The 235,061-nt window shown below is 57.0% G+C and overlaps 12 protein-coding genes across 36 annotated transcripts; 5 read left to right on the top strand and 7 right to left on the bottom strand.

The window, feature by feature from the left end:
- Positions 1 to 11,690: 11,690 nt before the first annotated feature.
- Positions 11,691 to 49,083, top strand: INPP1 (inositol polyphosphate-1-phosphatase). 9 transcript variants are annotated; one of them, XM_043506493.1, is made up of 8 exons: positions 11,800 to 11,913; positions 22,376 to 22,563; positions 38,832 to 39,104; positions 46,156 to 46,373; positions 46,660 to 46,720; positions 47,050 to 47,250; positions 47,534 to 47,708; positions 48,283 to 49,083. In XM_043506493.1, the coding sequence occupies exons 4-8, from the start codon at positions 46,170 to 46,172 to the stop codon at positions 48,770 to 48,772; spliced, it is 1,131 nt and encodes a 376-aa protein (XP_043362428.1). In that variant the 5' UTR covers positions 11,800 to 11,913; positions 22,376 to 22,563; positions 38,832 to 39,104; positions 46,156 to 46,169; the 3' UTR covers positions 48,773 to 49,083. The 9 variants fall into 9 exon arrangements, with proteins under 9 accessions (XP_043362429.1, XP_043362428.1, XP_043362425.1 ...); XM_043506494.1 differs by lacking the exon at positions 22,376 to 22,563 and having other exon boundaries at positions 11,691 to 11,913; XM_043506495.1 differs by lacking the exons at positions 11,800 to 11,913; positions 22,376 to 22,563 and adding an exon at positions 29,703 to 29,799.
- On the bottom strand, positions 11,902 to 29,081 carry GDF11 (growth differentiation factor 11). The gene is made up of 3 exons (XM_038379316.2): positions 28,457 to 29,081; positions 14,139 to 14,512; positions 11,902 to 12,652 (listed from the first exon to the last, which is right to left on the bottom strand). The coding sequence occupies exons 1-3, from the start codon at positions 28,848 to 28,850 to the stop codon at positions 12,272 to 12,274; spliced, it is 1,149 nt and encodes a 382-aa protein (XP_038235244.1). The 5' UTR covers positions 28,851 to 29,081; the 3' UTR covers positions 11,902 to 12,271.
- A 2,848-nt stretch (positions 49,084 to 51,931) lies between the features above and the next one.
- CD63 (CD63 molecule) lies at positions 51,932 to 59,580 on the top strand. The gene is made up of 8 exons (XM_038379287.2): positions 51,932 to 52,089; positions 52,368 to 52,445; positions 57,358 to 57,546; positions 57,871 to 57,945; positions 58,172 to 58,267; positions 58,484 to 58,633; positions 58,907 to 58,990; positions 59,329 to 59,580. Exons 2-8 carry the CDS (start codon positions 52,380 to 52,382, stop codon positions 59,392 to 59,394), a joined length of 726 nt encoding a protein of 241 aa, XP_038235215.2. The 5' UTR covers positions 51,932 to 52,089; positions 52,368 to 52,379; the 3' UTR covers positions 59,395 to 59,580.
- Positions 59,581 to 61,344: 1,764 nt separating this feature from the next.
- On the bottom strand, positions 61,345 to 66,756 carry RDH5 (retinol dehydrogenase 5). Its single transcript, XM_038378849.2, has 5 exons — positions 66,656 to 66,756; positions 63,583 to 63,904; positions 63,003 to 63,261; positions 62,440 to 62,603; positions 61,345 to 61,675 (listed from the first exon to the last, which is right to left on the bottom strand). Exons 2-5 carry the CDS (start codon positions 63,893 to 63,895, stop codon positions 61,452 to 61,454), a joined length of 960 nt encoding a protein of 319 aa, XP_038234777.1. The 5' UTR covers positions 63,896 to 63,904; positions 66,656 to 66,756; the 3' UTR covers positions 61,345 to 61,451.
- Positions 66,757 to 67,836: 1,080 nt separating this feature from the next.
- BLOC1S1 (biogenesis of lysosomal organelles complex 1 subunit 1) lies at positions 67,837 to 77,365 on the bottom strand. 2 transcript variants are annotated; one of them, XM_038378792.2, is made up of 4 exons: positions 77,231 to 77,365; positions 75,320 to 75,392; positions 72,576 to 72,708; positions 67,837 to 68,528 (listed from the first exon to the last, which is right to left on the bottom strand). In XM_038378792.2, exons 1-4 carry the CDS (start codon positions 77,289 to 77,291, stop codon positions 68,418 to 68,420), a joined length of 378 nt encoding a protein of 125 aa, XP_038234720.1. In that variant the 5' UTR covers positions 77,292 to 77,365; the 3' UTR covers positions 67,837 to 68,417. The 2 variants fall into 2 exon arrangements, with proteins under 2 accessions (XP_038234720.1, XP_038234719.1); XM_038378791.2 differs by having other exon boundaries at positions 75,320 to 75,407; positions 77,231 to 77,342.
- A 4,649-nt stretch (positions 77,366 to 82,014) lies between these two features.
- Positions 82,015 to 93,187, top strand: LOC122458326. The gene is made up of 5 exons (XM_043506383.1): positions 82,015 to 82,647; positions 82,805 to 83,707; positions 85,268 to 85,270; positions 86,743 to 86,747; positions 93,152 to 93,187. Exons 1-5 carry the CDS (start codon positions 82,476 to 82,478, stop codon positions 93,185 to 93,187), a joined length of 1,119 nt encoding a protein of 372 aa, XP_043362318.1. The 5' UTR covers positions 82,015 to 82,475.
- A 966-nt stretch (positions 93,188 to 94,153) lies between these two features.
- Positions 94,154 to 115,615, top strand: ITGA7 (integrin subunit alpha 7). Its single transcript, XM_043506452.1, is given in 31 exon segments — positions 94,154 to 94,528; positions 102,214 to 102,341; positions 102,709 to 102,788; positions 103,258 to 103,372; positions 103,375 to 103,512; positions 103,955 to 104,032; positions 104,035 to 104,082; positions 104,393 to 104,512; positions 106,969 to 107,172; positions 107,321 to 107,383; positions 107,386 to 107,487; positions 107,490 to 107,516; positions 107,862 to 107,950; positions 108,126 to 108,253; positions 108,538 to 108,633; positions 109,245 to 109,306; positions 109,704 to 109,873; positions 109,961 to 110,110; positions 110,697 to 110,809; positions 111,132 to 111,336; positions 111,419 to 111,499; positions 111,688 to 111,767; positions 111,999 to 112,076; positions 112,280 to 112,382; positions 112,777 to 112,953; positions 113,332 to 113,344; positions 113,347 to 113,438; positions 113,797 to 113,910; positions 114,131 to 114,229; positions 114,305 to 114,430; positions 115,326 to 115,615. Coding segments are annotated over 31 exon segments (3,615 nt in total). The 5' UTR covers positions 94,154 to 94,172; the 3' UTR covers positions 115,506 to 115,615.
- Positions 115,616 to 117,806: 2,191 nt separating this feature from the next.
- LOC119846002 (protein S100-B-like) lies at positions 117,807 to 121,046 on the bottom strand. The gene is made up of 3 exons (XM_038379064.2): positions 120,914 to 121,046; positions 119,329 to 119,464; positions 117,807 to 119,050 (listed from the first exon to the last, which is right to left on the bottom strand). Exons 1-3 carry the CDS (start codon positions 121,003 to 121,005, stop codon positions 118,946 to 118,948), a joined length of 333 nt encoding a protein of 110 aa, XP_038234992.1. The 5' UTR covers positions 121,006 to 121,046; the 3' UTR covers positions 117,807 to 118,945.
- Positions 121,047 to 121,253: 207 nt separating this feature from the next.
- On the top strand, positions 121,254 to 129,849 carry MCRS1 (microspherule protein 1). Its single transcript, XM_038379187.2, has 15 exons — positions 121,254 to 121,272; positions 122,109 to 122,208; positions 123,449 to 123,578; positions 123,954 to 124,092; positions 124,883 to 125,041; positions 125,474 to 125,583; positions 125,854 to 125,962; positions 126,714 to 126,852; positions 127,028 to 127,103; positions 127,618 to 127,646; positions 128,035 to 128,127; positions 128,434 to 128,516; positions 128,788 to 128,875; positions 129,205 to 129,332; positions 129,550 to 129,849. Exons 3-15 carry the CDS (start codon positions 123,469 to 123,471, stop codon positions 129,634 to 129,636), a joined length of 1,350 nt encoding a protein of 449 aa, XP_038235115.2. The 5' UTR covers positions 121,254 to 121,272; positions 122,109 to 122,208; positions 123,449 to 123,468; the 3' UTR covers positions 129,637 to 129,849.
- A 271-nt stretch (positions 129,850 to 130,120) lies between these two features.
- On the bottom strand, positions 130,121 to 154,234 carry KCNH3 (potassium voltage-gated channel subfamily H member 3). The gene is made up of 15 exons (XM_038378773.2): positions 153,877 to 154,234; positions 145,176 to 145,409; positions 144,766 to 144,897; positions 143,865 to 143,995; positions 143,354 to 143,603; positions 142,773 to 142,930; positions 142,239 to 142,446; positions 140,865 to 141,146; positions 139,755 to 139,954; positions 139,248 to 139,497; positions 138,312 to 138,523; positions 132,237 to 132,526; positions 131,657 to 131,763; positions 131,418 to 131,494; positions 130,121 to 131,120 (listed from the first exon to the last, which is right to left on the bottom strand). The coding sequence occupies exons 1-15, from the start codon at positions 153,953 to 153,955 to the stop codon at positions 130,518 to 130,520; spliced, it is 3,213 nt and encodes a 1,070-aa protein (XP_038234701.1). The 5' UTR covers positions 153,956 to 154,234; the 3' UTR covers positions 130,121 to 130,517.
- A 7,679-nt stretch (positions 154,235 to 161,913) lies between these two features.
- Positions 161,914 to 211,805, bottom strand: SPATS2 (spermatogenesis associated serine rich 2). 15 transcript variants are annotated; one of them, XM_038378971.2, is made up of 13 exons: positions 211,680 to 211,805; positions 201,239 to 201,519; positions 184,548 to 184,627; positions 184,147 to 184,255; positions 183,139 to 183,188; positions 175,753 to 176,014; positions 175,236 to 175,448; positions 173,877 to 174,012; positions 168,164 to 168,222; positions 166,017 to 166,126; positions 164,706 to 164,808; positions 163,661 to 163,857; positions 161,914 to 163,112 (listed from the first exon to the last, which is right to left on the bottom strand). In XM_038378971.2, exons 2-13 carry the CDS (start codon positions 201,261 to 201,263, stop codon positions 162,771 to 162,773), a joined length of 1,686 nt encoding a protein of 561 aa, XP_038234899.1. In that variant the 5' UTR covers positions 201,264 to 201,519; positions 211,680 to 211,805; the 3' UTR covers positions 161,914 to 162,770. The 15 variants fall into 15 exon arrangements, with proteins under 15 accessions (XP_038234899.1, XP_043362421.1, XP_038234898.1 ...); XM_043506486.1 differs by lacking the exon at positions 201,239 to 201,519 and adding an exon at positions 189,560 to 189,788 and having other exon boundaries at positions 211,680 to 211,769; XM_038378970.2 differs by having other exon boundaries at positions 211,585 to 211,722.
- A 2,470-nt stretch (positions 211,806 to 214,275) lies between these two features.
- DNAJC22 (DnaJ heat shock protein family (Hsp40) member C22) lies at positions 214,276 to 216,814 on the bottom strand. Of its 2 annotated transcripts, none has more exons than XM_038379395.2 (3): positions 216,781 to 216,814; positions 215,347 to 216,299; positions 214,276 to 214,648 (listed from the first exon to the last, which is right to left on the bottom strand). In XM_038379395.2, the coding sequence occupies exons 2-3, from the start codon at positions 216,184 to 216,186 to the stop codon at positions 214,469 to 214,471; spliced, it is 1,020 nt and encodes a 339-aa protein (XP_038235323.1). In that variant the 5' UTR covers positions 216,187 to 216,299; positions 216,781 to 216,814; the 3' UTR covers positions 214,276 to 214,468. The 2 variants fall into 2 exon arrangements, with proteins under 2 accessions (XP_038235323.1, XP_043362436.1); XM_043506501.1 differs by having other exon boundaries at positions 214,527 to 214,648; positions 215,280 to 216,299.
- Between the last annotated feature and the right edge of the window lie 18,247 nt (positions 216,815 to 235,061).

Genomic DNA, 235,061 nt, shown 5'->3' with positions numbered 1-235,061 from the left:
GGGCAGGAGAGGGGCATTCAAGCTTCATGACTTATTCAGCCCATAGCCTTTCTGCTGCGGCAGCCTGGGAAGGAATGGTGGTTTTCAGGAGGAGGACACCTGGAGCTGGGCTGAGACCCACCAAACTCGTTTCAGCCAGAGGGCCACCTGCTGCCCTTTGGCTGGGAGCAGCAGATGGTCCCTGCTGAGCCAGTTGGCCAAAGGCTCTGCGTTGCAGTTTTGGGGTGCTGCTTTTCCCCTGGGGTTAGTAGCCAGCAGGAGCCCCCAAACATCACAAACCTGTTCAGAACATGTGGGATTCCTTAACTTCCCCTGGGGGGTGGCTCTATCCCCTTCTGCCCTTGCTGAGTGCTACCTCCCAGCCAGACAAAGGCATGTGAGCTTTCTCCTCTCTGTTTCTCTGCTCCCCCACCCCACCCCTGGGCTTCCAAAGGAAACGACTGGCCCTTTTTGCATGACAGACCAGGCATAGCTGGCACAGGCTGGAGCCTGTGGGCTGAGGGGGGCTGTGCAGGTTCTGCTCCTCGCACAGGGTTTCCCAAAGTGTGGGATGTACCAGCAAGGGGGGCATGGAAGTTGTGCAAGGGAAGGCCCTTAACAACCCACACCGTGCGGAGGGGGCATGGTTGGCTTCATGCCACCCCCTGCCCATTTGTCTGCATTGGAGAGCCAGCGTTAGATGAGAGCCAAGCTAGCAAATCTACCCCAGGGGCCAACATAGAGAGCAGTTTAACCCACGTGCCAAGCCCACTCCCAGCGCCATTTACACCCTGCAGAATCAGTGCAGCCAGATCCCGCGTGGCCCTGCTTTTCCATCCCAGCCTGATGTCCATCCCCTGGACTTGCTTTGCTCTGCAGGCAACCTGAGGGGCTGGGTGGCACCTGAACAGGGCTGGATTGCTGCTGGACGGGTCTGAGAGTAATCCTGGGCAAAGCCAACTGAGTCCAGGATTACTGATGTCATCTGGCTGTGGCACTTATCTGGCCCCTATAAGCATGTCTGGGCACCTCCCAGCCCCCGTTGAGGGGAGGCAGTGCTCTCATCTCCATTGTATAGGTGGGGTATTGAAGCACAGCAACTAACAGCTTGTCTGCATGGGAAAGTCGTGCTGGTTTAACTCCTGGCCTGTCAGTCAGAGGGCGATTTGTTGCCCATGTAGCAATACCAGTGTGGATGCTGCTAGAGGGGGTTCTTAGGCAGGTGTAGCTAGCAACCCTCCTGCTCTGAAGTACTTTTATAACTGCAGCCATGCTAGGGACATTGTTGCCACTGTAACAAGAACAGCAGAGTCAAAGCTGTACAATTTTGCGTGTGTAGAAAAGGCTTTAAACGGGTACAGAGCCCTGCAAGGATGCTCCTATATCACTGTAAGAGCTTCTGATTTTGGTCTAGTTTAATCCTGCTCCTAATGAACTTAAGCTAAATTGAAATCAGCAAGTCCACCCAGGAGGGTTGCTGCAGTTTATATTCACACCTCAGAGTAAATTGGTGCCACTTGCTCCTCGTGGCTGCCCAAGGTCACAGGAAGGCTGTGGAGGAGCAAGAACCTGAGCCCCTGTTTCTTGAGTGCAAGATGAGCCCTCCAACACCTGCCCTGATGGTCCTTGCTGAGATGGAGGCACCTTTCTTCTGCAATTGAAGGAGTGGCTTTGCTGACAGGCTGCCTTTCTGCAGAGCTGGGTGCGTTTGTCTTTGCATCATTGTTAAAATTACAAAGAGAAACCGCTACAGAGGGTTTAAAAAAGGAGAGAGAGAGAGAGCACGACTGTGTTTGGTCTGACTGGCATATGAAAGTAAGAATATCCTGCAGCTACGGAAAATCGTTCTTGCCATTGGGTTTAGGTTGGATTTTCTTCTTCCAGGAGCTCCTTCACCTGCGTGGTGGACTGGTTTTATGGTTAGCATCAGTGAGTGTGGGGAAAAAGGAGAAACATTAGGAAACACATTTTTGGAGCTAGTCAAAACTCGGGTCATTGAATCCAGCCAAAAGCTCTCAAGGGAGGAGATGGCCAGGGAAGAGCTGAAGGGATTGGATGCGCCAACACATGTGGGTTTGGAAGGCTCTGAGGATGTGTAGACTTAGCTGCAAACCTCAGAAGCTTTCCAGAGCCCACCGTGGAGGGAGGTGCAGGCCAAGGGCCCGATCCTGTAGGCTGCTCCCCACAGAGCCCTGGGGATCAGCTCACACAGACTAAGTCACTGAGCCGTGGCTGAAGTGCCTGTTTGGGCCAAGCTGATGCTGGATGCCCTTGCCTTGCCCCCAGGATATTTACGAGCCTGTTTCCTTTTTTGCTAAATCAGGAATGATTTATGATGTGCTGGCCCATATAGTCTATAATACGTTTCATTCCAAAGAATCCCACAGGCCTTCGCCAGCCAGGAATAACTTGCCATCAAGCATCCCAAGCAAAGATCTCAAAGCATGTTGCAAACAGGAATTTTGCCCTGTTTCCCCAACGCCCACAGAGAATAAAGACAGATAGGGAAACTGAGACTTAGAAAGGGGAAGTAGCTGACCCAAGATCATACAAGGAACAGAACCCAGGAGTCCTGATCCCTAGGCCCTGCCCACCTCCTCCAATCCACTAGACCCAACTTGCCTCCCAGAGTGGGCACTAGAACCCAGGTGTTAATGGATAGCAGAGAGAGAGAGATCCCATAAACCAAATGGGAAATAAATCTAGCTCTACTTGGAGAGGTTCTAAAATCAACCAGTTGCAGTCTGCAGAGCAGAACTCCTGAGGTCTATTCCTTGCATTAGGCGCTGTCATAATAAAGACAATCAAAGAAAAGTCACAAAAGGAAAATGCATTTGCCAGCAGATTTTTTTTTCCTTTTTCCTTTTTTTTTATCTTTTTTTTTGTTTGGCTATATAATTTTTATTGTACAAAAAAAGTCTAAAAAAAAAAAAGAAAGAAAGAAATTGGGACAGAAGCAATGGTTATAATATATACAGATGACTAAAGCTTAGTTTATACAACCTGGAAGAGAAATAACAGAGAGTCATTTAATTTTTTTTCCCTTTCCTGTAGCTTTTTCTAGAATGATTTATGAAAGAGAAGCTGTAAATAACCTCCTGTTCTGCCCCATCTCATCATAAATGTGAGCTTCCTCCGGTATTTTATTTCTTACGTTTTCATGTACCAGAGGTTTTTTTTGTTGTTCTTTAGTTGATTGCGTCCGTGTGAAATTTGCCCCCTCGGTGAGAATTTTAAACAGGAATGTTTGCTAGGAACTTTGTGAGCTGTGACGGGGGGGGGGGATTTGTTTCCTAGAGGGACATTTTAACATGGACCACATGATATATAAGAAACCATATTGGTATTTCCCAGAGGCTGTTAAATCCACTTCCAGCATTGGATTCATCTTGGAGAATAGTTCCAGTGTTGCCTTCAGCTAAGGGACACTCAGCGAGGTAATTTTTTCTGTCTGTCTGGTGGAGAAGTGAAACACACTAAAGCTTTTTAAACTTCAAAGCCAACTGAAGAATAACTGAGGAGGTGGCTGCTTGGAGCAGTGGGATCTCTGGTTTAAGACTAATTTCTGTTGGACATCTGGGAGGTGAGGGAATGGTGGCATTTCCTTTTAAATATGTTATACAAAAAAAACCCGTCACCCAACATGCATGTTCTCAGCGCTGTATGTGGCTGTAGCATGCCGGCTGCCTGTGGATTTCAAAATGCCTCACGCAGTAATGAAGCCTCACAAGACCCTTATGAGGTAGGTATTATCTTTGTTCTACCAAGGAGGAACACAAACCTTTGCTCAAGGTCAGGAATCCTGATTCCCAGCTCTAACCACTAGACCCAATTCCCTTCCCACGCTGACATCATAAAAGTATTTCAAAAATCAAGGTTGCTCTTAACACACAGCAACTACTTCCCTTCCCTTTCTGGAAGGGCTGTGGAGTTCTTCATAAGCAGTGGGCAGCTGGGACCCTCTCTTATGGGCTGGAACACAGGTTATTCTCCAGCAAGACACCAGTGCACAGCCCAGTTTCTTCTCGTGCTCCTGAGCCACTTATCACATGGGCAGAGTCCTCTAATTGGCCCCAAGTGATACCTGGGAATTGCGGGGAATGCAGGGCTGGACTGTATGCTGGGTAACCCAGAATTGTCCCAGTTTGTCAGAGAAGATCTGTAGAAGATGCAAGAGCGGGGGAATTTCACACGTTGCAAGTTGAGCTCAGTGATGCTAGCAGTGCAGTAGTTACACGCCGCCATCTGGATTCATTTGAGTATCCTGGCACGTGTGCCTAGCCTCTGACCACTGGGATTGCACAGACACAGAGCAGGGCAGAGGGAACCATCTCCTCTGGCAGCAAGGAAAAAACATCAAGACGCATACGCACTAATCCTCACGCACAGCAATAACAAGAAGAGAAAGCACAGACATAAAAGCATCTCCTGTCGAGCCCTTGGTGTGTCACAAAGGGAAACCCCATACTAGTCTCTTAAATTTTCTTTAACCTTCCATAGTGCAAATGGTACCTTAGCCCAAGTCTCTCAATACAGAAATTTTTACAGTGAACATTCAGCGTTCTTGAGTCAGACGCTTTGCCTCGCTCCTGCAATTTGGGAAGAATCAAGTCTCCTGGTGCCACCGTCTCTGAGCCTCCAGAGCATCCCCACAGCGCGCGCTGCTTGTCACCTCCTGGATGGATTGAGATTTTGCTTCGGTGAGAGGGAGCAGTGCAGCCGGATGAGACTATCCAGTGGGGATGGGTGGATACATCAACCAAGTCAATAAACGTTCCATGGATTCTTGCAGGAAGTCTGTTGATGGGCACCTGCTGTGGTGGCCTCTGGACCTGGAAATCAGCTGATGAAACAAATCTAGCCCCTTATTGGGAATGAAAGTTACTGCACGGTGCAGCAGCCAGTGCCTGAAAACCCAATGCCGATCCCTGCCAAAGAGTCCCTCTTGATGGGAGCACATGTGCCTCTAGCTGCACCATCTGTAATGGTGGAGCCCCATCAGAATCGCTGGCTCATGCCCAGGGTGAGTGAGTCGCAGGTGCAGGACTGGAGCGGAAAGCTCTGAACTCTTTGATTTTTTTTATTATTATTACTTTTTAAAATATTTGTTTTTATTTATTTATTTTTGATGTTCAAGTGCTGTGTTTGGTCATGTGATTAAAACAACAACAACAACAATGAAAAAACAACCCAACCAATGAATGGCCTTTTGGTCATGTGATTAAAATAAAATAAAAAAACCCACCCCAACCAATGGCTTCTTTCCTGAGCCGCCATCCTCGTAAACTCTGCTCTTCATCTTCAGATACCCAATGAAAAAAACAAACCCAAGCTAAGACATTACGCCCAGTAACACACATAAAGTAAATAATAATAAAATACTTGTAGGGCTGACCTGTACAAACACACATGAAACAACCCCTGCCTGCCCTCGGCCAGTCAGATTCCCCTGGACAATGCACAGAACAGCCATGGGCAACGTCCCCCATTGCCAGAGTTAGGTCTTTTCATCTCCGGTGTCATCTGGCTGGAAAAATTTCCCCAAATTTCTCCATGCCCCAACCAACAGCCAGTGTGAGAGCTTCCATGTTTAAGAGGGAGAGAAGGGGCCTGCCTGGCAGATGTGTGTATCCAGGAAGGGGTTGTGTATTTGCAGTGAGATGGACTGCAGGGTCTACTACACCATTCTCATTTCTAACTTCCCTAATTCAAACACCACCATCTCACTGGGGGGTCTCCCATTGACTGGGAGAACTTAAACCAGCCTGGTGAAAGCACTAGGAAATATGCTGTAAGGAATGAAGGAGGCAGAATAGACGGGACCTAAGGGTTGTTTTTCATCTCTGATGTGTAGGATTCTTTAGGCTTCATCTCTCATGGGGACGATCTAGGCAGCTTGTCAGCTACTGTAGCCACAAATAAGTTCATGGTCATATTCTCTCTCTCCCATCCCACCTCCCGAGCCTGTAGTTAGCATGAAGGACTGATCACAGCTGTAGTTAGAAGCTTGCTTGAGAGCTCCCTTGGCTGCTGTGAGCAAGACACAACTGAGCTATGCTGGGATAGCCCATTGCTCAGAGCCTTTCAAAACAGCCTTGGTGAAGCATTAGAAATGTCCTGTGGGGAACAATCCTTCCCCAGGGGATCTAACTGGTCTTTTCCATCTCTGATCTCTGGGATAACATTTTTCCCCTCCGTGTCTGAGTGAGGCCACCAACAGGAAACAGTACTTAGTCAGAAATAGCCTCATCATTCACGCTACTTCCTTCTGCTCCCCTGTGGCAAACGGGCACATGATGGCAAGGATATGGCCCGGTTCCATAGCTCAGGTCACCTAAGAACGTCTTCATCTTAAAACTGGAGGGGATTCAAGTATGTAACGATCGTCCAATCCCAGGCTGATCTGCACAGCTTTTGAGAGGGGTTCTGGGCAAAGGTATTGAATGGATCAGCTGGGCTTGGGAAGCAGTGTTCCCCAGGCATGTTGGCAAGGACCAGTTTGCCTCCTAGAATGCTGAATGCTGTCCCTGGGCGAGCCAGCCCAGCTCCAGGAGAGTGAGGGGAGTAGTAGCAGAGGGATAACCCACCGAGTCCAGATCGCCACTGGAAGCAGCCGGAGCCCTGCTATGTTCAGAGCCTGGGTGGTGGCGGCTAGAAAAGGAACCTTCCCCATATGAGACAAGGAAACAGGAGCTGGGATTGTTGCAAGGCAATAAAACTGGGGACCTGCCAAGTTACTGTTAGAGCTGTTTCCTTGTGCATGACCACTCCTGAAATGCCGCCTTCATGGCACTTGGGTGTTCCTAGAACAGGGTCTTGTGGAAGAAGCACAGAGCCAGCGATACCTGCCTCTGTCACTGACTCCCTGGGTGACCGTGGGCCAGCCGCTTCCCCTTTCTACACCTCCATTTCCCCACAGGCTGTGAGGCAGGGTTGAGCCCCATTCACAGGGGGAAACTGAGGCACAGCTGGGGAAGCAGCTCCCCAAAAGGACAACAGCAGGAAGGAAATCCAGATGCCTTGACTCCCGGTCACCTGGTCTAACTGCTAGACCCATGCAGTCCAGACCTTTCTTTTCTGAATATCTTACTATGTACTCCCTGCTGTAGTAATATCTCTTGGGTCCTTCCAACTGAGGCAGCACTGGGAGGGTTAGGTACAAAGCTGCTCCAGTTCCTTTTTGCTCAAGCCCTGCTGTTCCAGAGTGGCACCAGCCAGAGGGGCACAGTGTAGCTCTGTGTTAGGAAGAGGAAGAGGTGTGTTCTTAGACCTCCAAACTGGGGCTGCTCTCCATGCCTGGATTGGGAAGCATCATGCTAAGGCTGTGAAGAGAATAGAAGGTCCCCAGCAGCAGATTTGACAGAGGAGCAGGGGCTGTTTCCTTGTCCCTGCGTCAGATGCCAGATGGGGAAATGATTCCCAGGCAGAATAAAGCAGCGGTGGGCTGCAGGGAGCATGAGAATTGGCCAGTCGGCTCCTGGTTCTGTTGGCTGCTGCCTCCGGGGCTCAGAAAGTTCTTTGCAGGTATAGATTCCAGTGCTGCCTCTTCATGAGAACCAGCAATGCAGCCATCCAAGTGCCGCTGCGGGGCTCCCTGACCGCTCGCTGACCCTATGATCTTGTCGCCCCACTCGGTCTTTCCTGTCTCTCTGCTCCACGGTCGGAAGCTGGCGGTTGTGGCTGTGGTGATGTGCAAGACAGGCTGTGAATCCTTTTCACTCCTTCGCATCTGGGCTGGGCCTATGTGGTTGTCACAGTAAAGAAAGGGGGCAGGGATGCCAAGGCAGATGGTGCCACTTTGGATCAATTCCACATCGGAGGGAGAGGTTCTTCTAACGAGCCTCAAATCCAGGCTCTCTGTCGCTCAGGGCTTTAGCATGAAAACAGGATCTCTGGGTCCTCAGAATTCATGGCATCCTGTTGCTTTAGTGACCCTCCTTGAAACCAGACAATATTCTGATCTCTTTTCCAACCCTGCCCTGCCCATCACTCCCTTGGCAGTGAACGGAAAACGCTTTCTTGTCCTGCCAAGAGCGCAAACTGCAGACTTGAGTTGGCTGATGTGCGCTAGAAAAGCCCAGCCTGCTCCGGCAGTGGGGGGCTAATGGGCAAGGAGGATGAGAGTCAGGCGGATGGAATGCAGGAGGTACCTCAAAGTGGCAAAGGGTCAGTGTTCCCTTCCTTTCTCTATCAGGAGCTCAGCCTGATCCCTTTCATTGCCCATCTTTAGCCTAGGTTAGCAGCCTGGCTAGAACCAGATCAGGGGCTGAGTAAGTTAGTTAATCTATGAACAGTGCTTTGAAAATGTAAAGCGCTACAGTCTGTAAGTGCTAAGGAGCGAGGCAGCAGGCCAGGGGCTAAGGCCCTGGACTGAGAGCCATGAGATCTGTGGTCTGCGCCTGGCTCTGCCATTGGCTCTTTGTGCGACGCTGGGACGGTGACGTCCTCTCTCTGCGCCTCAGTTCTCCCTCTGTCGAGTGGGGGCCATCCCCTTTGTAAAGCGCTTTGAGATCCACGGACAAAAAGCTTGAGACAAGTGCTAAATATTGTGGGCCCCTCCTGCTCTCCCAGAGTCAGTAGCGCAGCTGGAGCAGAATGGATCTCTCTAGCAGTGGCAGATAGCAGAATCAAAGGGATCTATTCCCAGAGCCTCTTTCATCCTGACCCACCCCTAAGTGCTTTGTAGGGTGTATACATAGAACCAGGGAGGCCCCAGCCTCTGGGGAAAGGCGGGTATACCTGGCAGCCTTTCTGCCCTAGTAACTGCACACGGTATCTCGGGAGAGGAAAGCAAGGAGGTGTTGGCTCCAGCTGACCCCCGAGGGGAGCTTAGAGAGGCCCCCGTTGGAATTTGGCCAGGACGCCAGATTTAACAGCCCGACTCTTAAGATAAGTGCTAGGGGCGGGGACTCTCTGGCCTTTTCCTTCCAGTGGGCCCCACTTGCACGGGGAGCGTCTCACCAACAACTCCCTCCCCAGTCGCAGGCCCGGCCTCGCCCTGCGCCCACTACAGCTGATGCTTCCATGGCAAAGGAACGGGGTGAAAGGGCTGAGGTATTTTTAGCTTCACACAGTTTCGTAGCTGGCAACAGGCTAAGGAGCCAGGTCTCTGCTGACCCAGCGTGGGAAGTGTTATGCTACAGGGGTTTTAATGACCACAAGGCATCAGGGGGATTTGGTTTGACGTCTGCAGTGGAACATCATCCAACTCCCCCGCGGTCCGCCGGCTTGGCGCCGGGGACACTGCCCCATGACAGCTCGGAGATGGCGACCCACGGATTCTGTTTGCATCCTCCCGATGGCAAGGGCGGGGGTGGGGGGCAGCCCCAAGCAGCAGGAGCCAATGAACTCTTGAGAAACAAGGATCCTGTTTTTGTGCAAACGTTCTTAGTAATAATCCAAACAGCGAAGGCAGAGTGGGAAGCAAATGTGCTGCATCAGCAAAATTCTCCACAGCCAGGGTTTCTGGCCAAGTTTTCCTCCTTTAGAGATAAACTCGACCCATATGCGTCCATCCTGGTGCATACCAGTAACAAACACCAGGCCTCTGCTCAGGTCAGTGGGATGAAGCTTCCTGTTTTCCTGAACAGTGATCCCCTTTTCGACCAAAAAGGTAATGCCCATGGAAGCGCCAGGCTGGCTGAACCCTCAAACCGGGGAGCAGAGATGCTCTGTCTCCATGATCTCTCTGGTGAGGCTGCCAACACACAGGCTGGTGAATCCCAGTTGCAATGATGGTTTTTCCACTAGGACTCCCTCACTTCACACAGGGGCCTCCAGTCAGGGGGAACCATGTCTGGTCCGTGGGCTGAATGCAAAGCAGCAGCCAAGAGGCAAATCATTGGCAGCCTGATTGCCTGAGCCAGCAAGCACAGAGAATCTCTCCATAACCACCCTTGCGCCAGGAGCAAGGTGGGGATCCACACAGCGACGGCACAACTGGACTCATTTCCTCCTAGCACAGCCTCGGTCCAGAGCACTGAGCTGCCTACGCTGAGCACTGCTGCCTGCCTGGCTCCTGTGGCTTCTTGGGACCGAGACCACCACAAAGACTGGGGCCTGGGCCGAACCTGGCAAATGGTAGGAATTGCAGCCCAGCTGCAGCAGCCCGGTGATCTCTCTTGCTAGAGCGCTGGGACAGCAGGGATAAGAGCTTATGCACCACAGCCCCTTGGGGTTCATCATGGAAGCACATGGAGCCATGTTCATCCCTGTGACTCTCTTCACAGATCTCAGTGATGGAAAAGCCCTGAGAGATCCTGCCTAGTCCATCCAACCAGCTCAATTGGATCCCACCTAGTCCACAGTCCATAGGGCCAGTGCCGGATTGTTCCCTCCAGTCCGTTCCTAATGCTTTGTCTACACAACCTAGGGAACGGTGCTTCCACAACTGCCCCTTGAGAGACTCTTCCACAGTCAGAGAGACTGCTCCTGGTCTGGCCTCCGCCTGGCTGGGAATGCAAATGGAGCCTCCAGGAGCCAGGATTCCCATCCCTCACGCACCTGCTTGGGACAGATTGTCTGGCTTTCCTCTGCCTATGTTAGTGGGGTCTCAGTCTGATGCTAATCCAGGCAGTCTGGGAAGCCCCATTACAGGTGGGCTGAGGGGTCTAGGCCAGAATCTCAGACCTAGCATGGGGCAGGGGGTTATTTGGTGATTCAGAAGACAGCAAGAAAAGGGTTTATGTAAGTGCATTAAAAACCACAGCCATTCACACGGCTCTGTCTAGGTGAGGTGGGAGGCCACACGCTTTTCTAGTGCAGTAGCCAGGTGAATTGTGAGTTCTCACAAGGAGAATAATTAATAAATAAATAAATTACCGCGGGAAGCCGTCTCCTCCCCAGCTGAGCCTCTGTGCACCCAGCATTCTGGCGCAAGCACCCTGTGGGAGTGGGGCTGCAGGGGACTTGCTGGACTCTGTCACCTGCTCCTGCAGTCCTCTCGCAGGCAAAAACTCCCGGGGACACCGCCCTCCTGCCCCTGTGCCCTCCTTATTAGGATCAAAGCTGGGCCCAGAAAGGAGCTGGAGCCTGTCGTGCCTACCAGCTCATCTCTAGCAGTACAATGGGATCAGGAAGTTGGGGTGCGCAGGGGATGGTAGGATGAGTGTGCTGGGGTGCCAGGATGGAAAGATTCGGCTGAGATGGGGTGGTGGAGAGTTCAAGGTGTGCTGGGATGCCAGGATGGGCGCATTCAGGGTGCACAAGGGGTGCTGGGATGCGGGGATTGGGATGCATTATGGATGATGGGATAGGGGGCTTGGGGTATGCAGGTGTAATGAGGGGTTGGGATGCACAGAGGGTGTCAGGGGTTGGGGTGCTGAGGGGTGATGGGATTGGGGTGAGTTTGCTCTGGAGCAGATTGACAAGGAACAATGAGATCAGAGAGCCTGACCATAATCTGGGCTCACGGCACCTGTTCTGGGTCAGGGCGGTGGGGTCGGATCAGGGAGTTTAACCTGTGCTGGGCCAGCAGGATCAGACTTTCCAACATCAGCAATGCAGCCCTTGGCCCGGTCCCTCCTAGCTCTCCGCAGCACGTGCTGACTGGGTCCGGGGAGCCAACCGATCCTTTCTTTGGAGCCCTGCCAGGGGAATTCTCTCTCTCAAAGGGCAGGCAGCTGAAATCCCCCCTCCCGTCCTCCCCCAAAACAAAACTGCTGGAAAGAAAAGGCCAGTGATCCAGGGTATCTTTCCTTTTTACCAGGCCGCTTTGTTCTTCAGTTCATCTCTCCCGCCGTACAAAATATCCTGTGTGTTTCTGTGAGCTCCAGCTCCAGGCAATTGTTTTGATTTTCTGTTTTTAACTTAAACACATAGAAAGCTTCCACGGCTTGTAAACGGTTGAAGAGTCACTGTCCTGCCGTCTCGGCGTTAACAATTTCGCTCCCAGGCTGCCTAAAGATCGGCTAGTCCTCCAAGAACCAAACCCCGGTAGGAGACACCGCTCTGACTGAGCCACAGCTGGTTGCTGATGCCGATGACAGGGTGGGGCTGAGGGGGCGGCGGATAATGCCTTTGCAGACTTGCCTTGGGAGGAAAGCGGTACCCAGCTGGCCCTCCCCAGGTGGGGATGTTTGCTTATTGCACAGTGCATGGCGAAGCGCAGGAGAGTTTGGGTTCTGTTCGTTTTTCTTGGGGGTGTTCTGTCTCTGCCCCCCTCTCCCGACATTCACAAAAGAATTTTAATGTTTGTTCTTTTTATATCTATAAAAAAAAGGGGGAAGCAAAGATGACTCTTGCTGGTTGGCCGGGAGCACGGGAGCGGGGCTAGAGGAGTACCAGCTGGGTTTTAAGAGCAGCCACATCTGTCGACCACCATGCCCGGGATCTTGCCGTAGATAATCTGCTGTTTGTCATTGAAGTAAAGCATGTTGATGGGGGACATCTTGGTAGGGGTGCAGCAGGGCCCGGCCGAGCCCCGGGGGTTGGCCTGTTGCACCAGGTGGGTGTGTGGGTACTTCTGCATGAACATGTACTCACACTGGCCTGAGCAGTAGTTGGCTTTGTACCGCTTGGGGGCAATAATCCAGTCCCAGCCGAAGGCCTCAAAGTCAACAGTCAGTGGGTAGCGGCAGCAGCGGGACTCGGTGGAGTGCTCGTCACAGTCCAGCCCCAGGTTGCGCCGTGAGCGCTTGTTGTTCTCCAGTACGCGAAGCTCCATGAAGGGATGCTGGGGGGGAGAGAGCAGACAGCTGAGCCTTGTCCCTGGGGCAGCTAGGGCCAGCATTTGGGGATGGGGGGCATGCTACAGGGAGCCATCTCACCAGCTCCCCTAACCAACCATCCCTAACCTCCCATCCCTCTGCCTACCCATCCTTCCCTAGCTACCTGTCCACACAGCCATCTCTGTCCACCCCAGCCCTAGCCTCCATCCACCTAGCCACTCTTCTGTATCCATCATCCTTCCCTAGCTACCTGTCCACCCAGCCATCCATCTCTAGCCAATCCCTTGATTTCGTCTACTAATCCAGCCTCATCTGCCCTCTGCCGGCCCCTGATGAAGTGTGGGGAGAGGTTCACCCTGTAGCTGGGTGCCAGGCAATGCAGGCCGTGGTCTGGGCTGAGCTCTGTGTCACTAGGCTGAGTGGGCCCCTCCCTCCCCCCCAGTTTTCAGCCTGGCCCTGCACTGGGCTCCAGCATGATTTGAACCGGGGAGCCATAAATCCTGTCAGCAGGACAGCTAGAAGACTAGGAAAGTCTGACCCATCGGCTACTGCTGGCCCAGGGACTCTGAGACAGGACGGGCTTGGGCAGGAGCCAGCCATCTCCTCACTGGGTGCACAGACAGATCGTCTGAGAGGTGACACAATGCAGCTCCTGCGGGAAGGCAGCCGTGGGCCTGGGCAGAAGGAGACAACCCCTCTCCCTTCTGCCCAGGAACCGGCAAAGGCTGAGGCTGGCAGGTGAAACTGACGGGAAGAAGCATCGCCATCAGCAGCCATCAATGGGCCTGCAGCACAGTGGCCTCCATTCCAGGCCTGCTGCTGGGGAGCTTGATGGTGAGGAAAGAGGCTCTGGGCTGGCTGGGAATCAGAAGGGGATAGGCCACACCCTCCGTACCAGCCTGGCTCCCCGGGGCTCCGGCAGAAATCCCCCTTCGTGGGGAGAGCATGATGAACCCAGAGGTAACGGGTCTGTGCCTTCCTTGAGCCATCGGGCTTCAGCCATTCTGGGGTACACAGTACTAAACCGGACCCAGAGCCCCTGCTATCCCAGCCCTGGGCTCCCCCCAACTCTGCCAATGCCCCTCATTCCCAACCTGCAGTCCCCATTGCCATCCTGGGTCTCTCCTAAGCAGAGTTCATCCATTATATGAAAATGGAGCAGAATTTTGTGCTGTGTTACGATCTGTGCTGAGGAGAGCCCAAGGGTGGGGTGCACTGTGGTCAGCACTGACTTTGAAAGGAGAGCGCCCCCTTCTGAGCCCCCCGCCCAGCTCCCTGCGGCCCGGCGCCCCCTTCTGAGCCCCCCACCCAGCTCCCTGCGGCCCGGCACCCCCTACTGAGCCCCCGCCCCGCTCCCTGCAGCACGGCGCCCCCTTCAGCGCCCCCTGCCCTGCACTGGGACATTGGGCTCAGCACTGACTCAGTGGAGAGCTCCCAGTCACCCCGCCAAGGCCAGCAGAGCCCTGTAAGGGCCTGCGAGTGTTTACCTACCAGCCCTTCTGCTCCGGGGCCGAGGGAAGTGACGGCCAGGTCGTTGCCGTTCGGGTCGAAGGCGTTGATCTCGATGCCCCAGTTGTTCTGCGGCTGCTTGAACCAGTTCTGCAGCACGTGCTTGAAGTCGATGCTCTGCCAGTGGCCGAGGCGGGAGTGGAGGTCGATCTTGAGGGAGCGGATGCGGATGTGGCGGCTTCCCTCCTCGGTGACGGGCTTGAGGCGCAGGATCTGCAAGTAGACGGTGGAGGTGTGCTGCACGGGCCGCAGGTACACCCACAGCTGGGCCTTCACCACCTTGGTGAACATGATCTTGGGGCTGAAGTTGAAGTAGCAGCAGTGGGGATTCCCCTCTATCTGCACCACCGGGTCCGCTGCGGGGTGGGGGGGAAAGCACACATGAGCGGAGCTGCCTCCTGGCTCTGGACACCCGCTAGCCAGCCCCCAGGAGCTACAGCCAGGGCCTCGCTAACGAAGGGCTGAATGTGAACTCCTCCTAGGTCGTTAGGAGGTGAAGGTCGGGTAATAGGTCATTAGGTCATTTTCCCTATATCTGCACTAAGGTCTTGCATCTGGCCTCTGACCCCAATGCCATGAGGTATTAATGACCCCCCTGCAAATATTACATAGGCAGGGATCAAAGTGGTGCTGCAGGTCGGGATTGAGGGGCAGTGGCTGAGCTGGGGGTTCCAATGCTGGAATAGTGGGCGGGGGGGGGGAGTTGCCAAGGCACTGAAGAGCTGTGGGTAACGAGGGATGGATCCCTAGACTGACATAGCAGGGCAGGGCTATGGGTCAGGATTGAGGCGCACATGCCAAGCCGGGAGGGTGGAACCTTGCCAGGACCAGCCCACGGTGCATTTCTTCCAAGCTGCCTGTCACTGATCCGCTTTCCACCTTGTCAGAAAAGCAGCCCCAGAGCAAACCCTGCTCAGGGGGAGCAGAAATCCTGAGCCCCCCTCAACCCTCACAATGCACAGCCAGGGAACTGATGGCCTCTCTGTCAGGAGCAACCGGAGCCAGCATTTCCTGCATGTCTGATCTCGGGGAGTTCAGCTCCACCCCAAAGGGAGCAATTCCCCCACAGAACTGGACAGACCCCCAAACTGATGACTCACTGGGTCATCCCTGGATTCCAGTTTCCAACACTCAGCACCGAGTCCTCAGGGGCGTGGAACCCAGGAGCCCTGCACTATGAGGCTGAGGCCTCAAACGTGGGCAGAGTTTAGGGTGAATCCAAGCCTAGATGAGGCTGGGCGCTGATCAAGAGCATGGGGGGCAGAATGCAGCTGGTTCAAAGCAGACAGGAATCAGCAATCCAGGTGAATTTGGGGGGCAATTTGGGGATCCCAGGACTCTGTGTTTCTATCCCCAGCTTTGTGTTGAGGCTTATATTTTACAGTCCCTCCCCTTTCTTACCAGAACACCTCCACCACAATCTAATAATCCCCTGCCCTGATCTAGCTTCCTCCACCTGAGAAGGCCTGGATCATCCCTCCTGGCCCTAAAATGCTGCCATCTCTGGGGTGGAACATGCCAGTTGTGTAACAGCTCCAGTAAAGCTACACAAGGGGTTAGGATGGTGAGGGAAGAGCCTGCATCCAGCGGCAAATCCAGGAAACATTTAGAGGGGCAGCAGCATGAAAGTGCCAGGGCTGGGATTTGGCCAGGATTAACACCCTGAGCCCTGTGAAAACTGTTAGGGACTCTGTAAAGACCATGGCCTCTCCCCGGAGCCTCACTTGCCAGATATCACCATCAGCAGCACAGTGCCCCCTAGTGCTGTGCTGGGGCAATGGGGCCAGCCCTGCCTGCCAGGGGTGAGCGCCCCTTGCTGACCCCCCCACCTTGCTGCCTGCAGCAAGGTGTCCCTTAGCACCACACTGGGGCATCAGGGCCAGCACTGATTGCCAGGGGAGAGCACCCCCTGCTGAGCTCTCCTCCCACTCTGCAGCATCTGCAGGAATGGTGGGGTGTTTCAAATCTATATTGATTTTCAGATTTCTACTGCCTGGGTGACCCCGAAAGGGCCAGGGGGCAGGCCATGGCAGCTGGGAGCGGTATATTTGGTCCAGTCAAGTTGTCTTTGTGTAAGGACAATAGGGGTGCCAGCAGGGGAGCATGCTGCTTCCTTTGTTTGAGTGCTGTTTGCCCACTTACAGTGGGACTAGCAGGGGTGCTGAGTCCTAAGAAACTCATGCCACTGATGAGGTGAACCAGCAAGGCTCCTGGCCAGGATGTCTGGCTCTGGTGAACTCCCTGAACTCAGCCCTGCCCCAAAGCTGGGAGCCAGGGTGGCTGCGCTCACCACGTCTCCCATAACTTGTTTGTGTCCGAGGGCAAGTGTGCACCTTCCCTGGAGATTGGGGGGAAGGGGGGATGGGGAATGCTGCCAGGAACAGGCTGGCATCTGCCAAGGGAAACATTTATCCAAGCCGAACTGGCACAGCAGACAGAGTGGAGAGCGGCAAACACACATCTGGGCCTCCAAATCCCAGGAACTCGGCAATTCTGCAGCACTTAGCTGCAAGCAGAGCAGAATAATGAGCCTAGGGGGAAAGGCAGGCCCCTCCCCGTGCCATGGAGGCTTTGCGTCCCCAGGACTGTGCGGGAGCTTCTGCCCCTGCCAGCTTGAGCAGTGTCGAGGCTGGGTCTGCGCTGGGATGGGAGCCCCCCAAACTAGGGACATGCTGCCCTCTGTGGCAGGAGGAATTGAGGGCCCGATGTGGTGCTGCATGAGGTGTAAAACCCAGGTCCTGCCCCTGAGTGCGCACCGCTCAGGGTGACGGCCAGGTTCTCCCAAGGAGACCAGTTCTGTGCCTTGCAGGGATCCCTGCGAGAGCCCTGTGCAAAGAATCCCATCTGCTCGCTGGCTCTGTTTGTTCTCTCCTTGGCAGCCCTCAGCTGAGGCACTCAGGACATTCTCAGGGGTTAGGAGGGCACCAAAAAACTCCTGAGCCCCAGTCCTGGCTCTGCTCCAGGATCACATGCAGGCCCAGGACTGCCAAGCCATTTCTAACAGAACCTCGTCTTTCCCCTTGGACCTGGGAAATATAATGACGACAGTGCTCATCCAGAGCCCAGAGAAAAGGGCGATGATGGGGGGACCGGGAGCCTGGACTCCTGGGTTCTACTCCTAGTTCTGATGCTGACTTGTCATGTGACCTTAGGGCAAGTCATGCCTCATCTCTGTGCCCCTTCTGTGACATGGGGCTGTGAGGTGACTTCTGCTGAGCAGCACCCTGCTTTGTTGACTCAGAGGGGGGAACAGTGCTGCAGAGGGCAGCATGGCTCTAGCTGAATCGCCAGCACCAGCCTCCTGTGGGCACTGTCAGAGGGGGACCAGGATCCCCTGCCATGGGTGCTGTGAGAGGGAGCCGGGATTCCCCTGCCATGGGCACTGTCAGAGGGGGGTAGGGAGCCCCGTGCCGTGGACACTGTCAGAGCTGGGCCAGAAGCCCCCTGCCGAGGGGGCTGTCAGAGGGGGGCCAGGAGCCCTGTGCCGTGGGCACTGTCAGAGCAGAGCTGGGTGCCGTGGGTGCTGTCAGAGGGGGGCCGGGAGCCCCATGCCTTGGGTGCTGTCAGAGCGGGGCCAGGTGCCGTGGATGCTGTCAGAGGGGGGCCGGGAGCCCCATGCCTTGGATGCTGTCAGAGTGGGGCCAGGTGCTGTGGGCGCTGTCAGAGGGGGGTTGGGAGCCTCCTGCCGTGGGTGCTGTCAGAGCATGGCCAGGTGCCATGGGTGCTGTCAGAGGGGGGTTGGGAGCTGGCTGCTGGGCAAGAATAGGGGGAGCTGGTTGGGGGATGGGAATGGGGGGAGCTAGGTAGAATGGGGTGATGCCCCCCAACTTTTTCTCCTGGTACACATGCAACACCCTGTGCACACCCATCCCCCGAAAGCGCTGCTGGCTCTGACCCTCCCTTTTGGGGAAACATCTGGGTTGAATTTAGCGGGGAATTTCTCCCCCGTCCTTGCCCGGTGCCCCCCCCGCACACGCACCGGTCAGGTTTAATAGCACCCAGCTGCAGCACTGGGCCATTTGCTGTGAACCGAGGCCTCCACTAACAGATAGGGGTCATGACACCAACCGGGGGCCAGGAATGTCACCCGCACCGCCCCCCGCGCCCACAAGGGGCTCCCATAAACCAAAGTGACAGGGGCCGGGGGGGCCTTGCGGTGCTTTGCTAACAAACCCCTCCCAGCAATTTGCTGAGCACAAGCCCCCTATTAAACCCACTCTCCTGGGAGCAGCCCATAAAAGTACTTTCCTCTCTCTGCCCCCTTCCCCTTCCCCTCCCTGTCGGCTCTTAAAGCCACAGCACGGCTCTCTGCCTTCCAATCCCCTGGCCTTGCTGGGGGCAGAGCCATGGCCAGTTACGCTCTGCAGCGCCTCTCTCTGGCTGATCTGAGGAAGAGTGTGGAGAGGCCACGATGGGGTTGGCACCATGCGGGGGCTGGAGGGTGGGAGGGAGACAAAGGGGATCCTCAGGGCTCTGCAGCAGATGGGGGGGGGTTCTTCCGCTTGCCCCTCCAACCCAAGAAGGGCCCTGCTATGTGCTGGGCTCAGGCAGGGGTGCCAGATGTGTGGCCCCATGCCAGGTCCAGGTCTCCGAGCCTCAGGGGCAGTGCAGTAGGAGGGGAAAGGCAGGACGGACGGGCACCTGTGCTCATTCGTGGCCCGGGCAGGGGCTGAGCCCAGCCCCCCGGGGCCTGGCGAGTGGTGGTTGCAGTGATCATTGTGGGACACCAGTACCAGAGCTGTGCCAGGCCCCACCGACCCACAGCTCTCAGGGGCCCTCAGCCAGTGGGCAGCCCCCAAGCCCTGCACCAGGGACCGACACAGAGCAAAGGTGGGGGTGCGAGTGGGTGGGGAGGTGACAATCTGGGAGAGGAGGGAGCCAGGCCAAGCCTGGCAGATGCAGGCAAGTTTAGCTCTGCCAGTGCCCCTCACTCCCGACCCGCAGCCCCCTGCACTCCCAGCCCTGGGCTCCCCCCTTCCCCAGCTCTGCCAGTGCCCCTCACTCCCGACCCGCAGCCCTTGGTGAGACCATGAAACTCGTGTCACTTGTGGGCCTGAGGCAAACGAGTCCTAGCCTCCAGAGTCAGGTTTGTGCGTGAGCTGCCTCTCCACTAACCCTTTTCAGGACTCCCTGGGGTGTGGGGCAGGGATCTCCCTCCAGGGCGACTCCCACCCCTGCTCCCCACCATGCTGCCCACCACGTGCAGCGGCTGCCGAGGAAGGCACCGCGCCCACTAAGGCTGCTCTTGGCACGCTGGCTGCCCTCGGTGCCAAGATGCTATTCCTGTCACCCTGGCAACCAGGGGCAGAAAGGTTCCCGGGACACTGGCTGCAGCTGAGGACTGGTGGAGTGTGCGCGGGTGGGGGGCTCTTTGTTCCCAGCTCTGACTCCTCCAGGCCAGGGCTGGCATGGAGCTGGGCAGCGGGGCTCTGCGCTTCGCTCAAGGCTCACCTGTGGTTCTAGGCTGAACTGGGCCTGGGCACTGCAGATTCATGGCCCAGCGGCACCAGGTGGCTCAGGAGCCTTTGGCTGATGCTGCCTGCCCCCCCCCCCAGCCCTGCAGCTGTGTTCACCCTTTGGGCTCTGATCTGAGCCCACTAGCCCCGGCTCCCAGATGAGGAGCCAAGGCTCCCACTTCAAGGCCTGGCGCTGCCCTGCCTGGCTCCAGCCCAGCAGCCTGTGAGGCTGAATCCTTGGGTGCCAACCCCCCCAGCAGAGGGATCGCGTGGGCCTGCTCGCAGGGCACTGAGCCCTTGGCCACTAGCCCGGGTCGCTAGGGCCGGCAGCTGGTGCTGAAGCTTCAGGCAGCCTATGTGAACTGGAGTGGGAGGTGCCCAGTCCTGGCCTGGAGGTGCCAAACCCCAGCGTGCCAGCAGGCCAGAACTCCCTCACTCCAAGAGGCGGGTCCCTGTGGGGGGGGCTTGGCAGGGCTGGGGAGCTGCTGATTCAATTGACACCCTTCATCTTTCTGGTCTAGCAGCAGCCACAGGCACTGTGTAAGCACCAGTCCCAGTGACTCACACTCCATCCATCCATCCTGCTCTTCCAGGAGATTCTGCCTCCCTCTCTTCCATTGCTAGGATCCCCCAGCTCTGCCGGTGCCCCTCACTCCTGACCCACGGCCCCTGCGCTCCCAGCCCTGGGCTCCCCCCTTCCCCAGCTCTGCCGGTGCCCCTGTGCTCCCAGCCCTGGGCTCCCCCCTTCCCCAGCTCTGCTGGTGCCCCTCACTCCTGACCCGCGGCCCCTGCGGTCCCAGCCCCGGGCTCCCCCCTTCCCCAGCTCTGCCGGTACCCCTCACTCCCGACCTGCAGCCCGCCTTCAGCTTTTTTAATTTGCTCTGGGTTCCATGGCACCCTAATGGTGGGATTTGAGAGTGAGATTTGTTGGGTTTCACACTGTGCCCCCCCTTAATCTCCCTTCATTAACTTCCCCTCCCCCCACCCCAAAGGTCAGCAGGGTCACGGGTAGCCAATAAATGGTTTTAGGACCCAATTAACCTTCCCTAGTTTCTTGTGCAGTTAAAAAAAAAGGGGGGGGGGCTGTGCTGAGGGGCGGGGTGGGGAGGGTGAGGAGAACCTGAGAGGTTTATGAGCCCTACAGCCTATAAAACCTTCCTTTCCTTCTGTTCAGGAACCATAAAAACCCACCCGCAATTGCCAAGCGAAATTCATAATAATAATGCTGGAAGACAGAACATGGGGGGGTTGGTGCTGGAGCTGGGGGGGGTCACCTGCCCTAGGATCCCACAAGCCAGTCCTTCTCCTCCTGTGACAGCCCCTCCTAATGTGGCTTGCGGCCCCACTGAAACGGGTGAAGGGTTTGAGGGTGGATGGCGGTTAGGTTCCCTCCCCCCTCAGCAGTCAGGTGGGGTGGGATGGGGGCTCTGGTATTTATTTGAGGGGCGCAAGTGAAGGGACTGGGGGGACGGGTGGGGAGCAGCAAATGTTCACACGGGTGAGGAGCAAAGCCCCCGGCGTGTTCTCAATTTTATGGGTAATAAAATTTCAAAGCCGCTCCAGTCTATGAATGCTCGAGAAGGAAATTTGTCCATGAGCTGCTGGAGGGAACCACTCCTCACCCCCCCCTTCCGCTCGGCCTTTGCACACCCCTCCAGCCTGGCCAGATGCCCTGGCCCACCCTCACTGCCAGCCGACACTCCGGCACCAAAGCCAGCCCTGAGGCTGGGTAACTGGCACTTCGCCATGCTCTGCGCTGGCCCGTGGGCTCGTCCCAGGGCCAGGGCTGCAGGGGGCACCTGTGTATTGCCTCCTGGGCAAGCTGGACTCAGGATGGAACAAGTCAAGGGCCCCACACTCTGGATCAGCCCCGGGAGAAGGCACCAGAGTCCAGTAGGACCCCTCTGGGAGAGCATAAAGACAGGCAGTGTTTCCTAGTGAGTTAGAGCAGGGGGCCTGGGAGCCAGGACTCCTGGGCTCTGTCCCCGGCTCTGGGAGGGCAGTGGTGTCTAGTGGTTAGAGCCCCACCAGTGACCACCTCCCTGCAGTTTGCAGAGTCCAGGGAGCACTGGGAATAGGAGACTCACTATTAGTTAATTAGCCCAGCTGGGGCCAAGGTCAGTATCACGCCTCAACTGTAAGCTTCTTTGGCCATGCCCAGTGCAGTGGGACCTGGGCCATGGATGGGTGACAGGATACTGCAGGGATACGAATAATGGCAAGAACTGTCCCCTTTTCCATTGCAGGGGAAACTGAGGCATGGATTGGGATGTGATTTGCCCAAGTTCCCACAGTGAGTCAGTGGCAAAGCAGAGCCCAGGTATCCTGGCTCCCACCTCCACCTCTCTCTTACCACTAGGGAATGAGGTGTGAGCAGCCACTTGAGGACCCGGAGGCATGACTGAAAAGTCCCTGCTGTGCCTTCACCTCTTGCTACCCCAAGGGGGCGCCGCTCCAGCCCCAGGATCCAGCCCAGTCCGGACAGACAGACTGCACGTTTCCCCCATTCCCCTGCACGCATCTTGCTGGAGAGGTGGGAGACTCAGTACCACCCGCCTCTGGTGTCTGGCATGGTTGGTTTCTTTGCTTCTGGTTTGCCTGGGTTTACCTCACCCCCACCCCAGGGCTGGATCCGAGCTGGAGAGGTTCCTACCGAGAATGCTGCCCCCACCCAGAGCTCCAGTTCTCTCTGCAACGTGACCAAGGCTTGTCAGGGATGGGACAGGACTGATTGTCTCTGCTCTGTGGCACTTGCTCCCTCAGCTGACTCCAAGCACCTCAACAACCTGCTCTCAAGGAGCCGGACTTGCAAAGAGGTTTGGGACCCCACCCAGCCCAGCGGAACGGAGACCCCTCCACACGTGGCCCCCAGGAAAGGACAGGCCCAGGGGCTGAGAGTTCCAGGCACACTGAGTCCCAGAGCCGATGGTCCCCTGTTCCCAGGACTGCTGGTAAGTGATCCCAGCTGATCACATCCAGGGAGGTACAAGAGGCCTCCCAGGTACCCAAGGGCACCACCATGCAGAGCCAGAGGCACAAGGACTGGCTGCCAGTGCCTATCCCAGGCCAGGAGAAAGCAGGATGCAGGGACGGTATGTCTGGGAGCAACGCTGTGGCTGGGGGCACTTGAAGAGAGCAAAGACCTGATTAGAATGGGAATAAGGTGCTGTGTGTGTGTGTCTGAGAGAGGGAGAGAATGGGGTTGTTTGGGGATGAATGGAAAGAGAGGAAGTTGTTGTAGCTTGGTGTATATCTGGGTGGATGGATAGATGGATGGATGGACAGATAGCTAGCTGTGATAATTAGACAATTAATTGAGAGATGTCCCTCGTATTATATAACTAAGCCAGGACACGGCAGTGATCTGGAAAGCCCCAGCTGCAGCATCCGTTCACTTTGGTGGGTTTGGCTCCCAATGAGTCAGTGTCTGTTGCACCTGCTGTCACGCGGAGTGGGATAAAGCGGAATGTGTTTGCCATCGGTTTACTGTCAGGGAATTCAGGGCAGTTCTGTATGAGCTTCACCTGTTTGCCGTGAATATACACACTGCAGAGATAGTCCCAGGACTGACACAATAACTATTCTGCCTGCAATGTAGCCCCCTTTGGGGTGGGACTCACTCCCAGTAATCCAGCACAACAGATCAGTGCAAGGGGTCATTGGGTGTCTGCAGGGTGCACACAAGAGCTGATGTTGGAAATGTCCACCATCTTGTTATTGGGGCAATCGACCTAGAACTAACAAAGGTGACGCAGCGCAAGACAGAGGGTCTCTAGGATACTAGGAAGTTAGTAGATCTAGCAGCGAAGGCATTTTTCAATCTGCCACTTAGCTGTTGATTTGAAGAGTTAGAGACATTGATGGAGGGAGAACAATGGCCAAGGTTAAAGTGGAGAGGAGATCTCAGAAACAAGAACGGCTCCATCCAGTCACATGGAGGCTTGCTGGAGAGAGGGAAGAATGAAAGGAGATAATTCAACAAGAGCAGGACAGCAGTACAAGAGCTCTTCTGCAACAAGACCCTGCAGACAAAGAGAAGGAAGTGAAAAGCCAGGAGAGATACGAGAGAATGGATGGAAAATCAAGTGAGAGAAGCTGGGGAGGTGCATGAGAGAAGGGATTCTAAAACCTTTTTTCTAGTACCTAAACAGCTGGCATCACAAGTCTCGAACCTTTGTGGCATTGTGAAGGCCCGAGATGGTACAATTTTAACCCCAGAGGAAGCACAGAGATTCCGTTGGGTGAAACCTTTCCAGGCTGTGCTCGACCAGCCAGAACCGCTGTCACACACCGAGAGATGTGAAGAACTAGCAGGCTTACCTATGTCACTAGAAGCAATCACCTTTGAGGAAGTAACTAAGGCTATAAACCAATTGAAGAGCGGGAAAGCACCAGGCGATGCTGAGATCGATGCTAGACAGTAAAGAATTGCAGAGGAGGTGGCAGGGAATGCCATGTGCAGCGTGTGGAGGACGGTTTGGGATAAGGAGCTCTGTCCCATGGATGGGAGAAGACGTGTCATCGGGGGACCAGCTTATTTGTGACAGCTGGAGTGGGGGGGGGCTCCTGTCTGTATCTGGAGAAGGTCATTTTGAATAGGATGAAAACTGTTCCTGGTGGAGAGCAGGCTGGATTTTGATCCGGAAAGTTGTGTTCAGAGCAGATTTTCACCTTGAGGAGATGCTGAGAGTAGCTTAGAGTCTCAGCAGAAGATGGGTTTAACTTCCATGATAAACCCCGGTAAACCCTCTGGAAGATCCTGAGGTCTTGTCTACACATACAGCACTGTGGCAGCGCAGCGGTACGCTTGGTGAAGATGCGGTCTGGGCTGCTAGGGTAACTTCTCCTGTCAGCAGAGGTACCCCACCTCCCCAAGAGATGGCAGCTGTGCTGGGGGAAGCCCTCCTGCTGGCATAGTGCTGTCTGCCCCTGGACTGCATTGCTCAGGGGTGTGGATTTTTAGGGGTGAGTGACTTATACGGACGTAAGGCTGTAATGTAGACCAAGCGGGAGACGCAGTGAAATCCCAGCAAAGATTGCCAATTTGGTCAAAGCCTGCATCAGGACAGATCGGAGACACAGAATGGTTAAAGATTGTTACCGCTGTGAGGCGAGGTGGCTTCTCTTCTGCACGGTCACAGACTGTGACAAGAAGAGTGACAGCTGCCAGGCCACTGGTATCATTTGGGCTGGAGATAAGCTGCGTGAGTCGGATTTTGCAGATGACATAGTCATCCTGGATACCAGCTTGGATGGAATGAAAAGATTCTTTCTGAGCAAAAAAGCAGAAGCTGCCCCAGTGGGACTTCATATCAGTATGTGGAAAACCAAGACCATGTAGCCAGAGAATGCTGTCCATGCTGGCTGATATGTGATTGATGGAGAAGAGTATGGAAGGGTTGATGACTTTGTCTATCTTGGAAGTACAATATCTGCTAAAAACAGCTCACTACAGCGAAGGCAAGAATCAGCAAAGCCTGTGGATCATTCTCCCATTTGTCAAACATCTGGAAGAGGAAGAAGATCCATCTACACACTAAAATGAGATCATACAATGCTCCTGCTCTTCCAGCACTACTGTACGCCTCCAAAAGGTGGCTGAGGGTCCAAGTACACAATAGGACGCTGAGCGCACTCCACCGGTGTTGCCTAAGAAGACTCTTGGGAAGGAACTGGAGAGATTGTGTAGCCAACGTAGAAGACCCACGTCTCGGTACTTAGACAGAGATGGTGACAGTGCTTTGGCCATGTTATCCGGCTACCCTGTGGCACAATCACAAGGTCCATCTTAGATTGGATCCCACCTGGAGGGAAGAGAAGGTGCGGAGGACACAGAATGGCCTATTGCAGTAAGATTGGAAAGGAGACCGCCCTCATGGAGACAGACTCCTCTCCAATGGAGTCAGACATCAGTCACAGAGCCAGCCGGGGGAAATGGGTTGCCTCATGCACCTAGACACAGGAAGTGAAGTCTCAGTGGGTTTGAGTGAAGGAGACCCCAGAATATGCTTGGCTGGAGGGAGAATGTAATTTCCTGAGGTGGGATTTCGCCTTGGCACCCTCAATCTCAGAGGCAACATGTCAGGGGAAGTTTAGAGACCACAGGTGGCCAGGAGCTTGGTGGTAAGTCTCATCTGGAAGAGAGTGGCCCGTATCCAAGCACCCCTTCCCACTATGCTGCATTATCCAGACCCCCACACAGACTGCACTGTGGTTGACCCCCACCTCCCGGTACTCACTGGGCTCTGGAGCAGCTGCAGTGTAGAGGTGAGGGAGTATGGCCGACCAAGAGATTTGCAGCCACCGCATACCAGAGCTAGCAAGGAGTATCACTGTGGGCAAAGCCTGAATGCCAGTCCCTGGTTCCCCAAGCATTGGGGCTGGCACTTGGTGCTCTGTGAAATTCCCTGGAGTGCGGAGACCCATGAGGTCAGCAAGTCATCGGCAACTCAGGGAGTTTGGACACAGAGAGGACGGACACATGGACCTTTCGAGGGCTGAACTCCCACGGTCACTAATCCTGCAGCCCCACAGATCTTATCACCCCTGCTTCCCCCAACCTCAGCATACCTAGATCCTCCAGCCCCCTTTGTTTCCCATGGCAGGTTGTTTTCTGAGAGACGTGATCCAGCGTTTGTGCCATCACAGGGCAAACGCCTCTACCAGCTCCATGTCTGAGAAGGCCCCTCCTTGCACACCCTACCCTCCTGGCCCCACTCGCTGCCCCTTGCTTGCACTCCCCTGTTCCCTCCTCTCTCCTCTCTGCTCACTGCCCTGTCCCAGGTGGTGATAGCACTCACAGCCCAACCCTCAGCCCCCTCAGGGAAGGAGGTTCCATTTATTGCCCTGCCCTGGAGGCAGCCCAGCCTCTGGGATCAGGCCGTGGGTCTCTGCTGCTGGGGAGGGGCTGGGTGACACTGGAGCCCCTGGGCATCTCCAGGGCAAGGCCAGCCCAGCCAGCAGCAGCCTCGCCCCTGCCCTAGCGGGCCCCAGCTGCAGGCTGGAGAGCTCAATCCTGTGGCCCGTTCACACCCCAGCCTCTGCGGGGACTGCAGCAAAGGGCCCAGCTGGTGCCAAGAGCGGTGGGATCTCAGAAAGCGGCTGCTCTCCGCTTTGCCTGCGCTGGGCCCTGGCCAGCTCTGCAAAACCCACCAGCCCAGCTGAGCATGGAGGCCAAGGAGACAGAGCCCCAGGGCAGGGCTCGCTCAGGCACACAGGCATCACCCAGCCGCTCTCCAACATCCACCTGCTCATTGGACAGAGGCCTTTGGCCTCCATGGCTCTCAGCCTGGCTCCTTTCACCTCAGCTGGACTCAGAACTATTCCACTGAATAAACGCGCCGGTTTAGTCAAGAGCTGATGGTATTCCCCACATTCACCCTGCCTGGCTGGTGCCCCTCACTCCTGAACCACAGCCCCCTGCTAGCCCAGCCCTGGGCTCCCCCAACTCAGTTCTGCTGCTTCCCCTCACTCCTGACCTGCAGATGGGGAAACTGAGGTGCCGGACAGCAATGTGACTTGCACGAGCTCACACCATAAGTCAGGGACAAAAACAGCATTAGACCCTACGAGTCCTGGCTTGCAGCCCCCTATGCTAACCCTTGACGACCCTGCTTTGAGCCGGGATTGGCACCCAGCCTGTGTGTCCTGCCAGCAGTGATGCCCTCACTGCCACAGCTGAGCCTTGCTTCTGCATGGGCAGCACCTTACTGGCTGGGCCAGTAAGCCCAGGACCCTGCTAGCCCTGTCTGAGTCAGCGCCACAGGCTACGCACAGCCGGTTTGTATCAGCGCCTCCCAAGCAAGGTTCGGGGTCTGTCCAGGTCACTTGCTTTCATCAGCCAGAAGTCCAATCAGCCAGAAGTCCCCCATCGAGGAGGCTCAGTGGCAGCACCACCTGTCCCATCTCCCCCCATGAGCCCCAGGTGTGCATCTCCAGCGTGCCAGTGGGCCTTGCCTGGGCCAAGTGCCTCTGATGTGGCGACCTGAAGTGCCACCTTCAGAGCCTGGCTCCAGCTGCCCACTCTTGGCTCCTGCCCCCAACCCCCATCAGAAGGAGGGAGAGAGCCAGTGCCTGCAATCCTGGGGAGCAGAGACCCCAACTCCTCCTGCCAGGCGCCCGGCTCTGCCCTCTGCGGGATGCTTTCAAACTAACTTTATCCCTTGGCCAACTGAAGCAACCCCTGCCCCAATCTGCTTCCCCAGGCCCAAAGCTGGGCTATGCCCAGAGCCCCGGCCGAGCTGGCCGCACCCCCGCCAGGGAAAACTCCCTCTGCCGATCCCAGACTGGGCAGAGGGGAGCCCCTGGCGAATTGCGGGGGGCAGCGCTCCCGGGGCCTGGCTCACTTTGGGCCAATGGCGGAACCGGACCAAACTTTCGCAGCTGGCCCCAGCGGCAGCCGCGTTTGCGGAGCTCGGCCGCAGACAATGACCCGCAGCCCCGCGGGACGCCCCGAGCGGCCTCGGCTCGCGGGGTGCGGGACCCTGAACTTTGCAGGCGCCAGGACTCAGCCGGCACCAGGTTCCTCCGGCCGGGGGCGGGAGCCAATAGCCCCTCAGGGGAGCTGCACCCTCCCAACCCTCCCCCATCTGCTAGTCAAGGGGAGCAGGCAGGAGCCGGATCCCAGCCCGCCTGCGGCGCCGCCCCCAGCCAGGGACCCCCGGGCGCTGCCCCCTGAAACTCGCGCTGCCCGCAGCGCGGAAAGGGCGCAAAGTAGCCGGGTGGGCGGCGAGGACCCGGCTGCGGGGAAGGGGGCTCCGGCCCAGCGGGGGCGGGGGGTCCCCCAGGAAGTTCGCCTCTCGCTCCCCCCCCCCGCCCCGGCTGGTTAACAAAGAAGCCACCTACTCTGCTGGGCCATGCTGATGACAGTCTCGGTGGTGGCGTGGTATTCGTCCTCCTCCAGGTATTCGTCCTGCGGGAAGGCGTCCCCCTGGAAGTCGTGCAAGTCCAGGAGCTGCTGCAGCGGCGGTGCCTTGGGCAGCAGCTGGTTCACCACCTCCCGGCTGATGTTGGGCGCCTCCTTGAGCCGCAGCTTGCTCAGGATCTGCGACTTGATGCTCTCCAGCCGCATCTCCTTGCTGTGCTTCCGCCACAGGCAGACGGGACAGCCCGGCTCCTCCGCCTCGGGCCCCGGGGGGCGCTGCCCGCCGCCGGCCCCTTTCTCCACCACCTCCCCTGGGGCCAGCGCCACGGCCAGCGCCAGTGCGCACAGGAAGAGCGGGGACCTGCGCACCGACATGGCTGGACGGACGGTTCCCCTCCTGCCTCCCCCCGCCTCCGGACTTGGGACTCGGGCCGCGGCTGGCTGCCCTGGGGAGGGGGGGGTTGATGGGGGCAGAGGTTCTCCGGGGCCGGCTGGGTGGGAGCCGGTAACTAGTGATGCTGGCCGGGGGGGGGGGAGCCAGAAAGACTCGGGGTTTTATATCCCAACTGAACTGTGTCGTAAAAAGCCTTGATTGGCTGGGGACGCAACAAAAGATCCTCTGGCCAAAGGGCTGTCACCGGAGGGGAACGAGCCGCGAGCGAGGGGGGCCCAGCTCCGCCACTTGCTCCGCGCCCGGCCCGGGGGAGGGGGCGGCCCGGCCGCCCCTTAAAGAACCAGGGACCCCCCTCCCCCGCGGCAGGGCTGGGTTTTGGAGGAGCTGCTGCTTGCGGCGAAATAAACGCGCCCCGGGGCAGGTCCAGAGCCCGGGGTGAAATGCGCCGGCGGGGGCGAACCCAAAGCAGCGTTTGTCTGCCCCGGGGTCAGAGCCAGCGGCCCCGGCTGAGCTCCCCAGCCGGCCCCAGCCGGCGGCTGCGGACCCCCACCCGCCGCCGCGTCCCCGTCCATCGCCAAGGGGGGGGCGTGCCAAGCCTCCTGCCGGCTCGTGTCCCCGGCTGGCGCTGCCCAGGTCTCGCCCCCGGCGCCTCCGCTGCCCTGTGCTCAATGCGGCGCAGCCTCTCGCCTGGCACCTGGGAGCTGCTGCTGCTTCCCTGCCCGGGTCCCACCGCTCCGGAGGGGCCGGACCCGGACCTGCCCCGGCCATTCCCTGCCTTGGCACCGGTGCCCAAAGCACAAGACGCGAGCGAGCGGGGAAGGGATCCCCCCCTCCGCCCTGCGAGACAAGTCCCGGCACCTCCCGCTCCCAGCCAGGGGGCCGGGAATCGCCGCCCGCCTTGCTCCGCTGCCCGCGGGCAGAGCCGGCCAGGTGAGACGGGGCGCTGGAGCCGCTGTCACGGGGGACAGGCCCAGGGCGATGCGAGGCGGAGGGGCGCCAAGTGCGACTAGCGAATTATCCAGTAAAAATCCCCAGGTCTCCCTGTCCTGCTCTAGATAGGAGGTGTGGGGGGGTGGATAGATAGATAGATTAGATGGATGGTGTGGGAGGATAGATAGATAGACAGACAGATAGACAGAGGGGATGTGTGAGGATAGATAGATAGATAGATAGATAGATTAGATAGATGGGGTGTGTGGGGATAGATAGAGGCAGTGGGGTAGATAGATGGATAGAGGGGGTGTATGGGGAGAGAGAGAGAGTGTGTGTGGGGATGGATAGATAGATAGATAGATTAGATAGATTAGATAGAGGATGTGTGTGGAGATAGCTAGAGAGGATTTATGGAGGGGGGTGTATGGGAATGGATAGATAGATTGATAGATAGAGGGTGTGTGTGGGGATGGATAGATAGATAGAGGGGGTGTATAGGGATAGATAGATAGATAGATAGATAGATAGATAGATAGATAGATAGATAGATAGATAGATAGATAGATAGATAGATAGATAATTGATAGAGGGGGTGTGGGTGGATGGATAGATAGAGGGGGTGAGTGGGGATGGGTAGATAGAGGAGGTGTATAGGGATGGATAGATAGATGATTGATAGAGAGGGTGTGGGGGGATGGATAGATGGATGGATAGACAGAGGGGGTGTGGGAGATGGATAGATAGTTAGAGAGATAGATCAGATCAGCTGACATGCTGAGCTGTATTCTATCTCTTGAGACATTCCCAACTAGGCTGGAGATGGGCACCCAGACCAGCACGGCCAAGGATGGATTGTTTGACCCCAAAAGCTCTTGCCCAGCTCTAACATCTGGGAATCTCATCTAATACCCCACAGCTCCCCCCCCCCCACCCCTATCCCTGGTGCTGCACCCATGGCCCCGCCTTGGCAAGGAACTTGCAGGCTGGGGCAGATGCAGAGACTTGGGCACACTCAGGGCTGGAGAAATGAGGACCCCACATAAGCCAGCCCTGCCAGCCTCCTCCCTGGGGGTCTTTGGGAGCCAGGGGTGTGCCAGGCAGGGTGGGACCTTGGTGCAGCATTAGTAGACTCAGCTATAGCAAGGCAGCTGCTGGATGGCCACCAGGAACCACTTGCTGTGGCCAGATGGACACAGGCCACAGTGGCTGGAGGCCATGAGCGGGACTATGGTGCAGGGGAGGGCAGCGGTGGAAGGGAAGGGCTGGGATCAGCGGCTGCATGCAGGGGCCTGAGAACCGGATGTGGCAAAAGCGGGAACAAGCTCCACATGGACCAGCCCCCCTCAGCAGCAGCTGAGTGCGGCCCAGTTCCTTTGTTCAAGGCAGGGTCCAGAGGCGGCTGGCGGCTGGTCTCCAAGTGACGCCATGTGGGCTCCAAGGCAAAGTCAGGCTCGACATAAGGAGCAGTTCTTTCCAGTGCCGGGGCCAGGGCGGGTTCTCCAGCACTCAGAGACGGTCCCTTGAGACATGCCATGGCTTGGCCAGCATTATGGGGATGCAGCAATCACTGGGGGCGGGTCGCTGGCCTGTGCTATGCAGGAGGGCAACAGATGGTCCCCATGGCAGGGATTTCCCTGGACCCGCCTCCTAGGGGGGAAGGGCACCCTGCTGAATTTCCCCAACACCCCTGCCCCCGATTACATCCAGTGTTGCTGATTTAGTCATGGGTTGGAAACTTGAATTGAAATTGAAACATGAATACACACTTTAAAAGCATCTACAGTGTATGAGAAAATACTTGTACCCAAGAAAGCAGAATGGGTTGGAAAAATCTGAACAAAGCCGAGCTTCCCCATACAGCTGTTATTTATGACAATGTCAGCTCATTCATCTCGGCTACATTGACCTACCTAATCATTTCAACTGATTATTTATAAGCAAGGTCTGACTGAGCTCTCCCCTGATAGCTAGTGATGAGCCGGGGTGGGTGGAAAGGCTTCAGGGCCAGACTGTAGTTACACGACTCACCTACTCTGCCGGGGTATCCGGCAGCCAGAGCTGTGCTGCCCAAGTGATCGATTTTGACTGGTGTTGGTTACAAATCCCTGTCGTATTAAATGTGGGGGTGAAATGTTGTTCTCCTTATTGTATGAGTAAAGGGCAGCAGAACTGTGCTTGGCCTGCCTGAATGAGGGGGTCTCCCTCTGTGCTTACTTTGTGCTCAGGCTTGCCAGGGCTGAGCTCCAGGCTCAGCAGTGCAGAGCCCTGGACCTCTGGGCTTGTCACATTAGTTATGAAAGTATCAAACTTGCTTGAGCCTCGGCACCTCTTTCCTTACAAATTAAGCCCTGGTCACCCACAACTGAACTGCCCTTGCTAAGCAGGAAGTTTGGATGCCAGATCCCAGTGCAGAGACAGAGGGTGGGAACAGGTGTTTTGCTTGGTGGGGTGGGCACAGGCACTATCTGACCTGCTCCTCTTTGCTGTTTAAAGACAGAGCTGCTTAGGCTCTGTTAAGTGACCACTAGAGCTGAACTCACTGATAAGGTCTAAGTGCTTAGACCTGCTGCAGGACAGTGTTTCTGTGGAGGAGACGGCCCAGCCTGCACTAGCAGTGAGGTTCCCCCCGTGAGAGCCAAAATCACTGAGAGCCGGTGGAACCGTGAGAGACCCACTCGCAGAGGTCACAGCAGCAGGTGGTAGCAGAAAGTGACGGTGCAGGGCCATTGGGGACGGAGCGATAGAGTGAACGGTGGCACGACAAACAGCGGCCAGAGCATTGGACTGTGTTTTAGTGACTTCGCTCCGGAATGCTAGTTCTGTGACTGGGAAACTTATATAAATATATGTTTCCTAGTGGGCCAAGATTTTTAAAATGCCTTATTTGCCAAGGTCATTATCTCACATCATCACTGTCTCAAGAGGTCATTATCTTGGAGAGTTTCTGTACTAAACTTTTTTATTATTATAAATATATTTTATGTAAGAATGGCCATATTGGGTCAGCCGATGGTCCATCTATCCCAGTGTCTTGTCTTCTGACAGTGACTGTTCCAGGTACTTCAGAGGAAATGAACAGAATAGGGAATTATCGAGTGATCCATCCCGTTGTCCACTCCCAGCTTCTGGCAAACAGAGGCTAGGCACACTCAGAGCAGGGTGTTGCATGCCAGCCTATCCTGGCTAATGGTCATTGGTGGACCTAACCTCCATGAACCCTGTTATAATTTTGGTCTTCACAACATCCCTTGAAAAAAGTTCCACGTGGGACTGTGCGTTGCTGCGTATTCATTTCATGTGGTGACTCCTGGTTCTTGTGTTAAGTGAAGGGGTAAATGACACTTTCCTGTTCACTTTCTCCCCACCAGTCATGATTTTATAGACCTCTGTTATATCCCCTCTTAGTCATCTCTTTTCCAAGCTGACAAGTCCCAGTCTTTTGAATCTCTCCTCCTATGGAATCTGTTCCATACCCCTAGTCATGTTTGTTGCCCTTCTCTGTACCTTTTCCAGTTCCAATAGATCTTTTTTTGAGATGGGGTGAGCAGAACTGTATGCAGTATTCAAGATATGGGCATATCATGGATTTATATAGTAAAGTGAAAGAGCTTGGTTTGGCAGACTGATCAGCTAAGCCAATACTGACAACCTATATGAAAAGGCTGCAAAATACTGGGCCTCTGGTCTGCATCAACATGCAGAAAGCCTTATAAGCCAGTCACTGTCAAAGCCAATTTTAGAAGAATTTAATGAGTCTGTTAAGAATGCTGGAGACATAACTCAATTTATGTGAACCAACATGGCTGTTGTACCTACTTTCTATTTAAGCAAGAGATACCACATTGCTACAAACTGGAGGCCAATGTTAAGTGCATTGTCATTTGTTAATCCTGAAGTTGGACACTGGTTTCGAACAAGACCAGCAAATGCTCCCTATGTTTCTGCAAGAAACTCAGCTGACTGGCTAGATGCATGTGGTACAACAGCGAAAGACTCAGCAGTTGAAAAAGTAAAGAACTCTCTCACCATATTCAGAATATGTGCACACATAGCTGATGAAGCACCAATGCAACTAGGCATCAAGTGTTAAGTCATGGCATATGTTATGTTGATGTCCGTGGTAGGCCAGCAGATGCATTCTAGGTGTTCAGGTAAGAGAAGACACATCAGCTACATCTGTGGCATCTTAGAAGAGTTAAATGCTTGTTAATTGAACCACAGACAGATGGCTGCTTGTGCATTTGATGGAGCTACAAACTTCACTGGAAGACATAGTGGAGCACAAGCTTTGCTCAGAGAAAAGTGTAACTCTGATCTCTCCTATACACACTGCAAAGGCCATCTACTCCAGCTAGCGCTAGTACAAGCTGCAGAATCTTCAAAAGACATTAAAAAGCCATAAATGTAATGGCTTTGTTATACTCTTTTTTTTCAGCAAGAGTCCAAAAGGACTGAACGTCTTCAAAACAAATAGAAGATACACTGGGACTGAAGTTCAAATTAGTCCAACCTGCGAAAACTTACTGGCTTTCTCATGATCGATTCTTGGCTGTTGTCTTAAAATTACTGCAACCGTTGTTACTGGCTTTGGAAAGTATCCACCAAGATAGGACAGATCTGGGTAGTGAGGCTGATGGACTACTTTTGTTACTAAGTTCAGAGAAGACTATCACCGTTCTCTCTCTTGTAAATCTACTGTTGAAACCACTTGGGTCATTAAACAATGTCATCCAGGCATCTGCTACAACAGTAGTAGATCTTTGTCCAGCAATAGAAGCTCAATCAGAGAGCTATCCATTGAAAATGTACTGGAAGAAGCAAAGACTTCAGTCCAGAAGTTGACTAATGAAGGTCCTTAAGTGAAGAGGACAAGAAGTGTTTGTTAAGCCAGCTGAAAAAGTACAGAGACTTGATTCTTACAAATCTGCAATGCGATTTCTGGATTCTACTCAACCTCTACATAGCTTTACCTGTCTTATAAAACACCAACAGTTGAGTGGAATGAGGCACAACCAGCAATGGGGCTGCCACGTGCTCCCGACAAAATAGAGAATTTTGAATACAGAGTGGAATATCATCTGACAAACAAATGAAGTTTTAACTTCAACTTCTTTATCATCACTAGTGGTTCGACCCAATCTTTGTGCTCTGTTTCCTGGGATGAAAGACGTAGGAATTCATCTCTTGCTACTCCCAGTCACAACAGCTACAGCTGAGCGCTCTTTTTCCTCACTGAATAGAATTTTGTGTTCTGAAAGAAGACACCGTCAGCCTGATCATAAGCATATCATGAAGGACTGGAAGTAATGGACACATAAGAAGACACCAAAGAGTTGTGCAAAATTACAACAAGAAACCAAGATGGATGTAGATGTCGTGCTTCATAGTAGGCTTGAGTAGCCAACTTTAATTTTTGTGATGATTTTAAAACATGAGTTAAATCTAATAAAATAGTTGTGAAACATTTTTCAGTTTTTACTATGTGCCATACAGCCTACCTTCGCCCTCATGGTCACAACCCTCATTGGCCCTCACCCCTGCCCCTGAATATTCCAACACCCCCCCAATTTCAATTCCTGGGGGAAACGCTGGGCCTGATGCTCCTGGACTTGTGCATCCATTGACTGTAGGCCCCACACTGTGGGTCCTCTTGACTCCCCAAGGAGCCAGCGTAGGCCGAGCAGGCCTGGCTTTGTCCTGCAGCTTTGGGCCTACGCTGGGGCTCTGAAGGCCGGGCTCCCTTCCTCAGTGACCTTGGCCAGGTCCCTGCACCTCAGCATGCGTGAGTTTCCTACCAGAAGGACAGAAATAGAGCTACTTCCTCCCTTGCAGGGGGGTGATGAGGCTAAAGGAAGCCCCATCTGTGAGTGGCCCCAAGCCCTGATGCAGTGGCTGGAATGTCGTGCCGTGAGCGCGACTTCCCCCGGGGAAATTAGCTGAAACCTCCAGAAGGGGAAAGGGAAGAGGCAGATTTCAAGCTAGGTCTGGACTTGCAGGTGCCCTAAAATATTTCTGGTTGCCCCAGCCAGTCCTGGAGCAACACAGGGGCTGCTGGGGCCGTTTATTAGCCAACCGCATCAACTCGTGGGACAGATTTTCACATGCTCAGCACCCCCTTTGGTTCGGTTCTTCTCTCCAGCAGGCTGGAAGCTTTGCTTTATGCCTGGAGTTTTTTCCTGTTTGAAGCCACCCTTGAACACGGGGCGATAGCAGCTTGGAGGCGGGCATGCCTCCGGCACGGTCTCTGCCATCCCAACTCTCCGTGGGATTCTCTGTCGGGAGAAAAGTGAACCCCATGCCATGAGTGGGGAACCTGGCTGCGGGAGAGAGAATGGAAAAGCAGAGATGCAGGGCCGGGGCCACTGGCTTCTCTGCAGAGATGCACAGCAAGGCATGTGACTCTGTCCGCTCCTCCCCAGCCTCACGCACAAGGAGAAAGTCATTTAAAAAATCCTTGACTGGTTCAGAACTTGTGTTTAGGTTTGTGCGTGTGCAGGAGGTGGTGGTGTGGGAATGGCTGAGCCATCGGGGACTGGGGGTACGGACTCCTGGGTTCTCTTCCCAGTGCTGGGGGTGTGTGAACTAATGGGAAGTTCAGGAGAGGGGGACTGGGAATTTTCTCTGTGACCAGCTCTGGGAGAGCATGTGCTCTAGGGCTGAGAGCAGGGTGTTGGGAGCCAGGACTACTGGGTTCTTGTCTGTGCTTTACTGCTAATGTTCATGGAATTATCACACACAGAGTGGGACAGTTTGCACAGCACTTTGCAGACAAATAAGAGGAACCATCCTGCCCTAAGGCAGGTGCAGTTTCAGTGAGATGCAGCCATGGGGACATGGGGGAGGAAGGGACAGACGCCCTTACTCAGTATTTGGCTGTGAAAGGACGGGTTTCAGTTCTGTACATGTCAGGTCAGTTTCTTTATCCATTAGCCGGGTTCTTGTTGGGTTGGTTGGTTTTCGTTTGGGGTTTTGGGCTGAGGTTTTGTTTTAAAAGACTTTTATTTGAGCGCTGTGTCCTGCAGGCTGCATCTCGCTGCGCCCAGGTTTCCGTGAGGACAGGAGTCGTAGCTACAGCCTGGGGCTTGTGCTGCATCGTGACCGTAAAGGGAGCAGAGATGGGGAAATAACAATGAATGGTTGGAAAGGGTTTGTTTTAATGCCTGCCTTTTTGGGAGGGAGCCTCCCCAGGGAACATGGCTGTTCTAACCATTGCTCCATGCAGCCCACAGAGAGAGAGCTCACCTGGGTGCCCTGCAGCCATCCCTGCGTGTACACAGTGTCGCCGGCTTGGTCTGTATCGTTAAACCCGCTGGGCCCATGGCATGTTTCCTCAGCGTAAAGGGTTGTCCCTCGTGCCCTGGCCAAACACATTTACATTTTGCCCTTCCCTCTGCCACAGTTACAGCCGGGCTTGGAATCTCCTGGCCCAGGGTGTCTGGACTGGGAGGTGCTGTGCTTATGGCTGGTGTGCTCTGCACCAGAGGTGGTTGCGGGGAGAAGAGACGTTGTGGATTAAGGCCGCACTCCTGCCAGCACTGCAGAATGTGCATAAAACCATGCGTGGGCTGCAGTGTTCGTAGGGCCAGGGCTGTCCATTGGTCGCATCGTTTGCTGACGTGCTTGTCACCGAGCAGCTGAATTGGAGCCAAAAAGGCCAAAGAACCTGCCCCACTGGGCAATGAGCCCCATGGGGAGGGCGTCTTAGGAGCCTCTCACTGCCTCGCAGGGCAGACTGGGCACTGAAAAGAGCCAGGAACTGGTGCTGCCTGCCCAGCCCGCTGCAGCCACTGATGCAAACCCTGTGCCAATAGCGTGACACGCAGGAAGACAGGGCTGAAGGAAATCAGTCGTACCCCGAGTCCAGTCCTGCATCCACCAGGGGGAGGTGCTGCAGGGCTCATTTCACCCCACCGAGCGCTTAGAATTGGGCAAGGGTCCCCCCACACCCAGGAAAGCCCTACAGGTCCTATTCGGGGCCAGCAGCTGGCCACATGCATCCCCCTCCTTCCCGCTTGTAGTTAGCTGTGGCTGCTGCTGAGTTGGGTGCAGGGTGCTGGTATTGGGGGAGGGTTCTGCGGAGGAAGTTAATTCATGCCAGCTCTAGGGGGTGTCAGTAAAGGGGGGGAGGGGTGCATGGCAGCTGATTGTCTGCATGTGGAGTGGGATTGGTTTCACTATAAAGTGGGGGAGTTTGCAATTGGATTTAGTGCAGATGGGGGGGGAATAGTCCTACGCAGCTGTTCTAGGCCTATGGCCGGGGCCCCCAAAATCACGAGAGTGGCATAAAAATGATGAGTTTTTTAAAAATATGAATCAATTTGGGTTTCTCTCTATCCCCCCTTTCTGGTGTCTGAGCTTTTAGGTTTCCACTCCGGTCACATGTCCAGTTTTTCTCTGCAACCAAAAGAGCTAGGGACTGTCTGTTTTTATTTGATAAAAATGGAAACTCTCCTGTAGGAACATGACTCTGGGAGCTGGGCCTTGTATGTAATCATCCCCTAGTAACCCCAGCGCTTACTCAACACTTTTCATAGTGTCACAAAGTGCTTTACAGAGCAGGACAGGATCCATGGCCCCATTTTACAGATGGAGACACTGAGGCACTGTGCAGCGCAGTGACTTGTCCAAGGTCATTCAGCAGGCCAGAACATGTTCTGAGTGTCCGTTATCAGCTGTACAGGGAGGGGCCATGATGCCTGGTAATGTAATAGCTTACACTAGTTTGGGTTTTGAATGTAGATGCTAGTTCTCCGGGGGTAGGGGTGCGCATGTGTGCCAGTCTGTGTGTGTATTGGGAAAACCCCTGCTCTGGGGTGGGAGGAATTTGTTACTATCTTTTCCGTGACTGGGATTTGCCCCGTGGGCAGTGACATATCAGGCACCTGTTCTACTTTGTGTCCTGCCTAAACTTTCATGTTAAAATACCATACAATGAGCTCAAATGCAAGCGCCTGCCACCGGCATTACAAAATGTCCGTCCAACGTCTGCAGCCAAGTTACTGTGACTTCTTATTCTCCTTGCATTGCAGTGCTGCCGAGGAGCTCCAGGCCTGGCCCAGGCCCTCCGTGCGCCAGGCTCTGTACGAACCCAGAACCAGAAACCGGTCCCTGGCCCAAACAGCTCCCAAGCGAAGCACCGAGGTTCGTCTGGCCCTGCGCCGTGTGCAGAAGAATCAGAACCCAGTAGCACAATCAAGATTTTCCGAAGCATCTCAGGGTTTTTTCGGTGCCTGGGTGGTTCAGCGGGTGCCCCCAGAGCCCTGGAACCTGGGCACCCGGGTCCGAGTGCACGATAGAGAAAGTTCATCGTCACTGAGTCCTCCTGCCCACCTCACTGTCACGGAGTGGGGGGGTCTTTTAGCACCAGCTGTGGCCGGAGTGGATGCAGGGTTGGTTCAGCCTGGGCTGTTGGGTGCCAGAAAATCTCCCCAGCTCTTAGCCAATCAGAACATCCCTCTCCCCCCCCCCCCCGCCGGCTGCTTCTCTGACTCTAGATCAGGGTTCAGAGCACCACCTAGTGGGGGCAGAGTGTGCAGCACCCCTGGTCTGCGGCTGGCTGAGCAGAGTCAGGCTGGGGGCTAATGGCCTGGCCCAGGCCTGCCCCAGAGTGCGTGTGTGTATGTATGTGTATGTGTGTGTGGGGGGGGTATGTGTAAAGCCATTTCCTCACAGGATACAAAGAGACAGTGAGATGCCTTAGCAGAGCTGGGGGTGCAGGGCGGGGCTGCCACGGGGGCTGCAGGTCAGGAGTGAGGGGCGTAGGCAGCCCTGGGCGGGGGGGAAGCCCATGAATAGCAGGGGGCTGCAAGTCGGGGCTGAGGGGCGTCGGCAGCCCGGGGCGGGGGAAGCCCATAGCAGCCGGCTGCAAGTCAGTATCGTGGTACTGTGGCACAATGGAGTGAAGGCAGTGAGTGCCATTCCCTCCCTGGCTGTGGCTGGCTCTCCAGGTAGCCCTAGTCCACCCCACACTGGCCCACGCCCCCAGCCAGGGGCTTGCAGGGCCATGGCTCCCCAAAGGAAGGGACGTTCCAGAGCCATTGGCCATCACAGGGTGAGGATAAAAACACACAACACAGCATAAATCACTGGGCCATTAGCCACAGTCAAGGCTCCCTGGCCAGGGAATGGCTCCTTCAATGGCGCTGGGCCCTGAGGCCCCTGGATTTATGATTCTCTGTAAACACCCAGCAAAAATCCTGCTTCCTTCAGCCCCTGCGGCCCAGCACTGCCCTCCTCCCTCCCGTGTTCCCCTCCCACCCCAAAGGCAGCTCCTGTGAGAGCATTTCTGGGCTCAGCTCCCTTCCCTCCAAGGGGCTGGAGGGGACACGGGTGCTGCTGGACATCGCTCCAGGAGCCTGATACTGCCAGGGATGATGAGAAGCCCACACCCAGGGATCCTGCCTAGACCCACTGCAGGAAGGGAGCAGGCCTCAGGGGGCAGTGGGTGAGGCTGGGCCTCACCTGCCTGTCTGGGGCAGCGGGCTGAATAGTGTCTGGGACAGAGGGCGGTCTTTCTGGGAGGGCTCCCAGCCTTTGGGGGCAGCTTAGAATGTCCATGGGGTGTGCGGGGGTGCGATTTAGTCTTATAAAGGAAGGAAGAAATGCCTAGTGGTTAGAGTGTGGGGGGGTGATAAATGAGAGGGGGGTAGCTCCCTTTTGTGGACACCCACCCAGCCAGCCAGTTGGCTGTAGACTTCCTCTTGGTGTCTGTTTTCTACTTGTTTTACTGTAAAGGATTAACAAGCCCACAGGTAAAAGGAAGTGAGTAGGCACCTGACCACAAGAGCCAATGGGAGGGCTAGAACTTTTTAAAATTGGGGAAAAAACTTCCCTTTGTCTGCGTGTTGTGGTTCTCCGGGGAAGCGGGGAACACGCAGCAGTTATGCCATGAAAAGCTTTAAGCCAGTTAAGAAAAACTGTCAGCTCATACCTAGAGATTTCAGAGTAGCAGCCGTTCTTCTGTATTTGCAAAAAGAAAAGGAGTACTTGTGGCACCTTAGAGACTAACAAAGTTATTAGAGCATAAGCTTTCGTGAGCTACAGCTCACTTCATCGGATGCATTTGGTGGAAAAGCTTATGCTCTAATAAATTTGTTAGTCTCTAAGGTGCCACAAGTACTCCTTTTCTTTTTACCTAGAGATTGCTGATCTGAATCCCCAGATATGTAAGGAAATTAGGGCATGTCTAGGAAAACGTGATTAGTTTTATTTCTTATTGGCTTGTGGACTCCTCAGGGCTAACCCCAAATGTTTTTGTTCTTCTTGTAACCTTTAAACTGGACTTCAAGGTTATTCTTGATGTTTGATTTTTGTAAGTGGGTTTTTTAAATCTAGCAAAAGCCTAAGTTCCAGGTGTATTTTCTTTCCTTTTGTTTTTAATGCAATTTATCTTTTTTAAGAACAGGACTGGCTTTTTGATGTCCTAAGAGGTTTGTGCACATGTTGTTTAACTAGCTGGTGGCTACAGCTGATTTCCTTTCTCAGCTCTTCCCCGAGGGGGTGTGTGTGTGTGCGAAAGGGCTTGAAGGTGCCCCACAGGGAGGAATTCCCAAGTGCGCCTTCCTGGGTTCCAAGGGGTTTTGCATTGGGGTGGTGGCAGCACCTACCCAGCCAAGGTCAAAGAGAACCTGTAACCTTGGGAATTTAATACCACCCTGGAGTGGCCAATATTAATTTTTAGAATGCTTGTGGGCCCCACCTTCTGCACTTGAAGTGCCAGAGTGGGGAATCAGCCTTAATGGGGGGGGGGGTTGGGAGCCAGGACTCCTGGCTTCTATCCCCAGCTCTGGGAGGGGAGTAGGGTCTAGTGGGTAGGTCTGGGAGCCAGGACTCCTGGGTATTATCCCAGCTCTGGGAGGGGAGTGGGATCTACTGGTTAGAGCAGGGGGGGCTGAGAGCCAGGACTCCTGGCTTCTATCCCCAGCTCTGGGAGGGGAGCAGGGTCTAGTGGGTAGGTCTGGGAGCCAGGACTCCTGGGTATTATCCCAGCTCTGGGAGGGGAGTGGGATCTACTGGTTAGAGCAGGGGGGGCTGAGAGCCAGGACTCCTGGCTTCTATCCCCAGCTCTGGGAGGGGAGCAGGGTCTAGTGGGTAGGTCTGGGAGCCAGGACTCCTGGGTATTATCCCAGCTCTGGGAGGGGAGTGGGGTCTACTGGTTAGAGCAGGGGGGGCTGGGAGCCAGGACACCTGGGTTCAATCCCTGGCTCTGGGAGGGGAGCGGGGCCTAGTGGTTAGAGCAAGGTGCTGGGGGCCAGGACTCCTGGGCTCTGTCCTCAGCTGTGCCAGCCTTGCTGTGTGGCCAGGCTGAAGTCTCCCCCTCCCTGCCTCAGTTTCCCCTGTTGAGCAGGCGGGAGCGGTCCCGGGGTCTCGTTCGTGAACGCGTGTAAAGGGCCAGGTGTCAGAACGATTTGAGAGCGGAAATCAGTTCCTCTTTTACTGACCTGTCAGGACCTGAGGTCAGAGCTCGCCGTTTCACCATGGCAACGGCTGATGACATCACCAAGGCCTGAGAGTTGTCCTGATTCTTTCGCGCTGATGTCACCAGCTGTTGCCTGGGAAACCCAGAACCCGAAATTCGGGTCTTGGCAGGTTAGAAACAGGGACTTACCGGGCGGGCCCGATCCGGGCCCAACTCTGCCCCGCTCCCGGCTCCGTCCCGCCCAGGAGCCCGGGGCGGGTCCGGACCCCTGCGAAAGGGGGAGGGGGCGGGAGCCCGGACTCCTGGGTTCTGTTCCTGGCCCTGGCAAGGGGGTGGGGGCCCTGGGCGGGAGGCTGGACTCAGGACTCCTGGGTTCTGTTCCAGGCTCTGCGCGGACTGGCCTGACCCGTGCCTCGATTTCCCCAGCGATAACCACTGTGGCTAGCGGGGACGGGGGTCCCAGCCGGGGCCTGGAGCGGCGGCTCCGGTCCTAACCCGGGTCCCCCCGGCCTCGACGCCCAAGCACCTGGCGGAGGGGTGGGGGGCGGCCCGGCGCCGACGAGGTTAACCCCGCGGCGTCACATGGCCGGGCGGGGACCCGCCCCTCGCGGGGGTGTCGGGGACGGTCCCACCCGTGACTGTCCGCGCCCGCCAGCGGCCGCAGCATCCCTGAGCCCGCGGGTAGGGGGGGCCCGCCTGGGGGCGGGGGCCGTGGGCTGGCCAGGGGCTGCACGATGCTGCACTCGAGGGGGGCCTGGCTTCGGGTGGGGGGGCAGGACACAGGCTGGGGGGAGCTGAGAGGCTGGGGGGCAGGACACAGGCTGGAGGGGACCTGACAGGTGTGGGGGGGCAGGACACAGGCTGGGGGGAGCTGAGAGGTTGGGGGGCAGGACACAGGCTGGAGGGGACCAGACAGGTGTGGGGGGGCAGGGCACAGACTGGGGGGAGCTGAGAGGTTGGGGGGCAGGACACAGGCTGGAGGGGACCTGACAGGTGTGGGGGGGCAGGACACAGAGTGGGGGGAGCTGAGAAGCTGGGGGGCAGGACACAGGCTGGAGGGGACCTGACAGGTGTGGGGGGGCAGGGCACAGACTGGGGGGAGCTGAGAGGTTGGGGGGCAGGACACAGGCTGGAGGAGACCTGACAGGTGTGGGGGGGCAGGACACAGGGTGGGGGGAGCTGAGAGGCTAGGGGGCAGGACACAGGCTGGAGGGGAACTGACAGGTGTGGGGGGGCAGGACACGGGCTGGGGGGAGCTGAGAGGTTGGGGGGCAGGACACAGGCTGGAGGGGACATGACAGGTGTGGGGGGGCAGGGCACAGACTGGGGGGAGCTGAGAGGTTGGGGGGCAGGACACAGGCTGGAGGGGACATGACAGGTGTGGGGGGGCAGGGCACAGACTGGGGGGAGCTGAGAGGTTGGGGGCAGGACACAGGCTGGAGGAGACCTGACAGGTGTGGGGGGGCAGGACACAGGGTGGGGGGAGCTGAGAGGCTAGGGGGCAGGACACAGGCTGGAGGGGAACTGACAGGTGTGGGGGGGCAGGACACAGGCTGGGGGGAGCTGAGAGGTTGGGGGGCAGGACACAGGCTGGAGGGGACCTGACAGGTGTGGGGGGGCAGGACACAGGGTGGGGGGAGCTGAGAAGCTGGGGGGCAGGACACAGGCTGGAGGGGACCTGACAGGTGTGGGGGGGCAGGACACAGGCTGGGGGGAGCTGAGAGGTTGGGGGGCAGGACACAGGCTGGAGGGGACCAGACAGGTGTGGGGGGGCAGGGCACAGACTGGGGGGAGCTGAGAGGTTGGGGGGCAGGACACAGGCTGGAGGGGACCTGACAGGTGTGGGGGGGCAGGACACAGAGTGGGGGGAGCTGAGAAGCTGGGGGGCAGGACACAGGCTGGAGGGGACCTGACAGGTGTGGGGGGGCAGGGCACAGACTGGGGGGAGCTGAGAGGTTGGGGGGCAGGACACAGGCTGGAGGAGACCTGACAGGTGTGGGGGGGCAGGACACAGGGTGGGGGGAGCTGAGAGGCTAGGGGGCAGGACACAGGCTGGAGGGGAACTGACAGGTGTGGGGGGGCAGGACACGGGCTGGGGGGAGCTGAGAGGTTGGGGGGCAGGACACAGGCTGGAGGGGACATGACAGGTGTGGGGGGGCAGGGCACAGACTGGGGGGAGCTGAGAGGTTGGGGGGCAGGACACAGGCTGGAGGGGACCTGACAGGTGTGGGGGGGCAGGGCACAGACTGGGGGGAGCTGAGAGGTTGGGGGCAGGACACAGGCGGGAGGAGACCTGACAGGTGTGGGGGGGCAGGACACAGGGTGGGGGGAGCTGAGAGGCTAGGGGGCAGGACACAGGCTGGAGGGGAACTGACAGGTGTGGGGGGGCAGGACACAGGCTGGGGGGAGCTGAGAGGTTGGGGGGCAGGACACAGGCTGGAGGGGACCTGACAGGTGTGGGGGGGCAGGACACAGGGTGGGGGGAGCTGAGAAGCTGGGGGGCAGGACACAGGCTGGAGGGGAACTGACAGGTGTGGGGGGGCAGGACACAGGCTGGGGGGAGCTGAGAGGTTGGGGGGCAGGACACAGGCTGGAGGGGACCTGACAGTTGTGGGGGGCAGGACACAGGCTGGGGGGGAGCTGACAGGTGTGGGGGGGCAGGACACAGGCTGAGGCGGGGAGCTGCTGTTGCCATTTGGCTTGGCTCCGGCCTGGGATGCTGCTTGGCACTGAAGGGGTTAATGTGGGGCCTCCCGGTTTGGGCGGGCGCCTGACTCGGGCAAGGGGGGGAGGGTCCCACTGGAGGGGAGGGGTGTCTGCCCCGGGCCAGGGAGCTGTATGCTGGCCCTGTATGGCCCAGGAGAGGGGGCTGGTGCCCCCTGGGGAGGCCAGGGCTCTGATGGGGCAGGCCCATGGCAGCGGTGGGCGAGGGTCTCCCTCCCGAGGCCTGGCAGGCTGCACCCCGACAACGCTGTTGTTTCCCACTAGCCGGCCTCGCCCCTCCAAGAGGGGGGAGGGGCTGGGAGAATTGCCCCAGTCTCCTTCCCCTCCCCCATGCGTTGCCAGCTTGGCCCCAGTGCTCTGCCGTGGGACCAAAGCCAGCATCCCCCAGAAGGAACCTTTGCCTGGAGGACTGTGGCAGGCCGGAGCCCCGTGGCTCGGTTCACATCCCCGGGCATCCCCCAACCAGGCCAGGCTGGAGCCCCATGGCACGTCCCCAGGCCAGGCTAGAGTCCCCATGGCACGTCCACAGGTCAGGCTGGAGCCCCATGGCTCGATCCATGGCCCCGTGGCACATCCCCCACCCAGGCCAGGCCAGAGCCCCGTGGCACGTCCCCTGCCCTCTGGCACTTGGCTTCGGCTCTGTCACATCTGGTAGCAGTTTGGGTTAATTTTGGCATGTGCCGTTCTCCCAGAAGCCTTTGGAGCTGGGGGGAGCCCTGCCCTGCCTGGCAGGTGGCTCCCCCTCTCAGGGCACCTCCCTGGGCCCTGCAATTAGCGGCTGCTGTTTTAGACCCAGCTATTTTGAGATGGGTTTTGTTAACCCCTTTGATGCCGTGATGCTGGGCGGTAGTCCTGGCCCCTCTCCAGCCTGCCCTGCAGCTAGGGGCTGCTCTGAACCCCAGCCCCATAAGAGGGGAGACAAGTCTCATGTCTCCCCATTTCAGAGGGGAAACTGGAGACAGGACTTGTCCAAGGTCGTGCAGCGGGTCAGGCACAGAACTGGGAATAGAACTTAGGAGTCCTGGCTCCTAGCCCCTTGCTTTCTTGCTAGCCCCACTTCCCTTCCCCATGAACCTGGGAGCCCCACTCCCCCAGTCCTGCTCTCTAATCACTGGACCTTCCTTTTCTCCGTCTGGTGGGCTCTGGTCTCTCATGGCCTGTGGAAGGTCTAGGGGGATCCGGGGTGCCATCTAACCCAGCCTCCCTTCCAGACCCCCGCTCCACCATGTCGGCCCTGCTGAAGAGCCTAGTGGGGGCATCGGAGAAGTCAGCCCGCATCGCCCAGCTGTGCCGCCAGGAGGAGGCGCTCTTCCAGCTGCTCATTGAGGAGAAGACGGGCACCGACAAGAACAAGAAGTTTGTGCAGGATTTCAAGACGCTGGCGGACGTGCTCATCCAGGAAGTCATAAAGCACGACGTGGGCAAGGAGGTACCCGTGGGCGCCCTGCAGGGCTGGGGCCTCTCCCCTCCGCCTGTCCGACTGCATCCAAATAGCACCCCCAAAGGGGTGGGGGGGGCTCAGGCAGGAGCAGGGGGTGCCCCTTGGGGGCATCGGGAGGGCATCGTATCCCTGAGGCAAGGAGCTGCCTAGGTCCCCATCTATGGACACCCCCCTCCAGGGTCCCCTCACCCCTAGACGATGGGAGGTGGAGTCTCAAGGGTCTGAGACAAGGGGTTCCTACTACCCTGAGCTCCCCCCGCCCTGTCTCTTTCAGTTCCCGGAGCTGCACGGCCACATCTGCGGGGAAGAATCCAACAAGTTTGAGAACAGCCTGGGTGAGTGAGTCAGTGGCGTGGGGATGGGATGGAGCTACCAGTGGGGGGCGCTGTCCCTGGCTGAGTGGGGTCCCTGGTCTCCGATGCAGCATGATGGCTGGAGCTGAGAGTTCTTGGGAAAGGTGTAAGGGCCCCCATCCCCTGCCATGCTGTCCCAGCATCGGGTGGGGAGGGCTTGGGGCAGCTAGTGCTGGGGGTCTGAGTTGGTCCTGTACTGGGGTGGGGGGGGTCCCTGGTCTGGGGAGCCCCCCCGCATCACATTGACTCCAGCCCCTTTGTACTGGGGGCCCCCGAGCCTGCCCCGTCTGGCTAAGCCCGTCCACCCTCAGGAGAAACCCTGGTGGTGCAGGTGTGCGCGACCCAGCGGGACACGGCCTCACTGCTCTTCAAAATCCTGGACCGGAACCAGCCGGCGGCCGAGCTGCTGGCAGCGGCCATCCACCAGGAGGTGGCGCTGCAGGACGCAGCGCTGGATGCCGTGGCGCTGGCAATCCCCCCGGAGAGACTAGCCATCTGGATCGACCCCATCGGTAAGGGGGGGTCATCCCACAGCACGACACCAGGGGCGTGGGTGCGGCCGGCCTGTCCTGGGGCTGGGAAAAGGTGCTGACCCATGGCCTCACCCCCAAGGTGGCTCCTCCCTGCCCTGGAGGGACCCCACATCCCCAGTTCTAGGGCCGAGACCCACGGTTAGCGCCAGTCGTGCCAGCATGGCGAGGACAAAGGGAGCCACGTGGCTTTGGCTGGGGGGCTTCGTGCTCTGCCCTGGGCGGGGCTTGGAGCCTGCTTCTGACGCCGCCCTCTCTCCAGCAGACTCCACCAATCAGTACATCCGTGGCCAGGCCAGCGTGGCGCCCATTGGTGGCATCTGTCCGTCCGGGCTGCGCTCGGCACTGGTGCTCATCGGGGCGTATGACCGCAGCTCGGGGGACCCAGTCCTGGGGGTCATCAACGAGCCGTTCTTCCGGGAGGACCCCCTCACCCACAGGTATCTGCCCCTCACCCCTGGACCTTCCCCTGAACCCTGCCCTGGGCACATTCTGGCACTGCCCCAGGGCTGGGGGGTTCTGCAGGTGCCCCAGCAGCTGGACCTTGCTGGGGAACCCCACACGGGGCAGGCCACTAGTGGAGCCCTTCGCCTGCACCAACCCCACCCTTCTCCCAGGGACTGGGGCAGAGAGAAGGGGGCCAGGGGGGTTGCTTTGACAGTGGCTTGTGCCTCTCTCTGTTCAGCTTCAGTTCATGGCAGGGACCCCCCGCCAGGGTGTGTGTAACCCTTTCCCTCACATGCTCTGCTGGTGCCTCTGAGCCCTGACCCGGCAGCCCCCTGCTGTCCCAGCCCTGGGTCCCCCCCAGCTCTGCCAGTGCCCCTCACTCCCAACCTGCAGCCCCCCGCTGGTCCAGCCCTGGGCTCCTCCCCACCCCCAGCTCTGCCGGTGCCCCTCACTCCCAACTCGCAGCCCCCTGCTAGCCCAGCCCTGAGCTCTTCTCCCCAGCCAGCCCCACCTCTGCTGCTCCCTGTGGCAGCTGGCACTGTCCCCATGGTGTTATCCTGTGCGCAGGTGGCAGGGCGTGTATCACTGGGGCGTCTCGTACCAGGGCACCAGCCTGTGCTCGCTGAGCCGGCCCCCGCTGCGCCCCGAGCCCTCCGTCGTCCTGAGCAGCAGTGAGACGCCGGCAATCCAGCGGGCGCTGAGGCCCCTATATGGGGAGCGGCTGCGCTTTGCCTCGGGCGCCGGCTACAAGATGCTGTGCGTGATCCTGGGGCTGGCTGAGGCCTACGTCCTCTCGGAGGGCAGCACCTTCAAGTGGGACTCGTGCGCCCCCCATGCCATCCTGCGGGCCCTGGGCGGAGGGATGGTGGACCTGGAGGCTGCCCTGCAGGCCTGGCGTGCTGGCCAGCAGGGGGCACTGCCAGAGCTGACCTACAGCCAGCCTGCGGGGGGTGCCGTAGGGGCCGAGCGCTGGGCCAACCGGGGCGGCTTGGTGGCCTTCATGCACCGTGAACACTTGGAGGTGGTGCTGGCCACACTGGCCACCGCTGCCCTGTGACCTTCAGGGGGCTGCCTTGGCTCTGCTGCAGCAGGGGGCGGGGCCAGCCCCCGTCCGGCTTGGTCTGTGGGGGTAGGGGCAGTTGGGCACCAAGGGCGCGAAGGGGCGGGGGTGGCAGCACCATTCAGAGGAGGGGCAGGGGGCTGCAGGCAGCCCCTGCTCCCCATAGGTGCCGCAGACCTGGGCGACTGATGCCACCCCCCCCGGAGTCTTCCAGCCTCACCCCCTCTGCTAGAACTGCCTGTGCTGAGCTCGCCCGTTTGTGCCAGCCTCCGCCAGGCCCCCATTAAACAATGCCTTTCTTTTCCTGCCCTCTCGCCTTTCATTTGTTCCGCCTCCTTCCCCCGCCCCAGGCCCCTGCCCCGGCCAGCCCCATCTCCAGACCTATTGCCCGGCTGGTGCTCCCGGGGCGCCCGGCTCTAGCCTGGCCCTGGAGCGGGGCTGGGCAGGCTCTGGGACTGGTGGGCGGGGGGTGCACACTGCAGAGCCCCTCTGAGCATGGCAGCAGGCCCCTTGCTGCACTGCCAGCCGGAGCCAGCAGGGGGCAGGAGCAGCCGGGCTGTATAAACCCTGCTGGGCAGGAGCCTTTTCCCATCTCTGCCTAGCCAGGGAAACCCCCCGGGCCAGGGCAGGGGTGCCAATCCCCCCAGGATGAGCAGTGAGCTCGGGGGCCGGCAGCCAGGCCTTTGTCTCGCAGCTGGATGCTCCGGCATCCCCTGTCCCCAGCAGGGCCCTGGGCAGAACTCAGGGGGGTCGGTGCAGTGCAGCATCCAAGCCCCCTGCCCCGCCCCAGCAGGGGAGTCGCCGGACCCCTGCCCTGCTGCCCAGACTTTCCCTGGCTCCAGGCGTTCTCTCTAACCACCATCCCCCGGCCTGGGGCTCCCCTACCTGGCAGCGCTGAGCTGTCCCTGGGCAGGGCGGGTGGGAGGAGTTTCCATACACCTCACCCTGCTGCTATCTAATCTGGAGCCAGGAAGCACCTCTCGAGGGGATGACAGCTCTGATCCGGCCCCACGGCAGGGCCTGGCTGGCTTGGGGGGGGCTGGGAATGGGGCAGGAGGCCTTTCCCCTCTAGGGCCACTGGCTCTGATCCCCAGGGTGGGGCCTGGCTGGCTCGGGGGGGCTGGGAATGGGACATGAGGCCTTTCCCCTCTGGGAGGCGCTGTTTCTGGTCTAACTGTCTCCTCACCTGGGGTCATTTCTGAGCTCTGCACCCACCGTGAGCAAGTCACCAAATCTCTCTGGGCCTTGGTGCCCCAATCACCTGGCCTCCCTCGCCCTGTCTGGTTAGGGGTCAGGCTCTCTGGGCCGGGGCTGGCTCTTCCTCTGTGTTTGTGCAGGGCCTGGTACGGGGGGCCTTGATCTCATTCGTGGGGCCTGTGCAGGGCCTGGTAAAAGGGGGGCCCTGACCTCGGTGGGGACCGCTAGGCACTACACACTACAAATCCTAAAGTAATGTTCCAGCTCCTCGAACGGGCGGCCCGGGCCCATGCCCAGTGCCTGAGGCTACCTACCACAGGCTGTTTGGCGACTGATCTTGGTGGTGGGGGGGATGGTCTCGGTATATAATGCCCCTGATGGAAGCTATAAAACACAAGGTATGAGGGAGACATTTAAAACCAAGGTCCTGCCCCTAACTGGCAGCCCCCCCACCCCCCGAGACTGAACCGGGCCTGCCATTGCAACATGGACATAAAGGAAAGTTTGTCCTGTCTGGGCTGACGCCAGCCCAGCACCCAGGGACTTTCCTGGGTAAAATGAAGTCACTTTACAAGGCAGTTCGACAACAACCAGGCATTGTCTGCATCCCCCAGAGGGGGAAACTGAGGCACTGACCAAGAAAGTGACCTGCCCAGGGTCACACAGCAAGGCGGGTGGAGTCGGCAGCAGAGTCTGGAGGTCCTGGCTCCCTGCACCAGTCCTTAGAGCACAAGCCCTCCAAGAACTGGGACAGAACCCAGGAGTCCTGACCCCCACACAATGCTAAACTCATCTGGATCAGGTGTGAGGGGCTGGGACTCCTTTTCACTTTTGCGGGGGGGCTCAAAGGCTCCCGGAAGCAGGCGATTCAGCCCCTCTGTGCTGGGCCCCAGGCCCGGTGCTGTTGACTCCTGCACCTGCCACAGGCTGTTCTGCTCCAGACCGTGCTATTTGCAAGGGAAACCAGATCTTGCTCCCACAGGTCGCCGGCAATGGAGGATCCCCCTGCCCTGGGGAGGTGGGGCCAGGGGTTAACCCCCCCCTTAACAATCTGGGCCTACTTTCTAACTGGAATTTTTCTGGTTCGGCTTCCAGCTAGCAGCCCCTTCAGACCCAGCATTCAGTGGTTTAGGTCCCGTGCCATAGGAGACTAGCCTCACTGCACAGAGCAGCAGGATCATCTGGGGCTGGAATGGCTTTGACTTCAGACCGGGCCGGTTCAGCTTAGAAAAGAGATGACTGGAGGGGAGAAAATCAGGCCGGGGAGGGAAAAAGTGACTAGGGAAGGGTTATTTGCCCTTTTCTGCACTACAAAAGCCTCGGGTCCCCGATGAAGTGAACAGGCAGTGGGTTTCCTATAAACGAGAGGCAAGCGTTTTCATGCAGTGCACAGTTAACCTGTGGAACTCTTTGCCTTGTGAAGGCCCAAAGTATAACTGGCTTCAAAAAAGAACTGGGTCAGTTCACAGTCAGGGCCGCAGGCCATCCTGGGTGGCCCTAACCCTCTGAGCGCCAGGAGTTGGGAGGGGAAACCCGGGGGCTCGACCAGCTGCCCTGTTCTGGGCTCTCCTCCTGGCGCTCTGGCAGGGCTGCTGGTGAAGACGGGATCTGGGGCTAGACGGACTCTGAGAGACCCAGGGCTGCCCCTGCATGAGCCGCTTTAGGGCAGTGGGGCTGGAGGAAGTTTCTCTTAATTCCCGGGGGGCCTGTGGGGCGCTTTCCAAGGGACAAAGTCAAACTTCCCGGCTCGTTGCCACCTGCCACCGCCGCATGTGGGGGGCTGAGCGCGACCCCGGCCGAGACCCCGACCCGTAGGGGCCTCCAGAGACCCAGCAATAGCGAGCTGCCCCCGCGGGGCCGCGCGTGGGGACCGATCCCGCCCGCCCGGGGCTCGCAGGGCTGGGCCGGGGGGTCCCCGTGGGACCGGCGGGGGGAGTTAACCGGGGCCCCTGGCCCCGGGGCTGGAAGCCACCCGGGGCGGGGCCGCTCCACCCGTGGGTTTCCTGTTGATTACAGGGGTCACATGGTGCCAGGCCCCTCCTGCGTGGAGCCGAGCGAGTCAAGTGACCGGAGCGGGCGGAGGCAGGAGCGCTCGGCTGCGGGGCGGCGAGACCGAGGTGGGGGGGCTTTACAAAGTGGGGAGCCAAGGGGCGAAAGGGCGGCTCCCTAGGTGGGCGGGGGAGGGGGATGGGGCTGGCTAAGGGGAGGATTCTGGCTTGGGGGGCCCGGCGGGGGCGGAGCGGAGCGGGGGGGCATGGAGGGGTGGGAGGACCCGCTGCTGGGGAGATTCCGGCGGGGGGGGCTTTCCCCGGGCCAAGGGGCTGGGGGCCGGCTGTGGGGGGCTCTGTTCCGCACTCCCCCAGCCCCGCGGCTCTGCGCGCTTTGTCCCCCCCAGGCACCGGGCGCGATGGCGTTGGAAGGCGGCATGAAATGCGTCAAGTTCCTGGTTTTCTTCTTCAACTTCTTGTTCTGGGTGAGTCGGGCCTGCCCCCCTCCCGGCCCCCCCGACCCCTCGTTCCCTCGGGGTGACCCGGGCAGGATCCTGATTGCGTCATCCCCACCCCCAAGTCTCCCCCCGCGCCCATGGGCGCGTCTCCCTACCCCAGCGCCGGCAGGGGTCCCAGGTTCCCGCCCTGCCCAGCCTTGCGTGGGGAGGGGGGCAGGCTGGAGACTCCCCCCGGGGCAGGCGGGGGTTCAGGTCCCTCGGGACATGGGGGGCTGACCCCCCTCTGTGACAGGGCATGAGCTGAGCTTGAACTGGGGTGGGGCTGGGCGCAGGGTCTCAGGGGGCCTGCAGGGTTCCCGGACCCTTTTCAGAAGCAGCTGGGCTGCCCCAGTGGCAGGCTGGAGGCCGGGCTAGATGGGCCCTGGGCTGAGGCTGACGTGTGGGGTTGAGGGGCCAGTTTGGCTCATTAGAGAGCCCAGGGAGAGTCTGAATCTCAGCCTTGAGCCCTTCTGAAGTTCGAAGCCAGGTTCTTGGCTCTGGCCAGCCCAAAAGAGGCTCCTTTTCCCTGCTGTGGGGACAGGATGTGGGCTAGCTGCAGCCCTGCTCCGGTGGCTGACGCGGGGGGCTCCAAAGGGCCCTAAAAAACCACAGAGCGTCACTGATACCACTGTCTGCCTCACGCTGGGGCCAGGGAGGCGAGGAACTTGGCTAGTATTGTCACGAACCTGGTGCCACTCAGAGCTTCATGGCCACAGTGGGGCTTGACCCCAGGTCATCCAGCACCCGACACCCTGCCGTTCCAGCACACTGGGCCTCTCCCCTGCCTGTTTGCAGTATTGGGTCTATGACAACAGGCTTGGGGTTCTGGCTGTACCTGGCAGAGAGCATAGTGGCGCCACCTTGTACAGGCCTTGGCTAGCGATGGCAGGTGACTTCTCTGGAACAGGCACCCCCCAGCTCATGCCCACAGGTTACGGGAGTTTCCATTTAATGTGTCTGGAGGGTGTGAACCAAGCCAGAATTGCAGGTGAGGAGATGGGGCCTTCCCAGGCTGCACCCGGCTCTCCGCTGGGGTGGGGCACATGGGATGGTTGGTTGGGCCATGAGGCTTTTTCTGGTGCTCCTGGGCAGGGAATCTGGAGAGTGTCTGCTTGGGAGTGATTGACTTATTTGGGGGGGGGGGTGTGGATTGCAGGGGCGGGGCGGGAGGTGGGCAGCTAATCGTAAACAGGAGTCAGCTAGGGAAGATGTGGTACCTCCCCACCCCTGGCCCAGAGTAGCTGGTGATTTATTGCTAATAGCCTGGCAGTTCCATTGTTGACCTATAATCAGCCAGCATTAGGTTTCAGGGGTAACGCCCCAGTGCAGTGAGTGAGTCATACCCATTTTTTCCCCAAGAGCGGCTGGAGACCCTATGCCTGACTTCTGGGGGTGCTCGACAGGGTATTCAGCGTCCATTGAATTGTCCTGCTGGCTAATCCCAGAGCAGGCACGGGGCAGGTCTCCCCTCCCCCTGGGCCATGGTGTCTCGCCTGCCCTGGACAGATGCCCCCTCCACCCGGGGAGCTGGGCATCCCTGGCCCATTCACCCCTTGACATCTCTGCTGACACTACCATGGCCTGTCTGTGACCTCAGTGGCCGTCATCCCTGGAGCCCGGGCACCCCCTGGCCTGCGGCAGGCTGGGCGCTGGATGGGGACTGTCATGGTGCTGATTCCAGCTGAGGGGTGCTGGGCCCCCTGCCCCGAGGGAGATGCTATCACGGCCCGTGTCATGTGCCATCTGAATGGCAGGGGAAGTGGCTGGTGGGGAAAGACCTGGGCAGGGCCTAACGGCTCCGGGCTTCGATCTTAATCGGCCTGCGATTGCCCAGCGGAACGGGCGGGCGGGAGCGCGTGTCCTGCCGAGAAGGGGGGGCTGAGTCAACTCTCGTAGGCAGGAGGCGTGGCTCGCGCAGGGGTCTCACTTGCTCAATGGTGGGAAGGAGCCAGGGCCTCCTGTCCCTGTCCCAGCCCCACCCAGCCAGGGGGGTCACAGAGTTTGGGAGGAGGAACCAGCTCAGCTGTGAGGAGGGGGCGTGTGCCCAGCCCTGGCCACGCTCCCACAGAGGTTGGCAAGGGGACCCTTCAGACCCATTGGCACCGGGGGATCACTGGGCAGTGCTGGAGCGCCCGTGCTCCCGCGGTGCCAGGGGGTATGGCCCAGGCGCCCAGCAGTTGAGCTCAACAGTGGATGTGGGCTGGAGCCAGGGAATGAGGAGCGCCTGGCCCAGCCGGGGCACTTGTGACCCCAGTAGCTGGCTCTGTAGCTCCCCTCTGCCCGACATAGACTGGGGCAGTTTCTCCCCTTGCCACCCTGGCTCCGCTACCCACGTGAATGTGGTCAGTGGTGCCTGGCCTGACCCGGCCCGCCCTCGGTGAGTAGCTCAGGGGAGCGTCAGTGTTTTTACAGGCAGCCAAGCTGGCTGCTCCGTTTACCCTCCCTGGCAGGTAAACACACCTGGGCCTGAGAACACAGGGCTTTCCCAGGGTGGGGATCCCGGCCGATGGAACGTCACTGAAAGGGCTCCTGCTCGGGATCTCTGACTGGCAACCTGTGCTCCCCTCCCCCTCCCCCCCCCCCGCTTCATAAACACCAGAAATAAGACTCCAGAAGGTGGAGTGGCCTCATTTGGCAGATGGGGAAACTGAGGCATGGGGAATGGACTTGACTGTGGCAGAGTTGGGACGGGAACCCGGGGGCCTGAGCTGTCTCTGCTCTAACCGCTAGATGTCACCATCCTCCCAGGATGGGAACCCCGGAGGCCTGGCTCCCAGCCCCTCCCCCCCCATAGCCCACCCCGGAGAGGTGGGGGGGCCCTGGCCTGCCCCCCAGGGCAGCTCACTGGCAGCAGCAGGAGCCAGTTGGTTGCAGGGCCAGTTGGGTGCCGCTTAGCACCGAGAGCTCGTCCCGCTGATAGGGATGGGGGTTGAGGCAGGGCTGGGGCTAACGTGGCAGCCACCTGGCCCTGTACTGCAGGGCCAGCGTCTGCCCCGGGATCCCAGCAGGGGGTGGGGGGTCGTGCTTGGCATCGGGCCCTGTAGTGGAAGAGCTGGTGCCAGGATCCTCTGCCCCCTGCGAGGCCTCACAACCCCCCCCACCCGCCGTCGAGTGCACGCACACGCACGTACATACAAACGTACACGTACACGTACACACACACACACACACACACATACACGTACACACACACACACACACACACACCCGCCTCTCGCAGGCCAGGCCGGAAACCCAGGCTCCAGAGGAACTCGGCTTTAATAACACCCCCCCCCCGCCATGTCGCTGGGCTGGAGGAGGAGAAAGGCGGCTGGGCTCTGGGGGGAGCGTTATTCCCCCATCGGGGACCCCCAGGCTCTGTCACACCCAGGGGCGGGGCCTGTTCTCCCATGTGGCTTCTTCCGGTCTCTCCCCCTGACTGGTTCCAGCCAATCCCCCCCCTCCCTGGGGGGGGGGGGCTGAGCAGGGAGAAAGGGGAAGTCCTGAGTCACAGGACACCTACCCCCCTGAGGGGGGCTCCCATGGGATTACAGAACTCGGACCCGGGGGGGGGGTGTTGGTGGCAACAGCTGAGTCCCAAGCCATACAGGGTCTGGTGCCCCCAGCTCTGTCCTGCTGGTACCAAATCACCCCCCGCTCAGCGGGGTGGGGACGGGGCTCCGGATCTGCCAGGGGCTTAGGGCGGGGTGGGGGCCTATCATGCGACTGAGCAATGCACCCTTGCCCAGCAGAGGGTAGTGGGGCATGTGCCCGGTCTGCCCCCGCTGAGTGGGGCCAGGGCATCTTGGTCCCTGCCTGCCTCTGCCCAGGGCGAGCCCCCCCCACCCGCCATGCGTCCAGGGAATGACCCTGCCCGGTCTCCCCAGGGTTTGGCATCTCTTCCCCTTGATCCCAGGCAAGTGGGTGGAGTCGTGGGTCTGTGTTCCTTGGGCAGGGAAAGGTAAATAGGGCCGAGAGGGGCTGTTTGAGAAGGGGGTGGAGGCTGGCTGGGGTGGGGAGGCGAGCCCGTGGGGGGGTGTAGTGTACATGGGAGTGTGGAAGAGGTGAAGTTCAATGGAGTTTGTGATTTGAGATCCTCAGATGGGATGGGGAGATAAGGAGGTCGCAGGGCCTGGGTCTGCCTGTGGGTCACTCTCTGGGGCTAGGTAGGACTTACCTAGCACATCTCCCCCTTATTGGGGGGGTTCTCACCCCTCCCCTTGCTCCAGATTGTCTTTAGGGTGGGGGGTCTCTCTGCCCCCCCATTCTAGTGTCTGAGATGCTGCCAGGGCGGCTGGTGTCTCCTGTCTGCATGGCATCGCCCTGGCACTACTCAGGGGTTTGGGGTGCAAACCCTGGTGTCCTGGCTGAATTCTGATGGAGGGGGTATCCCTAACTCTCCAAACCCCTCCCCCAGGAGGGGATACAGGGGGCGGGGATACTGGGCAGGATCCGGCGGGGGAGGGGGAGGGAACACCTTTCTCCAGCACTGTTGCTCTGAGGCTGCCATGCCCCACCCCAGAGGTGGCTGCATTTTAAGCATGGCCTCAGTGCCAGGCCTGGCGTGTGCTTCAGGATCCTGGGGCGGGGGGGGGGGGGGGAATTTAAGCTCTTGTAGCAAATAGAGAAACTCCCTGAGGCTGGCAGGACTGGCACTCCCATCCCCCCTCCTCCTCATTCCAAAAGCCACCCTGGCTACTGGCAAATCCCCATCAGTTGGGGCGGGTGGGGGCTGTGACACACAGCTGAGCAGGTCAGGTGCCATCTAGCAGAGGGGACATGGGCAGCACTTTCTTGGCTCTATGGGGTCCGGGGCCAGCCAGGGGCCCTTGTTGACTGGGTCCGGGAGGGTGAGTGTGGGGGAGGGGCACTGATCAGGTGATGCTCGGGGTGACCTGCCCCCGTCTCCCCCATCCCCCAGCTCTGCGGCATCGCCCTCATCGTCATCGGGATCTACGTGCAGATCGAGCTCAACAAGACACTGATCATGAGTAGCCCTTCGGCCTCGGGCGCCCCCATCGTCATCATCGTCGTGGGCGTCGTCATCTTCTTTGTCTCCTTCTTCGGCTGCTGCGGGGCCTCGAAGGAGAATTACTGCATGGTCACCACGGTGAGGGGGCGCAGCCGGCGGCAGAGCTGGGGGCAGGACCGGGGGGGGGGCTGCAGGGCAGGATTCAGGGGCATCCCAAGGGTTTAGGATGCAGGTGGGGCTGGGGGCTGCAGGGCAGGATTCAGGGGCATCCCAAGGGTTTAGGATGCAGGGGCTGGGGGCTGCAGGGCAGGCTTCAGGGGCATCCCAAGGGTTTAGGATGCAGGGGCTGGGGGCTGCGGGGCAGGATTCAGGTGCATCCCAAGGGTTTAGGGCTGGGGGACAGGGAGCTGGGGGCTGCGGGGCAGGCCTGAGGGGCACCGCTCACCCCACTCTCCCCCACAGTTCGCCGTCCTGCTCACCTGTATCTTCCTGGTGGAGATCGCAGCTGCCATTGCCGGGTACATCTTCAAGGACAAGGTGGGCACCTTGCTACCGTGTGGATCCCGCGATGGGGGCATCCTGCTCCCCCTGGTGTAGGCGTCTCTTGGGGAGATGCACTTGGGGCTGCCTGGGGACCACCAGTGGGGCTCAGCCTGGGTCCGGGGCCCACCCAGCTGAGGTGGTGGGTGACCCGAGAGCCCACAAGGGGGCGCTCAGCCTCGGGAGCCGTGTGTGGCTGCTCTGACCCCCTGCTCCCCCCCAGGTCCGCGCTGTGCTCCAGGATGGCCTGGAGGATGCCATGAGGAAATACAGCAACGACTCGCTGATAGCCGAGACCCTGGACGAACTGCAGAAGAAAGTGAGTGGGGTGGGGCACTGCGACCTTTGACCTCTTTGGGGGGGCCGGGGGGGTGCTGGGGCTTTGGTTCCAAATGCTGGACCAAGTTTCCCCCTCACAGCTGGGGAGGGAACCTGGGAGTCCTGACTCCCAGCCGCCTGCTCTAACCACTAGACCTTGCGCCCTGAGGCCAGAGGCTCCTGCTTGCTCTGAGGCCTGGTTCTCTCCTGTTCGCAGTATTCTTGCTGCGGGGCCAATAACTTCACGGACTGGTTCAGTGTCGAACCGTTCAAAACCAACCAGAGCGTCCCCCAATCCTGCTGCTGGGCGAACGCCACCGTGCCCATGTGCTACCTCCAACCCACGCCTGCCACCGTCCACAGCCAAGTGAGTTCCAGCCTGGGGGTGGGGAGGAAAGGGGGGTTCACACTGTCCCAGCTGGGGTGGGCAGGTGGGGGCGCGAAGGAGGGGTTCACACTGTCCTAGCTGGGGCAGGGAGGGCAGGGCGGGGGACGAAAGGGGGGTTCACACTGTCCCAGCTGGGGCGGGGGGGGCGCGAAGGGGGGGTTCACACTGTCTCAGCTGGGGCGGGGGGGGTGCGAAGGGGGGGTTCACTGTCCTAGCTGGGCTCCTGAGCTGCCTCGTCGGCTCCCCCTGCAGGGCTGTGCGTGGAGCATCGAGGCCTGGCTGAAGAAACACATAGTCATCGTGGCGGCCGTGGCGCTGGGCATCGCCTTCTTCGAGGTACCGAGCGCCCATCCCTGGCTGTGCCCCGTGGCATGCCTGGCCCCGCCCCTGCGTCCGGAGACAGGCAGTGCTGGGGGTGGGGCGGGGGAATCCAGGGATGCTGGACAATTTCCCCTGCCCTAGCTACTCCGGTTGGGCCGGAGCACAGATCTGGGCCCCTGGGGGGGGGGGCGAGGCGAGTTGAGGGTGCCCCTCTCTCTAATGGGCTGGAGGGCAAAGGTCACAGGACCAGGCAGTGCCCAGCCGGTGGGGGTGGGGGACCGCAGCAGGTGGAGGGTTAAAGCCGGGGGGGCTGTTGGCATCATGGTCGCCTGACGCCTCATCTCCTCTTCCAGCTCCTGGGCATCGTCTTCGCCTGCTGCCTCATGAAGGGGATCCGCAGCGGCTACGAGGTCATGTAGCCGGCGGGGCGGTCCCGGCCCAGCCCCAACTCCGGGGGGCTCCCCAGGGGAGGGCGGGGGGGTGTCGCTCTCTGCCCCTTTAAGCTGTCAGACCCGCCTTCTTTCCGTAGCGCCCCCTAGTGGGCAGCTCCTGTCCTGCAGCTGGTACCGTATTTCCTCTAATGGATGGGGAGCAGGTGCCTTAAATGGTTGCCAAATCCTCTCCCCCTTTTCTTACTTTAGCCGCCCTTCCCCCCGCCTGTCCAGTGTCGGGGGAAGGGGTCTCGGGGGGGGTGTCTCTGTCTTTGGGGGGGGAATGTCAATACGTCTGAAGATATGGGGGGGGCACAGTATTTTGAAAATAAAAAGCTTCCCCGGGTTGCTCCGTTCTGATGTCTCGTGGGCCCGTCGGGTTCTTTGGCTCTGGCCAGGGCCCCAGCTCGAGGGGCAAGGGGGAGATTTGACTTCATCCTGTCTGGTGTCTGATGCGGGGGGTACCCACACCCGTGGCCTGGGGTGTCCGTGCTGGGGATCCCAGGGGACCAACCCCCCTCCCACCCATCAGTTGTGTGTGGGGGGGCAGGGCCTGCCCACAAGTGTTAACCCCTCTGCTGCTGCATCGGGGGTGGGACCAGGAGCCTGGGATACCCAGCTCAGTGGGGGGGCATGTGTGATTTTCCCCTCGAGTCCCCAGCCCCTCTCTGTCCCCAGCCACCTTCTAGCTCAGGGCTGGTGACTACACACCAAGAATTTCACCCTGGTTGATTCTATGTTTGATGGGTGGCCCCTCCATGAAAGCACAGTGGGAGGGGGCTGGATGTGTTCACCCCCCCGCCCCCCATACTTTGTTTAATATTTTTCAGCCCCTGAAGGTCATGGGCAAGTGTTGTCATGGCAACTTGTCCTGGCCGCTCCCCTCCGGAAGGGTCATGCTTCCTGCAGCAGGAACCGGGGGAGCCAGCGGGGCCCCCGGGGACTGGGTGGAGACGGGGGGCTCTGCTGTGCAGAGCAGCTGACAGCCTGACCCCTTCCAAGCCAGCAGGAGCTCCTGGGTTGGGGGGCTCCTTAGGGCGGGGCCGCGGGGTCAGCTAGTTAGGGGGTGAGGCTGCTGGGGCCCCCTGCCGACCGGACGTGGGGCTCGGCACTAGTGCCCTGTGGCCTCCTGGCATCCCCTCAGCCCCCCACAGTGGACGCAGGCACCCATAGGGGTCACCAGACCCCACTCCCTCTCCACGCCCCCAGTGGCCGGGCAGCGGGGGCTCCGTGACCGGGTAACTCATCGCACCTGGGGCTACCCAGCGGCTGGGAGCAGTTCGCTCCCACCTGCTTGGATTGGACAGCAGCCCCATAGCTGTGCCCCCCCCGGAGTGAGCAGCCTCATAGCTGTGCCGCCCCTCCCCCAAGTGAGCAGCCCATGCCCCGTAGTGAAGGAGCCTCGGCTTTGCTTGGGGCCTGGCTCCCCCCATCATTGATGTGCTAGTGGTAGACCCCTGTGGCATTTACTGTCTCCCAGCTGGGCTCCCTGCTGGTCACATGTGGGGCTGCAGGGGGGGGCAACCTCCCCAGCTTTGCTGGTTCAAGCCCCGGGGCCAGGGCTAGCAGGATGGGAGCTGTGGGCGTGTGGGCCTGGCCCTTTAAAAGGGGCAGAGCCTGCAGCCCCAGGACAGCGTGGGCACCAGCTGCCTCTGCCCAGCCTGGGGACCTGCTTTCTGGTGTCCTGTCCCCAGCACCCCCTCGAGCAGCAGGGCTGAGACCACCAGAGTCCTGACCCCCCACCCCACTGGCCCCCTCCCTTCCCAGCAGTGGGGCTAGACCCTGGAGGCCAGCCCCCCAGCACCCTGCTCACCGCTGGCCCCTGAGGCTGTGTCACACTGAGCAGGAGGTGAGTGGGAGGCAAAGCCCGACTGGGAAGGGGCATCGCCCAGTCCCTGCTCAGGGGAACGTGAACGGAGCCGAACGGACCAGGCCTGGTGTCCTTTGGGGGCTGGTTTATTTCCAACAGGCTTCGGGGTGCTGGGGCCCAATCACATTCTTTGGGCTAAAACCCACATGGGGAGCCCCCCTCCCCCAGGGCGGGGCTAGCGGACACGGCAGGCTGGCTTCGGCAGGATCATGGCCAGCACAACATCCACCATGACCGCCGGCAGGTAGGAGGCAGGCAGCCAGAGCAGCTTGGCGTCCCAGCCGGCGCTGTAACGTGTGCGCGGGTGCTTGGCCTGCAGCGCGTGCTCCATGCAGCTGGTCACCTTGCTCAGGTCGGGGTCGCAGATGAAATTCATGATGAGCCGCTGCACCTTCAGGTCTGGGGGGAGAGAGGTGGGCATGAGGAGCATTGGCTGGGGGGCGCCAGGGCCAGGCACAGCCCCCCACGCACGGCTCCCATTCCTGCCTCCTGGGTCACTACCTCCCTGTCCCCCCGCCATGGGCACCCCATGTTACAGGCAGATTCACCCACCAGTGAGATGCAGCCACCTCTGGGGTGGGGCACGGCAGCTGTTTAGACAGGGATCCCTTGCCCAGTGCTAAGATTCAACCAGCTGGGGGTGGGGGCATGTTTATCCAGCCATGCAGCAACTGGGCATGGGCATTTAGCGAAGGCGGCTCCTGTGTCCAGCGGAAGGCGCAGAGCTTCCTGTCTCCTCAGGGCCACGATTCTTTTTTCGTGCTCCCTGCCCTCCCCCTGCATCTCTGCTTCTACAGCACCTGGGTCGTGCAGCCCCCACCCCAGCAGCTGGGAGGGGTTCCCCACAGGGGCTGGACTGTGACACACTGGTGGGTGGGGGGGACACAGCAGCCCCATGGCAGGAGTGCAGGGGCCCAGCTGACACAGTCTCCCCCCTGGCAGCTGGATGGCACCAGCCTTGTTCTGCACTAGAGAAACTGAGGCAGGGGAGCAGGTAAATGACTTGACTGGGGATCCCACAGGGTGAAGGGGGCCCCCCCATTCCACCTCAGCCTGTGACCTGAGCACCCCAGAGCCACAGGCTCCTGGCCCTGGGGGATGGGGGGGCTACAGCCCCAGCTCTGTGGGGTAGCCCTGGCTGGCCCCAGGCCCCTGGCACTTACACTGCTGGAAGAAATCCTCCCCATAGCTCTGCCTGGCCTCGGGTGCCAGCTGGCTCCACAGCTGCTGCAGTGAGGCCTCAATGGCGTCCAGGCTGGTCACGGCTGTCTTGAAGAACCCAGGCTCGATGATAGACACCCGCACCCCGAAGTGGTACATGTCACGCCTGCAAGGCACCGGAGTGAGCAAGCCCCGGCCACATGACCTGCTGGGGACGTACCCCCAGCCCTGGGAGAGCCTGCGGGGGTGGACAGGCCTGATCCTGAACGGAGCTGAGCGTGCATTGGCCGGCAACTAGGCATTAACTCTGTGTCCAGAGCAGGGAGCCGACTCTCCCAAGGTGCCACGGGATAGAACCCAGGAGTCCTGGCTCACCCCCTCCCCCTCGCTCTAACCACTAGACCCCACTCCCCTCCCAGAGCCGGGGACAGAACCCAAGAGTCCTGGCTCCCAGCCCATCCCCCAGCAAAGAGTCGAGGGAGCGGGGGTAACCCTGGCCTGCTTGGAGAGGGGGCCCTACCTCCCAGGGGGGCAGAGCGTGGCAGGGGTCAGGCTGGGGGCTCACCGCAGGCTGTCGGAGAAGGCCTCCACGGTGTATTTGGAGACACAGTACCCGCCCCCGTTGGCCGAGAGCCGCCCCAGCACACTAGACGTGTTGACCACGCGGCCCCGCGCCCGCTTCAGCAGTGGCAGGAAGGCGAGGGTCACCTCGATGAGGCCGAAGGTGTTGACGGCCAGGACCTGCCGGAAATCCTGGACCCGCATCCACTCAGTGGGGCCGATGGGGTTCGCCACCCCGGCGTTGTTCACCAGCCCGAAGAGCCCTGGGAGGGAGCCGCGGCAGCTGGGCCAGAGGAGTTGGGATCTCCCCATGCAACCCCCGCCCCAGCCAGTGCCCCCTGCTGGGACCCCCCCCAGTACTCCTGCCCTGCCCCATAGCACCCCTTGCTGGGAGCCCCCCAAGCACCCATGCCCAGCATAGTACCCCCTGCTGGGAGCCCCCCCAGCACTCCTGCCCTGCCCCCATAGCGCCCCCTGCTCAGAGCTCCCCCCCAGCCCAGTGCCTCCGCCCTGCTCCCCACAGCGTTCCCTGCTGGAAGAGGCCGGGGCTGGAGTAGCGGGGCGCTCCCCCTACCCCCACTCACCTTTCTCCCCCACCTCTGCCTGCACCCACTCCACGGCCCGCTGGATGCTCTCGGTGCTGGTGACGTCGAGCCGGGTGGCCCGCAGGCCGGCCGAGCTGGCGCGCTGCAGGTTATCGGCTCCCTTCTGGGTCAGGCAGCCGGCCAGCACCCGGAAGCCCTTCCTGTCCAGCCGCCTGGCCAGCATGTGCCCGAAGCCCGAGTCGCAGCCCGTGATGAAGACGTGCTTGTCCTGGACACTGGCCAGGGTCTGGCGGTCCCGCAGGTACCAGGCCAGCCCCCACACCAGGGCCACCAGCCCCACGTAGAGCCACATGGCTGGCACCTGCCGCCGAACACACCAGCCTCAGAGCTGGAACGCGGGAGGGGTGGGGGTAGCGCAAGGAACCCAGGCGTCCTGGGTCCCCTGCCCCGCTCTAACCACTGGTCCCCACGTCTATCCCAGAGCTGGGAATGGAACCCAGGTGTCCGAGTTACCTGCCTGTGCTGATGACGAGACCCCCCTCAGAGACTAGTCAGGAGCCAGCCGACCCCCTAGCTCAGCCCGCAAGCCCCTGTGCGAGGTGAGTTTCGGGGGGGGCAGGTTTGCTGTTGTGTTTGTGGCAGGGTGAGGTGGGTGCCCTGAGCAGAGGCTTGGTCTCCAGGCTCCATCCCCCCAAGCACCAGCCCACTGGCTTGGGGCAGGTCCTGGGGTTGGTGGGGGGCCATGGTCTGGGGGGGGCACTTACCACTTGGCAAATCTGGGGTGCAGGAACCCTCCCCCCCACCTGCCGACTGCATGGCCCAGCACCCCCTCTCGGTGTAGCTGCCCTCCCAGGAGGGGGGTAAGAGCCCCCCACAGCCATGGCTCCCCCTTACCCCCCACGGGCCGGTCTCTGCGACAACCTGCCTGAACTAGGCCATGGGCCTGAGCTGAGTGTGATGGGGATTAGCCGGGATCAGCGCGTCAGAGGCTGGCTGGCACCCAGCTCCCGTGGGGAGGGGCTGGAGGCACTGGCCTCTTCCCTGTCACAGAGATGGAGAAACTGAGGCACAGAGTGGGGAAGGGATGGGCCAAAATGGAACCCAGGTGTCCTGGCTCCCAGCCCCTTCTCCTCCCTCCACTAGCCCCCCCATGAGCGATGGGGCTGCCCCCCTGGTTGGTTATTGAAGGGTTGTGCCACATGCACCCGGGCTCTGGGCAGGAGCCAGGCAGAGCGAACGTGGCCGCTGGCTCCTGCAGTCACGAGGGGAGAGCTCAGTGCCCCCCCTGACACTCTAAGCCCCTTGGGGCTCGGGGCGGGGGAGCTTCCGGTCGTACCTGCTAATCCCTCCAGCTGAGGGGGTGTCAGTGCCTGGCCCCACGCGTCACCCATGCAGGTGGCCTGGGACAGGGCGAGCAGACCCATGCAGGAATCTCAGCTCTGCCAGGGCTGTGCCATGGTACAGAGGGCAGCAGAGCGGAGCCAAGAGCCCCCGGGGCTGGGAAGGGGCGTAGGTGACCCCGAGGACCGCCAGGGGTCAGTGTAAGGGGCCAGCTTGCCCAGTGCCAGGGGCTGCAGGGGGCGTGACCAGCCCAGGGCCAATCCCAGCTGTGGGACATCCAGCGCAAGGGGTTTCGCTCTGGGAATAGAACCCAGGAGTCCTGGCTCTCCCCCTGCCCCTCCCGCCATAGGCCCACTCTAGCCCCCAGAGGACCCTGCCTTGAGGTTGGGGTCTTGGAAGGGGCCACGGGGACAGGGCAACATCTGGGCTCTGCTCCTAGAGGGGGGCACCCAGTGTCCCCCAAGAACCTTCCTCAGCAGGATGTGGGGGGGCTCCCAGCAGTGGCTGGCAGCTAAGGGGTGAAGGAGCATCCCATTCCCTGTCCCCAGAGGCAGAGCCAGGCCAGCTGCCCAGTGCCCCATGGCTGGGGGGCGGGGGCATTACCAAGGGGGATTAGATCCGTGCCCCTGAATCCCCTGAATGGCAAGAGGCCTGGCTGGGGAGGAGGTTTCATAACCTTGAGGGAGCTGGGTGCAACCCAGCGAGGGCCCCAGGTGCTGGCACAGGGTGGGTCGGGCCATTCCATGCCCCCTCTAGGGGTTGCACCCCGAGTCTGTGCCCCCCATTCTGGGGAGGGGGAGAGCAGGGTGCCCAGCAATCCCCGCTGCGTTATTCTCCCTCACCCCAGGGGCTGCCCTGGGAGCCTAGTCTGGGTGGGCCTGGTCCTGTCCCCCCACAGCAGGTGCTGGTGCCAGCATTGGAAGGGTTAATGGAGGGGCAGGTGGCCTGAGACCCTCCAAATGCGCCTCCTGCAGGCAAAGGGCCAACAAGGTCATGCCCCTGGCTGCACGCCAGCCCCGGCACCAGCCACAAGCAGCGGGATGCAGGAACGGCTGGACCACTGCTCCGGGCTGGCACAGCAGGGCTTCGCTGGGGGTGGGGGGGAGCTGCCTGCATCTCGGCACAGCCCCCCCGAGGGTCCCGCAGGCAGCAGCTGAGTCCCTGTCCCCCCAGCCCGAGTGCCGCATCCATGGCACAGGGAATACATGGGACTACCTGCCACAGAACGGGCTGGGCAGCAAGTTGCCCTTCCTCAGCCGCTGCCAAAGGTGGGCGGGCGCTTTATTTCAGGTGGGTAAACTGAGGGAAATAGCGGAGGAGGGGCTGGCCCATGGCCCCAGTGAAGGGCTGGGAATGGGACCCAGGTGTCTTCACGCCCCGTCTGGGCTTTCAGCCCATGCACAGTGAGTGTCCGCGAGCAGCTAGTGCTGCTAGTGCCCCCCAATCCCGGCCCCACTCAGCCTTGCCCCCTGCCCCCAGGCTGCAGAGACGACCTGCAGGCATGGGGGGGACGATGCGGCTCAGCGGGGCCCACGTGGGGAATCAGTGTCTGAGCCACTCACCCATCCGTGACCCCTGCGGCACCAGCCCCTAGCTCTGCCCCCTATGCCCATCACCCCCCAAGGGCCTGCACCCCCCAGCCTGCGGTGGCCTGGCATTGCCCCTGCAGCTGGGCACTGGGCCCGGATCCAGCTGCCAGCCCAGCCAGGGGAGGGTGGTGACTGCCCCCTCCCATCCCCCCAGCCCCTCTACTGCCTTCGCCCCCACATACCTGCCTGCTGTTCAGACTGGCCCTGCGCTGGGGGCTGGGACCTGCTGCTTGGGATCGAGCCACACAAGTTCTGCTCCAGCCAAAGTCCAGGGAAGAGCCGATCCCCCTCCCTGCCGCATGGGGCGGGCCCTGCCAGCCTGGCGTTAACCCCTGCCAGCTCCGGCCTGCAGGCAGCGCCCCCCCTACGAGCCCTGGAGGAGCTGGGCACATCAGGCAGGGCCAGGGCCCTCAGGACCCAGGGACAGGGGCAGGGCTGGCTCTGCACCAGGCCAGGGCCAGAGGCAGCAATGGGGCACTGCACCCACATACTGGAGCCCCAAACCCCCAGCAATGGTCAGCGGTCACCTGCCCCACAGGCAGGCAGTGAGGGGTAACGGGGTCTCTGGAGGGGACCAGGGTGGCTGGGCCAAGCCAAGGGAGCATGACCGAAAGGATGAGGGCAGGGGAGGGGGCCAGGCGTGGGTAGGAGACACCAGGAGCCTGCCATGTAGGACTCACCGAACTGCACAATGTTGGGGGGGCTGTAAAGTCACCCCACCTGCTGCTGCATGGCTGTTCTGTGCCTCAGTTTCCCCAGCTGTACAATGTGTGCCCCTGACAGCGACGAGAACCCAGACAAGTTCCTTTCAAATGAGGGGAGGGGGACGGGCTGGGGCAGGGGAGGGGGTGGCTCACAGGCCCCTGGGTAGTAGAGGGGACCCCCCGGGGTTTGGCAGGAGCAGGAACCCCCCCACCTGGGCCCCAGGCCTGGCCCAGCTGGGGGGGAGGGGGGAGATCAGGCGCAGGGAGCGCGTGCTGGCCATGGGGCTGGGGAGGGATTAGCGGGCGCCTGGGTCACATGGCTCCTTTGTCTGGGGCTCGGCAAGAGCCTCCGAGGTGGATTGGAGTGAAAGAGGATTTGGGGGCAGGGAGGGGGGAGCCCTGATCTGGCACTAACCCCCCTCCCCCCCAGGGCAAGATCTGGTACAGCCGGTGCTCCTGCCCCACCCCCCACAGCTGGGAGCTGCCCCCCCAGCCACAGCCACAGCCCCTGCCCTGCCTCCCACAGCGCCCCCTCCTGGGAGCCGCCCCCCCAGCCAGCACCCCTGCCCCGCCCCCCACAATACCCCCTGCTGGGAGAGGCTGGGCTCCCCTTACCGCCCAGCTCCCCCCCTTACAGAGGCTCTGACACGTGGCCTGCTCTGGTTTAACTGATGCATTTTATTCCATTCTCCAGCCAGGCCCCCCTGCAGCAACAGGCCAGGAACTCACCCCCCGGCAGAATCCCCCCCACTCCCGAGCCAGCCGCCCTCTGCCCAACCCCCTGCTGCGAGCCGCTCCGCACATGACCGTGACAGGCTCAGGTGGCACCAGGGCTGCACCCAACGGCTCCCCCCTGTGGCAGGGCACCAGACGGCCCAGCAGCCCCCAGGGTCAGAGCAAAGCGCCTGCAGCCGGGGTTCCCAACACCCTCCTGCTAGCTGGCGGGACGGTGCCTCTCGCCCGAGGGCGGGGGCGGGTGTAATGCAGGGTGGGTCGTTTCTTCCTTGCTCTCCCCGCCCCCAGCCGAAGGGGCAAACAGCTGGGCCGTTCCCACTGAGCCGTGGCCAGAAGGACGGACGCCAGGCGAGCTGCAGCACTGGGGGTCCCCAGAGATCTCGCCTGGGCTAGCGAGCAAGGCAGCCGGCTGTGGGCAGCAGGGAGAGGGGTGGTCCTGGAGGTGGCTGAGCGAGCCAGCAAGGCAGAGTGCGGCCCCGCTGCAGCCTGGCGGGGGCTCGGGGGCTCAGGAGCTGGAGGGCTGCAGCTGCCCCTTGTAGAGATACTCCAGGGCGGTGGCGATGGTCCGCATGTCCAGCTCGATGCTGCGCGCCCAGTTCTCCACGTCGCCAATCTCCTGGTGGGCAGAGGAAACATCAGGGCCCTGCCTCGTGGCGTGGGCAGTCAGCTCCCCGGGGGTTGGGCATCCCCTCGAGCACCTGCAGCGCCCCCCAGGCCGCCTCGGCCCCCAGCCCCTGGTGGCGCGCTTCCCCCGTTCAGCACCGCGCACAGCAGCGCAGTGACCAGCAGGGGGAGCTACTCCACCGCAGCGTCACCCCCAGCCCTGCCGATGCCCCGCACTCCCGACCCCCAGCCCCTGCTAGCCCAGCCCTGCACCCCCAGCCCTGCCGGTGCCCCATACTCCCGACCCACAGCCCCTGCTAGCCCAGCCCTGCACCCCCAGCCCTGCCGGTGCCCCATACTCCCGACCCACAGCCCCTGCTAGCCCAGCCCTGCACCCCCAGCTCTGCCGGTGCCCCGCACTCCCGACCCACAGCCCCTGCTAAACCAGAACTGGACCCCCAGCCCTGCCGGTGCCCCGCACTCCTGACCCGCAGCCCCTGCTAGCCCAGCCCTGGACCCCCAGCCCTGCCGGTGCCCCATACTCCCGACCCACAGCCCCTGCTAGCCCAGCCCTGCACCCCCAGCTCTGCCGGTGCCCCGCACTCCCGACCCACAGCCCCTGCTAAACCAGAACTGGACCCCCAGCCCTGCCGGTGCCCCGCACTCCTGACCCGCAGCCCCTGCTAGCCCAGCCCTGGACCCCCAGCCCTGCCGGTGCCCCGCATTCCCGACCCGCAGCCCCTGCTAGCCCAGCCCTGCACCCCCAGCCCTGCCGGTGCCCCGCACTCCCGACCCCCAGCCCCTGCTAGCCCAGCCCTGCACCCCCAGCCCTGCCGGTGCCCCATACTCCCGACCCACAGCCCCTGCTAGCCCAGCCCTGCACCCCCAGCTCTGCCGGTGCCCCGCACTCCCGACCCACAGCCCCTGCTAAACCAGAACTGGACCCCCAGCCCTGCCGGTGCCCCGCACTCCTGACCCGCAGCCCCTGCTAGCCCAGCCCTGGACCCCCAGCCCTGCCGGTGCCCCGCACTCCCGACCCACAGCCCCTGCTAGCCCAGCCCTGCACCCCCAGCCCTGCCGGTGCCCCGCACTCCCGACCCGCAGCCCCTGCTAGCCCAGCCCTGGACCCCCAGCCCTGCCGGTGCCCCGCATTCCCGACCCGCAGCCCCTGCTAGCCCAGCCCTGCACCCCCAGCCCTGCCGGTGCCCCGCACTCCCGACCCGCAGCCCCTGCTAGCCCAGCCCTGGACCCCCAGCCCTGCCGGTGCCCCGCACTCCCGACCCGCAGCCCCTGCTAGCCCAGCCCTGGACCCCCAGCCCTGCCGGTGCCCCGCACTCCCGACCCGCAGCCCTGCTAGCCCAGCCCTGGACCCCCAGCCCTGCCGGTGCCCCATACTCCCGACCCACAGCCCCTGCTAGCCCAGCCCTGCACCCCCAGCTCTGCCGGTGCCCCGCACTCCCGACCCACAGCCCCTGCTAAACCAGAACTGGACCCCCAGCCCTGCCGGTGCCCCGCACTCCTGACCCGCAGCCCCTGCTAGCCCAGCCCTGGACCCCCAGCCCTGCCGGTGCCCCGCATTCCCGACCCGCAGCCCCTGCTAGCCCAGCCCTGCACCCCCAGCCCTGCCGGTGCCCCATACTCCCGACCCACAGCCCCTGCTAGCCCAGCCCTGCATCCCCAGCCCTGCCGGTGCCCCGCACTCCCGACCCCCAGCCCCTGCTAGCCCAGCCCTGCACCCCCAGCCCTGCCGGTGCCCCATACTCCCGACCCACAGCCCCTGCTAGCCCAGCCCTGCACCCCCAGCCCTGCCGGTGCCCCGCACTCCCGACCCGCAGCCCCTGCTAAACCAGAACTGGACCCCCAGCCCTGCCGGTGCCCCGCACTCCCGACCCGCAGCCCCTGCTAGCCCAGCCCTGCACCCCCAGCCCTGCCGGTGCCCCGCACTCCCGACCCGCAGCCCCTGCTAAACCAGAACTGGACCCCCAGCCCTGCCGGTGCCCCGCACTCCCGACCCGCAGCCCCTGCTAGCCCAGCCCTGGACCCCCAGCCCTGCCGGTGCCCCGCACTCCCGACCCGCAGCCCCTGCTAGCCCAGCCCTGGACCCCCAGCCCTGCCGGTGCCCCGCACTCCCGACCCCCAGCCCCTGCTAGCCCAGCCCTGCACCCCCAGCCCTGTCGGTGCCCCGCATTCCCGACCCACAGCCCCTGCTAGCCCAGCCCTGCACCCCCAGCCCTGCCGGTGCCCCGCACTCCCGACCCCCAGCCCCTGCTAGCCCAGAACTGGACCCCCAGCCCTGCCGGTGCCCCGCACTCCCGACCCACAGCCCCTGCTAGCCCAGCCCTGCACCCCCAGCCCTGCCGGTGCCCCGCACTCCCGACCCCCAGCCCCTGCTAGCCCAGCCCTGCACCCCCAGCCCTGCCGGTGCCCCGCACTCCCGACCCACAGCCCCTGCTAGCCCAGCCCTGCACCCCCAGCCCTGCCGGTGCCCCGCACTCCCGACCCACAGCCCCTGCTAGCCCAGCCCTGGACCCCCAGCCCTGCCGGTGCCCCGCACTCCCGACCCACAGCCCCTGCTAGCCCAGCCCTGCACCCCCAGCCCTGCCGGTGCCCCGCACTCCCGACCCCCAGCCCCTGCTAGCCCAGCCCTGCACCCCCAGCCCTGCCGGTGCCCCGCACTCCCGACCCACAGCCCCTGCTAGCCCAGCCCTGCACCCCCAGCCCTGCCGGTGCCCCGCACTCCCGACCCCCAGCCCCTGCTAGCCCAGCACTGGACCCCCAGCCCTGCCGGTGCCCCGCACTCCCGACCCGCAGCCCCTGCTAGCCCAGCCCTGGACCCCCAGCCCTGCCGGTGCCCCGCACTCCCGACCCGCAGCCCCTGCTAGCCCAGCCCTGCACCCCCAGCCCTGCCGGTGCCCCGCACTCCCGACCCGCAGCCCCTGCTAGCCCAGCCCTGCACCCCCAGCCCTGCCGGTGCCCCGCACTCCCGACCCGCAGCCCCTGCTAGCCCAGCCCTGGACCCCCAGCCCTGCCGGTGCCCCGCACTCCCGACCCCCAGCCCCTGCTAGCCCAGCCCTGGACCTGCAGCCCTGCCGGTGCCCCGCACTCCCGAACCTGAGCGCACAATGCTGAACAATCTGTTCCTTGCACCCGGGCAGCTGAGGCTTCTCCGCTCATTGCACCAGTGCCCTACAGCGCAGCCCTTGGCAGCGTGAAGCAATGCAGGGGCCCTGGAGCCAGAGGAGACAGGACCTGGCCCCCAGCAGTGTGACGTGGTGCAGACTCTCCGCAGTGGCAGGGAATACTCCCGGCATCGGCAGCACCACCCCACGCCAGGCAGACGGTATGTCCAGCGCTGAGGCTGCAGGTGGGCAAGGCCGGGGGAGAGGTGGCGCTGGGCGCACGGCCATGCCAGCCCCACTGGGTGGGCGAAGGTGAGGAGTTGGATGCTAGCGGTGGGGTGCATAGGGCAGCTCTGCCTTTGTATGGCGAGGAGCGCCATCCTGCCGCCCCCCCCACGCCTGCTGGGCACAAAGCCAGCTTTGAGGGCTCAGGCCAAGCCAGGCTCAATGGGCCGATTCTCTGCTCTGAAGGCCGGAGGGCGAATAAACCCTGAACAAACGGCTCTGATCCGACAGCGACAGGAGAGGGCGGGGTGGGGATGCGGCTCCAGCAGCCCACAGGGAAATGCCAATGCCAGCGTGATGGGGGCACAGGCAGAGGGGCAAGGCCCTGGGGGACCCCAGGCCTGTGTCAGCAGAAGCTGGCACCAACCAGCTGCCTCCCCCAGCATGGTGCCATCCCCTCCCTGCTCCACACCATTCACACGGCGGAAGGCCCCAGGGAAATCAGAGCCCCCTCCCGCCAGCTGACAGGACTGTGCACCCCTGGAGACCCTCTGGGGGGCCTTTCCCAGCCCTGGTCTGGAGGCGGATGGCACCTGCCTGGCATTCCTGTCTCTGGCTGAGGGGGGTTTCCTTGTGGTTTCCCTGCCCTCGGGGCGGGGCGGAGCACAGCTGGGCAGGAGATCCACCTCCCCAGTGGCGTCCTGGGGTGGACTGACCTTGAGCGCCTGGTTGAAGTTCTCCACCATGTTGATCCACTGGCCTGTCTGCTTGGCAAACTGGGCGGCTTGGATCTGCAGCGTCTTCACCTCGTGGTCCAGCTTCCTCTGGTTCACGTAGGCCTGGGCCACCCTGGGCAGGGCAGGAGGGTGATCAGCCAGCCCCCGGGAAGGGCCCGCCCCCCACCAGCCACTCCGCATGGGGACATGCACCCTGCGCCTCCGTATCACCCCCTTCAGCGCCAGGAGCCCCAGCAGCGGCTGGCCGGGATCCAGACGCCCAGGACGGGGCAGGCCTCGGGGGAGCACGCCCCGGAGTGGGGGCGGAGGCAAGCGCTGGGAGTCTCTGGCCGGGGAAGTTCCCAAGCCGGAGCAGCTTAGCGGCTCAGCAGCATCTGGGAACCATCACCAGAGAGTGTCTGGTTCTCATCAGGCCAGACAGCATGCGGGGCACCAGGTGTGCCCAGAACACAGCAGGGCTGCTGGAGCCGGGGAAGGGATCCAGCCCGACAGCTGGAGAGGGGCGTGCCAGGCACTGAGAGCCGGGCCATGGGGCACAGGCCTGGGGGAGGCATGTGGACCAGGCCAGTGTCGCTGCGCGCAGCACAGGCAGCAGGGCGGTCACCCTCACAGCCTGGTAGGGTGCCGGCGCCGTCCCATCACCAGACAGGGAATGCAGGAACAGGAGCGGGACTTGCACAGTGGAACAGCGGTGAGGGCTGGGAATGGGACCCAGGAGTCCTGCCTCCTAGCCGCCCTGCTCTAGCCACTAGCCCCACTGCCTCTGCAGCTCCCCTCCCCTCCCCAGGGGTGCTTTGGCCTCTCTGCTGGGACCGCCACCCGGGGGTGCAGGGCAGGGCCCTTCTCATTGAGACCAGAGCTGAGATCCAGCAAGTTCGTTTCATGCCAGAGACGGTGTTTACTTTCCCCAGGGCCCGGCCCAGTGTGGCCCACGGCTGCGAGCAGGGGGCTGCTCTCCCATCATGGGCACAGTGGCTAGCATGCCTGACCCAGCTCAGATGAGTTATTTTCAGAACGGACAGAGCTCCCTGCAGAGACACGCCGGGGGAGGAGCCCACCTTAGACGAGTTTTCATCGCAGGAGGCTCCCGGGGGCATGGAGCACTGGCAGCCGGTCCCCCAGCTCCTCAGCCCTGCACTGCAGACAGTGAGCTCCAGCCCACCCCAGGAGGGTGCAGGTGCTTGGAGAAGGGGCAGCCTACCCGGCAGCGAAGGGGGAGAGCCCTGCTGCCTCATACCCGCCGGGGAACCCGCAACACGACGCTGACCAAAGCCTTTGCAACCAAACCCTTCCAGGCCTTGGCCGGGAGGGAACCAGGGGCCATTTCCCAGCCATAATCAGCCCTGCGGGAGAGGGCCCTGGGCAGGGGCCCATGGAGGGAGCAGCTAGCTGCCCAGGATCCAGCTCCCTTCCTCACGCAGCGCTCGCTGCCCGCATCATGCTGCTGGATGAGCAGAGTCGCGTGATTGCTTAATGCAGCCTGTGCTCAGAACGCGGCCGCAAAGTCCCCTCTGCCGAGCTGCTTCCCACCGTCAGGGGAGCGGGGATCTTGGCTGGGGACTGGCAGGGAGCTGTCCCGTTCAGGGGTCGCCATGAGGAGTCTGTGTGGACTACAGGTTTTGGAGGATTACGCAGGCTTTTAGCCACACAGCCCCAGCTAGAGCCAAGGGGGCTGGGCAGAGCCCAGGGCAATAGGCCCCTGAGCCACACACAAAGCAGGACCCCTGCCACTCGCCTGGGCTAGAAACCCTGAGCATCAATTTCAGTGTTGCTCAGAAGTGCAGGATTCAGAGCCCTGGAGTCACAGGCCCACGACCCCCAGGGCTGAACCACGGCCCCAACCAACCAGCTTCCCCCTACCCTGGGTGGGAGAGAGGCACCGGACCCCAGTCAGTCCTGGGGCTCTGTGACATGAAGGGGCCACACCCCAAAAGCACATCACTATCCCCACTTAGTTGTGGTCTGAGGCCTGCAAACTCATGACGCTCAGGCCACTAAACAGCCATCAAACAGTAACTACTTGTGGTTGCTGCCAGCCTGGGTTGGACCGGTCTGGATAAAAGGTTTCGTATCCCATAATCAGGCTGCGAGGGGAAGCGCGCCGCCTGTTGGAACGGGGCTCTCCTGGTAAAAAGAGCAGGGAAGCTCCTGAATCAAGGTGGGGATGTTACATGGCCCCAGGAGTTTGGGGCCACGCCGGAGCTGGAGCCTCCCTCGCAGCGGGACAATGGGCTTCTCGCCGCGCCAGCTCTGCTCCATTCTCTCTCGCCACCTGGCTTCTGAGAACTCCCCCCAAGCAAGCCTCCAGGGACGCAAGGCAGGGCACAGTGTGGTTTAAAGAGCTATAAAACCTGGGCTTCCTCCAGCCCCAGGCAGAACCAAGGCCCTGTGGTGAAGGTGGGAGAAAACGACCCCCGTCCCTTTCATTTATGACAAGGGCGGTGGAAGGTGCTGGGCTGACGTTGGAGTCCCCTCTACTTCTGCAAACTAGGCTGCCCCCTGCCCCCAGAGGGACTAAGCCTAGGGGCTGCGGGCAGTTCAGTCGCCAGGTGCCAGCCAAATCCTCGGCCTCGCTGCTTCCCTGGAGGCAACTGGCTCTGGAAATCCCATCACAGCCTTGGGGAAGCCCCGGTGAAACGCCCATCACCGTGCACCGGGCAGGACACGCTTTTGCCTACGCGCCTCCCGACGCTGCTGAGCTGCGGGCTGGCTTTGTCACTCACCCTACGTTCAGGTGGTCCGTCAGGGCCTCAGTCAGGCACGTGGCTGCAGCAATGGCCTCTCGCCGTCTCCGCTCTGCAAGGGAAAGGCCTGAGTGCCTCAATGTTTGTACCGGGGGGGCTCAAACCAACTGATCCTTTACAGACGTCTCCCCGCCAGCACTGATCCCAGAGTCGCAACTGCACAGACCAGCTAGAGCAAAGGCAGGAGTTGCCGGAGAAAACCATGAACATGAGGCTGGGCTGAACCCCTTGAGGGGTGGCCGTGGCATGTACCCCACCCCACACGCTCAGCAGAAACAGGGAGGTCTGGGATGACAAGAGCCAACCTTGTCCTTCAAAGTGCCTGGGTCACCTGGGAAATGCTGTCAAAGCTCAAACAACAATAAGGTATTTGTCAGTGCTCAAGGGCAAGGGATCTGGCGGTTAGTCCGGGGGGGAGGGAGGGAAATGGGAGCCAGGACTCTTAGGTTCTAGCCCCGGCTCTAGGAGGCCAGCAGAGTCTAGGGTGTTACAGCAGGTGGCCAGGAGCCAGCGTAACCCACACACCTCCTGGCTGTGGTGTTGTCCCAGCTTGTGGAACTGACACCACGAGAGAGCGAGACTGAATCTGCTCTGCAGCCTTAGGTAACAGCCACACAGCTTTTAGATCATGCACCAAGCTCCAGGGGTCCCGGGTTTGATCCTACTTGGTGTCTGCCGGCATTACACCAGGACTCCTTGGAGTCGCTATAGGTTGGGGACCGACCAGCTCAGCGGCAGTTCTGCAGCAAAGGACCTGGGGGTTACAGTGGACGAGAAGCTGGCTATGAGTCAACAGTGTGCCCTTGTTGCCAAGAAGGCGAATGGCCTATTGGGCTGCATTAGTAGGAGCATTGCCAGCAGTTCAAGGGAAGTGATTATTCCCCCTCTATTCGGCACTGGTGAGGCCACATCTGGAGTACTGTGTCCAGTTTTGGGTCCCCCACTACAGAAAGGATGTGGACAAATCGGAGAGTCCAGTGGAGGGCAACAGAAATGATCAGGGGGCTGGGGAATGTGATGTATGAGGAAAGGCTGAGGGAACTGGGGTTATTTCGTCTGCAGAAGAGAAGAGTGAGGGGGGATTTGATAGCAGCCTTCAGCTCCCTGAAGGGGGGTCCAAAGCGGATGGAGCTCGGCAGTTCTCAGTGGCGGCAGAACGAGGAGCAATGGTCTCAAGTTGCAGTGGGGGAGGTCTAGGTTGGATATTAGGAAACACTATTTCACTAGGAGGGTGGTGAAGCAGTGGAGTGGGTTACCCAGGGAGGTGGTGGAATCTCCTTCCTTCGAGGTGTTTAAGGCCCAGCTTGACACAGCCCTGGCTGGGGTGATTTAGTGGGGACTGGTCCTGCTTTGAGCTGGGGGTGGGACTAGACCCTCCTGAGCTCCCTTCCCTCCCTGACATTCGGAGATCTGTCCCCGGCTCGGGGAGGGGAGCGGGTGGGAGCAGGGCGGCCAGGACTCAGGACACCTGGGTTCCGATTCCAGCTCTGCCACTGACCCACTACGCCACCTTGGGAGACTCACGCCCCCTCCCCGTGCCTCAGTTTCCCCACCCGCAGAGCAGGAGCCAGGGCCCAGCCCCCAGCTGGGGCGCGGGTGGAACTGGGGGGTGCGAAGGGCTGGCGCAGAATGACGCCGGCGGCGCCACGGCCGCCCTCGCGGAGTGACGTCACGATTTGACGTCACTAGAAGAGTGACGGAGGCACCGAGTCCTGGGGCGGGCAGGCCACGCCGAACGGTGATGTCATCACGCGGCGCCACGGCGGCCCCGAGGCCCGGCGCGACGCAGACAGGCAGGCAGGCCCAGGCCCCCCCCCGAGTGACGGCCCCGCGGGCCAATAGGAACCCGGCCCGGGGAGCCGGCTGCTATGGAGACGCCGGCGAACTCACCTTGCTGCTCGCGGCGCTCGCTCTGCTTGGCCTGGTGCTCGCGCAGCAGCCGGGACAGCATCGCCGGGTCGGCCGCCCGCTCCCCGCGGGGTCATGTGACCGCGCCGCCACGTGACCGCCCGCGGCCCCGCCCCGAGGGCGGGGCCTACTAGGCTAGAGCGGGCGGGGGCGACGCGGTGGGGGGCGTTTGGCGTGGGGGGGGTGACGCGGCAGGGGTGTGTTTGGCCCTGGGGGGTGCGGTGCGGTGGGGTGGGGGGATGACGCGGCGGGGGGGCGTTTGGCCCTGGGGGGGTGATTGTCACTTGGGGGGGTGACACGGCGGGGGGATGTTTGGCCCTGGGGGGGTGGTTGTCACTTGGGGGGGTGACACGGCGGGGGGGCGTTTGGCCCCCCATGGAGAGGCGATCTGGCCACAGTAAGTCCTCTCTGAAGAACATTAATGGCTATGGTTAGCCCAAACCCTGGAATCACGGAAGTGTTTCGGGGAGAAAGGACTAAGTTTCTGGCTGGGGCCAAAGCTTGCCTCAGTAATTTGGCCTTACAAAGAATTCAGTGTAAACACAGCTCCTATCAATGTTGGAAGGTCCTTAAGCTGTATCCGGGGGCTCTGATTTCACCCTTCCACACCAGTCTCACATTGGGAGTGTGCAGCATCATCTGAACGCATCCGATGAAGTGAGCTGTAGCTCACGAAAGCTGATGCTCAAATACATTTGTTAGTCTCTAAGGTGCCACAAGTCCTCCTTTTCTTTTTCCTAATTACCTTTTGTTCCCTGAAGAAATCCCAACATGTCAAAGAAGACATTAAATTGTATAGAAGATCCTTGCGTCCTGATTCTGTCGTCTCAGATCTGCTTAGACTTCATCAGGGGAAGTTTGCATGGCAAGACTCGGGTTCCAGTTATGCTGGGATGCCCCCATGTCACCACCAACCCACTTTCCCCCCACATCCAGTTTCTTATCACCACCAGCTGCCTCCAACACCTGTAGCTTCACCAGCCAGCCCTGTAAACTACGATCCTTAGCCACTGCACTCAACCTCCATCACCATGCATTTTAGCCAGCCTGCAGTGCAGCACTCATTGCGCAGCACTCCAGACATAATAGGATATATGCAAATCTGTGATTGTCCTGTTCCCGACCCCACCCCGTCCCTCCTCCCACATAGCACAGATGTGTCATGCCATGTGTGTCTCCCCAGCAGTTCTGTTTCTTTTCAATAAATTAATTTTTTGGCTGTGCAAACATTCTTTATTGCATTAAGTAAAAGATAACAGAGGCCAGGAAAGCAACAGGCACAGCAAGTCAGTGCATCATACGTAGCAAACACAGATGCCTACTAGCATTGGAACCACTGCACTTCACTCCTGTGCAGGACACCAAACGTTACTGGTGGCTTTCAGCCTCAAATTGCTCCCTCAAGGCATCCCTAATCCTTACAGCCCGTGCTGGGCCCTCTAATAGCCCTGTTCTCTGGCTCTTCAAATTCAGCCTCAGCTGTTGAATCTCTGTGGTCCATGCCTGAGTGAAGCTTTCACCCTTCCCTTCACAAATGGAGGGTACAGCATGCGAATACAATCCTGGGGATGTTGTCATCGGCCAGGTCCAGCTTCTCATGGAGATTGGGCCAGCAGGCCTTTAAATGGCCAAAAGCACACTACACAGTCATTCTGCACTGACTCAGCCTGTTATTGAACTGCTCCTTGCTGCTGTCAAGGCTCCCTGTGTAGGGTTTCATGAGCCATGGCATCAAAGGGTAGTCAGGGTGTCCAAGGATCACAATGGGCATTTCAACTTCCCCTAGGGTGATCTTCTGGTCCGGGAAGAAAGTCCCGGCTTGCAGCTTCCTGAACAGGCCAGTGTTCCGAAAGATGCGTGCGTCATGCACCTTTCTGGTCCAGCCTGCGGTAATGTCAATGAAATGCCCACGGGGATCCACAAGCGCCTGGAGAACCATTGAGAAATAGCTCTTCTGATTTATGTACTCGGTGGCTAGGTGGTCTAGTGCCAGAATTGGAATATGCGTCCCATCTATTGCCCCTCCGCAGTTAGGAAAACCCATTTGTGCAAAGCCAGCCACAGTGTCATGCATGTGGCCTGGAGTCACGGTTCTTCTGAGCAGGATGCGGTTAATGGCCCTGCAAACTTGCATCAACATGATTCCAGTAGTCAACTTTCCCACTCCGAACCTGTTAGTGACCGATCGGTAGCTGTCTGGAGTTGCCAGCTTCCAGATTGCAATAGCCATGCACTTCTGCACCATCAGGGCAGCTCTCAATCTCGTGTCCTTGTGCCGCAGGGTGGGCGTGAGCTCAGCACGTAGTCTCATGAAAGTGGCTTTTCTCATCCGAAAGTTCTGCAGCCACTGCTCGTCATCCCAGACTTGCACGACGATGTGATCCACCACTCGGTGCTTGTTTCCCGAGCCCAAGAGTGGCATTTCATGGTGTTGAGTGTGTCCGTGAATGCCACAAGCAATCATAGAACCATAGAATATCAGGGTTGGAAGGGACCTCAGGAGGTCATCTAGTCCAACCACCTGCTCAATCTCGTGTCATACGCATTATGCGAGTCGACATCATTGTTGGACTCCTCACTGTCACTTTGTAGTTTAAGGACTAACTCGACTGCAATTTGTGATGTGGTAGTGAGACCCATCACCATATTCCTCACAACTTTGGGCTCCATTTCCGCAGACCGAAAGGGAAGACAGCGCGCGCAGTACAAAAACCATTGAAAGATGGCACCAAATGGGGATGCAAGCACAGGGATTGCTGGGATGTGAAGCAATGCATCATGGGGCATTGGGACGGACCCAGGATGCCCCGTGGGCTCCCCCCGCCACAAGCCCACAGTGCCAGAATGGGAAGAGGTGCTCTGTGGGATAAGCTGCCCATAATGCACCGCTGCAAGTGCCGCAAATGTGGCCACGCCACTGCGCTTGCAGCTGACAGTGTGAACACACCGCATTGCTTTCCCTGCTGCGGTTTCCGAGGGCTGATTTAATTCTCGGCGCTCTACATCTGCAAGTGTAGCCAAGCCCTTAAGCTCCAACTCAAGAGAATAAAGGAACAACAGGAACTGTATCATACTGAAAAAACAGTTCCTCTCAACAATAAAGATGGGGTTAGGAGCTATCCAGTTTATAACAATGTTGGTATGTTGTATTACTCTGAGCAGTTGTCTGTGTTTAACCAGTTTTGCTATGGCCAGGGAGAGGGTGACTCTAACCTGGGAAAGGTGGCAAAAAGCTGTTTGTCTGTGCAAAAAAGCAGCTTGTCTGTGAATGAAGTTTCTGAATGTTTGTGTAATGTCTCAGAAGTGAAGCTGGAATTAGAGCAACCACAGAAAGAACTCATTGGTCAGGAAAATGTTTCTCAGGAGCAGATTCAAGCGGATGGTCAGACTGAAGCCCTAACTGAGGAAGGAAAGGGGAGATTTTTGATGGGGGATGGATTGTGGGCAAGTACAGCTTGTAAAAGTGAACCTGAAAAGGGTGACTGTGATTTGCTGGAAGTAGCTCCGTGTAGTGCGGAGAACAGCAGGTTACCTGGTAAGGAAGCTGCCCCACTCTCCCCATATTTGTCTGTAACCAGCCCTGGGTGCTGGGACAAGGGAGAGGAGGACAAGGAAATTTTGGAGGCGCCTAGGCAGCCTTATGAGCTGATGGCTTTGTCTAGTCAGCAGGGTGGGAAGGCGAGGAGAGTGGAAGACGAGTGTCCCTGCACCTTACCAGTTAGCTGGGTGGAGAATTGGGACAGGGAAGGAAACGTGCCTGTGTCCGTTGGGGGTATTGACTTGCCTGTGGAGGGTGCTACCTCGGTCTCCAAGCAGTTGTCTGTGAACAGCCCTGTGTGCTGGGACCAGGGGAATGAGATCCCAAGCTGTCCCTCTGGGAAAGGAGAAAGTGTCTCCGGCTCTTCTTTGTCTGTGGAGCAGACAGAAGGGGCCTTTCAGCCTGTGATGGTGAGAATAGTGCAGCTGTCTCAGAGTTGGTTCTGGATTCAGCTAAAGCCCAGGAAGGGAATGGCCCTAAGTTTGGGTCTGCTACGGAGAATGGCCCTGACACTAGGTCGCATCCAGCATAGGCACCAACTTTTCCCCACGCCAATGGGTGCTCGACCCGCTCTGCCCCCACCCAGCCCCCTTCGCTGCCCTGCCCCCTTCCACCTCCATTCCAACCCTTCCCCAAAGTCCTCGCCCCAACTCCTCCCCCACCCTGCCCCATTGGACCCCTTCCTCAAATCCCCGCCCCAGCCCTGCCTCCTCCCCTGAACACACCCACTCCTCCCCCTCCCTCCCAGCACTTGCTGCATGAAACAGCTGTTTTGTGGCGGCAAGCGCTGGGAGCTAGGGGGAAAAAGCAGGCACGCGGCGCCCTCTGGGGAGGAGGTGGAGGCAGAGGTGAACTGGGACAGGGGGGCAGGGTGGGGAACTGCCGGTGGGTGTTCCAGCCCCGGAGCACACACGGAGTTGGCACCTATGGCATCCAGTTATGTCCTAGCAAAATCCCAGAGACCATACAATTCTGGTGCTTGTATTTCATCCATTGCTAGTGTGTTGCTGGGAAAGGGTGTAGCTACTCTGATCAGATTGATGTCCTAGCCAGGGCACAAGGAGAGCAGGAAAGTGATTTGATTGTGTTAGCTACTGACAGTTTGGAAACTGTAGCAGGAAGGAAAAGATTCCTAAGCTTGTGTGTGGCAAAGGGAAGAAGTTGGCTTCTGACCTTTTGACTATGCGATCTAGCAGTTTGCCTGAAAGGGGATTGTGTAGGAACCCGCCCAGTGGGCCAGATGGGATTCTGGGTGTAAGTGAAACTCAGGAGTTGGTAGTGGCTCAGCAGAGCGATGCTTCTGTGGAGCAAGGCAAAGGTGAATTGGTGCTTAGAAAGATTCCTGAAGAGAAGATTGTTCAGGGTGGTCTGTGCAAGCAATTGGCTGCAACTGAAGGGTATGGAAGTGATTTAATCAAGGAAGTTTCAGTTCCTCACAGCCAGACATTTTCTGTTGTGAATGGATTCACTGACTTTCCTTTCGAAAGATCCAGAGTGGATAGCTTTGAGAAGGTCTCAGATGGAGTGAAAGCTGTTAAGTTGAAGAGCCCTATAACCAAGTGGCTGTGCTTGACCCGTTTGTTGGAGAGACAAGGTTGTTGAGAGAGGAATGTTTCCATGCTGATTCTTTGAGTGCTTCAGGGTCTGAAAACAGATTTGGTTCCTGGTGTTTCAGAGCAGGACAGTTTTATGGCTGAATGCTTAAGGATGCAGAGGAGAGCAAGCAAACTCTCACCCTCAGACTCTTTGGCTTTGTGTGGAATCTCTGTAAGACAGAGTCCAGCCTTGGAATTGGTAGCAATTAAGGATCTGAAAACTGGTGAACAAGCTAGTGTCTGTGTTGCTACACATTACCTGGCTGACAAGGAGAAGAAAGGAAAGGAGTACTTGTACATTGGTATGCATCCAATGAAGTGAGCTGTAGCTCACAAAAGCTTTTGCTCAAATAAATTTGTTAGTCTCTAAGGTGCCACAAGTCCTCCTTTTTCTTTTTGCGAATACAGACTAACACGGGTGCTACAGGGAGAAGAAAGACTTGCTAATAGCTGTTAGCTCAGAGAGCACACCCCATCAGCCAGTGAATTCTGTTAAGCAAGAAAAATCAGGGTGTGATCCTACAGGACAAGAAGAAAAAAGAGAACTTAATTTTGCAATGGGAAGCCACAGTGTAACCCTAAAAGACCCAACTCCCAGTGGTATTTGGCCAAAGGGGTGGCATGACGAAAATTATTGTAGATGGACACTTGCAATAGATTTGTTGTTATTGCTAATGGTGATTTTTGTAACTAATGTGTTGGTAATACCAAGAATTGTAAAAATATACAATGCGCTTATTCTTTTGGAAAATCCCTTGAACACGTTAAGAGTGATGCATAAGAACACACTTTATGTTAAAAGACCTTGTGATACTGATATTTCACAGTTAGTGCCTGTAAACAGTCTTGAAACTTTTCACAGGGGAAAAGACATTCCAGACCTGGTGTGCTGTCTGAAAAGGGAAACTGAGGCACACTACCATATTGCTTTCACGGCTAAATGCCAAGATTCCTGCACTATAAACAACATTAATATCTACAGTAACTTGATATTAATTGGGTTCCAAACATTTGCCAGAGCTTGTATGGATAAAATTGCTATTTTCTTTAGCTCTTGGCAAGATCACATGAGACATACAGGAGCCATGCTGCAAAAGCAGATCCAATCCACTTTTGTTCTAACCAAGTTTTACCTTGAGTTTGTAAAGAAATTAAATCATGTTATTGAACATGACTTTGATAAACCATTTCTGTTATACACTGATACAGCTTCTAACCCAATACTAGCTGTAGTAAGACAGAACCAAGGATGGGGATCTCTTGGGATGCAGTCAGCGACATTTGTGTCATCCCTTCCTGCATCAATTTTATGTTGGGGGTGTGACCGTATAGATCATTGTTGCAACCAAGGTCCTATAGTTGCATCAAATCTTTTACAAAGGAGGTTAAGTAAGGTGTCTATGAAAAGGTTATGATTATGCTCTCTGGATGTATGTATCATTCTTGTATTTAAAGTTATAAGTATTGGTTCTATACTCTCTGTATTTCAAACTTGTGCTATGCTTCTGGGTGACACCCCAGACAATTTGGCATCAACACTGCCTAGCCTGCTTGATGGCTCATTAAGGACCATCAGCTGTACAACTGACCCATTGAGAAAAGGCAGATACACCTGCTGACTCAGCAAGGCACGAAGGGACATGCCTATGGGCAGAACTCTACGGTTTTTCCAGGCCATGTGCTAGGTAGCTTGTGTTTGGAACAAAGGAAGCACAAGCCACATGGCAAAAGTACTATAAAAGGCAGCTGCATAATCTCCATTTTGTCTTCAATCCTGCTTCTTACCTCTTGAGGGACTTTGTTCAGAGCTTCCGTGTAGCAAAGGACTGAATGACCCATCCCAGCCGGGGATGTTCTTCAGAGATCTGATTTGAACCTGCAGTTTATTCCATCACTGCTACAAGCCTGAACCAAGAACTTTGCCATTGCTGAATGTAATTGATTCCATTTAACCAATTTTAACCCTCATCTATATTTCTTTCTTTTTATTAATAAACCTTTAGATTTTAGATTCTAAAGGATTGGCAACAGTGTGATTTGTGGGTAAGATCTGACTTGTATATTGACCGAGGTCTGGGCCTTGATTCTTTGGGATTGGGAGAACCTTATTTCTTTTACTGGGGTATTGGTTGTCATAACCATTCATCCCCATAAGGAGCAGTGCTGGTGGTGATACTGGGAAACTGGAGTGTCTAAGGGAATTGCTTGTGTGATTTCTGATTAGCCAGTGGGGTAAAACCAAAGTCCTCTCTGTTTGGCTGGTTTGATGTGCAAAGAGGCAGAGACTGCCCTGCTCTAAGCAATTTGTCCAGAATTGATACTCCCAGTAGTGTCCTGCCACAGGCTGCTTCGTTACAGGGGCGTTTGGCACAGGGGGCGGGCGGGGGGGGAGGTGTTGGTATGGCGTGCCTCCATTGTGCCCTGGAGTAGGGGACTGACCCGGTGGGGTAGTGTTTGCGCCCGGGGCTGGCACAGTGCTGGGGTGTTTTGAGGCAATACAGTGATGTGTTTGGAGGTGTTGTTGCTGAGGCACATCATCCACGGTGCCATGTGAGACCCTATTGCCAGAGCGGTGATGTTTTTGACACCCCCACTAACGCATTGTGATGGAATCTGACGTGTCTTTTCCACGCTGCCCCCTGAAGCAATGAAGCTGTGATGTAGCATGACGCTGCCTTTTGACCATCCCCATACTCGGTGGCGTTACTTCCCAGGGCAGCTTTGCCCTGCCGTGTGGTGGTGGTGACGTTCTGACACAGTCTGGTGTTGTTTTGTCATGGCGTGCTTGTGATTTGAGTCAGCAGGACAATGTGTGGATGCAGTGTCCCCACTTTGTGCTGAAACGTTGCTGCTGTGTGACCTTTGGGTCTGCTGGTGGTAGGTGAGTTAGTGAGCTGGACAAGCTTGTGATTAGCGTTAGTTACATGCCACAGGGAAAGGACCCAGAATAAGTGTAAAGAAAATAGATCCTAGACAAAAGAGACAAGTTAAATACTAACTCTGTTTTCTGTTTTAGTTTAGATCCTATCAGGAGAACCAGGTGGCCTTGTGGCTGTATCCAAGTGCAGCCCTGAAATGCAGCCACCTCTGGGGCAGGATGCATCAGCTGTTTAACAGCACGCAGCAAGTTTAGGACAGGAAGTGGAGGAGAATCCTGTATCTGATTGACACTTCAGGAGGATGTTAGGAAGGCAGAATGGAATTAGCCAGGTTTTAATTAGGTCAAGACAAAAAAAGGCCAAGTTTAAGGCACCAAACTGGGACTCCGGAGATCGGGATTCAGTTCCTAGCTCTGCCACCGGCTGCCTGGGAGGACTTGGGCCAGTTCCTTCATCTCTCTGGAGATAGTACTCCCTCCTTGGCACCACCCATAATGTAAACTCTGAGAATGACCTGACCATCCACCTGGATCTTTCGGGGAGGGCTATCCCCAAGGGTGCAGCTACCTCTTGAGGGAGACAAGGAGGATCCCCACCTCTCCTGAATTTTCAGTTTTAATACAGTCGGCTGCACGTTTCCCTTCCCAGGATGAGCCAGGTGCTGCACAAGGCTGGACCGTTCGTCAGCCTCTTCTGCAGCCCGGGATGGGCAGCGGGGCCTTGACTCCTCTCTTGTTCCTTCCCCCTTCTTTGCTGCTTCCAGCTTTGATCCTTACAAATCCCAGCTCTGGGGTTGCATTTCATGGCGTGGCCTGGCTGTAAGCCCCACCAGTACGATGGGCGGTTCTTGCGCTGTCCATAGCGATTCGGGCCAAGTGGCAGGACGCTGCGCCCCAGTCTCCTCTCCGAGAGGGCTTTGCACTGCTGACTTGGGTGGAGTTACTCCTGGTTTACACCAGTGTCAGCAGCAGGAGAATCAGATCCTTTGTGACTGCCAGTGCTTTGGGGGGCCCCTTTGTCTGTCTGTCTTGATAGAGAGCTTAGTGCAGTGGGGATCCTGGTCCCTGACTGGGGCTCCTAGCCCCAGATCAGATCGTCTGGCCCCCATCAGCATCGCTCCTGGGGCCCTCTCGGTCTGTGATGTTGGGGGAGGGGGCGGGGGGTACTCTCATCTGCACTGCACTGTGGCTGGCCCAAGGTCACAAACAGCTGGGTTGTTTAGATGGCATGGACGGCTGCCTGGCTGCTTGGCTCCATCTCAGGGCCTGATGGATCGGGGAGGTGGCGGGTCCATGAGATGTCAGCAGACCGGGAAAGAGCTGGCTGGGCTCCAAAGACGGGAGGGGAACCTGAGCCTTAGTGCTCGAGAGCCAGGAGCTCTCCGGAGATGATATTAGCCAGCAGAGGACTCCAGACGCAGCACCAACTCCCGAAGGGTGAGTTGGCAAAGTAGCGTGTGGTGCCTGACCTCACCGCGCTCAGCTGACGTCAGAACCGGATTTAGATCTGGCGTAGGGCAGGGTCTGTTGGAGCAGAGCCTGGTGATGTCAATAATCCAGCCCTGAGTGACTGGAACAGCAGGACTGTGGGGCAGGGAGGGCTGGTCCTGGAAGGTCATGGGGTCCCTTGGACATGGGATTGGGGGTGTTGGGGAGCCCAGGGAAGGAAGAGGTCTGGCGAAGCCTGAGAGGAGAGACTGAAGGCTGGGATGCCTGACTCAGTCCAGCCTCCAATCTGCTCCAGTCCCTCTTTCCCTCCGGGGGCTGACAGCCTCCTGCTTTGGTTATTCAGCCCAGCGCCAGGAAGACAAAGGCGTGACTTGGAGCCCCAGGGCTGGAGTTTTGGGAGCAGAATGTGCAAAGATGGGCCCTGCAGTGATCTCATGTGACGGAGTGGGGATTAGTCATTTGGAAGGAATACTGTGTGTGCCTCAGTTTCCCCTGTAAAAAGAAAAGGAGTACTTTTGGCACCTTAGAGACTAACAAATTTATTAGAGCATAAGCTTTCGTGAGCTACAGCTCACTTCATCGGATGCATTTGGTGGAAAAAACAGAGGAGAGATTTATATACACACACAGAGAACATGAAACAATGGGTTTATCATACACACTGTAAGGAGAGTGATCACTTAAGATAAGCCATCACCAGCAGCAGGGGGGGGAAAGGAGGAAAACCTTTCATGGTGACAAGCAAGGTAGGCTAATTCCAGCAGTTAACAAGAATATCAGAGGAACAGTGGGGGGTGGGATGGGGGGGAGAAATACCATGGGGAAATAGTTTTACTTTGTGTAATGACTCATCCATTCCCAGTCTCTATTCAAGCCTAAGTTAATTGTATCCAGTTTGCAAATTAATTCCAATTCAGCAGTCTCTCCTTGGAGTCTGTTTTTGAAGCTTTCTTGTTGAAGGATAGCCACTCTTAGGTCTGTAATCGAGTGACCAGAGAGATTGAAGTGTTCTCCAACTGGTTTTTGAATGTTATAATTCTTGACGTCTGATTTGTGTCCATTCATTCTTTTACGTAGAGACTGTCCAGTTTGGCCAATGTACATGGCAGAGGGGCATTGCTGGCACATGATGGCATATATCACATTGGTAGATGCGCAGGTGAACGAGCCTCTGATAGTGTGGCTGATGTGATTAGGCCCTATGATGGTGTCCCCTGAATAGATATGTGGACAGAGTTGGCAACGGGCTTTGTTGCAAGGATAGGTTCCTGGGTTAGTGGTTCTGTTGTGTGGTTGCGGGTGAGTATTTGCTTCAGATTGGGGGGCTGTCTGCAAGCAAAGACTGGCCTGTCTCCCAAGATCTGTGAGAGTGATGGGTCGTCCTTCAGGATAGGTTGTAGATCCTTGATGATGCGTTGGAGAGGTTTTAGTTGGGGGCTGAAGGTGATGGCTAGTGGCGTTCTGTTATTTTCTTTGTTGGGCCTGTCCTGTAGTAGGTGACTTCTGGGTACTCTTCTGGCTCTGTCAATCTGTTTCTTCACTTCAGCAGGTGGGTATTGTAGTTGTAGGAATGCATGATAGAGATCTTGTAGGTGTTTGTCTCTGTCTGAGGGGTTGGAGCAAATGCGGTTATATCGTAGAGCTTGGCTGTAGACAATGGATCGAGTGCTATGATCTGGATGAAAGCTAGAGGCATGTAGGTAGGAATACCAGTCAGTAGGTTTCCGATATAGGGTGGTGTTTATGTGACCATCGCTTATTAGCACCGTAGTGTCCAGGAAGTGGATCTCTTGTGTGGACTGGTCCAGGCTGAGGTTGATGGTGGGATGGAAATTGTTGAAATCATGGTGGAATTCCTCAAGAGCTTCTTTTCCATGGGTCCAGATGATGAAGATGTCATCAATGTAGCGCAAGTAGAGTAGGGGCATTAGGGGACGAGAGCTGAGGAAGCGTTGTTCTAAGTCAGCCATAAAAATGTTGGCATACTGTGGGGCCACGCGGGTACCCATCGCAGTGCCGCTGATTTGAAGGTATACATTGTCACCAAATGTGAAATAGTTGTGGGTGAGGACAAAGTCACAAAGTTCAGCCACCAGGTTAGCCGTGACAGTATCGGGGATACTGTTCCTGACGGCTTGTAGCCCATCTTTGTGTGGAATGTTGGTGTAGAGGCTTCTACATCCATAGTGGTCAGGATGGTGTTTTTAGGAAGATCATCGATGGATTGTAGTTTCCTCAGGAAGTCAGTGGTGTCTCGAAGATAGCTGGGAGTGCTGGTAACGAAGGGCCTGAGGAGGGAGTCTACATAGCCAGACAATCCTGCTGTCAGGGTGCCAATGCCTGAGTTTGAGTTTCCCCTGTGTGGTGCATGGTTAACTAGGTGGTGGGTAAAAGGTTGTTTACTCTTGGCAAAGACCCAGAAATCCAGATCTGACTGAGGCCTGGCTGTCTGGGGCTTACGGCCCCATTCCCATGGACAGTCCCAGAAGACAATGGCCCCTTCCATTGCCCGGACAGTTGGATCCTAGCAACTGAGGTCCATGGATGGCTCACCCTCCTCAGGAAGGCAGCAGGTTGTGGAGAACAGAGGATTGAGGAGGGGCCCTTGGGGTTGTTAAGTGTGGGCTGTTAGAGGGAGGAGACAGAGGCTCCTGGACTGGGGCTAGAGACGCCACTGGACTTTGCTGTAACTTTGTTCTCTGTGTTAACTAAGGACTTTCTGTGCTGTGTCCAGACAGCTAATAAACCCTCCTGCTGTTACCCCACTGGCGGAGCATCACTGAAGAGTCCGGAAGCCGGCGGTGCATTGCTCTCTTTGGGGGTGCAAGTCTCCCGCGGGCGCTCAGTCCAGGTGGACTCGCTGCAGGGAGCTCACGGCGCGACATGGGGGTCTGATGGCTCCGAGGTTCGGTCCCAGCAGGCGGTGAAGCTGAGGGACTGACCCCAATGACAGTGAGACCCTGAGGAGGCTGACATGCTGAAGGGGTCCTCCCAGGGCCTGTTCCAGAGCTGTCAGAGAGCACTGGGCCTGTGATTCTGTGACACCTTGGTTCTGAATATCGTTTCTTTAGCAGGATCCTAGAGCACTTTAAAGACGGTGTTTGCAGGGATTGTTCACTCACGGCTGCTATGCAGACATTTCTGGGGTGGAATGTTGCAGCTATTTAACAGCATGGAGCAACCCTATGCTACGGTCTGGGACAGGAATGGAAGAAATACCAGGCCCATGGGATCTTTATTGCTCCTGAGGGGTGTGGACGTCTGTGTTCGAGGCTGATCTGAAAGATGGCACCTCTAGCAGCTTGGTCCACAGCTGGTCCCTCCTAAAGAGAAGGGCAGCCCCTACTCGGACGTGTCGCCCCCTCCTCACGCGGACCCTTTTGAACTCGGCTCCAGGGATGAATTTAGCAGCTCAGACCAGGAGACACTCTGACTGGAGCTACCAGGATCGCTTGGCCCAAAGTTAGCACAGTGACTGTGTTGAAATAGCCTTGGCTGACTCCCCCCTGTGCACCTGGCTGACAGATCTGCTGCCTCCAGTGACACAACCACATTCTCTCTGTTGCTGGCCCCGCGGGACCCCATCCAGCCGGGGGCGGGAGGGGGGCGAGGGGATCGAGTTGTTGCCTGAGTTGTCGGTCGAGTGAGCAGCTGACCGCTGTCGGAGGCAGAGAGAGCCCAGCCGGGCCGGACATCCTGCAGGCGCTCGGCACCTTCTGAAAACCAGGCCTGAGGTGGCTCAAGTTGGGGTCCCCCAAATCAGTGCCCGCTTCTGAGGGTTTGGAGTTGCCCACAGCCAGTGGCAGCGCTGGGAACAGAGCCCAGGAGCCCTGTACTGTAGCCCTGCAGCAGGGTCAGCCTGGGAAGTAAAGGGTGGGGGGTGATGTTCTGCCAAGTGACATCTGCAGTCGAGTGCCGACCTCCTGACACCCGGTGGGGCCTGGCTCGCTTCGGCCATGCTGCTGTTCATCGTGGGCTCGCTAAGCTCTGAACAAATAAGCAGCGGCATCTCCCAACCGCCCCTGCCGGGGCCCCCAAAGGGACCCTGCTCACAGTCACTCTGCAGCTCTGGGACCCTCCCCCCCACATGAGGGATGGAGGCATTAGCCATGCTGACCTGTGAATGCTCAGCACTGGGAATCGGAGTCCACCCTTCCCCATGATGAAGGGGATGCTTCACACTTCTCTCAGCTATTGGGCCAGGCTCTGTGCAGACTCCGGCAGGTGTAGCTGCCTGGGTTACACCCGGGTCACATTTCTGAGGTTTTCTTTGCCCCTCTAACTGCTAGGCATGAAAGCTGAGATTCTGGAGGCCGAACCGGCCGCTGCAGAGAGGTGCCAGGCTGGTATATGGGCACGGACCAGCTGATTCTCTGCCCTGTCCTCACGTTGCCATCTGCCCTCCTCCCTCTACTCTCTAGCTTTTCCCGTTTGTCTTCCATCCGGTGGGGGATGCTCCCAGGAGGGGCTGAGGGACTCAGCCCGGGGACAGAGTTAACAGAGCAGGCTTGGTGCTGCTGCTCTCAAGAAGTGGAGGGGTTCTCGGGAGCGGCTCCCTCTGGGTGTGTCCAGCGGGGTGGAGCCCTGGCCTGGAACCCTCTGTTCTCAGCGCTCCGCTCCCAGCCCCTGGATGCTCTTTGACTCCAGCTCTTTCCACACCCACAGTGGTTTTTCCCCTCTCTGGCCTAGCTCTTTGTGCCAGCTCCACCCACTGCCCCCTGAGGCACTCAGGAGACTCCCTGAATTGGATCCAGCTGGCTCCCCAGTACCTCGGGGAGTCAGGGCCGTCCCAGCCCCACTGCCAGCCCCTCACGCTCCTCTCTTGATGGTTAATCACGTCACTTGGTTTCCACTGAATGGGGCTCTCAGAAGCCAGGGGGAGCTGAGGGTTCAAATCCAACCGAATTTTCTACCTCAGTGATTCCGCATGTGGAAGTTGGCACTTGTATTAAAACAGAAACGCTCCCGATGGGGGAATGCAGGGGAGTGATTCCAAGAGGGGACCCCATGTGCCGGAGCGCTCTCAGCTGGGGGTCATCAGCTTAACTGCCATTTACATAACGCCTCCAATTGCAAAGGGACTCAAGCAGACGCTGCACAAAGCCAGCTGCTGAGGGTACCCTTGGGGAGAGCAGCCAGCCGGCAGGTAGCACGTGGCAGCTCTGTCCCAGGGCACAGCGAGGCTGGGCTGCAGTTTTAGGACAGGAAGTGAAGCAGAATCTCAGATGCAGTTGGAAATGCTGACAGATGATGGCGGGCCCCTGGCGTTCTCCCAGCAGGCTTGCCCTTCCGCCCTGTGGGCCAGGTTTTTGGCCAGGGGTGGTTAACAAACTCCCAAGGGCCGGGGCAGATCCTCCACACCGTGGGGGTCTTTGCAGCCAGGCTGGAGGTCTTTTTGGAAGATGGTTTAACAAGGCACACAGGGGCAGTGCAGGGGAAATGGGGGGATAGTCTCTGGCATATGACACAGGAGGGCAGGCAGATGATCCGCGAAGTGTCCCTTTGCTGGTCAATGTCGCGTGTTGTTCGTCCAGCTCCACTCGGCAGAATCGCAGGTGTTGATCCCAACAGGTGCAGCCGACAATGTTCAGGATTGTTCTCAAAGCCCCAGCTCCTTGAATCCTGCCATGACATAAGATGTTCAGCCCTTGCTAGAAAAGCCAGGAAGTGTCTGGCCTTTGTGGTTGCAGAGAAAAGCGACACCCCTGGCCCAAGTGGGATTCAAAGGTGGAGAGCCCCAGATCATGGTTTTAAAAAATCTTGTGGTTTGTAAACTAACCTCCGGATCTTGGGTGCTTGACGTGGACGTTGGAAGCCTGGGGCTGGCAGGGGGGTGAAAGCAGCCGGTGCAGGGCAGTTTTACAAACCCCACAGAACAGCAGCAGGAGTGAGAGACACAGAGAGCATCTTGCTTCACTAAACCAGGCTCCAGGACCTGGCTGCTGGGTGTGGCCCTCGGGCTGAGATTTGAGCAGACAGATGGCTGAGTGCCCCTCTGTGCCGAGGGCTGAAGGGATGACCCAAGGCTCGGTTTCATTTACACCGGCTGTTCCTCGTTTCCCAGCCACAACTACCTCCACGTCTATACCCCCATGGATGCTGGGCTTGAGTGACACCAGCCTTCTCCTGCCAGATGGGCCATGTCAAGATGTTGCCGAGAGGGCGGGGCGGGGGGAATTTGGGGGTCTGATCTCAGGTCTCGGGTGTGGCACAGAATGTTTTTTTTTGGCGGGGGAATGTGCAGGTGGAGGGAGTTAACAGGCGCTAAAGCCATATGCTTCCTTGGGATGGTGGCTTGAATTGGGTCCTTTCCCAGGCTCCACTGCAAGGGAGTAGCTCCTGGGGCCCGTCTGCCGTCAGGCAGATGGTCACAGAGACATGGGTCTGTCAAGGGGTGGGGTCCCCCATCTGTCCCAGCTCTGCCTTGGCCCTGGGGATGGGAGGTGAACTGGGGGGGAGGAAGGTCGCGGGTCTCCTGATTCTGCTGATGCTGCATCCAGTGTTGGAGCTGGAGCTTAGTCACGTGGCCACAGGCAGCCCTGCCAATTCACAAATATCTCATAGAGCCCGTGGGGAGCGGGAGCGGTTTAAAAATAGCTGGAAATGTGCTGGAAAAATGTGACGGCCACCCTGCTCCCGGTTGGGGTCAGGCCTGCACTCTGGGGCCCGGCCGTTCCCCCCTCCCCCGGTTGCAGCCGTCCTGCAGTGGGAGCAGTGCTGCACGCCCGGGATTCACTCTTACCCACTTTGCAAACTCCCTCCAGCCCACGCTGTGTAGCGAAGGTTGGGCCAGGCCAGCGTGTAGGCATGCCCGCTGCTGGGGCTTGCTGCTCCGGGGCAGGGGAGGGCCCTTGTCCCCTTTTCCCAGCCTCTCCCAGCGGGGGCGCTGGCTGCAGAAGGTCACAACTGCCCCAGTCCCAGCTCTTGCGGATAGTGGGGGAGCTCCGGCAGTTGGGACCTCAGGGGCAGGGCGCTGGAGAGAAGATGCAGGGAGCTCACTGGCAGGGGCTTCCCAGCTGCTCCAGCCTGTGGCAGCCAAAGGGGGCATCTCAAGGTGCTTCACAGACTGACACTGAAAAGCAAAGGGCAGCAATCAGTCACTTCCCTCCCCGCTGACATGCAGCCGCCTCTGGGCTGGAACATGGCAGCCGGTTAACAGCGAACAACGCAGGGCATTGGCAAGTCTGCCACCCCGGCTGGGTCCGGGCTGTCGAGCTGGGGTCTCTGGAGGCTGCTTGGGAGCGGGAACTGGGCCAGGTACAGTCAGTGGGTGACTCGTTTCCTTGTTCGGAGCCCATCACCCTGCGGGGCGTGAAACACCCCAGGGCTCTGGCGTCCTGGCCGCTTCCCACGGCGATCCGGCTCCTCCTTCGCTGCCTGCCCAGACCCCCCCCGCGCTGCTGGCTCCCACCAGAGCTGGCTGCATTTCCGCGCCGGCCTGCGGCCGTTCCCCCTGCAAAGCACATGCTCCTGCGGGGGCGGCGCCCTCGCCAGCTGCCCGGCCCCGAAGCCCGGCCCGGCCCGAGGGGCGCTGCTCAGCCGCTGCCGGGCGCGGGGGTTCCCACGCACCTGCCTCGGGTCCCGAGCGAGCGGCCGGCCGGGGAAGGGCGAGGCCGGAGCCGGAGCCGGAGCCGGAGCGGGGCCGGCAGCATGCGGGGGGCGCCGGGCGCCTGGCTCTGCTGCTTCGGCCTCCAGCTCCTGGCGGGCGCCGCCTTCAACCTGGACGGGACCGACCCGCTGCTGAAGGACGGGGCCGGCGGCAGTTTGTTCGGCTTCTCCGTGGCCCTGCACCGGCAGCTCCGGCCCGAGCCCGCCAGCTGGTGAGTGGGGGTCGCCTTACCCCCCCCGGAACCTTCCGGGGGGGGTCCCCGGGCGCTTCGCATGAGCCGGCACCGGGACGCGGGTTTTGCTCCCTTTGCGGGGGGGGCTGTATTTGTAAAACAACAACCCCCCCCCGCGCGCTGCTCCTAACAAGTTTCGGGGGGGCTGCTCAGCCCCGACCCCCATTCTGTCCCTTGGCTCTAAATAGTAAGTTCCCCTGGGGGGGGGTCTCCGCTCGCCGATCCGCGCGGGGGGGTTTCGCACGGTCACGTCTGTTACCCCAGGAGGCTGCCTGGCCCTGCGCCCCCCCACCCCGCCCCTCGGAACTTCACCGACCCGCTGGGGCGGGGTTCGCTCCCTCCTGCTCCCCGAATTTTCCCTGGTCTGCTCGTGGGGCCCGGGGCCAGATCCAGCTTCCAGTGGGAAACCCAGACTGGCTGCGGGCTTCAGGGGTGTCTGGGACAGAGTCTGTCCAGGGTCAATCCAGAGTCACCCCCCACGGCAAATGGAATCAGGGCCAGATTCGGATCTCAGCTCCCCCAGAGTCAATACGGAGTCACCCCTAAGAGCTGCATGTTGTTAGTGGTGAGCGGGAGCCCGGACTCCTGGGTTCTTTTCCTGACTCCCTGGGTGACCTTAGGTGCCACCTGTCAGGTCAGGTGCTCTTCGCGTGTCTGGGACCCTAAAGGGGGCAGCTGGATCCCCTCCAGGGGGATGGGGGCTGCCCAGGACAGGGCGCACCTGGAGGCGTCTCTGACTAGTACAGGGACCCCATGGCTGGGCCAGGGCTCCTGCGAAGGCCGGATGCTCTGCGCCTGGACACGGGCCCTGCTGGTGCCCCCGGGGGGGGCAGAGAAGGGGCGTTGCTTGGAGCAGCCCAGGTGCCCCCCACGCAGAAGCAGATGTCCAGATCCCTTGGGAGGGGGCACGGGCTGGGGATCTTGTACCACAGCAGTTCCTTCCTCCCCCCACCTTCAGGGGGGCGCAGACATGCTGGTGGGAGAATGTGTTGGGGGGAGGCAGAGCTGAGCTGTGTAATAACGCCCCCACACTCACTTTACAGTGTCATTATCCCCATTGTGCAGATGGGGAAACTGAGGCACAAGGCAGGGAAAGGACTTCCCACCGCAGCAGAGGTGGGAGCAGAACCCAGGGCTCCCTGGGCCCAGTGCTGTGCTGTATCCGCTAGGCCCCGCTGAGATCTGTATGTGTGGTGCGGTCGGCGCTGGGGCTGTGGTATGGCTGGTGATGTAGGAGCAATGGACAGCGGCCATGTCAGCGCTTTGCGGTCCTCAGCCTGGCAGTGCCCCGCTCTGGCCCTCTCTGCCCGGTCCTGCTGGGCTCTCACTGGGTACAGGGACAGGGCTGCCTGGGGCAAGGGACCTGGGCAGCTCCCAGCTGGGCCAGTGTGTGCCGTGCTGCGGAGGGAGCATGCGAAGAGTTAAACGAAGCCCTGATGAATATTAATGAAGCTGTGGGCCCTGCTCGGAATCATTAATGGGCCATTTCAGTGAGGGGCCCAGTCTCTGCGAGCTGCCCTGGGCCCAAATCCCTGGTCTCCCCCGCCCCCGCCCGGGTGAATTATTCAGCAAGGATTGTAGCCTGAGCCGGGAGAAGAAATCAATAGTGCTGACCCCGGGCCAGCTGGATCCGTGGGGGTGGGAGGCCGAGATTCCCCCTGGGCCTGCCCCAGCAGCAGCATCGGCCCCATGCCTGCTCCACAGGGGTGGGGATATGGTGCTTCTCTAGCCCCTTTGCAAACTTGCCCTGCTGGGATGGTGCCACCTCTGGAGTGGTGCACATTGAGTGCACAGAACAACAGCGAAAGGTGGGGCGAGAAGTGAGGATGAGGCTTGTGGTCTGATAATGCCCCCCAGGGGCTCTTCAGTGCCCCCCCCCTTGAGACACCTGGGGGGGGTGAACTGGGGGCTCCTGGCAGCTGCTCGAAGCTGGGTGAGTCATGGCTGGTGGTGCTAGTGCCCCCGACTGGTGGTGATGCAGGGCTGGCGTGGGCGCAGCAGCAGCCTGGGGAATGTGCTGTCCCCTATCACGCCTCTGGCCCGATCTTTGTTGGCTCCTGGCCTGTTGTGGTTCCTGCCAACTCTCACTGGGATTCGGGGGCAGTGGCTGGCTTCTCTGCAGAGCTGCCAGTGGGCTCCGGGAGCAGTGTGAGCCCCTGGGGCAGCTCCCCCCTGGGGCTGGGCCCTTGCAGGGGGAACCCCATTGGAGCCCTGGCTGCATCTGGCTGCTGTGAGTGTCCTCAGAGCAGTGCCCTCGCTGGCACCGCACACTTAGACCCGATCTGTCCCTGGGGGTCTATGGAGGAGAGGTCGCTGCCCAGAGAAGATAAAAACTCCCATAAAACCAAGTCCCTTTGGGCTGAGCTAGTGCAGTGCCAGTCCCTCTCCCAGCAGGGCAGGGTGCAGGCCGGTCAGTTGGGTAATGAACAGGTGCTGGGGCAGCTCGGATCTCACGCCCTGGTTGGCACAGGAAGGGCTCCTACGTGCGTCTGTCTGTTTACTAGGGGGAGAGGGGGGCTTTGGTCATGTTCCTCATTCTCCAGGATGTGAAGCCCCGTCAAACCTTCCCAGAATTTCTCCCTGCTGGGGGATTTCCTCTCACTGCTCGGAGCCACCTGGGCGTTTGCATGGACAAAGTGCAGGATTAGTGCAAACAGCGGCCGGGCTGTCGCACGCTGCCGGGGGGGAGGCTCGGCACCAAGGGCTTTGGATTGGGAGTTGGGTCCGTCCCATCCCTGGCACTGGGGTATTTCTGGGGTCCACCTGGCTCATTTCTTTGCCCTTTGGGACATTCGGCATCAGCTCTGTGTCTGGCTGATTCCCAGTGCCTTGCGCAGTCACTTCCACAGCGCACAGGGAGCACGAAGCGTTGTGTGCTGGTCTGGCAGCAAGGTGCAAACCCAGGGGTAGGGCTTATAGGGCCGCAGTGCCCAGGGTCCCCACCTGGGATCGGGGCCCCGTCGTGCCAGGCGCTGCACCAGCAGAATTGGAGACCATCTGTGCTCTGAGGAGCTCAGTCTAACTAGATAAGACAGCCAAGAGGCAGGAGGGGAAACTGAGTCACACAGAGAGGTTGGGGCTCATCCAAGGTCATTCAGTGCATCAGTGGCAGAACTGGGAATAGAACCCAGGTGTCCTGCTGTCCATGCCAGAGGGAGAAGAAAGATCCTGCCTAGTCCTGGGCCCCGATTCTACTGCCTGAGGAGGTTAGCCGCATGTGACTCGGGTTCTTTACCTTGACTGACGCCAGCATGAAGCCGGCCTGTTTGGCACCAGCCCAGGGAGATGCACCTGGCGTGCCTTGCATTGGGATCAGCAGTGATGCAAAGGGAAACTAAATCTCCATGGGATGTAGGGGCCCCGGGTCCGGCTGCCCTGGGCCGTGGATCAATGGGGCGGGGGGAGGCTCTCCCTTCCCTTCTCCAACAGAATTGCCAGGCAGGGGCAGCCCATCTGGGCCATGGGATCCCTTGGGGGGCTTAGCTGGGGAGCTGAGTGGGGATGGCAGCAGGGTGGGGTGCTGGGGAAACTGAGGCAGCATTGGTGCGTTCCCAGTGGGGAGTTGGGGTGGGGGCATAGGGAAGGTGCGGGGTGGCACCCTGCCAAGCCCCTGGGACCCCCGAGGTGGCTGCCATGGTGCCCTGGGCCAGCACAGATGCTCATGGGATCTCTCTGGCCTGTCCTTTTTTGGGCATGTTGCTGCCGAGTTATTTGGAGTGAATTCCAGTTTATTTTTACCGGCTCCGGCTCTGTCTCCTCTCTTGAGCTGCCCTGCTGCTTTGGCTTCTCTTTCCCTGCGGGAGTGGGCAGAAACACTGGGCGAGGGGGGCCTCCCAGCAGGGAGTGCTGTGGGGGACAGGCAGACATGCTGGCTCTGGGGGGGGGGCTCCCCGCAGGGGGTGCTGTGGGGGATGGGGCAGGAGTACTGGCTGTTGGGGGTCGGGGCAGGAGGCTGGTGCCTGGGGCTGGTGGCCACCCAGAGTTGCTGGCTGCAGGAACCTACCTGCTTTGAAGCTGTGGCCAGTCCTGGCTGCTTGGCCCCAGGCACATCCCTGCCCCTCTTGTCATCGGGGCCCAGCGTCCCGGACGGTCGTGGGCGAGAGCGAGTCCGTGCGCCAGGGCGCAGGGCACAGAGCTGGGCGCGTGCCCAGCTGCCAGCCTGTCAAGAGGTGGCCCATGCATGTGCAGCGCTGAGGGAAGGAGGCAAGTGTGGCCAGGGCCGCCAGGAAACAGGAGTTCACCCATCAGTGTGCCAGGGCCCGTGCCTGTGGGTGTGTGCACGGGCCGGGACAGGCGAAGGGCAGGCTGCCGTGCTGATGCAAGCGTGTGCTGGTGCATGAGGGAGCAGTGTGCGTGTGGTGCGATCCAGTGCTGCCATTGCCCCAGGTTTGGGCAAACCCTTCCCATGGGGGGCTGGGGGACTCCTTCCCCGGTGCTGGCGGCTCCTCCCCTGGTGTTGGGGCGCGTGCTGGTGAGCGAGGGCCTGATCCCCTCCACCTGGCTCCGGGTTAGTCCGGTGTGGTGGCCTGACACTGGGGTGTGACCCCTGCGGCTGAGTCCTGATCCCAGCCAAGAGCAGAGACCCCCCTGTTCCGTCGCCCCCTCCCCCAATCCCGCACCTCTGGCCTCTGCCCCTGGGGGCTCCCTGGGTATTAATTACCTGGTGATTAACTCCCTGACTAAGCGGCAGCTTCTGGTCCTGTTATTATCGCATGTGGTGATTGGTTCCTGGCCGGTGCTCCAGGCTGTTCCCATCAGAATCTGCCCTCCCCTCCTCCCCCCAACCGCCCAGGGATCCAGCCCCCATCCCCATCCCTCCCCCTCCCAGTCTGCAGAGGTGGGTGGCCTTGCCCATTCTTCCCTCTTCTCCCAGCCCTGGCCTCTTTCTTCCCCGCCCCCCCCAGGTGTTAGATCACACCTTGGGTTTCGCCTCAGTCAAGGGCAAACTCAGTGGTTTGCTCTGGGGGGGGAGGGCAGGCACTGTGTGTGTGTGGTGTGTGTGTGTGTGCAAGTGAAACCACCTGGGGATTGTGAGCACCAGGAGAGAGGTGGCCCATTCCATTGTGCAGGGCTGTGGGGTGGTTTTGTGGGTGTTTGTGTGTGTGTCGGTAAGTGGTTGTGCTGGGCTGTGTGTATGTGCGCAGGGTGTTGCGTGGGGCTGTATGTGTGTGTCAGTGTGTGGTTGTGCAGGGCTTTGTGTGTGTGAGGTTGTGCAGGGCGTTGCGTGGGGCTCTGGATGTGTGTGTTGGTGGGTGGTTGTGCAGGGCGTTGTGTGGGGCTCTGGATGTGTGTGTCGGGTGGTTGTGCAGGGCGTTGCGTGGGGCTCTGGATGTGTGTGTTGGGTGGTTGTGCAGGGCGTTGCGTGGGGCTCTGGATGTGTGTGTTGGTGGGTGGTTGTGCAGGGCGTTGCGTGGGGCTCTGGATGTGTGTGTTGGTGGGTGGTTGTGCAGGGCGTTGCGTGGGGCTCTGGATGTGTGTGTCGGGTGGTTGTGCAGGGCGTTGCGTGGGGCTCTGGATGTGTGTGTTGGGTGGTTGTGCAGGGCGTTGCGTGGGGCTCTGGATGTGTGTGTTGGTGGGTGGTTGCACGGGGCTGTGTTGTGCACACGCCCATCACCTGCAGTCTCCGCTATGCCCGGCTCTCTGCCCCACTTGGCTGGCGCCAGCCCGGCCTCACCCTGCCTGTCTCTGTCTCGGGCAGGCTGCAGTACCTGGCGCTGGGCGAGTGTCCTTCCCCCCGACCCCTTGTCCGTGACCCTGCAGCTGGTACCGGGGGCGTGAGGCAGGTGTGCTAGGGACAGGCTAAAATCTGGGGGCGGGGGGATCCAGCTGTGGTTTGCCCCCCTCACAGCGAGTGGCCAGGGCGGTTGAGAACAGCTGGCACCGGGGCTGGCTCCCCTCCGAGGCTGCAGCTGTTGAGCATGGCTGATCTGCGTGGGGCGCCCTGCGGGGATCACCTCGTCCTGTGTGAGCAGAGGCCCCGGGAGCCCCCCCTTCTGAGCCACGGGTCCACTCCCCACTGTTCAGCGAGGTGCCAGTCACCACCCCAGCCCCCTCGTGCCCACTCCTCCTTCCACAGCAGGGCCCCGCTGGCCCTGATTCCAGAGCACTGGACCCTTGTGTCCTGCCCGCGGGAGAGCCGCCTGCCCCGTTCCCAGCCCCAGCCCATGCCCTTGGCCACCACATTGGAAAAATCCCCATCCAGATTTCATGATGGTCCTGGGACGGGGATTGGGGGGGTGTTCAAATTGGTGAAAGGGGCGGGGCCTATCCAAGCCCCTCCCCTTGGCTCCTACATCAGGGTGTTTGATTCTTTAGTTGTTTGATTTTGGAAGGCGGGCGTGGTGGGGGGCAGGAGGCAGGGAATGGGCCGTGGGGCCAGTCCCCTCTAGGGGGTGCCAGCTTGGACCCCGCCCCGGGGCAGGAGTGATTCCAAGGTCGCTCCCACCTGCCAACTGGGCACCAGCTTGTGGATTGACTTTGCTGGGCCCATCGGTCTTGCCCAAATCCCCCAGCACATCTGGCCAGGGGAGCCCGCGACCCACAGGCAGTGGTGAGCTGGTGCCGGTTGTTAAATTTAGAAGCCCTTTTAGAACCAGTTGACCCGCGCGGGTGAACCGGCTCTAAAAGGGCTTCTAAATTTAACCGGCCAAAAGTGGCACCTTAGGCGCCGACTCCCTGGGTGAGCCGGGGCTGGAGCCCCCACGGGGAAAATTTGATGGGTGCAGAGCCCCCACCGGCAGCTGCCCGCCCCCACCCAGCCCCACTCACCCCTCCTGCTCCTCCCCTGAACGCGCCGCCTGGCCCTGCTTCTCCGCGCCCCCCAGCTTCCTGCTGAACCGCTGATTCGTGGGAAGCCGGGGGGCGCGGAGAAGCAGGGCGGCGCGGCGCGTTCAGGGGAGGAGCCGGAGCGGAGGTGAGCTGGGGCTGGGCGTGGGGCAGGAAGCTGCAGATGGGGGCTCTGCACCCATCAAATTTTCCCTTGGGGGGTCCAGCCCGGAGCACCCAGGGTCGGCGCCTAAGGTGCCACTTTTGATGTGATCAGTGGGGGGAGCACCGCTTCCCCTGCTCTCCCCCTAGCTACGCTCCCCGCCCCTAGGAGCCAGAGGGACCTGCCAGATGCTTCCTGGGAGCTGCCCCAGATAAGCACCACCAGGACTCCCCACCTCGCCCCACGGCAGGTCCCTCTGGCTCTTAGGGGTGGGATGGGCACCCACTACGGTGGCCCACGAGACCCGCCTGCCCAGTTCTGGGTGTGTGTGTCAAGGAACGCGAGGGGTTGGATGGGGCAGGAGTCCCGGGGAGCAGGGGTGGGCAACGACCCCCTTGTGGGTTGAGGAGGGAACCTGTTAAGATTTTGGCAGCTCATCACTGCCGACAGGCCCCCTCTGGGACAGGGCTCTGGCACCACCCCACTCCTGGGGGTCACTGCAGCGCGGCTGTCCTGGGGCTGGCAGCTCCTTTCGGCCACGCATTGACCCTCCCCCACAGCGGGCACTGACCCGGGGGGGCAGGGGGATGTCACCTGGCAATTGTACATGGGCCCCTTGTGCCCCCCACCCCCCAGGCTCAGAGCCCAGCGTCGCTGCAGCCCCAGACCCTGTCCCGAGGGGCATCCAGCTGCGGCTGCTCCCGCCTTCCACTGACGCTCGCCCATTTCCCCCCAGGATGCTGGTGGGTGCCCCGCAGGCGCCAGCCCTCCCAGGCCAGAGGGCTAACCGGACGGGCGGCCTCTACGCCTGCCCCCTGACCCACAAGATCGACGACTGCTGGCGCGTGCCCATCGATGAGGGAGGTACAGACACTCCGGGGCTGGGGGGTGGGAAGCAGGCATCTTCTCTCGGTGGCACCCCAGTGCGTTGGGGGGGCTGACCCTGCCCTCAGCGACACTGGGGTAAATCCAGAGTGACTCCATTGAAATGGGTGAGGAGTTACTCCTGATTTACACCGCTGCAGCCAGAAGCAGGATCTGGCCCCGTTTCCTTGCGCATGGCTCATGGCCAAGCTGTCTCTGGGCTGGTGCCCGGCGCTGCCCATGGCGGAGTGGGTGGAAATCCTGGACCAAGGATCTGCTGTAAGGGGCGGGGTGGGGGGCTGGCAGTGGGTCTCCGGGGGCCCGGGGGGGGACTATCTGCATGGTGGCTGATTGTGCCTCCCCCCAGTGGACCTGCACAAGGAGAGCAAGGAGAACCAGTGGCTGGGGGTCAGTGTGAAGAGCCAAGGTGCCGGCGGCAAGATCGCGGTGAGTGGCATTGCTGGAGGGGGTGGGGGCGACACCCTCTGCTCCATTAACTCCTTCAGGGCTGCAGAGCCTCTGGGCGGAGCTGGGGATGCTGGGAGCCTGGACTCCTGGTTCTGTTCTCAGCTGTGGGTGGGGATGGGATCTAGTGGGTTAGAGCCAGGGTGGGGCTGGACCAGGACACCTGGGTTCGCTCCCTGGCTGTGAAGGGAGTGGGGGGGGCCAGTGGTTGGCCAGGGGGGCTGGGCCAGGACACCTGGGTTCCATTCCCAGCCCTGCTGCTGACCCGCTGTGTGGCCTGAGGTGAGTTTCTCCCCAGAGCCAGCAGCCGAGGAGCCGGGTACCCTGCGTCCTGCCTCCCTGAGCAGCGGGGCCCTCGTGTTTCACGAGTGATGGTGTGAGCAGGAGAGGCGTCAGGCACGTGGGGGAGGGGGCAGGACTCTCTCTTACCCACCCCCCATCTCGATCCCAGACCTGCGCCCACCTCTACGAGTCGCGGAACCGGGTGAACCAGCCGCTGGAGACGCGGGATGTCATCGGGCGCTGCTATGTGCTCAGCCAGGACCTGACGGTGGGCGAGGAGCTGGACGGGGCGAGTGGAAGTTCTGCGAGGGGCGCCCCCAGGGCCACGACCGCTTCGGCTTCTGCCAGCAGGGGGTGTCAGCCGGCTTCACCGCAGACAACCACTACATCCTCTTCGGAGCGCCCGGCACCTACAACTGGAAGGGTGAGCCGGGGCGGGGTCATGCGGACCTGGGGGCGGGGAACAGGGTGGGGATGGCGTGGGTGGGCGGGGGAACGGCGGGCGGGGGTGGCGTGGAGGGGCGGTGGAACGGGGGCATTCCCTCCTCTCACCCCATGCCCACAGACAGTGGGGACTGGGCGCCCCCCCAGAACAGAGCATGGGCCCAGCTATCCTGGGACTGGTGGTAACTCATCAGGGTGGGGAAGAGTGCATGGCAGGGGAGGAGCAGGGTGGGGGAAGGGGCCCGTGGTTGGGGGGTCAGGGCGGGGGAAGGGGTGCATCATTTTTCTCCTTAGGGAGTGTGCCCACCTTCAGTTCAGACCCAACGCTGGAAGCTCCAATCTCTGTGCCTGGCAGAGGAGGAGCCGTCCCTGCGTCCCCCCCATGCCGTCCTGCCCCCACTAACCCCTCTCTGGTTTGACAGGGGACCTGCGCGTGGAGCTCGTTAACCAGAGCTCCCTGGAGCTGGGTACCTACGACGGGCCCTACGAAGCCGGGGGGGAGAGGACCAGGACCCCTCCCTCATCCCCGTGCCCGCCAACAGCTACTTCGGTAGGGAGCGCCGCCAGGCGGCGGGCAGGGCCGCAGGCAGGGCCGGGCACGAGGGCTAAACCCGCCCCTGGCCGTTGGCAGTGGCTGTTCGAGTCTGTCCCCCCCAGGGTCCGCCGGGAACGAAATCTGCAAGGGAAATGGGGTGATCGGAGAGTCTCTGTCAAGCCACTGCTGCTCGGGGGGCCGACTCCTCGGTGCCCTCACCTGGGGCTCCCCGCTGCCTGGGTGGGGAGGGGTCTCCATCCTTTAACTCTCTCTCTCTCTCTCTCTCTCTCTCTTCTCCCCCCCCCGGCCTGGTGCGGCCCCACAGGGCTGTTGTTTATGACAAATGTTCATAGCGCAGACCCCGATCAGCTGGTGTATAAAACGGCAGAGCCTGGCGAGCGGCTGCCCGGCACCGTCGGCGACGTGGCCCAGAATAGCAACTTAGGTTTGTAACCGCGGCGGTGTGCGAGGTGCCCGCCCGTCAGCGAGTGGCCGGCTGGGAGCCCGGTTCTGTGCCGCCCCCGGGGACGCCGGCTGCCTCCCCCCAGCCCCTTCGAGCTCAGCGTTCTCCTCTTGGCGTTTGGAGCTGAGGGGAAACGAAAACTCCTTTCTGCTCCTGGGCCAGCGGGGGGCGCCACACCCGAGTCCTGCTGCCCTATAGCTTGGGGGGGGGGCGTGACTGATGCCCCTCCCTGAACGCAGCCCCGCACGTCCGTTCACACTCCCCCCTGCCCCTCCCTAGGCAGATACCCATGCGTGTGCACAAACATCCGTCCCTGCACGTGCACAGACACAAGCACACGTGCACATGTACCCCGCACACACCCACACCCCCCTCCCCATTTCAGATCCACCTCTGCGTGGTTCTCTCCCTGCTGGTGCACTGGCCATTCCCCCCGGCTCTGCGGCTGCATGTGCCCGGCTGGAGGCTAGTGCCCAGGTGTTTACCCGTCCTGGTGCTCATTGCCCCGGGAACACGGATTCTGCTGCCCTCTGCTGGCCGTGCAAGTCCTGGCACTGGGGAGGGGGCGTGAACCCTTCCCTGCTCAGAGGGCGTCCTGCTGTCCCCAGGCCCCAAGCTGGGGGGAGGATCCACCACCCCTCACATCTCCAGGCACTTGCACCGTCCCTTGCCCCCCTGGCTGCTAGGGGGGAGGCCGTGAGTGGGGGCAGCCCCAGTGCCGGGGAGGCCAGCTCCACTGCTGGGCGTGAGCGTCTCGTGCCGTCGGGGAACGTTCCAGGCTCCGGGGACGGGCGCTTGGTCCCATCCGGGCTGGGGTGTCCTAGGTGGGGGGTCAGCACCGCTCTGTCAGCAGCCATGGGGGGCTGGGGACGCGGAGCCTGGAAGGGTCCCCGAGGTGCTGCCTGGGCTGTGTTGCATGTGGTGTGTCCTGTGGGGTGTGTGGGGTTGTCGCTCTGCTCGGGGGTGTATGGCTCCCCAGCACATGCCAGCAGGATGTGCCCCTCTTTGCTGAGCCCCAGCTGCTGCCCCCCATTACCTCCACTCCTGCCTGCAGGGAGCTCCCACACGGTGATCCGCTGCTGGCCTGGGCCCCAGAGACGGACGCCACAGAGCAGCGCCTGGGTGATTCGGCCGTGGCATGGGCACACCCTGCCTGGCATCATCCCGGGGGGGCCCTCAGCAACCAGCCAGGGGAGCCGCATCCCTGGAGCTGCTGGAATAGAACCCAGGAGTCCTGACTCCTACCTCCTTCAGCTCTAACCACCGGACACCCTCCACCAATGTTCCCTCTAATTTTTGACAGGCTGGTCCAATGGGCTATTAGAGAGCATCGCAGGGAAACTGAGGCACGGCGAGGGGCAGCTGGAGGCATGTTAGTGTGGAGGGAAGGCTCACCCAGCTGCTGTTTTGTGCAATCCTCCCCCCCGCCCATTGAGCATTGTAGGGGAACCCCCTCCTTGCGGAACCGTCACCCCTCCCCCACCCTGCCGGGTGTTTGCTAGCTGGGCCTTGCCCCCCCCATGCTGGGACCTGGAGAGCAGGCGGGGACTCTGGTATCTGAAATATGAGGCGTGTCCCGTGGCCCCGCATCATCCTGCCCCCGTGGCTGTATCCTGGTCCTCAGGCCGAATGTCTGGGGGGCCGAGCAGAGAGAGACGGACAGACAGACACATGGAGCAGCAGAGGGGCCGGGTGCTGGGGATCACTGTGATCTGGGCCACCCCGATATGGAGGAGGGGCAGGGGGCCTGGCTTTAGGCCATGTGGTGGGTTGAGGATGCGTGGGTGGAGTCCACATCTGGTGCCCCATGGCCACCCCCCTGCCCCCAAACTTTGTCGAGCCCCCAGGAGTCTGTGAACTTGGTGTGTGTTAGCCAAACCTCTCATCTCCCCAGGGGGCGGGGGGAGCCGGGGGTGGGGTGTCGTGGCCGGAGGAGACTCTATCCAGCCTCAAAAAGCCCTAGGCTTGGCCGCGTGGGGTCCTGCCCCGGCTCATGACCTGGCCTCCTGTGGCCACGTGCTGGCTCAGCGGGGGGGCAGGTTAGGTGCCAGGTCCTTCCAGCCTATCCTGTGCTGCTGCAGCTACGGGGAATCCCCACTAGCTCTGCGCAGTACAGAGCCTCTGCCACATGCAGGCACCCTGCTGCTTCCATCCAGCAGGGGGCAGCGGTCTCGGTGTGCCTGGCTGGTGTGGGGCCCGCTTACGCCAGGGCTGTGCTGGCTGACGGTGCGGCATTGGACAGAGCCCATGTATCCCCCTTGGGATGCAGCAGCAGGGCCTCAGCGAGTGTGTGTGTGGGGGGCGATTGGGCTGGCCTCTCCCCACCTGAGCTGAGTAGGGCCAGGGCAGTCCCTGGCCCACTGCTCCTGAGGAGCCCTGAGGCCTGCAGCTCTGGGAAACCTCCCCAACTCCCCCTGTCTCTCTGCCCCCCCCTGCAGGCTTTTCCGTGGACTCGGGGAAGGGCCTGACCCAGCAGAACCAGCTCAGCTTCGTCACAGGGGCCCCACGGGCCAACCACACGGGGGCCGTGGTGATCCTGCGACGGGACAACGTCAACCGCCTGGTGCCCGAGGTCATCCTACCCGGGGAGCAGCTCACCTCCTCCTTCGGCTACGCCGTGGCCGTGGTGGATCTGAACAGCGACGGTGAGCCGGGGCGTCTCGGGCTCCCTGGGGCTGCGGTGTCGGGACCTGAGCCCCGCAGTGCCAGGGCGGGCTGGGCTGGTGGGTGCTGGGCGTGGGGCGGGAGCTGGCAGGGGCCAGGCCTGACCCTGCTGCCCTCTGCCCCTGCCCAGCTGGATGGACCTGGTGGTGGGGGCGCCCCACTTCTTCGACCGGCAGGAGGAGATTGGCGGGCGGCCTATGTCTACATCAACCAGGCGGGGCACTGGGTGGGCACCCGCCCCGTCCGCCTCAATGGCACGTCCCACTCCATGTTCGGCATCAGCCTCACCGCCCTCGGGACCTCAACCAGGACGGCTTCCAGGGTGAGGGGCTGGGGAGTCGGCGGGAGGGGGTCTGCTCGGGGGGAGAGGGGGGATCGGGGGAGCCATGTGCCACCAAAGGCAGGGCAAAGGCAGCCTGGCTGGGTCTGATCTGGGGTTCTGGGTTCTGGGGAGTCAGCGCTGTCCCTTGGGGAGCTCCCCATGCGGGTATGGGCTGGTTACGGGGTCTGGGGAATGGAGCTGCCCCTGAAGGAGAGGAGGGACCCCCCACGTGGCAAGTATCCAGCTCTGGGCAGGGGAACTGCCCTAGCTCTGGCCCAAGTGCCCGGGTGGTGCAGACCCCCCTTTTGGCCTCCTCCAGCCATAACCCTGCCCCCCCGTCACCAGACATCGCCGTGGGAGCCCCATTTGACGGAGCCGGCAAGGTCTATATCTACCACGGCAGCAGCCTGGGCATCGTCACCAAACCAGCCCAGGTGAGAGGGCGCAAGCGGGGCACCGGGGGGGGAGGTCATGGGCTCCTCCCCAAGCCCCTCCCCTGCTGGGGTCCAAGGTCCCCCTTCACTTCCTGTCCTAAACATTGGTGGCTCCGCCCCCAAGAGGCAGCTGCTACATCCCCGGCTCTCGGTCCGTCCGTCTGTCCCCCTGCAGGTCCTGGACGGGGAAGGCGTCAGGGTGAAGACCTTCGGCTACTCCCTGTCCGGGGGCCTGGATGTCGACGGGAATTTCTACCCGGACCTGCTCGTCGGCTCGCTCTCGGACAGCGTGGTGCTGTACAGGTGGGCACTGCCAGCTACGCCGGCTGCCCCCAGGCCTGAGGGAGGGAGCCGTGTGCTGGACAGAACCTGGTGGGACGCCCCCCCCCCCCCGGCCCCGGGTGTTGCACTGCAGCCGGCTCGATCAGCCACGTGGGCGACACTGGTGCAGCTGACGGCTCCAATCGTGCCCGGCGTGCGGGAGGGGCTGGGCCGCCAGGTGCATTGGGCAGAGCTGGAGGCCTGGTGCAGACGGGTCGCGGTCCAGCCAGGCGCCTTTGCCAGCGGTTTCCCCTCTTGCTTTGCAGAGCCCGGCCCATCATCCACATCTCCAATAACGTCTCCCTCTCCCCCCAGAACATTGACCTGGAGAGCAGGAACTGCCCCCACCACTTGGGCATCTGGTGAGAGCAGCCCTCCGGTCCTGGGGAGGGGGCTGCCCATCCTCGCCCCCACCCCCAGGCTCCCTGGGATCCAGAGCTGTGCCTGTATCACCCCCGTGCCTAGAAATCCCCCAACCCCTGCCAGCCACGTACACATTCCACACCCAGGGAGAGAGGGGGGTCTAGTGGTTAGAGCCGGTAGGGAGTGGGGGCAGGGAGCAAGGACTCCTGCGTTCTATCCCCGGCTTTGGAAGGGCAGTGGGGTCTGGTGGTTAGAGCAAGGGGGCTGGGAGCCAGGAGTCCTGGGTTCCGGGCCCAGCTGTGCTACTGACCTGTTGTTGAGCCTTGGGCCAATCTCTGCCTCAGTTTCCCCAGGGGGTACAATGGGGTTAGCGCTGCCCGTCTCAAGGGCAGCGGTGCACTCTGACCCCGATGAAAGGGGCAAATTCCTGTTCCCAGAGGCTGCTCAGAGCCGGGTTCTACAGGGAACCAGCTGGCCCTGCTCTTCTTCCTCCTCCCTGGAGGGTGGGGTGCCGAGTCCCCCTAGCCAGGGGGGGCAAGGTCTCAGCTCTGCCATTGGCAGGGGGGATGGCTGGTTTGAGGCCAAGCCTTTCTGCGTTTTCCCTGTGCAGCGTGGACGTACGAGCCTGCTTCAGCTATACAGCCAGTCCTGCCAGCTACAGCCCCCATATCAGTGAGTACTGCTGAGCCGGGCCGGGCCCCACACTCCCCAGGCCTGGACGTGCTCCGCTGGTGGGGGTGGGGGATACCCCTCGAGAATACCCCCCTCTGCATCGGCCCTGCTCCTGGACCCGGCGCAGGGAAATGCCTGGAACACGTTGCCCCATGGCTGTTCTCTGTGTCCCGGAGCCCAGAGGATGCTAAGGGAAGCAGGACGTAACCCAGAGCAACCCTGAGGGTGCTCTAACCTACCTGGGGAGCCCTAACCCAGAGGGGGCTGCATCTCAGCACTGGGTGACAGATCCCTGTATAAACAGCTGCCATGCCCACCCCAGAGGTGGCTGCATTTGGCTGATGGGTGAGCAATCCCCCCACAGCACAGCCCATGCCCTCCATCCTTCCTCCCCCAGCGCTCGCGTACACCTTTGATGCTGACGTGGACCGGCGGAAGCGGGGCCAGGTCCCCAGAGTCACCTTCCTGGACCGGAAGCCCACGGACCCCGAACACCAGTTCTCGGATGTGGTGGAGCTGCCCCACCAGCGCGCCCCTGCCTGCGTCAAGGCCACCTTCCAGCTCCAGGTGTGTCCTGCTGCCCCAGCCCCGCCCCTCTCTGCCCGGGCCCCCCAGTGTGCCGTGGGCTCAGCCCCCTGCTCCCTCTCCTTGCAGGACAGCATCCGGGACAAGCTCCGCCCCATCGTCGTGGTGCTGACGAACAGCATCGAGCACGCCCGGAGCAAGCGCCAGGTCCCGGGCACCGCCCTGCCCCCGCTGATGCCCATGCTGAACGCCCAGCTGCCCAGCAGCCAGAGTGCAGAGGTGAGGGGGTTCCTGGGAGACGGCCCCTGGGGACCTGGGCTCCCGCTCAGCGGGTCAGGCCTGCTCATGCGGATGGGAGACCCACAAGGAACAGGCTCCCTCAGGAGGCACTGTCCCCCCCTCCATCACGCTACCCCCCCCGTTGCCCTGCGAGCAGCTCATCCTGTGGGATCAGAGCTCCTGGCGGTGCTGATCCCCTGGTGCCTTCCGCCAGGGTGCCCTGGCCAGCGCCCGGCGCCGGGGACTGTTCTTCCCCTCCAGGCGGTTTCAGCCTTTGTGGGTGTTGCTGCGTCCTGGTGACCAGCTGCCGGGCCCCACCCCAGAGGGGGCTGCATGTCAGTGCTGGATGAGTGAGCCCTGTGCAGTGTTGCTGCTGCCGGGCCCCACCCCAGAGTGGGCGTCATTCGTCAGGGCTGTGGGCATAGCTGGGCTCCGGGCGGGAATATTCTGGGGCAGGGCTCTGAGCCGGCGGGGGAGCCCTGCAGAGCCCTTGCTGGGGGGTGGGGCTGTGCAGAGGGGGAGGAGCGCTGCCTGGGGGCCGTCACAGCTCACCCGCCCCCCTCTTGCCCCACCCATTTGTCCCCAGGTAAACTTTTTGAAGCAGGGCTGCGGGGAAGACAAGATCTGCCAGAGCAACCTCCAGCTGCGCTACCAGTTCTGCTCCCGCGTGGGTGACTCCGACTTCCTGCCCTTGCCCAGGTGAGGGGGGGCTGGGGCTGAGGCCCGGGGTCACAGGATTGGGGGAGGAGTAATAGACCCAGATTGTCCCCTCTCAGACCTGCTGTCTCGCCCCAGCTGGCCCAGTGGGGCCAGTCACTCCCAGCGGGGGCTCGGGATCTATCCAAGGGGAGGGTCTGGGGGCAGATTCCACCCTCTGGGACAGTGGCTCCCTGCATGGTGCCCCCCTGCATGGTGCCCCCCCTGCTGTCTCCAGGGTGAGGTGGGGAGCCGGGGGGGTCTCTGGGCTGCTGCCCGCGGGGGCCCCTCACCGTGGCACTGCGCCTGCCTCTCTCCGCTGCAGGGGCACCGATGGCACCGCCATCTTCGCCATGAGCGACCAGAAGGACGTGGCCTTGGAGATCCAGGTCACCAACCTGCCCTCGGACCCAGCGGCCCCGCAGTGGGACGGGGACGACGCCCACGAGGCCCTGCTCACGGCTACCTTCCCCGAGGCCCTGCCCTACTCCGGCATCCGGGGCCACGACGCGTGGGCCGGGCCTGGCCTGGTACGGGAGAGGGGGCGCGGGTGGGGGGCAGGGGCAGGGGAGGGGTTGTAGGCCCTGGTCTCTGATTTCTCGTCCTTTCCAGGAGAAGCAGCCCTGCCTGCCCAACCTGAATGCCTCGCAAGTGCAGTGTGAGTTGGGGAACCCCATGAAGCGCGGAGCTCAGGTGGGGATCAGCCCCCCAAATTCCTGCCCCCCAGCCCCCGTACTGTGCCCAGACCTCGCTCCCCCTCCAGTGCCCCCAGACCTCACTCCCCCTCCAGTGCGCCCCGCACTGCACCGAGATCTCACCACCTCCCTCTTGCTCCCCCTGGCCTCTGCCCCCCTCATGGCTCTGATCCCTCTGCCCCCCAGGTGCGGTTCTATCTCATCGTCAGCACCTCGGGCATCACCATCGAGACCCGGGAGCTGGAGCTGGAGCTGGAGCTGAGCACGTGAGCACCCCCTGCAGGGCTGGGTGGGGGTAGGGGATGCCCTGGGGAGAGTCTCGGGGCCGGGGGCAGGAGGGAGCAAACAGGTGATGGGGGGCACTGGGCAGCAGTTGGGCCGGGCAGGGGCTGGGTGGTGATCAGGGAATGGGCGGGGTGGAAGAATTGAAGCTGGTCACTGGGGGGTTGCTGTGGGGGGAGCCCCCATGACGCCCCCACCCCGTCTCTCCCCCCCAGGATCAGCGAGCAGCCGGGGCTGCAGCCTGTGATGGCGCGGGCACGTGTGGTCATTGAGCTGCCCCTGTCGGTCACGGGTGCGTGTCCCCAATGGGGCGTCTGGGGGTGGGGCCCGGGCGGGGGCAGGGACGAGCCATCGGGGTGGTTGCAGGGGAGGCATTTCGGGGGCAGGGGGAGCTGTCGGGCTGGGGTGGGAGCGGGGCGAGCCGTCTGGGCGGGATGGGTGTGGGACGGGGTGGGGTTCCCAGCCGCCCCCCCTGACCCTGCCCTCCCCCCCCCAGCGTGGCTGTCCCACGGCGGCTGTTCTTCGGCGGCCAGGTGCTGGGCGAGAGCGCCATGCTCAGCGAGGGCCAGGTGGGCAGCGCTGTGCGCTACGAGGTGACGGTGAGTACCCCTGCTTGGGGGAGGCGGCTCTCGGGCATTTCCCCCCTCCGTGGTTGCAGAAGGGTTGGGGTCTAGAGCTGCGGATCATGGGGGGCTGGGATCAGGACGCCGGGGTCATTCCCAGCTGGGGTGGGGAAGCTGGGTCTAGTAGTTAGAGCAGGGGGCTGGGAGTCAGGATGTCCAGCTCAATCTCTTTCCCCCTTCGATACCTCAGTTTCCCCATCTGGGCAGAGGGACGGACATTTGACCCTGCCCCACAGACTCAAGCCAATGAGTGGCTGGAGGGCACTCAGGGGGCAGAGGGGTCCTGGCCCCAGGGTATCCCCTGCTCATGCCAGAGCCGGGGCTCCTGTCTCCCCCGGCGGCGCCTGGCTCAGGGTCCCTGTCCCCGCAGGTCTCCAACCGGGGCCAGTCGCTCAGCACCCTGGGCTCGGCCTTCCTCAATCTCATGTGGCCCCACGAGATTGCCAACGGCAAGTGGCTGCTCTACCCGCTGCGGCTGGAGCTGGCGGCCTGGCCCGGGCAGCATGTGGCCTGCAGCCCGGCAGCCAACCCCCTACGGCTGGCACTGGTACGTGGCATGGGGTGGGGAGCTGGGGCTGCTGCCCATCTCGGGGTTCTCTGGCGCTGAGGCCACGGGGGGGGGAGGGGACTGGGGTCCCCTGGGAGGAGAAGAACAAGGCACTGGAGCCCCCAGCTGCATGGATGGAGCTATGGGGATTGGGGCCCTCCCCTAAGCAATGCCCAGCTGTTTGCCCCCATGGGCAGTGCAGGGGCACAGGGCCACGGGCAGGGAGAGCCCAGCCCCCCAGAGGGGCCTGGCATGGGAGGAGGGGCATTGGGGGGCACAGCTCGTGTTGCAGCATCCCAGAGGGGTTGGGGGGGCTATGGGGCGCATGACCCCAGCACCCAGATGGAGCTGCCCGGTGACCTCTCCCGCTGCCCCCAGGAGGGTCATGGCCAGGCAGGAGCAGGAGGGAGGCCGAGCCCCCGGAGGTGCCCAGCACGGGGCCCTGGTGGCACCGCGCCCACGCTGAGAGGAAGAACGTCACACTGGTGAGAGCGGCTCTGTGGGGTGGAGATCCCGACGGCTGTGGGGGGCCCTGGGGTGACCCTGTCCGGGCTGGGGCGACCCTGGTTGGGGTGGGGTTTGGGGGTCACTTGTGTGTGTGTGTGTTTGGGGGATGGGAATCTCTCCTCCCCGCACACGGTGAAGCACTCTCCAGCCTGGATACCCATGGCTCACCCCCGCAACCCCCTCTGGGGTGGAGCACACTGCCCCTGAACACTGCACCGCACAGCAGCCACAGAGGGTCACGTCTCCCCCACCCCCACCCCTTGCTGTCCACCGGGGTCAGGCTCCCTCCGCCCCTCACTGCGCGGAGCCCAGTGACCTGCTGTCTCCCTGCTCCAGGACTGTGCCCGGGGCACCGCCCGCTGCCTCGTCTTCCAGTGCCCGCTCTCCAGCTTCAACCGCTCGGCCGTGCTCACTGCCTGGGGGCGCCTGTGGAACAGCACCTTCCTGGAGGTGAGCCGGCGCCCGGCGAGAGGGATGCAGGCTTCCCGCACGGCTCTGGCCTCCCTGCCGCTGCGGTGCAGCCAGCTCTGGGGTGGGACGCAGGGGCCGAGTCGATGCTGCACCGCACATTACGCGAGGAAATGGTGCAGAATTCTGCATGCGCCTGGAACCGTTCAGGGGGTGGGCGGCTGGGTGTGGGCCCCAGGCTGAGCCATGTCCCTGCCCCCAGGAATACCCGGCCGTGACCTCCGTGGAACTGCTCGTCCACGCCAACATCACCGTCAAATCCACCGTCCAGAACCTGGTGTTGAAGGATGCCGCCACGCAGGTACCTCATTGGCCGCTCCCCCCCCCCCCCTGCCCCACCTCCCGGTCCTGATCCTGCTGATCCCTCCCCTGGCAGATCCCCGTCACCATCTACCTGGACCCGAGCATGGTGGTGGCCCGGGGCGTCCCCTGGTGGATCATCCTGATCGCGGTGCTGGCCGGGATCCTGGTGCTGGGGCTGCTGGTCTCCGTCCTGTGGATGGTGAGAGCGGGAGGGGGTGGGGGACTCGGCTACCCTGGCCCCTGCCTGGGGGTCTCTGCTCCGGGGCAGATGTACCCCCAGGGATTGGGCCCCTGCCCCTTCCCACCTCCAGCAACACACCCTCCCCGTGCACCCCTGGGACTCCCCTTCCCCAGGGCCCAAGATTCCCCAGCCGCCTCCAGCTCCCCTGCCCCCTTGCCCCACCCAGAGAAATTCCAGCCCCGGCCTCCCCTGGATCCGGCGCTCTGGCCCGGCCTGACGCTCTCACCTCGACCTCGCTTCCTCCCCAGTGCGGCTTCTTCCAGCGGAGCAGCCGAGCCGCCCCGTACGCCGCCAACTATTACCGGGCCCGGCTGGCCGTGCAGCCCTCCGAGGTGGAGAAACAAGCCGTGGAGGCCTAGCGGTAACAGTCCCCCCCCGTTCACAGGGGGCAAGGGGCATGCTCGGGTGTCCAAGAGCATCTGAAGCAATAATGCATGAGTGTGCAGGTGTGCCAGGCCCGAGCCTGGGTGTGCCGGGGCGGGTGCCGATGCCGATGGTGTGTGTGCCTGCGTGTGCCGGCCAGCGCCTGGGTGTGGCAGGCTGCATGGCCATGTGCTGGGTGCCCCGGCCCGGGGCCGTCGGGCCGGGAGTTGCCAGGGCGTTGAAGGAGCTGGGCCCCCCCTGCCGCGTGGGATGAGCCTGGCGCAGACGTGCAGGGAGGTGACGCTGTCTCTTGCCTTGGCTTCCCATCGCCCCCTTTGATGTACGCGGCAGCCACGTGGGGGCCCCTGCTCCAGTCAAATGCAGCCAGGGCCCAGCCCTGCCCCCCAGGCACCCCCTCTCCCGTGGGCAGGGGCCTCTGGGCCTCTGCCAGGGGCCGGGCGTTGACTCCATTTCTCTGGCTTCTTTCCAGGTGGGCTTCTTCAAGCGCACCCGGTACCGGCAGGCCGCGGTGCCGCAATACCACGCCATCAAGATCCCCCGGGAGGAGCGCCAGCTGTTCTGCGAGGAGAAGACGGGCACCATCCAGAAGAAGGACTGGGTGACAAACTGGAGCGAGGGCAGCGACGGCCTTGTGCCCATCTTGGGCTAGGCACCCCCGTCCCGCCTGGGACAGTGACTCACAACCCACGCGGGAGCCTATCGGCCGGCGCCGCTCCACATCTCGGGGCAGCTCCCCAGAACTCGGGGGGGCCTGATGGGGGGAGGGCGGGGTCTCTGGGGAGCACACACAGATGGGGGTGACTCTGCCTCGTTAGTCGGGAGCTGCTCTTTCAGCAGGAGAGGCGGCTGCCGGACTCCGGAGTCGAGACTTGGGACCTTGTCTCCAGTCTGCACACGAAGCCCATAGGACAAGGCTGTGTAAGGATGGGTGTAGCGCTGCCCCCTGCTGGATGAGGCTGGAGCTGCTCAAGTCTGTCAAACCCCGCTGCTCCAGGGGGATCCCAGCCCCGCGGGGCCCCCGACTGGTTCAGGTGGTAAACCAAAGTACAGGGGAATGACTCCACCCCTTTCTGCAGTGACCCCGCTTTTCTCCACGAAGACCCTGCCCCCTACCCCAGGCTTCCCTTCGTGCCTGACTCCATGGTCCAGCTGTGGGGCTGCTGGTCTCTCTGGCGGGGGTCTCTGATGTTTGAAAATGGCTTTATTGTTATTAAGGGACACTGTCAGGAGAACAATTGCTTATTGCCCGGGCCTGCCCCAACAAGGCCTAACAGATCCGAGACGCTAACCAGAAACCCAAGGATTTTTGTGTGTCCAGCCCCTGGCGTGCGTGTACGTGTACAGAGAGAGAGAGAGTCTAGCAAAGTATTCCCCAGCCCGGCACCACGGTCAGAACTCATTTATTCCACCATACTGCCCTGGGCACAGAAGAGAGATTTCACATGGTAGAGTTGCGGGGAGAGGGAGCCAGGACTTCTGGGTTCTCTCCGCGGGGTCTGGTGGGTTAGAGCAGGAGGGCTGGGAGCCAGGACCCCTGCGTTCTGTTCTAGGTGCTGCCACTGGCTTGCTATGTGACCTGGGGACATTGCAGCCCCTCTGTGCCTCAGTTTCTCCAGCAGTGGAATGTCTCTGTCTTGGCTCACCAGCCTCCGGGGGGGGCTGGTTAATTGGGGTCTACAAAGCACAGTGTGAGTCTGGGCAAGGAGGGTTGGTTTCTCTAGGCCCAAGGGCTGACCCTGTGATGGGCTGGATCACAGAGACCCCCTTGGGACTGCCAACTGATCAGAACCCTGCCTGGTTGTGCCAGACACCTTAGTCTGCTACAAACCCAGACCCAGGTCTGAACCACGTCCCCCAGAAGCTGCAGGCTTAACTGAAAGCAGCTTAAGAAGCGTTCCTGTCTCCAGCTCCCAAGGGGGTCCAAACCCCAAATAAATCCATTTTACCCTGTATAAAGCGTATACAGGGTAAACTCCTAAATTGGTCACCCTCTATAACACTGTAAAAAGAAAAAGGAACTTGTGGGCACCTTAGAGTAACATTTATTTGAGCATAAGCTTTTGTGAGCTGCATCCGATGAAGTGAGCTGTAGCTCATGAAAGCTTATGCTCAAATAAATTTGTTACTCTAAGGTGCCACAAGTCCTCCTTTTCTTTTTTTCTCCTTTCTTCTACAGACTAACACGGCTGCTACTCTGAAACCTGTCATATAACACTGTATAGAGAGACGCACAGCTGTTTTGCTCCCCCAGGTATTAATACATAGTCTGAGTTAATAAGTAAAATGATTTTATTAAATACAAAACATAGGATTTAAGTGGTTCCAAGTAACAGACAGAACAAAGTGAATTACCTAGCAAAATAAAATAAAACACGCAAGTCTAAGCCTAATACAGTAAGAAAACTGAATACAGATAAAATCTCACCCTCAGAGATGTTTCAATAAGTTTTGCACAGATTGGATGCCTTCCTCGTCTGGACCTAATCCTTTCCCCTTGTTCTAGCTCAGGTGGTAGCTAGGGGATTTCTCATGACGGCAGCCCCCTTTGTTCTGTTCCAGCCCCTTATATAGCTTTGGCACAAGGCAGGAATCCTTTGCCCCTCTCTGCGTTCCCACCCCTCCTTCTCAGTGGAAAAGCACCAGATTAAAGATGGATTCCAGTTCAGGTGACGTGATCACATGTCGCTGTAAGACTCGTTACCCGCTTGCCAGCACACAGGTAAGCAGGAAGACTTACAAGTAAACAGCCATGTACAGTCAATGTCCTGGTTGATGGGAGCCATCAAGATTCCAAACCACCATTAATGGCCCCCACTTTGCATAATTACAATAGGCCCTCAGGGTTATATTTCATATTTCTTGTTTCAGATACAAGAGTGTCACAAGAACAGAGGACTTGTGGCACCTTAGAGACTAACACATTTATTTGAGCATAAGCTTTCGTGAGCTACAGCTCACTTCATCAGATGCAAAAAGCTTATGCTCAAATAAATGTGTTAGTCTCTAAGGTGCCACAAGTCCTTTTCTTTTTGCGGATACAGACTAACACGGCTGCTACTCTGAAGAGTGTCACAGACTTGCAGGTCGTGCGCACTCTTGGCCCTGTGTGGTCCATGGGGGGTGCCCCTTTCAGTGAGACAGCCCTTCTCCCCCGAGGGCCACACTCTCTCGGGATTAAGCCCCTCCACCTCCTGGAGCCGCACCTCTTGGAGCCTTAGCACACCTGTTTCTCGCCGTGGGCCCCCTCAGGGAGTCCCCTCGCTCTGGACCCCAGGGGCCTCCATCCCCCCCCCGAAGGGGATGATGCAACCCTGTTCTCTAGACCAGAGCGACTCTCAGCCAGCGTAAAATAGGAAGGTTTATTGAGCATTGAACCCAGCACAGGAAACTCTCCGGGCCTCAGACCTGGCCTTCCCCAACACCGCACATCCCAGTCTCCCCTGCACCCAGGGGGGCTCTGCCTGCTCCCTGCCTCCAGCCCAGAGCCCTCCTGCTTCCCAGCTGGGCATCTGATGGCACCGGCCCCAAGCCCCACCTCTGTCCATTGTCTTCTCTCCAGGTAAACAGGGTCGCCTGGGCCCCCTCTCCTCTCTTTACAGCCCATTGTCCCCCCACTGGCCAGACCCGGCTGGGACACCTGAGCTGGGCCTCCAGGTCACCAGTCTCTGGGGTCTCTGTTCTCACGCCAATGGCCGGGGTCCAAGTTCCCTCGCCGGTCCTCTGTGACAACAAACTCTCTCTCCCTCCCCTCGTTAAACCCGTAGCACGAGGGAAACTGAGTCCCACCCCCTCTGCATGCAAACCATAGGAAAACCAAGAAAATCCCCCATAGGAAACAAGGAAAACAAGAAACTCCTCCACTGCGTCACAAAGAGGGATACATTTATACAAATAGGATGACCACATCAGTAGATGATAAGCTTTGGGATGATACCTTACAAGAGACCTTTTGCATGAAGCATATTCCAGTTACATTATGTTCACACTCATTAGCATATTTTCATAAATCATATAGAGTGCAGTGACACAGACCCCCCTCCCCCCTCTACTTGGCCTTCTCTGGACGAAGAATGTGCGGCAGGGCCGCGGTCAGCATGGCGACCAGCGTGGCGTATTCCTGGAAGTCGATCTGGAGTTGCCATTGGTGTCCAGGTCCCTGAAGAGCCACTCCAAGGTCTCGGGGTCGTGGATCTCCTGCAGCTCAGGGAAAGGCAATTTATGGACCCAGGCCTTTCCCCTCTAGGGGGTGCTGGCCCAGGGGCCTGGCTGGCTTGGGGGCAGGGAATGGGGCACACTTCTCCACCGGAAAGGCCAGCAGGGCTATTTGGCTGCCTCTGGGACAGTCTCAGCCCAGGGTCCCAGCCTGGGCGCTGGGAAGCCAGCTCCATCAGCTGCCCCCAGCCAATCCCCCCCACCGATTCCTGCAACAGGCTGGGTGCCCCTCGGTGTCACCCCCCGCTGCTGGCGCTCACCTGCACGAACTGTGGTAGCTCCCGGTTGATCAGCGTTTTAAGATCCACTTTCCTCAGCGAGCCCCGGCAGCCAGAGTAGGTGTGGAAAACTGCCATGGTGGAGAGCAGTGCCCGCTCCAGGTCTGTCAGGGCCGGCCTGGGGGATGGGCACAAGGGGGTAAAGACTGGGTGGGGGTTCCCTGCCCCCCCATACCTGGGGTTGCAATGGAGTGACCGGGGAGGGGGCACCAGGGGTTGGTATCAAGGACACAGCAGGGTCCCCGCGCTCAGCACGGCTGGGCCGTGCATACAGGGCTGGGCCCTTAGCTGCCCTAGATCACTGCCCCTCAGGCAGGTGCCTCCAGGTTACTCTCAGTGCACCTGCCCTGCACCCCACCCCACAGGCATTATTAACCCGGGTGGGGGAGCTCACCCTGATGCTGCTCCTCCCATGGCCTGAGGAGCCTGCAGGGTGGCCATGCCAGCCCACTTCACCCCTGCCAGCCCCCCCACCATGAGAGCTTCACCTGCAGGCAACAGCAGGGTAATTACACGGTGGGGGTGGGATTGCAGTGGGGCTGGAGAGCAGTAGCCTCTATCTGCCAGGGAAGCCCCCCCTCCCCACGCTGTCCTTTGCCCTGCCCTGGGGGCCCAGGCTGGGGTAGAGTGAGGGGTGGTCTCCATGTCACTCAGCTGGGGCTGCCAGCACAGGGCTCCAGTTCACGGCTGGTGCTTTGGGTGATGCAGACGCCGACTCCCGTCTCCAAGACCCCCCAGGCTCGTCTCATCCAGGGGTGCTTGGTCCCCAATGACCCAGGCTGCATCTGAACCTGGGGCTCAGTTCACTCAGCTAAAGGAGACCCCGGCTCCCACCCTGCTCCTCGGTCAACACTCGGCTACCATGACACCCGCATGGCTCAACCTCCCTGCCCCAAGCCCCACTCCCAGCTCTCTCCCCAGGGGTTGTGGTCTTGATCCCCACCCCCTCCCCTGGGCAAGAGCCTGCCTTGGGGTCAGCCGCAGCCCCACTAAAGATCAGGTGCTGACGGTGGAGAGGAGGGGAGACTGGGGCAAGCCAGGCTGTGACACCCCTCCCAGCCCAGCTCCACTCCTGCCTGCTCCAGACTCCTGGGGATCCTGCCTGTCCCTTCCTGTCTCTCCAGCATGCTCCCTCCTCCCCAGAGGTGGCTGCATTTTGGTGGGGCCAGGCGTATAGCGTAAAAGGGGGTGTATTATGGGATGCACAGAGTCCTTGGTTCCATGCAGCTCCAATGGGCTGTCCCTATCGCTTGAAGAAAAGGAGGACTTGTGGCACCGTAGAGACTAACAAATTTATTAGAGCATAATCTTTCGTGAGCTACAGCTCACTTCATCGGATGCATTTGATGAAAAACTTTTTTTTTTGTTTTCCACCAAATGCATCCGATGAAGTGAGCTGTAGCTCACGAAAGATTATGCTCTAATAAATTTGTTAGTCTCTAAGGTGCCACAAGTCCTCCTTTTCTTTTTGCGAATACAGACTAACACGGCTGCTACTCTGAAACCTATCGCTTGAGTCACTCATGGAGGTGGACACGGCTCCCCAGCCCCCCGGCAAGCCTCTTACCCTTGGTGGAGGCTGGAAGCCATGTCCAACAGGCGGCAGGAGCGCTGCATAGAGACTCTCGGGGCTGCCTGTGCTCTGCAGCTCGGCTCCATCGGCGTGTCCGAGACGCTGTGGAGGAGGAATCGCGGCTGCTCTGCAATCTCCCTGCGCACTAACTGGCTGTGCCAGGGCTGGGGCCTCGCCTCAATTATTCAGCATCCGCCCAGACATTAAAAAGCTCTTAAACGGCTCTAATGGAGCCCTGGTCACTGCAGAGCCCATTAGCGGCTGGGAGAGGGGCTGGAGCTGGCCCGGGTTGCACTTAGCGCTGCGCCCTGGCCCTTGTATTTCACACTGAGGATTGGGGTGTTCAGCGGCAGGTAAGATGGTGGGGAGGAAACGGGGGGAGACTCTGGGCTGGCAAGGAGGCTCATCATCCTAATCCGGGGGGTTGCGGGGGTGTCAGATCATCAAAGGGTAGGGCCAGGCAGGTCCTCAAGCGGTTCCACTCCGGCCCCCTAGATCACCATAACCTCCTGGCTCGCGGCCGCAGGCCCCAGAGCTGCCCCCATGGGGGTTAAGGTGCCCCAGGAGCGTGGCCGGAGGGGCGGGAACTGGGCGAGGCCGCATGCTGCAGCAGAGAGGACGCTGGGCCTCAGGACTCCTGGGTCCTCTGGGACCTTGGGCGCGTGTGATCGTCGGGTCTCCCAGTGCGGCCAGGGCAGGGCCTGTCCCTGCAGCGGCTCCCGGCTGGGCACCAGGGGCTGGGGCACGTCGGCTGGCGGGCGCCATCCAAGCCCCCAGCGGGGCTCGGGGGGGTCCCCGTGTGGCCGGGCCAGGGGATGCTGAGGCTGCCATGGCAACGGGCGCGAGGCCGACGGGATTGGGTGCCCCAGTGCTACGGCGACAAGCTCCGGCGCATCGCCCGTCGCCAGGGCACAGCCCCCGTTGCCATGGGCGTGGGGCTGCGCTGCCATGGCAACGGGGCGCCATGGTGCCCCTGTTGCGGCCTGTCCGCCGAGCTGGGGCCAGGAGTGGGGCCGGGGGGGCATTCTCTGGTCCAGCCCCCCCGTAGCCAAGTCCTGGGTGCAGGACAGGCCGTGGTCACTCCCTTCACCAAGATGGCGACGCCCATTCAACCGCCAGAGCGCGAGGGCGGCGACCGCAGGCAGCGTCACGCCGTTTGAACCGGAAGCAATCTCTCTCTTCCGCTCAGGCCCCCGGAAGTGGCCGAACTCTTCCGGAAGTGATCCTCCGCTGTGGATGGAGGCTCCTGCTAGACGGACGCCACCGCGGAGCCGCCGCACCGGGGAATGGTGAGGCCGCGGGACCGCCGCGTCCCGCCTGGGGGGTGGGGAAACCTCCGCGCCTGGCCGGCCGGCCGGGCTGAATGCGCATGCGCGACCTGTGGAGGGCGCGGGCAGACGGCCTGAGCAGCCCAGCGCGCATGCGCCTGATCAATGTCTGGGAGAGGATGGGGTTGCTATGGAGACCCCCCAAGGCATAGACCCCTCCCCCCAGGCCCGTCCAGGAGGCCTGGGTCCCACCCCAAATGTGCTGATGACGTCATGCGCGATCGGGGGAGGGGGGGTGAGCGCCTTGTCTCATCGTGCCTCAGTTTCCCTACCTGTGAAGGGGGTGGTGGCTCGCGACTCCCCGGGGCAGCGGCTGCGCCTGGGGGGAAGGGTCTGTCGCTTGGGGGGTCTCATTGCAGCCCCGCCCCGCCTGGAGCTACACAGCCGCCCCGCGCGGGGGTCTCTGCGCCCCACAGGCTCCATGGGGGCGGCCGGTGCAGTGTGTCGGGGCTCAGGGTAACGTAGCCCCTTGGCCGGTCCCGTCTGCCTTCCCCTCTCTGTTCACCATGCTCCTACGCGCCCCCCGGGCCATCCCGGGAGCCCCTTCCCCCCCTTGGTAGTTCTACCCCTCAGGGCCGGGGGGCTCCAGTCAGGCAGGGGTGGACGGGAGCCCGTCCTGCTGGACGCGCTGCGTTGTCATTCAGAGGAGCTGTAAACCCAAGTTCCCCTGGCCCAGCTCCAGTCTGTTAGTAACCATCTGCTTTGCCGACAAGATCTCCTGCAGTTCCACTGGGGTCTGGCGCTTCCTGTCCTGGGTCGCAAGATCGGTCGTTTTTGCTCCGTTTTTCCTGGGCCCAGTCCGGCGGGGCCCTGATTGAAGTTTCTGGGTGCTACCGCAGTGCAGATAATAAACCGCTGTGCAGTGTTCCTGTGAGCTGTTATCCAGCACCACGTTCCTCCGCAGAGTTGGCTGCATTTGAGTGGAATGTGACGTGATCTCTGTATCAGATCCATGCGCTGCAGTCCTGATGAGGGAGTCTCCCTCTCTGGAGTTGTGGGGAGGTTTGCATTATGGGATCTCTAGTCTCTAGGGCTTTCTGCCGTATAACATGTAAGGTTTGCCCACAGCCACCTGCTTCCTGGCATTGGGCAGGCTGGCGCAAGGGAGCAAGGTTCTCTGTGGCTGAGCCCAGTGTGATGCCTGGCATCTGATCCCTTTGATGTGGAGGGATGAGGCTCTGTCTCCTCTGTCCCTGTGCAGACGTGCTGGACTCCGGACTGATGGCGTCAGGCACGGCGAGCCGCTCTGAAGACGAGGAGTCGCTGGCGGGACAGAAAAGGAGCTCGTCACAGGTCTCGGGCACCATCCCCAAACGGCGGAGCTCCTCCAGGTACCCAGGAAGGGCCAAGGGCAATGAGGAGGGGGTGGGGTTTCCTGCATCGTGGAGGGACCCTCTCTAGTGGTAAGGATGGATCAGGCCAGTGCAGTCCCAGAGAGGGGATGGGAAGGTGGGACATGGGGGTTCCTGATGTCCTGTGATGAACCAGGTGCTGCTAACTCAACACCAGCATCGGGCCTGGAGCCCGGCTCACCAGCCGCAACCCTGGGCTGCAGTGATGGTTGGACTCGGAGCCACCAGAGGGCACCCCACACCCATCTTGCAGCTATTTGGGGGTGGAGAGCTGGCTCCAGGTAGCCAGGTGTGCAGCAGGGGCCCGCATGCAGGTGGAGGGGCCTCACCTGGGGCCTTTGTTTGACCCACTAGGTTCATCAAGAGGAAGAAGTTTGATGATGAGCTGGTAGAGAGCAGCCTCGCCAAGTCGTCCAGCCGGGCCAAGGGGCCCAGTGGGGTGGAGCCAGGCCGCTGCTCGGGCAGCGAGCCCTCCTCCAGCGAGAAGAAGAAGGTGAGGGGAAAAAGAGGGTGGGCAGCGCCCAGCGGGGCCTGATGCCCTGTCTGGTCTGGAGCAGGCCCCTAGTCCCTCTGTCTCTGACTGTGCCTAAGGCTGGGTGCGTTGGGGAGGAGACACTATGATGTGGGGAGGGGGTTCTTCCTGACCTCCCGCTGGAGATCAGCCCCAAAGCCTGAGCATGGAGAGCTTGGGTGGCTTTATCCCTGAGGGGGAGGGGAACAGAGAGAGTTGTCGGCCAGTAGATCCTGCAGCTCCATGAGGGGAAGAACACACAGGTCTGGCTCAGCAGACACCTCCCCCTGCCAGGACTTGAAAGGGCAGAGGGCAGGAGGCTCCCGCAGCCAGCTTGGGACAGATCTTGGGAGCCACAGAGCCCCTCAGCAACCATGCCGAAGGGACACCGTCACCGTGGCAGTCAGTAGCCTTCCTGCCGGGCTGTGACTGGGTGGGCAGAGCCTTGGTTAATTCTCTCCTGTGGGACCTGGTTCCTCGTGCTGGTGGACGGCGGAGCCAGATCCAGGCAGACTCATTCGCTGCCTGGCTCCGGCCCTCCTAGCTGGGCTTTGGACGGGGAAGCGCGAAGTGTCATTGGTGCTCAGACACCCACCTACCCTGGGCGTGTCCTGCTGAGGCGCCAGGGCCACGTGCTGCCCCCGGGCGAGGGCTGGCTAGGTTGGGTGGGGGGCTGTGAAGGGCAGCCCCCATCCGCCCATCACGGCCTCCAGCAGTGGGCCCCACTGGCCAGGCACAAAGGCTCTCTGAGCTCCTTTCCCGGCTCGTGCAGGTCTCCAAATCCATCTCTGCACCCATCACCCCGAGCCCGGTCCCGAACCCCAGCCTCCCCAAGCGGATGAAGAAAAGCAAACAGCCCCTGCAGGTGACGAAGGACTTGGGCCGCTGGAAGCCTGCAGATGACCTGCTGCTCATCAATGCTGTGCTACAGGTAATGCTGCCATCCTGCTCAGCGGGGCCAGGCCAGGCTGGCACGTGCCTGGGAAACGTCACAGCAGGGAGTGGGAAGTCAGTAGAGCTCCTGGGGCCGGGCCCATGGCTCTGGGGGGACTGTTCTGTCAAGGTCTGGCCACTTGCCGCGGCACCTTGTACCAAGACCTGGGGGTGCTGGTCCCGGTGTCCTAAACTCCAGCCCTGGCTGATTACATGCTGCTTCCCAAATGCCCTCGGCCTCCAGACCCCTTGGCTCAGTCCTTGCTCCAGTTCAGTCGCACCCCAGGGGCCTGAGGCTGGGAAGTGTTGCCCGTGATGGCCGTTTCAGTGATGACGGGCATCCCGGTGGCGTGGCCGTCAGGGCCCCTCTGGCTGCGCTGTGGGTGCAGGGACACAACCCTAAGTCTGGCCTCTCTTTGGGCCCCTGCAGACCAATGACCTGACCTCGGTCCACCTGGGCGTGAAGTTCAGCTGCCGCTTTACCCTGCGGGAGATCCAGGAGAGGTGGTACGCGCTGCTCTACGACCCGGTCATCTCCAAGTGAGTGCCAGGCCACCGGGCGCGGGAGTTGGGCTCTGCCAGGGGCAGGCCACCCGTGGGCCCCACTGCTCCAAGCATGGCTGGTTCCCTGCTGCATGAAATGAGGCTGGTCACTTGCCCAGAGGGGTGGCTGGGGGGTGGTGTGAGGAGTCTCCCGTCCCCCCAGCTGTGTGCTCTGGGAGCAGTGAGTCTGAGGGGACTGCCCTGTGCTTGGCGTCAGAGATGTGAAATCTGAGTTGGTAGCTGACATGGCCACTGTCCCCTCCCCAGGCTGGCCTGTCAGGCCATGCGGCAGCTGCACCCTGAAGCCATCACCGCCATCCAGAGCAAGGTGCTGTTCAGCAAAGCCGAGGAGCAGCTGCTGAGCAAGGTGGGATCGGTAAGGCTCGCTCAGGCCCCCTCTGTGCGCAGTGACACCTGGAGACTGAGCCAGGTGGGATTGGTACAGCCTGGGCAGCCAGCGCCCACTCAACCCACCCTCTGAGCGTAGGGCGCGGTGACACGCAGACTCGTGCTCCTGGGGAAATGGAATTAACAAGGGACCCTGGAGTCCCCTCCCTGCCAGCGGGGGTGAGACTCTGGACCTGGAAGGCGCTCGGCTCCCTCTGCCGAGGGGAGGAAGGGCCATCTCTGCAGAGCGTCCTGCCGGGTGTCCTTCACCAAAGCGCCCTGCAGCCAGACGGTTCCTGTGCCCCCCAGGGAGCCCTGTCGTGTGGGAGCTGCACGGGCCCGGCCCGGGGCCCCCGGCGCATGTGCTGTGGTTCCTGGCTCCTTCCCCGTGGCACCAATTGCCCAACGGTGCTGCCTGCACAGAAATCCCAGGGGGGCCGATGCCATAGGAAAGCCTGGGAGAGTCGCCAGGCCATGCCCCCTGCCCCATGGCCCCTCACGGACTTTGGCCCAGGAGAACCCAGCAGGTTCCCTCAGCCCTGCCCAGCGGAGCCCCCTGAGTGGTAGCCCTGGGCCGAGCCGTGGGAGCTGGCACTGTGACCCATGCAGACACACGTCCCCAGGCCTTGGCCTCGAACCCCCAGCTCCCACGGCCGGCTTGGTCCAGCCGGAGCCCGGGGCTGTCCTGCCCCCTAGTGGTGAGTTACAGAACCTGCAGTGACCCGTCCGTCCTTCCGCAGACCAGCCAGCCCACGCTGGACACCTTCCAGGACCTGCTGCACAAGCACCCCGAGGCGTTCTACCCTTCGCGCACGGCCAAGGCCCTGCAGGTCCACTGGCAGCTGATGAAGCAATACTACCTCCTGGACGACCAGACAGGTATGGCTGGGCCTGACCCGCCAGCCCCACTGGCAGCCCATCCCCCACGGCTGGGCCAGGCACGAGAGGCTGGAACTGGACCCCGAGTCACCAGGCCGGGCCCCGAGAGCACGGGGGGCTTGTGCTGATGCTGGGACTGTGGTAACCCCTCCCCTCGCCCTGTGTTTCCGTTCAGTGCAGCCGCTACCCAAGGGGGACCAGGTGCTGAACTTCTCGGATGCGGAGGACATGATTGACGACAGCAAGCTGAAGTGAGTGTCCACGGGGAATGTGGGGGCTGGCTGGGGGGTCCTTCCCGCCAGCGCACGGCCCCAGCTGCGCAGGGGCTGGCATCACCTGCAGCTCATGCCACAGGCCATATCCCCTGAGCTGCCTGGAGCCCCTCGCTCCAAGTCCTGGCAGCCCCTCGGTCCGATTACCTTCTTGCTGCTCCCCAGCCCAAGCTGCTGCAGCCACTAGCTGGTGCTGCCTACCCTCTGGAGCCCAGCTTTGCAGCACCAAGCACCAGCTCTCTGGCTGGCTGTAGCTTCGCCCATACCCCAGTGTGCGAGGGCCCAGTGCCGAGCAGGCCTGGCTTCCCTTGGCGCCCTGTGGGGCAGACATGGTGGTAGGTGGCTGCAGAGGGCCTGTGCTGGGGCTGGGTCCAAGGGCTGGCAAGCTGTGTCAGGCCCCGAGAGCGCGTGTTAGGGATCCAGCCTGCCAGGCAACCCGTGGGCATGCATATGAGGGCAGCTACCTGACTCCTCCCCTGTCCCTTTCCTGCAGGGACATGCGGGATGAAGTGCTGGAGCACGGTGAGTCTGACGGGACCTTCGCTCCACTCCCTGCCCCTGGGGTGCTGGGTGGGGGAGCTGAGGGGCGCCCCAGCCCCTTGCAGGTTTGGTTAGCGCTGTGCCTCGACCCGTCGCCACAGCCCCAGTCGGCCGCTGCTGCATCTGGGCCTGACAGCCCTTCTGCCATGACACTGGGTCGGCACCCCCTAGAGGGGACCCATTCTCACCCCCTGAGCCAGCCAGTCCCTGCCCGGGGGCCAGATCCGAGCCGGTGCCCCCTAGAGGGGAGAGGCTGCATATCCCCTCCCCCGAGCCAGCCCGTTCTCCCCAGGGCCCCGTCACCCCTGTACTGGCCTGTGCCAGGCGCCTGGGCTGGCCTGAGCTGCCCCCTGCACTTCCCTCCTTGCAGAACTGACCGTGGCCGACAGGCGCCAGAAGCGGGAGATCCGGCAGCTGGAGCAGGAGCTCCACAAGTGGCAGGTGCTGGTGGACAGCATCACGGGTGAGAGCTGCGGGGGGCAGGGGGCTTTGCTGGTCTGGCTCAGAGCGCTGAGCTGGCCACGGGGGTCCTCAGCCTCCAGGCCATGGGGACGGGGCTGGGTGGGACAAAGTCCCAGCATCCTCCAGGGCAGTGAGCTGACATCCACGCTGCAGGGTTACCTGGGGCTCCTGAGAACCGCGATGCTCAGGAGCAGTCTGTGCCTGGCTGAGACCGGGGGGGGGCGGTTCTCCGTGTGTCCAGGGAGGAGGTGGGGGCGGTTCTCCGGGTGACCCATGGGTGTCTGAACTCTCCCCCTCCCTCGCCCAGGAATGAGCTCCCCGGACTTTGACAACCAGACGCTGGCTGTGCTCCGGGGGAGGATGGTGCGTTACCTCATGCGCTCCCGAGAGGTGAGTCCTCGTCGGCCAGCTCCCTGGATCAGCCCGGCTAAAGGCCCCGAGATGCAGGAGTCACCGCAGCCTCCTGTTTCCAGAGGGCAGCATGGCCCCGGAGTGCCGTGGTACAGGCTCCGAGCCTGCTGCTGGGCACACAGGGAGGGGCTGTGCCCTAGTGGACGGAGCAGAGGGGACTCACTGGGGGGCAGGGCTGGCTGATGCTTAGAGCCACCTGGTCCCTGCTCACCCTGAGGGAGCACCTGGCTAACAGCCCTCCCCCCCACAGATCACGCTGGGCAGAGCCACGAAGGACAATCAGATTGACGTGGACTTGGCGCTGGAGGGCCCTGCCTGGAAAATCTCCCGCAAGCAAGGTAGGGGGCGGGGCCGACACACCCATCGGGGGCAGGGCTAACAACACCAGGGGGTGGGGCTGACACACCCATTGGGGGCAGAGCTGTTGTCAGCCAGGGTGGGCCTCATAGATCTGTCCATGGAGGGGCAGGGCTGTGAGCATTGGGGGTGGGGCTCCCACGTGGCTCCAGGGTGGCACTGCTGGGGTGTGGGCCGAGGAGGCACCTGGTACCTGCAGTGGGGTGCTGGCCAGTGCTCCAGTCCCTGGTAGCTGGGCTGTGGGTGGGGTCCCCAAGGCAAGTGGTAGGTCTCTGCATCCCCTCACCGCCCCCTCCGCTGCGCCTTGCAGGTGTCATCAAGCTGAAGAACAACGGGGATTTCTTCATCGCCAACGAGGGCCGGCGGCCCATCTACGTGGACGGGCGCCCCGTGCTGGGGGGCAGCAAGTGGAAGCTCAACAACAACTCAGTGGTGGAGGTGAGCACCTGGGCCCGCTGCGTGGGTGGGGGATTGGCCTTCCTGCCGCTAGCCCTGCAGGGAGGATGGATCCTGCTCCCTCGGGGTCAGTGCCCCAGGGGAGCCCCTGGTGGTGGTGCTGCGGGGGCTCCCCTAACTCTGTAGCTGCCCAGGCTGCCAGGAGCTCTGCTGGGCCTTGCCCAGGCCCTGCCCATGCTGACCTCCCTCTCCCTTGCAGATTGCCAGCCTGCGCTTCGTCTTCCTCGTCAACCAGGACCTGATCGCCCTCATCAAAGCCGAAGCTGCCAAGATCCCCCAGCAGTGAGGGGCCCTGCTACCGTCAGGTGACTGCTGGCTTCACCTGCAGCAGGCTCCCGGCCCCCTCCTTTCCCAGGAGACTGGGCCTGGCCCTGAGGCTGCCTGCTCCCCTCTGGCTGGGGGGCAGAGCACAAAGGTGCCAGTGGCTGCACCTCCTGTGTCACAGGGGCGGGGGCCCGACTGCACAATGTTACCTTCCAAATAAAAGTGTCCAACCTGCTGCTGGTCTCTGGGGCCTGCTGGTGTCAGGGAGGGGCTGGCAGCAAGAGGGCACCAGGCTCTGTCCTGCCGCAGTGAGTTCCCCCTGTTAACAGAGCAGCCACTGCCCCTCTCCCTGCCCACGAGGCCTGCCCTGCCTTGCCCCTTGGCTGTCGAAGGGGGCCTGCGGCTGGGCCCAGCGTCACTGCCCTACCCCACATCGTAGGGGCAGTGAGCGCATGTGAGACAGAGGCCTAAACAGACACAAGACCACAGATCAAAATGCAGCCGTTTTAATGTAAAACGGGAGGGGGAGGGGAAGCCCTATGGACTGGAAGCCCTGCTGCCCCCAACTGCCTGGAGGCAAGGGGGCCCCCTGCCCCCTGTTCCACAGGCCAGACGGGACCCTGCCCCTTCTCCGCCATCTGGGGCCAGCTGTGCCCTTGGGGGTGGGTGGAATCAGGCTCCTGCCACAAGCTCTGGAGAGCAGCTCCTGCACTGGACCCCTTGTGGCCTGTCCCCCCGCACTGCTCATGGGGGCAGCCCCCAGAGGCAGTGGTGTGTTGGGAACGCAGCCCAAGCCCCATGGCTGGCGGAGGCTCCCCATGGGGGCTGTGTGGCCAGGCCAAGCCCCCTGGCTCTCCGGGGGCAGGGCAGAAAAATCCTGGTGTGTGTGGGGGGGTGCAGCCTTCACATGCCTGTGCCCTCCTCCTGGGGCCAGCAGGGGGTGCCCACGGCGCTGGGGGCGCCCAGCAGCACCATCTCCAGGCCAGGCGGGTCCCAGGGCCGAGGGAAAGCGGCCGGAGCTGGAGGCCCCTGGGGGTCCGTCTCAGCAGTTGGCGGTCCGTGGGGGGCAGGGGAGGCCGGTGCTGCCGTGGGAGCAGTGGGGTCCCTGGGGCCGGCCGCTGGCCACGTGCTGCCGGGCTCCACCGGGGCAGAGGCTGCGCTAGCCCCGAGCTCCGTGTCTGTGCCCCCTGCTGAGGTCCGGGGGGCGCCGGGCCAGGGGGAGCTGTGGGAGGCGGGCGGGCCCCAGGCCCGCGGGGGAGCAGGGCGGGCGCGGGGGCAGGCTGCGTTGAGGCATGGGCCGGGCGCGGAGCTGTGCAGGAGGAAGGCCGGGATGCCCGTCTCCAAGCGCAGCGGCTGCAGCAGGGTGGCACCGGGGAAGGCTGAGGCGGTGCCCTCGGCGCGGGCGAGCGGAGCTGGCGGCTGGGACAGCAGGAAGAGCTGCAGGGCCTGGCGCAGTGACTGCAGCCCCTCACGCATCTGCAGGACCTGCCCCGACAGCTCGGCCACCTGGGGGCAGGGAGAGGAGTGAGTGCAGAGGGGCGGGCTAGTGCCCCCTCCCTGCCCACCCCAGCTGATGGGTCCCTCAGCGTGGGGGCAGCGCCCTGTGCCAGGAGGGGCCCACGAGTTCGGTGGGAGAGCCACACCCAGGCAGGGCCCTCTGCCCCCTCCCCTGGGCCAGGGCTCCCTGAATCCACAGCATCCCTCCCCATGCTTGGGTACCTAGTACCAGTGCTCTCCCCCACCCCCTGGGCCCGACATGGGGCACGATACGAGGGGCTGAGCTCCCCCTGCCCATATGCTTACCGCCTGCCGCAGCTTCTCAATGGTGTCTGCGCCCGTCAGCTCCGCTGGGCCCAGGGGGATGGCGAGCAGCCCGCTGTCTGGGGCAAGGGGAGACGGCAGGCTAGCATCCAGCCCCACCCAGAGCAGGGGAGAGAACGCGGGAGGACAGGCCCCCCCCCTCCCAGGGAGAGAACCCGGGAGTCCTAGTGCCCAGCCCCCTCCCAGAGCCGCCCCTGCTCCCACCGGGGTGCTGACAATACCTGGCCCAGGGGAGGGGCTACTGCAGTCGGGGCCCGAGGGGCCGACCTGGAAGCTGAACATGGACTTATCCGAGCCGCAGGCGTCTTCCTCGATGCCGTCTACCACCCTGCAGTGGAGAGCGGCACCGTCATGGGGGGTACAGGGGCTCCATCTCCCCTCTCCCCGACCATCAGCCCCGGGGCCACCCAGCAAACGGCAGGGGGAGCAGGCTGGGATTCACCCCCCTCCCCTGCATCAGCCCTGGGATGTCCAGCATGGGGGGAGGCAGGGGGCTCTATCCCCCTCCCCGGCGATCAGCCCTGGGACCCCAGAGCTACCCAGCGGGGGGCTCCATCCCCCACCCCCTCCCATTAGCCCAGGGACACCGAGCTGGGAGTCTCCAAAGGGCTCAGGCCCCCACAGCTCCCCGGGGAGTGGGGGGGTTGTCATTGCCTAAAGCCGTCTGGGCAGATCTGAGCCGCGTACCAGCCCCCAGGGTAACCACCAGGAAACACCCCGACCCCAGGCAGCTGGGCTGAAGCCCGTTTGCCTCACTCCAGGCCCTGGCTCAGCAGGACCCCCCCCCCAGCACCCTCTTACCTGGGGCTGAGGTCAGGGGGCCCCATCCAGGGCAGGCCGTGGAGCTGCAGGGCCTGGTGGCCAGCAGCAGAGGGCAGGCGCCGTGTCCGGGGCAGGATGCCCCTCCTGGGCGACAGCAGCTTGGCTTCCATGGCCGAGGGGGAGCAGCCGGGGGGCAGCTTGGGGCTGGACGGTGCCTCCGAGGGTTCCTGGGCTGGGCTGGCTGACGAGTGGGGTGGGGACACAGGGGCGTCCTCAGCCGCCTTGTCCTCCAGCACGGCGCTGTCGCCGTTCAGCGAGCTGGTGTCAGCCTGGGGGGTAGGAGGGGTCAGCGCGGGGAAGGGGCCTCACTGCCCCACCTCACTCAGCTTGTGTGACTCCCTGGCCCTGCATCTGCCCCACACGCTGGAGCCAGGTCCCCACCTCCTGCCCCAGGGGTTCTGCAGTGACACCTGCGCCCAGCCCGAGGGGCCTTTGCTCGCTGACATCAGAATGGCCAGACTGGGTCAGACCCCGGGTCCATCTAGCCCAGTGTCCTGTCTACCGCCAGTGGCCAGTGCCAGGGGCCCCCGAGGGAATGAACAGACCAGGGAATCCTCAAGTGATCCATTCCGTCACTCATTCCCAGCTTCTCATAAAACCAAGGCTCGGGACACCATCCCTGCCCAGCCTGGCTAATAGTCACTGATGGACCTAGTCTCCATGAACTTATCTCGTTCTCTTTTGAACCTCATTTGGAGTCTTGGCCTTCACAACATCCTCTGGCAAGGAGTTCCACAGGTTGACTGTGTGTTGTGTGAAGAAATACTTCCTTTGGTTTGTTTTAAATTTTCTATTAATTTCATTTCATGACCTCTAGTTCTTGAGGAGTAAATAACACTTCCTTATTTACTTTCTCCCCACCAGTCATAGACCTCGATCATCTCCCTCCTTAGTCGTCTCTTTTCCAAGCTGAAAAGTCCCAGTCTGATTAATGGCTCCACCTGCGGAAGCTGTTCCAGACCCCAAATCATTTTTGTTGCCCTTTTCTGAACATTTTCCAATTTCCAATTCCAAACATATCTTTTTTGAGATGGGGCAACCACATCTGCACACAGTATTCAAGATGTGGGCGTCCCATGGATTTATATAGAGGCAACATGATATTTTCTGCCTTATCTGTCCCTTTCCTAATGGTTCCCAACATTCTGTTCGCTTTTCTGACGGCCGCTGCGCACAGAGTGGATGTTTTCAGAGAACTCTCCACACTGACTCCAAGATCTCCTTCTTGCGTGGTGACAGCTAATTTAGACCCCAGCATTTTACGTGCATAGCTGGGATGATGTTTTCCAATGTGCATCACTTTGCATTTATCAACATTGAATTTCATCTGCCAGTTTGTTGCCCCGTCACCCAGTTTTGTGAGATCCTTGGGTAGCTCTTTGCAGCCTGTCTGGGACTTGAGTAGTTTTGTATCAGCTGCAAATTTTGCCACCTCACTGTCTACCCCTTTTTCCAGATCATTTATGAACATGTTGCATAGGGCTGGGCCCAGGACAGACCCCCTAGGGGACACCACTATTTACCTCTCTCCATTCTGAAAACTGACCGTTTATTTGTACCCTTTGTTTCCTATCTTTTAACCAGTTACTGAACCATGAGAGAACCTTCCCTCTCATCCCATGACTGCTTAATCTTCTTAAGAGCCTTTGGTAAGGGCCCTTGTCAAAGGCTTTCTGAAAATCTAAGCACGCTATATCCACTGGATCCCCCTTGTCCACATGCTTGTTGAGCCCCTAAAAGAATTCTAGGAGATTGGTGAGGCATGATTTCCCTTGACAAAAACCATGTTGACTCTTCCCCAACTAATTATGTTCATCTATGTGTCTGACAATATTGTTCTTTATTATAGCGTCAACCAGTTTCCGCACGGGCCTGTAATTGCCAGGATCTCCTCTGGAGCCATTTTTTAAAAATTGGCATCACATTAGCTACCCTCCAGTTATTTGGTACAGAAGCTGATTTAAATGATAGGTTACAGACTACAGTTAGTAGTTCTGCACTTTCACATTTGAGTTCCTTCAGAACTCTTGGGTGAATCCCATCTGGTCCTGGTGACCTATTACTGTTTAATTTTGTCAATTTGTTCCAAAATGTCCTTTAATGACACGTCAATCTAGGACAGTTCCTCAGATTTGTCACCTAAAAAGAATGGCTCAGGTTTGGGAATCTCCCTCACATCCTCAGCAGTGAAAATTGATGCAAAGAATTCATTTTGTTTCTCTGCCATGGCCTTATCGTCCTTGAGTGCTCCCTTAGCACCTCGATCGGCCAGGGGCCCCACTGGCTGTTTAGCAGCTTCCTGCTTCTGATGGACTTTAAAAAATGTTGCTGTTACTTTTTGAGTCTTTGGCTAGCTGTTCTTCATGCTCTTTTTCGGCCTACCTCATTATATTTTTACACTTCATTTGCCAGAGTTTAAGCTCCTTTATTTTCCCCACTAAGCTTTCACTTCCACTTTTTAAAGGATGCCTTTTTGCCTCTCACTGTTTTTTTTACTTTGTTGATTAGCCACGGTGGCCCTTTTTTGGTTCTCTGACTATGGTTTTTAATTTGGGGTGTACATTTAAGTTGAGCCTCTCTTATGGTGTTTTTAACAAGTCTCCACGCAGCTTGCAGGGATTTCACTTTGGGCACTGTACCTCTTAATTTTTGTTAAACTAACCTCCTCGTTTTTGTGTAGTCCCCCTTTCTGAAATTAAATGCTACCGTGTTGGGCTGCTGTGGTGTTTTCCCTGCTACAGGGATGTTAAATTTAATTATATTATGGTCACTATTACTGTGACGAAGTGGGACTGTGCTTAATGTTTCCTCTGAATACTGTAGGAGTGCCTCAGTTTCCCCTAGCCATTTCTTAAGTCTCTAGGTGGTGGGATAAGGGGGTGTGATTATTGCAGAGCAAAGGGCCAGGGTACATAAATGGCGACACTCTGTCTCCTGGCAACTGATGGCCTGGGCCCTTCCCCCCTGCAAGGTGAGAGCTAAAGGGTGGGAGAACAAAGGAATCGGGTGACCTCCTGGCCCAGGAAAGGGACAAAGCCCAGAGGAAGGGGGGTTGGAGGGGGAGTCAGTTGGGGGCTGGCTGGGGAGGAGGAGTGAAATGCAGACGGGGTTGTCTGGCTCACTGCCCCACAAAGTGGACCCAGCTGAGGGGTCCTGTTCTCTGTACCTACAAGCTCTGTGTTAGACCATAGAATATCCGGGTTGGAAGGGATCTCAGGAGGTATCTAGTCCAACCCCCAACTAAATCATCCCAGCCAGGGATTTGTCAAGCCTGACCTTAAAAACTTCTAAGGAAGGAGATTCCACCACCTCCCTACGTAACACATTCCAGTGCTTCCCCACCCTCCTAGTGAAAAAGTTTTTCCTAATATCCAACCTAAACCTTCGCCACTGCAACTTGAGACCATGACTTCTTGTTCTGTCACCTGCTATCACTGAGAACAGTCTAGATCCATCCTCTTTGGAGCCACATTTCAGGTAGTTGAAGGCTGTTATCAAATCCCCCCTCACTCTTCTCTTCTGCAGACTAAACAATCCCAGTTCCCTCAGCCTCTCCTCATAAGTCATGTTTTCCAGTCCCCGAATCATTTTTGTTGCCCTCCACTGGACATTTTCCAATTTTTCCACATCCTTCTTGTAGTGTGGGGCCCAAAACTGGACACAGTACTCCAGCTGAGGCCTCACCAACGTCGAATAGAGGGGAACGATCACCTCAATCTGCTGAGGGACATGCTGACCATGTTCCTGTCGTCTAATAAACCTCTGTTTTATGGGCTGGCTGAGAGTCACATCTGACTGCGGAGTTGGGGGCAGGACTCTCTGCGGAGTTGGGGGCCGAGGATGCTGAATGCTCCGAGGTCAGACCCAGGAAGGGGGAAGCCATGTGAGCTTCTTGTCCTGCAGACAGGCTGCTCCCAGAGAGGAGGCCTCCCCCAGAATCCTGCCTGGCTTCATAGGGAGCAGTTCCAGAGCATCGCCCGGGGACTCCGTGACAATTACCAAGTGGTCCAGCTTATTCCCCTCTTGGACCAGATCCTGTGCTCCACTTAGGACTAAATCAAGAACTGCCTCTCATGGGTTCCAGGACTAGCTGCTCCAAGAAGCAGTCATTTAAGGTGTCAAGAAACATTATCTCTGCATCCTGCGCTGGGGTGACATGTACCCAGTCAATATGGGGATAGTTGAAATCCCCCATTATTATTGAGTTTTTTATTTTAATAGCCTCTCTAATCTCCCTAAGCATTTCACAGTCACTCTCACCATCCTGCTCAGGTGGTTGGTAATATATCCCTACCGCTATATTCTAATTATTCGAGTATGGAATTACTGTCCAGAGAGATTCTATGGTACAGTTTGGTTCATTTAAGATTTTTACTTTGTTTGATTCTACGCTTTCTTTCACATCTAGTGCCACTCCCCCGCCAGCACAACCTGTTCTGTCCTTCTGATATATTTTGTACCCTGGTATTACTGTGTCCCATTGATTATCCTCATTCCACCAGGTTTCTGTGATGCCTGTTATATCAATCTCCTCATTCAATACGAGGCACTCTAGTTCACCCATCTTATTATTTAGACTTCTAGCACTGGGTTTATAAGCAATTAAAAACTTGTCACTTTTTAGCTGTCTGCCATTACACAATGTAATTGAATGGGACTTTTTTCATTTGACTGTTTCTCATCAGACCCTGCCTGTATTTTATCATCTTCCATCCTCTCCTGCTCACTAGGACATGGAGAATCTCCATTAATAGACCCTCCCCTAAGGGATGACTCTCTCCAAACCACGTGCTCCTCCACGCCTGTCGGCTTTCCCCCAGCCCTTAGTTTAAAAACTGCTCTATGACCTTTTTAATATTAAGCCCCAGCAATCTGGTTCCAATGTGGTTTAGGTGGGGCCCATCCTTCTTGTATAAGCTCCCCCTTTTCCAAAAGTTCCCCCAGTTCCTAATAAATCTAAACCCTTCCTCTCTGCACCATCGTCTCATCCACCCATTGAGACCCTGCTGTTCTAACTGGCCCTGCGCGTGGAACTGGGAGCATCTCAGAGAACGTACCATGGAGGTCCTGGACTTCAACCTCTTACCTGGTAACCTAAATTTGGCCTCCAGGACGTCTCTCCTACCCTTCCCTGTCATTGGTGCCTACATGTACCACAACCATCAGCTCCTCCCCAGCACTACACATACGTCTATCTCGATGTCTTGAGAGAGCCGCAACCTTCGCACCAGGCAGGCAGGTCACCATGCGGTTCTCCCGGTCATCACAAACCCAGCTGTCTATGTTTCTAATGATTGAATCCCCCATTACTAGCACCTGTCTCTTGCCAATAACTGGAGTGCCCTCCCCCGGAGAGGTGTCCTCAGTGTGAGAGGAGACCTCAACATCATCTGGGAGGAGGGTCCCAACTATGGGATCCTTTCCCTCTGCTCCAGTTGGATGTTCTCCTTCCCTGGGGCTTTCATCCTCCTGAGCAGCACAGGGGCTGTCAGACCGGGGGTGGGACCGTTCTACTGTGTCCTGGAAAGTCTCATCTATGTCCTGCTGTGTCTCCCTCATCTCCAAAGCCCATATGCGATCTCTGAGAGCCAGGAGCTCCTTGCGCCGAATGCACAAATACGCCACCCGCCCATAGGGCAGGTAATCAGACATGCTGCCTTGGGTGCAATAAACGCGGTAGCCCCCGCTCTGTTGCTGGCCTCCGCCTGCATTCCCTTTTCACTCCTGCAGCTGGTTCCTTTGTTTTTATCGGGGGGGGGGGGTTTGACCAAGTTTAAGGAATGTTAAGTGATGGGTTGGGGCAGGAAAGGAGGAGCCCCCTCCCATCAGCTCGGGGGAGGGGGTCAGGGAGGCAGCAAGGCCAACCCCTGCCCTGGAGCGGGGTGAGACCAGCACTGCACTGGGGCCTGCACGGCAGGTCAGGGTGAGCACCCCCACCCCACTGCACTGGGGCACCAGGGGCTGCACCACCCCCCCGCCCCAGGTGCCCAGCCAAGCACTAGGGGGCGCTCCCTGCTGGGCGGGTCAGGCCCTGCCCCTGGCCCCGCCCCTCACCTGGGGCCCGGCGCTGCCCAGGTTGTAGCTGAGCTCGGTGTGGATCTCCTGGCGGAACTTGCGGGCGAACTCGGGGTACAGCGCCAGGCTCTCACCCAGCCCCTGCAGGCTCAGGCCCTGCAGGTCGCAGTAGGTCAGGCCCTTGACGTCCGCGTTGGCCTTGATCACGTGCTCCTGGCCCGAGAGGTCGCAGCCCAGCAGATCCCCCTTCCCTAGGAGCAAAGGGCGGGTCGCTGACGCCCAGCAGCTGCAGCAGGCCCGGTGCCCCCCCTGCCGGGTGTACAGGCCATCTGGGACCCGGGGGGGGGAGAACAGCTTCTGCCTCTGCTCCTGCTGAGGTTGGGCGGGGGGGGGTGGGCTCAGCCCCATCCCTGTACCTCAAAACCAGCAGAGACCCCCAGTGCTGGGGTAGCAGGGGCTGTGGGGGGGGGGAGTGAGGGGCACTGGCAGAGCTGTGGGGGCAGGGCTGGGCTAGCCCGGGGCTGCGGGTCAGGAGTTGGGGGCACCAGCAGAGCTGGGGGGAGCCCAGGGCTGGGCTAGCAGGATGCTGTGGGTCAGGAGTGAGGGGCACCGGCAGAGCTGGGGAAGGGGGGAGCCCAGGGCTGGGAGCGCAGGGGCTGCGGGTCGGGAGTGAGGGGCACTGGCAGAGCTGGGGAAGGGGGGAGCCCAGGGCTGGGAGCGCAGGGGGCTGCGGGTCGGGAGTGAGGGGCACCGGCAGAGCTGGGAAAGGGGGGAGCCCAGGGCTGGGAGCGCAGGGGGCTGCGGGTCGGGAGTGGGGGAGCCCAGGGCTGGGACAGCAGGGGGCTGTGGGTTGGGAGTGAGGGGCACATCCTCAGTGAAGCATTTGGCTTAGCCGTCACCATGACCAAGTGATGTGTGTGTGTATGGGGGGCCCTTCCCTGCCTGATCCCCCCCTCGCCCAGGCAGGGTGCAGACCTAGGATGGCCAGGACGGTGTCGTCCCTCAGCACCTCCATGGAGCCCGAGCCCACGAAGTAGAGGGCCTGCAGCGCGTCGCCCTGGTGGATGAGGAACTCGCCCGGGGTGCAGAACGCCGGCTTGATGCTGAGCGAGAGGGCGCGTAGGCAGCCCCGGCTCGCCGCCTCGAACACCGGCAGCTGCAGCAGCTCCTTGTTCAGGTGCATGGCGATGTCGGCCCGCAGCTCGTCCGGCAGGCTCCGCAGCAGCTGGGCAGGGCCGGGGGGGAAGCAGAATTAACGACCCCAGCTCCCGCTCGGGCGGCCCAGCCCCTCCCACACACACCAGGCTCCCCGCCCCAGGCCCGGGAGGGGCCCCCAGAGCCGGCAGAGCGAAAACACACCCCACGGACCCAACCCCAGTAGAGACAAAACAGGCTGCTCCCTGGAGGCCCAACTTCCCCCCTCGCTCTGGGCCAAGCCCTATGGAGCCCCCGGCTGGGGAGGGGCTGGCGGGGCAGGCTCACCTCGTGGGTGTCGATGCCGTTGTGCAGGGCCCAGCTGGTCTGGAAATACTCCAGCATGCGCTGCTTGAGCGCCTTGGGGATGCGGTGGATACGGATGAAGTCCCGCAGGTCGCGGGTGCGGCTGTGGTACAGGAAGCGCCGGGCGTACATGCGCTGGATGATGGCCGTCACGTTCCCGAACACCACGGCGTGCATCAGCGCTGCGGGGAGAGCGGGACCGGGGTCAGGCCTGGCCGGGGGAGGGGAGCCCGGACTCCTGGGTTCGCTTTGGAAGAACAGGGCCCAGGCAGACTCCGGGTAACGTAAAGCCAGACTGACCCGGTCGCTCCCACCCCAGGGCTTTGTAGACACCCACTCAGGGGGCCTGCGGGTTGGGAGTGAGGGGCACCGGCAGAGCTGGGGAGGGGGGCAGGGCTGGGCTAGCAGGGGCTGCGGGTCAGGAATGAGGGGCATCAGTTGTGCATGGGGGCCGAGCAGGGGGTGCCTGGGTGCCGGGAGGGGGGCCCCCTGCGGCTAGTGATCCCCTTTGGCAGCATCTGTGGGCGAAGCCCCCACCCACCCGCCCACTCACACGACAGGCGCTCACCCATCTCCATGGCAACTGCCCATCACTGTATCCAGCACCCGGGTGAGACTGGGGATGAGGTGGGCACAGGCGGTTGGGGGTGGGGGCTACGTCCCCCCGAGGGCCCCCCCAGGCCTCCCCGAGCCCCACCCCTTGTTAGGAGGCCAGGATGCAAAGTGCCCAGGAGACAGGGTCACTGGGGTCCTGGTACAGAAACGGGGGGGGCAGCCTGATCCTCCCCTGCGGGTCACCCCTGCCAGTGACTCCCTACACCTTTCCCCCACCTTGCCCAGCACCTAACCCCCCAGGCACCCTCCATGCCCTGGTTCTCCTCCCTGCCAGGCCTCCCTCTGCCCACTCACGCCTCTGACAGCCCCCCCCGGCCTCCTGGTGCCCCTCACCCTGGCCTCAAAGCCCTGCCCCCTGCCCTGTGTCTGCCTCCCCCCCAGAGTTCTGCTCCCCTGGTGCCCCTCACCCAATGTCCTGCAACACCCCCCCAACTCCCTTAGTGCCCCCCCACCTGGAGCCCCGCTCCCCCCCCTCACCCCCGATGAGCATGGTGCAGATGGAGAAGATTTTCTCGGTGTCGGTATTGGCTGAGACGTTGCCGAAGCCGACGCTGGTCAGGCTGCTGAGGGCGAAGTAGAGTGAGGTGAGGTAGGAACTGCGCAGTGAGGGCCCCCCCAGCAGCTCCCAGCTGTTCCCAGTGAGGCTGCAGTTGGCCCCAGGGGGCCCTCCCGGGCCCGTCCCGTTGGCAAGGGACCTGCAGCTCTTCCTCGCCAGGTAGTAGGGGGTCTCGAGGCGCCGAGCCAGCTCCTGGAGCCAACCTGGGGGGGAGAGATGGGTCAAAGCCCCCCCCAGGGCAGAGCAAGAGCAGCTGGGACGAGCTGGGGCAGGGCCTGGGGCTGGCTGGGACCCAGCCAGGGTGTCCCAAGGTGTGAGCGAGCCCGGGGCAGGGACGGGCTGGCCGGCAGGGAAGGGCAGCCTGGGGATCACTGGGGCGGGGATCGGCTTAGTAGGGGCACCTCAGAGTGTGTGCGTTTGTGCATGCATGTCTGTGGGGGCACACGTGTGTGCAAACTGACACCCTCAGGCAGGGGTTGTTTCCAACCGTGACACCTTGCGTGTGCCCCGGTGCCGGGGTGTTCTGATTCCTGGTGATACCCCGACAGCGTGGGGGCACAGACGAGGCCATAACACGCTTGCCAGACCATACCCGTGTGCACCCGTGGGCACGGGATGACAGCACGTGGGGCACGTGTGGGCTGGAGGGCCCAGGCACGTGAGACTGTGTGTGCAGCCAAGCCTGATCCCAGCCCGGGGGGGGAGATGTCAGAAACGGCAGGGCATGCTGGGGGTGTACGTATGGGCACACATGTCTGTCTGTATGTATACATGCTCCCCGGTGTGGCACATGGGTCACAGAGGCAGGTGCACACGTGTTGTGAGTGGGTGTATGATCACACACGTGTCATGCAGAGCAGCGGGTTCATGGCTATTGTGATTGAGTGTGCAATCGCACATGTGTAGCATAGAGCAGCAAGTGCACATGTTGTGACTGGGTGTGCAATCACACGTGTGTGGTGCAGAGTGTCAGGTGCATGTGTTGGGGTGTGCCCTGTGTACACACGTGGTGCAGAGCAGGTGCACTCCTGTTGTGACTGGGTGTGCAATTGCACATATGTGGTGCAGAGCAGCGGGTGCACTACTCTTGTGACTGGGTGTGTGATTGCACGTGTGGTGCAGAGTGGTGGGTGCATGCCTGTCGTGACTGGGCATGCAATCGCACACATGGTGCAGAGCAGCGAGTGCACGCCTGTTGTGACTGGGCATGCAATTGCACACATGGTGCAGCGTGGCGGGTGCATGCGCTGGGGCGTGCAAGCAGTGCCCAGTGCACACGTGCGTGCCCCACCTACCGATCTCGGGCAGCTCCGAGCGGCTGCTCTCGATCTCCAGCTGGCCGATGAAGAACCAGATGCAGGCGACCCAGTGGGCCAGCAGGGCGAAGACGATCATGAGCAGCGTCAGCACCACGGCGCTGTACTGCGAGTACCGGTCCAGGTTGGGCAGCAGCCGTAGCAGCCGCAGGAGCCGCACCGTCTTCAGCAGGTGAGCCCCAAAATACTGTGGGGAGAGAGCGCGGGGAGTCCCGGCCTGCGCCGTCCCTGGTGGTGGGGCAGGGCACTGCTGGGGGGCTCCCACAGCCACCCAGCTGGGAAGGGCTGAGGCCGGCGGAGGTCGATATGGGGCTGGAGCTGCTGGGGACCAAGGGGGAGATTGGTGGGGGCTGGAGTGGGGCTGACTCAGTCCCAGGGGAGCTAAATTCCTGGCTTTGCCTGCTCCAGACTTCGCTGGTGCTTGGGGTTTCCAGGCTTCCCCTTGGGAGCTCCCCCTGCCAGCCCCGGGGCCCTCCCCTCCCCGGCTGGGTGCCCGCCCCAGGGGTGACTCACCACGTTGATCTTGAAGGCATAGAGCAGGTCGAAGGGCAGGGCGGCCACCAGGTCGAGCAGGAACCAGCTGGTGAGGTAGTGCAGGAAGATGGCGTGCGGGTCGAACACCACCTGGCCCGACTTGCTGACGAAGGTGGTGCGGAAATTGAGCACGATGTCTGCAGGGAGCACAGCGCCCGCGGGGTTAACGTGGGGGGGCAGCGTCACCAGTGAACTGAGCTCAACAGCCTTAGTGCAGCCCCCTTGGGGAGGAGGGGTCCTGGCTGGAGAAAGGGCTGCCCTGCAAACCGCACCAAGCAAAGAGCCAGGGCTGGGGTGGCAGGGGGCTGCGGGTCGGGAGTGAGGGGCGCCGGCAGAGCGGGTACTGGGGTAGCCGGGCAGGGGGCTGCGGGTCGGGAGTGAGGGGCGCCGGCAGAGCGGGCACTGGGGTAGCCGGGCAGGGGGCTGCGGGTCGGGAGTGAGGGGCGCCGGCAGAGCGGGCACTGGGGTAGCCGGGCAGGGGGCTGCGGGTCAGGAGTGAGGGGCGCCGGCAGAGCGGGCACTGGGGTAGCCAGGCAGGGGGTGGCACCCAGGGTCCTTACCCAGGATGAAGAGGATCTCCACGCACAGGTCGCAGACGCTGGGGGGGCCGCGGCCGGCCGTGAGCCCCTCGTCAGAGCTGGCGCTGACACAGACGCTGTAGGGCACCGTCACGGCCACGTAGAGCGTGGCCAATAGGATGAGCCCGTCCCAGCCGGCCTTGAAGGCGCCATAATGCAGCAGGATGAAGGGCGACTTGCGGATCGCGGCCACCTTGTACTCGGGGAGCGAGGGCTTGTCCCCAAACACGCCCTGGGCAAGGGGGCGGGGTCAGCCCCAGGGTCAGCCCCTCCCCCAGGACCCCCCCCACCAGCCTGCCCCCCCAGACCCTCCCGCCCTCCCCAGGCCCCGTTTGACCCAGGCAGCCCTCCCGAACCAGGAAATCCCCATTGCCAGCCCCCTCCCCAGGCTCTCCAACCCAGGCAGCTCCCTCCCTCAGGGAACCCCCTCCGCCAGCCCCAACTTGAGGTCTCCTCCCCAACCTCCCACTCACAGCCCAGGCCCCCCATGCACCTTGTTGAGCTTGTGTTTGCTCCTGCCCTGTTTCTGCAGGTGTCCGGAGAGATGATAGAGCACGGCCCGGCTCCGGCGCCGGTTGGCATTGAACCCCTTGGCGCCGGGCCGGCTGAACCGGCGCTTCCCACCTGCCCGAGGGGAGGGGAAGCAGCCAGATGTTAGGGGCACCCGGGGGGGCCAATGGGATGGGGGTCGGCATCTGAGTTCCCTCTAAGCCACGTGGCCACGCAGCTGATTTTTAAGCACCTCACAGGTGCTCAGGGCTGCTGTGGGGAGAGAGAGCTGGGGGGGGTCCTGTCTCCCCGCTGTAGCCCCCCGGCAGCCTGCACCCCAAACCCCACATCCCTGGCCCCACCCCAGAGCCCACACGCCCAACCCTCTGCCCCAGCCCTGAGCCCCTTCCCACACTCCTCATCCCCGGTTCCACCCCAGAACCCACACCCCCAGCCAGAGCCCTCACCGCCCCCCCCACACTACAGCCCTGAGCCCCCTCCCCGCCACATGAATGTTGTGATGTGTCACACGTCACCTCCACACTGGTGCACATAACGAATTCCTTTCTGCACACGGGTGGGAGAAACGAGCGGGACGCTGGTCAGCGTACGTCTGTTCCTCTGTACCCACCTGCCGTGTCCCGTCACACGTGTGTCGTGTGCATCTGTGTAACATGCAGCCCCCCGCATCCATCCTGGGCCCCTCTCCACCCACAGACCAGGCCACTGCAGCTTGAGCTAGAGGAGTTGCTCTGCCAGATGGCAGCAGTAGCAGGCTGTTACCCTGCATGTGACCCACCTTCCGAAGGGCCCATGATTTCCTTGGCCAGAGAGTGTGAGGTCTGGGGCTGTCTCTAAGGCCCGGTTGCCATGGAGATTGCCTGCAGACACCCCCCCACACTCACCTTCCTTCCAGTTCTCGGCACCCGGCCGGCTCTTGCTGTCGGTGATGTCCTTGTGGGAGACCAGGAAGAGTGCCACCTCGCCCTTCTCATTCTTAATGGGCACCACGTCCAGGAGGCACCAGAAGGGGGTACCTGGGGGACAGCGGGGAGCTGCTAACAGCCCGGAGCACTGTGCATGCCCCCCTCCCCACACAGGGAGCCAAGGGGATTAGCCCTCCCAACCCCCTCCCGCCAGAACTGAAGGGGAAACTGAGGCACAGAGCAGGAGAGGGACTTGCCTCTGAGCGCGTGCAGCAGGGCAGAGCTGGGAAGAGAACCCAGGAGTCCTGGCTCCCAGCTGCAGCTGCAAAGAGTCTGCTGGTGGTGGGTGGTCCCTGTCCTGTAGGGCCTGTCCCGTCCCGCTCACTCACCACTCTTCCTGTACAGGATCAGCTCGGCCTTGAACTCCTGGCGCTCGTCCAGGGCCTTGCGGATCTGCTGGCGGACGAGCTCGCTGGTGTCGGGCCCGTAGAGGAAGGTGCAGGCACAGCAGCCCTGCATGACCTCGGCCCGCGAGAAGCCCGTCAGGTCGCAGAAGCCGTCGGAGCAGTAGACCACCGGGAAGGTGCTGCACACCTGGGCATTGCCCAGCACAAAGTTACTGTCTGCAAGACATGAGGTGCCAGCGTGGGGATGGGCACCCGGGCCTGGCAGCGCGGCCAGCACTGGGCAAGGCTGGGGATGGGCACGGAGCAGGGCGGGGGGAGTGCCAGGCCAGTGGGGGGGCAGGCGGGACTGGAAGGCTGGGGTGGGGGGAGGGGTCTGTGACCTTGCGGAGAGGGGGGGCTCTGTCAGAAACAGCAGCCCAGGGGCCCCTCCGCTGCCCCAGCCCCCGTCTTGCCAGGTGCCCGGGGGCGTCTGCGCCCGCAGGCTCCACTCAGGATATTTTTACCCCGTGGCTCCCGGCGCGGTTAGTCATCCCTGTGCCATTTGGACAGAACCTGCCTCGTTCACAACAGCTGAGAGCTGGAGCCCCCTCCCAGCCTGGCCTCATTTGCATACATTTGCATTTGAACAGCAGCAGGGGGGGCACAAGCATGGTGGGGGGTGTGGGGGAGAGAACGGCTCCTCCCAGCCTACCTCCACAAGGGGAGTTTTCAAACCTGGGGCCCCCCCCCACGGACCTTGCTGCAGGTGAGGGCCTGGCCAGGGGTGGCTTGTGGGGAGAGGGGGTTTCTGCCCTGCTGTGGAATGTAAAACGGGTTCCCAAAACTAAAGGGGATTTGGGGGGGAGGGAGCACCCCCCATCTAATCAGACGGGCACATGCCGGAGCCCAGCCCCTCCCCAGGGTCCACAAGCTGCCTGTTCCCCAGGCTCTGTTCCCCGGCTGCGGCTGTAAATCACCCCAGGTAACAGGCCCCCCCCGGGACGGCTCCACCAGCTAATTGGGCTCAACTGCAGGAGGGGCTCCCCCGAGAGGCAGTGTTGCTGCACCCCAGCCTGGCTGAGCCGCAAAGTGCACCCCTGGGGGGGTCCCAGACGGGCCTGGTGCTTAGACAACACAACAGCCGAGAGCGCTTGGCCTGGCCTCCTGCCTCAGCCCGCGACCCAGATGCCCGGCTCTGTCTGCACTGGGATCAGAGACCCGCGCTGGCCCGGGCCAGCTGACGGGGGCTCACGGGGCTCGGGCTGGGGGGCTGTGTCTTTGCGGTGTCCGCAGTTGTTTTCCAGGCTCGCAGGCTCCACCTGGGGCTCGGGCTGGTTATAGGAAGAGGATTTTAATGCCCAGCTCGTGCTCTGGCCCCATGGGGGATGGGAACAGCCAGGGCAGGGGGGTTGTCGGTGGCTGGGTACTGAGGCATCTCCCCGGATCCATCTCCTGCCACCACAGGGGCCTTGGCCAGGGCACCTCGCCCTGTCCCTGGGGTCATGGCCGAGGCTTCAGCGTGTCCATGTGGCCGGGGCTCCCTGGAAGCGCAGAGATGATGTGATCCCCTTGGGGCCAAACATCCATGGGGAGCAAGGCTGGCCCGCCGGGGTGGAGAGCTACCCATACACCCCGCTGGCTGCATCTCCTCCCCCAGCTCCAAGCCAGAGGCCAATCCCCGAGGGGATACCCCAGCCTGTGGCTCCGGCCTTCAGAGGGCCTGAGGAGACTTCTCCCTTTCTAGGCCCTAACAGGCCCCCCACCCCACCCTGCGTGGCTCTGACCCCAGGCGCTGCAGAGAGAGCAGGTGCCCAAACGGGAGTTTTCAGATGAGGCATAAACCACCCTCACACCCAGCCTGAACCACAGACCCCGGGCAAGATGGTTACATGCTGCTCAATGGCTGCTGCACCCCACCCCAGAGGCAGCCGCATTTTAGCACTGAGCAATCCCAGGGCGGCGTTGCCACGTGCCACTAAACCGCTGCTGTGTCCCACTTCTGTTGCAGCTGCCTCAGTGCCGAGTGCCCCCCTGCACCCAGGCTTGGGGCTGAGAAGGGTGCAGGGAAAAGCCCGGAGGGTCTGGCATCACGCCAAGCCGGTCTGGCCTGTGCGAGCCCTGGAGCCACATGCTCAGTCTCTGCTGTTTACACCCAGGCCCCTGGGCCTCACCTGAGGAACTGCCTCTGGGGATCTGACCCCAGCCCGAGGGCCCCCCACATTGAAACCCAGGCTCGTCTCGGGGCTCAGCAACCTGCACCCCCTGGTAATTCCCATGGAATTAGGGCGTGGCCGGCTCCTCACTACACCCCAGGCTGACAGCTGAGCTCAGCTCTGCGTGTGCCTGCGAGCAGCATGGCTGGGTGCCGCGGGCGCCAGGCCCTGCTCTGTAATTTGCCTGCTGATGTTACTCACTGCAAGCTGGGGAGGGGGAAGGGGGCTCGGGTATTTATAGCACACCAGCTCCCTAAGCAACGACCGCCTTCTGTCCCCAGCCAGCCAGGAAGGAGGCACGGAGAAGCAGAGTGTCCGGGGCACGGGGAAACTGAGGCAGAGAGGAGCTGGGAATTGTCCAAAGTCACCCAGCAGGTCAGCACTAGAGCTGGGAACGGACCCCACATCTCCTGCTCCAATGGCTCTGAACGCTGCCCCCCAGAGCAGGGTCTAGACCCCAAGCATCCTGGCTCCCAGCCCCAGCCAGGCACCCCCCAGCTCAGAGCTTCACCTCAGAGACAAAATCAGCAGACTGGGGCTGAGGCCAGGCTGCGGTCACTCCCTGTAGCTCGCAGGCATCTGGGTTTAAGAAAAAATCACCCCTTCCCCCAACCGCCTTTCCCACCTGTCTCCCCTACACCCCACCCCGAGCAGAGGCCAGGCCTCCCCCAGGCTCCCGGCTTGGGCTGCTCCCAGCCAGGCTCAGAGGAACCCGCTCGGCCCCACGGGGAGAGGCCCTGGGGTGGGATGTGATCTGGTGCGAGCAGCACGCGTGTGCGTGAGAGCCAGCATGTGCGGGGGCGCAGGGTGGGGGGACAGTCATGCAGCCTGCCCTGCCCCACCCCCCAGCTCCCGCTTCCCCAGGGCCCGGGCCCAGCACAGGGCTATTTATACCCGGGGACACCACGTGCTGCTGTCTATCACCGTATCCTTCCGCCTACTCAGGGAAAGTAGTCTGTCTGCAGAACAAAACTTGGGGCGAGCGCTCGCTCAGGGTGGGAGCCGGGCTGATCTCCCCTCAGTCCTGCGTCCTGCAGCTGAGAGTGCTGGGGGGGCACGACGCATACGCCCCAGCCTGGGGGAGTAGCTTTGCATGGGGAGGGGGGAACACGCCACAGACTTTAGCTCCCAAACCCAGCCCCATGGGCACGGGGAACTACCAGAGCTGGGGGCAGGAGCCTGTCCCTCCGCGAGACACAATTCATCTGAAAGTTGGCACCCCTAGCACTGGGGGATGGTGGGGTCCGTCCCCTACTGAGCCCCCCTCCGCTCCCCACTGCACAGCGCCCCCTAGCGCCGCACTGGGGCACCAGGCGGCACTGATGGAGGCACGAGCGCTCCCTAGTGAGTCCCCCCTGCTCCCCGCAAGGCCTGGGGTTTTGCTTAGAGGTCTCCCAGCCCCAGAGCGACTCGGCTGAACCCGGCCTCGCTTTGAGGCCCGACGCGCTCATGGCATGAGGGGCAGACGATGGAAGCCTCTGCAAGATTCGCCCTGGAGAGGGAGGGGGAGACTCTGGGCTGGCAAAGCAGAAGGAGGCAGCCTTAGGCCAGCCCTGCAGCGAGCAGGGGGCCCTGGGAGCTGCCACACATCCAGTCCCCAGGCCAGGCCAGCTGTGGGGTTGGGGCACGGGGGGATCTCGCTGCAGGGTAGCTGGGGAAGGGCCCCCGCCCCGTCTATGCATCGCAGGGGTGCAGGGAGCTTGGGGCAGTAGGCGGAGCAGGGGCACAGGGGGAGCCATCCACCTGCTGTGCAGACCAGTGGGAGGCACATAGGCCGGGCTGGTATTTTGGGGCTGCTGCTCAGATCAGGGCCATGAGCAGAGATGGGCCTGGAGATTTCCTCAGCTGAACACTCAGGACCACGCTCCAGTGAGGAGAGCTAGGCTGGCAGCTCATCCATAGGCCTGGGGAGCCCAGCACCACCTGGGGCCTGTCTCATCCCCCTCCCTTGGCCTCAGTTTCCCCAGGGATAAGTCTATTGACCTAGCCTAGCTCCTGGCACTGCACCCCTGAGCTCTCACTGCTGCCTACACACCACAAGGCATCTGCTTTGCTGTCACAGATGCTGGCTGCCTCCAGCTACTGCTCAGGGCAGGGCCCACACTTTGGAGGACACTCTCTCCTAAGCTGCCCTCTTTGGTTTCAGGGAGATTGTTCGACGGGTTACAGGTAGCACCTCGAAGCCCCATTGGGCACAGAGTAAGAGACCTAGAGAGGGGAAACTGAAGTACAGAGCGATGACGGGTCCATGGCAGAGCTGGGAACCAAACCCAGGAGCCAGTTCAGATTCTGAACCGTGAGTCCAGCTGTCCCGGTGCCAGATGTTTGCCGGCCCCAGGAACTCCAAGCCAGACCCACATCCGGAGGGCTCCAAGCCCCACAGAGAAGCTCAGAACATAAAAATGGCCAGACTGGGTCAGACCCAAGGTCCATCCAGCCCAGTAACCTGTCGTCTGACGGCGGCCAGTGCCCGAGGCCCCCGAGGGAATGAACAGAACAGGGACTCATCAAGTGATCCATCCCATCGTCCATTCCCAGCTCTGGCACACAGAGGCCAGGGACACCATCCCTAGAAGCTCTGTTTCTACTGGGGATTTGGGGAGCGCCTGACCCCAGCCAAGGCCTCCCACAACACGGATTGGCCCTGCAGGGCTGTTAGGAACCCGGGGAGCTGGCCGAGGTGCTGAACTCACTCACTGCTCTGCAGAACAACTGGGGTGGGATCTTCGGGGCTGGGTTTGAAACCAGGGAGCCAGGCCAGAGGGCTGGCGGGTGAGGTGCCAATGCCCCACAAGATTGGCACGATCAAGGATCCATTGCAGGACTATAACAGAAGAGGAAGGGCTAACTGCTGTGAGGACAGCATTAAACTGCCCCCAAGGACCCACTTGCTGCTGTAAAACAATGCCTGAAACGTTCGCCCAAACCCTATCATCCACCCACCCCAGCCTGCAGCAAGGATACCGGAGAAATGGGCATCACATGCCCATCAACCCAGGAATGTTAACACTAAGAGCCCCCCAGCTGTGGGATTATACCACATCCTCAGGCACACAGACCCCTCCAGCAGTGACCCTGGCCCATCTGTGCGTACTCACACAGAGCCCAGCGGCCGTGCTGGTGTGACCTCTCACACACCCCCAATGTGACAGAGCTGGACGTGACCCCTGTGTTCAGTTTGCCTGACCCCTTCCATTATAAAAACCACCTCTGTTGTTTGCAGCAGGCCAGAGAAGTGCAGCAGGAAGAGAGCCCTGGGGCCAGGGAAGTACCTTTTCTTTCTGCCAGGAAATTCCAGCCCAGTCTGGCTGAGATACCAACTTTTTAAGCCCCAGCTTGTGTCACCAGCAGGGCAAAATCTGCATGGAACGTGAACATGGCCGCGTCCCGGCTGAAGCAGCAGCACGGTGCACGGGAAAGGCCTGGGAAACAGGGAGACCCAGGCTGGGCTCTCTCTGGCCAACCCCCCTGCCCAGCACATGGGCCTGGTAGCCCCAGCCACGTGCAGGGCCCAGAGAATGAGGCAACGGTTCAATATTTGTACCCTGCTCAGGCAGCAGCTTCTGCCATTGTGGCGAGGAACAGAGACGTCTGTTTCCTCCCGGTCTTTCCTCAGGTGCCCTCACTGCCCCATCAACAGCCCTGACTCTGACAGCACCGTGGTCCCCTCGAGAGAGCCAGGCAAACAGAGACTCGTCCCGGCCACCACATGAATCGGGGCAGAATTAGCCCTCAGGACCGCCTGACTCCGAACCCGGGGCTCACTCCTCCAGGCCAGACCATGCTCCTCTGCCAACACTCAGCACTCCTGCAACTCGGGCTCCAGCTGGCTAATACTGGACACCCAGAACCTGAGACGTCTGGGGGGGGAGGACATACCATCATTTATGCTGTCAGTGACATGCCCAGCACCGCCCAGTGACTCAGTGGCAGAGGCTGGGATAGAATCCAGCTCTCCAGGGCAGCATTCAGCTGCCTTACCCATGAGACCCTCCTTTTGTGCAGCTCAAGAGCCAGTGACCTTATAGACAGCCCCACTTACTGCATAGCCCTGCTTGACCCCCAGAAACAGGCCATCCAGCACAGAGAGTGAGCCAGGCCTCGGGGGTGCATGTGTGTATGTGCACGTGTGCGCACAGGCCTCTGGCATTTCCGAACTTCAGAATGCTTGGCTTTGCACCATCAATGTCCGTGCAATGCAGGTTTGTGTGTTGTTTATATCTCGTACATATGCACATCAACACTACGTGTGTGTGTATATCTGTGTACACACATGCTCTGTATACATGATACAGGCACTCCAGTATGCCTGGAGTAGGAATACTCTGTACATACATTTGTGTGCATACATGTAACTATTTACACCTCTGTGCAGACTTGACATGGAAACCCAATTGTAGAAATAGAGAACCTACATGCAAGTGTCCCTAAGTGTATCTTTGCCGATTACACATCATTATAAGAGTGGTGCTGCGTTGTGTGTGATACACAAACACACACACAGCTTTACAGCATCACTCTGGGAGGTATGAGATGGTCCATATTACACATGTGCACAAGCAGAGCTGTAGAATTATTCATGAGTGTGAATATCACATATTGTACACACCCACCCCCAGCAACAGGCCTGGTCTCTACACACCCAAGAGTGGTGTGGCCGTGGGTGAGTGGGAACTCTACACACATACACATACAGCAGCAGCGCTGTGGATGTGGTTGGTGTGTAATTGCACAGCACTGTGTGTGTGTGTTTGTGCATGCAAGCTTGTGCCTGTGTGTGCATATTCTGTTACTACGGCTCCTTGGGTTTAGATTTCAAGGCTAGAAGGAACCATTGTGGTCTGGTCTGTTCTCCTGCAGGACACAGGCCGGAGACCTGCCCCAAAGTAATTCCCAGAGCAGATCTAGAAAAACAGCCAGTCTTGATCTAACACCCTCCGGGCTGGAGAATCCCCCGGACCCTTGTGGGCTATGCAGATCTGGTTTCTATTTTCTCTCTGACATTATGAGAGAGAATCACTCCTTTCTTCCCAGAGGAGAGGAGCAAACGCTGTTTGTGCAGTTCCACTAGTCAGCTCAGCTCACAAACAAGGGAGATCAGTGACACTTGCTGTCTCCGGCCATCCATCAGAGATGTTGGCCTTTCAGATCCCAGCAAGGGACTGAAGTGACTTTTCCTTTTCAAGAGCCGCTTGTTTGCAAACCTGGATCTCACGTTTCCAAAAAAGAAAAGAAAATAGCAGCTGCTTTGGGTGGAAACTCCACATCTGGGGATTTTTCCTTGAAGGGCCGCAGCAGGCAGGGGCCAAACCAGTTCACAGGAGTTTGTAACTCAGGTTGGAAGTTGCTTGCTGCATCTTGAATTGCACCCAGTATAACAGTAGCTCACTGTGTGTGTGTGTGTGTGTGTCACTCTGTGTGGGTGTGGGTGTGTATATATGAGAGAGATCTGCCTGGGTTGGCTGGGATAATGCTCAAGTTACCGACCAGCCTAGCTGCTGTGATGTTACTAAGTATTGCACAAGAGGACCATGTATTTATAGATTATCGCAGGGTGGGTTTTTTGCATCTCCAGTTTAAAAGCCCCTTAAAGGACACAGGATCTAAAGACATTGTCACTCCGCTCAGCCCGGGGGGGAATCAAATCACTCCTCTGGGTTTCCCTCTCCTCTCCCCCACCTTCAGGACTTGGCTTCTCCAAATACCTGGGGGACCGACCAGCGATTGTGGCTGGAGCTCTCAGGTCCAGAAACCCACTTGCCACCCACTGGCAGCCCTGAAGGGCCTGGCTCCTGCACCTTTACACCTCAGGCCTGACCCCGGCCAGCAGACCTGGCCTCAGGCCAAGGGGGTTTTCGATCCCCCCGAGCAAATGAAATTGGCCTGAAAGTTTCCCTGGCACCAGCCACTGAGATCCGGGTTCTCTCCCCACAGCCCAGCCAGAGGAAAACCCCCGTGTCCGGGTCCTGCAGAGACAAACCCACCCGAGAGGTGCCGGCTGTCCACGCTGGCCGCTACCACTTCGGTTGGTGTAACTTATGTCACTCGGGGCGTGAACAGGAGACACTCAAATAACCAGATGACTCCAGTGGATTTCACCAGACTTTGGATCTGGCGCAAAATGCCTTCCACGCACCCCCCACCCTGGGCATAGCCACGGACAGGCCCAGCCCGGACAGCGGGACACCAGACTTGCTGGGCCATCACCCTAGTTCCAGCCTCAGGAGCATTTGGGAGTTTGGGGGTCAGAAGGTCCCACTGAAACAACCCCCCAGATCAACCCAAACCGTCCTGTGTCCCAGGGAGACTGTCACAGGGGCTGTGGTGCTGGTGGCGATTCCTCCCCCCAGGGCCAGTGCCCGTGAAACCCCCTCGCAGGCCGGACCCCCCTCTCCCCACGCCCAGAGCTCGGTTCCCTGCCTGGGCTGGAAGGGGGAGCCCCCGCTCAGGACGCCCGGATCCGCGGTGATGGGCGCAGGGGGTTGACTCACGCGTCCCATCGAAGCGGGTGGCGATGGTGTCCAGGAAAGTGTTCTGGGGGGCCAGCAGCCCCCGCATGGCCGCGGGCATGTCAGGACGCGGGGAAGGCTCCCTCCATCCCGCAGTGGATCCTAGCCGCGGAGCCGCCGCGCCCCCCCGGGGGGGTTCGGATTAAATCTGCAAATAAGCGAGCCCCCGGGCGGTGCTGGCGGGGGAGGGGCGAGTCGCGCGGGGGAGCCCGAGCCGAGGGCTCCCCCAGCGCCCCGGAGCAGAGCCGCCGGCCGCACCGTCCAGTGCCCCGGGAAGGGGCCGCCCCAGCGCCCCGCTGCACCGGCCCAGCCCCGCCCCGGGGCGAGCGGAGAATCCCGGGCTCGCAAGCCCCGGCCCCGGCGAGCTTTTCCCGAGCCCCCCGGCCAGGGCGCAGCTCAGCGCGTCCCGCCTCCGCCGCGCTTCCGAGCCCGCCCGTCGGCGCCCGCCCGGGGCGCCGCCCCCGGCCAGCCCCGCGCCCCCTCCCCGGCTCCCAGCGCCGCTGTCCCGGGCAGCTCAGTCCCGCCACGCCGCCCTGGCTCCGGAGCCGCGTGGAAACGCTCCCGGGCGGGGCTCGCCGCCGAAGTTGCTCCGCGTGGCCGCTCGGCGCCCCCGGGAGCCCGGCTGGGGAGCGGCCGGGGCCACCCCGCAGCCGGGCGGACCCCGATCCAGCGCCACAGTCGAAGGGGCAGAGCCGCCCCCAGCTCAGCGCTTACAGGCATCGGGCCGCCCCGGCCAAGGGCTCCTGGGTTCCAGTCCCAGCTGGGGGGGGCCGGAGTCAGGACTCCGGGGTTCTTCCCGTGGCTTTGCCACAGACGGGCATGGGGGGGGGTGCGTGACCCCAGGGGACCCCTCTGTGCGCCGTGCCCCCCCCGCGGCAGGATGCAGGAGGGGCCAGGCTCGTTCCCCATCCTTGAGCAGAGACAGGCCAACCCCCCTGCAAATTGGGGAGCATCGGTTTGCCAGGGCCTTGGCCAATACCCCCAGTGCAGGCCACCGCACTCCTCCAGGCTGGCCAGGGTAGTGCAGAGCCCCCGCCCATCACCCCCTCCCACACCTCACCAGCGCTTATTGCAAAGGGGGGTGGTCCCAGCCCCACCATGGGGAGCGGTTGCTGAGGTTGCATCTGGTTGCATTTGGCTCTGCCAGGTTTCAAAAGCAGCAGGGCGGGATTTATGTACACCCCAGGATACCAGAGATCCAGGGCCCCCTGCTCAGCCCTGGGCTCGGGAGGCGGGTGCAGGTGAGAGCGGGGCCCCCTGTGCCGGGCACCGCAGGCCCCAGGTGAGAGCGGGGCTCCCCGGGGCCAGATGCTGCACAGAGGGAGAGGTAGCCCCTGCCCAGAGCATTTACACTCAGAGTTGCTGCAGGCAGAATGGGCAGCGCCCAGCCACGCTACTGCAGGGCCAAGGGTCTGGGAAATCTGGCACTGAGCCTCGGGAGCCCCCATCCCCAAGAACACACTTCTTCCTTTCTCCTGGCTTCTGGCTCTGCTTTACTGACACTGCAAACTCCTGGGGTGGGGAACGGTTCACGCCGTGGCCGGGCAGCGCCAGGCCAGACCCTCCTTGCGGCTGGGGCTGGCGTTCAGGCCGACCAAACTCCTGCAGGCAGGACCCTGCCTTCCCGTCTCCGTGCAGCGGCGAGCACCCACCGCCGGCCGCTCCTGTGCTACCAACAGAACGTGCACCCCCCAAACTGGGGCACTAGCCCCGGCCAGGCCAGCTCCGAGCAGTCTGGGGCGTTTGTCCAGGATAAGCGATAGGCAGCATCTGGCTCCACCAAGGCTGCAGGGGGAAGTTGGGGCAAATCAAGTCGAGCCTCCTGGGGCTTTGTGCGGGGAGTTCTCAGGCCCAGGGCCGAACAGCGAGGGGCCAGGGCCTGATTCTCTGTTACACTTGGGCCCTGGCAGTGAAGGGGGGGGTGGAAGCCCCATGGCAGAGAGCTGGCATAGGGGCCTGGCAGGAGGGCAGTGGCGCTACCCGGGCCGCTCTAAGCCACCCGGGCCCAGGGCTGCTCTAAGCCACCCGGGGGGGCCAGCCTGACACTACAGGAGGTTTCCCCTCGAGAAGCTCAGAATCAAGCCCAAGGTGGCTTCCTGGCAACAAGTTACCCAGGTGATCCCGGGGAGAAAGGAGCCTCCTGCCCAAACTGGGCTTGGTGCCAGGCTCTGGTCCCCGGGAGCCCCCCCAGAGCTCCAGGGACGCGGCCCAAGGAGCCATGGACTCGGGGCTGGTATTTCTTCGCTTCCCTGAGCAACAGCCCAAGAATCACACCATCGCCTGCCCCCCCCCGAGCCCTGGGGCTGGATCCTAACTGCAACAGTGGGGACCTGCCCTTCACTGCCTCAGAGCTCCACCCGAGGTAGCAGGGAGGCGGTCAGGTCTGTCTGATGCAGGAGCTGCCCGACGGGATGAGAGCAGGGGTCCACCTAGTTGAGCAGCCAGTCTCTCGCACCAGCTGCTTCAGAGGAAGCCATAAAAAACTGGCTACAGGGTATTATGGAATAATCTGCCCACAATTGGCCTGTGGAACTCTCTGCCACAAAATAGCAAGAGTGTAGCAGGATGCAAAAAACAACCCAGGATGAGACATGGATCTGGATGAGAACATCCACTGGGACATCAGACAGGATTGAACTGCCCAAGGATCATGGCGTGAGGGGGAGTCAGGGCCCTGCACCCCCCTTCCTGCGAGTCACCGTGACTCTCAGCCAACCAGCAGAACAGAAGGTTTATTAGAGATGACAGGAACACAGTCCAAACCAGAACTTGTAGGTAAAAACAGGACCCTCCGTCCAGCCCTTCTGGGGGGCAGGGAGATTAGAACCCAACCTGGGGAGCTCCCTCCTCTTCCCCAGCCAACTCCCAAAACTGAAAACCCCTCCAGCTGTCTCCCCTAGTCTCTCACCTGCTCCTTTCCCAGCCTTTGTCCAGTTCCCAGGATAGAAGGTGGCACCTGGCCCTAACCCCCCCTCCTGGCTCAGGTATCTTCTCTCAAGGGAAGTCTCCCATCCCCAATGAAACTCCCCTTTAACACTCCCAGGGCAAATCCACCCCCATCCCTGCTGCATCACACCAAGCATCTATCCCCTTCACTCCAGGGAAGGGGGGGGGAGGGTAGGAAGAACTGCCCCGGGGCAGGTCAGCCCAGGGCTTCCCACTGTAGGCTCTTTTGCACCTCCTTTGGAGCAGCGGGTGCTGAGCTGGGGGAGGCAGGACACGGAGCTAGATGGGCCTGGCTGGGAGCTGCCTGGCAATTCCTGCTTTAGCAAAGAGCTGTCTCCAAGCCAAATTGCAGCCTTCACTGTTGCTATCCCTGGAATTGTAAAGGTGGCAGATTAGGGACCCTCACTGCTGTTAAGCTAGGAGCCCCCTTCCTCTTTTCCTTCAAACCTGCCCCTCCTTAACCCTCTCTCCACAGCATTCCCTTTGACCCTTACAGGCCAGGGACCCCGATCCCAGCAAGCTGATCGCTGCAGACCCATAGGCCGGCGGGGTGACTCAGCCTGCATCCGTTTGCAGGATCAGGGCCTTGCTCTGTTTGCAACGTGCGGCAGCCTGGCACATGGCTAGAAGCCAAGGGCTCCGTAACGTGGGAGTCCAACCAAGACAGGACAAAACCCCGGGCCTGGGAATGGCACCCATCAGAGCTCAAACTGGAGATCGGCCGCACGCGGAGCAGGAACTGCTGAGTGGTTTTCTGGCCGGAGCTCAGAACAGACATTCGCCCAACGGCCCCTCCTGGCTTTCAGGGCCGACACTTAGCAGTAACAGAGAAGACCCATCACAGTTTGTCCTTGTCGCTCAGGGCAGCAGCTTCTCCCCAGTCCCGCGGGGCTGAGACAAGCCAGCTCAGATCAGTCGTGGTGCCAGCATGGAGGCAGGGGTCACCCTGCCTCCTGCTCCCTGTGCCACCCCCTGCTGGCGTGGGTGGGCACCCACCTTTGGAGAAAGCCTTTGTCAGCCAGCACAGGCTATAATCCTGAGCGCACTGTGTGGGCTGGACCGTGGGCGAGCCAGCTAGGCCGTGAAACGGGAGAGAAGAAAAGGCAGCTCAGGATGCTCCTGGAATGAGGCAGCTGGTGTCAGAGGCAGAGCAGCAGGGAGGGGGGGCAAGAGGCCTCAATCCCTGCCCCCCAGGTGCAGCCGAGAGGGGGGGAATCGCATTCCTCCAACACATACCCCAGCATGCTCTCTGGCATCCCTCTCGGTCCTGCGCTGCCCTGGGGAGATGCAGCCACAGCCTGAGAGCTCGTGGTTCCAGTCCCCACGTGGGCTGGGTTTTGAGATTAAACCGACAAGGCTCACTTTTTAAGTAGGTGCCCCTGTCTCCCAGGTCAAGTGAGCCCCCCATCTCCAAAACACCCCTCCCCAGCTGCTGTTCCCTCTCGAGCAGAGAAAACTGCAGGCAGCAGCCGCTTGCTGGCCTGAGAACTCGGGAGTCCCGGGGTTAGCGCCGGGTGCTGGAGGGAGAAGGGGGTGGCGCCGCTCAGATGCGGGTGGGATAAGAACCTAGACAGGAGGGAGATTTTCACATTACTGAGACTGAGCCGAGTATCTCAGGCACTAGACTCAGGAGCTGGGTGAGAACTGGGCCCGGGGTCCAGGCCTGCACTCAGAACGAGCCTCGCTCCAGCAGCGAGCACTAAATGTAAACACACGGGCAGGGGTTTCCCTGGATTAGACACGCAGCAGGCCACTGCGCAGGGCACGTGACTGGGGCTCAGGGGGCCTGGATTCTACACCTGACTCTGCCACCGAGTTTGCAGGTGACCTTGGACAAGTCACTTCCCCTCCTCCCCCTAGTCTATTTATACCATGAGCCCCTCAGGGCAGAGACTGACTGTGCAGCCCCCAGCACAACGGGGCACGAATGTGGGTTGGGGCCATCGGATGTCCCCCAGGTCTGTGCACACCAAGTGCTGGGCCCTACTGGCCAAGCGGGGCTATTCCCAGGAGGAGCAGAGCCCACTGCTTCTGGTGGCTTTAAAAGATTTTTACAAACCTAGGTAGGAGCAGAGATGCGGAATTTCTTTGGAGACCCACAACACATGAAAGTCAGGAAGAGACACTGACCAGCCCAGTCTCTCTATCTGCAGCTGGTGCCTTGAGGGCAAAACCCAAAGCAATGCAGTGATGAAAAGTGAGATTTTTGTACAGACATTTGTTTACTGGAACTGCAAGGTGGGATTAGTAACAAGAAAGGCCAGTTTAAATTCCCTTAACGAGGGGAATGGGGTGTTCAACTAGGACTCAGGAGTGCTCGGTGCTATTCCAAGCTCTACCTCTGACTCCTGAGCAAGTCACTTGGACTTTGCCTCAGTTTTCCCATCCTTAAAATGGGGACAACACCACTACCCTCTTTGAGGTGCGTTGAGGCCAGCAGATGACCAGCCTATAGGACAGCTATTAAATGGGATTTCTGTCTCTGTCCCTGTGAAGGGAATCTCTCCTCCCTTCACAACACACAAAAATCATGGATTAAAAAAATTAAGAGCCTAATGTGTTGCAGAAACCACAGGAGTATTTGGGGGGCTTTTAAGTGCTGGGAGGGGCTTTATGCTCAGAGTTTGAAAGCCTGAAGCTCCCATGATTATTTTTGTGATTAGACAGAAGAGAAAAATAATTGCAAAAAAACCCTGCACTTAAAAAAAACTTATTTAGGCTGCCCTTGGTGACAGCTTGAGCGTGGCTAGGAGAATCTAGCGATCTCTATTAACAGTGCTCTCATCTTCACATTCCTGTTCACTGAGGAGCCCATAGGGTCGTTACTAGAGACGTATGTTCATGTCCAATTTCTCAGGACTCCCCTCTAGCCACCTTCTCTGTTGCAGCGAAGTGTATGTAGCTGCAGCTTGTACCTACGCCAGTGACAGCAACATCTGTGCAGCCCCCAGGGCTGGTTTAATGGCGTTTACTTATGACCAGAAAGACCAGTCTGTATTAGAAACCAGGGGAAACCTTAACACTTCTGATGAGATAAAACACAAAGATTTTGCACGTCAGGGGTTTCCTCTGAAGAACGTAAAGGCCTTCAGCTGTTGACAATGCCATGCTCTGCTGTCTGCACAGACAAGGACAAATTGGGGCCAGCTCCCCACCTTCCTAGTCCCTGCATCGCTTCGAGTGGACAAGGTAGGAGTGCTGGATAAAAAGCAGGTAACCTGTCCCCATTTTCATGGGTAAGGAAGCAGGAGTGAAGGGACTTGGCTGAGGCCCCGCTGAGTCCGGGTGGAACAGGGAATAGAACCCAGGAGCCTAGACATTACCAGATCAGTAACACTGCCTCTCAAATAGGTCCCTCAGCGCAGGCCCAAAGAGAGTCATTCGAAATCCCTTTCCAGCCGCTCCCTCCCCCCTGCAGTGACTCAGGGATGGGAGAGAAGGGGAGGGTGTGGCTGTCAAGTTGATTTGCTCCAAAATGCCAGTAAAGCCGCTGCAAGCGAAAAGCAGCAGTAACCCAGGAGAGCGCAAAGAGGGGAGCAAGGGAACGAGTGCTTTGGGTTTGTAGTCCTGTGATTTGATTAATGAAAGCTCCCAGGGGTAAGGGGGAGGGAAATGGATTCGGGGAGGGATCAGGCCTTGGAGACACAAAGGCAGCAGAAAGCAAATGGGATTCCATTTGCACAGAGCTTTTCATCAGCACCTCTCAAACTTACTTAAGCTAAGGGGACCCCGTCACACATCTGGGAGTGGGGAAGTCTCCATTCAAATACTTGGATGACTAGCATTGGAAACCCAGGCACTACGCAGCTGACCCCAAAAGATGCTGTCACAGAACCCTTCCCTGGGTCCTCCCGATGCCTTGCATTTGACTGGGTGTGCACGGAGCAGAGGAGAATCATTGTGTAATGGCTGCACACAGAGCCAGCAGCACAAACCAGGCAGTAACTAACATACCCTCTGCCTTTGGGTGGAGAAGGTTGCCGTGGCCAAGCCAAGATGTTCTTAGACTGAGGCCACGTCTACACTAGAAAGAAGGTGCATTTTTAAACACGTGTAGACAAAGAAAATCCAGGTCAAACCGAGGCTCTCCTCTGAGGAGCTTGTGGCATGCCAAAGGGCTGCACCTGTGTTATCTTTACAGACATTTAACTGGTTTTTTTGTTTTTTTTTTTAAACAACACGCTTTCAAACTTCACCACGTGACGGCACACTGAATAGCCTGAAGCCATCCAAGTTATCCGATCACAAACGTCACCGGAACATTTAAAGCTCAGAAGTAGGGGGTTTATTTAATAAAAATATCTGCCAGACTCAAAACCCTGAAAGGACTTAATTGCCAGGCATAAGAAATTCCACCACCAAAGGAATGTTTGAGGATGTTCTAGACACCAAAAAATAAGGACTTAGAAGAAAATCACTACCTCTGGTGCAATCACAACCACAATGCTGTAATTCATGCACCAATTTGCACACAGAGACTTTGCTGCTATCAGCATTTCCCTTTGAGGCAGGGGAGAGGGACTGTCAAAGTACACAGATGTGGACTCCACATGAAGTCCCCTTTTCAAGAGTTGGACACTATTCCTCCTTCCACAATCCCCAGCCTCCTCCAACCCAGCAGAGATCTCCAGCTGGAAGGAAGCCGAGAGTTCCCATTCGCTGACTGATCTGCAATGCCACAGCTCAGATTTTGTCACAAACAGGTAAGGGATCAAGCATTTTCAGTCTTCATTAAATTCTAGGCACTTCACCTCAGACCTGCTAATGACCCCGGCCAGCGCTGGGATGGTGCAAACCCTAGTCAACATGCCCGCTGTGGGATTATGCTGCAGTCACTGCAAAGCTTGGGGGGTTTCTACTGTCCTTACAAACAGGCCGCGAATCACCCATGTGGAATTTCAGCCACATCAGTTTCTCCAACTCATTTTGTGTAAGCCTGAGAACATGTGATCAGAGACCTGATTCCAGTCCCCATCACTCACCCCAGAAGAGAAAGCTCATTATCCCATCCATTCAGAGCTCAGGAGCGACTGAAGAGTCCCTGCTGCAGGAAAGCACAGACAACAACAGTTCAACATGCCCATCGTCAGCATCGTCTTTATTTGTACAACTATGAAGAATGCTGGGAGCAATCTCTGACTGGTGTTATCTAGGATTAGCACTGCTAATTGTTATTGTTATAAATTTAGTTTAGGGACAAGATAGGGTAGGGATGGGCAGGGGGTGAATAAAATAAAGAGACCCCCCCCAACATTAAAAATAGGGAACATCTAAATTTATACAGGAAGTATGCATGGGTCTTTACAACTGCTGCTTGGCTCCACTGAAGGGTCCCGACAGCAAAGGTTTGGGACTCAGGCGGCCAGCGTCAGCCTGGACTGCTGCTGGGATTCACGTGAGCTCCAAGGAAAGTGAGGCAGACTCCACACGGCTCTCTCCAATCTGACTAGCTACCCTAGCTGAAGCCCCAGCACTCATTTCACAGCGACCCACTTCATTGCCAGCATGAACCGTGTGCTGTTACCAGTGAGAGCTGGCTGGGGGGTGGGGTTCCACCCACAGGTTGGCTCACCCAGGGCCACAACTGGGAGGTTATTTTTGGCTCGGATTCTACCTGGGGTTCTGTGGAAAGCTCTGAAGGAAAAGGAGCCATCGAGATCCTGGGAGCTCCCAGGGGAAGCTGCAGATCTGGCAGCAGCAGAGTGCGTTCCCAGTAAAGCATGAATCCAGCACACGGCAGTAGCGCGTAGGGAGACGCATTAAGTAGCTTCCACAAAGAGAAGAAAATGAAGGAAACGTACAAGGGAGGAGAGAAAAACGTGGCACAAGAGAGGAGTGTAAACTTTCCTTTGTTAATAGCTCTAGCTAGGAGTTTCCTACAGTCCACTTATCAAGCCGAATCTCTGGAGGGAATGGAGATCTGGATCCTCTCAGGAATTCACCTCTTCAGGCTGGCTTGGCCTTGGCTTACGTTGTGGGAGCCCCTTGATGTCTGTGGTGGGTGCGCCTGGATGCACCTGTGCCGAGGGGACGGGCTGACTCGCCAGGGATGCAGCACCAGTTCCACTGGTTCCTGTGGAATGAGTCTGGCTAGGGTCAGCAGCAATCCCTGGAGGTCGGAATGGGGGATTCTGAGACTTGGAACTGGACTGATACCAAGGCCCATTTCTGTACCGGTTCGTACTGTCGTGTCTTCCTGGGTTGGAGGGGCCATTATGGCGCTGGCCTTGGGGCCGGTAGCCCTGGCCTTGTTTCCTGTTACCCTGGAAGACCTGAAACAGAAAGAAGGGCTGGCAAGTGACTGGAAAGGAGATTAGCAGAGCCAGCAGCTCCAAAGAGCAAACTACATGCAGCAGAGATCTACTCGTGCCAAGGCCCTGGATGATCCTCAAGCTGATTACTATCCCCTTTCCAGCCACCCTGGAAGTCCCCTAGACCAGTGGCATCTGAAGGGATTGTCTCAGAAGACAGGTGGGTGTTGTGGTGGGTTAGACGTGCTCCTCCCCAGGAGATGTTGCAGCATGCAGCTGTGGCCGACTTCGAACCAACAGCTGCCATTGCAGAAGTAAGGGGGTGCTGCTCTCAGAGAAGCTGAGACAAGCCAAGTTTCCTCCAGCCATGCTTGAATGCCCTGGACTTTTATCGTGCCCTCCTGCCTTGTGAGCAGGGCACACTGCCACTGCTCAGTCTGCACCAGGCAAGACAAATGCCCTTTTGGCACTTGGCAGGAGGGACCCATTAGAGAGAGAGGAAACAGCTCCGACCTGGCATTGAGCTCCATGCTGTATTTAAACACTTCTCTTGTGAAGTCATCACCTACCTCTCGGTGAGGCTGGCATGGACGGCTGCTGGCGCTGGCTCCGGCTGCAGGTGTTTCTGCCAAGGACGGGGGCTTCCTGCTTGCTGTGGGAAGGCTGGGAGCAGAGGCACACTCCGGGGTGGAGGGATCACTTGGGCTCGAGGACATGACGGAGCTGCACCGTGATCTGGTTGAGTAACTGTTCTTTGGATGGGAAACTGAAATGGAAACACAATGAAGGATGGTGTAAAGGAATTCCACACGTGCACACATGCCCCTGGAATCTCACCTACTGTGGGCTACAGCACGGCTGCCCTGTTCACTCCATGACATGTTACACTACCTCTTCACCTGCTGCCTTACTTATGATCTGTGCCAAAGCTCGGCTGGCCAGGGTCAGCATCTCGGTGTTAGAACGCCCCGGGAAAGGACTCTGACTGGCACTGGAGGGGCTGGACTCGGAAAGCACCGCACACTCTAGCGAAAGCCGGCAGGATCAGGTCCTGCTTTCATCACGAGACGTGTCCCTCCTTTCTCAAACTAAGCAAATTCCTGATAAAGGAGACTACTTATCTCCTGCATGACTTTAAAAGCCTGAGAATTGACCAGCCTTCAAAGAGCCATTGTGGGGTTTAAATAGGATCTGGACAGACTCTGGTAATACACCACATTGTCAATGCTATTCATGTACTCAGATTTATACATATGGCTACAAGGGGTCCCTGCCAAAGATGCTCCCCCACCATAAATTAAACACAAGCATTAAATGGCCGGCAGACCACTATCCTCCCCAGCCCCCAGTCTGGGCTTGCCCCAAAGCACACCACCCATTGCACTGGATAAAGATACAGGGGCTCTGCAGCATGCCCAGAAGGTCAACAGACTGGCTATTCTGAACAGAGGGGAAGCTTCTTCCAGAGCAGAGCAGAGCAGAGAGCCCCCCCACCCAGACAACACTATACCACTGGCCCCTTGTTTAAATCCAGGGCCCTCTCTGAACTCTCTCCTCTGCAACAGTACCTGTCCCTGTCCATACCTTCTCACCTATAGCCTCAGACCAGCTCACCTTGCCCAAACGAGCTGATGCTCTTCTTTACTGCATCCAGGTCACAGGTGAATCGTGCCACTCTGCCCAGGTCTTCATCATATTTGCGTTCACTGACAAAGTGCTTAATGGGAAAGAAAACACTTGCAAGTTAACACAATCTTTATGCTAATGCCTGGTGACAAATTGGCACGTAAGAGGGGAAGTCGAGATAAGAGCCTTCTCCCTCACCTGGTAACAGAGCCTCAGGTCACGCACGGCTCTGACAGCCTTGCCAAGAAAGGGGATAGTTAACACCACGAGTCACTCTGGGCTCTGGTGCATCAGTTCCACCTACACACATGCAAACAAACAGGTGTCTGCAGCCTCCCACCAGAAGTTAAAATTTCCAGGTAACACAATCTAAGAGCAGCTCAACCTGCTGCTCTCCACCCTGTGGAACTCAGGGTGGCTTGTGAATCTGCTTTGGATGCTGTCAGCAGCAGTAGTCCAACTGGGGGAAAACCAAAACTGGTCTAGGATGGAGTGTTGCTGGGAGAACATAGCAGACCCGGTGATCTGACTTTCAGACTGGGTTTTAATTCAGCATGTAGATAACATTTTACTGACCTCTGATGGTAAAAGTGAGTGCGTGTGTCTGACTGCAAAGGGACTGATCAGGACTGGTCAGGTGTCTGCTGACACTGGTGGAAGTGACATCAACCCAAAACCATCAGCTGCCAGCCCTAGCAGGAGATTGCCAAGCAAACTCATGCGGACAAGACTCACGAGGTGCCAGAAGCCCTATTCTGGGCCAATTCAAAATGGTTAAAAGCTGAACTAAGCTAAGTGGTGTTAAGGACCAAAAGGCCCTTCATTTGCTGAAGCCAGTATTTTGCCAACCAAATGCTAAAAGAAAAAATGCAGGACAAAGTCTACTGAAGCTTACACACTGTGGTGGACAATGTGCATGTGCACTGCTAGGAGTGAATGTATTTTGGGAACTACTATTTCTCACTGAAAAGAAATTGAAGATTTACAGACAGGTTCTGCACTGAATATGCTTCTGCATAAGACGAGCAGTGTGATCTTACGTTTACACCGGACTGGAGCTGAGAACTCCCAAATATTCACTTTGACTCCATTTTAAATCTCTGTGTCCTTCAATGGTCACTTCATTTCTGTCAGTTTCCGTGTCAGTAAGATGAAGTGAGCACTCACCTGTCTCACTGGGCATAGCCAACATCTGATTACGCTATATTTGAAAGGACATTCATCCCAAACACAGGCCTGGGGTCAGAGCCCTCAGGCCAGTGCCCTGTTGTGACAGGACGGAGGAGTAGAAAAGTTCACCTTTATGTCAGCTCTAAGCTCTACCAACTGCTCCTCTGACATGCGCACTGCGACATCAGTCATCTTCTTTAGCGCCCCAGCTTTCTTCTGTCGGCTGACCAGGATTTCCACTGAAAGGTAATGAAAGGGAGACCGAAACTTATGTAGAATTGATGCTGAAGGAAGAGAGTCAGTCTGCAAAGCACCTCACTGGTACACATAAGGTTTAGCTGTCCATCTGGGTGCTTGGTTAAGCACAGCCGGGTGCTGGGTTGAGAAATGGAACGTTCAAGCACTACCACAATATTGTTTTGTAATCTACAAGTTAACTACATTGTCCAGATTTTAAACGGTTTCTGACCACCAGAGTGCCTCGCTAAGGAAGCCATTGGAAAGTGAGTTTAAGAACAGATCTGGGTTTTGTTTCTATTAAATCCCCAAGCATTTCTGAGGGTCAACAGCACCAACATCTTCACTGGTATGCACATGAAAACAGAGCCTCTCTCTTCCAATTCCATTTCCTTCCTGATCACCCCAGACCGCCTGCACTGACGGGCAGCTGCCAAGCTGATTTTCAGTACAACACCAGGGACTGAGACAGAGGACATCCAAGAGGAATTTATGCCCTCAGCTTCAGCCTACATGTTCTGTGCAGCCAGGGTCCTACTTCCTAGCACAAAACAACCTTTGGAACTTGTGCACCACAGAAAAAGCAATGATCTGGAGAAACTGTTTAATATCCAACCACAAGCCAGAAAGTCTGTCTTTTGTCAAGTGTGTTAGACTAGTGTGACGGGGCAAGGCCAGATGGCTATAGAAAAGTAGTGGGAGATAGATATATTAGCTCCAGGCTAAACAAATCCCTGGTACCAGGTTAAGTGAAATGGAAGCTGCTCCAGGTCAATTAAGACACCTGGGGCCAATTAAGAACTTTCCAGAAGGCAGGAAGAAGGCTAGGTTGATTGGGACACCTGAAGCCAATCAGGGGCTGGCTGAAACTCGTTAAAAGCCTCCCAGCCACTCAGGTGGGAGAGCATGTCAGGAGCTGTGGGAAGAAGTTGCGCGGTTGGAAAGGCTGAGCAGTACACACCATATCAGGCACAAGGAAGGAGGCCCTGAGGTAAGGGTGAAGTGGAGCTTGAGGAAGTGAGGGCTGCTGTGGGGGAAGTAGCCCAGGGAATTGTACACATCATGTTTCTAAAAGGTCAGCTACCACAGCTGATACTATTAGGGTCCCTGGGCTGGAGCCCGGAGTAGAGGGTGGGCCCGGGCTCCCCCCTCCCCCACCTTTGCCCCCTTTTTAATCACTGAGACTGGGAGACAACAGAGACTGTGCAAGGAAGGATAACTTCTCCTCACCTCCCTCGCTGGCTTATGATGAAAATGGCTCAGTAGACTGTGACCCTTGTCTCTAGAGAAAGAAGGGTTACGTGGAGGGTCACAGTGAGCCTCTGAGGCTAGCGAAATCCGCCAGGAAATGCGGGACCCACGGAGGCAAGGACAGAGCTTTGTCACACTAGTTAACCAAAACTTTCTGTTGCCAGATAAGGTAAAGTCTTGGTGGCATTGCAAGTTTCAGCCAAATTAAAAACAAACCTGATACATTAAGACCCAGTACAAAAAAACAGTGGTTGTATAAAGAAAGGTATAAATATTTAAAGGGACTTCATCTGGTTAAAAATATTTCCTGAGCTTTGTAATACCCCAGATTATTAAAATTGAAAGGATCTTGTATCTACTTGACCGTTCACCATTTGTGTCACTCATTTCTCTCACTGGAACATAAAAATAAGCTAGTGAATTTCACTTTATTCTTGTAATGCTCTTACACAATGGTCAGATTGCAACCACTACAAAGAGATGTTTGTTTAAAAGAAACTTTCCATTGGAATTAGAATGTTTACAGCGTTGAAGCCCAACAAACTTAACAAAACAAATGTAACTTGTGACCAACTTTGATTTGTGTCCCTTTAACAGCTAAATGTCATCCTAACCTGTAAAGAGAAACTTTTAAAAGTGTGTGTAGTTAGTTTACTTGGGAATGATGGAAGTTGGACAATGTACTACACATACTGCTCTCACTGGAGCAGTGTCTGTTCAACTTGCTGTGAGAGTGGAACTATACCAGCTTTTAAGATGAGCCACTTTTAAAAAATAAAACATCTTACTTGCTTCTGCTTTCACTTTGTCCATTTCAGCCAGTAGCGCCACCTCCCGGTCCATGAGGCTAAGAAGAGAAGGTGACAGGAATAAAAAGGTCTGATCAAGAGCCTGAGTTCACAAACAAATAACCCAGAATTCAAAGCAAGGATTTTTCTGGGGGAAAACAGACAGCAAAAGCATCCCTCCCTTTACATGGCCAACTGCATACAGTACAGAAGCAGGTTTCAGAGTAGCCGCCGTGTTAGTCTGTATTCACAAAAAGAAAAGGAGGACTTGTGGCACCTTAGAGACTAACAAATTTTTTTGAGCATAAGCTTTCATGAGCTAGTGGGCTGTAGCTCACGAAAGCTTATGCTCAAATAAATTTGTTAGTCTCTAAGGTGCCACAAGTCCTCCTTTTCTTAGTACAGAAGCAGGAAGCTCTTCAGTTAGATGTTGGTCAGAATTGGCAGAGAACAGGCCAGCAGATGGCAGCAGAAAGCCGGTGTTCCTATGACTGCAACTTGTCCCGGGGCCTGGAGCAGACACTGGAAGGCTAGCATGCACCTTAACGTTCTCATTGTACTGTTTAGTCTGGAAGTTCGAGAGTTTTATGTGAATTTTTTTAGCATTACAAAACCCAATTCCATTTTGGCCCACATAAGTTACTGTGCTAGTTGCCAGGAAGGCCCGCTGGGTACCGGTGCAATCCCCGTGTGACAAGGGAGGGGAGAATGGTAAAGCCACTGCACAAAGCTGTGCTCTAGACACCTGCATCAGCAAAACCCGCTTTTCACAGACGAGGAAACTAGGCCACAGAGGTTCCATGACTTGCTCAAGTCAGGCAGAGTCTGTGGCTGCACAAGAGCAAAACCCAGAAATCTTGATGGCCAAGGCCCCGACCTTACCACTAGGCAACGCTCCCTCCAGAACCATTTGTCAGCAGGAGCTGAGCTCTAGGATTATCGCTGCAGAATGACAGAACAGGGGATATACTTTTAGTCTCTCGTTGCCCCACCTCATTCTGTGTGGACGGTGTCGGTATCAAGCCTTGTTAGAGAGGTGATTTGTGTTCATGCTCTCACTGGGAGGGGGGCAGATGCACAGGCAAAGTTCACTGGGCTTGTTATGAAATGTGACAAACTCAAATTCAAAGCAAATTCCCTCTGTTCTGGCTGGCCACATGGCAGGCTTGAGGGAAGACCTTTGAGAGGCTGCTGACAAGGTACGAACTGGGCTTTTCTGCATCAACAGAAAGAAGACTTAAGAAATCCCAAAGCTAACAGCTGGCTGTGATGCAAAGTATGGCAAAGCAGCAGGCACCAGGGGAAGGGATTTTCTCCTCGAATCACAAAGGCTGAACACTGATGCTTCTGCTCACATCACAGAGGCACTTTAATAGCTGAACACACCCTACGAATGAAGCAACAAGCTCAGGATTTAACACACACACACACACACACACACACACACACACACACACGTCTGACATTCAAGATTTTTACAGCTAAGACACCACTCTGGCCTCCAGTTGTCACCACACACAGAAAGCAGCCCACAGATGTCAAAGTACACAGCATGACCCCTCCAAAGCCCTTTGTGACAGTAGCAACTTTCTAGCAAAGGAGAAACCAAGAGGATCACAATGAAGCTCGCTCATTTGTCTGTAAGTTGTACTGTGACTTGGGCACCTATCTGTTGCTAGGAGACTAAAAATTCACTGAGACCTTCAGCTGGCAGCCTGCACTGGCAGCTCTAGCTAGAACTTCAGGTGATGACCAGGTTCAGACTAGAGTAAGTGTCTGAGCTTCAGTTCACTCATTTAGTTGCTCAGCTCAACCACTGAAGAGCAGACAAGGAGGGACTTCCTGTAGCTGCTGCTCAACATAAGGGGCCATGTGAAGAAGGGCACTTGAGTAACCTGAGTTACTCAGACTTTGTGGGGGCAAAGGAGGAAAGGCCAATGCCCACATTCTGGATACAGATACATATGGGGGGGGCCCTCCTGTGTGAGGCACAAAGCTCAGGTCTCCATTCTGCTCCCTGCTCTATAAGGCCCCCTCTGCAATAAAAGCTGCTAGCTTTGCACTCATTCTCTACTGGAACATGTTTCTCACTCTTACTCCTCCTGTGCAAACTCAGGCTTGCTTTGGTAGGTAATTTAGTTTACCCAGCGAAGCTCAGCTGGAGCCTTTTACGTAAATTTTACAGCTGGGCTCACTAAGGGACAAAGGTCAAGTGGCTTTGCCTGAGGTCCACACACTGAATGAGCGACTCTCAGATCTGAATCCAACGGTCTGTTGCTGAAAAATCCAGACTGCATGGCTTCTAGTTAAAGAAAAAAGCTCCTTATGCTAGGTCCTTTCAGAAACAAGTATTCATTTTTTGACAGCTCTTCCTCAGGAGCAAATCTATGTGTGGGGGGAAGGGAGACCAGTTCACATTGGCAATCTGAAGTGCAGCTCCTGAGAAAGCAGGTTTAGAAGAGGGGAAGAAACGCAGCCAGCTGGTAGCTGCTGAAATTCAGGGGAAAACGAGGAAGGTGAAATAATGCTGACCACACCATTGTGATCTCACCCAGCATTAGAAGGGTTAACTTCAGCTGCACCCAAACTCTGGCAACAGCACCTGCAAGATGTTGCCCCTCAGTGAAGTAAAACAGCTGCTTGCCTTTGCACGTGCACACAAAGGGTTTTGGGCCAGGTTTACTTCAGGCTTAAATATAACAGTCTCTGAAAGATTGGAGGTTGCCTGGCAGCTCCTTCACAAGACTATGAAGGCAACCTATAGCATGTAACATGCACAAGCAGAGGAGGAACTCCCAGATCCAGCACCCAATGCACAGCCAATGTCCAAAGTGTGTGTGTGTGTGGGGGGGCGGTATCTGTGACTAGAACCATGTACCCCACAAAGCTCAACATCTTGTGCGCAAAGCAGAGGATTTCGGCATTCTCCTCTACATCATGTAGTGGAGCATTCTGGTCATTATGTATGTTCCCCAGTCAATACCACCAGCCTGAACTCCAACCCAAAGACAGGAAGAGCAGAGGGAGGGATCTGAGAAGCAGAGACCGCCGTCCTTCAGCACAGCACCAGGCAGTGCCCCCGACTTATTAACCTACCGCAACACCCACTTCACTACTTTATCACTGCCGCAGCAGAGCCCGGGGGGAGAACGCTCTGCTGAACAGTGGAAACTTCACAGGCTGAAGAGAACTTCCGAGTGCAGAAGGGTGGCTATTTCCACGCAGAGACAGGCCTGACATTCTGGGGAGGGCGTCAGTCCTCATGGATTGGAGCAAGTCCAGTTGCAAGCATAGGTCAGCACCTTATGTTTGGTGTAAGCAACTGTAAGGGCCGGGTCTGTTACAAATGTGTAAAAGTGCATGAAACAGCCAATCAAATGGCTTTGATAGCTATGCACCAGCCACTGTTCTGCTGCCCACCTGCACAGCCTCTAAAGTCAAGAGTCCAAACTCTGCCTTTCATTCACTGCCCTGCCCTCAAAGAACAGACTGCTTTTTAAATCAGCATTGGGGCAAGTACTCTTCAGCCAAAAACCAGTGGGAGAGATGGCTCAGTGAGCACCATTAGCACCAAGATCTTGTTTTGTGCCAACAGGAGTTAACAAACATACCGATTGTTCTTTGATGCATGGAGCATAAAGGGCATTCAAATGATACTCGAAAGCACAAACCTACTTCCCAACTGAGTGGCAAGTGCGTCACTTTCGGGAAAAGGGAGATCATCTTCTCTCTAAAGTTAAATTGACCTGGCTGCAGAGCTATGGCTTATCAATCCTATATACACAGCCTCCCAGCAGGAAGGCAGTTCATTTGGCATTTACTGAAGGAGGTTTCCACTGGCTGCATTCCAGACATGTACTCAACATCCCTGCCTCACGGAACTGTGTTTCCTGGTTCATGCTGGTTCTGTCTCAGCAATCAGAGCTTATCAGAGCAATGCTACTAAACTGGATTTGAATCTTTAACCTTTCTGAAAGTGACACGAGTGTTTCATGGACTATAATCCAAAGGGCAAGGAATTACCGATACAGAACCAGACATTTTAGCTAAAAGACTTAAAGCTTTACATTCTAATGAGAGGTTTTTCAGAGATTTTGTCCATACAGAGAGGCTGAGAATAAAACTGCTGACAAAAAGAGATCATAGTAGTAATAATTAATATTACTGACAAAATCTACTGAAAGAAACAGGTCATAAATAATAAGTAGTATTAATTCCTATCCATAAAAACATTAACCAGAGTTAAAGATTGTAAATATCTCAGTTATTTATAGGGAAAATCTCTTGAGAATATACTTCTCAAAATATTGGAAAGATCAGAAATTCCAAGTTAAGGTTACACCAAGACATCCCCAAAAATTAGAAAGCCTGGCAATGAAGGTAGCATCACCCAAACAACCTTAACTCTACCCCACATCTTGGCACAGATTAAGGATGCCTCACAGATCTGCTTCAAACATTACAGTCTTTAGATGACATCACAGTTTATGGAATCTACACACTTGCTGATACAGGTCCCATCCCAGCAATCCTTTATGCACATGCTTAATTTTACTCCTGGGAGTAGTTCCATTGAAATCAATGGAATGTCTCACAGAAGCAAAGTTAAGCATGTGTATGTTTACAGGACTGAGGACATATGGATCGTACACCACTACAGCATTGGAACTGAGTTACAAATGTCCTTACATCACTCCAGCAAAACCCCACTCCTAATTTATGGCCAGCTCAGTCACTAGACAGGTTTGAACAGACCTGCAAGCCTGCCACAGAAATCACCTCTCATCCCTTAGCACAAGAGTTACATTTAGCTGTCTATCAAAGAACATCACTCACTCCAGTGAGATTTTAACATTTCTTCACCAAAACCGACCCTATTTAAGACCATCGGGTAGGGCAATTCCTCAAAAATCTCGGACAGAATCAGCACAGACAGCTAGTGTAATAGGTACTATCGGCTTAAAAGGGCAGCATCTTAAAATAAGTCCTTCAATAACAGATCTATGATACATACGAGGTCCAACAGTTCCATAGTGTGGAACGCTGACCTGAGAGGGGGCAAAATTAAGGTTGTGTGGGATGATCTCTCATGTGCGTTTCTTCCCTTCCACTGGGTTTCTTCCCTCCACCCCCGTCATGGTACCCTTAAAATGAAATTACCACCAAGCCCCAAGATTTATGTTTTTTAAGAAAACTACAGCATTCTCTTACCATGTTTCCCTGCAATATGTGGTAGGATTAAGATGATAAATACCTTTAATATTTTGCCTGTGAGTTTCCTCAGATTATCAGTGTCTAAAAGAGTGTGTGTGTTGACCTGGACATCAGGGTAGTATTGACAGGGTGCTGATATGGTTAATTCCAGCACCAGAGAGTCATGGTTTAAAACAGACAAACTGAAGCCTTGCCTATGGCGATGGTGGTTCTAAGGCACAAAGTACCTGTAAGGTGCAGTGGCTCCAATGTGGGCCTTATGAAGGCTGTAGCCTGGGAAGGCAGGTGTATTAAGGCACAGCAGGCCCTAGGCTGATACAGATGTTGCAGATGCCCACACCTAGAATTTGTGTTTATTCCTTAACAAGGTTGATGTGCAGTGTTCGGGGCAAGGGGAAAACACAAATGAGCAATCCATGAGCTAAAACGTTAGATTTCCTATTTACTCAGATTGTTGATCCCAATTCCTAACGGTTGGATCACTTCCTATTCTACTTACCAACTCTGCAGTTCAGCAAAGACCTGCTTCATTTTCTTAATGGAGGCATCCATCTCTTCTTTGACCACAACCCGATATCGTGCCAACGAGACTGTACAACGCTGGAGGTCCTTCACTGATTTTTCAATATTTGAACCTATCGAAAGAAATATAAAAAAAAAAAACAAAAAACAGCCAAGCATGTTCGCTTACAAAATGTTCCAGATTGTGATAAATCATAAAGGAGTCTTTCAGTTCATTTCAAAACCACAGACTGCTTGGCTTTAAGCTCCCCTCTGCCTTTTCCTGTTACAAAAACATTGGATTTAGTCTGGACAGCTGTGGAATTTTCCACATGTGGGAGTTTTTCTGGGCTTACAGAATCTCCTGCTTACAGCTAAGAACAAAGATATGTCACTGGATTTTCATACACAGGAGAAATCTAATGCATCTCATGTTTGTTGCTCCTTTGCTACAGATTGGAGACTACTGAAGGAAAGCCCACCTCAAGGAATAACAAGCAGAAGCACTGAATCATATGGAAAAATTGTCCAGTTGTGAATAAAGTTTACTGGGGAAGAGAAATCTTTAGAAGCTAAATCAAATCCAAGCAGAGAGCTATTTCCTCTGGAAAAAAAAAAGAGATGAAAGGCTTGGATATTTGTTACGACAGTTTGTCTCTACACTTCAGATCTCCAGCAGAGCAGATCACCATGCCTATGTGCATCTCTGCAGCTCCCTGACTGCCAACACCCCCGACAAGCTAAATTAGCAACAGCTCATTATGGTCCTCGTTACAGCGAGAAGGTGAACTACCAGCACTAGGGGCTGGATGTTCTCATCTCACTAAAGCAGAGGATAATGACGGAATTTAAGATTGGGGTCTCAGAGGTCCTTCCTGCTGATGAGACAAGAACAGAAGTGGAGAAAGCAGAAGGAAGGAAAAATAACCAGAGGCTGTCGTTTCTTGTAACTGGGTCTTTGGGAAGCTTTGGCTCCTAGACAAACTCTCACGGAGGAGGAGAAAGAGCACACAGGCTCAAGGCTCTGTGATGGGGCACACAGAGAAACAGGCTAAGCACATGCAGCATGACTGACTGCTTATCTACTACCCTGTCGTACATGAGTTTGGTGCTTCAGGCATTACAGCTAAACTACTGTCAAGATTTCAGCTGTGCACAGAGAGGAGAGTGCACTACCAGTTACTGACCAGATAATAAAAAGGATGCTAGTTTGCCTTAAAATCAAAGTCCAGCATGTCTCTCCATCCACCAGCAACCAGCTAAATCTGGGCAGTATAACCAGAGAGGAGGCCCACAGAACCCTGCTGGAGGTAACCAGCTTTATAACTCAAGCGCACATAAATCTTTGAGGCCTTACCTAACTTCTTGTTTGAAGAAGACACCGGAACATCTTCCAGCATCGCTGGAGACAAGGAAGCAGACGTCTGGTTGCTTGCTGTGGACCTAAACAGAGACTTGCTGGCATTCCTCTGCTCTGGCTGCGGCCTGACAGATGGAGGGCTCTGGGAAGAGTGCATTACGGGTGACTTTGGCTCAAAGTCCACTATTCCACTGTCTAGCTCAGATACTGCTGTAGAAAAGCAAGTGAGTTCAGGGAAACAAACAAACAAAAAAAGCTGAAAAAGGGAGCATAGAAACAGCCCCCTTCCCACCAAAACTTAAATCAACAGGGCGAGCAGCCCTTTGTTCTGTGACAACTGCCGAAGAGTGGAAAGCAAATAGAGTATTTACAGAGCCAAAGAGTTTATGCTATTTTAAAAAAACTCCAAATTCAGAACTGGCACAAAGAAAGGCAGCAGTAACAGAAGGGAGAAAGCAGCTGTTTGAAAACTTACTGAGCTATTCAATTCCTACAATACTTTAGAAAGTCTAACCTGTTCCATCTGGCATGTCAGGTGTGGCAGATTCACAATCCTCTAACTCTCTGGCATCTATTGAAAGTGTATCCAAGCCTTCACTGAGCGAGTCCGCAGACTCCGTATCATTGGCTGAGCCGTTGACATGGTAACCATTAATCCCGCCCTTCTCAGAGGAAGCTGCAGACTGTTCCCCTTCAGCGGATGCCAGTTTACCAGGATCTGGGAGGCCCGGGTTTGCTTCAGCTGGAGGTTTGGGTTTCGTTTTCTTCTTTTTGTTCTAAGGATTAAATACCCATCCCACAAAAAAAAAAAAACAGGTTAAGATTAATTCCTGAAGGGAAAATTCATCTTGTGCTTACTGCCCAAAACAGGTTTCAGAGTAGCAGCCGTGTTGGTCTGTATTCGCAAAAAGAAAAGGAGGACTTGTGGCACCTTAGAGACTAACAATTTATTTGAGCATAAGCTTTTGTGAGCTACAGCTCACTTCATCGGATGCACTTGGTGGAAAATACAGTGGGGAGATTTATATACACACACAGAGATCATACACACTGTAAGGAGAAAGAAAGAGTACTTGTGGCACCTTAAAGACTAACAAATTTATCTGAGCATAAGCTTTCGTGAGCTACAGCTCACTTCATCGGATGCATACGAAAGTTTATGCTCAAATAAATGTGTTAGTCTCTAAGGTGCCACAAGTACTCCTTTTCTTTTTGCGAATACAGACTAACACGGCTGCTGCTCTGAAACTGTAAGGAGAGTGATCACTTAAAATGAGCCATCACCAGCAGCAGGGGGGGGAAAAAGGAGGAAAACCTTTCATGGTGACAAGCAAGGTAGGCCATTTCCAGCAGTTAACAAGAACATCTGAGGAACAGTGGGGGGTGGTGTGGGGGGGAGAAATAGTTTTACTTTGTGTAATGACTCATCCATACCCAGTCTCTACAGAGCCACAAGAGTAGCCAGAAGTCACCTACTACAGGACAGGCCCAACAAAGAAAATAACAGAACGCCACTAGCCATCACCTTCAGCCCCCAACTAAAACCTCTCCAACGCATCATCAAGGATCTACAACCTATCCTGAAGGACGACCCATCACTCTCACAGATCTTGGGAGACAGGCCAGTCCTTGCTTACAGACAGCCCCCCAACCTGAAGCAAATACTCACCAGCAACCACACATCACACAACAGAACCACTAACCCAGGAACCTATCCTTGCAACGAAGCCCGTTGCCAACTCTGTCCACATATCTATACAGGGGACCCCTCATAGGGCCTAATCACATCAGCCACACTATCAGAGGCTCGTTCACCTGTGCATCTACCAATGTGATATATGCCATCATGTGCCCGCAATGCCCCTCTGCCATGTACATTGGTCAAACTGGACAGTCTCTACGTAAAAGAATAAATGGACACAAATCAGACATCAAGAATTATAACATTCAAAAACCAGTTGGAGAACACTTCAATCTCTCCGGTCACTCGATTACAGACCTGAGGGTGGCTATCCTTCAACAAAAAAACTTCAAAAACAGACTCCAATGAGAGACTGCTGAATTGGAATTAATTTGCAAACTGGATACAATTAACTTAGGCTTGAATAGAGACTGGGAATGGATGGGTCATTACACAAAGTAAAACTATTTCCCCATGTTATTTCTCCCCCCACCACCCCCCACTGTTCCTCAGATGTTCTTGTTAACTGCTGGAAATGGCCTACCTTGCTTGTCACCATGAAAGGTTTTCCTCCTTCCCCCCCTCCCCACTGCTGGTGATGGCTCATCTTAAGTGATCACTCTCCTTACAGTGTGTATGATAAAACCTATTGTTTCATGTTCTCTGTGTGTGTGTATATCAATCTCCCCTCTGTATTTGCCACCAAATGCATCCGATGAAGTGAGCTGTAGCTCACGAAAGCTTATGCTCAAATAAATTTGTTAGTCTCTAAGGTGCCTCAAGTACTCCTTTTCTTTTTACTGCCCAAGAGTCGCTGAATTAAATGCTTTTTCAGCCAATCCCAGCTTTTGGTCCTATAACTGCAGGAGGGATTTATTCAACTAATAAATAAGCTTAGGAACAGGTTTGCAGAGTTGGAAAATGAAGAAGGGGCTCAGCAGGTACTTGTTGAAGGTGGAAGGGTAAGGAAGAAGAGAAGAGAGGCTAGTCCTATAGGAAAAGCAGAAGAGTCAAGGGAGACTACACCAAATATGAGCCCCAGGAGGATATAGGATGGGTTGAAGAGGATTATAAGGGCAAATAGGAATGGAAAGAACCTGCAGCCAGAGGGAACAGGGGAGAGACTAGAGAATAGCACTGTCACCAGGAAAATGTGATAGGGGACTCTTTATTGAGAAGAATAGACAGGCCTGTAACTAGAGCTGATCCAGAGAATAGAAGGGTGTGCTTTCTTCCGGGTGCTAAGATACGGGATGTAGACCTGAGGTTGAAAAGGATCCTAAAGGAAGCGGGAAAGCGGGAAAGAATCCCCTAATTATCCTTCATGTGGGAACAAATGATATGGCTAGATTCTCGCTGGAAAGTATTAAGGGAGACTATGCTAGGCTGGGGAAGACGCTTAAGGAAATTGAGGCTCAGGTGATCTTTAGTGGGATCCTTCCTGTTCCTAGAGAAGGGCAACAAAGGTGTGACAAGATTATGACTGTCAACAGATGGTTTAGGCCGTGGTGCTATAAGGAGGGCTTTGGGATGTATGGCCACTGGGAGGCATTCACGGACAGAGGACAGTTCTCTCGGGATGGACTTCATCTGAGTAGGGAAGGAAATAGACTTCTAGGATCAAGGCTGGCACAACTGATAAAGAGAGCTTTAAACTAGGAATTAGGGGGAGATGGTTGGGAGATGTCCGGGTAATCTCCATGCCAGATTTTAGCATTGAGAGGGAAGAAGACGAAGAAAGAAAGGATACAGCCGTGGGTAGGAGAATGTATATAAGGAGCAAGGGCGGTGTGCATACCAGTCTAACAGGTTATACTGGCTGTAGAAGGACTATGCCTAATAGGGTACAAAATGTGAGCGAGGCCAAACAGCAAAAATTAATATGTTTGTACACCAATGCGAGGAGCCTAGGTAACAAAATGGAGGAACTAGAGCTACTGGTGCAGGAAGTGAAACCAGATATTATAGGGATAACATAAACATGGTGGAATAGTAGTCATGACTTGACTACAGGTATTGAAGGGTATGTGCTCTTTAGGAAAGACAGAAACAAAGGTAAAGGTGGTGCAGTAGCATTGTATATCAATGATGAGGTAGAATGTAAAGAAATAAGATATGCAATGGATAAGACAGAGTCCATCTGGGCAAAAATTACATTAGGGAAGATAACTAGTAAAGCCTCTCCTACGATAGTGCTTGGGGTGTGCTATAGACCTCCGGGAACTAAATTGGATATGGATAGAGCCCTTTTTAATGTTTTTAATAAAGTAAATACTAATGGAACTGCGTGATCATGGGAGACTTTAACTTCCCAGATATAGACTGGAGGACCAGTGCTAGTAATAATAATAGGGCTCAGATTTTCCTAGATGCGATAGCTGATGGATTCCTTCATCAAGTAGTTGCTGAACCGACTAGAGGGGATGCCATTTTAGATTTAATTTTGGTGAATAGCGAGGACCTCATAGAAGAAATGGTTGTAGGGGACAATCTTGGCTCAAGTGATCATGAGCTAATTCAGTTCAAACTAAATGGAAGGATTAACAAAAATAAATCTGCAACTAGGGTTTTTGATTTCAAAAGGGCTGACTTTCAAAAATTAAGGAAATTAGTTAGGGAAGTGGATTGGACTGAAGAACTTATGGATCTAAAGGTAGAGGAGGCCTGGGATTACTTTAAATCAAAGCTGCAGAAGCTATCGGAAGCCTGTTCCCCCAAGAAAGGGGAAAAAATTCATAGGAAGGAGTTGTAGACCAAGCTGGATGAGCAAGCATCTTAGAGAGGTGATTAAGAAGGAGCAGAAAGCATACAGGGAGTGGAAGATGGGAGAGATCAGCAAGGAAAGCTACCTTATTGAGGTCAGAACATGTAGGGATAAAGTGAGACAGGCTAAAAATCGAGTAGAGTTGGACCTTGCAAAGGGAATTAAAACCAATAGTAAAAGGTTCTATAGCCATATAAATAAGAAGAAAACTAAGAAAGAAGAAGTGGGGCCGCTAAACACTGAGGGTGGAGTGGAGGTTAAAGATAATCTAGGCATGGCCCAATATCTAAACAAATACTTTGCTTCAGTCTTTAATAAGGCTAAAGAGGATCTTAGGGATAATGGTAGCATGACAAATGGGAATGCGGATATGGAGGTAGATATTACCATATCTGAGGTAGAAGTGAAACTCAAACAGCTTAATGGGACTAAATCAGGGGCCCAGATAATCTTCATCCAAGAATATTAAAGGAATTGGCACCTGAAATTGCAAGCCCATTAGCAAGAATTTTTAATGAATCTGTAAACTCAGGAGTAGTACCGAATGATTGGAGAATTGCTAATATAGTTCCTATTTTTAAGAAAGGGAAAAAAAAGTGATCCGGGTAACTACAGGCCAGTTAGTTTGACATCTGTAGTATGCAAGGTCCTGGAAAAAATTTTGAAGGAGAAATTAGTTAAGGACATTGAAGTCAATGGTAAATGGGACAAAATACAACATGGTTTTACAAAAGGTAGATCGTGCCAAACCAACCTGATCTCCTTTTTTGAAAAAGTAACAGATTTTTTAGATAAAGGAAATGCAGTGGATCTAATTTACCTAGATTTCAGTAAGGCATTTGATACCGTGCCACATGGGGAATTATTAGTTAAATTGGAGAAGATGGGGATCAATATGAACATCAGAAGGTGGATAAGGAATTGGTTAAAGGGGAGACTGCAACGGGTCCTACTGAAAGGAGAACTGTCAGGATGGAGGGAGGTTACCAGTGGAGTTCCTCAGGGATCAGTTTTGGGACCAATCTCATTTAATCTTTTTATTACTGACTTTGGCACAAAAAGTGGGAGTGTGCTAATAAAGTTTGCAGATGATACAAAGCTGGGAGGTATTGCCAATTCGGAGAAGGATCAGGATATTATACAGGAGGATCTGGATGACCTTGTAAACTGGAATAATAGTAATAGGATGAAATTTAATAGTGAGAAGTGTAAGGTTATGCATTTAGGGATTAACAACAAGAATTTTAGTTATAAGTTGGGGACGCATCAATTAGAAGTAACGGAAGAGGAGAAGGACCTTGGAGTATTGGTTGATCATAGGATGACTATGAGCTGCCAATGTGATATGGCTGTGAAAAAAGCTAATGCGGTTTTGGGATGCATCAGGAGAGGCATTTCCAGTAGGGATAAGGAGGTTTTAGTACCATTATACAAGGCACTGGTGAGACCTCACCTAGAATACTGTGTGCAGTTCTGGTCTCCCATGTTTAAAAAGGATGAATTCAAACTGGAGAAGGTACAGAGAAGGGCTACTAGGATGATCCGAGGAATGGAAAACTTGTCTTATGAAAGGAGACTTAAGGAGCTTGGCTTGTTTAGCCTAACTAAAAGAAGGTTGAGGGGAGATATGATTGCTCTCTATAAATATATCAGAGGGATAAATACAGGAGAGGGAGAGGAATTATTTCAGCTCAGCACTAATGTGGACACAAGAACAAATGGGTATAAACTGGCCACCAGGAAGTTTAGACTTGAAATTAGATGAAGGTTTCTAACCATCAGAGGAGTGAAGTTTTGGAATAGCCTTCCAAGGGAAGCAGTGGGGGCAAAAGATCCATCTGGTTTTAAGATTCTACTCGATAAGTTTATGGAGGAGATGGTATGATGGGAAATGGGATTTTGGTAAGTAATTGATCTTTAAATATTCAGGGTAAATAGGATTAATCCCCTGAGATGGGATATTAGATGGATGGGATCGGAGTTACCCAGGAAAGAATTTTCTGTAGTATCTGGCTGGTGAATCTTGCCCATATGCTCAGGGTTTAGCTGATCGCCATATTTGGGGTCGGGAAGGAATTTTCCTCCAGGGCAGATTGGAGAGGCCCTGGAGATTTTTCGCCTTCCTCTGTAGCATGGGGCATGGTTGACTTGAGGGAGGCTTCTCTGCTCCTTGAAGTCTTTAAACCATGATTTAAGGACTTCAATAGCTCAGACATAGGTGAGGTTTTTTGTAGGAGTGGGTGGGTGAGATTCTGTGGCCTGCGCTGTGCAGGAGGTCGGACTAGATGATCAGAATGGTCCCTTCTGACCTTAGTATCTATGAATCTAACAATGAGAAGAGATACCCTGGTATTAATGAGGTGGGAGTGCACTCTCCCCCCTGCAGTGGGGCGTGGGGGAAGCCATGCCCCCGTTACCGGACGAATGCTGCCTTTCCTATCAGTTACACAGCAGTGACATTCCAGATTACCTCCCTGGGTGACGGTGACCCATGAGGTGATACCATATCCCCTGCCTCAGCCCACACCGACTGAACACTGTTCTCGAGGCTGCTCTACCCACCGTCAGCCCTTGGATGGGACCCCTCACGCACTCCCTCTCTCTTCCCCCACCTCTCCTACACTTTTTGCCCATCAGAGCTATAGTATTTTGTTTTGCACCTCAGTGCTTGTTGGTTATTTAGAGAGTAGTTTGGAATGATTATAGCTTAAATTCTTAAACTGCAGTGTACTTCGATATGATGGCATTAAATCACTAAAAAAAATAAGTGAAAACCCCCTAAGTTATCTGTTTGTGTAGGGCTCTGAACACACTAGCAGGCAAAACAGTCAATGAGCAAAACATGCTTTGCAAAGAAAAAGGGCATCAAAGCAGAGGCTTCAGGAAATAGAGGCTGCTGAGCTCCAAGGGGTCATGACGGGACACACAAAAGAGGCTGAACACATGGAAAGTGAATGACACCTTCTCCCACCAAAGATGAGAGCCTTGCAGTGTGGGGGTGGGATGGGAGGGAGGAAGACCAGCATGTAGCAGTATTTTCATCATCATAGCAAAGTGCAGGGGAGAAGAATTTGTGGCCAAGATGGTAAATTTTCATGGTGATTCTGCAAGGCAGTGTCATCAATATTACACTGCAGAACTGAACTAATTACATGATGGTGTTTTGGGAGGGGGGTGTTTCAAATCTTCTTTTGAAGTCATCAGATAAAGCATTTCACCTCAGCTGTGAGTTAGACTAGCCGGACTGGTGACTACTTCATGTGAGGCAATTCTGCCCACAGCAATATATATTTATATATTTATTTGCCCTGGGGTTTCTTTCCTTGTTCTTCATGATTTAGCATGGAATTATAAAGGATGCTGGGTCTCTAACATGCCCTGGAGCCTATAAAGAAAAAAATGCCAGGGTGATATAGACCCTAGAAAAGTAAGTTAAAGCACATTTTAAAGGTTACCTTTTTCTTGCTTGTTATTGTCCATTCTTTCAATACTTCGCTGGCATTCCCTGAAATGAAACTTAAGATAAGCATTGGAAAATTCTTCACACTCTCCTACACTCGTGCCATACAAAAACCAGAGTCTCCTCATATCTAGGGCCCGCTGGAATGTGTCCTGCAGTTAATGACGTAAAGAAATTAAGTTTCAATTCTCTTAGCTGATGAAATGAAAGGATCGGTTTCATTTTTGGTTTGGGAACATCCCACTGATCAGAATGACTCCTCCCATAAAACATTCTGTGCTGGTTGCTTCCAGGTAACAACCCCCCTATCGGCACGGCCATACTAAAGACTTTGGCTGTGTTGGAACACGGACTAAACAGGGGTTCAGTCCAGATCAGAGAGTTTATACGGCTCTCTCCCCCCCAAGGACAATTCTATAAAGTTGTTCCAGGCATTAGGAGTAGCTGCACAACCCATATGTACTCTTAGCCAGAGGCAAAGCACCGTGTTGTGAGCGAGGGTTAGTACAAGAAACAGACAAGAAGTGCAAAAAGACAGTTTCATATGCCACCTGATCCCAATACATGAGCTGTGATCAATGTTTCAAAAGGGAGGAGAGAACTACCCCAAGGTTAATGCAGACATTCCTTTTCTTGTGCACATGAGCAAGAAATACAATGGTTAAATACTTGGTATCTCCTGGTACAAAGTAATGGTCTTTTTTTTCCCTCTTAAAACCTAATGGGGCGGATTCTGAATAAAACTATGGGAAGGCCAAGAGGACCATCTTTGGATTGTCTTCCAGGAAAGCCAATCTGGGAAGAGTCTGTACTTGGATGCTTTGCAAAGAAGATCTGAGAGTCCCCAGTCGCAAAGTATACATACTGTATAAAAAAAGTGTATGGCCCTTTCCTGAAAGCTGTACAGTGCCTGCTGAAAAGACATGCTATTTCTAAATGAAACCCCCAATAAACATTGTAGCTAAAGCCCAGTTACCAAGATCATGAAACTAGAGATCATTACCTTCCATAAAGGCCTGCACTGTTTTATCCACACAGTTATCAAAGTGCTGTAGCACCAGGATGATTTCATTGTTGCTCCTGTTGGGGACCACCGCACGCACTGCGCTGATCTGGAAGAGAGGAACAAGGAGTCACATCTTTGTCACTTGCTTACCTTCTTTGTACCATCACAGTAACTGCTAAGCTTGCATCAAAGGGTATTATGCTGTATGGAACATGGGATCACTTAGATACGGTTTTAATAGGCCAGGACAAAGCATCTTGGAGAGTGAAACTGTCAAAACAAAAAACTTTAGTTAGTGAATGTTTTCCCCATGTCTGAGTTAACAGCTAAGAGATGCACTTTCACTAGCACTTCCACTGCCAAAGAAAAGCCACAGAATTGCCCATAGTAACACTTACCTTCTCCTTCATGTTTTCAAAGGTTCCTCCTTGGGCCATCACAGTGTTGGACTGCACATCAAAAATAAACCCTGTTGGATCTGTAAAGACAGTGAAAGGCTGTGCTGATAATGGTGGACATCAGGAAGACACATTCAGAATAACCTAAGACAACAGGTTAGCTCAGATGCTTGCCTTGCAGCGGAAAGCAGAAGACAGGTTTCTGAAGCTTCTGCTGAATATGCAGCAGCTAAGGAAAAGTCTAACAGAATGTTCGGGACTACCAGGAAAGGGATAGAAAATGAGAGAGAAGATATCATAAGGCCACTATATAATCCATGGTACGCCCCACACCTGGAATACTGGGTCCACTTCTGGTCACCCCATCTCAAAAAGGATCTAGTGGAGCTGGAAAAGGTTCAGAAGAGGGCAACAGAGATGATCAAGGGTATGGAACGGCTTCTGTGAGAGGAAAGATTAAAAAGCTTAGGGCTGGTCAGGTAAGAAAAGAGACGACGAAGGTGGGATACCACAGAGGTCTGTAAATTCATGGATGGTGTGGAACAAGTGACTAGGGAAGGGTTGTTTACCCTTTTCCACAATACAAAAGCCAGGGGACACCGAGTGAAATTAATTGGCAGCAGGTTTCATACAAACCTTTTTTCATACAACGCACTATTAACCAGTGGAACGTGTTGCCAGGCAATGTTGTAAAGGCCAAAAATATAACTGGGTTCAAAAGAGAACTGAGTAAGTTCATGGAGGACAGGTCCATCAGTGGCTGTTAGCCAAAAGAGTCAAGGATGCAACTTTATGCTCAGGGCATACAGAAGCCTGAAGGAGAAGATCACTCCAACTGTCCCGTTCTGTACAATCCCTTAAAGCTCTGGTACTGGTCACTGTCAAGATACTGGGCTAGATGGACCATTGGTCTGACCCAGTATGATCGCTCTTACTTTATCACCTGCAAAAATACAGTATTAACTGGCTAATTCTATCATGCAATCAATGAGGATGAATAGCAGCATGGACTCAGATACATTATAGCCTAACCTCAGACCATGAGGCAATAGCACATCAATCTGGCACACTAGACCCTACCTTGCAACCAAAGAGTCAGTGGGACAAATCTAAGGGCCTCCAAATGACTTGTCTGGAATGAAAAGCCATGGTAGCGTCAACCAAAGCGATAAGGTCAGTGGGAAGACGGACTTGGCTCAGAGGTGGACAAACTACGGCCCGCGGAACTGTCCTGCCCGGCCCTTGAGCTCCTGTCTGGGGAGGCTAACCCCCACTCTCCCCACTCCCCTGCAGCCACGTGGGCAGTGTGGGTGGTTCTGGCCAGGCGGTGGGCCTGCGAGCTCCTGCTGCTCTCAGCTGCATGGTAAGGGGGTGGGGCGGGGCGGTTAGGGGACAGGGAGCAGGGTGCGGTTGGATGGGGTGGAGGTTCTGGGGGTTGCGGTCAGGGGGCAGTTGGATAGGCTGTGGAAGTCCCAGGGGGCCTGTTAGGGGACAGGGGTGTGGATAAGGATCTTGGGGGGCAGTCAGGAGACAAGGAGTGGGGGGGTTGGATGGGGGAGTTCTGAAAGGGGCAGTCAGGGGGCAGGAAGTGGAGGGGGCAGATAGGAGGCGAGGGCCAAGTTATTTGGGGCGGCACAGCCTTCCCTACCTGGCCCTCCATATAGTTTTGCACCCCGATGTGGCCAACTTGGCTGGTTAGCTGAGTCCTCACAAACCCAGACAGGTCAATTTTAATCTCATCATGTAAGCATGCAAACAGGAGCAGTGCTGAAGGTACCTCCATCCTGCCACCAATAAGAACAGCTCTAACATCTGGAACACTCAGCCAAATTAAGAATTGCCTGTGGACTGGCTATCATGAACAGTACATTTTCTTCATGCAACAAAGAACATGGGCTTCCAACATCAGTTAAGTTGGCACCTGTTGTTCTTTGGTAACATTTTCCTAAAATGAATTTTGCTAAATAAACCCTTTTCAGTGTCCAAAGCATCAAGCCAAAGGTTGCTCCCTGCCTTGCCCCAGGTACAAAATTATTTTAAAAAAGAAGAAATGTTTCATTTTACTGAAAAAATAAAAGTGATCTAACGTGTTAAAAAAGCAAACTATTTCAGTTGGCTACAACTTTAACTAAATGTACAGGTTTCAGAGTAGCAGCTGTGTTAGTCTGTATTCGCAAAAAGAAAAGGAGGACTTGTGGCACCTCAGAGACTAACAAATTTATTTGAGCATAAGCTTTCATGAGCTACAGCTAGCTCACGGATGAAGTGAGCTAGCTGTAGCTCACGAAAGCTTATGCTCAAATTTGTTAGTCTCTGAGGTGCCACAAGTCCTCCTTTTCATTTTGCGAATACAGACTAACACAGCTGCTACTCTGAAACCTGTCAAATAAATTTGTTAGTCTCTAAGGTGCCACAAGTCCTCCTTTTTTAAATGTATAGTGAACTGCAGTTTGTATTACAGCCTTTAACAAGTCATTGAAATTCTGATTCATTCCTCAGCTTTGGGCCAACTGAAATAAAGAAAAAAGCATTGTAGATCACAGCAGCAAGCCAGCCACTTTAACCACCAACAGGGTTGGTCTGACACACTAAATTAAGTTAATCCAAGCAGCCCAATGCATCTTTTGTCTTTCTGTACTAATCTTAGGACAATGTGCTTTTATTGGGCTCAGTAATAAGGAACTACCAGTAACGTCAGCACCATAGCCTTTGCTCTGTATTTAGCAATTTCACTTACCTGGAAATACAAACTGCAGACACTTCCATAAACATCAATAGCTTCTGTTAAGTGCTATTATAACTTCCAATTAAACGCTTATTTTCTGCCTTCCATCAATCAACTATCCTGAAAACATTTCTACTTCTCCATCCTATGCTGGAAACAAACTTCATCAAGACTCTTACGTCTTCTATCCTAGCTCCGACACTTCAAAGTGCGACCTAAAAACAAGTTTGCAGCTGTTGACTCCAGCTTGACACAGATGACTTGTGTCTGGCTACAAAGGAGCTGATTTTATTGCAGGCAAGCAATTAAAGCACAGTCTCATCTCCACTAGATTTGGTTCCCACTAGCCAGTAAGGGTCACATCATTCTGCAAAATCTGCCATTTTACCTAGATGCATCCCTATGAATGACTGGCATGTGAGCCCACATGTAGTGGTCTGAATGGTCTAAGTCTTCTGGGGACAGGGAACAGGTAGTTTTGTCAATGTGTTCCACTTTCATATTGCATATTTCAAGTATATATTTTAGTGCATTTAGTCTCGGAGAGAATAAACAGCTCAGCAGCAGCAGCTGTTAGTGACATTAACTGTGCTCTAATGCTTTATTTCAACTCAAGTGTCAGCTACATGGACTCTGGAGGAAGTCAGACTTCATGGAGACCAAGTGAGACTACGCTTTCCTCCCCTAGCCAGCACCACCTTTGCCTCTTCAGGGACTTTTTTTTAAAAGCATGAAGAAAGCTTTCAAAGAGATTTGTTCATGTGCAGTTCATCCCCTACAAGGACTGACCTAGAGCACACTGCACCAAAAGGCTGCTGATTTCTGTTGCGAAGCTTCAGACAGATCTCCACAGCCAGACAGCTTTGCTGGCTGGATCTTTCAAGGGCAACACTACTGAGGAGCGAGGCACAATCTGCTAGAAGAGCTGGACTCATGTCAGTCATTGGCCTCTAGGTTTTAGTTCAACTGAATTCCAAGTTGCTAACTTAAAATCTCGTGTGAGTTATTTAGAGAATGTGAGGGAGAGGTGAGACACCACATTAACTTCTCTAATTCTCAGACACTGATGCAGCATTTAAATGGAGGAAGTACTGGACAGTTTGATGGATAGGGCAGCTGCTTATTAAGGATATGGATGAATGGTTAAATCTGCCTCATTTGGTTTCTCTTCCCATTCCAGCCTCATGAACAAATTTTCCCAGATTTCCAGGCCTCAGAGACAAGAGCCACTAACTTCCTGCTGTTAAACCTTCAACAGTCTCATGGTTCATACCACTGAAAAAAAGCTGGTTGATGATAAAAAACAATGTTACCAATTCCCACTCAAACTCTTCTTTGCAAAGAATTCCCTCCCCCCGCCCCCCCAAGAATTCATGCTGCACACTCCTGGAACAGCAGATTACAATACACTGATTTTATGTCTAACCTTCTTATTCTCAGTGTTTGCTTTAAATCGGTTTACATTTAATGAATGCAAGGTATAAACATAACATAAAATTCAAGAAAATGTGTTTGTCTAGCACTCCCTACTCTGTTTTAGGCATGAGGATATTTGCTGGAGTGAAATTAAACCGCCAGGGGAATCATCAAGGAACTGGAGAGCAGCTATTTCTAAATGCCAATGTATTTGTAATCCCATTTGCACATAGTCTATTAGAAATCTGGGATCTTAAAAACTTTTTTCCTTAAAACGCTTGCAGTTCAATTTGAAGAATTACAATGGCTTTCTAAGCACCAAATTCATTATAAGACTGCTCTTAATTTAGAAGACTGTGTAGTTTGGGATCTACATATTTATTACATTGGTTTTCTCTATAAAAGCCTCATTATCTCACATGAAGCCAGACTATGTGACTTCCCAAAACACCAGTAAAGACTTCAGGCCAGATCCTGCCCTCAGGCAATACCTATGTAACGCCACTGAAGTTAGGGGAACCCCTGTTTACATCTGTGCAACCTATGCAGAACATGCTTTAACCGTTGTATGCCAGCTAATGTAGGGTTCACTCACATGGTGTTAAAATTCACTGAGAACTAGTCTGTACTGACTTCACCTGGATTCACATGTCTAAAATCCAGTTCCTCCTCAATGGATTAAGCCCTCGTTGTGTTTGAATATTTCTTGTAAAGGACTCTGGAGAACTTCCTTTCCTTGATCCATGCTGTATACATTTGTTATTGCAGGGTCGCACTTCCAAGTGTTCCTACAGAGCAGGGGCGGCCCAACTGCATCTCTTTTACTGTTGAAGTGCAGCTTGCGGAGCCCCGCCCCCTATTCTCTACCTACCAGACTGGGGGGGAGCTTCGGCCACCCCGCTGCACGGCAGAGGTCCCGATAGGGGCTTCTGCCCAGCGGGGCACACCTGCCAGGTTTGGCGCTTCAGCAGGAGCAAGGCTGAAGCCCTAAGCCCCGTCAGGCACACCCTGGCTCTCGGACTTCTGAAGACTCTTGTAAGGATCAGTAAGTTTGGCCACCTGTTATAGAGGGTTGTTTGCACTGAGCTGGCTTGATATGGCTGAAATGCATCAGAGAAGGGACAGCTAAATTACTTATCTCTCTTACCCTTAATAAAATCCTGATTCCCATTAAAAATGTTATCACCATATCAATGTACACCTTACTCTCATGAGAAGACACGCTCTCTTCCAAAGCCTGAGTTCCACGTACAAATAGAATACGAGTCATTTAGTACAGAATAAGTTAGGCCAGATCTCCATAGTGTTGAAACGTAAACCACACAGCAGCTATCCCATTGATTTGATGTCACAAACTCCAGAGACAATGTTAACCACCTAAATTGCTTCTTTGTTCGTAACCTTGTCTCCTCCAGAGAGGCAAATCAATAAGGAAGATGTCATCGCAAGTCTAGTTCCATGCTTATATTATACCACTATTTATCACACAAATTAACGCTGGCTTCTTTAAACAGCTGCACTGAAGAGATCAGAAAGAGAATCCACTCTAGCAACATTCCATAGCACTTGGTCTGCTCTTACGACAACTCCAGTGATTAGTCCCTCTAATGCATGGCACACACATCAGAGCTGATATAGAAGAGCCAACCGCATTCAACAAAAAGGTTAGCATACCAGTAGATATGTATCTTTCCATTTTAAAATTCAAATACAGTTGTTTCCTGCGCAACTTTCTCTTTGTACACACACCAGGAGCTATAAGAGCTGTGCAGTAATCCTCATTCATTTCAAACCACATTCCCGAGACTATGATCAGCCAAAGCACAAGAGACATTGCCAGGTTTGGTGACATTCTGTAAGCATGTCTCACACTACTCAACACTCCCTCTAATACTCTCAATTATCTATTCAATATCATTGCTTAAGTGCACCTGAAATGTTAGATAAACACTATGATATTTATGGAGTACTTGTGGCACCTTAGAGACTAACAAATTTATTTGAGCATAAGCTTTTGTGAGCTACAGCTCACTTGAAGTGAAGCTGTAGCTCACGAAAGCTTATGCTCAAATAAATTTGTTAGTCTCTAAGGTGCCACAAGTACTTCTTTTCTTTTTGTGAATACAGACTAACACGGCTGCTACTCTGAAACCTGTTTCAAAAAGCTTTGTGGCCAACCACATGACTCCTCCAGTTCTGTAAGGACAAAGCATAGAGAGTGACTTGGTAAGTAACCCCCTTTTCCTCCCCCTCCTGAACTGCCTCGTCCTGACTGAACCACTGTGTTTAAAGTATCCCATCCCTCAAAGACCAGGCAGTGTGTCTTGCGTGGGCAACAGTAAAATATGCACTACAGTGAACTAAACAAGCAGCCTAGGCAGGAGTTTCTATACTAGTAAAAGACACGGGGGATGTCCAGTCTAAATCTTATACTATGCTTTAGTTCCATCTCCTGTTATTCCTGACAGGCAGCACACTAAATATTTAGTGCTAGGCATTCAAAGGGTTATCATCAACAATAAATAACGCCTTCTTATAGGGTCAGAAAAGTTAGCGATGGAGACACATACAATTTCCAATTCCTTATTGGCAAACAGCCCTGGATTGTCCAGGTTTAAACGCCTTACTCAACGTGCCTGCTCCTAGTGCGCACTGAAGCCATAGCTGCTCACTTGACCTACGAAGCCAAGTTCGTATTTCCCATTAGCCCTGCAGAGACAATACAGCTCTGGGAGATTGAGCTGGGTTCTAGTCTGGCTTGTGCAACACCACTAGAAGTCAAATTCACAAGTGTAATGTCTTCAGTGACAAATTAGAACACAGGTGGATTTTCAGATTCCACAGTTTGTGGCAACAGCAGCTAGAAAAATAATCTTTTAACTTGTAGGCTAAGATCATTAGCCCTGGATTTATTGAAGGAGAATAAAAACGAAACCTATCATCATTTTTACAATCCCTTTACAGACTATAATTCAGTTTAAAGGGTGTCTTGTGAGAAAAATGCTAGTTTCTAGCATAATTTTAGCATGTAGAATGATCCAGCATCAACAACATAAGATTGAAAAAAGAATTCTCTTGATTTCCAGAATCCTTAGAAGAGGCTGTGAACAAGTTCAGATATTTCTTTAGCTTGTCACACAATTCTAGCCTTTCTATCCTCTCAAAAACACTTGGGACAAAAATGACACTTTCCTTAAAAGAGGCCACCTGGTCAAGACAGAAGTTACAAGACCTTGACACAGTCAATGAAAAGATTTTCCTCACAGAAAAGTACTTCTGAAATTCTGGGAACTGAAGTACTTGCATGGCTGGACTGTGGCCAAGTAATAGCTCAGAACATTTTACTTGATAGCTAATAGATCCATTAGATTACATCAAACGTGTTCTGAAAATGGAGACCTGTCTTGTCTACAAGGTAGAGTGGTGAACATACTTAATCAAAATCTTCCTTCACATGGCTTGTCTGGTTACCCTCTGGCCCTGCGGTAGATGATCATGGGCCATTTTTACTTGCTGCCTGGTGTGGCACACTATGTCAACACTGGCATCCAATGAAGTGAACTGTAGCTCACGAAAGCTTATGCTCAAATAAATTTGTTAGTCTCTAAGGTGCCACAAGTCCTCCTTTTCTTTTTTGCGAACACTGGCATCAAGACTCTGCCTAGATCCCATTCTTATGAGAGCTCATCGAAAGCCCAGTTAAAAGTAGCATAAATTTTTCAGTTAGGCAGGCAAGAGGACAAAGCTCCTTTGGTTTCTGTTCCCTGCCTAACGACTAAAATCATGTTCCAGACAAATGGCAGATTCTTCTGCTAGTCCTAGTAAAGACCCTAGCAACTGGCTGACTATGGGGAATTATGTAGCATAGATGCTTGAAATCCCACCCAATAAAACTTCAGCTAAACTGTGAAACATTTATAGTCACGGTGGCTTTTCAGGTCAGTGGTAACTACTCTCTCTCTCTCTGGGATAACACATAAAACCTTAGCTAATATGAAATAAAAAGCTATTTAAGAAATGGAATTTTCCTGCAGGCTAAGAGCAGCATGAATTTGCTCTAATTACAAGTTCTCTTCAGCTGTTCCTGGATCACAGCGATCATTAAAAGTCAATGGTGAATATTGCAGAGAAGACCAAACCTGAATGATCATTGCGCACTATTTTCCTAGGACAAGGCGAATTTATCTCAATGGGATTAGGATGATTTAAAAAAAAAAAAAAAAAGAAAAGAAAAGAAAAAAAGTATTACTTTACCATTAATCTTCTCTGGGGTCTCTGAAAGACACGGAAGAGCTATGCAGAAATTAACATCTCAAAATTCCTTGCAAAAAATGCTACATAAAACTATTCTCTAAGCCTTAAATATCAAAAGTTGTCATGGCTTCACTGGCACCAGGACTCGAGACATCATGCTTTAAGAATGCACAATGCGACAAGTCTATTTTAAAAAAGTAGATATATGTGGTGCTCCACTTTTATAGCTGTTTGTGAATTTTAGCAGAGTATCTTGCTGTGCTTCCCAGCTTTGTAGAAGTATTGCTCCTGTTTTATAGAAAAGAGAATGGAGCCACAGATATGAAGTACCTTCCACAAAGTTACACAGCAAGTCGAAGGCAAAGTTGGGACTAGAACCCAGTGTGACGGGTTGAATCACAGAAACTACCTTGGGGCTGCTAACTGATGTGCCAAGACTACTTCTGCCCCTGCTTTCCCTGTCCTCTCATCTTAGGACTCCAGCACCCTGTCTTGCTGAGCCAGACACACCAGTCTGCCCCAGCACAGACCCAGGGTCTAAACCACGTGCCCCAAAGCTGCAGACTTAACCGAAAGCAACTTAAGAAGTGTTCCTGTCTTTAACACTCAGATGGGGTCTAAACCTAAATAAATCCATTTTACCCTGTATAAGCTTTATACTAGGTAAAACAGATTTATTTGCGGTTTGGACCCCATTGGGAGTAGGACATCTGAGTGTTAAAGATAGGAACACTTCTTAAGTTGCTTTTGGTTAAGTTTGCAGCTTTGGGGCACGTGGTTCAGACCCTGGGTCTGTCTTGCTGAGCCAGACACGCCAGTCTGCCCCAAGACAGGGTGCTGGAGTCCCAAGCTGGGAGGGCAGGGAAAGCAGGGGCAGAAGTAGTCTTGGCACATCAGTTGGCAGCCCCAAGGTAGTTTCTGTGATTCAACCCATCACACCCAGATCCCCTAACTTCCCGTTGCTGCTCTAACCATGAGAGAGGGCACTGTTTCCCCTCCATCACCGATCATACAGCACCAGAATAAAAGTATAGAGCAACATTATAAAAATTCACACTTTACCAAGACTGAATATACATCAGGTTTACAAAGCGTAGCTTAACCACAGCATTTCAGGTTGTGGAGAAGGCAAGTTAAAGTCTCCTGCATGGTTTTTGCTCTGAAATTGCAACTTGTACTTTTCTTCGTGGTCCCTGGGGAAGGACATCTTTTTCATGCACACATCTATTCTCACACAAATGAAAACACCAAGATAGGATTTTAAAAGACAGGTTGGTTAATATACCTGTATCTTAAACGCCTCCTCCCGCCCCAAATCACTTGCATATAGCCTGCTCAGATAAAGAAATCCAGGCTTGAGGCCTCAATCTGTTTCTATGGAAGTTATTTTTAACAGCACAATGGCCCTGTTGTGATCTCACTGTATTGTCAGCCAGGGGGAAAAAGTGGCAGCTACACACAAGGAGTCTGTCTAGACAAAAATATCACTTACTTTCCTCAAACAACATTTTAAATACATCTCCAAGTAGGATATGGCATCTATAAAGTCAGAAATAAGAAACATTGTTTTTGAAGGTTGTCAGCTCATCAAATTTTAATTAAAACTCTGATTGACAGTCTTATATTGTCTACCACCATAAAACTCTGCATGTTGTGATTCAAAGAATTCCTACACAGGTGAGCAGGATTACACCTGCCAGCTACAGGATCCTCAAGTTTGATACCTGTGAGATGGGAATGGAATCCTCTTCTTGAGGAATACACTGAGCTTTTAATTGGCCAGCAGGCTGCATTTCCAGTGTACAGACACATTCATTTGGAGATTGAGGGGTTGGAAGAGAACAGCTCTAAAAAAAAATTAATATTTTAAAAGGTGTCGTGTTCTCCCCAATAATCTAGCTATGAAGAAACAGGGTAGAGAATCTCTGTACGCTAATTAGTGCTGCCAGAGTGCCTACAATGTTAGCCATTGCAGACAGCCGAGGCCTAACCAAATATGCGAAGATGGCATTTCAACTCTAAAGCCAGACATTTCAAACCTGACAGTTTAGTCCCAAGGTAAAACTCCAATAAGACATAGGGAAAGTTGATGGTATGAAGACAGTGCCCTTAAGAGCACAGCACTTCCTTTCCAGGAGACACGTGGAAACCATTCCGAAGCATCTCTAACCACTCATCCAGTTATTACCAATTGATTCAATTTAGCAGTCACTGGCTCTCTACAACTTACAAGTGACAGTAATCACAGATGGCAATTTTAACCCAAGCCCTGCACATCGTTTTGAATTAGCAAGTAATGCAGCAAGAGAAGAGGGAAAACCTTGCTGCCTTCAGCTGGGTGAAACCTAAGAAATAAACTATAATTTAACCAGCAGAATTTTCACTTCACCCCATGTAGTTCCCATCTGCATCTGGAAAATGACAGCAAATTAAATTACAACTGCACATTTCCAGCTACTTTTCTAAAAACAATGCTGTTAATACTCCAATACACAGAGTGTAATGGTTTAAAAAAATATCCAGCAACTTCTTACTCCACTTTTCCTCTCTGTGCAGCATCTCTTCATGTCAAATCTGTTGACTTTACTTACAAGCCAAGTTTTTATTCCTATCAATGACAGAGAAGCACGTTGGAAACTTTTATCCCTTGTGTATTATCAACAAAGCAACCAGCAAAGTTCTGAGCTGCAGAATCTACTGCCTATGTCAGAGGCAGAAAGAACTCTGCTGAATTATTCTGATCAGACATTCAAATTTGCAGAATGGGCAGTTTAAAAGGTGGTCTTGATTTATAAATTGAAAAATATTGCTAATGAAGGTCACCAAGAGAAAATTAATAGGAGTCCCCCATAATCTGATTATCAATTTTCTGCAAAAACTTTGAACTCTGTCCAGAGTGAGGCTGCTTTATTGACACATCTGCCTTTGGCTCTCATACCAAGCAGCAGCATCCCACAGGAAACAGCAGAGTAATGTGTATTAGTGGGGGCCAGCTGGAAAACGAAGGTGAAGGAAAGAGTTCAGCAATACAAATAATGACGCTATTATTTCAGGCAGCAATGAATCAGCAGAACCACAAACTACCCAAAATATTTATTCAGACAGTTAGCACCACTGAGAGTGCCTTTCCTTTGAATCTCTAAGCAGTTCCACAGGGAATAAGTTAGTCAAGTTTAAATGAAGCATACAGTGTAACCGAGATACAGTCCTACATCTGGATTCAAGAAACTACATTTCAAATGGAGATTCTAGGACTGCATTAGAGTGTAATGATTTCTTTGCAGTACATATCTTTCAGTAAAAAGTTATAATTAATACAGCATTATGCAAAAGATACAAAGTGAATATGCGCCAATACTTTGCATGCAAACTTTCAAAAGATTTTAAAAATATCCTTCTGAATAGTTCAGAGGAAAATTTTACTCTCTGATGCTTCAATTAGGAGAAACAGATGGACCCATGATTTGGTTTAAAAACTGCTGCGTTATTAAAAATAGTTACAGCTCCTCCTACAAATCTTTCAATAGTGCTCACTGAGGCTTTGTTATAAAGCAGAGGTGGCTTGTTTGAGGGAAAAGATACATCAAAATAAGAATACATCAAGAATAAAAATATTCCTTCACTAGTCAGGTTTTTTGTTTTTTTAAACAAAGCAGTTAAAATCTCGGTTGACTAAGTTACGGCTATAAAACAAAACAATTAAAGATCTAATTGAAAATTTCAGTCCAGGTTCAAACATCTCTATTGACTCTGACCCTGTATCCCTGCTTGCTGTCCACATGTATGTTCTAGATTCCTTTACTCCTCTGTAGGTACGTGATGTGTCCCCAATACTCCTCTGTAGGTTCTCCACATGACCACCTGCTACAAACCCAGTGGGGGCTCCTCATATAGGCAAATGAAGCTGGCTTCCCACATCCAGTAAGGGACCTGCAGGCCCCCACAATTAAAGTTTCTCACAGATAAGTGCTTTCCTTGCCCCTTTCCAATGCTCCCTTATACATTTCCCAGGCACGCTCCCTATCTCGCTAGGTTAATTCCCCTCTGCTATCTCCAGATGCATTTTTCTCTTCAAGTTTGTTCATCAGTTTAATCGTACTGTGTTATTGCTAGCAGTGAAATTTAGTAGTCAAATCATTCATGACTCAGTATTTCAGCCCCTGAATGTCTATCATTTCAATAGAGCATTTTAAAGTTATCCAAGATTATCCTATAAAGTAATGTTCCCCAAGAATGCTAACCTCTCTCAGAGTCCTTCTATAGATAAATCCTGACTTAAGGACCAGATCCTTCCAGCAGAAGACCGTTTCAATATAGAAGTTCCCAGGAAAATTCTTGGAGAACAAGAACTCCTTTCTTGAAGTAAAAAGCTTTCATTGTGAAATCCACTCGCATTAAAATGTTTATTGATAAAACGATTCTATGACAGCAGACAAGTCAGTTCAAAATAAATATTTAGAAAACTGACAGGATGTTTCAGAGATAAGAGGTAAATTTGTCAAAAGGGCACAAGTGCCTTAAGGAGCCTACATCTGATTTTCAAAAGTGACTAAGACACATGGTCTAAATCGCACTGAAAGTTATTGGCACTTTGGCTCTTCAGTGCCTAAGTCACTTTTAAAGATGGGCATTAGGCATTTTTGAAAGTGTTACCCAAAGTTCTGAACGGTTTATGTAACAATATTTTGAAGTTCTATTATTCAAGCAATTTGAGTTATAACTACCCTCTCTCCAAAACAGCACCGTTTGCAAAAGGTTTGAGAAAGATTAGCTGTAAACCCAAAATTCCTTGACCAATTTCCTTCACCGGTTCAGAAAATTTACTAAGATTCAAATCACAAGGATTTCTTTTAAAGAAAGTCTGAAGAGTATCTACAAAGCTTACAATCGCAATCTTATTACAGCCTTAACTATAAAACTGGCTACCAATCCATCCACCAAAAGTCTCAATAATTAACAATTACCTCAGCAGTGTATCTTCTACAATAAAGAGGACAGGCATAAGATAGATACAAGAACAAGGAAAGCAAGGACTAGAGAGAAAAGGAATAAAGGAGAAAGTTTATTTCCACCAGGAATAGTTATCTGAAATAAAGCTACTTAAATAGTTAAAATGAGTCAAAGTATGTAAGCAAAAAAGATGACGGCTAATTCAAAAGAAGAAATGGACCTAACAACATACTTGTTATTCTAAATGATCCTACATGTATATATTGAATACCTCTCCAGCAGGGCCCAAGGCAATATCAGTTTGCTAGAGGTAACTGTTATACTTTGGGACACAGGATGTGAGAATATCAAGTGTGGACAGCTGGGGGTGAAACTAAACCAGATGGCTATTTGCATATTTCCGTGGTCTGTGAAACAAATGCACTGGTGTACATTTTGTGGCTATTATAGGTGCTACGTGTTATGCAAAAGCCATATCAAATGTAGGCAACAAAAACCTATTTTAGTGTCATTCGGAGAGGCAGATACAACTGGCAGGTCAAAAAGTGCATGTGTAGAATGTAAAGCTACTTCATTCAGTTCATAGCTAAAACTAGGTATAGTTGGATGCTAGATTAAGTATTATCTGACTGTTGTGCCCAAAGAAGTTTGCCCAACACACCAGAAAGATTTTTATCTGGACTTGGTAAGGAAGCAGGATGGTGGTGGGGGTCACAGTATGATTCTGTTCATAAATATTCATTTGAGATACAAAGAGCAAACAAAATTCATAACGTATATAAAAGAGATTTTCCTCAAAGAAAGATTTAATAGGGAACAGTAGTCCCAAGAAGATCAAAATTCAGTACTTGCATAAGTATTTGTAGGATCAGAGCTTTAATTAAAACAAATATCAGTTTCAACCACCATGGTAAAGCTAATATTTATTTTCTTTGTCAGGGATAAATCAGATACTCAATTTAGCCAATTTTTTGTTTGTTTAAGATTGGCAGCTCAGGCAAAACAGTAAATTAATAGGAAAACCAGGTAGGTTTATATAAATTTCAGAGACTGAATAAAAGCTTCATTTCCCTGAGTAAAAATTATTTGGCACCATTATTTTGCAACAAGACACTCAAATGAAGAACAGCAGGAGTTCACTCATCCAAAAATTGTGGGAATGGTATAAAAATCCATTAAAATATATAAAAAAAATTGTCATAAATTAGCACTGACTTTACCATGTGCCTGTTAGTCATCTGTTTCTCCACTGACCTTTGTTCTCTGGGATACAAACAAATCCTGTTACAGAAATACAAACCTATACCATCGCAGGATGGCAAGTGTGCTAATCACTGCAAATGAGATATCACTCACTAGTATAAACTATTCAGTTATGGTATCTATTTCCAGACATTACAGCAGAGCCTACTAATGCGACCATAATTAAGGCGGTATTAGCATTTAAAACACCCTGGAAAAATCATGTACTCTAGAACTAACATTTAGGCCTAAGTCAGAAGTTGTCAAACCTTTTCATAGGGTGGACCACATCTGTCATTGCACTCGAAAAACAGCTGGCAACAAGGAGCATCCAGCCAGGATGAGAAACTCTGCTGTAGGATCAAGCTTGGTATGTAAGCTAGAATCTCAGAGACCAAACCATAACCTTTGAGGGCCACAGCCAGGGAGCAAGTCTTTTAAGTACAGTTGGTTACTCTACAGTGGTGAAATGTCCATAAGTTTACTGTACTTTTGGATCCCACGTCAAAAGACTTCATATTTAAATTGTCTCTGGTTTGAATCCAGTTCAGGGAATTGGTGACCAAAAGGTGGCCTCACACATCATCTGGCATCTGTTCAATGTCTATAAAACTAGGTGGTTTCAAACTGGTTCCTAGTGGGTAGGTGCCCACAGCCACAATCCACAATCACAAGTGGTGCCCTTGTTTAAAATTCCAGCTGATGACCAAATCCACGTAGAATTATAAATAGTAGGCTCACGAAAAACTCACACACACTTAGAGCATCTAGCCTAGTCCCTGAATTTTGGCATGGAGACCAAACTACTTTTCCACTCCCAGAAGTGATTCCTAGGGCAAGGGGAAGAGCGTCTTACAATGGCAGTATGAGGAAACTTGCACGGTCACTGCCACTTCTTTGGAGAGAGGACATCAGTTTATCCTGTCATCAACCCAGAAGCTTTTGTTAGCTCTAACATGGACAAAAACTTTTGTCTAGAATTTGGTCTAAACACTTATGCAAGAAGCTGGAAAAAATAGCAGAAATATTGGAAGGGTCATTCAACTTATAAAATAAAAATAAAAATCAGACCTCTATACAAACATCTTCACTTGCAACCCTAAGACCCTGTTCCTGCAACGTTCTGCATGCAGATGGACCCTTGCACGGAACTCCATTTCCTTTATGCAGGCACAGAGGTTTGCCTGTGTGCATCCCACTGCAGAATCAGGGCCTAAGATTGTTACAACTGAAACAGATTAGAGACAAAATTATGTTCCTCTAGGATTTCAGCTTGTTTACTTTGTGCATTTGACAGCATGCTGTAGCTAGTCAGTCCCACCATTTCCCTGTTGTCTTTCACAGAGCAAGAAAAGAGAAACATTTCAAAAAAATAGGGCAGCAATTTTAAAGACAAAAACTGTCAGGACTACTTGGAGGTAGGTGTAGTACCTGAGATGAATTTTAATATTTTTTTTAAAAGGACTAGATTCCAACTTGACAGTATCCCTTTAACTCTGAGATGTTATTATGCATGTATAGTCATTCTTTACGAGTATTTTAACTGCACACAGAGCGTGTGACAAAGACACCACCTCACCACTTCTGAAAGGAAGCAAACTTGGTCATAACTTCTGGAGTGAAAGAATGATCATACAAAATGCTAATGGAACACAGAATGCCCATAACTTCATCAAGTCCAATGCGTAATATGGACATCTATTCAAACTCACACATGCAATAGCAAAACAGTGTCCCCACAAGAGATTATTTTGGTTCTAGAAGATCACAACTATCAACCCAATTCTCTGATCTTATTTCCATACAGGCTGATTGCAAATACAGTGCAACGTTCACACTGCACTGGAATGGCCTGGAATCAGATGCCATCTGGATGAACAACTGAAGTGTTAATGGAAGCAAGACAAAAGCATGAACTATATGCAGTACACTAAAGTAGTGGGGACAAGCTGACAAGTTATGTTATCAGATTTGGAAGGGGACAGGGAGAGCAATTATCCTCCAAAGCTGTCAAAATTTTTCCAAGCTGATCACTTCAGAACCAATAACCATATTAATTGATGCATGATCCAGCCAAGCACACCTCATTCACATGTAATCTTACCTTTCTGATTTTGTTTCTTAGACATCCCTGCGTATTTGTTTTTATGGTCAATTAATCATATGGGGGGGGAAATAGTTCTCTCCCTTGAATGATGTGGCTGACAGCTGCAAGTCACACGTTGTCTCGTATCAAATCGGAGTGGCAAATATCTGGCTGGGATGGCAAACGGGAGCTAGAGAAATCTGCTGACTGAACAGCAAAGCACTCTAGGCTCCTTCCTCTCAACACCAACTTATCAGGATGCCCGAAGGTAGCAGCTCACATTGTCCTTTTCAGAGATTCTGAAAGTAAAAAAAAAAACAAGAAAGGAATTAGGTTAGAAAACTCCCACTGTATTAGCCATGTCTGTACAGGAACTCTCATGGGGTACTGGGCTCTTCTGGGCAATGCTTTTTAAAAATAAAATTTATGTTGCTTAGAGGGCACTGTAAAACTACCAGTTAAAAAATAAATAAATCGAAACACAAAGCAGCAAGGTCTCTAAAGACTTTGCCTTGCGTTTCAGCAATCTTTCAGTACTGGAATTCAGAGTTAGTGGAGCCTTTACAAAACAATTTTATTGAAGCACCAAAGCATTAGAGCCAATTTATAACCCATTATAAAAACAGCTGTCTAAACGGATACTAGCATTAAGTAGTGTTAGCATGTTCAATTTGAGCAAGGCACAACATTACTTTGCTTTGGTTTTTCTCTCACCACACCCATAGTTTCTGTTGGTTTATTTCAGCAAAGAACAGGACAGCAACTGACTAAAGCAGGAATAGTTCTCTCTCTGCATTGCACTGTTTTTAAATTGAAGAACTGAAGAGGTCACCTACGTTATTGTACTTGTTCCCATTAATTAGTCCAGGAGCCTTGATAGCAGTCACCACAGTCAGGCGTGACAGGCAAAACAAAGAACAAGGTACAAAAAAAAAAAAAAAAAAAAAAAAAAAAAAAGACTAATAAGGAATTCTCTGCTACCGTAAATGGGCACAATCTGCTGAGCCAGCTGGCCCCACTAAAACCTTACAGCCACATTCAGGAGGAAATGTAAAAACTCAGTGAAGAGCTGACAGTAAACCCCTGCTTAGGCATGTATGCTAACGACATTCCTGGGATATGGTTTAAACATCTAGGGAACACAGCAACACTAACATAATACAAGAAACAAGTTTCAGAGTAGCAGCCGTATTAGTCTGTATTTGCAAAAAGAAAAGGAGTACTTGTGGCACCTTAGAGACTAACAAATTTATTAGAGCATAAGCTTTCGTGAGCTACAGCTCACTTCATCAGATGCACTGGCCAACTGAATGTTAGCAGATTCCTACAACACAGGTGCTTACACAAATGTATTCAATTTAGAAATGAAGTATTTGCTATAACTAAAACTTTCCAAGCTAGACTATACAAGTGTTCAAAACCCTTTTTAATTCTAGTCACAGAACCCAAACATACTTTTTACAACACGAGACATAAGCTCTGAGATACAAAGGAAGCTGCTAGAATACAATAAAGGCTCAGGGTATTTTGAAAGCTGCATGCATAAAAGAGCCCTTTTACCTGTCAGCAAAGCTCTTGGAAGGAAGGAAGAAAGGAAGGAATACAAACTCCTGTCTTGCTGCCTTCAGCTCTTGGAATTAAATAACGCAATTGGTTAGGTTCTGTTGCCTGAAGCCACACCCGATCCATTAAACTTGGTGTGTGTCAAATGAAATTAAGAAAATAAAATGAGATTCCCACAAAAGCCAGGAAATGTAGTGAAGGACTAAATCTTCAATATCTAGATAGAACAAGGGAACCAGCTCAACTTTTTCTTACTTCAGAAAATTATTGCTTGTAGAAACACCCTCAATGTCCAAAACAGATGTGCTCTGGATACGAGTACGTGTAAGTTTCATTTCCCCACCCTCCTGTCTGCTCCCTGGCTGTGAACAGGCAGTACACTGTAAATGATACAAGGATCCTGCTGTTGGAAATGCTAGAACTGAATTGCTGTGGATTTCAAGAGAATGCCTGTTCAGGAGAAGGAACGTGGTATATGTACACACTTGTGATCACAGAATTAGTACTCAGAAGTCTATTTTTGTAGGATCTTTCAGGAACATAACTATAATGTAAGGTCTTATGCAACATTTATTTTTTAGAAAATAAAACAGCTTCTGTGATTCAGAGTAGTGTGTGAAAGTACACAGGCAATTTTAAATACAGAAGCAACATTTTATCTAGAACACGAGACCAGAGGCAAATTAGGGGGTTATGGGGACCTGGGCCAAAGTAAATGGGAGCCCCCCACCACCCCTTCCACCTGCAGTCCCCTCCATGCCCCCCCAAGCTTCTGCAGGAGAGCTGGGTCAGGGCACTGGGACTTGCCCCACTCTTCCCACCCGGCACTCCAGCTGGGGAGTGGGGTTGGGGTGCGGGGGCTTGCCTGGTCCCACCCGCTTGGAGCTCCTGCCAGGGAGCAGGGTTGGGGCGTGGGGGCTTTGCAAAAAGTAATCCTCTCCAACTGTGAGGTAAGTTATGTCTTCACTTCAAAGAGAAAATAAAAATAATTGCAGTAATTAAGTCTTGGAAAAAACAAAGGCATTTACAAGCAATTATAAGTCATTCTTTACCAAGCCTGACAATATATAAATGATATTCTAGCAACGGTTCAAAGGAATATAGCCATTGATAAATCTGATAAGCATTAAATGGCTGGCCATTATATTCTTGAGGATGAAATCAAATCAAACGAAACTGCCATGGCAGAAATATAAACTTGGATAATCGGAAGCAACTTCAGCTTATGTTAATATTCAGTTTCCTAAAGTTGTGCAACATTCACAACCAGATGCCCTTGTAACTGACCAGCAGGGAAATTGCAACATGGTAGGTAGTTAGATGATGAAAGGCTTAGATAGATCACTTTTATTTTTAAAAACAAAGTGGAAGCATCTCTTTAAATTTCAAGACTGGTAAAATAACCAAAAAGGGTAGTATAAGTTAAAAAAATTGCAAAGGAGAGTATATTTTGTCAGAAAAGATATCCCAACATCCAAGACATTAGGTATGGTATATTTCAATAAAATCTGTATAAAAACAAATATTAACCTTTAAAGCCAGTAAGAAACAACTTAAAAATAAATTAAATATCTGATTTGTTGGATTTTAAATTACTCCATTATTAAATTTAAATCCATAGATTATGTAGGACCTACAAAGGAAAAAACAATACTTTTTTCCTTCTTTTTCTGGCTCTGCAGCAATTAAGCTATTCCCAAAGCTGTGCAGTCACTTAGCTGATTACATAAAATAGGATGTGAAAAAGAAAGAAATTAGTGTTTCTAAAGTAGCTTGAAATTTAGAAGTAAAAAAACCACGTTTTCCAAATGGAACAACAAGATGAGCAGGGATATATTTCCAAGCTTCTTTATGACTTTATTGTAAGAAGTACAAACTTAAAAAAATATACTCATTCATAGTCTCTTAAGAATACCATGATAATAGCCTAGGATTGATAATTAGTCAATATTTAAACTAAGCTACAAAAGTTGCTTCTGCGATCCTGAAGCCTAAAAGGACAAGTCTGCTATTTAGAAGGATTTTTACCATTTTCATACTGGGATTTCAAGCAAGTAGTGGTTTAGGGTTTGTTTTTTTTCTCCCCTTCTCGAGCTTAAACAACACAATTCATGCTATACAGTAGCATCTGGCTAATTGGCTCGAGTAAAGTAGTCCCTTACCAAGCTATTTTAATCTTGTTGATCAAGCACATGGAAGTCTTTGTGATTCTACACACAATACCATTTCACTAGAATAAATCTTTGAATTTGTAATTTATAATCATTCACAAAAAGAAACTATTTCCAAGATACCAGGGTGATTACAATCAGCGGAGGACCCAAAACACAAAGATGTTTATCCAAAATATTATGCACCCTGTCTTTGTAACACATACACATGGACACTGGATTAAAGATCAGTTAAGTACCATGTGCTAAAAGTGCCCCCAAATTAACCTAGGAATGCAAAGTATCGTATTTTGTCTTACCACAAAGAATACTTAGAGCAGTAACAGGTTTCATATACCTGCTAGGTGGTAGGAATACCGAGAATAATTAAGAATACTTTTAAAAAAAACCTTAAAAAGTTTTCTTTTTTGCTGTGTCCCCACAAAAAACCCTGCCTCCCAGCTGAGAGCATCACTTTATTCGTTGGCCTGCATTGGATCTCTGACACTTCCTCTTTAAGCAAAAGCCAAAAAAGCCATAGAATTCCAATTGCCAGCATCATTAAAGCTTGACACAGGCCTCCATCACTCCTTTTCGAAGACTTAGCTTTTCTGCTCCAGAAGAGATTTAAACCTGGTTCACAGGCTAGTGAGCCCAGATGGCCCCCATTGTTGGATCATATTAAAGAAGTTCTGTATTAAAATCACAAATGAGTTTCAGAGTAGCAGCTGTGTTAATCTGTATTCGCAAAAAGAAAAGGAGTACTTGTGGCACCTTAGAGACTAATTAATTTGTTAGTCTCTAAGGTGCCACAAGTACTCCTTTTCTTTTTACAAATGAGTTTGACTCCCCATAGTTTAAATTCCAGGGTATTACTAATTAAGGTGTCTCTTGGTTTTTGATACTGTTTCTCTCCCTCTCTGTGTCAAACTTGCAAGCTGCTAATTGTATTAGTACATTCTAAGATGGAGTCTGTTCTCAAAGCAATTCTTTGTAACAACTACTCACAGAGAGAGACTCAAAGCACCCAGAGACTCCCCGCCCTTTTGTTGTATTCATCTCGCTTTGTTAACAATTGTGATTAAAATAGAGATAGAGGATGTATGTGACTGGATGCTTGGTGTGGATAATAACTGAATGATCAGTGAGGTCAAGTGGAAGTAACCAGAGGACCCCCGAGGGGCAGACTGGAATCCACCCAACAGCCTCAAGGATGGGAGAACCAAAGAACAAGAGAACATCTGGCAGCACGGAGCCGTCAGGAATGTGCCATCTGCTGATTGATTCAGCAACAGCATGATGAAGCAATTCCCACAGACTGGCATAGGAAGAAATTCCTATAAAAATGGACTCTAGAAAATGAGAACTTTGGGGACTGATTCTGCAAACCAACTTCCAGGAGCGTCAGATGAGCATCTGACAAGGCCCTGCTCCCTCCTCATGTCCAGGCCACCTGACCAGTGGCTTGGCATGAGCAACTCTAAGGCTGGTAACTATGAGAACAACCTTGCAGAACCTGTGTGTGTGTGTGTGTGTGTATAAATGAATGTGTGAATAAATACGAAATTGAATGGAATGTTATAGCTATAACAAACTGCTTACTATGATTCTTTCTGTATTCACAATAAATGTGGCATTTGCCTTTTCCCCTTTAATAAGATCCTGCTGTTTTTTATTTTATTGGTATAACACCATCACACACTAAACTGAACGTGCTCAATGTTTTGATAATACCAGGTTGGCTTTGGTATCTTCTGTCAGAAGAGGGAACAGAATATGCCCAGGGATGCCGGAACAATTTTTATAATGGAGATACTGAGAGCCACTGAACTAAGCTGTAAACCCTACATATGATGGAAACCGCTTCAAACCAAGGGTGTGGCAGCACGCCCAGTTTCAGCACCCATGAACATGCCATACAGTGGTAAAAGCTATCAGAAAAGCATGACAGGAACTGATTTTTGAATCTATACAATCAGATTCCAGAAGCTTATCAGAGAAAAAAGGCGCATTTAATCCACAGTGCTATTAACAACTTGACACGAGGACGACGGGAGAGGTAGAGGGGAATTTTTATGCACTCTGGCCTCCTTGGTTTTCTGAGCACAGGTCTGAAAGTGTCTCCAATACCAATGGCCCCACGGGAATCGCTGTTTGCATAAAGCAGCCTTTTTTCCCCCCTGCCCCAGACTAATCCTTTGATGTTTCTAGGAGAGGATAGCAAAATCATTTTGTTAAAAAAAAAAAAAAAAAAAAAAAAAATCTTTTTACTCCTTACAAACATGAATTTCCTACTATCCCATTCAAACTTTATTCAGGATTTTTCCATATTGAACATATCTTGCTCTAACCAGTTAATTATTTTGTACAAGAATGAACTGAATATTTAAATACAGAGGTGTCGCTCTCTATGGTCTCCTTAAATCCACACCTGTAGTGTTCTTTCCATGAAAGCATTATGAAGAGCACAAGCTAAGCATTAGATATTCCAGAACATACATATCTCTTACAATCTAGTTTTATGTGGTCTTGCACCTTAGAGAAGTGAAAATGCAAACACTGCTCAGACCACACTGATTATTTGTTGCACAAACACACAACATATTTGCACATGTAGATGCAGTATACAAAGGTAAAAAGCAAAAAAGACAACCTTTTTACTTTTCCACAAATTTCAAATCACCACCCACCAGTGGACTGTATTAATTAATGCCAGATTATACCATGTTTTACACAACTGTATAGTGAATGGATACCATCCAATGTAGGATTGTTCTTATAAGACTTTCAATATTTAAAAAAAATTGCTGTAGTCTAGTGACTAGTCACAGAACTGGAAGGAAGAACTCCCAAATTCTAATCCCCAACGTGCTATGTGGCCTTGGGAAAGTCACTTCACTTCCATGCGCCTACTGTAACGTGGGGATAATTCACATCTGGTGCAAAGTGTTTGTATCAGTATAAAGTGCTGAGTATTACTCTGGTCTTCAACTGTTTCGTTCAAAGCTCTTTGGTCCTGAGGGAGGTATGTGTGCGCACAGCCAGTGTAAACAGGCCCTGTACAGAAAGAGAACCTCTCATGCACCAGCAGCCATTCTGGATGGGCCTGATCTGATGGCCAAATCAGGAGACACAAAGACATTGCATACTCATGTGAGAAGAGCAGACAAGAACAGATGAGGAGTTGAGTAAAGGGAGCAGAGACCTGCAGAAGTCTCTGTCTCCAGATCCCTGGTAGAAAATGTAAGGAAGGAAAGAGATAGATATTCTTGTCCTGATGGTATTTTAGTGTCTCTTACAACCAGCTGTGAAGCTTTACGGCATACTTTGGACTGTAGCTTTGTGAATAGCCTGTCACGTGTTCCAGGCCATGTCTAAGTGCACTGCCACCACCATCACTTTATCAAAATTCTTACTTCCCTATTGCAAACATTTCTTAACTCTTCATTCTATAAAACCTTCCATTAGAGATCTCAAAGCACTCTGCAAACATTAAATAAGCTTCAAGACTGTCCCGCAAGAAGTAATAATGGATATGAGCTGTTTGCTCTTTAGATGCAGCTTGTTCATATAGATACACGCACAAGTTTCTCTCTTTTGTTTCTTGTTAAACCACCATGATTACTTTCAAATAGCTTTCTGGGTTTTGAAAGACAAAAATAAGATTTTTGTTCGACTGTGACCTATAGAAGGAATTTTTTTTTAAATGAGGGGGTGTCTTTTTGGCTTTTCTTTCAACATAATCTGTAAAAGATTTCTTTTTAAAAGTTCAGATAGCATCAAAAGAAAAAAGTTCATGGAAGACATCCGAAGAGGACTTACTGGAAGTCTCAGAAAATATATGCTGTTAGATCTCCTACCTTAAGTGAAGGGGCAAAGGTGCTGAATCTTTAAGATCTCCTAAATTAAATAGGGGTTAACAACAAACAAATGATGAATTTTAAGAAGTCCCACTGAAAGTTCCTTTCTCTCAGTTGCTCAACTTTCACTCTCGTGGCTCCTGTGATGTCAGTTTGAGTGGTCCAAGTCTATCAACGAGTCATCCAATAAACAGGACTTGATATTTTAAACTTAAAAACAAGCAGATTTTTTAAAACCTCACACCTTCTTTGTATTAATAAAGAGTTTATAAAACACAAGTCTCTATCCTCACTCTTTGCAGGTCACCTCTTCCTTTGTCTTGAATCTAATCAGCCCCTTTCGCTTAGGGACTATACTGCAGTTGTTCAGGAAAATCATAAAATAATTGAAAGTCACTTGAAAAGTAATCTACAGTTCACCATGCAAGTCAACTCTCCCTCAAAACAGAGGTATATGCTGGCAAACCCTTAACTACAGTGGCACCAGCAACCACCACTACTCCTGTACATTTGTGATGCAGAGCAAATTAGCTGACCGATGTGTATTACTGCTATGTGGACTGTGTCATACGTTTTCCATCAAAATTGAATTTTTGACTAAACAAAAATGTTAATGGAAAGTATGAGTTCCTTGAAAAAAAAATTTTATTGGAAAAAAGAGCTGTTTTCTGACTAAATTACTTTTCATTAGAAAACTGGAAACTTCATTTTTTAAGCTGTAAATTTAGACAAAACAAAAACATTTTGATTTTGTTGAAGTTTTCAATCAAAACCAAAATGTTTTACAGTCAGTGCTAAAAGTTACTGAACCAGCCTGTAAAATATTTCCACACACACACACACACACACAGCTGCCCAACAGATTCTTTATTAAATGTTACATGTTAAATGTTTGAATAGTCAGGGAAACCATGCCAAAAACCTGCTGTTTCCAAGCACCATCTGGCCCATTTTTCTCCTCGCAGTGTTACCTGCCTTTCATCAGACATATTCCTGCTGCCTCATTCCCAGTCATCATTTGTTATTTGTACAATAGTAACGCCTGCAGGCTCCAATGGAGATCAGGCCCCCAATGAAGTGGTTGTCATATAAACACAAGACACCATTACTACCCCCAAAGAGCTTAAAGACTAGAATATAACAAGTGGGTGTAATATACAGACACAGAGAGTAAGGGGAAGATGGTGAGAGCAGCAGGACACTTGGCTGTGGATGTGCACGGTGTGCAGTATAAATCACACCTATTAATGCCCTCAGGAGTTCTTTCCCACTTGAACAGTTAACACCAGTGACCTTAGTCTCCCCTTTGATGTTCGCCCACCTGCTATTGTACATCTCCCTCATAACCCCGTTCAGCCATTCTCCCCAGCTCCTCGCTCTGCTGTCCTCCATGTCCCCCACCTCTTCTTGCTGTTCTATCACCAGCCTCCCAGACCCGGCCCCCGCTCTGCTCCACCTGCTCTCCCCCAGCCCCACTCCCATCGCCCCCTCTCCTTTCACCCTCCCAGACCCCCCCGCACTGCTCCCCCCAGCCCCCTCTCATTCCCTCTCCTTTCACCCTCCCAGACCACCCCCAGCACTGCTCCCCCAGCCCCCTCCACCATCCACTCTCCTTTCACCCTCCCAGACCACCCCCAGCACTGCTCCCCCCAGCCCCCTCCCATCCCTCCCCACCATCCACTCTCCTTTCACCCTCCCAGCCCCCCCGCACTGCTCCCCCCAGCCCCCTCTCATTCCCTCTCCTTTCACCCTCCCAGACCACCCCCAGCACTGCTCCCCCAGCCCCCTCCACCATCCACTCTCCTTTCACCCTCCCAGACCACCCCCAGCACTGCTCCCCCCAGCCCCCTCCCATCCCTCCCCACCATCCACTCTCCTTTCACCCTCCCAGCCCCCCCGCACTGCTCCCCTCCAGCCCCCTCTCATTCCCTCTCCTTTCACCCTCCCAGACCCCCCACCGCTCCCCCCCAGCCCCTTCCCACCCCCCCACCCTGTCCCCCGCACTGCTCCCCCAGCCCCATCTCATTCCCTCTCCTTTCACCCTCCCAGACCCCCCCACCGCTCCCCCCCAAGCCCCTTCCCATCCCCCCCACCCTGTCCCCCGCACTGCTCCCCCCAGCCCCCTCTCATCCCCTCTCATTTCACCCTCCCAGACCCCCCACCGCTCCCCCCAAGCCCCTTCCCATTCCCCCACCCCATCCCCCGCACTGCTCCCCCCAGCCCCCTCTCATCCCCCCATCCTGTCCCCCGCACTGCTCCCCCAGCCCCCTCTCATTCCCTCTCCTTTCACCCTCCCAGACCCTCCCACCGCTCCCCCCCAAGCCCCTTCCCATCCCCCCCACCCTGCTCCCCCCAGCCCCCTCTCATCCCCTCTCCTTTCACCCTCCCAGACCCCCCCACCGCTCCCCCCAAGCCCCTTCCCATCCCCCCACCCCATCCCCCGCACTGCTCCCCCAGCCCCCTCTCATCCCCTCTCCTTTCACCCTCCCAGACCCCCCACCACTCCCCCCCAGCCCTTCCCATTCCCCCACCCCATCCCCCGCACTGCTCCCCCAGCCCCCTCTCATCCCCTCTCCTTTCACCCTCCCAGACCCCCCCGCACTGCTTCCCTCCAGCCCCAGTCCCATCGCCCCCTCCTCCATCAGCCCCCTGCCCCCTTAAAATCCCCCAAACCCCTATGCCCACCGCCTGGGCCCCCAGCCCTTACTCCTTATTGCCCCCTGCCCTGCTCCACCCCCCTCCAACTCCTGTATCTGCCTCACTGCTCCTCCTTCCGCCCCCCCGCACTCACCCGCGTCCCCCGGGCCCGGCTGCTCCCCTCAGCCCCCGCCGGGCCCTGGCCGCGCGCCGGGAGCCAGACGCCGCCGCCACGACCGCCCCCCTCACCGTCTCCTCAGGCCGCCGCTGCCAGGCACCGGGGAAAGGGGGGGGCGGGAGCCCGCACCGAGCCCAGCACGAGCCATCGAACCCAACCAACCAACGGGAAAAGGGCTCAGGAGCCACCCAGCCAATGGCGAGCGCTAGAGACGGAAACCCGGGACACGGACAGCGAGGCCAACCAATGGCGACACGGGACACCGAGCCCCGTCGGCCAATAAGGAGCGGCGAGGGGCCGATCCAAGTCCCACCGGCCAATAGGACAAGGAGAGGCTCTCTCGCAGAGCCTCCTACGCGCCGCAGCCAATGGGCGAGCAGAGCGCTCGAGCCAATGCGGGTAGCGATGACGCCCCAGGGGAAGGGCGTGGCTAGAGGCGGTCGAGGACCAATCCAACAGCGTTCAGGAGATACTTGGCTCCACCCCCTTTTCTCGCCTGCTCACGCCGAAGGCAGCGCAGGGCGGGGGAGCCGAGCGGAGCCGGAAATTGCCGAAGCTGCTGCCGCGGACCTGGCGGAAAGAGCCGAGCTTGTTCCGGAAAGTGCCGAAACTGGGAGCGGGCCTCAACACTGATGTGCCAAGGCTGGAGCCTGGTGGGGAGCCAGTGGGGGGGGGCCCGGCCTCAAGGGGGCCACTGGTCCAGGGGCTCTAGGGTCACTAGTCCAGGGGGGCCCTGCCTGGGCTCTGGGGTCATTGTCCAGGGGGTTCTGGGGTCACTATACTGCGTGCCCCTAGGCTCTGGGGTCATTGGTCCAGCGGGGCCCTGGGCTCTGGGGGGCCCTGGGGTCACTGTTTCCCCACCTCCAGGGTCCCAGCCTGTTCCATGCATGGGGCCTACTCCCAAGGGGATCCTTGGCTCTGGGGTTGCTGGCCACCCTTCTCCATGTCCCATGCAGAGAGCCTGGTCCCCACCCAGGTCCCAGCCTGGCAGCTTTGGCTCCGGAGTCTCTGTTCTGTCAACGCCAGGGTCCCACGTCCCAAGTAGCATCCCCAGCGTCACGTTCTGCCCATACTTTCCACCCCCAGGGCCCCACCACTGCCCTCCTCGACACTGTTGGATCTGGAGAACAGCAGGTCCTTCCTGTCCTGGGCTGGATGGGAACGAGTGACCCAGCAGCCAAAGGCCCCATCCCCTGGACCCCACCAGCCCTTCCCAGAAGGTCTGACCCAGCCTAGCCTTTGTAATCTCTGCCCTTGACACATCACAACACAGGCCACCCCAAGCCCATGCTCCTCCCTTCTCCGCGCTTCACCTGCGCTCTCCGCTCGGGACCTGTCTTCTTATTTCGTGGAGTGGCCTCAGCCTAGCTTCGGGCTTTATTTCCTTTATTTTTGATTCTCCTCTTTCCACCTGCAGCCTGATACCGACACCTACTGGGCACCCAGGGCATCACAATGCCGTCAAATATCAATGTACCCTTTCCACATTCAACCCAAAGTGCCTGGTGGTGCAGTTTCTTTGTAGGACAAGCGGCCAGCAGGCCCAGAGCAGAGCCCAGTGCTGTCCAAGGACAGGGTAAAAGACAGTCCCCACCCTTCTTATCGGCTGTGGAGCTTGGGGCAGCGAAGTGCAGAGCCCCCAGGCCACCACCAAGTTTGAGACGCATGGCTTTGTCGGTCTTTGGCCCCAGTCGTGTGTGGGAGCCACTCGTTGGCCCCGGCTGCACATGGACCCTGGCCTGTTGGAACAGTTCAGAAGGGCCCAGGAGTGGGTGGCAAATCAAAACCAGGTGTGTGTTTGCCTGGTCAGTTATAAAACATTGCTGATGCAACTCCATTCCCTACATGCGAGCTGTCAGGCTGGCCCTGAGAATGCTGTAGCTCAGCAGGGAGGGGTTGTCGGCAGCCAAACCCAGCATTATCAGTCCCTGCCCTGAAGAGCCTGCAGTCTAAACAGACAGGACAGACACAGAGTGGGAAGGGAAACAGGAATCAAGTGACTTGCCCAAGAAGTTCAGTGGCAGAGCAAGGACTAGAACCCATGTTCCTGGCTGCCATGCCAGTGCTCCAGCCATGAGACTAAGCGACAGCCCTCAAAAATTACAAAGAAAAAACCCTGCTTTATTACACACCCTGGGCCCAACACAGTCCTTTGTTCTCAAGGGGAGCGACAGGGTGCTGAGCACTTTTGGCCATTTCACTGAAGCCCTTCTGATAATTTGCCCCCCATCCCCGGTTTCTGATGAGCCCATGCCCATGTCGGCCACCTTCCATCTCTGGATCTCAAAGCATTTTGAAACCAGTCACCTCGAACCCCACCTGGGGAGCAGGAACTAGCCCCCTTTTACAGTTGGACTCACTGAGACCCAGAGAGGAGACATGGCTGGCACCACGTCACACGATGACTCAGCAGCAGAAATAGGAACTGCACCCAGGAGGGCTGATGGCCCGTCCCCTTCTCATAGGCAATGAGTTGCCATCCAGCGAGCCACCTGCCTTCCCCCCGCCCCCGCTCAGGAATGGGGAGGGGGAAAGCACACACTACAAAAGCCTCTCTCTTGCTGCCCTGTGCAATGTGCAAGCCCGGTGCCCTGTCCATCCCTGCCGCAGGATTGAAAGGAACCTCTGAGGTTACTGTCACTCAGTCGGGCCCTTTTCCTTTGCACCTGGCTCCCTGTTTTGCATTTCACTCTGCTTGTGAGCGCAAAGCTAGCCTGGTCAGTTTCACTTCCTGGTTCTCATGCCCTTCCCAGAGCAGTGCTGGGGGGTGGGAGGAAAGCAGACACATTCTCAAAGACTCTATTGCAAAGCCGTGGGAGGGGCGCAGCAGCTGGGCCTCCCCCACCAGGCCTGCTGCCCGTCATGCGGGTTTGGCTTTCCTCGGCTGCACGAGGCTCTCGTAGGCCGCCTGCACCTCGATGAACCGTCTCTCGGCCTCCTCCGCCCGGTGGCGGTTGTGATCTGGATGCCAAAGCTTCACCAGGTCCCGGTAACTCTTGTGAATCTCCTCCACGGGGGCACCATCCCGGAGGCCCAAGACCTGAGGGGTTGCAAGGAGAAATGACCCCATTGGACTCGCAGCGGGGGAGGGATGTAGCAGGTCTCTGAACTCTGGGGTCTTCCCCTTAGGGGATTGGGAGGGGAGCTGGATCCAGACTGGAGACACTGGAGACCCAGGAACTGCAGCCCGCCTGGAGATTGGGCCATGGCAAAGGCTGGGCAGTGCAGGCTCAGACTCCCAGGCCAGGCACAGAGCTAGACAGTGCAGGAGCTCCCCTGCAGGAGGCGGTCACGTGAGCCCGCTGGGAGCAGCACAGCCTCTAGGGGGCGCTAGTGCTCAACGTGGCCCCGAAGGTTCCGGAAGCCACGTGCTTCCGTTCACGTGCATTTGCTCCCCCTGGAACATGGGCGTTGAACGACTCCCACCTGCACCTGCTCTGTGCAAACCAGAGTGGAAGCCCCTGCCCCATCAGGTCCCGCTGGTTTCCCTCCCAAACAGAGCTGGGGATGGATCCAAGAGCCCTGGCCCCCGCTTTCCCCGCTGCTCTAACCATTAACCCCCAGCACAGAGAGAGCAATAGAACCCAAGAGTCCTGGCCCTTGCTCTAACCACTAGCCCCCACCCCGCTCTCTTACACTTCTCCCTTGTCCATGTAAACACTAGTCCGCACCCTCGTGCTGTGACCTAACGTCCCTGCGGACCCCCACTGCTCACCCCAGGAGCCAGCAGCTCCCCACCTTGTACGCCAGCTGCTGCCGTTCACTCTGGAAGCTCTGCACAAACTCATAGACCTTCTCCCACTCCTGGAAGGAGCCGGCCCAGAAGCCTGCATCCTCCGTCAGCAGCCTCCAGGCACGGTAGGGCAGGAGGAGGAGCTGCTCCAGGAAGCTGCCCAGGGTCGGGAAGAAATTGAGCCAATCCAAGACGGTGCCAATGGCATCAGCTACGTAGCGGGCGGTGGCAGCTGTGTTGCAGAAGGTGCAGTAGGCCAGCGGGGTGGTAAAGGCCAGGTAGGCCAGGCCCAGGTGGTACAGCCGGGCGCGCATTGTCTTGCTGGTGCCCCGGCAGGGCTTGTAGCGCCGGCACTGCTGGGCGGTCACACTGGCCATCAGGCTGATGGGCAGGATGGCCAGGGCGCGGCCATAGAAGACAGGGGAGGTGAGGAAGGCCGCCACCAAAGTGCTCTTGAGATCCGAGGTCTGGTTGCCCACACTGGACACCACATGCACCCCCAGGCCCACGGCCAGTGGCAGGGCCAGCAGGTAGAAGCCAGCCAGGGAGGAGAGGCCGATGAGTGCCACGAGTCCGAAGTAAATCCCCACCAGGACCTGGCTGAAGAAGCGCATGGGGCTGAGGGCCGGGGGCTCCGGGCCACAGGGCTGTGGCTCCCGGGTGTCATTGGCGTGTGCCACCCAGCCGGGGAGCTGCCAAAACTCCCAGAGCCAGCCCACCCCGAAGCCCCCCAGGGTCAGCATCCACAGCAGGGCGTGGCTGTCCCGGCCCAGGTAGACGTGGTGCAGCCCAACGGGGCCCCCCAGCGCCCACAGGGCGTAGGTCACCAGGAGCCGCTTGGCCATCGTTGTGGGGGGTTGGCTCACATGGGCTCCAATGCCAGACTGGGGGGGTGGGACATCATCCCGCTGTGATGCCCCCTGCTGGCTGCTGGGGGTACTGCAGGTGTCCTGTCACCCTAAAGGAGGGGGTGGAACGGATCATTGGGCGGCATAGGGGATGGGGGCAAAAATCCCTCCTCCCATGTTGCACAGCTGACCCCTATGCCTGTGCAGAGAGGGGAGACAGGTCTAGGGCAGAACGGCCCTTGCCTTCCTCCCTAGCCGGACACCTGGCCCAGGCTGCCCCCTTTCCCCCCAGCACAGTAACTAGAGATGCCCCCTGCTCCCCAGCCAGGTGTGCTCAGTGCCCCAGCATTCGTAGTCACCAGACCAGGTCCTTCTCCACCCCAGGTGCCCCCGGCCCTGGGAGCCCTCATCCCGCCCGGGACTGGGGCCGGCAGGGGCTTGGAGATGCCTCAGTGTCCCCCACTGCTTGGGAGCCAGGGCCAGAGTGAGCTGGGACGGGGGCACCCGGAGAACAGGGACAGTGAGCAGAATCCACCCCACCAACAACCCCCGGCCCCATCCCAGAGCTGCCCTGCACCTCAGCTCACATACCTCTCTGCACGTACACTCAGCTAGGGGCCCCCGGAAGCAGGCTGTGGGGCAGGGAGGGGGCTGGGCCACCAGGACTTTGCTCCCCAGCTCTCCACACCGGGTTAGACTTTGCCCACATCCTGTGAGTCCGGGCGCTGAGTCAGTGGGGCTTGGCAAGAGCTGGATTCTGCTTGCACCTAACACCCACTGGTCAAAGGGCACCGGCCTTCCCAGCAGCCTCTGCTGCCCTGGGGGGGCTCCCTTGGGGGAAGAGAGGGCAACAATGTGACCCCCTGGAAATGACTGGTGGAAAGACTCCAGACTCTCACTCCTCCGCTAGGCGCCAGATCCACTACAGCCCTGCCCCAGGGCCTGACCTGTGGGGCCAGCATGTCCCTCCTGCCCCTGCTTTGGGCCCAGGTTTGCTGCCAAGCCCGGCTCTGACCTTGCTCTAAGCCCTGGGAGGTTCGTTTCCTCCCATCACCTGGATCTTCTGCACCGGAGCCCTGAGCCCTGCCCTGGTCTCGTGGGGCCTTGTGCTTGGCCATCCCTGCCCCTGCCCTCTGGGCCAGCCGAGGCAGGATTCAGGGGCTAAGGCCCCAACCTCTAATCACCAGGATCCCCCATGCTGTCCCCCGGCTCCAGGAGCCATCCACCCGTGGGGTCCGTGGGAATCCCCACTGCTGCGGCTCTTTGCCATCTAGTGTGAAGCTGGGTGCGAGCCCCCTCTGCTCTCCATCTGCTCCCCTCTAACCAGGGCCCTGCGCTCCCCAGGGTCCTGCACACACTCCCCGGCCAGAGAGAGCCATGAAGGAACGGGGGGCAGGGTAACCTCAGGACCAGCACCCTCAGGTCGGAGGTGGCGGATGGGGAACGGACGTCCGTTTCCATCTGGGGGTCATTCCCAGCACAAGCTGTTCAGCCCCAGGCTGCCATGCAGCCCCCGGCTGGTGCTAACCAGCCACCGAGCCAGACATTCCTACAGCACCATCCACCCGCAGCGTCCTGCCTGTGTGCAGCTGCCCCCGCCACTGAAATGCAGCCACCTCTGGGTGCCACTAGGCAGCTGTGTTGTTACCGGGGTGACTCAAGGGGCCACGCTGCACAGACACAGAGAGGAGAAGTGACTCGCCCAGGGTCAAGGTCAGGGACAGAACCATGTGTCCTGAGTCCTGGTGCTGGGCCCCCACCACTAGGCTTAGCTGCCTGGGCACTGGCTGGAGGCAGGGGGAAGGGCAGGCAGAGTTTGAGAGAGGGCCCTGGCTGCCCAGTGCAGCCCAACGAGAGACCGGAGTGGGGGGCTGGACCAGGCTGAGTGTTTGTATGGGCCAGACAGACAGACATTGCCTGGCTAGAGCCTGGAGCAGGGCAGTTACCCAAGCCAAGTGTCTGGCCCCAGTCTCCCCGGGGCCCAGCCACGCCAAGGAGTGCCAGGGGGACAGGCTGCTACATACGCTAGGAGATGGGGTGAGAGACCCCTCCCCTCGGGGCCTGATCCTGCCAAGGGCCCCTTGGTTCTAGCCAGTAGTGGGGAGACCATCTGGGATGCCAGGTGATGCTGGGGCATGTGGGCCCGATGGCCCCACATATGGGACCCAATCCTGCAAAGCACTGAGCACCCTAGATTGCAGGAGGAGGGGACATTCCCACCCCAAGGTGGGGGGCAGACAGCTTCCAGTGAACCTCACATGCAGCTGGGCTGGGCCCTGGGGGGGAACCCCACTAATCAATCCATCAGCCCCCTCTGGCCCCAGCCATTGATTCATCCCTCCAGCCCCCCCCACCTTTTCCCTCCTCCTTAGTGTGGCCAGTGGCCAGGTACAGCGGATTTCAGAGGGTCTCTCAGCTCATACCAAGTCTCCCCGCACCCCCGCCCCGTCTGCATGAGGCCAGCGGCAGCAGCGCCTCTATTTACATGGATTAGCAGGGAGCAGGCCGCCAATTTGCTCTAATTCATTATTAATCAGCCCAATCTCCAGCCTCTTCCCGCGCTGTTGATTTAGCTGCCTGCTGCTCGCCCCCATGCAAATGGGATCCGGTCTTCGCCCGTGGCGGGGGGGCTCTTGAGAGGAATTCTTTGATTTTATTCCCCCCCCCCAGGCTCCCAAAGAGAGGGGCGGAGCGGGATTTAGCGGCTGTTCCGGAGCCCGGGGCGGGAGTCCGACGTTGGGGTGGGGGCTGCTGGCTCAAGGGGGAAGGGAATGGGACCTGGGGGCACTAGTCCCAGCTCAGTGGGGGGGGGTGTAGTTGTTACAGTGGAATCAGGTTTCAGAGTAGCAGCCGTGCCAAATGTATCCGATGAAGTGAGCTGTAGCTCACGAAAGCTTATGCTCTAATAAATTTGTTAGTCTCTAAGGTGCCACAAGTACTCCTTTTCTTTTTAGTGGAATCAGGGGATCAGGTCCCTGGGGGGCTAGGCCCAGCTCTGCCACCCAATTGGCTGCGTGACCTTGGGGTCCCTATCTGTGCCTCAGTTTCTCCAGCCGTACAATAGGACTATGGTCCTGACCCCTCCCCGCACCTCACCCCTCGTCCCCACACCTTCCCCCCACGCCAGCCTCTCAGGTGCTGCCCCAGTGTCCCCCTCACTCCAAGCCCCACCCCACTGGCATGAAACGAGCCGGAGCCCACCTTGGCGGAGGAAGGGGAGAAGCGGGGGAGGGGGAGCGTCTTTCTCTCATCCCAGATCAACCTGCAGCTGGGGAGGGTCGGATTTAACTACTGGGGCGAGCAGGGGGCTAAAGAGCCACAGTGGGGTGAAGGGGGTGGGATGGAGCAGCGGGTCCAGGTGGGGTGGATGGAGCAGGAGGAGGGGGTAGATGGAGTGGGGGGGGGGCGCTGGGGGCCCATGGAGGGGGAGGGGGGATGGAGCTGGGGGGACTGAAAAGCTTTGCCTCGGAGGAACTTGGGGGGAACGAAAAGGGCAGATGAATATTCAAGGGGGGCTGGAGCGGCCGGTGCCCGGGGGATCAGAGAACTGGGCTTAGCGGGACGTCGGGGGAGAGCGAGGGCGCAGCTGGGTTGCAGCCCCCCTATGTAGGCAGCAGGGAGCCGGGGGGGCCGGAGAGTCAAGGCCCGGCTGGGAGTCAGGGCTCCCCAGTTCAGGCAGGGCGGGGTAGTGGTGAGAGCCGGAACTAGGAGCCAGAGTCCTGAGCCCCCAGCAATGGCGAATCCCCCCCAACCCCGCGTGGCTGGGCCCTGATCTCTGCAAAATCTGGCCCCGCATCTGAGTTCGGGTTTGCCCACTGGGAGCAGAGGGAGGCTGTGGGGTGTGTGTCTGGGGGTGACCGGTGGGGGGAGCCATGGGGAAGGGGGTGCACAGGGGTTACCAGTTGGGGGGGCTCCTGAGTGGGGGGGAGGGATTCCCAGTCAGAGGGTTGCATCCTTTGATCCTGGGGGCCCCAGCGCCTGGGTCTCTCTGTCCGTCTGTCCATCGGGACAGGAGTTTCCTGGCTGCCTGACGGGGCTCTGGGTGCCCCCCCGCCCCCAGCCTGTCTTATTCCATGACAGCAGCGTCTGCGCGGCAAGTCCCCCGGGCAGCGCGGCCGAGAATCTTCCAGCGCCGCGGCCCAACGCTTGGCTGGCTCCGAGCTCAGCCGCCCCGCGGGGCTCCCGGGGAGCAGCCAAGGATGGAGCCAGGCGGAGCGCAGCCCAGCTGGGCCGGGGGATTTCAAGCGAGGAGCCGCTGCCTGTGAACGGAGCGGGTGGGGGGAGGCTGGGAGAGGGGCACGTGGGGCTGGATTCTGCCTCTCGCTCCAGACCCGCAGCCCCTGCGCTCCCAGCCCTGGGCTCCCCTTTCCCCAGCTCTGCCGGTGCCCCTCACTCCAGACCCGCAGCCCCCTGCGCTCCCAGCCCTGGGGTCCCCCCCACAGAGCCTGTAACAGATTTCCAGGCAGGCTGCGTCTGCGCACTCAGGCAGATCGATTGCTGGTGGCGGGTGGGGGGGGGGGCGTTTCCTGCGTCCGTATTGATTCTTTTAAGTATCTGGATTTAAAAATGTCAAATTTGCCATTCCATGTGGGGCCAGATCTAGCGTCTGGGAATGAAACACGAAGGGATCGATGGAGTTGTGCCCAGAATGAGAAAGGCCCGATTGGCTTGCACGAGCGCCCCTCCCTCCCCCGCCGGCTGCCCACCCCCTGCCACCCCCCAGCACCCTACCAGCTTCCCAGTCCCTGCCAAATGCCTCCCTAGAGCTGGGGATAGAACCCAGGAGTCCTGGCGCCCAGCCCCCTGCTCTAATTTAATCTAACGTGCCAACCCTGCCAGTGCAGCCGGCCGGCCCAGCACACAGTGGGTTAACCCCCCTCCCCCCCGCAGCTCCAGCCCTTTATCCCAGGCAGGGTTTGTGAGTTGTCAGGGAAACGCGGATTTGGCATTTCTCCGCTGCCCGCAGACAGGTGCCTGACAGTGATGGGCCGTGGGCGCAGCCTGGGATCCCCGGCGCCTCTCCCCACCTAGACCGCAATGCGGCGGGGGCTGGTATCCCGCCCCGACACCCCTGATCGAACCAATGGGTCAGAGCCAGGGGGTAATTTGGGGCATGGGGGCTGTCCGAGGGGGAGAGCAGGGGCAGTAATGTGGGGTGCAGGGGCTGTCCCAGCCCCCCTGCTCTAACTACTAGACCCATCTCCCCTCCTAGAGCCAAGGATAGAACCCAGGCATCCTGGCTCCTGCTCTAACCACTAGGCGCACTTTCCTGATTCCAGGAAAGGTGACCTGGATTATGGTCCTAACTGATCTGCCGGGGACAGCAGCGCCTCCCACCCATCCGCCCGCCCCTCGAGCCAGCTGCTGGGCTCTCCCGGCCCCGGAGCTGCCAGCGCCCTGGCGAGGGCGGCGAGGGCAGATTGCGGTGGCCGGGCGCATGACACCGATCAGCCGCCTGCTATAAGCCATAATTGGAGCCATTGATCAGTGCCGGCCACCAGCGCTTAAGGCATCGATTTTGGGAACCTTCCTGCTAATTGAAGCATTTGTCACCTCCTTGTTCCACGGGGCCCGTCCCCAGCAGAGACACGGGGCTGGGGCTCAGGCTGGGCCCACGGGACCCATCCACGGACTCATGGCGGGGAGCAGCCGTGACCAGAGACCCGGGCCGGGGTACAGGCCACGGAGCAGCCTGGGGAAAGGGGGATCCAGTATCACAGACACAAGGGGTGGGGGAACCCGGCTCTGGGAGGGCAGTGGGGTCTAGTGGGTTAGAGCAGGGGATGGGGGGCGGTGTTTGGGAGTCAGGACACCGGGGTTCCATTCCCAGCTCTGGGAGGGAGGGGAGTCTAAAATTATAATGGTTTGGGAATCAGGACTCCTGGGTTCTGTCCGTGGTTCTGCCACAGCACACAGCGTGACCTTGCACAGACACTTCCAAATCCCCGTGCCTCAGTTTCCTTGAGGGAGAAGGGTGGGCGGTTTAGTGCTTTGAACTCCACGGGCAGGACGACGGATCATTGTCACTGGAGAGACGAGCCTGAACACAGCTGCGCACCCCCCACCCCCAGTCCTGCCCCTCTCTGCCCGCCCAGCTCAGCCTCACGGGCCCCACGGGCGCGACTGCGGGGGTCTGGTGTCAATCCTGGGGCGGGTGGGGGTAGGGGTGGGACCGATCCCCACCCAGCGCTGGGGACTGGTTGAATTTCTGCTCAGGATCCCGGGGCCATGCAGGGCAGAGGGGCCGCGCCCCAGGACGGGCGCAGGGGGGCAGAGCCAGCCCCCGCCGCCCCGTGAGTGTCACACGCGTGCGGACACACTCTGCCATGCACAGGGACACGCCTGACCCCGCGCCCAGGCCGGGTAAGTGAACAGACAGGTGTCTAGAGGTGCACCCAGGCCCCAGCCAGGAGCACCCAGTCTGGGCAGGGGGACCCACCCGGCTCAAACGTCCAGAGACACGCACGGGCCCAGACTCACACGCACGGCGACCCCCCCGCACCGTTCCCACGCAGCCCCTGTTCCAGGAACCGCAGCCGGGCTGGTTAAAGGAATCTGGCGCCTAATTCTGAATGTCACGGTGGCTTGTCAGCTGGCTGGTAATTAATGCGAACTCTGGGGCTGCCGCCCCCCGGACTCGTAGATCAATGCCACAGCCGGCGCTGCAAAGCCGCCCTGCTACCCCAGCGCTGTGATTAGGGGAATTTGATATGTATTAGCTGTTGGTGCACATTAATACATTAAAAATGTCAGCCTTGGAGGCCAGCTAATTGCCTGATTTAAATGTCTATTTGTCAGCTCGCGGCTCAGGTGGGCATGATGCGAATCTGCAATGAGGCACGGAGCCTGTCGCGGCGGGGGGAGTGGGGCTCACCGGCACGGGGGGGTGATCGATGGCACAGACATGGGCGCTTTTATTCTCGGCTGTCTCGGCGCGCCGGGGAAAGGGAGAGACGGCCCGAGAAGACAGCGCCTCCACTGCCAGGGTCTGCCAGCAGGGGGAACCGTGGGGCAGGGGGCAGGAGTGGTAGGGGTGGGGGGAGCACTGGTGGTGGGGGCGCTGTGCGGCAGAGGGCAGAAGCACGGGGGTGAGGGGACACTGCGGCTGGGGGCACTGTGGGGCAGGAGCGCTAGGGGTGGGTGGAGTGCTGGGGGTGGGGGCGCTGTGGGGCAGAGGGCAGGAGCGCTGGGGGTGGGGAACCCTGCAGCTGGGGGCACTGTGGGGCAGGAGTGCTAGGGGTGGGGGCGCTGTGGGGCAGGAGAGCTGGGGGTGGGGGGAGCGCTGGGGATGGGGATGCTGTGGGGCAGAGGGCAGAAGCACGGGGGTGAGGGGACCCTGCGGCTGGGGCCACTGTGGGGCAGGAGCGCTGGGGATGGGAGGAGCACTGAGGGTGGGGGGGTTGTGGGGCAGGGGGCAGGAGCATTGATATTACTCGGGAAAGAACTGTGCTATGGGTCAGAAGAATCCAGCGCCAGAGGCCACGGGAACGCCATCCAGGGAAGGGCTGTGACCCTGGGCATCCAGGCCCCGCCAGGACCTCAATCCATCTGACCTGCTCCTTTCCCGCCTGTCTAATTGCCCGCAGGCCAGGATGGATTTCTCAGGCCGACATCCTCTGAATCCGTAATCAATGCCGCTTGCCCGGAGCATGAATCCCGGCGCCCTGCAGAACTCCATCTCGCGTGGCGCTGGCAGGCCGGGGATCTACGGCCACGCTGCCATTTGTAGGACAGGGGCTGGGGCATTTGGAGAATAACGAATCTGACCGGGGAGGTGCACTCTGTGTCTCCCAGCCCAGTAAATCCCAGCCGGAAATACCAGGGGGCAGAGGCCTGGAGCATCCCTCACGCCCTGTGCAGCTAGTTAAAGAGTCAATGGCATAAAGCACCCACCCGCAAATATCAGAAGTGGGGAGACCCAGTAGGGAAAAGGGGGGACTCAGAGTGATTGACCAAAGAGAGAACCTTGGGGGACGTCCCCCAGCTGGTGAGGGGGCTCCGTCATCTCCCTCGGGTAGGGGTGGGAGCCCTACTACAATCACATGCAAACTGCAGGGGTCTCCCGATTGTCAGCCGGCTGGAGTCCCATGGCAGATTCAGGCCCAGAGCCTAGGCCCTCCAAATGCAGGCCTCTGCTCTGCCGCTTCAGCTAAAGGAGAATCCACAGTGGCTGCTAGCAGTATGGGGACTATGACATACGTGGGATCAGCTTGGTCCCAGAGGGCAGCCGTGCATGCAGGCTAGTGCAGGCAGCCCTGGGGGCCGGAAGCCTACAGGCCTGTCCCGGCTCGGAGCGATGCTCGGGGCATCTCTCCAGTGGGGGTTTATTACCACGCCCGCAAGCCGCTAAGAGAGGCTGAATCCAGGCGGGGTCAGGACAGGAGCACGGCCTCACTGGGCCATGGCTCGTGATTTACACCTTCCTTGGGATCAGGCAGTGCAGGGGGGCTGCTGGAGGCAGACTAAGGGGGCAACAGGAGCCCATGCCAGGACACAGCACGATCCTGCTGACTCACCCTGCAGCTGGAGCAGGGGAGCCTTATCACCAGCTGAACTGGACACTGGTGCAGGCCTGTGGCATGCCCTAAGCTGTGTCTCAGCCCCTGTGGGCTTTGTAGCAGCTGGGACGCAGCCTGGGTACAGGAGTGCCCCAGCCAACCCCTCTCCATCCCCCAGCCTGCTCCAGAATCCCCCCACCGCTGAGGGCTCCAGTGAGCTTCCAGAGCTGCCTGTACTGGTGGAGAGGCCCCCGGGCACTGGAGTACCCCCTGCTGCGAAGCTTTATGGCCCATTGGGGGACAGTGAGCACTGGGAGGCCCTTATTAGTGCCAGCGGACTCAGCGCAAAGCAGCCACCGAGCGCGCAGGCATCTGGCCTGGAGTGTCGGCCAGAGCGATTCCGCAGGGAAAAGCTCCAGGGACAAGCCACGCTCAGGAACACTGCCGCTTACACTGCGTTACTGAATCTCACAGCTCGGACTGAAACCAAGGTGATTGTGTGGGTGCACACATGTGTGCAAACGTGAGCAGGTGGGTGTGCAGCCACCAGGCTTTTCGGGGCCTAGCCTTCCACCGGGGAGCTGCCCCGCCCCCAGCCACATCTCCTGGGGCCCAGTCACTCCAGGCTGGTTCACTATGACCCATCGCTGCAGGGACGGCCAGCCCCAATGCCGGAGACAGAGACATGCTGAGCCCAGCCCCAGCCCCAGAGCCGTGCTGATAAACCCCTAGCCCAGGTGGGCCCTGCCCCTGAAACCAACCTCACTGGCACAGCTGGAAAAGGGGCCGGATGGAGAGCCCTGGAGAACTCTGCATCGGCAGGACAAGGACAACTCCCCCCATGGTGCCTCTGCTGGGTCGGGAGTGGGGGTTCGGGGCTGCGGGGGTTGTGTGTCGTCCTCCATGGCCTAGTTTGATCCCAAGGAGCTACAGATCTGGACTGAGACCGGCTGGCTCATCTCATGGAACGGCTGCTGTTCCGGGGGCCCACGCCGGGCTGTCTCGGACACTTGGATCCAATGGAGACTGGGCCCAGAGGCTCAGGAATTTGCTTTATAAATCCGAGGCAGCGAGGACTCCCCCATGAGTCAATAACCAAATCTCGCTCAGCATTCCTGGACCCCTTGTCTCCGCTTCCCGCTCACCGGCCCCCGGGCCCGATTCTCCACAGCCCAGTCCCTCGCACCAGGGCAAGGCATTACCATTCTGACACAGTAGTGTTTGATGCCCCTGGCTGCACACGGTGTCTCAGGTCCTGTACTGTCTGCCTAGATAGGGAAACTGAGGCACAGGGAAGGCAAGTGGCTCACACAGTGGCCACGGGGCAGATGGGGAATGGAATCCAGGAGTCCTTTTGCCCACCCCCAGGTGGCCCTCTGGAAGGACACGGCCTGGAGGGGTCCTGCTGGGGGTTTGGGGAGAACAAAAATGACGCGGGGCATGGGGGAGGATTGCCAGGAGCTCACCATGGGGGCAGGAACAATTCGTACAGTGGGGGGTGCTGAGAGTCCCTGCCCCTGTCTGCCATGAAAACATCTCCAAGCCAGAGGGGCCCCTGGGGAGCTCAGGGGACACAGCCCAGGCCCGCCCCAGCTGCAGCACTAAGCCCTGGGACCCCCCTCCCACCCACGCTCCTGTTTGCCCAGCCCCTTCCACAACCCGCTGGGGCTAATTGCGCCGGCCCGGGTGCCCCCGTCTGTCTCCGAATCCAATATCCGTCCCCGCACCGAGTCCATGGCAGGCAGCTGTCTGTCACCAGCAGGGCCCTTCAATATTTAATTAAGCAGAGGAGAGAGGTGACTCTGCACGGGGGGGGGGCTGGGGGGAGAGAATCTCCCCTACTCCCATTCCTGCTTCAATGCTGACAGGCGGCTCGCTCGCCCGGCTGTCTCTCTCTCGCTCTCATATTGGCTGGCTGGCAGGTGACAGGTGCCTGAGCCCGGCGTGACAGCCCATCTACAGCCCGGAGCGCACCAGGGGAGCCGTGCACCCCCAGGGCAGGAGGGTCAGTGCCAGGCCAGCCTGGGGGCAGGCCAAGCACTTTGCATAGGAATCTCTCTGCCCAGCACTGAGATGCAGCCACCTCTGGGGTGGGCCATGGCAACTGCTTACTCATCAGTGCCGTGAAACAGATTGGAACAGGTGCCTTCCTTAGCGCTGGACTGGGCCATGGGGCACCCACTGTGCCCTCTACTGAGCCCCCACCCTGCAGTACACCGCCCCCTAGCACCCAACACAGATGGAGGGTTCAGACATGGGTGGGGCGCTCTGCAGTTGCCTTCTCGGGAGCAGAGTCAGGCCCTGTGTCTTGCTCCCCCATCTCTCCCACCCCCACTGAGTGACAGCCACTGGGAGCCACGCAAGGCATGGCGGGAAAAGCTGCCCTTGTGGCCCCGGGGCTCTGGGGAACCCCTGCACTGCAGGGGGGGCCTCTCAGAGAGTTGGGGGCCAGCACCCGGCCGCCCCGTGGGGGAACCTCCCGCACATGCAGGGGACGGCCAGGCAGCTGCCTTAAACCCCAGCCAACAGCAGGGCCAGAGGGCAACCCGTGTGCTCCCATGCGTGCAGGGGGTGGCGTGGGGAGTGGGGCAGGAGTGCTGGCTGTGTGGGGAGCTCCCAGCAGGGGGCGCTGGCTGGGGCAGGGGGGAGCTCCCAGCAGGGGGTGACGTGGTGAGTAGGGCAGGAGTGCTGGCTGTGCGGGGAGCTCCCAGCAGGGGGCGCTGACTGGGGAAGCGGGGAACTCCCAGCAGGGGGCGCTGGCTGGGGCAGGGGGGAGCTCCCAGCAGGGGGTGATGTGGGGAGTGGGGCAGGAGTGCTGGCTGGGGAAGCGGGGAGCTCCCAGCAGGGGGCGCTGATGGGGGGAGCGGGGGAACTCCCAGCAGGGGGTGCTGGCTGGGGCAGGGGGGAGCTCCCAGCAGGGGGTGACGTGGGGAGTGGGACAGGAGTGCTGGCTGGGGAAGCGGGGAACTCCCAGCAGGGGGTGCTGGCTGGGGGGTGGGGGAAGGAGGCGTGCCGGCCCAGGGGGAGCCCCCAGCTGCTCTGTGCCAGGGCACTGCTCGCTATCGACCCAGCCATCAGACAGCCGGCCCATTGCTCCCGGAGTCAGCTGCTTGCCCTGATGCTCTTTAAATTGCTTTCTGCCAGCCCAATTTAACCAGCGTGAGGAGACTGTAAAGAGGGGCTGGCCTGACAGCTCAGGGACCTGCCGGCTCCTTGGGAGCCCTTAATAAAGAGAAACCTCCCTGAACGGGGGTGGGGAAGCAAACGCAGAGCGTGCCAGCAGAGCGCCAGGACTAGCAGGCAGGAGTCAGGGGCAGGGGAGCCCCTGGCGCAGCTCGGACACTGCTAATTACCCCTGGCACCTCTGGGGAGCCCCGGCTCCTGATTACCAATTAGGGGTTGCGCTTTAATTGATACTGAGTGGCCCAGGAGAGGCTGGAGCAGGGGACAGCCCGGGGGCAAGGCGTGGGCGGGAGTGTGCGGGGGCACACGCGTGGGAGAGTGGGCACTAGTGGGGGGTGCTGGTGAAACATGCAGAGGAGCATGTTGGCTAAGGGATGGGGACTGGGTTGGGCCCGAAAGGGCCTGGCTGGACCTGGGGGTGAGAATCCAGCCCTGTAGGGGCAGGGTGTTGGCAGGATGGGACGCAGTGAGCTGCCAGGCAGTGCCCAGCCCAGAGGGGCAGCTCCAACCCCACCTACCCACCCCTGGACAGTGCTAGCCGACTGGGGCACACACATGGCGCACGCAGCTTGCACGCGCTCCCCCTTTCAGCCTCCAGGTCGTTTTACGAGCCCCTACAACTTGTTGAGCATCACCACAACCAACCCTCCAGCTAGCCCCCCGGAGCCGCTCCTCTTGGTGGCCTGCACCCCTCTTTGCTGGCCCCCAGCGCTGGCAGCTCAGTGGCAGGCTGGCGGCGTTGTTGACGGCAGCCCTCAGGGGCCCGGTTTGTGATGTACGAGTGCACCCAGGCGTGACACTAACAGCTCCCAGCGCCGGGCTCGATTATGCTAACAAATCTATTACTCCCGGCTCGTTCCGGGCCATGCACTGTGAGCCCGACAATCAACTCAATTTTCATTTCAATACAGCCCAGGCTGCTCCCCCTTTGGGGGCCTGCCTTGTTTGCTCACCTCTGGCCGGGTGGAAGGCTTGCTGGGAATCCCGAGGGAGGGCCACCTCCTGCCTGGCCCTGTGCCCACCCTGGCCCCAGCCTCCCCGTGTGCCAGGCCCTACCCCCCATCCCCGGCGCCCCCTTTAGTGGCGCCACTCAAGGACAATTTTCATCCAATTTAGGCCCCGGCCCGGCAATATTTGCTTTATTGCGAACATGCCCTGGATTAAGTGGCGTGGCGGCCCGAGTGCAGCATCCCATCTGTATTCATTTTCACCGTTCTCCTTCCAAGCCCACTCCAGCTGCTGCTGACAGGCCCATTTGTCTCCGGGTCCCAGCGCAGCACAGTCACTGGGAGGGAATGGGTCAGGCTGGGCCAAGAGAGCAGGAGGGTCTGACATCTTCCCACCCCAGCAACTGGCTGGCTCAGGGGGCTGGGAATGGGACGCGGGGCCTGTCCCCTCTGTGGGGAGCCAGCTCCACCCTGCTGCATGAGCCGAGTTGGTGGGTTCTCAGCCCAGGGACTGGGCCTGTTGTCAGCAGTGAGACCAGTGACGGGGCCCCAGGGCAGGGCTCCTAGGGGACCCTCTGGGACAGCTCTGGGCTCACCCACCAGCCGGGAGCACCTGTGCCAATCCCCCTAGGCATAATACAAAGCAGGTAAGGATCAGACATGCAAGGAACATGTGTGTGCTCCATCCAGCACACAAGGGACACGTACGTGTGCTCCACTGGACAGGTGGATAGAAAGCTGGCTAGATTGTCGGGCTCAATGGGTAGTGATCAATGGCTCCCTGTCTAGTTGGCAGCTGGTATCAAGTGGAGTACCCCAAGGGTTGGTCCTTGGGCTGGTTTTGTTCAACATCTTCATAAATGATCTGGAGGATGGCGTGGACTGCACCCTCAGCAAGTTTGCAGATGACACTAAACTGGGAGGAGAGGTAGATACGCTGGAGGGTAGGGATATGATCCAGAGGGACCTAGACAAATTAGAGGATTGGGCCAAAAGAAATCTGATGAGGTTCAACAAGGACAAGTGCAGAGTCCTGCACTTAGGATGGAAGAATCCCATGTACTGCTACAGACTAGGGACTGAATGGCTCGGCAGCAGTTCTGCAGAAAAGGACCTAGGGGTTACAGTGGATGAGAGGCTGAATATGAGCCAACAGTGTGCCCTTGTTGCCAAGAAGGCCAATGGCATTTTGAGCTGTATAAGTAGGGGCATTGCCAGCAGATTGAGGGACGTGATTGTTCCTCTCTATTCGGCATTGGTGAGGCCTCATCTGGAGTACTGTGTCCAGTTTTGGGCCCCACACTACAAGGAGGATGTGGAAAAATTGGAAAACGTCCAGTGGAGGGCAACAAAAATGATTCGGGGACTGGAACACATGATTTATGAGGAGAGGCTGAGGGAACTGGGATTGTTTAGTCTTCAGAAGAGAAGAATGAGGGGGGATTTGATAGCAGCCTTCAACTGCCTGAAGGGGGTTCCAAAGAGGATGGATCTAGACTGTTCTCAGTGGTGGCAGATGACAGAATGAGGAGCAATGGTCTCAAGTTGCAGTGGCGAAGGTTTAGGTTGGATATTAGGAAAAACTTTTTCACTAGGAGGGTGGTGAAGCAGTGGAGTGGGTTACCTAGGGAGGTGGTGGAATCTCCTTCCTTAGAGGTTTTTCAGGTCAGGCTTGACACAGCCCTGGCTGGGATGATTTAGTTGCTTTGAGCAGGGGTTGGACTAGAACCTCCTGAGGTCCCTTCCAACCCTGAGATTCTATGATTCTATGCCAGGAACTGCACCCACACGCTCCGTGCACCAGCCTTGGTCGCCTTGCCCCGCCCCATGCTTGGTGGAGGCAGCCGGCAGGAAGCAGCAGGAACTGCGCAGCTCAGCCCCCTCCAGCACCAGTGCAGTGACGGTGATGAGAAGTGACCGGGTTCATTTGCAGGGCCAAGACACCTGGCGGAGCGGGGGCTGCAGCTCGCCCGCCCAGGGAAAGAATTGGCATCAGTGGGGCCAGGGTAATAGGAAGTGACTGATACAGCGGGCAGGGGGGGAGAGCGGGTCTGTTCCTGGGAACAGAGGAGCAGCTTTCTGGGTCCCCCCCATTTCCGCAGGGCAGCCCAGGCTCCTTTCAGGGCTACCAGCCTCCCCAGCTGCACAAGCGGTTCCATTCCATGGGGAGGGGAGGCCAGAGAGCAGGGCGATGGGCACATTAGCCCTGGCTAGAGGGGACGGTGAATGCCGTGCGAGCCTCTCGCTGCATCTGTGCAGCAGCTGGGCCCTCCTCTCAGCTGGGGTCTCTCGCTGCTACGGTAACCCCCACGGACGGACAGACACACCCAGGAGCAGGGCCTGGCCAGAGCGCAGAGCCCACTGATGGGGGGGGGAAGGCCCTGACCCAGCTGCCAGGGAGGGGCAGGACCGGGGGAGCTGTGCACACTGGCCAAGGTCATAGAGGCAGGTGCTGGATCCCTCCAAAGACAGCTTCCTGCTGGGGGGCGGCGGGGGTGCAGCCTGCACGGAGGGAGAATTGAGGGCCCCAGCACACTGCAACAGCAAGAGGGATGACCGGGAGGGGGGGTGTCAACCCTCCTCACCCTTTGGATATTGCTGGATGGGAGGGGGTTTGCAGGGGCAGCTGGGGGGGACTGGGAAGGGAAAGGGGGCCCAGCTGAGGGGGACTGGGGACCCCGTACAGGGTGGTGAAGGAGCCCAGCTGTACTGGGAACTATCCTTGGTGGCGATTCCTAGGCCCCGCCCCCCTGATGCCATCTTCGGTCCCCAGATGTCTCCCCGCAACCCACACCAGAGCCGCAACCTGCAGGGCCAGCACGCTCTGGGAAAGGGGCTTGCTGGGGAGCTGGCCCCCCTGGGCCAGCCCAGCCAGCTGCTTCCCGCCCCCCCAGGGCGTGTTGCTTCTTGCCCCAGCTCGCTGCCGCACAATGCTGGCCGCAGAGGGGTGTCAGGCCATGCCCATCGCGAGGTGGATGGCGCAGAACCAACGGCCAGAGCGGGGGAGGGAGAAACCAGGACGCCTGGGTTCCATTCCCTGCCCTGACTCAGTGGTAACCCTGGCTGAGGACAGTCCATCCCCCGCCGAGAGACAGGGCAACGGGCCGAGAGACTTAATTCAAGGGGGAGGAAGGTCTGGCTGGGGGCTGAGGCCCCAGCATTTGTCACACGCTTGGCTGAGACACCCCAGAGAGGGGCAACGTGCTGCAGCCTGGGCACTGACTGAGGCTACCTGCAGCTGGTGCTGCCCAGGCCTGCGTGCCCTCTGGGGCGGGGGCAGAGTGGGGCTTTTGGCCCCAGCCCCTCTGGGGCAGGCTCCGAGCAAAGCCCAGCCCCTCGGTCTGGGGAACTAGCCAGCAGGACCTCACTGAACAGGGAATAGAACCCAGGAGTCCCTGTTCCCACCCCCTGGTGTAATCCCCCGGACCCCACTCTCCTCCCAGAGCTGGGGAGAAAACCCAGGAGCCCTGGCTCCCAATCTTAGGTCATATTCAGTGGCCCCGAATGCACCATGTAACCTACCCGTAGCGGGAGTGGAGTCCAGGACTCAGCCCAGCTCCTATTCCACTCGTGGAGACCTTGGCCAAGCCTGGGGGACCCAACCCTGCAGCCCTGGGCCCCTTCTGCTCACTGCCTCTCAGCGCCCCTTTGGTGGAGAGGAGGGAGCCGAGCGACTCATTCATCTGGAGGGCAGAAGGGGGTAGATGCGGCCTTATTGCTCAATCTATCTCCTGGGCAATGGTGAACTACCAAGGGAGGGGGCTCAAACCCGCCGCCTGAGGGGATCGAAGCATTTCACTCCCGAGGCTGGGGGTCTGGCCCAGGCAGAGCCCAGAGGGGAAAGCAAAGCAGCCGATCACTTCTTACTCACCTTAAAATAATAAAACCACTGCTGGAAAGATCAGAAAATTCAGCATAATAAATCCTCTCCCCGCCCCCCTAGTGAGTGGGGGGACTCAGTTCCCCAGGCCGGCGAGCAAACTCTGGGTGTGATGCTGGGCAGCAAGACGGGGCACTAGTCACACCATCAATACAAATCCCCAGTCAAGGTCTCCATTGCCATTCATCTTCTTGGGGGGGGCGGGGGTGAGGGGGCTCTAGGAGCCGGCCAGGCGCTGGCTGGTGAATGCGTAATTGTCAGCTGCCCGCCCCTGGGGGGCCTATGATGGATGGCTCAGAAGCACCAGTGCAAAGGTTGCTCTGTGAGCGATTCCCTCCTTCCCAAATCCAGCCCCCCCTTGCCATGGAACAAGGGACATGCCCAGCTCCCTTTGCTGGGTGCCTGGGGCGGGAAGCAAGGCCTGTGACAGGGCTGGGTGAGGGCCTGGGGAGATGGTAAAGCTTCATGAATGTATTCATGCTCTGCTGGCAGGCCCCCCTGGCTGGTGAACAAGAATCCAGCCCACTCCCCTGCAGCTGTGCTGCAGGGAGGGGCAGCCCACCTTTTCCTTCCGGGGTGGAGGGAGCCCTGCACAGAACCAGAGAGAAGCAAGCAGCAAAGCGGGATTTGGACCCGTAGGCCCCTGTGCTGGGGGAAGGGGAGATGGGATGGGGGAGGGGTGCATGGGACTGCAGAGATCTGGGTTCAGCTCTCTGCCAGACTCACTGTGGGCCCCGCACCTGCCCCGGGCCCCGCACCCCCCAGGCCCCAAAACCCCCAGTTGAAAAACCGGAGCGAGGAGCCTTCCTTTGTGTGGTCACACAGAGCTCTCTGGGCCACTAACGGTCCCCACTGGGTTTCCATGGTGGGACGGGTTCCCTCCCCTGAGGTGCCACCTGGAACTGGGGTACCACTGAGCTCCCCAGATCCCCCAGCCTGGGCTCCCTCTTACATTGTACTTCTGTGACAAGCTGCAAAGCCTTCCAGCCTGCACTTTCACCAGCATTCACACATGTAGGGACACACCCAGCTACAGTTACATGCAGGCTCTCTGACCAATCCCTGCATGGGAAAGCTACAGCTCAGGCAACTCCCAGCTCCCCAGGCGCGCACCCACTCTGGAGTGTAAACCCCGAATTATACTGTTGTGCTCCACGGGGAACTGTACAGCGTAAGCTCATAAAATGCACCCCCTCCCTCAATGTGGAGAGGGAATATGCAACAGCCTTTGCCCTGAGCTATGATTCCCACACACTTCACTCCAACTCACTGGTTTAAAGCAAAACCAAGTTTATTAACTACAAACGATAGATTAAGTGATTCTGAGGGATAGCAAACAGAGCAAAGCAGATTACCTAGCAAATAAAGGAAAAACACAAACTAAGCTTAATATACAAAATAGATAGGGTGAGAATCTGCTATTCAGACCCAAAGAGATGATACAAGCTGGCTGCAGATCCTTAAGGGGCAAGCTGTACTTGCTTTACAGCTTGGAATCCCCAGATGCGTCATTCACAAGCTAAAATCCCTTTAGCCTGGGTCCAGCACTTCCCCCAGTTCAGCCTTTGTTCCTCAGGTGTTTCCAGGAGTCTCCTTGGGGAGTGAAGAACACCTGATGATGTCACTCCCCAACTTATACACTTTAGCATATGGGGGGAACCCTTGGTTCTCCGACTGGTCTGTGGAAAAATACTGACATCCCAAGATGGAGTCCAGCACCATGTGGCCTGGCCACATGTCCCTGCAGAGTCATGGCAGCCATCACTCACAGGCTGGCTGCAGCACTCTCAGGAAGGCTCCCCAGGTGGGGGACAAGCTTCTCCTGAGGTCTATTGTTTTCCCTGATGGCCTGTTGCCCTGAATAGGCCCTTCCCCACCCACCGTCTAGACTGGAAGCATCTTGGCTAGTGGACGTTCCCAGGTGCAACTGCATGTGAAATACAAATACAGAGTCAATATTCGTAACTTCAGAGACAAGACGACCTGCATACAAATAGGAGAATCATATTCAGCAAGTCCTAACTTTCCCAGCGACATCTCACATGACTTATCTTGTACCAAATACATCATAAGCATGTAATAAAAATATCACTGTGAAGAATATCGGGGTACAGCATCACCTGGCATAACAGGGGCCCCAGTCGCAATTGAGGGGGGGCCCTGATCTTCCGTTATGACCATTAGGTGCTACTTGAATACAAATAATTCAGGACCCCAACCTCCTCCCCATCCAGCTCACCATTAAGACCTATTAGTTCCAGGACTTTTCGCCATGGCCAGAAGACGACAGCGCCCTGCTATGGAAAGGTGGCTGGAGCTCTGTGAGGAGACCCCTCCGCTGGGCTATAGGGCTCCTCTCATCTG

Source organism: Dermochelys coriacea, chromosome 20 (genome assembly GCF_009764565.3).
Source record: "Dermochelys coriacea isolate rDerCor1 chromosome 20, rDerCor1.pri.v4, whole genome shotgun sequence".
Lineage (NCBI taxonomy): Eukaryota > Metazoa > Chordata > Testudines > Dermochelyidae > Dermochelys > Dermochelys coriacea.
The sequence above is the reverse complement of the archived record's forward strand: the minus strand, read 5'-3'. Positions and strand labels throughout refer to the sequence as shown.

Bases quoted from the DNA above. Each gene is read 5' to 3' on its own strand.
- GDF11 (XM_038379316.2), bottom strand. From the start codon at position 28,850: ATGTCGGTGCGCAGGTCCCCGCTCTTCCTGTGCGCACTGGCGCTGGCC. The intron at 14,513-28,456 runs GTAGGTGGCTTC...CCCACCCCGCAG, and splicing joins CATCAGCATGGCCCAGCAGA to CGGACCCGGTGGTGCAGATA. The intron at 12,653-14,138 runs GTAGGTAAACAC...TCTCCCCCCCAG, and splicing joins GCCCCGGAGCAGAAGGGCTG to CATCCCTTCATGGAGCTTCG.
- INPP1 (XM_043506490.1), top strand. From the start codon at position 29,310: ATGCGCCGGCGGGGGCGAACCCAAAGCAGCGTTTGTCTGCCCCGGGGT. The intron at 46,721-47,049 runs GTGAGTGAGTCA...GTCCACCCTCAG, and splicing joins CAAGTTTGAGAACAGCCTGG to GAGAAACCCTGGTGGTGCAG. The intron at 47,709-48,282 runs GTATCTGCCCCT...TCCTGTGCGCAG, and splicing joins GAGGACCCCCTCACCCACAG to GTGGCAGGGCGTGTATCACT.
- CD63 (XM_038379287.2), top strand. From the start codon at position 52,380: ATGGCGTTGGAAGGCGGCATGAAATGCGTCAAGTTCCTGGTTTTCTTC. The intron at 57,946-58,171 runs GTGGGCACCTTG...GCTCCCCCCCAG, and splicing joins GGTACATCTTCAAGGACAAG to GTCCGCGCTGTGCTCCAGGA. The intron at 58,268-58,483 runs GTGAGTGGGGTG...TCCTGTTCGCAG, and splicing joins TGGACGAACTGCAGAAGAAA to TATTCTTGCTGCGGGGCCAA.
- RDH5 (XM_038378849.2), bottom strand. From the start codon at position 63,895: ATGTGGCTCTACGTGGGGCTGGTGGCCCTGGTGTGGGGGCTGGCCTGG. The intron at 62,604-63,002 runs GTGAGCCCCCAG...GGTGCCTTGCAG, and splicing joins GCCTTCTCCGACAGCCTGCG to GCGTGACATGTACCACTTCG. The intron at 61,676-62,439 runs GTAAGTGCCAGG...CTCTCCCCCCAG, and splicing joins GGAGGATTTCTTCCAGCAGT to ACCTGAAGGTGCAGCGGCTC.
- BLOC1S1 (XM_038378791.2), bottom strand. From the start codon at position 77,291: ATGCTGTCCCGGCTGCTGCGCGAGCACCAGGCCAAGCAGAGCGAGCGC. The intron at 72,709-75,319 runs GTGAGTGACAAA...TGCCCTGCCCAG, and splicing joins ACGGACCACCTGAACGTAGG to GGTGGCCCAGGCCTACGTGA. The intron at 68,529-72,575 runs GTCAGTCCACCC...TCTGCCCACCAG, and splicing joins ACTTCAACCAGGCGCTCAAG to GAGATTGGCGACGTGGAGAA.
- LOC122458326 (XM_043506383.1), top strand. From the start codon at position 82,476: ATGGCTGAATGCTTAAGGATGCAGAGGAGAGCAAGCAAACTCTCACCC. The intron at 82,648-82,804 runs ACAAGGAGAAGA...AACACGGGTGCT, and splicing joins TGCTACACATTACCTGGCTG to ACAGGGAGAAGAAAGACTTG.
- LOC119846002 (XM_038379064.2), bottom strand. From the start codon at position 121,005: ATGGAGCCGAGCTGCAGAGCACAGGCAGCCCCGAGAGTCTCTATGCAG. The intron at 119,465-120,913 runs GTAAGAGGCTTG...CCCATCCCCCAG, and splicing joins GCTTCCAGCCTCCACCAAGG to GCCGGCCCTGACAGACCTGG. The intron at 119,051-119,328 runs GTGAGCGCCAGC...CCTGAGCTGCAG, and splicing joins AGCTACCACAGTTCGTGCAG to GAGATCCACGACCCCGAGAC.
- MCRS1 (XM_038379187.2), top strand. From the start codon at position 123,469: ATGGCGTCAGGCACGGCGAGCCGCTCTGAAGACGAGGAGTCGCTGGCG. The intron at 124,093-124,882 runs GTGAGGGGAAAA...CGGCTCGTGCAG, and splicing joins CCTCCAGCGAGAAGAAGAAG to GTCTCCAAATCCATCTCTGC. The intron at 127,647-128,034 runs GTGAGTCTGACG...CCCTCCTTGCAG, and splicing joins GGATGAAGTGCTGGAGCACG to AACTGACCGTGGCCGACAGG.
- KCNH3 (XM_038378773.2), bottom strand. From the start codon at position 153,955: ATGCCCGCGGCCATGCGGGGGCTGCTGGCCCCCCAGAACACTTTCCTG. The intron at 132,527-138,311 runs GTGAGGGGCGGG...CCTACCCCCCAG, and splicing joins TGGGCAGCGCCGGGCCCCAG to GCTGACACCAGCTCGCTGAA. The intron at 131,764-132,236 runs GTAAGAGGGTGC...TCTCCACTGCAG, and splicing joins CCCCCTGACCTCAGCCCCAG to GGTGGTAGACGGCATCGAGG.
- SPATS2 (XM_038378971.2), bottom strand. From the start codon at position 201,263: ATGTCTAAGAAACAAAATCAGAAAG. The intron at 183,189-184,146 runs GTAATGATCTCT...GTTTCATTTCAG, and splicing joins AGTGCAGGCCTTTATGGAAG to GGAATGCCAGCGAAGTATTG. The intron at 163,113-163,660 runs GTAGGTGATGAC...TTTCTGTTTCAG, and splicing joins CATGCCAGCCTCACCGAGAG to GTCTTCCAGGGTAACAGGAA.
- DNAJC22 (XM_038379395.2), bottom strand. From the start codon at position 216,186: ATGGCCAAGCGGCTCCTGGTGACCTACGCCCTGTGGGCGCTGGGGGGC. The intron at 214,649-215,346 runs GTGGGGAGCTGC...GCAACCCCTCAG, and splicing joins GGCAGCAGCTGGCGTACAAG to GTCTTGGGCCTCCGGGATGG.